The sequence below is a fragment of the Dryobates pubescens genome, chromosome Z (genome assembly GCF_014839835.1).
Source record: "Dryobates pubescens isolate bDryPub1 chromosome Z, bDryPub1.pri, whole genome shotgun sequence".
In the NCBI taxonomy this organism is placed as follows: domain Eukaryota; kingdom Metazoa; phylum Chordata; class Aves; order Piciformes; family Picidae; genus Dryobates; species Dryobates pubescens.
In genome coordinates this window covers 135,751,869-136,040,226 of record NC_071657.1, presented here as the reverse complement: position 1 = coordinate 136,040,226, position 288,358 = coordinate 135,751,869, and the positions used below count along the sequence as shown (strand labels likewise).

The window sequence follows — 288,358 nt, the reverse complement described above, 5'->3', positions numbered from 1 at the left end:
CAACCCCCCTGCCAGAGCAGGATCACACAGGAACACATCCAGACAGGTCTTCAATATCTCTAGAGAGGGAGACTCCACAACCCCCCATGGCAGCCTGTTCCAGTGTTCTGTTACCCTCACAAGGGAAAACATTTTTCCTCCTGTTTCCATGGAGCTTCCTATGCCTCAACTTCCACCATTGCCCTTTGTGCTGGCATTGGGCATCACCCAGCAGAGCCTGGCTCCAGCCTCTGGGCACTCACCCTGCACATCTTCATCAACATGAATGAGGTCACCTCTCAGGCTCCTTCTCTCCAATCTGCAGAGCCCTCAGCTCCCTCAGGCTCTCCTCATGAGGAAGATGTTCCATTCCCTTCACCACCTGTGTGGCTCTGCACTGGACTCTTTCAAGCAGTTCCCTGAGACCCTTTCATGATCTGAGGGGCCCAGAATTAGGCATAGTTTTCAGTAGCTGGTAGCAAATATGAAGTCAGCTCATCCTCCACTCAACATTTCTCTCATCCTCAGTAACTCTCTTGTTTTAAACTATTTAGTCTGTGCTGAAATTAGAAAGCAACAGTGACAGAAACCAGCCAGTTTAAGGCAAAGCTGCAGGTTCTGCTTCCACTGTGTGTAGCTCTCAGTGATTTTGGCTTTTGCATTCCCTGTGAGCTATCCACAGGAGTTTTAAGGAAGAGTGGAAACTGAGCCATCAGGTGGTTTCTGTGGTAGAACCTCGAATGCTTTATGTATATAAAAAAGACAAATTTGTTGCTTTTGGCAGTATCTTAGATGAAGTTAATGGTGGGTGGAGGCTTCATGGGAAGGAAATGTATAAGGGTAAAAAATGAAATTGTGGTGGGCCACCACCCTGTAGAGCCTTGGTGGAAACCCTACAAAAATTATCTCAGTGTTTTGGGTTATGGAAGTCTGGGTTCTCTTCAGCCAGGGGCTTGCAGAGGAGCAGAATGTTGGAGGAAAGCTTGTTTGTGCCTCCCTCCATTGGCACAGAAACACCATCCTGGTTTTCCCTCAAGAAGGGCAGACCCTTACTTGCTGGAATTCAATTTGATCAACATTCTTTACATTAAGACACCTGTCATGCCAAGAAAGGTCTCTTTTGAAGAAAGAAAGGTTATTTCTGTGGTAAGAGCCTCCAGGCCTGAAGTGCTGTGGGTGGCTAGAAGCAGCAGTGCCAGGCTCAGAGGAGTTTCCAGTGTCGGAGCCATTCTCTTTCTCCCTGGCTGACAGCCGTCTGAACATGAGCCAGCAGTGTGCTCAGGTGGCCAAGAAGGCCAACAGCATCCTGGTCTGTATCAGGAATAGTGTGGCCAGCAGGAGCAGGGAAGAGGTTGTTCCCCCATACTCGGCACTGGTGGGGCTGCACCTCAAATACTGTGTTCAGCCTTGGGCCCCTCAGTATGAGAAGGACAGTTTGGTGCTGGAGCATGTCCAGAGAAGGACAATCAAGCTGGTGAAGGGTCTAGAGAAAAAGTCCTCTGAGGAGAGTCTGAGGGAACTGAGGGTGTTTAGTCTGGAGAAGAGAAGGCTGAGGGGGGACCTCATTGCTCTCTACAACTCTGTGAGGCACTTAGTGCCATGGTTTAGCGATGAGATGGTGTTGGGTGACAGGTTGGACTTGATGATCTCTAAGGTCTTTTCTAACCTGGTTAATTCTATAGCTGTAACTATCTGCAAGGAGGTTGTAGTGATGAAGTCACCATCCCCAGAGGCATTCAAAGACCATGTAGACATGGCACTTCAAGATGTGGTTTAATGGCCAGGGTGGTGTTATGCTGGCAGTTGGTCTCAACGATTGCAGAGGTCTTTACCAACCAAAACAATTCTATGAGTGAAGAAAAGCCTTTGGTAAAGAAGGCCCAGGGATGGCTGTTTTTCTCCATGAGTCCAGACAGCCCTGGTGAGGAGAGAGAGCCCTGCACAGTGTGTTCAGCACCACCTTGGACATCTCAGGAAGAATTTTCCCAGCTGCAGTCTCCCTGCTGTTGGTGGGAGTGCACGGGGCAGGTCAGGGTAAGCAAGGGTTGGTACCTGAACCCTGTATGTTAGCAGGTACATCCCCTACATGATGTCAGTTACCTCAGCAGTTCAGATTGGCTGCAATGGGAGCAATTTCCTGTGAAAAAAGAAGACTGCAAGAGCTTTCCATTGCATAATTTTCATTTCACTCTGTTTTTCCTGCTCTGGCAGGGGGGTTGGACTAGATGATCTTGCAAGGTCCCTTCCAGCCCCTGAAATTCTGGATTCTGTGATTCTGTGATAGATGTAGTTCTGGGCTAATCAATTTAAGGACATGAAACACTTGAACATGTCCAGAGAAGGGCAATGAGGCTGGGAAGAGGTCTTGAGAACAAGCCCTGTGAGGAGAGGCTGAGGGAGCTGGGGGTGTTTAGCCTGGAGAAGAGGAGGCTCAGGGGAAACCTTATTGCTCTCTTCAACTCCCTGAAGGGAGGTTGTAGCCAGGTGGGGGCTGGTCTCTTCTCCCAGGCAACCAGCACCAGAACAAGAGGACACAGTCTCAAGCTGAGCCAGGGGAAGTTTAGGCTGGAGGTGAGGAAGAAGTTCTTCCCAGAGAGAGAGATTTGCCATTGGAATGTGCTGCCCAGGGAGGTGATGGAGTCACCATCCCTGGAGGTGTTCAAGAGGGGATTGGATGTGGCACTTGGAGCCATGGTTTAGTAGTCATGAGGTGCTGGGTGACAGGTTGGACTTGATGACCCCTGAGGTCTTTACCAACCTTATTGATTCTATGTTTCTGTGGCAATCCTGAAGTCACGACTTGGTTTCTGACACTCAGGCCTGATAATTGACTCTTTAAGCATTTGCTGCCTTTTCACATGAAGCCTTAAAACTGTTCTGTGCCGAGCTGGCAGACACAGGAAATTTTTAATATGCTGAAATAAAATGTGCCTGAAGAACCCTCCCCAGCGCTCTCCGCATTCTTTGCTGCGCTTGTGGGGAGAGCCAGCCCCGTCACTTTTAAGTTTTAATAAGTTTCATATGTTTGGGGAGAGGAACTGTGTTTGGTTAATTCTAACCTTTAATTAGTAGCCTCTGGATTGGTGTATACCCCAGGCACGGGGATGTTATTAGTGTGAACTGAAAGCTATGTGTGTTACTCCGGCGCAGATCAAAACAAACCTTGTATGCTCTGACAGCATTAAACCCCGCTGAGACCTGGTGCAGGATATGGTTTTCCACTTGCAAAAGAAAATTGTAATTCACAAGCCTTTGCCAGATGTTGTCCCCTCAAAGCTTCAGCTTCATTACATACCTACTGAGTAGGTGGTCACCTAAGGTAAAGCCAAGCAAGCCTGCCTAGAGCGTTTGCCAGACTAAAGAATTTCGCCTTCACTTCCCCCCCTTTCATTCCTTCCTCTCTCTCTTTATCTTTCTTTCTCTTTCTTTCTTTCTTCCTTTCTTTCTTCCTTCCTTCCTTTCTCTTTCTTTCTTTCTTTCGTTCTTTCTCTTTCTTTCTTTCTCTTTCTTTCTTTCTCTATTTCCCTCTCTCTCTCTTTCTTTCTTTCCTTCTTTCTTTCTTTCTTTCTTTCTCTCTTTCATTCTCTATTTCTCTCTTTCATTCTCTATTTCTCTCTTTCTTCCTTTCTTTCTCTCTCTTTCTTTCTCTCTTTATTTCTTTCTCTTTCTTTTTCTTTTTCTTTCTTTCTTTCTTTCTTTCTTTCTTTCTTTCTTTCTTTCTTTCTTTCTTTCTTTCTTTCTTTCTTTCTCTCTCTCTCTCTTTCTTTCTTTCTTTCCTTCTTTCTCTCTTTCATTCTCTATTTCTCTCTTTCATTCTCTATTTCTCTCTTTCTTCCTTTCTTTCTCTCTCTTTCTTTCTCTCTTTATTTCTTTCTCTTTCTTTCTCTTTCTTTCTTTCTCTTTCTTTCTTTCTTTCTTTCTTTCTTTCTTTCTTTCTTTCTTTCTTTCTCTCTTTCTTTCTTTCTTTCTCTCTTTCTTTCTTTCTTTCTCTCTTTCTTTCTTTCTCTTTCCTTTCTTTTCTTTCTTTTTCATTCTTTCTCTTTCTTTGTTTTCCCTCCTTCCTTCCCTCCTTCCTGCCTTCCTTCATTCAATCCTTCCTTCTCTCTTCCCTCATTCCCTTCTTCCTTTCTTCATTCAATCCTTCCTTCTCTCTTCCCTCATTCCCTTCTTCCTTTCTTTTCTTTCTTCCTTTCTTTTCTTTCTTCCTTTCTTTTCTTTCTTCCTTTCTTTTCTTTCTTCCTTTCTTTTCTTTCTTCCTTTCTTTTCTTTTTTCCTTTCTTTTCTTTCTTCCTTTCTTTTCTTTCTTCCTTTCTTTTCTTTCTTTTGCTTTTCCCCATGAATAATGACAACAGCCACCAATATCCAAAGGACTGGCAAATGGCTATTTAATATTAATAGGATAGTGTTGTTTTTTGGAAGGAATACACACCCATGCTCATGATCTCTTACAGAGGGAAGACTTCGAGGCTTAAAGAAATCAGCTGAGGACTTCTGCTGAGTAATGCCACTACAGAGCATGCTGCACACTTCAGTGCTGCTGCAGCGGCATGAGAGCAGGAGGCAAACAGAAGCAAAAGGGTAGGGGATGGCAACAAAATGTTTTCAAAGTGGACTTCAGAAGGTATTGTTCTGTTGTTGAAATTTGAGATGTTTCTGGAACCACACAGAAGTGAACAGAATCAATAGGAAAACCTAAAGGAGACAGTAAAGCACATCCATGGCTGCTTATCCCTGGCATTTTATGAGCATGCAGGTATCTGTGTCTCTGTGTGAAGAGGGACCTGGGAGTCCGGGTGGATAACAAGTTCTCCATGGGACAGCAATGTGCCTTGGGGGCCAAGAAGGCCAATGGGGTCCTGGGATGCATTCAGAGGAGTGTGTCCAGCAGATCCAGGCAGGTTCTCCTCCCCCTCTACTCTGCCCTGGTGAGATCTCATCTTGAGTGGTGCATTCAGTTTTGGGCTCCCCAGTCTAAGAGGGACAAATCCCATCTGCTGGAGAGGGTCCAGTGGAGGGCTATGAAGATGAGTAGGGGATTGGAGCACTGCCTGGTGAGGAGAGGCTGAGGGACCTGGGGCTTTTTAGTCTGAAAAAGAGAAGACTGAGAGGGGATTTAAACAATGTTTATAAATATCTGAGGGCTGGGGGTCAGGAGGGAGGGGACAGGCTCTGCTCACTTGCTCCCTGTGATAGGAAGTTCTTCACCATGAGAGTGGTGAAGCCCTGGAATGGATTGTCCAGGGAGGTGGTTGAGGCCACATCCCTGGAGGTGTTTAAGCCCAGGCTGGATGAGGCTCTGGCCAACCTGATCTAGTGTGGGGTGTCCCTGCCCATGGCAGGGGGGTTGGAACTAGATGATCCTTGTGGTCCCTTCCAACCCTGACTGATACTATGATACTATGATAGGACAAGGAGCAATGGACATAAATCGCAGCATAGGAGGTTCCACCTCAACATGAGGAGGAACTTCTTCACTGTAAGGGTCACAGAGCACTGGAACAGGCTACCCAGAGAGGTTGTGGAGTCTCCTTCTCTGGAGACTTTCAAGGCCCATCTGGATGTGTTCTTGTGTGACCTGAGCTAGACTGTATGGTCCTGCTCTGGCAGGGGGTTTGGACTGGATGATGTCTTTGGGTTCCTTCTAACCCCTGACATCCTGTGAGCCTGTGGTCTGACATAAACGTCTGCTGTGATCAGACTGTTACCAGACTTTAGCTGCTCAGCCAAAATCACCTTTGATATCTGTACAAAATGGAGGGATTTCATTAACAAAAAAAAAAGTTGAAACTTTGCATGTAAAGGAGAAACTTGAACCAAGAAAAACCCTGCACTCAGTCTTTTCCCCAAACTGACTTTGGAAACAGTCTTGGTAGGGCATTGAGACACTTGAACGTGTCCAGAGAAGGGCAACGAGCCTGGGGAGAGGCCTTGAGCACAAGCCCCATGAGGAGAGGCTGAGGGAGCTGGGGTTGTTTAGCCTGGAGAAGAGGAGGCTCAGGGGAGACCTTCTTGCTTTCTACAACTACCTGAAGGGAGGTTGTAGCCAGGAAGGGGTTGGTCTCTTCTCTCAAGCAACCAGCACCAGAACAAGAGGACACAGTCTCAAGCTGCACCAGGGGAAGTTTAGGCTGGAGGTGAGGAGAAAGTTCTTCACTGAGAGAGTAATTCGTCATTGGAATGTGCTGCCCAGGGAGGTGGTGGAGTCACTGTCCCTGGAGGTGTTCAAGAGGGGATTGAATGTGGCACTTGGTGCCATGGTTTAGTCATGGGGTCTGTGGTGACAGGTTGGACTTGGTGATCTTTGAGGTCTCTTCCAACGTTGGTGATTCTGTGATTCTGTGACCTTGCCTTGATGCCTTTACACAGTCAGCTGTAGAAGAGAAGAGAAGAGAAGAGAAGAGAAGAGAAGAGAAGAGAAGAGAAGAGAAGAGAAGAGAAGAGAAGAGAAGAGAAGAGAAGAGAAGAGAAGAGAAGAGAAGAGAAGAGAAGAGAAGAGAAGAGAAGAGAAGAGAAGAGAAGAGAAGAGAAGAGAAGAGAAGAGAAGAGAAGAGAAGAGAAGAGAAGAGAAGAGAATTAACCAGGTTGGAAGAGACCTTTGAGATCATTAAGTCCAACCTATCACCCAACACCATCTAATCAACTAAACCATGGCACCAAGCACCCCATCCTAGCTCTTCCTAAACTCCTCCAGGGGTGGTGACTCCACCACCTCCCTGGGCAGCACATTCCAATGGCCCGTTCCAATGTAAACACAAAACCATCGCTTGCGTGTTGTAAACTTCTTTGTGGCTTTCATGGTCCAAGACTAAAAGTGAGGCAGGATTGTGGGCAGAAATTAAAACAGCTTTCTATAATTGGAAAGCATGGAATAATTTTTATACTTGACCTTCTTCAAGAATTTTATGCAAATTTGTGTAAGTGGAAGGAGAGGTTCCTGGCTTAGGATACACAGATAGCTTTTATTTGTTCCAGGAGATGGTCTAAGCATGGGAAGAAGTCACTGCAAGTGCATTTTGTATTGTAACAAGCATTAAAATGACTTTTAAAAGGAAACAGAGTTCTCCCTGGCTTCTGGACTTTCTGAGAAGAATTAGATAAACTTCTGACTCTGAATGCCATAAGATACTTAGAATTATAGAATTGTCAGGGTTGGAAGGGACCTCAAAGATCAGCCAGTTCCAACCAACTTGCCATGGGCAGGGACACCTCACACTACAGCAGGTTGCTCACAGCCACATTCAGCCTGGAATTAAAATCTTCCAGGGATGAGGCTTCCACCACCTCCCTGGGCAACCTGTGCCAGTCTCTCATCACCCTCATGGGGAACAACTTCTTCTTAACATCTACCCACCTCTAGTTTTGCTCCATTCCCCCCAGTCCTATCACTCCCTGACACCCTAAAATGTCCCTCCCCAGCTTTCTTGCAGGCCTCTTCAGATACTGGAAGGCCACAAGAAGGTCTCCTCAGAGCCTTCTCAAAATGAACAGCCCCAACTCTCTCAGTCTGTCTTCATAGGAGAGCAGCTCCAGCTCTCTGCTCATCTTTGTGGCCCTTCTCTGGACACCTTCCAGCACCTCCAGATCTTTCCTGTAATACAGGCTCCAGAACTGGAGAGACACTGGCACAGATTGCCCAGGGAGGTGGTGGAAGCCTCATCCCTGGAGGTTTAGAAGGCCAGGCTGGATGTGGCTGTGAGCAACCTGCTGTAGTGTGAGGTGTCCCTGCCCATGTTAGGAGGGATGAAACTAGAAGATCCTTGAGGTCCCTTCCAACCCTGACAATTCTATGATTCTATGATATTCCTCCAGAAGCAGCACAGTGGATCTGTGTCTGCAGACACAAGTGCTCTCCTACAGCATCAGGCCTGCTTGCATACCAAGGGGTTTGCTTTATTGATTGCTTTGATTCTTGCCTCAATAATTTCTCAAGAAAACTATTGCAGAAAGTATGTTTCTTCTGTTAACAGTTCATGTAGCTTCAGTGCTACTGGCAGCCTCTCCATCAGGAAAGTCAATAGCTGTCATGGAAGTGATTTAAAATCAGTCACACATCAAGTCCCAGCTATTTTATTGCAGGACAAAGACTGCAATGTTACTCATTTGTCTAGAAATGCCACATTGGTGACTTCTTTTCAGCAAGTGCCTCATATCTGTCTTTTCACACATCACAGGATCACAGGATGTTAGGGGTTGGAAGGGACCTCTGGAAATCTTCCAGTCCAACCCCTCCTGCCAGAGCAGGAGCATAGAATCCAGCACAGGTCACACAGGAACACATCCAGACAGGGCTGGAGAGGCTCCAGAGAAGGAGACTCCACAACCCCTCTGGGCAGCCTGTTCCAGGGCTCTGTCACCATTACAGTAAAGAAGTTCTTCCTCACGTTGAGGTGGAACCTCCTGTGCTGCAGTTTCCGTCCATTGTCCCTTGTCCTATCCCAGGGTGCAACTGCAGAGCCTGTCCCCACCTTCTTGACCCCCCAGCCCTCAGACATTTATAAACATTTATTAAATCCCTTCTCAGTCTTCTCTTCCCCACACTGAACAGCCCCAGCTCTCTCAGCCTCTCCTCATCGGGAAGTGCTCCAGGCCCATGTTGGGATTTAGTGTTGCCACACTCTAAGCAATTGAGGACAGAAATCTTCTCACTCATTGGCAGCAAGAACAAATTATTTTTCTGAACCTGGCTTTTAAGGGCTTCCAGTGCTAAATCTGGTGTGTGAACAAAGCAATAAAATTTACAGGCCAACCTGAGCTAAGCTCTGAGGTTTAAGAAGAAGTTTGAAACAGCAGGGTAGTTATTTCCCCCCCTTGTTTCCCCTCTTTCCCCCTTCCTCTCCCTTTTTAATGAACAGACCAACACAAGCCTCGCAGCAGCCTCTACAACAAATGTCTTTCTTTACAACTAAAGGCTGCAGGTCATTTCCTTCAAACACATTATCATCCTGAGTTCAGACCATGAGCCAGCAGTGTGCCCAGGTGGCCAAGAAGGCCAATGGCATCCTGGCCTGTATCAAGAATAGTGTGGCCAGCAGGAGCAGGGAGGTCATTGTGCCCTGGATTCAGCACCGGTTAGGCCACACCTTGAGTCCTGTGTCCAGTTCTGGGCCCCTCAGTTTAAGAAGGACATTGAGACTCTCAAATGTGTCCAGAGAAGGGCAATGAGGCTGGGGAGGGGTCTGGAGCACAGCCCTGTGAGGAGAGGCTGAGGGAGCTGGGGTTGCTTAGCCTGGAGAAGAGGAGGCTCAGGGGAGACCTTCCTGCTATCCACAACTACCTGAAGGGAGGTTGTAGCCAGGTGGGGGTTGGTCTCTTCTCCCAGGCAACCAGCACCAGAACAAGAGGACACAGTCTCAAGCTGTGTCAGGGGAAGTTTAGGCTGGAGGTGAGGAGAAAGTTCTTCATGGAGAGAGTCATTTGTCACCGGAATGTGCTGCCCAGGGAGGTGGTGGAGTCACCATCCCTGGAGGTGTTCAAGAGGGGATTGGACGTGGCACTTGGTGCCATGGTCTAGTCATGAGGTCTGTGGTGACAGCTTGGACTCGATGATCTTTGAGGTCTCCTCCAACCTTGGTGATTCTGTGATTTATATGAGTGACTTTCAACTCCTTGACAGACATCTGAACAGCATAAAAAACCCCCCTACCCAAACAACCCAGTTCTGATCAAAATTGCAGATCATTTGGAAGCTCACATCCAGTTGCATGAGATTCCCTCTGGAGGACTGAATGAATGAGAGCCATTTTATTTGTCAGTGACGTTGTTTGCCTCCAGAGGGTAATAGCCAAGCAAACGAATTAGTGCAAATAAGCCACAAAACCCATCAAAACATTCGGTGCAAAGCCTCACTCAAACCAGCATGGTCAATGAAACAGAAACCTGGGCTGGCAGCTGGGGGTTTTTTTGCACTCTTTGTTGATCCTACTGACAGCTTTAATCACTGCTGAGCTGACACTCCGGCGGTACAAATGAGTAAATGAAACGTCAGGTTTGCTTATGATTACACTGAGCACAACTGCTCAACCTTGACAGGTTTATATTTGCAGGCAAGAGGATCACTCCTGGAGTCTTGCCTGCAAGAATAACAGAGCTACAATCTGCACAGCTACCACATCCATGGCCTGCAACCAATAACACACAGTGGTTTGGGTTTGTGATCCTCTGGCAGAAAGCAATGGTGTCATTCAGCCTGGAGAAGAGGAGACTCAGGGGGGACCTTAGCACTCGGTGACCAGTGGTGTCTCCCAGGGATCAGTGCGGGGCCCAGTTCTGTTCAACATCTTGATCCATGACCTGGATGAGGGGATGGAGTCTGCTGCCAGTCAATTTGCTGATGACACCAAGTTGGGAGGCAGTGTGGATCTCCTGAGGGGTAGGAGGATGCTGCAGAGGGACCTGGCCAGGCTGGGTCAATGGGCTGAGGCCAGTGGGATGAAATTCCACAAGGCCAAGTGCAGGGTCCAGCACTGGAAGGCCACAATGACCTCATGCAGTGCTACAGACTGGGGATGAGTGTCTGGAGAGCAGCCTGGCAGAGAGGGACCTGGCACTGCTGGGGGATAACAGCTGAACATGAGCCAGCAGTGTGCCCAGGGGGCACAGAAGGCCAATGGCATCTTGGCTTGGATCAGGAACAGTGTGGCCAGCAGGGCTAGGGATGGAATCCTGCCCCGTGCTGGGCACTGGGGAGGCCTCACCTGGAGCACTGTGTGCAGCTCTGGGCCCTCCCTGCAAGAGAGATCTTGAGGTGCTGGAGCAGGTCCAGAGGAGAGCAACCAGCCTGGGGAAGGGACTGGAGGGAAAGTGATGAGGAGAGGCTGAGGGAGATGGGGGTGTTCAGCCTGGAGAAGAGGAGGCTGAGGGGGGACCTTATCACTCTCTACAAGTCCCTGAAGGGAAGCTGCACTCAGGTGGGGGTCAGGCTCTTGTGCCAGGCAGCTTGTGACAAGAGGAGAGGGCATGGCCTGAAGCTGTGCCAGGGGAGGGTTAGGTTGGATGTTAGGAAGCACTTCCTGATGGAAAGGGGAATTAGAGACTGGGATGGGCTGCCCAGGGAGGTGGTGAAGTCGCCACCCCTGGAGGTGTTTAGGGCCAGATTGGATGTGGCACCTGGTGGCATGGTCTGGTCAGTGTAGTGGTGTTAGGTCCTAGGCTGGACTTGGTGATCTCAGAGGTCTTTTCCAGACACAACAAATCTGTGATCCTGTGACTTTCCCTCGCCCCAAGTCAGAAGGCAGAGCAGCTGCAGCGTGCACCCAGCTCCACATCTCGCAGCGGAAGCTCCACCTCACCAATACTGATGGGGTTCCAGCGGGCTAAGCCCTGGCTCTCCTCTTGGTTCTGAGGATTACGTGGAATTCAGGGGGTTTGCTGTGAAAAACCCTGTGTCAAAGAGGTCCTTTGTTTAAGGCATAACCTGAGCTGTCTGTCAAAGGTGGGCCTGGGTCCAGCAAAGCACTTAAGCACATGTGTAGCGCTGCTGAGGCCGGCAGGGCTCCTGCTCTCCCGCTCCGAGTCACGCGTGTGCCTAAGTGCTCTGCCGGGCTCTGAAGCCTTGCAGAAGTCCTTTCTGTCACGTGGATTTCAAAGCCCATTTCGTTATTACATCACCCTGCTGCTCCTGGCAGGGAATGAATTAATAAATGACACAAGGAGACATCCAGCAGGAGCTGCTGGGGGGAGTGGGACGCTACAATCCTTTCAAGGAATCACAGGATGTTAGGGGCTGGAAGGGACCTCAAAAGATTATCCAGTCCAACCCCCCTGCCAGAGCAGGCATTGAGGAGGAGGGGGGGTGTTTAATGTTATAACTTCACTCTTCTGAAACTGCTGCTGTGAAACTTGCTACCACAGCCAGCTGCCTGCAAAGCTGCTGTGGTACCCTGTGTTTCATGGAGGAATCTCAGAATCACAGAATGTTAGAGGCTGGAAGGGACCTCAAGAGATCATCCAGTGCAACCCCCCTGCCAGAGCAGGAGCACCTAGAGCAGGACATACAGGAACACATCCAGGCAAGTCTTGAATATCTCCAGAGAGGGAGACTCCACAATCCTCCTGGGCAGCCTGTTCCAGGGCTCTGTCACCATCACAGGGAATTAATTCTTCCTCATGTTTCCATGGAACTTGCTATGCCTCATCTTCCACTATTGCCCCTTGCCCTATCATTGGAGCCTGGCTCCATCCTCTTGGCACTCACCCTGCCCATCTTTCCAAACACTGATGGGGTCACCCCTTAGTCTCCTCCTCTCCAAGCTACAGAGCACTCAGCTCCCTCAGTCTCTCCTCAAAAGGAAGATGTTTCACTCCCTTCATCATCTTTGTGGCTCTGTGCTGGACTCTCTCAAGCAGTTCCCTGAAGTCCTTCTTGGACTGAGGGGCCCAGAACCCGACAAGGCCTTGGCAATAGATTTTCAGGAGACATGAGTCAGCCATGTAGGCAGTTATAAATAACACAGAGCAGCTGGCCCGAGTGACATGCCACTGCACTCTGGATGTTGCAAGAACATACCAGTGCTGGGTACTTTGAGCTTTTAATCTTCCCACAGACTTGGCACCCACCCCCACACCCTCCAAGACCATCCAGAGTCTGGTTGGTGGGAGAATGCTCTCGCTCCTTCTCTCCACATGGGATTTAACACAGTTTCACCAGCTGGGGTTGCACAGCTGGAGAGCAGCACTGTTATTTATGCCATGCCGTTGGCATCCAAGTGCTCTGCAGATAGATCAAAGCCAAACTCTCTCCCTGAGGGTGCAGTTGTACGCACAGGGCTGGCTGCAGAGACCTGGGGCTTTTTAGTCTGGAAAAGAGAAGACTGAGAGTGGATTTAATCAATGATTATAAATATCTGAGGGCTGGGGGTCATGAAGGAAGGGACAGATTCTGCTCACTTGTGCCCTGGGATAGGACAAGGGGCAATGAATATAAACTACAGCACAGGAGGTTCCACCTCAACAGGAGGAAGAACTTAGTCACTGTAAGGGTGGCAGAGCCCTGGAGCAGGCTGCCCAGAGAGATTGTGGAGTCTCCTTCTCTGGAGCCTTTCCAGCCCTGTCTGGATGTGTTCCTGTGTGACCTGTGCTAGATTCTGTGGCCTTGCTCTGGCAGGGGGGTTGGACTGGAAGATCTCTGTGCCAAGGGAAATTTAGGCTTGAGGTGAGGAGAAAGTTCTTCACAGAAAGAGTAACTGGCTGTTGGAATGTGCTGCCCAGGGAGGTGGTGGAGTCAGCATCCCTGGAGGTGTTCAAAAAGGGATAGGATGTGGCACTTGGAGCCATGGTGTAGTTGTCAGGAGGTGTTGGGTGATAGGTGGGACTTGATGATCTCTGAGGTCTTTTCCAACCTTATTGATTCTATGATCTCCAGAGGTCCCTTCCAACCCCTAACATCCTGTCATCCTGTGTCATCAGTGCCCCTTTCGTTGTTCTGAGGCAGGATTAGATACGACTTGTGTCGATCAGACGAATGGGAGGGAGCAACAGAAGCTCTGGAACTTCCAAAGTTATCTTCACACAGAGTGAAATGTAGATCAATAGCACAGCTCTAGCATGTCTTCACTTGGGAAGTTTCTCTTAAGGAAGCAGTTTTGGCCCTGCTTTTCATTTTCTGGCAGTCTTTGGCTTAGCCTGGAGAAGAGGAGACTCAGGGGTGACCTTATTGCTCTCTACAACTCCCTGAAGGGAGGTTGTAGACAGGCAGAGGTTGGTCTCTTCTCCCAGGCAGCCAGTACCAGAACAAGATGACACAGTCTCAGGCTGCACCAGGGGAGGTTTAGGCTGGATGTCAGGAAGAAGTTCTATACAGAGAGAGTGATTGCCCATTGGAATGGGCTGCCTAGGGAGGTGGTGGAGTCATCATCATTGGAGGTGTTCAGGAGGAGCCTGGATGGGGTGCTTGGTGCCATGGGTTAGTTGTTTAGGTGGTGTTGGATTGGTTGATGGGTTGGACACGATGATCTTGAAGGTCTTTTCCAACCTGGTCTATTCTATTCTATTCTATTCTATTCTATTCTATTCTATTCTATTCTATTCTATTCTATTCTATTCCATCCCATCCCATCCCATCCCATCCCATCCCATCCCATCCCATCCCATTCCATTCCATTCCATTCCATTCCATTCCATTCCATTCCATTCCATTCCATTCTACTGATAGATTATTTTAATGCCATTCATGACTAGAATACAACAGACCATGTAATGAAATGTAAACAAAGCAAAGCAACTACAGTTTTTGAGTCTGAAAAGGGGCAGAATTTAGATTATTTCCTTCCACTAGGGCCCAATGTCCCCTTAAATGGAAGTTAGACATTGTTGTCATGGTACAGCCATGTACCCTAGTGGCCAAGAGAGCCAATGGGATCCTGGGGTGCAGCAATAAAAGCATGGCCAGCAGGTCTAGGGAGGTTCTTCTCCCCCTCTACTCTGCCCTGCTGAGCCCACATCTGCAATCCTGTGTCTAATTTTGGGCTCCACAGTTGAAGAGAGACAGAGACCTGCTGGAGTGAGTCCAAGGGAGAGCCACGACGATGCTTAGGGGACTTGAGCATCTCTCTGTGAAGAGAGACTGAGAGCCCTGGGGCTGTTGAGTCTGGAGAAGAGAAGGCTGAGAGAGGATCTGATCAATGTCTATCAATATCTGTGGGGTGGGGGTCAAGTGGAGGGGGCCAAGATCTTTTGGGTGGTGTGCAGCAGTAAGACAAGGAAGAACAGGTTCAAGCTTGAACACAGAAGATTTCAGCTCAACATGAGGAGAAACTTCTTTCCAGTAAGGGTGACAGAGCCCTGGAGCAGGCTGCCCAGAGAGGTTGTGGAGTCTCCTTCTCTGGAGACTTTCCAAACCCCACCTGGATGCATTCCTGTGTGGCCTACCCTGGGTGATGCTGCTTTTGGCAGGGCAGGGTGGACTGGATGATCTCTGGAGGTCCCTTCCAACCTCTAATGTACTGTGGTACTGTGATACTGTGAAAGCTCTCAGCAGCAGCTTGAACACACACTGCAAAGCTCACAGCAGAGGAGGAGCATGCAGATGCTTGCAAGAGGATGTTTTGCATCCTGTTCCCCCAGCAGCACGAAACACTGCTGTTATCATGGGAGCTGGACTGCTGCCTTGCATGGGAAACCTCAGCTGGAGATGGGCTAATCATTTCTGATGCATACACTGCACCAGGCTGAGACTTGATATAGAGTGAGAGCCTAATCCTAAGCCCCCTATGTGATTTCTCTGGGATTTGGATCAATTCCTCTGTCTGTAATTGCTGATACAGGAAGAATGTTGTTTTTGCCGGGGCAGCTGCGTTGCGAATCAGAGCTAGCGTTTGCTCAAGCTTGGTGCAATATGTTTTCTAGCAAGGGACTTAACTTCTTTGAAGGATTTAAATCTGCTAAACCATCTGGGAAAGCAAAGATAATGCAAAATGTAATTTTAATGTATGTAAATGTAATGCAAATTGTAATTTTAATCAATGTCAGGAGGCAGCCACTTTTTACAGTCTGATTCTTATCAGCAGTCCTCACAAATAATGTACTACAGCTTTTACAGTTCTTGCTTTAGGACAGGCACTTCCCAATGCTTTCCCTTCTAGATACACTTCAGGAGAGAGGCAAGAAAAAGAAGAGCCTGTAGTCACAGAACCACAGAATGTTAGGGGTGGGAAGAGAACTCTGGAGATCATCCAGTTCAACCCCCCCATGCCAGAGCAGGATCACCTGGAGCAGATCACACAGGAAAACATCCAGGCAGGGTTTGAGTATCTCCAGAGAAGGAAACTCCACAACCCCCCTGGGCAGCCTCTTCCAGGGCTCTGTCACCCCCACAAGGGAAAAATCTCTCCTCATGTTTCCATGGAGCTTCCTATGCCTCAGCTTCCACCATTGCCCTTTGTGCTGGCATTGGGCATCCCCCAGCAGAGCCTGGCTCCAGCCTCTGGGCACTCACCCTGCACATCTTTATCAACATGAATGAGGTCACCTCTCAGTCTCCTCCTCTCCAGGCTACAGAGCCCTCAGCTCCCTCAATCTTGCCTCATAAGAAAGATGTTCCACTCCCTTCATCACCTTTGTGGATCTGCACTGGACTCTTTCAAGCAGTTCCCTGAGGTCCTTCTTGAACTGAGGGGCCCAGAACTGGACACAATATTCCAGATGTGGCCTCAGCAGGGCAGAGTAGAGGGGGAGGAGAACCTCTCTGGACCTGCTAACCACAGCCCTTCTAATCCACCCCAGAACGGCATTGGCCTTCTTGGCCACAAGAGCACATTGCTGGCTGATGCTCAACCTTCCATCCACCAGGACCCCCAGGTGATAACACACTGCAGGACACAAGTTATGTCCCCGGTGCTGCCACATTCAGCCTACCTCTGTGCATCCCATTCTAGTGCAGCAATGGCTGTGCTGGATAAGGAGCTACCCTTCCAGTCTGGCCCCTGCAGTTCATTGGTATCTTTCTGCAGAGGACAACTCCAACACAAGGCTATATCTAGTTGGTTTTTTTCTTAATTTGCTAGGTCTCATTTTGAGCATTGTCCACTTGTGGGTCCTGGTTAGCTCAAGATTTTGTCTTGAGCAGCCTTGGGAAATTTCTTCAAGCAGGAGCTGCTTCCTGTGAGTGATGAAGATCTTGGTCTCGTGTCATCATCTTTTGCCTCCCCTGTGTCCAGTTCTGGTCTCCTCAATTTAAGAAGGACATTGAGATACTTCAACATGTCCAGAGAAGGGCAACGAGACTGGGGAGGGGTCTGGAGCACAGCCCTGTGAGGAGAGGCTGAGGGAGCTGGGGTTGCTTAGCCTGGAGAAGAGGAGGCTCAGGGGAGACCTTCTTGCTCTCTACAACTCCCTGAAGGGAGGTTGTAGCCAGGTGGGGGTTGGTCTCTTTTCCCAGGCAAGCAGCACCAGAACAAGAGGACACAGTCTCAAGTTGTGCCAGGGGAGGTTTAGGCTGGAGGTGAGGAGAAAGTTCTTCCCAGCAAGAGAGATTGGCCATTGGGATGTGCTGCCCAGGGAGGTGGTGGAGTCACCATCACTGGAGGTGTTCAAAAAAGGCTTGGATGTAGCACTTGAAGCCATGGTTTAGTTGTCAGGAGGTGTTAGGTATTAGGTAATACCTAAGTTGGACTTGATGATCTCTGAGGTCTTTTCCAACCTGGCTGATTCTACGATTGTATGAACTATTTGTCCATGGGTGGCTTGCACAGGGCATTATCCACCCTGAAGCTTGCTGGTGAGCAGCTGCTACAGCTGCAGACAGGGCTATGGTGAGGACTGCTGATCGGGCTGGGGGCTGTGATGGTCAACTGCACCTTTTAAAAATCCCTGAGCTAGCTAACCCCTGCCACCAGAGAAGACTTAGAGGTAAAAATTCCCTGGGGATCCTCACAGGAATTTTAATCCTCTGGAACGAGTCCAGAGAAGAGCAACAAAGTTGGTGAGGGGTTTGGAACACAGCCCTGTGAGGAGAGGCTGAGGGAGCTGGGGTTGCTTAGCCTGGAGAAGAGGAGGCTCAGGGGTGACCTTATTGCTCTCTACAACTACCTGAAGGGAGGTTGTAGACAGACGGATGTTGGTCTCTTCTCCCAGGCGGCCAGTACCAGAACAAGAGGACACAGTCTCAGGCTGCGCCAGGGGAGGTTCAGGCTAGATGTTAGGAAAAAGTTCTCTACAGAGAGAGTGATTGCACATTGGAATGGGCTGCCTGGGGAGGTGGTGGAGTCACCATCACTGGAGGTGTTCAGGAGGAGACTTGCTGGGGTGCTTGGTGCCGTGGGTTAGTTGTTTAGGTGGTGTTGGATTGGTTGATGGGTTGGACGCGGTGATCTTGAAGGTCTCTTCCAACCTGGTTTATTCTATGACTCGAGCCGAGTGACTCTATTCAAGAAGGCTGCCTGAAAACTGAAGTTGGAGGAAGGAAGTGTTAATTTAGGTAGGGGATGTCAGTGCATGGACAGACTGAGGGTAAAACTGACAGCACCTCCCAGAAAGAATCGATTGCACTACAGCCGTAGGAGCTGGGGAGGGCAGAGGTCTCCTGCGGGGGCAGGAAACGAAACTCCCGCAGTCTGCAGAGCACAATGGGGCAGGGAGCACGGGAGCACCTGGTCACTATTTACTGCTTTCCTGCGCTCTGCTGCCCTCTGCTCCATTTGGCGGTGAGTGGTGATGGTGTTTATCACTTTTCATGGATGGCATTTCTTCCACATGACACTGTTTATCCTGGGTGTAGGAGGAGGTGACCCACTGATTATCCTAGCAGACCAAAGGAGCAGAAAAGTCAAGTTTCAAGCTAATGCTGTGACTTAAAAAACATGCCTTGCTTTTGCCTCTGGACATAATCAAGTCAGCGTGTTCAGTATTGGTTTATGCTTAAAAAGCAAAGTAAAAGCAGATGAAGTGTATTTATAGACTCATCAGCCAATGAATGGATGAAGGAGGGGTGGGGGGTGGGGGGGGGGGAAAGAAATTAATGGGGAAATGTCAGCCAGGATAGAGGAGGGACTGGTTGTGAAGTTCATGTCCAGACCAACAATTTGGAGTTAATTCCAAAGCCTGGGGTACCTTGATTTACGGCAGAAGAAAACCTGACCCTTGATCAACTGGCAATTTGAAAATGAGCCACTAATAATTATAATAATAATAATTAAAAAAAAAGGCAGCCTGTTGTGAAGGAGATCCTGCACAGCCAGACCACCTCAGGCTGGGAAAGGCTAAGGGGCACTCGGGTCTGGCCACTTGCAGTTTTGTGGCTTTGGGTTGAAGCTCAAAGCGTTAAAGGCAGAGGGAGCTGGCTGGCTGAGGAGAGGCTGAGGGAGCTGGGATTGTTGAGCCTGGAGAAGAGGAGGCTCAGGGGTGACCTCATTGCTCTCTACAACCACCTGAAAGGAGGTTGTAGCCAGGAAGGCGTTGGTCTCTTCTCTCTAGCAACCAGCACTAGAACAAGAGGACACAGTCTCAAGCTGCGCCAGAGGAAGTTTAGGCTGGAGGTGAGGACAAAGTTCTTCCCAGAGAGAGTTGTTAGCCACTGGAATGTGCTGCCCAGGGAGGTGGTGGAGTCCCCATCCCTGGAGGTGTTCAAGAGGGGACTGGATGTGGCACTTGGAGCCATGGTCTAGTCATGAGGTCTGTGGTGACAGGTTGGACTCGATGATCTTTGAGGTCTCTTCCAACCTTGGTGATACTGTGATAAGAAATGAGAAAGGAGAGGGAGCACAGAAAGCCATGGGGTAACGACGACCCCTGGGATTCTTTGCACTCAGATACACCTGGGGGAAAAGTCTGAGTGTAATGAAGAGGAAAGAGGAGTAAAATGCCACTGCAGTCCGTGCTTTTCTGCTCTGCCTGAACTGCTGCTTTCTGTGCAGGCTAAAATCTGGTATTTAAAAGCTATTTTCAGCAACACGAAACGCAGGGACGAGCAGGAAGACGCAAGAGCCTCGTTAATTGAAATTGGAGAGGGGGCTAGTAGTAACACAAGACACAATCCCTGAACCATCCCTCTTTTATAAAGGATTTGGGGAGCTGAGAAGAAGACTTAACATTTCATAAACCCCCGATTGTCTGATCTAGTCCAGTATTTAAGAGAAAGGGATGTGAGGGAAGCAGCGTAATGAAACCCAGCCCAAGGAGGCCAGGCTGGAACAAAGGAGTTGCTGTTGATTTTGTGTCAGGCTTTGCCACAGTTTGACTGTGTGATCTGGAACAAGTCTTTAGGTCCGTGCTGCCATCAAAGGTGTGATTGCAGCTCATATAATCGTGCCCTGGAGCTCTCTTTGCATCGGTTTAGCCATCTGCACCAGAGCCGTCGTCCGCTCCAGCCTCTTTTAAGGGCTGTAGCAACGGTTGACGTAATCCCGGTTTGCAAAAGCATTTGTGCTCTTCTGGTTAAAAGCATGAAAGTGCAAAAGACTTGTGGCAGTTTAGCCTGGGTGCCTCCTGCTGCTACCACACAAGTTACACCTCTGGTGCCCTGGGTGTCCAGCCCAGTGGGTGGACGCAGGAAGCTGTGTATTTCATACCCATAATGTCCTGCTCCCCATAAATCTATCAGCAAGGTCTTACACTTCCTCTTTCTTCCCTTGCTGCTCCCGTGGGAGATGCTCCCTATCTGGTAATGGAAGGGGAGTTATCTCAAGACCTCTTGGGCCTGGCTAGGCCTAATGACAGGAGGAGAAGGGGGAAGGGCAATCTCAGATTGGGCAACTGAGATTAGCCTAACAATAGAGGTGGGGGGAAGAAAGAGCCCTGGGGGTTTTGGGTGTACCCTCAGGTATCACAGTATCACAGTATAACTAAGGTTGGAAGAGACCTCGAGGATCATCAGGTCCAACCTGTCTCCACAGACCTCACAACTAGACCATGGCACCAAGTGCCACGTCCAATCTCCTCTTGAACACCTCCAGGGACGGTGACTCCACCACCTCCCTGGGCAGCACATTCCAGTGATGAATGACTCGTGCAGTGAAGAACTTTCTCCTCACCTCGAGTCTAAAGCTCCCCTGGCACAGCTTGAGACTGTGTCCCCTTGTTCTGGTGCTGGTTGCTTGGGAGAAGAGACCAACCCCTTCCTGGCTACAACCACCTTTCAGGTAGTTGCAGAGGGCAATGAGGTCACCCCTGAGGCTCCTCTTCTCCAGGCTAAGCAACCCCAGCTCCCTCAGCCTCTCCTCACAGGGCTGTGCTCAAGGCCTCACCCCAGCCTTGTTGCCCTTCTTTGGACACCTTCAAGTGTCTCGGTGTCCTTCTTAAACAGAGGGGCCCAGAACTGGACACAGTACTCAGTAACCCAGGTAGGGAGAAGGGGAGTGCTGGGAGGCTTCTGTGTATGCTATAAGGGACTCTGTATGCTTTGGGATCTCTTTTGTCACTGTGCTTGTAGCATCTGTAAAACACTCACTGCTTTTCCTTTAAGCTTTCCATCACTTTTGCAATCCATTTCTCTGAGTCTCACCTTTTTTCCTGCCCCCGGTGGGAGGCAAGGGAGGATCTGCCTCAGCATGGGACAAGACTCCAATATTTCTGCTCATTGAGCCTGCTGAGAGAAGCATGTTTCTTGCTGTTGAATGATGAATCCTATAATAAAATGAAATCCACTGTGAGGGTGAGGGAACACCAGAACAGGCTGCCCAGGCAGGGTGTGGAGTCTGCCTCTCTGGAGATATTCAAAACCCACCTAGGTGCATTCCTATGTGATGTGCTCTAAGTGATCCTGCTCTGGCAGGGGGATTGGACTGGATGAGCTTTGGAGGTCCCTTCCAACCCCTAACATTCTGTGATTCTGTGACCCACTTTCTGTGCTCTGGCTGCAAAATGATTACTGTGAATTGACATAGGATTGAAAATAAACACCAGAGCACAGAACTAAGCAATGATACATCCATCTGTCTATCTATCTATCTATCTATCTATCTATCTATCTATCTATCTATCTATCTATCTTATCTATCTATCTATCTATAACAGAAACATAGACTCATAGACTCATGGAATCATGGAATCATACCATAGAATCATGGAATCATAGAATCAACCAGGTTGGAAAAGACCTCAGAGATCATCAAGTCCAACCTATTACCTAACACCTAACACCTCCTGACTACTAAACCATGGCTCCAAGTGCCACATCCAAGCCTTTTTTGAACACCTCCAAGGACGAGGACTCCACCACCTCCCTGGGCAGCACATTCCAATGGCCAAAAACTCTGTCTGGGAAGAACTTTCTCCTCACCTCCAGCCTAAACCTCCCCTGGCACAGCTTGAGACTGTGTCCTCTTGTTCTGGTGCTGCTTGCCTGGGAGAAGAGACCAACCCCCACCTGGCTACAACCTCCCTTTAGGGAGTTGTAGAGAGCAAGAAGGTCTCCCCTGAGCCTCCTCTTCTCCAGGCTAAGCAACCCCAGCTCCCTCAGCCTCTCCTCACAGGGCTGTGCTCCAGACCTCTCCCCAGCCTTGTTGCCCTTCTCTGGACACATTCAAAGTGTCTCAATGTCCTTCTTATACTGAGGGGCCTAGAACTGGACACAGTACTCAAGGTGCAGCCTAACCAATGCAGAGTACAGGGCACAATGACCTCCCTGCTCCTGCTGGCCACACTATTCCTAATGCAGGCCAGGATGCCATTGGCCCTCTTGGCCACCTGGACACACTGCTGGCTCATGTTTAGGCAGCTGTCAATCAGAGACAATCTTATAAAGAGACTGGATGAGGCACTTAGTGCCATGGATTAGATGGTGTTGGGCGATAGGTTGGACTTGATGATCTCAAAGGTCTTTCCCAGCCTGGTTAATTCTGCATTCTGTATTCCTAACAGAATTTGTGTTCTGGGAAAGCCACGAGGGAGAACACACACACCAGAGAAGCTCAGGGCACAAAGCTTGCAAGGTATAACTTCAAAAATGTGGAGTGGGAGCAGTATCACTCATCGTTCCCACATGGAGCAAGTGCTGAGAAGGCTGTGGATATCATTTTTATTGTTATCATATGTTTTCCCTAAATGTTGATACAGCACTAAGCCCACTTTTTGGGGGTATTACTTACACTATGCTATTGTTTGACATCCAACATTACACTTATGTTTGAATCAGCTTGCCCTTGCAGCATCCTTCTTTCCCTCTGTTGGTTAAGTCTGAGGTAAACATAGCTCCTTTTTTCCATAAAGATTTAAAAACTCTTCAGTCTCCTGCTGGGGGACTCAATATTAGAAGAATGGCAGGAGCAATCTTAGTGGAATAACCCACTCAGGCAGTTGCCCTTTGCTCTGAGTGATCCAAATTCAGTGCTCTGCCTGAACTTCCTTGAATTCCTGAGCCTAGGGTGGTGCACCCAGCTCCTGGAGGCAGTGGCTGAGTGTATGACTCTTGCTGCTACCCAGCTGAGGGGTCTGGAGCACAAGCCCGATGAGGAGAGGCTGAGGGAGCTTCCAACCCCTAATATCCTATGATCTTGTTCTGCTCCTGCTCTTTTAGGGGCATGAAATAACTTGGTTTCAAGGCTACTGGTACAGAAATTCCCACGTCTGCAGAAGGTGTTAGCTGTGGACCACCGGCTGCTCACTGCTCTGTGGGCAAAAGCTGTACCCAAAAAGCCTGCCCAAGCCTGCAGGCTCATCTCACCTAGGATAGGATAGGATAGGATAGGATAGGATAGGATAGGATAGGATAGGATAGGATAGGATAGGATAGGATAGGATAGAATAGAATAGAATTGAATTGAATTGAACAGAACAAGGTTGAAAGAGACCTCTGAGATCATCAAGTCCAACCTATCATCTAACACTACCTAATCAACTAAACCATGGCACCAAGCACCCCATCCAGTCTCTTCCTAAACACGTCCAGTGATGGTGACTTCACCTCCCTGGAGGGAGCACATCCCAATGGCCAATCTCTCTTCCTGGGAAGAATGTGTTCCTAACATCCAGCCCAAACCTCCCCTGGCACAGCTTGAGACTGTGTCCTCTTGTTCTGGTGCTGGTTGCCTCGGAGAAGAGACCAACCCCCACCTGCCTACACCCTAGCTTTGTGCTGTGCCCTCTGAAGTGCATCACAGATAAGCAGCCCCTTGTGCCGAAGTGTATTGAGTCCAATAAACTTAGATCAAGGCAACTTGCTTTAAATAATGTTGCATAATGTCAAAACCCCTTTCCTGTGTAGCTTACATAAAGTTTTCATCATTTTTTAATGAAGGGAGACTGAGAGCCCTGAGGCTGTTTAGCCTTGAGAGGAGAAGGCTAAGAGGGGATCTGATCAATGTCTATCAATAGCTGAGGGCTGGGGGTCAAGTGGAGGGGGCCAAGCTCTTGTGGGTGGTGTGCAGCAGTAAGACAAGGAACAACAGGTTCATGCTTGAACAGAGAAGATTTCAGCTCAACATGAGGAGAAATTCTTTCCAGTGAGGGTGCCAGAGCCCTGGAGCAGGCTGCCCAGAGAGGTTGTGGAGCCTCCTTCTGTGGAGACTTTCCAACCCCACCTGGATGCATTCCTGTGTGGACTACCCTGGGTGATCCTCCTTTGGCAGGGGGGTTGGACTGGATGATCTCTGGAGGTCCCTTCCAACCTCTAATGTGCTGTGACACTGTGATCTCATTTTCAGTGACTGTTTAAACACAAATGCTTCATTTTAGGTAGGCACTAACCTTGTGTGAAGCTCTGTTCTACTTCTGTGCACTAACAAAGGTCAGGAATCGAGTAATAAGTGTTTGAGGTTTGCAGGATTGCTTTGATGTGAATTCTGTTTGCCACTGCTATTCTCCATTTACCACACACATCCCCAGAGAACAGCTTGCCTGTATAGCTCATAAATTTGTTATAAATCAGAATGCTTCTATTACATCAGCTCCAACCTATCCCAGCCAAAAGCACAATGGGAAACCTCTCGTTTTCTTTTTCTACTTTTTTTCTTTCCTGTGTGAAATTTCCAGTTTGGTGGCATAGCTGCTGCCTAATGAATACCAGACAGTCATTCCTTCATGGTATATCCAATGTCTGCATTTTGGACCCAATCTAGCTCATTAGAATCATAGAATTGCTAAGGTGGGAAGGGAGCTCAAGGATCAGCCAGTTCCAACCCCCTGCCATGGCCAGGGACACCTCACACTACAGCAGGTTGCTCACAGCCACATCCAGCCTGGCCTTCAAAACCTCCAGGGATGAGGCTTCCACCACCTCCCTGGGCAACCTGTGCCAGTCTCTCACCACCCTCATGGGGAAGAACTTCTTCCTAACATCCAATCTCAATCTACCCATTTCTAGTTTTGTTCCATTCCCCCCAGTCCTATCACTCCCTGACACCCTCAAAAGTCCCTCCCCAGCCTTCTTGTAGCCCCCTTCAGATACTGGAAGGCCCCCAAGAAGGTCTCCTCAGAGCCTTCTCTTCTGCAGACTGAACAGCCCCAATTCCCTCAGTCTGTCCTCATAGCAGAGCAGCTCCAGCCCTCTGCTCACCCTCGTGGCCCTTCTCTGGACCACTTCCAGCACCTCCAGATCCTTCCTGTAACAGGGGCTCCAGAACTGGATGCAGTACTCCAGGTGTGGTCTCACCAGAGTGGAGCAGAGGGGGAGAATCACAACCCTCGACCTGCTGTGGGAGTTTGCCAGCAGATACAGCAGGACCTGAAGTGGGTCCTCTCTGTATCTGACTTGTCTTCCTTGAAGCAGCATGCTGGATTGGAACCAGTTTCTAATGAGGATGTATCTGGAGCTGCAGACATCAGATGTGCTAATTGCCCACTGAAAGGATGGGCTTGGTGCCAGCAGTAAGCGCTGGGTTTCTAACTCAGCGCTGTTTGTTTTCTCCTGTGATTTAGTGCCACAGAATCCATCTGTTACACTCTGTCACAATGGCAAATGAGGGAAATGTTGGCTTACAAGGAACAGTTTAGCAAACTGCCCCCCCTAAAAAAAGCAGCAATGCACTGTATTCCTGTTAGGCTCCTGCCATGCATGTTTTCACTCCAAAATAATGAAGGGGGGGAAAATATCTGTGATTTTATGTCACAGCATTAGCAATGCTGCCCAGGGAGGTGGTGGAGCCACCATCACTGGAGGTGTTTAGGAAGAGACTGGATGAGGCACTTGGTGCCATGGGTTAGTTGATTAGATGGTGTTGGGTGATAGGTTGGACTTGATGATCTTGAAGGTCTTTTCCAACCTGCTTAATTCCATTCCATTCCATTCCATTCCATTCCATTCCATTCCATTCCATTCCATTCCATTCCACTCCACTCCATTGCATTCCACTCCACTCCATTCCATTCCATTCCATTCCATTCCATTCCATTCCATTCCATTCCACTCCATTCCATTCCATTCCATTCCATTCCATTCCATTCCACTCCATTCCATTCCATCTTGTTGAAAGGTAAGTCTGTTAGCCAAGTAAACTGTAAAGCATAAGCCACTATTTGCAAGCATTTTTATGTGGGCATACATCATTGAATTCTGCAATCACATCCTGGGCTGCATCAAAAGAAGCACTGCCAGCAGGTCCAGAGAGGTGATTCTGCCACTTTGCACTGCTCTGGTGAGATCTCACCTGGAGTACTGAGTCCAGCTTTGATGCCCTCAATATAGGAAGGACATGGACCTGATGGAACAGGTCCAGAGGAGGGCTATGAAAATGACCAGGGGGTTGGAGCACCTCTGCTATGAGGACAGGCTGAGGGAGCTGGGGGTGTTCAGCCTGGAGAAGAGGAGGCTCCAGGGAGACCTAAGAATGACCATTCAGTACACAAAGAGGGCCTGCAAGAAGGCTGGAAAGAGACTGTTTACAAAGGCCTGCAGTGATAGGACAAAGAGAAATGGTTTCAAACTAGGGGAGAGTAGATTTAGATTGGATGTTAGGGACAAGTTCTTTACCATGAGGGTTGTGTGTGAACCCTGGTACAGGTTGCCCAGGGAGGTGGTTGAGGCCCCATCCCTGGAGCTATTCAAGGTAAGACTTGATGAGGCTGTGAGCAGCCTGATCTGGTTGGGGAGGTCCTGTGTGATCTGCTCTGTGTGCTCCTGCTCTGGCAGGGGGTTGGACTGGATGAGCTGTCGAGGTCCCTTCCAGCCCCTAACACTCTGTGATTCTGTGATCTTGTAAGATGGAAAGGAATGTGCAAGACCTAGAGACCTTCTAGGTTTCAAGAAGAGGGCAGCTTTGCAGAGGACTTTCCAGAGGTGGCAGTATTGGCAACGCAGCCACCAGCAGAAGGCTGCCTACACCCAAGAGCTTTCCAGTTGACCCAGAGCAGGAACACAACAAACCATGGAGCATGACTGTGCAAATGACTGAAAAGACAAAGGGAACCCCACACAATCCCTTTTCCAGTTCACCAAATCATCCTGCACAGATGTGGTCTACCTTAGAGCTGAACTGAAAGGTATATGAATGAACATGAATTAGCCTGGGAAGAGGAGGCTCAGGGGAGACCTTATTGCTGTCTACAACTACCTGAAGGGAGGCTGTAGCCAGGTGGGGGTTGGTCTCTTCTCCCAGGCAACCAGCCCCAGAACAAGAGGACACAGTCTCAAGCTGTGCAGGGGGAAGTTTAGGCTTGATCTTAGAAGGAAGGATTTCAGAGAAAGAGAGATTGACTATTGGAATGTGCTGCCCAGGGAGGTGGTGGGGATTGACATCCCAGGAGGTGTTTAAGAAAAGCCTGGGTGAGGCACTTAGTGCCATGGTCTGGCTGATTAGATAGGGTTGGGTAATCAGTTGGACTTGATGATCTTGGAGGTCTCTTCCAACCTGGTTGATTCTGGGATTCTGTAACACAGCAGTGAGTCAATTAGGCCCATTTTTGGCAGCCATTTCCCCACGTCAGTCCAAGTGCCACTTAAACAGAAGTCTCCTATCAAACAACCCTTTGAAATGATTTACCCTTTTATGATTGCAAAGTATGGCAACATAATGCCTTTAATGGAAGCCCAAACAAATGGCATATGCTGCAAAGTGTCTGTGAACAGGTTTTATGGGCTTGAATTCTTATATCACACCACTGGTAACAACTATGACAGGCAAGTGAATGCCTTGGGGACACAGAAGAGCATATATAGGGTTTTAATGAAGGTGTAAACTGATGATGTTTATTTTAAAAGCATATTATCACATTGGGGGGGGGGGGGGAGGTAGTGTCATAAATCATGCATTGATTTATGGTTGCAAAGTGCTTTACAAGTGTTCCCATACATTAAAAAGTAGTGGTCCACACCAAAGGTGTTGGCAGTCCCACTGGCTTGGCAGCAAGCACCACAAGGACCCCATGGATTTGGCCTAAGTGGGAAAATGATGACACATCCTCCCCACCCAGGCCAACCTCTTGGTGCAGTGAGCACCTGCCTTTGAGCTGTCTGGTCCAAAGGGCTGACACAGAAGTGTGGTGGTTTAGAATCATAGAATCTGGTTAGGCCACACCTTGAGTCCTGTGGCCAGTTCTGGGCCACTCAGTTTAGGAAAGAGGTTGAGATGCTGGAAGGTGTCCAGAGAAGGACAACAAAGCTGGGGAGGGGTCTGGAGCGCAGCCCTGTGAGGAGAGGCTGAGGGAGCTGGGGCTGCTTAGCCTGGAGAAGAGGAGGCTCAAGGGGAGACCTTATTGCTCTCTACAACTAGCTGAAGGGAGGTTGTAGCCAGGTGGGGGTTGGTCTCTTATCCCAAGCAACCAGCACCAGAACAAGAGGACACAGTCTCAAGCTGTGCCAGGGGAAGTTTAGGCTTGGGGTGAGGAGAAAGTTCTTCCCAGAAAGCGTTGTTGGCCATTGGGATGTGCTGCCCAGGGAGGTGGTGGAGTCCTCATCCCTGGAGGTGTTCAAAAAAGGATTGGATGTGGCAGTTGAAGCCGTGGTTTAGTAGTCATGAGGTGTTGGGTGACAGGTTGGACTTGATGATCTTTGAGCTCTTTTCCAACCTTATTGATTCTACGAATCGTAGAATCATTGGACTGGGGCTTCTGCAGCATGCTTGGCTGTATCTCTATGCCTTATTGGGGTTATTGGCTGTGATTAGCCAGCCTGTAACATCCTTTTGGCCATGCTTGGCACCAGACTTTAACCAGCCTTTGATGGGATCCACTTTCTGCACATGCTGCCAAGTTAAGACAAAAGAAAGTGACTGTTTCAGCTGGAAATGTTTTAAAACCAACCCTAGTGTGGGTGAGTGTTCTCATCTTCTTCCCATCCCATCCCATGCTCATCTCCCTTTGTGTTTTAAAATCTCCTTTTTACAGTACCAGAAACATGATTTATTTTCCCCATTAAGAGTTGAAATGAAATTCTTTTACAGCATCATGACTATCCCATATATAACCTTCCTCTCCCCAAAACTTTGAGATCCCACACTGCTCTGAGACCATTCCTCCACAGATGTATTTATGAGCAAGCATTTGCTTGGCCATATTTGGTGTGTGTGTGTTTAGATGTTTCAATATGTGTTCATCTCCAGACATGCTCAGCAACTGAACAATTGTTGCATGCAAAGAGCAACCACTTTAGGAACAGCTCTAGGGCTGGCTTTCCAATGGCATGAGACAAAGTCAAATCACTGCTGTATCATAGAATTGTCAGGGTTGGGAAGGGACCTCAAGGATCAGCCAGTTCCAAGCCCCCCCTGCCATGGGCAGGGACACCTCACACTACAGCAGGTTGCTCACTGCCACCTCCACCCTGGCCTTCAAAACCTCCAGGGATGAGGCTTCCACCACCTCCCTGGGCAACCTGTGCCAGTCTCTCACCACCCTCATGGGGAACAACTTCTTCCTAACAGCTTCTTGCTCTCGTCCCAACCAGCAGAAGATGTCAGGAAGATTCCCCATACCATAGTGCCAGGCAAGACTAAAGAGAGATTGGCCATTGGAATGTGCTGCCCAGGGAGGTGGTGGAGTCACCATCACTGGAAGTGTTTAAGAAGAGCCTGTATGAGGCACTTGGTGCCATGGTTTAGTTGATGAGATGGTGTTGGGTGATAGGATGGGCTGGATGATCTCGAAGGTCTTTTTGCAGCCTGGTTAATTCTGCATTCTGTATTCCAACAGGATTTAGCAGATGGGTTTCACTGTTAGTATAAACCCCTGCAGCTCCTTTCAGAGTGCTCTGTGATGTGACTGCTAAAGCACTAGGAGAGCAGCATTTGCCAGAAAGCTGAGATGTTAATGTTTGTACCCCATCTCTATTGGGATGGAGTAATTCATTTTTCATTCAGAAGCTACTAAAGCCTTTGTCTCAATTGCCCCAAATAGGTTTCCCACCTTAAACATGCTGTTAATTTTTACCCTCCAACTTTTTCTTTTCAAGTGTATGGCTTTGATCTCTTCTACAACTACCTGAAAGGTGGTTGTAGCCAGGTGGGGGTTGGTCTCTTCTCCCAGGCAAGCAGCACCAGAACAAGAGGACACAGTCTCAAGCTGTGCCAGGGGAAGTTTAGGCTGGAGGTGAGGAGAAAGTTCTTCACAGAGAGTGTTGTTGGCCATTGGAATGTGCATCAGAGAGGTGGTGGAGTCACTGTCCCTGGAGGTGTTCAAAAAGGGACTGGACATGGCACTTGAAGCCATGGTTTAGTAGTCATGAGGTGCTGGGTGATAGGTTGGACTTAATGATCTTTGAGGTCTTTTCCAACCTTATTGATTCTATGATTCTATGAAGGTAGGTTGTAGCCAGGTGGGGGTTGGTCTCTTCTCCCAGGCAAGCAGCACCAGAACAAGAGGACACAGTCTCAAGCTGTGCCAAGGGAAGTTTAGGCTGGAGATGAGGAGAAAGTTCTTCCAAGAAAGAGATTGGCCACTGGAATGTGCTGCCCAGGGAGGTGGTGGAGTCACTATCACAGGAGGTGTTCAAAAGGGATTGGATGTGGCACTTGGAGCCATGGTTCAGTTATCAGGAGGAGTTAGGTGTTAGGTAATAGGTTGGACTTGATGATCTTTGAGCTCTTTTCCAACCTTACTGCTTTGATGGTTTTGGACTTGGGCTTCACAGAGAAATGCTCACAAACCTTCACAGAAAGCTTGCCTTGGTTTAGAGATTTATTCAAGAAGTGTGGTGGACCTGTAGCAAAACTGTTTTTAGCAGCACTCAGGATGAGAAGTCTGCTTGCTGGGGACCAGAACAAAAAGGTTCACTTCCCTAAGGGTTTAGAAAGATGCTTTCCAATATAGAGAAGGTGTTGCTTTTCTGGCCGTGGTTACAGGATGCATCACCCTTTAGGAAGTTTGGCCCTTTAAGGCATGAATGAGATTTCACTACTTCACTTCTTAAAAAGCTTTCAGGAATGCTGCAGCAAGTCCATGCAAGTCTTTCTGAATGCTTCAGGCAAGCATGGATCCTGTGGCTACAGACAAGTCCCCACCTGCTGTAACTCCAGGGCAGGAACAGACCGTGGAGCAGGAGGGTGAGAGTTAGCAATTTGCTGTAATCCAGGATTACTGCAGGTTGATTGCATGTCTCCAGAAATTACAGATGGATGTGGAACTAATGGTTTTTCTCACTGCTGAGGCATGTGGGATTAAGAGCATGAAGACTGTTTCTCAATGATCACAGGATGTTAGGGGTTGGCAGGGACCTCTGGAGATCTTCCAGTCCAACCCCCCTGACAGAGCAGGAGCAGAGAATCCAGCACAGGTCACACAGGAACACATCCAGACAGGGCTGGGAAGGCTCCAGAGCAGGAGACTCCACAACCTCTCTGGGCAGCCTGCTCCACGGCTCTGTGACCCTTACAGTAAAGAAGTTCTTCCTCATGTTGAGGTGGAACCTCCTGTGCTGTAGTGTCCATCCCTTGCCCCTTGTCCTACCCCAGGGCACAAGTGAGCAGAGCCTGTCCTGGCCATTCCTTCCTGACCCCCACCCCTCAGATATTGATAGACATTGATCAGATCCCCTCTCAGTCTTCTTCAGACTAAACAGCCCCAGGGCTCTCAGCCTTTCCTCATCAGTCAGTGCTCCAATCCCTTCATCAACTTTGTAGCCCTCTGTTGGACTCTCTCCAGCAGTTCCCTTCCCTGCAGTCTCCATCCATTGCCCCTTGTCCTATCACAGCGAGCTTAATAACAGTAGCACTTAATGATAATAACAGCACTTAATAATAACAGTAGCACTTAAGCTACCATTATTTCTCTCGTGTGCTGTTTCAATCCTTTGGGGGTGATTTGGGTTTGGTTGTTGGGGGTTTTGGTTTTGGTTTGGTTTGATGTGTGGGTTTGGTTTGTTATTGTTTTCAGGGTGTTTGGTTTGGTTTGGTTCTTTGTTTGTGGTTTTGTTTGGCTGTTGGTTTGGGGCTTTTTTTTCTGTTGGGTTTTGGTTTTCAGTCTAATTTCACTTCTGCCAGAAGCAAACAGGATGAAAGCAGCAATGAAAACCCAACTCATTACAGCACAGATCTGAAGTGCTTTTGCTGTTTGCTCTTTATGTTTAAGCTTCATGAGAAGATGCTGTTTGCAGGTGAATAGAATAGAATAGAATTAACCAGGTTGGAAAAGACCTTTGAGATCATTGAGTCCAACCTATCACCCAACACCATCTCATCAACTAAACCATGGCACCTAGCACCCCATCCAGTCTCTTCCTAAACAACTCCAGTGATGGTTGATGGTGACTCCACCACCGCCCTGGGCAGCACATTCCAATCTCTCTTTCTGGGAAGAACTTCTTCCTAACATCCAGCCTAAACCTCCCCTGGCACAGCTTGAGACTGTGTCCTCTTGTTCTGGTGCTGCTTGCCTGGGAGAAGAGACCAACCCCCACCTGGCTACAACCTCCCTTCAGGCAGTTGTAGAGAGCAATAAGGTCTGCCCTTCCAGCAAGTCAACATCTTTCCTAAACTGAGGAGCCCAGAACTGGACACAGGACTCAAGGTGCAGCCTAACCAGTGCAGTGTACAGGGGCAGAATGACCTCCCTGCTCCTGCTGGCCACACTGTTCCTGATGCAGGCCAGGATGCCATTGGCCTTCTTGGCCACCTGGGCACACTGCTGGCTCATGTTCAGCTGCTGTCAACCACTACCCCCAGGTCCCTCTCTGCCTGGCCACTCTCCAGCCACTCTGTCCCCAGCCTGTAGCTCTGCATGGGGTTGTTGTGGCCAATGTGTAGAACCTGGCACTTGGATGTGTTAAATCTCATGGCCTTGGGCTCTGCCCATCTGTCCAGCCTGGCAAGGTCCCTTTGCAGAGTCCTCCTACCCTCTAACAGATCAATTCCTGCCCTAGCTTGGTGTCATCTGCAAACTTACTGCTGATGGACCCAATCCCCTTGTCCAGATCACCAATAAAGACACTGAACAGGATGGGGCCCAGCACTGACCCCTGGGGCACACCACTAGTGCCTGGCTGCCAGCTGGCTGTGGCACCATTCACCACCACTCTCTGGGCTCAGCCCTCCAGCCAGTTCCTAACCCACCTCAGAGTGCTGCTGTCTAAGACAGGGGCTGACAGCTTGGCCAGGAGTTTGCTGTGCAGGAGAAAGAGAGACCAACCACCCTGCAGGGCCAAAGGAGAATGCAGGCAAGGCTGGGGGGGTGACTTTTCTTCATTTTTATTCTATCTCTCAGCCTTTGAATCACAGTGTTTGCAGCAGGCTTATGAAAGCTGAGGTACATGGCTCTCATGAGCTGTCCTCATTGCTCTCTGTAACTACCTGAAAGGACCTTGTGGAGAAGCTGGTGCTGGTCTCTTCTCACAGGTAATTAGTGATAGAACAAGAGGGAATGGCCTCAAGCTGCCACTGGGGAGGTTTAGACTGCACATTAGGAAACATTCTTTTAAGGCAAGATTGGTCAGGCATTGTGAGGGACTTCTTAGGGTGTCAGGGAGTGATAGGACTGGGGGGAAATAGAACAAAACTAGAAATGGGTAGATTCAGGTTGGATGTTAGGAAGAAGTTTTTCCCCATCAGGGTGGTAAGACACAGCAACAGGTTGCCCAGGGAGGTGGTGGAAGCTTCATCCCTGGACATTTTGAAGGCCAGGCTGGATGTGGCTCTGAGCAACCTGTTCTAGTGTGAGGTGTCCCTGCCCATGGCAGGGGGTTGGAACTGGATGATCCTTGAGGTCCCTTCCAACCCTGACAATTCTATGATTCTGTGAATGTGCTGCCCAGGGAGGTGGTGGAGTCCCCAAGCCTGGCTGTGTTTCAAGGTGGTTTGGCTGTGGTGCCTGGGGCTGTGGTTTAGGGGTGAGCCTTGTAGAGTAGGGTTCTGGGTTGGCCTTGGTGACCCTGAGGGTCTTTTCCAACCTGAATGTTCCATGAGATCTCCTCTCTGCCCTCTTAGTTCCCTTTTGTTCCACAGTAGATGGGTGCCATATGACATATCTCCTGACACAATTCAATTCACAGACTCACAGAACCCAGAATGTTAGCTGTTGGAAGGGACCTCAAAAGCTCATCCAGTCCAACCCCCCAGCCAGATCAGGAGCACCTAGAGCAGATCACACAGGAACACATCCAGGCAGGCTTTGAATATCTCCAGAGAGGGAGACTCCACAACCCTCTTGGGCAGCCTGTGCCAGGGCTCTGTCACCCTCATGGGGAAAAAATGGTTCCTCATGTTTCCAGGGAACTTCCCATGCCCCAGCTTCCACTCTTTGCCCCTTGTGCTGGCATTGGGCATTGTTGCCAACCTGCATCATTTAGTGGGTTTTGTCCTGCACCTTTCTAATCTTAGCAACATTCTTCACTTAACAACAGAGTTGGCCTCTCAAATGCAGCACTTGGAAAGGGCTCTCCTCAGTGTGTTTGACACTGCTGGAAGATCTTCAGTGGATTGAAACATCAGGCCTATATACCCAAAGAGAGCTCTCTTGGCTTTCTGACAGTTGCCTAGCAGGGTGCAGATGGTTTTAGTTTATTCCCCATTTACCACCAAATGATTTCCCCCTTAAAATTAATAGAAGGGGGGAAAAAAAAGTGTATTTGGAAAGTGATAGCTGGTTGTTAGATATTGCTTTTAGTGTTCCTCTTCATATTCCTCTTTCCTTTCTTTTCTTTTCCACATGTGCTTATTCTTGTGATCTGGCAGGGTTGTAAAGTCAGGATTCAGTAAAGAGCTGAAGGTGAGAGCATTGCCCCACTGATGCTGCGGCCACCGCTGTAGCTGGGACCTCCTCCCTAGTGTGCCTTGGTGGTGAGGTTCTCAGCTTGGTCACCCCTGGCTCTGTGGTCACTCTCACCTTCAGGATGTGGAAGAGGTAATGTGCATGGTGCTGGGAATGGCATGGGGAGGGGTTGTAGCTGGGGGAAGCCAGCAGTCTCCCTGTGTTTGCCCTGGATATGGTTTTGGGATGCAGCAGGAGGTTGAGGGAGGTTTTCAAAAGGTTTTCAAAGGGGGGCAGGGGGGTTGCAAAGAGACCCCCTGTTGCCTGTGGTTTACTGTTCTTTAGGACATCCAGGCTCTCAATCCAGACCATCCCAAGGCTGCAAAGAAGAGGAGGCTTTTGATTCACACAGAATTGATAGCATCTACCAGAATGAAATCCATATGGAGAGGCAGGCAGCATCTCCACACAGTAACACCCAGCGTGGAGTACGCTGCCGAGTTCAGGCTCTGACTTCGAAAGCACTTGAAGGCAGAACATATGTTTTGAGGGGTTCTGAAGATTCCACAACCCATGAGATATCTAAGGCAAGGAGGAACATGTTTGAATGGGGGGAAAAGAAAAAAGAAAAGGCTTGAAACTTTCCTCATCCATGTTGTGCTCAGATTAGGATAGCTGTGGCTCCTGTGGGGTCATGCCTCATGTATCCCTGTATAGAGACAACACACCTTTGCCTTCTCACTGCATCTTGCTGAGGTCTAATCCAGGCATTCAGATGTTTGGTCTGGAGAAGGGAAGGCTGAGAGGGGATCTGATCAATGTCTATCAATAGCTGAGGGGTGGGGGGTCAAGTGGAAGGGGCCAAGCTCTTTTGGGTGGTGCACAGCAATAAGCCAAGGAGCAATGGAGACAAACTTGAACAGAGAAGGTTTCAGCTCAGCATGAGGAGAAACTTCTTTGCAGGGAGAGTGACAGAGCCCTGGAAGAGGCTGCCCAGAGAGGTTGTGGAGTCTCCTTCTCTGGACACATTCAAAACCCTCTGGATGAATTCCTGTGTGCACTACCCTGGGTGATCCTGCTTTTGGCAGCAGGGGGTGGACTGGACCTGATCTCTGGAGGTCCCTTCCAGCCTCTAATGTTCTGTGATTCTGTGCCCTTTAGAGGACTTACAACCAGGTCAAGGATGTGCTGTTAGATATTACCTTTGCTGCTCCTCTTCATCTTGCTGGTTCTCCTTTCTGCTGAAAAGGCTCTGAAAGTGTTTTGCCTGAGTTTGGTAGGCTGACTTCTTCAGTGGCAGAAGACAGAGTGATTTCATTGACTTCCCAGAGCTACACAGATTCACACCATCTGGCAAGCTGACACAAAGGATTTGCAGTGAAGAAGGTATATCCTCTTTTTATTATTTCCTGGTGTTGTTTAATTGTTATGACATCACATTCTAGACAATTCAAAGGCCTCCTTTCCACTGGGCTACACAGATGGAGGTTTAGGCTCTGCTCAAAGGCTCAGCTGCTTACTTTTCATCCAAACTCAACCGTGGGCAGAGGCGGCGCAGCAGGACTGAGCCTGGCAGCAGTCTTGGTAGAATTGAATATTGGCTGTAAGGAAACCATCCCAGTCACAGGGAGGGTTTGGAATGCTTTAGTATTTTGAGGTTGTAGCCAGGTGGGGGTTGGCCTCTTCTCCCAGGCAAGCAGCACCAGAACAAAAGGACACAGTCTCAAGCTGTGCCAGGGGCTGTTTAGGCTGGAGGTGAGGAGAAAGTTCTTCCCAGAAAGAGAGATTGGCCATTGGGATGTGCTGCCCAGGGAGGTGGTGGAGTCACCATCCCTGGAGGTGTTCAAGAGGGGATTGGATGTGGCACTTGGTGCCATGGTTTAGTTAGTCAGGAGGTGTTGGGTGACAGGTTGGACTTGATGATCTCTGAGGTCTTTTCCAACCTTATTCATTCTACGATGAAGACAGCTGGGCTCATCTCCCCACGGAGACACAGCAGGAAGAGGAGTGCAGGGACTAGGGCAATTGCTCATGAGCTGGAGCTCCCAGCTCAGCAATGTAATAGGAAACAACCCATATTCCCTCTTTTTTTTTGGTTTTTGACCTAGGTTAACATCAGTGTCTCAGCTTCCTGAACAGTCAGTGGGGAGGGAGCAGTGATTCATCCCACCCAGCTTAGACCCAAGGAATGAACTTCCCTCTAGTTAATGAAAACCTTTGATGAGACATCTCACTTTTAAATGACTAAAGCATGGGGACAGTGATCTCCTCCTAAATGCAGAAAACCTGTTTTATTTGGCTACTCTTTTGACCTTTATCTGCAAAAAACCACCCCAACCCCCAAACACCCATTCACTTTGCACCAACACCAAACACTTAAGTTTTGGTGTGTTTTTGTTGGTTGTTGTTTTTTACTTGCTGCTATCCCACTGCCTCCTGGGCTCAGCCCTCCTTAGCTTGAGGGCATTTGCCTCAATTGAGAACAGTGTGGCTGCTCCACTACAATCCCCTACATCTCCATGGACCATGAGGGCATGCACTCATGGAGAAGAGGAAGCTCAGAGGAGACCTTCTTGCTCTCTACAACTACCTGAAGGGAGGTTGTAGCCAGGTGGGGGTTGGTCTCTTCTCCCAGGCAACCAGCACCAGAACAAGAGGACACAGTCTCAAGCTGTGCCAGGGGAGGTTTACTCTGGATGTTAGATGGTGTTGGGTGATAGGTTGGGCTTGATGATCTCAAAGGTTAATTCTGTTCTTTATATAGAATATACATATTCTATACAGTTATGTACAGACCATATAGAATGTAAATATTCTATTTATCGGTTTAGTTGATTAGATAGTATTGGAGTCTGGAGAAGAGAAGGCTCTGAGGTGACCTAATTGTGGCCTTCCAGTATCTGAAGGGGGCCTACAAGAAGGCTGGGGAGGGACTTCTCAGGATATCAGGCAGTGATAGTACTAGGGGGAATGGAATGAAGCTGGAGGAGGGGAGATTCAGGCTGGAAGTGAGGAGGAAGTTCTTCCCCATGAGAGCGGTGAAGCCCTGGAATGGGTTGTCCAGGGAGGTGGTTGGGGCCCCATCCCTGGAGGTATTTAAGCCCAGTCTGGATGAGGCTCTGGCCAGCCTGATCTAGTGTGGGGTGTCCCTGCCCATGGCAGGGGGGTTGGAACTGGATGATCCTTGTGGTCCCTTCCAACCCTGACTGATACTATGATACTATGATGATAGGCTGGACTTGATGATCTCAAAGGTCTCTTCCAATCTGTTCTATTCTATGCTATGCTATCCTATGCTGTTCTATTCTGTGCTATGCTATTCATTTTTATTGATGATGTCAAAGTGTCTTTACCTGCCCTCCTGCATGTGGTGGGGGAGAAGAGCTTATCCCAAACCTTTGCACTGCTGACATTATTGCAGGGCTTTATCACTGAGGGGCTCAGTCCTCTCACAGCAGGGAATCCTTTGGACTTTTGTCACCCAGAAGCAAAGAGAGACACACACCCAAGGCGTCTGTAGTCTTAGATCTCTCTGCCTCACCTTCCTGGCACTGTAAAATCACATCTGTACATCTCAGTCCCCCATTGTGAACTGTGGGACTGGTCCAGGTACCTTGAACTTACAAATATGAGAAGTGTTTTGGAAGGTTCTCAGATGAAGGTTGGGTTTCATCTGCTTAATCTTCACTGGACAGTTTTGCTAAAGCCCACCACAATGGGTAAACTGGAAACCTCAAGTAAACCAATTTAATGTCCTATATACAACTAGCAAGGCCACATTTAAGGCTAGATCCTGCAAAGTGCTAAGTTGTAGAATCAGAACAGAACAGAATAGAAGTCATCAGGTTGGAAAAGACCTTTGAGATCATCCAGTCCAACCTGTCACCCAACACCATCTGATCAACTAAACCATGGCACCAAGTGCCTCATCCAGGCTCCTCTTAAACACCACCTCCACCACCTCCCTGGGCAGCACGTCTCAATGGCCAATCTCTCTTGCTGGGAAGAATTTCATCCTAACATCCAACCTAAACCTCCCCTGGCACAGCTTGAGACTGTGTCCTCTTGTTCTGGTGCTGCTTGCCTGGGAGAGGCGACCAACCCCAACCTGGCTACAAACCACTCTCTGTGAAGAACTTCCTCCTAATATCCAGCCTGAACCTCCCCTGGCACAACTTGAGACTGTGTCCCTAATCCCCACCTTAATATGTGGATCAATTCACCTCCCAGTATTTAAGTGATTAAAAGCCAAGGAAAGGCAGCTCCAAGGAGGACAGCAGTCCTGCACAGCAGTCTGTGTGATTCAGAAGCACACACTACATCTCCCAGCCTCACCAGAAGCTCTGGACTTGATGATCTCAGAGCACCTTTCATAGAATCATAGAATTGTCAGGCTTGGGAGGGACCTCCAGGAGCAGCCAGTTCCAACCCCCCTGCCATGGGCAGGGACACCTCACACTACAGCAGGTTGCTCACAGCCACATCCAACCTGGCCTCGAAATCCTCCATGGATGAGGCTTCCACCACCTCCCTGGGCAACCTGTGCCAGTCTCTCACCACCCTCATGGGGAACAACTTCCCAATATCCAACCTGAATCTCCCCACATCTAGTTTTGCTCCATTCCCCCCAGTCCTATCACTACCCAACACCTTAAAAAGTCCCTCCCCAGCTTTCTTGTAGGCCCCCTTCACATACTGGATGGCCACAATTAGATCTCCTTGGGGCCTGTATGCAGCTTCTTTGCTCACAGGATTAGTCTTTGCAGCCTGCCCTTGTGCCAGAGGTGCTCTTGCTCAGCTTTCCCCCCAGCCATTCTCCCAGTGCTATTCTTTCTCCACTTCTGTTTCTCTCTTGCTTTTGTCACATGTAATTTACTGCACCAACAATAAAATGTCCTTCACTGGTTTCTGTGTGTGGAGCAGAGGTTGTAGCTTTAGCTGGTCTGCATTTCCACAAAGGATTAATTATTGCCAGCCTTCATTACCACAAGCAACTCCAGTGAGATTTCACCCAACTCCCCAGCACTGTTTTCCTCACTGCCTCTGTCCCTGGTGTGCATTCCCACATGAGCCTGCTTAGCCTCATGACTTTGGAGTCTTGGTGCCAGCAGAAAAGAAGTCATTACATAGCCACAAGAAGCTACTTTCAGGCCTGCACCTCCTAGGAGTGTGTTTAAGACCTTGAGATTGCCCATAATGGAGGGTTCAGGGAAGTACAAAGGTAAATCTGTGTGCTACAGGCTGATCCAAGTCAAGAATTCAGGGAGAAAAAGGCAATAGTAGAGGTCATCCTTTCCAGGTCAAGGCTAATTACTGAGAAGAATGGAAACAGCCTTGAAGTTGTTAAGGGAAAAGGTATAGACAGAAGATTATGAATGCTTCCTGTGTTCCATAGGAAATTAAAACTTCCTATTTTCCTTGGGTTTTTTAAGGCTATTTCCTATTGGAATCAGGAGCTACACCATTTAATTGTGTGTATTGGGGCCTGTTTTCAAGTAACTCACACATGACTAAACCAAGGTGTCCTGTGACAGAAGGAAGCCAGCTTCCACTCCCAGCACAGATAAGTAAGTGCTGGGGAAGCAACTGAATTCTAAAGGGTTTAATCAGAAACTGGTTTTGCCTCTATAAAGTGTGAATAGTGATGCACTGAATCTTATTTATGAAAGAAATGTCTTCACTGCTCTGGGAAATCCACAGTACTCATTTTGATCTCCTCCCCTGTGCTGTGTTATTGCTGGGTTGTTTTAATACAATCACAGAGTCACAGAATGGTAGAGGATGGAAGGGACCTCCAGAGATCATCCAGTCCACCCCACCTGCCAAAAGCAGCATCACCCAGGGTAGGCCACACAGGAATGCATCCAGGTGGGGTTGGAAAGGCTCCAGAGAAGGAGACTCCACAACCTCTCTGGGCAGCCTGCTCCAGGGCTCTGTCGTCCTCACTGGAAAGAATTTCTCCTCATGTTGAGCTGAAACCTTCTCTGTTCAAGCTTGAACCTGTTGTTCCTTGTCTTTACTGTACACCACCCAAAAGAGCTTGGCCCCCTCCACTTGATCCCCAGCCCTCAGCTATTGATAGACATTGATCAGATCTTCTCTCAGCCTTCTCTTCTCCAGACTCAACAGCCCCAGGGCTCTCAGTCTCTCTTCACAGAGAGATGCTCAAGTCGCCTAAGCATCCTCCTGGCTCCTCCCTTGGACTCTCTCCAGCAGGCCTCTGTCTCTCTTGAACTGTCTTGAACATCTCCAGGGATGGAGGCTCCACCACCTCCCTGGGCAGCACATTCCAATGGCTAACAACTCTCAGTGAAGAACTTTCTCCTCACCTCCAGCCTAAACTTCCCCTGGTGCAGCTTGAGACTGTGTCCTCTTGTTCTGGTGCTGCTTGCCTGGGAGAAGATACAAACCCCCTCCTGGCTACAACCTCCCTTCAGGGAGTTTTTGTTCCTTGTCTTATTGCTGTGCACCACCCAAAAGAGCTTGGCCCCCTCCACTTGATTCCCACCCCTCAGATATTGATAGACACTGATCAGATCTCCTCTCAGCCTTCTCTTCTCCAGACTGAGCAGCCCCAGGTCTCTCTTCCAAGGGGAGATGTTCAAGTCCCCTAATCATCCTCGTGGCTCTCTGCTGGGTGAGCCAGAGGCACATGTGATGGGGAATCATCAGGCAGCCTTGAAACATCTAAAATCTATGTAATTGTCAAAAGTGTGGAAAAGGTACAACCACAGATATGGGCCTGCTGTGAAGTTTCATGCACCCAAAGGTGAAGAAGAAATGTGTCTCCTGACTGCAAACTGTTTGCAAAGGTGAGAGTGGGATTGGTTGGTAGTGGGGTTTTTTGTCATGGCAACCTCAAACAGGTTCTGTGTTGCCACACATGATGTTGTTTAGAGCAAGACTCCTTTCTCCCTGCAAAGAAGTACAATGACAGGTTGACCAGTCATGGTGGTACCTCTGAGACCTGTGGGGACTACAGCTGAACAGTTAGGGGTATTGGTATTAGAAATGCTGTGTCCAGCAGGAGCAGGGAGGGGATTGTCCCCTGGCACTCAGCTCTGGGGAGGCCACAGCTCAAGTACTGTGTCCAGCTTTGGGCACCTCAATCCAAGAGAGATGTGGAGGTGCTGGAGCCAGGGCAGAGTAGAGCAAGGAAGCTGGGAAGGGCCTGGAGAATAAATCTGATGAGGAGCAACTGAAGGAGCTGGGGATGGTTAGTGTGAAACAGAGGAGGCTGAGGGGAGACCTCCTGGCTCTCTACAGCTACCTGAAAGGAGGTTGAAGGGAGGTTGGTGCTGGTCTCTTCTCCCAGGTCATTACATAGACTACATAGAATACATAGAATAAACCAGGTTGGAAGAGACCTTCAAGATCATCACGTCCAACCCATCAACCAATCCAACACCGCCCAAGCAACTAACCCACGGCACCAAGCACCCCATCAAGTCTTCTCCTAAAAACCTCCAGTGATGGCGACTCCACCACCTCCCCAGGCAGCCCATTCCATTACATTAGTGATAGAGCAAAAGGGAATGGCCTCAAGCTGCTCCTGGAGAGGCTTAGACTGGACATAAGGAACAATTTTTTTCAGGGCAAGAGTGGTCAGGCATTGGAATGTGCTGCCCAGGGAGGTGGTGGAGTCCCCAAGCCTGGCTGTGTTTGCAGGTGGTTTGGCTGTGGTGCTTGGGGCTGTGGTTTAGGAGTGAGCCTTGCAGAGTAGGGTTCTGGGTTGGCCTCGGTGACCCTGAGGGTCTTTTCCAACCTGAATGTTTCTGTGACTCTGTGATCCCTGTAGGCAACAGCACCAAGGCAGCCAGATGTGCTCCTGCTCCTGCGCTGCTTTGGAGGGAGCAACGCCTGGCTCGTGGGGCGAGACGCCAGCAGGTGACATTGCCCAGGTCTCGGCTCTCGTTGGAGTTACAGCCTGTTTGTTGGGATATTAATGCCAAACCTAAACCACCCCAAATGGAGCACATTATGAACCTTTGACAAAACTAATCTTGTAACAGTGCCCCAGACAGAGATCAATTCTCCTCGGCCCCGAGTGCAGCTGTAGTCTGAGTGTGGCAACCCATTGTAAACACCTCCCGAGCGTGTCAGGCCTCATAAAACTCCTATCTTAGGCTGGGCTCTAGCTTTAAGCACAATATCCTGCAGTTCTGTGTGGGATTAAAGGAGCTCCTTCTATGCATCTGCTGCATCCATTTCTTTTCCAATGCTGATTTGAAGTTTATGCTGATTTGGGTTTATGATGTGATATTGCTAAAGCTGTGGCTTTATGGCAAATGTGTTCCAATGCAATAAAAATGTGCTTATTTTTCTGCCTACTCAATGAACTCAGAATAAAAAGCCTTAAGGGGATATATATATATATATATGTATGCATGTATGTATGTATATATTTCATAGATTTTTCTGAATTAACCCCCCACCCCCCTACAATTAAAATTGCAGTCTTTGGTGGTCCCACATAATAGTTTGTAGCTGACTTTCACACACAATGGAACAAAATCAGGGGGTTTTGAGGGGACTTCTGCATTGTGCTAAGCTTCCTCCCAGGCTAATGAGCATTTCTGCCTGGCACAGACTTTTCCCATCCACCCAGATTTCCCTTGTTCTCTTCATTCACTGATTGTTTTCATAGCCTGCCTTAATGTAGCATATGTTTGGGTTCCTGCTCCAGTTTTACCCTAGACATTGTTAACAGTGTAAAGCTGCTCATTTGCATGGCAATGCTGATCACAGGATGTTAGGGGTTGGAAGGGACCTCTGGAGATCTTCCAGTCCAACCCCCCTACCAGAGCAGGACCATACAGTCTAGCTCAGGTCACACAGGAACACATCCAGATGGGTCTGGAAAGGCTCCAGAGAAGGAGACTCCACAACCTCTCTGGGCAGCCTGTTCCAGTGCTCTGTCACCCTTACATGTAAGTCAAGAAGTTCTTCCTCATGTTGAGGCGGAACCTCCTGTGCTGGAGTTTCCATCCATTGCCCCTTGTCCCATCCCAGGGCACAAGTGAGCAGAGCCTGTCCCTGGTCTTGCCACAGGTACCTCAGATGAAGCACTCTTGGTCACTGGAAAAATGCATGCAGGCCTTAGTCTTCTACAGTCTCAGTGTGGCATAAAGCATGCAGGAGTTTGTTGGAAGATGCCTTGGGAAAGGAAGTGGGAGTGAAGCACTGGAAGAATGACTAATAAGAAGTAGAGGGGAGTCATGCACAGGGTAGCAGAAGTTCAGCCACTTGGCTGATCCATCAGGTGGGTGGGTTACAGCTGGAGCATCACAGCAGAGAAAGCCACAGGAAGAGCCAAGTGATGGCAGCCACAGGGAAGAAGACCACCAGGAAGACTGAAGAGTGGAACAGTCCTTCACTGTCACTAACCAGGGTGAGAAAGGAAAGGAGGATGCAGGCTGTGATTAATGCAGTTACTCACACCTCTGACTCAGGCCTGAATGGGTGTCACTGCTCAGTGCTTTCTTGCAGATTGGGTTTGGGTCATTTTGCAAACAACAAGAGTGCAAATGGAACATGCCATCAAGCCCCTGGGAGGGCAGAGGATACCAAGGCAAAAGAGACTAGGTGGAGAGTTTGTAAATGAGTGAAGAATGAGAATGTGCAAACCTAAACCTCTGAGGAACTAACATCTGACCAACCACAGTAGGTGAGAAGCATGGCTGCAAGTATCACTCAATGGGCAGGAACCATAATCTTTCAATAGAGTAGACTAGACTAGAATTAACCAGGTTGGAAAAGACCTTTTTGATCATGGAGTCCAACCTATCACCTAACACCATCTGATCAACTAAACCATAGCACCAAGTGCCTCATCCAGTCTCTTCCTAAACACCTGCAGGGATGGAGACTCCACCACCTCCCTGGGTAGCACATTCTAATGGGCAATCTCTCTTGCTGGGAAGAATTTCTTCCTAACACCCATCCTAAACCACCCCTGGCATAGCTTGAGACTGTGTCCTCTTGTTCTGGTGCTGGTTGCCTGGGAGAAGAGACCAACCCCCACCTGGCTACAACCTCCCTTCAGGGAGTTGTAGAGAGCAATAAGGTCTCCTTTGAGCCTCCTCTCCAGGCTAATCAACCCCAGCTCCCTCAGCCTCTCCTCAGAGGGCTGTGCTCCAGACCCCTCCCCAGCCTCATTGTCCTTCTCTGGACACCTTCCAGCAACTCAACATCTTTCCTAAACTGAGGAGCCCAGAACTGGACACAGGACTCAAGGTGTGGCCTAAGCAGTGCAGTGTACAGGGCAGAATGACCTCCCTGCTCCTGCTGGCCACACTGTTCCTGATGCAGGCCAGGATGCCATTGGCCTGCTTGGCCATTGGGCACACTGCTGGCTCATGTTCAGCCTCACTTGTCCCAAGACAGGAGACCACATAAGAGCAAATGAAGAGAAGTCAGGAGACTCCTGCCCAGGTTGCCTGTGACAACTCTGAGGGGTCTGAGTTTAAATACCCATTTTCCTGAGCTCCTCAGTTTGTGCCCCAGACTGTACATCTCAGCCTCTGCTGCTCTTTTGGACCTAATGGGAATTCCATGAACTTGGCTGCAAACTCTGAACTTGCCTGAAGAGAAGAGGAGGTTCATCATCTTGATGGACCCCCAAGAGGCATGTCCTAGGCCAGGCAATGAAACCCATTTCCTCCCAGCCCATGTCAGGGTTCTGCCTGTCCGGTGGCTAGGACTGTGTGTCTCCAAGTGTACAGCTTAGCCCAGAGCTTGGCACAGCTGGTCTCAGCCTGGGAATCACAGGATGACAGGATGTTAGGGGTTGGAAGGGACCTCTGCAGATCTTCGAGTCTAACACCCTATCAGAGCAGGACCATAGAATCTAGCACAAGTCACACAGAAACACATCCAGTCAGGGCTGGAAATTCTCCAGAGGAGACTCCACAACCTGTCCAGGCAGCCTCTTCCAGTGCTCTGTCACCCTCACAGTCAAGAAGTTCTTCCTCATGTTGAGGTGGAACCGCCTGTGCAGGAATTTCCATCCATTGCTCCTTGTCCTATCCCAGGGCACAAGTGAGCAGAAGCTGTCCCTTCCTTCCTGACCCCCAGCCCTCAGATATTGATAGACATTGATCAGATCCCCTCTCAATCTTCTCCTTGCCTAAACAGCCCCAGGGCTCTCAGCCTTTCCTCACAAGGCAGTGCTGCAGTCCCTTCATCAGCCTTGGAGCTGTCCCTTGGACTCTCTCCAGCAGATCCCTGTCCCTCTTGAACTGGGGAGCCCAGAACTGGATGCAATATTCCAGATGAGGTCTCAGCAGGGCAGAGTAGAGGGGCAGGAGAACCTCCCTGGCTCTGCTGGACACACTCCTCTGAATGCACCCCAGGATCCCATTGGCCTTCTTGGCCCCTAGGGCACATTGCTGTCCCATGCAGAACTTGCTGTCCACCAGGACTTCCAGGTCCTTCTCCAGGGGGCTGCTCTGGCAGAATGAGGGAGCCTTGTAAGACATGCCCCTCTGGCAAGCACCAAACCCTGGGCCTCCCATCAGCAAACACACTTAACAAAACACAGAATTAACCAGGTTGGAAAAGACCTCTGAGATCACCGAGTCCAACCTATCCCCTAACATCATCTCATCAACTAAACCATGGCACCGAGTGCCTCATCCAGTATCTTCTTAAACACTGGAGGAGAGAAGGCTCAGGGGTGACCTCATTGCCCACTAAAACTACCTGAAGGGAGGTTGTAGCCAGGTAGGGGTTGGTCTCTTCTCCCAGGCAACCAGCACCAGAACAAGGGGACACAGTCTCAAGCTGTGCCAGGGGAGGTTTAGACCGGAAGTGAGGAGAAAGTTCTTCACTGAGCGAGTCATTTGTCATTGGGATGTGCTGCCCAGGGAGGTGGTGGAGTCACCGTCCCTGGAGGTGTTCAAGAGGGGATTGGCTGTGGCACTTGGTGCCATGGTCTAGTCATGAGGTCTGTGGAGACAGGTTGGACTTGGTGATCCTTGGGGTCTCTTCCAACCTTAGTTATTCTGTGATACTCCCAGCGACGGTGACTCCACCACTTCTTCTCGGGCACCATCCTGTGCTCCTGGGACACAAACAAAACAGGAGGAAACCCCAACCCAACCCAACCCAACCCAACCCAACCCAACACAACCCAACCCAACCAACAAAAGACCATCTGCACGCCGAGCTTTGTACAAATTTGGTCACTGTGACCAAACTTTTATTCATTAACCCATTTTATGGACCTGTGACAAAAGTCTAGGATAATCAAACAACATGGAGGAAGTGGGGGGGGAGGAGGGGGGGGGATCACAGAGGCTAATGATGTTTATTGTGCTGAACAGACTGTTGATAAACTGTGGAAGGAACATTTCCAACAAGCAAGCGATCCGAAGTACAATCACAGACAGCGACGCTCTACGAAGAAGAACGGAGCCCCAGAAAAACCAAGTTAGAAGACACTTCAAAAAAACCCCAAAACCAAACAAAAAAGAGGGAAGGAGAAAAGAAAAAAAAAGTAAACTTTTGGAAGCTTTTTATTCATTTCTTTCTCTATTTATTTATTGATTTTTTTTTTTTTTCCTCTTGCAAGAAATGGTAGGGAAGAGCCTAAATGTCCAGTCTTAAGTCAGCAGTGACCACGACGCCGGCGAGGCACAGTCGTATAAAATGTTATCTCCCTCACAAAAATAAACTATATATATAAAAAAACAAAACAAAACAACCCCAAAAACAAACCACCCCACCCCCCAAAAAATTTTGTTGATGATGCTCTCACTGAGTCAGTGGCCACCTGCAGGTTTAAATCTTTTTTTCAGTCTGAGAACAAAGAAAACTAAAAACAAAATGAGGTATAGTAGGCCCTAAGAGGTAGTCATGTGGTTTTTTTTTTTGTGGTTTTTTTTTTTTGTTTTTGATTGTACTACAATACATAGGAGGAGAAAAAGAAAACAACAACACAAGATTCAGTTCATCAGAGTGGTCTCTCTCTCTCTCTCTCTCTCTCTCTCTCTGAGGTTGGAGTTGTGACACGTGGACCCGGCGATCGCTTCCGAGCCGTTCACTGAAGGCTGTGGTTTGTCAATAAAAAAAAGAACCCAACCCAAAAACAAAAGCAAAAAGAGTAACACCCCACCACCCCACCCCCCTCCAACACACACACACATACACACACAAAGAAATGCTGACATAAAGCCCTGCCAGGGACTTGCTAAGGCTTGGTTCGGCGCCCTCTGAAGTCAGCAGAAGCCCTTCTGCTGCCTCCAAGCGACGCGAGATTTGGCCTGTTGGAGCTACTGCATAGCTAAGGTCATTCCTCTTCTGCTCAGTGTTGAAGGGCGCAGCTCTCATGCTCTGCTACCAGCCTGTTGCCAGCAATTCTGAGCTACTGCATAGCTAAGGTCATTCCTCTTCTGCTCAGTGTTGAAGTGTGCAGCTCTCATGCTCTGCTGCCAGCCTGTTGCCAGCAATTCCTGATGCTGAACCCTCTGCAGGGCTTTTGCGGAGGTCGCCTTTCTCTGCCACTGCCTCTTGGAAGGAGTGAGCAAAAAAAAAAACCAACCCCAAGAAACAAGAGTTCTCTTTGACTGCATTTGGCTTGGGACTAAAAGCCATATGGACAGAAGCCTTCCTGAGAAACTACCCCTGGCCTGCTTATCAATAACAACGGCACAAAGTACTGCCTGGGAAAGAGAGGGGAAGAAGGGAGGCTAAACGGAGACAAGAGCAAAGGAAAGGGGAGGAGGGAGAGAGAGAAAGAGCTGAAGTGAGAGAGGAGACTAACAAACCCCAAACCTCTACGTAAGAAGCATCTGAAAACAAATCTGGCTGAAACATATTCCAAAAGAAAAGGAGATTAAAAAAAAAATAATCACATTTGTGTAAAATACAGGAAAAAAAAACCACCCCCAAAAACCACTTGTCAAGTATTTGCTGACAATCTGCTCCTTTCCTTTCTACTTAGAAAAACCAAACCCCCCCCCCCAAAAAAAACCCCCACAGACTTGTGATTGCATCATGCAAAAGCTGAAGCTGGTTGCTTCCCACCTAACAAAGCTTCAAGTTTCTTTGAAGGCTCTTTTTAGTTATTTTCTTTTCTTTTTTTTTTTTGTTCCTTTTTTTTTTTTTAATAGATTTTAATTTTTTTTTTCATAGGAAAGGTAAATGTCACTAAAAATGTCTTCTGGTTGTGGTGGGGTTTTTTTTTACACCCCCCACCACCACACACACACTTTCCCCCCCCACCCCCACCCCCTACGGGTTTAGTTTACAAAAATAGTCTTGAAGCAGGGATTTGAGTTGCAGTCCTGTAACAGCTGGTTCAAAAACCAAAACAAACCCAAAAAACACCAAACCCCCCCCCCAAAAAAGGTCTCAATAAAAAAAAACAACAACCCCAACTGCTGCTGGGAAACGTCACCAGCGAGCTCATTCCGTTTCAAGTCTGGAGGTAGGTCTTTGTCAATCCATTAGGCTATTTCTTTAAACAATCCATTTTGAGGTACAAAACTTGGACAGCAATATTTAAACATCAGAGCTAAATTATTATTATCTTTCTTTCTTTTTTTTTTTTCTTTTTTTTTTTCTTTTCTTTTTTTTTTCTCTACGTCCTGTAGTGTTACTGCAGAAAATTATCCTCACAAACCTAGCAGTACAAAAATATATTCAAGTTAACAGTACGTTAGGCGGAAGGCTGGCAGAGAAGAGGGTAAGTACATTGAAAAAGAGCGAGACAAAGCCAAAACCAGATCAAGAAAAAGGAAACCAACCCCCAAATGAAAACCAAACCAACAAAAAGCCAAATGAAAACCAAACTAAACAAACAAAAACTCAAATGAAAACCCAACCAAAAACCCAAATGTGAACCAAACCAACAAAACCCCAAATGAAAACCAAACTAAACAAACAAAAACCCAAATGAAAACCCAACCAAAAACCCAAATGTGAACCAAACCAACAAAACCCCAAATGAAAACCAAACAAAAACCCAAATGAAAACCCAACCAAAAACCCAAATGTGAACCAAACAAAACCCCAAATGAAAACCAAACTAAACAAAAAACCCAAATGAAAACCCAACCAAAAAACCCAAATGTGAACCAAACCAACAAAACCCCAAAAGAAAACCGAACTAAACAAACAAAAACCCAAATGAAAACCCAACCAAAAAACCCAAATGTGAACCAAACAGACAAAACCCCAAATGAAAACCAAACAAAAACCCAAATGAAAACCCAACAAAAAACTAAATAAAACCCAAACTAAACAAAAAACCAAATGAGAACCAAACTAAACAAACAAAAACCCAAATGAGAACCAAACAATCAAAACCCCAAATGAAAACCAAACTAAACAAACAAAAACCCAAATAAAAACCCAACCAAAAACCCAAATGTGAACCAAACAAACAAAACCCCAAATGAAAACCAAATTAAACAAACAAAAGCCCAAATGAAAACCAAACTAAACAAACAAAAACCCAAATGAAAACCCAACCAAAAACCCAAATGTGAACCAATAAAAACCCCAAATGAAAACCAAACTAAACAAACAAAAACCCAAATGAAAACCCAACCAAAAACTAAATAAAACCCAAACAAACAAAAAACCAAATGAGAACCAAACAATCAAAACACCAAATGAGAACCAAACTAAACAAAAACCCAAATGAGAACCAAACAATCAAAACACCAAATGAGAACCAAACTAAACAATCAAAAAACCAAACGAGAACCCAACAAAAAACCAAATGTGAACCAAACTAAACAATCAAAACACCAAATGAGAACCAAACTAAAAAAACAGAAAACCAAAGAAACAAACAAGAAACCAAATGAATACCAAACCAACCATGCAAACAAAAGGCCAAATGAGAACCAAACTAAACAAAAAACCAAATGAGAATCAAACTAAACAAAAAACCAAATGAGAACCAAACTAAACAAAAAACCAAATGAAAAGCAAACTAAACAAGAAACCAAATGAGAACCAAACCACCCAACCGAAATAAAAACCAAATGAAAACCAAACTGAACAAAAAATGAAAACTAAAGAAACAAAAACCCCAATGAAAACCACACAAACAAAAACCCCAATGAAAACCAAACCAAACCATCCAAACAAGAAGCCAAATGAAAACCAAACCAACCCCGAAACCCAAATGAAGACCAAACTAAACAAACAAAAACCCAAATGAGAACCAACCTAAACAAAAACCCAAAGGAAGACCAAACTAAACAAACAAAAACCCAAATGAAAAGCAAATGAAACAAAAACCCAAATGAGAACCAAACCAAAACCCAAATGAGAACCAAACCAACAAAAAACCAAATGAAAACCAAACCAAACCAGAAACCAAATGAAAACCAAACTAAAGAAACAAAAAACCCAAATGAAAACCAAACCAAACCAACACAAAACCAAATGAAAACCAAACCAAGAAACCAAATGAGAACCAAACTAAAGAAACAAAAAACCCAAATGAAAACCAAACCAACACAAAACCAAATGAAAACCAAACCAGAAACCAAATGAAAACCAAAGAAACAAAAAACCCAAATGAAAACCAAACCAAACCAACACAAAACCAAATGAAAACCAAACCAAGAAACCAAATGAGAACCAAACTAAAGAAACAAAAAACCCAAATGAAAACCAAACCAACACAAAACCAAATGAAAACCAAACCAGAAACCAAATGAAAACCAAACTAAAGAAACAAAAAACCCAAATGAAAACCAAACCAAACCAACACAAAACCAAATGAAAACCAAACCAAGAAACCAAATGAGAACCAAACTAAAGAAACAAAAAACCCAAATGAAAACCAAACCAAACAAAAAACCAAAACCCAAATGAAAACCAAATGAAACAAACAAATGAAAACCAAACCAAACCAAAAAACCCCAAATGAAAACCAAACCAAACCCCAAATGAAAACCAAACCAACCAAACAAAAACCCAAATGAAAACCAAACCAAACCCCAAATGAAAACCAAACCAACCAACCAAAAACACCAAATGAAAGCCAAACCAAACCAACAAACACACCAAAATGAAACCCAAATGAAACAAACAAAGAAAAGGGGGGGTTAAAAAAAGAACACAAAAAGAAGAGAAGCAAAAAATAAACCTCCAGCAAACCAAGAGAAAGCGAAATACATAGTCATGCCAAAACACAAGGCAGATATTGCTTCCTTAACTGCAGCTAAGTGTTGGAAGTAGAAACAAAGGGAGGGGAAAACAACAAATGCACCTACTCATGATCATCTACCCAGTAAGAAATTTCCTGCATTGAGTGTGTCTTAGCAGCATTGTATTCATCAGTCTGCTGAGTTAAATCTGTAAAAATCAGAGGTAGTATTGAATAGTGTGGGGGGGGTAATATTGCATCTGGTGCTATAAAAGTGCTGCTCTGAATGAAAAGATGGAGGAGAAGTGCCACTGGCGCACTCAGGGGTGCTCAGTGGACCATCCTATGTCAAAATACCTATTGCTTAAAGTAAGGCATGAGCTTAGCTGAGGTACCTGGTGTTGGTTCTTGCATTGTGGCTAAGGAGTAAGGAGGAGAGGACTGGATTGTTTTGGAAGACCAGCAGGGGGTGAGTGGAACTGGTCAATAGTAAGCGAAACACATGGATTCCTTTTGTTCAGGGATGTCTGGGATGAACTCTGAGGCACCTTTCTCTAGGTTTCAAAACCCTTTTTTTCTCAATAAAGGCTTAGTGGATAATGGCATAAGAGTGTGTGGTGTCAGTCATCTTTGTTTCCATAGAAAACAGAATCACAGATTTGTCAGGGTTGGAAAGGACCTCAAGGATCATCCAGTTCCAACCCCCCTGACACGGGCAGGGACACCTCACGCTAGATCAGGTTGCCCAGAGCCACATCCAGCCTGGCCTTCAAAACCTCCAGGCATGAGGCTTCCACCACCTCCCTGGGCAACCTGTTCCAGCGTCTCACCACCCTCACGGTGAAGAACTTCTTCCTACCATCTCTGGCTCTCCAGAAAGCCGACTCTGGCTTCCTATGACCCAGAAGACGAGGGCTGCTCATTTTGTTTCCTCCTGCTTCTGCTGATAATGTTTGTATTTGGAACTACACAACAGTATCGTTGTCTTTCTTCCCTTTTGCAACAGTGAAAGTACCTTGGCTGCGTTGATTTTCTTCCCAGCTGAATGAAGTGAAACGGTCAGCTGTCGGGTTTGGTTGTTTGTCTGTCTGTCTGTTTGTTTTTTATCCTGAAGTAACAGTTAAGTCTTCAAATAAAAATCAACCAAAAAAAATAATCAAGTAAGTCACGAAGGTTAAATCAAGAAGGTTAAAAACCAACCAACCAATAAAGAAAAACCACCCAACCAAAAACCCCAGGGAAAAACAGCAGGGGGGGGAAAGGGAATAATAAAAAAGAGGAGGGGGGAAAAAAAAAAGGAGCAGTATCTATCCCTTATCTTTGGTGTTCTAAAACAGGGAGTTCACTAAGCAGGGAGTGGGTTGCTGAAGTGTTGCGAGGCCCCAGTGTCACACAGCCCAGCCCTTCCTATTTTCAATGCCCGCGCCGACGACTCTGCGCGACGCGCTCCTTGCTTTCCGAGCGACACAAACCCGCTCCGGCGCTCTTCTGCACCCACTCCCCCTGGCTTAGCAGCTCACACAAACTATTAGGAAGTTAAGGAACAAACAAACAGAACAAAAAAGGAAACAAAACAAAACAAGGAAACAGCAATGAAAAAAGGTTGCATCGTTGATCTGTGTCCCCTTTGTGTTTACAGCAGTTTTTCACTAACCCTGGGACCGTGAAGGGATTTACAAAGATGGTGATTAAGTCAAATCCTTTTTTAAGGTTATGTGATAGTTTTTTTGTTGTGGTTTGGTTTGGGTGTTTTTTTTTGTTGTTGTTTGTTTGTTTCTTTTTTGTTGTTTGTTTTTTTTTTTCCCCCAGGCAAAAGTGGAAAGACCATGGCAATAGAAAATAAGTGGTCAAGGCAGTGTCTTCTCCCTTCAAAAGACCCAACTGCTGATGAGGTAGAAATTGCATGGCGTGGTCTCCTAGTCTTCCTCTGCAGACTCTTGTGAGGATGTTTCTTCAGTCTCTTCCTAGAACACAGAAAGAGAAGAAAATAAATACTGTGGTAAGCAGCTGTCTCCGGATGTGGGGCAATTTTAGGCTGTGCCTGTAAAATTTTGTTACAGATTTCGAGCAGGAGTGTAGAAAAATATAATTAAATCACTGTGGCCTGGTGGATGTGGGGCAGGCTGTGGATATAGGAAGGGCAGGTCCTGCCTCACCAACCTGCTCTCCTTCTAGGACCAGGTGACTGCCTGGTGGATGTGGGGCAGGCTGTGGATATAGGAAGGGCAGGTCCTGCCTCACCAACCTGCTCTCCTTCTAGGACCAGGTGACTGCCTGGTGGATGTGGGGCAGGCTGTGGATATAGGAAGGGCAGGTCCTGCCTCACCAACCTGCTCTCCTTCTAGGACCAGGTGACTGCCTGGTGGATGTGGGGCAGGCTGTGGATATAGGAAGGGCAGGTCCTGCCTCACCAACCTGCTCTCCTTCTAGGACCAGGTGACTGCCTGGTGGATGTGGGGCAGGCTGTGGATATAGGAAGGGCAGGTCCTGCCTCACCAACCTCATCTCCTTCTAGGACCAGGTGACTGCCTGGTGGATGTGGGGCAGGCTGTGGATATAGGAAGGGCAGGTCCTGCCTCACCAACCTGCTCTCCTTCTAGGATCAAGTGACTGCCTGGTGAGATGTGTGCCCAGGTGGCCAAGAGGGCCAATGGCATCCTGGCCTGTATTAGGAATAGTGTGGCCAGCAGGAGCAGGGAGGTCATTGTGCCCCTGTACTCTGCATTGGTTAGGCCACACCTTGAGTCCTGTGTCCAGTTCTGGGCCCCTCAGTTTAAGAAGGACATCGAGACACTTGAACGTGTCCAGAGAAGGGCAACAAGGCTGGGGAGGGGTCTGGAGCACAGCCCTGTGAGGAGAGGCTGAGGGAGCTGGGGTTGCTTAGCCTGGAGAAGAGGAGGCTCAGGGGTGACCTCATTGCCCTCTACAACTACCTGAAAGGTGGTTGTAGACAGAAGGGGGTTGGTCTCTTCTCCCAGGCAACCAGCACCAGAACAAGGGGACACAGTCTCAAGCTGTGCCAGGGGAGGTTTAGACTCGAGGTGAAGAGAAAGTTCTTCACCCAGCGAGTCGTTCATCACTGGAATGTGCTGCCCAGGGAGGTGGTGGAGTCGCCGTCCCTGGAGGTGTTCAAGGGGAGATTGGACGTGGCACTTGGTGCCATGGTCTAGTTGTGAGGTCTGTTGGAACAGGTTGGACTTGATGATCCTTGGGGTCTCTTCCAACCTCAGTTATACTGTGATGTGGGGCAGGCTGTGGATATAGGAAGGTCAGGTCCTGCCTCACCAACCTGATCTCCTTCTAGGATCAAGTGACTGCCTGGTGGATGTGAGGCAGGCTGTGGATGTGGTCTACCTGGACTTCAGCCAGGCCTTTGACACCGTTCCCCACAGCAAACTCCTGGCCAAGCTGTCAGCCCATGGCTTGGATGGGAGCACACTGCGATGGGTTAGGAACTGGCTGGAGGGCCGAGCCCAGAGAGTGGTGGTGAATGGTGCCACAGCCAGCTGGCAGCCAGTCACTAGTGGTGTGCCCCAGGGATCAGTGCTGGGCCCCATCCTGTTCAGTATCTTATTGATGATCTGGACGAGGACATTGAGTCCATCATCAGTAAATTTGCTGATGACACCAAGCTGGGGGCAGGAGTTGATCTGCTGGAGGGTAGAGAGGCTCTGCAGAGGGACCTTGCCAGGCTGGACAGATGGGCAGAGTCTAAGGGCATGAGATTGAACACATCCAAGTGCCAGGTTCTGCACATTGGCCACAGCAACCCCATGCAGAGCTACAGGCTGGGGTCAGAGTGGCTGGAGAGCTGCCAAACAGAAAGGGACCTGGGGGTACTGGATGCCAGCAGCTGAACATGAGCCAGCAGTGTGCCCAGGTGGCCAAGAGGGCCAATGGCATCCTGGCCTGCATCAGGAACAGTGTGGCCAGCAGGAGCAGGGAGGTCATTCTGCCCTGTACTCAGCACTGGTTAGGCCACACCTTGAGTCCTGTGTCCAGTTCTGGGCCCTCAGTTTAGAAAAGATGTTGAGTTCCTGGGAAGGGCAACAGAGAAGGGCAACAGAGCTGGGGAGCTGGAGCACAGCCCTGTGAGGAGAGGCTGAGGGAGCTGGGGTTGCTGAGCCTGGAGAAGAGGAGGCTCAGGGGAGACCTTCATGATGTCTACAACTACCTGAAGGGAGGTTGTAGCCAGGTGGGGGTTGGGTCTCTTCTCCCACGCAACCAGCACCAGAACAAGAGGTTGCTCTGGAGAGGAGACTGATCTGCTTCTGCCTGACCTTGGCTGCATTGTTTTGGTGAAGTCTAACACTTACTTGTTTTCTCTGCTCCTTTCTCCCTTTTGGACAGGGCACAGGGGGGCGGAGGGACAGCTCTCCTGGTCTTTGACCAGGGAGGTTCTTGTGCTGTTTGTTAATTGTAAGTCCCTGTAAATACTGTAAATGCTGAATATTTTGTCCATATTCCTTGCATTCCCTTGTAGAGTGTCGTTTTGGCTTGTAAATACAGCTTGCATTTGCTTACAACTGAACTGGTCTGACAAAGTTAATGTTGGGGGGAATATTTCAACCCACCACAGGCTGCCTTTCTCACACGCAGCTGACAGTTCCCCCCTGGTACTGTAATGCCCTTTACATCCCAAGAAGCCATTTTGGGGGAGAGCAGGATGATCCCCTGCTCTCTGATTCCACCACACTGCCCTGCCAGGGCTTTCTCCTACCCCAGGGGTGCCAAGAACAAGCAATCTCTGCTGTGCTCTCTCATGGGCCCCTTGCAGCCAGCAGAAATAGGCAGCTAGCAAATGGAAAGTGTTGTCAGCAGGGATTCAATGTTAAGTGGCTGCTTTGGAATGCCTTCTCCTCCTCACCAGCTCTCCTCCTCAGTCCCAGTGCTGCCTTCATTCTTGCCCTCAGCAGGCCGGAGCAAACGCGAAGCTCTCATGCTGCTCTCTTAACAGATGTGCAGTACCCTTTCAGGACATGGGTGGTAAGCTGGGGCAGTTAGCCATCTCTGATAAAAGAGGCTGTCAGTGAAGAGTTGTTTTTTTATCAGATGCTGCACATCATCACCTAGGCCAGCACGGGAAAAGATCTAGGAAGAGGAGGAATTTACTCCCTCAGTCAACTGAGACCTTTTAAGAACGAGCAGCTTAAAACAGCTTAAAACAGTCTTCATACTTTAATAGGTTTGATTTTCCACATGGCTTCATTTTGTCTGGGTGGCTAACTGACACAATTTATAACTCTCTTCCTTTCCCAGGCCACTACAGTGCACCATTCAGCAGAGCATGCCTTAAAGCCTGCCTGAGCTACACGACCCAACTTCCATTCATTAGTGTTTGAAACACCTCAGCTGTGAAGGGCTCCCTAAATGCTACCATGTGTGACACTGCTTGCAGAGGAGCTGCACCAAGGGGGAAAAACACTGAGCTTTAATCATAGGCCACTGCTCCCTGCTATCCCCTTTTCAATAGGTTTCAACCTCCCACCCCAACCCTCCCTGCAAGGGAAGGCTGGGGGGGAAGGGGGGGGGGCAGAATAAAAAAGGCCAAAAAAGCTGTAAATCCAGGGAATAAACATAAAGTCTAAATGAATGGATGACGGCTCAAAAAACACAACCACAGCAGCATCAAGCCATGAGATTTCACACTGCTTTTGTTTAGTCTGCTTTGGGTTATGAGGGAAATGTGAAAAGCATGAAGCAAACGCTCCCCCTTCTCCCATCCCAGCCCTACCACCCCCTGCCAAAGCTGGGGCCTCAGGTATTTAAGGCAGTAGGTTTAGAATAGAATAGAACAGAATAGAATTAACCAGGTTGGAAAAGACCTTCGAGATCATCCAGTCCAACCTACCACCCAACACCATCTCAGCAACTAAACCATGGCTCCAAGTGCCTCAGCCAGGCTCTTCCTAAACACCTCCAGTGATGGTGACTCCACCACCTCCCTGGGCAGCACATTCCAATGGCCAGTCTCTCTTGCTGGGAAGAATTTCTTCCTAACCTCCAGCCTAAACTTCCCCTGGCACAGCTTGAGACTGTGTCCTCTTGTTCTGGTGCTGGTTGCTTGGGAGAAGAGACCAATCCCCACCTGGCCACAACCTCTCTTCAGGTAGCTGTAGAGAGCAAAAAGGCCTCCCCTGAGCCTCCTCTTCCCTGTGAGTGCATGCCCTCGTGGTCCATGGAGATGTAAGAGATGTATGATTCTAAGAGATGAAATCCAGAAGGGAAGCCACGGTCAGGAGCGCAGCCGTTAGAAATCCAAGTCACTAGGCCAGAGCCTGACAGCCCCACAGAGCATAAATTCAGCAACACCACCACAGGAAGTGCTCAGTCAAGAAGCACAGGAGTCAGATTACACAGCAGCCTTAGTTCAGGTTGTTCTCACTTTCCAGGTGCGTTCACCAGAGTTGTGGCGACAGAAGAGTGACACAAGTTAATCGAGTGTAAACGCTCACCCACCCAGCGCTGCCTTCAGCAGCTACTCCCAGCCTTGCTTTAGAATCATAGAATTGTTAGGGTTGGAAGGCACCTCAAGGATCATCCAGTTCCAACCCCCCTGCAATGGACAGGGACACCTCACACTAGATCTGGTTGCTCAGAGAAGGCCAGTGGGATCCTGGGATGCATTCAGAGGAGTGTGTCCAGCAGATCCAGGGAGGTTCTCCTCCTCCTCTGCTCTGCCCTGGTGAGACCTCACCTGGAATACTGCATCCAGTGCTGGGCTCCCCAGCTCAAGAGGGACAGGGATCTGCTGGAGAGAGTCCAACAGAGGGCTACAAGGATGATAAAGGGACTGGAGCTCTGCCTGGTGAGGAGAGGCTGAGAGACTTGGGGCTGTTCAGTCTGGAGAAGACTGAGAGGGGATTTAATGAATGTCTATAAATACCTGAGGGCTGGGGGTCAGGAGGGAAGGGACAGGCTTTGCTAACTTGCACCCCGTGACAGGACAAGGGGCAATGGATGGAAACTCCAGCACAGGAGGCTCCACCTCAGCATGAGGAGGAACTTCTTCACTGTGAGGGTCCCAGAGCACTGGAGCAGGCTGCCCAGAGAGGCTGTGGAGTCTCCTTCTCTGGAGACCTTCCAGCCCCATCTGGATGCATTCTTATGTGACCTGTGCTAAATTCTATGGTCAGGAGAGGCAGGAGTGAGGCTATCTGACATTTAGACACCACAGAAAGTACCTGCCTAAGGCTCTGCCTATCAAATCTGCTATGGAAGAGCATGAAGGAAACCTCAGCTCCAGGTGTGCAGCTTTGCCTTGGATTTTAGAGCAGCCCTGAAGTTAACACAGCAGTGAGGATTCTGCAAGGCAGTAGGTCACCCAGCACTGAAGCCTGCACTGCAAAAGCCCTCTGAAAGTGAGACTCAGCTGTCCACATTACATCAGGCCACATTTCTTAAACACATTTTGGCATCTGAGTACAGCAAGTGCCTTTTTGACCCAGCCAGGTCAAAATGCTTTGCAGAAAGATCAGTTCCCCATGTGATTAAAAGGCAGAGTGAAAATCTCCAGCAAAATCTCAGTGCTGGTCAGAAGGTTTAGTTTTTTTGGGAGGGAGCACCATCTAAAGTCTCTGCAAAGCAGAGGTCTGAAGCGAAAAGGATGCTTGGAGTGATTGCAGGTGCAGTGCTAACACTGACAGAGACATATTTTGTCTTGGAGAGCTTCAACCCCACAAGATGTAAACAGTTCTGATGGGAAGGAAATAAAATATTAAGGGAAAGAAGGCAGTGGTGCTGCTAGAAACATATACAGCTGAGCTGCACAACCTCAGCTTTGAGAAGCTGCTCTTACAAACCTCTTGTGGAGGCTTTAAACTGGAGCGGTGCTAAACTGCTGTGCAGTCACCCAGAAGCACAGAATCACCAAGGCTGGAAGAGACCTCAAAGATCATCAAGTCCAACCTATCACCCAACACCTCATGACTAACTAAACCATGGCTCCAAGTGCCACATCCAAGCCTTTTTTTGAACACCTCCAGTGATGGTGACTCCACCACCTCCCTGGGCAGCACATTCCAATGGCCAATCTCTCTTGCTGGAAAGAATTTCTTCCTCACATCCAGCCTAAACCTCCCCTGGCACAGCTTGAGACTGTGTCCTCTTGTTCTGGTGTGGGAGAAGAGGCCAACCCCACCTGGCTACAACCTCCCTTCTGTACTCAAGGTGAGACCTGACCAGTGCTGAGCACAGGGCAGAATAACTTCCCTGCTCCTGCTGGCCACACTCTTCCTGATGCAGGCCTTTTTCTATCCCCTATTTCAGAGGATGAGAAGAAAGGAAAGCCTGTTAGATTTCTCTTCTACTTCTCCCCCACACCCCCAAAAACCAACCCAGAACCCTGACTGCTTGTCACAGACAGGAAGCAACTGCCAGAAGTTGTTCACCTCCAATCCTTTATTGCCACAAACCCCCCAAAAGCTTTATGGATGCATCCACAGAGCCACTGGCAACTGCAGTTTGGGAACAGCCATCTCTCTGAGGTGATAAGCAATACACCAAAGCATCTTCCCTTTCGAATCCCAGCTGAGAGGTTTGGCCAAGTGATCAAACTTGTCTGAACCTGGGAGCTGCAGCTTTGAAGTAGTAAGGAAGAGACGGAAAGCCTGCAGCCAGCCAAGAGCCTGCGCACAGCTCATTGGGGCCCAGCCACGCGGGAGGGCTGAGTGGCAGCCACCGGGGCCTGGCCCCACGTTAGCCACGGGAAAGGGGCTGTGGGCAGGGTTGGTGCAAGGCAGGGCAGATGCAAGAGGCTTTCACAGTGGAAGAGCACCGGTGACACTTTCACGAGCCCCGGGGCCGAGCAGCCTGTGCTACCGCCCACGAGGGCAGAGCTCAGGGCAGGCAGGGGCACGGGGGGCTCTGCTGCTGACCCCGCTCTTCCTCAGCCACCCCCAGCTTCAGTTTTCCCTCTCTTTCTCACAGAATCAACCAGGTTGGAAGAGACCTCCAAGATCATCAAGTCCATGGTCAACTAGACCGTGGCACCAAGTGTCTCATCCAGGCTTAGAATCACAGAATCAACAAGGCTGGAAAAGGCCTCAGAGATCACCAAGTCCAACCCGCCACCCAACACCTCATGACCAACCAAACCATGGCTTCCAGCGCCACATCCAGTCCCCTCTTGAACACCTAAGAGGATGGACACCAAGAGCATAACTTGATTTCCCCAAGTGAGCTCATGTCACCCTGGAGGTTAAAAAGACATCCTTGGGAAACTGATTCCCAGGTGAAATGTCAGGCACGTTATTGTAACCCCAGGAATTGTCAGCCAGCAGTGAAATTTCAATGAAAATTGAAAGCTCTCCATTGAAAGCAAAAATTGTTACCTCACCTTAAACACCTTAAACACCTCCAGGGACACCGACCCCACCACCTCCCTGGGCAGCACATTCCAAGGGGCAATCTCCCTGTCTGGGAAGAACTTCTTTCTAAGCTCAAGCCTTAACTTCCCCCTGCACATTCCAATGGCTAACAACTCTCTCTGTGAAGAACTTTCCCCTCACCTCAAGCCTAAACCTCCCCTGGTGAAGCTTGAGACTGTGTCCTCTTGTTCTGGTGCTGGCTGCCTGGGAGAAGAGACCAACCCCCACCAGGCTGCAGCCTCCTTTCAGGTAGCTGTAGACAGCAATAAGGTCTCCCCTGAGCCTCCTCTTCTCCAGGCTGTTTCATTTCTGAAGGAGAGAGTTTATCGTACAGGGTTCTACCTCCCCCTCGGGTTGTGGTCAGGAAAGCTCTCTCCCTACCCCCTTATAAATGAGAAACATATTTCTGAGAGCTGGGTTCTCCAATCTGGTTCATCAGAGTTCACAACATGAGACTTTGTGGTATAAATTCAGCTAAATTATTTATTAATTCCACCCCCTCCCTTCCTTACAGAACTCCCCCCCAAAACAAACCCCCGCACCGTTAAAGCTCAGACTTGTAAAACGCTTTTAAAACCTGTCTGAAGAGTTTAATCACAGATCTTACCACACAGGCACTGGGTACGGCCCTGTGTGCTGCCAGTGGAGCATTTTAACTCCGAGGGCTAAAACCTCTGGCTTTAATTTCCAGCCCCAGACTAAACAGCAGGTCTGCAGCGAAAAGGCAGGGCGGCGACTCCTGAGCAGAGAGAGGGCAAGGGGAATGCTTTTCCTGCACGCTTTCCTGATTGTGTCACCACTGAGTCCCTCCCTGAGCAGCAGAAAGCACAGAATCAGAGAAGCTTGTCTTGGTTTTAATAAACGACCCCCTCCCACCCCCCTCCTTCCCTCCCTCCCCTCCCTGCCCTCGGTTTTTTTTCTTTACTGCAAAGAATTCTGCTGCTGTTTCATTATGTAATGCTGCAGGCTAAAAAGACAACCCTAATGTAAGCCATCTTGCCAATGGGCCTGCCAAGACCAGGTGAGCCAGAAAGGGGAGTTATGCCTTAATGATGCACTCTTCCTGTCATCTCAGTATGTTCAGCTCCTGAAGGATTCAGAGGGATGCATTTTTCTCTCTTCTTTTTTGAGCTTCTTGAGTATCTCCACACAGTGTGATGGAATGGTCTGGAGCCCTCAATACAGGAAGGACATGGAGCTGATGGAGCAGGGCCAGGGAAATGATCAGGGGGTTGGAGCACTTCTGCTATGAGGACAGGCTGAGGGAGCTGGGGGTGTTCAGCCTGGAGAAGAGGAGGCTCTGGGGGAGACCTAATAGCAGCCTGCCAGTACCTGAAGGGGACTACAAGAAGGATGGAGAGAGACTGTTTGCAAAGGCCTGTGGAGGATGAAGGGCAATGGCTTCAAACTAGAGAAGAGCAGATTTAGATTGGATGTTAGGAAGTTGGTGTTGTGGTTTAGTTGATTAGAAGGTGTTGGGTGATAGGTTGGACTTGATCTTGAAGGTCTTTTCCAACCTGGTCTATTCTATTCTATTCTATTCTATTCTATTCTATTCTATTCTATTCTATTCTATTCTATTCTATTCTATTCTATTCTATTCTATTCTATTCTATTCCATTCCATTCCATTCCATTCCATTCCATTCCATTCCATTCCATTCCATTCCACTCTATTCCCTTCTGTTCAATTCTACTCTACTTTATTCCATTCCATTCCATTCCATTCCATTCCATTCCATTCCATTCCATTCCATTCCACTCCATTCCATTCCATCAGGTTCTTTACCCTGAGGGTGGTGGAACACTGGAACAGCTTGCCCAGGGAGGTGGTTGAGGCCCCATCCTTGGAGACATTGAAAAGGAAGCTCAACAGGGCTCTGGGCAGCCTGATCTAGTTGGGGATGTCCTTGCAGACTGCAGAGGGGGTTGGACTGGATGACCTTGGGAGATCCCTTCCAACCCAGACCATTCCTTTCCCAGGCAACCAGCACCAGAACAAGAGGACACAGCCTCAAGCTGCACCAGGGGAAGTTTAGGCTGGAGGTGAGGAGAAAGTTATTCACAGAAAGAGGAACTGGCCATTGGGATGTGCTGCCCAGGGAGGAGGTGGAGTCACTGTCCCTGGAGGTGTTCAAAAAGGGATTGGATGTGGCACTGGCTTAGCAGTCATGAGGGGTTGGGTGATAGGTTGGACTTGATGATCTCTGAGGTCTTTTCCAGCCTTATTCTTTCTATGATTCCATGATCAAGTCTGGTCTTCTTCAGCATAGAGCAGCAACCCAATTCCTCCAGCTTCATCTACAGCAGAACCCACGCAATGACAGGGTGAAGCTTTTCCCTTCTCTAAGCAAGACAGCCTGATTCCAAGTGAGTGGGGCTGTCCAGCCTCCTGGATAGTGATTATTTCCTTTTGCTTGCAGGGAACTTTCATGGGAACCTCTTTTCCAACTGAACACATCTATATTCCACAATCAACCCAGAGAAGGTATCCTGGTGGAAGAGTCTGTTCAGAGCATGTTTTATTTTAAGGCCATGACAGATTTACTGCAATCTATACCTCAATATTAATTTACTCTCCTCTTCCTAAACATAAAAAATACTATTATAAATTACAGTTAATGCCTCACTATATAACACAGTCCTCAGGAGACTATTAAAGCCATGGGCAAGTTGCCTAACATATTTTAACTGTTGCTTTGTTGTTCTGATTTCAGCTTCCACATTCTGCTTCAAAATAAGCATGAGAACGAGGGAAGGGGAGGGAGTGGAAGCCATTCACCGCCCTGAATCTGATATCTCCCAGGTCCTAGAGCTCACATGTCCCTTCCTTCCAGACTCAAGTCTGGTTTCAATGGAGCTCTCATTTTTCTTCCCACTAATCCTGCCATGAGATCAACCATTGGTAACTCTGTGAGAAATTAAATACCAGGATGTGGGAAATCTGAGCCCTGAATTCGGGCAGAATGTGGGGGATTCATAGTTTTTTATGTCTCTCCTGCTCTTTTCCCATGGTTGCTGTGTGGCAAACAGCTCTCCTAGCCTGAGATCAGAGAGTAGCCCTGAAGGATGGGGCTGTGTTGACAAAGCAAGAACTACACTGGCAGTATGTGCTTTTTAATGGCAGCAAAAGTAATTTCTGAGGAGGCATTTTGGTCAGCATTTTGTGGAAACCACTCTGGCATCTCCAGAGATGTGTTACAATGAGGGGGGGGATCAGCAGCAAGAGCTTCATCATTGGGATGCTCCCCATCCGCTGGAGCAGACTTCATGAAGGGCTTAGTTTTTGTGCCACTGGGATCCTGCTGAAACATGATCCACGAGACAGTTTGCTCTGGTGATGGGAGTGCTTGTCCTGAGGGGACAAACCCCAAAACACAGAATCAACCAGGTTGGAAAAGACCTCAGAGATCAAGTCCAACCTATTACCTAATACCTAACACCTCCTGACAACTAAACCATGGCTCCAAGTATCACATCCAATCCCCTCTTGAATACCTCCAGGGATGGTGACTCCACCACCTCCCTCCCTCCTGTTCTAGGGCTTGTCTACAGGGAATTAGATGTTTCATACATGAGCAATTAAAATAACCTCTTCTGGGTCATGTTCAGAGCTGAAGGCTCCTCCTGTGCTGGGCTATGCCATGCCCCTCCTGTGTTTAGGCAGACTCAGACAATGTCTGACAAGCACATGACACCTCCAAGGGGCATGCTGCAGCAGGCAAGACTCTGAAACCCCCAGACAGTCCCTGACAAGCCACAGAGCAAAAAGCAATCTGCTAAATCTGCTTCCTTTTTAGTTGCATCAAGCCATGAGTGTGCGAACTCTCGTGCACCCTTACGCAGGAGCAGAGCATCAGCACCTTTGTTATAGCAGAAAGGGATTCAAGACACTAGAAGGCTTGCCCAGAATGGGACTTGCACACTGCAGTGCTCAGCACCAATGGCTTCAAAGGAAGGAAGAGGCTCACCCAGCTCAGTGCTGACTGAAGCACCCTGCTCCTTAGGCAGTGTACAGGGACACAGGGACAGACACCTCAGGCTCCTGGGCCACAGGTACATGCAAAGCAAGCAGCTGTGTAATTCAGTCAGCATTCACTGAATGACTTCTGCAACTGGATTTAACTGATGGGACCATCCAAACCCCTGTTCCTTTCCTGCACTCAGGCACTGCCCAGGAGCACTGAGGCTCCTGCTGCTGTGAAGCTGGGACTCAACCAAACCATCCTTCTCCTGGCCTTTTCTCTCAGTGACTCTTCCCCCTTTGAATCATTAGCTGCAGTGTCCCAGGTTCAGCAAGTGGCATGAAGAACAGCTCTCTCCTGCAGTCTGGAGCACTGCCCCAGGAGGAATGGGGCAGCTTCTCAGGTGATGGAGGATCATTGACTTGTCAGGGTTGGAAGGGACCTCAAGGATCATCCAGCTCCACCCTCCCTGCCATGGGCAGGGACACCTCACACTACATCAGGTCAGCCTGGCCTTCAAAACCTCCAGGGATGAGCAACCAGCACCAGAACAAGAGGACACAGTCTCAAGATGCACCAGGGGAAGTTTAGACTCTACACATTAAGCAGCCCCAGGTCTCAGCCTCTCCTCACCAGGCAGTACTGCAGTCCCTTCAGCATCCTTGTAGCCCTCTGTTGGACTCTCTCCAGCAGATCCCTGTCCCTCTGGAACTGGGGAGCCCAGAACTGGACAGAATATTGCAGGTGGGGCCTCACCAGGGCAGAGATGGGTTATTCATAAAGTCTTCTCTGGTCTTGCTGCTTCCACATTTTTTTTAAAGACACAAAGCCAAGAGGCACAGACACCACCAGCAGCAGCACCAAGACTACTGGCCACAAACTAATGCTCCTAGAAATCTCTGAGAACACCCCAGAAATCCAAAGCATGGGCAAGCACTCAGGGGTGATAACCTAACCCGGAGTTTGTGTCCCTTTCACCAAAGCAGGCTGGGGTAGCACACTCACCATCACACAGCAGTGCTCATCTATGACCCCTTGCAGTCTCCACTGATGGAGAAAGGATACATTTCTAACTTAATCCAGACTGCCACATGGTAAAGCCATCTGGGAGGATATTTTGAAGGAAACAGATGGAAAAGAAAGAGATTCCTCTGAATGTAGTGTAAGATTTACATTATCCTCCATGAACTTCCATGTAGTCCCCATGTTTATGTAATTTATCACTATTTCCTTAGACAGCCCAGATTAGGAAGCCTGCATGAGCTCATGTTGCTAATTCTGAGTCTGAAGCCTCCCTCCTTTAAAGGAAAATTCAGTAGTAGAAAAGGCAAAATGGAGACAGGCAAGCAAGGCCTCAGAGAAACCCATCAGCATGAAGTCCCTGATCCACCTCCTCCTTGTCTCAGCTTCAGGAAGACACTGTCAGGAGCACTTGCTCACAGTGGTAACTTTTGTTCTCTGCCATGCATCCACATCCACACCCACATCCCCATCCCCATCCCCAGTGTAGTGCTAGCAAAAATGTGGGAGGAGGATCTAGTGAAACCAGGAAGGGTTAAAGGTAACTCAGTGATTGCACTGAACACCCCTCAGACCATGGGATAAGAAGACATGGCACACAAAGCATTGTGGTGATGGCATTTCTCAGAGCCTTCTCTCTCCTTTCAAGCATTCTTCCATGCCTCCTCATCTTCTATACAAACACTTCCATTACTAACATTGATTAAATCCCCTCTCAGTCTTCTCTTCTCCAGAATAAACAGCCCCAGGTCTCTCATAAGGCAGAGCTCCAGTCCCTTCAGCATGCTGGAGGGTGTCCAGAGAAAGGCCACGAGGATGAGCAGAGGGCTGGAGCTCCTCTCCTATGAGGACAGACTGAGGGAGTTGGGGCTGTTCAGTCTGCAGAAGAGAAGGCTCCAAGGTGACCTCATTGTGGCCTTCCAGTATCTGAAGGGTGCTACAAGAAAGCTGGGGAGGGACTTTTTAGGGTGTCAGGGAGGGATAGGACTGGGGGGAATGGAGCAAAACTAGAAATGGGTAGATTCAGATTGGATGTGAGGAAGAAGTTCTTCCCCATGAGGGTGGTGAGACACTGGCAAAGGTTGCCCAGGGAGGTGGTGGAAGCCTCATGCCTGGAGGTTTTGAAGGCCAGGCTGGATGTGGCTGTGAGCAACCTGCTGCAGTGTGAGGTGTCCCTGCCCATGGCAGGGGGGTTGGAACTGGCTGATCCTTGAGGTCCCTTCCAACCCTGACCATTCTGTGATTCTATGAAATGTCACAGGGCCTGCTTTCCTCTCTCTCTGTCTCTGACCATGGAGATGCTGCTGAGGCACTCTGCAGTAGTGGCTGCACCTGGCTGGCTCAAACACTATATGGCATTCCCACTGGAATCCATGCTTCAGGAAAGAAGGGACAGGAAGATCCATCCAGGGAACCTTGGGTGCTTCAGTTAAATCTGTCATTACTTTGTCCTGCTACCGAAAGGCAGAGCCCCAGGCCTGATTTTTGTCCTCCCACACCCCAGCCCAGCCTCAGTGACAGCCTCTTGCAGCAGTAAGGTTTGCACTCTAATAACTGTTCAAACAAAAGAGCCACAGGGTGCATGCCTGGGGTGATCAGAGATCTAGCAGCACCACATGTGCCACTGGCAGTAATGGCTTCTGCCACCAGCTCTAGACCCTTTCCCCTTGCTGACCCTGGTGGGGATGAATGAGCCCTGCTGTGGGCCAGAGGAAACTCCATCACCAACAGCATCCTGGAAAGTCTTTCCCTGCCAGATTTAGCCTCCTGCTTGGGGCAGGGTTTAATTCTCCTTGTTTCTTAGGTGCCATGGAGGAGAGGCTGAGGGAGCTGGGGTTGCTTAGCCTGGAGAAGAGGAGGCTCAGGGGAGACCTTCTTGCTCTCTACAACTCCCTGAAGGGAGGTTGTAGCCAGATGGGGGTTGGTCTCTTCTCCCAGGCAACCAGCGACAGAACAAGAGGACACAGTCTCAAGCTGCACCAGGGAAGGTTTAGGCTGGATGTTAGGAAGAAGTTCTTCCCAGAAAGAGAGATTGGCCATTGGGATGTGCTGCCCAGGGAGGTGGTGGAGTCACCATCTGTGGAGGTGTTTAAGAAGAGACTGGATGGGGCACTCAGTGCCATGGTTTAGTAGATGAGATGGTGTTGGGTGATAGGTTGGACTTGATGATCTCCAAGGTCTTTTCCAAGCTGGTTAATTCAATTCAATTCAATTCAATTCAATTCAATTCAATTCAATTCAATTCAATTCAATTCAATTCAATTCTATTCTATTCTATTCCATTCCATTCCATTCCATTCCATTCCATTCCATTCCATGGAGGAGATGGCTGGCCTTGCACCCACCAACAGATTTATTATCATCTGGTTGTAGTAGGAACAGCCCAGTTGCAGCTGGAACAGTTGAAGGATCCAAGTGAGACCAGGGGGAGTAAGTATCTTTTATTAGAACAACTTGGTGTGGTTTGAATTGTGTGGTGTGGCCAGAAGGTTATAGATGTAAGGTTGTCCTTGGGGACTGATGTGTTTCTTGCACGAGATGGCCTAGTAAGAGACATTACCTCTCCTTACAAAACACACCTCACTTGAAAAATCTACTAACATTCATCCTTCATGTTCCCTCCTGCATTCAGAGACATTTATATCAGTGTCAGTGTGCTGTGGACTCATCACTGCTGTGATTTCATGGATTTCTTCTGGAGAAACTGGATCCCTGCACGTGCTTCTGAGGGTTACATCATTGCACTCCTTCATCTCACAGCTCCTAATTCAGACTACAGAATGCATCCCAACAAGGCACACTGCACAAGAATGTATTAAAACCACAAGGTGAAACACAAAACAAACCCAAAAGGCATTATTCCCTTCCAAATGCAGACATCTTTCCAGAGAAGCAATGGACCTTTCACACTCTTGACTTGGCACTCGCTCACATTCACCGAGGTACAGCAGCACAGCCCAGGGACTCTGCCAAGCAGGGCTGGGCCTCCTCTCAAGGCCATTGGCTTTTCTCTGCTGGTGCATATCACAGAATCATAGAATGATAGAATTATCCAGGTTGGGGAAGACCTCAGAGATCATCAGGTCCAACCTGTTACCTAATACCTAACACCTCCTGACAATTAAACCGTGGCTCCAAGTGCAACATTCAAGCCTTTTCTGAACACTGCCAGGGTCAGTGACTCCACCACCTCCCTGGGTGGCACATTCCAATGGCCAAAAACTCTTTCTGGGAAGAACTTTCTCCTCACCTCCAGCCTAAACCTCCCCTGGCACAGCTTGAGACTGTGTCCTCATGTTCTGGTGCTGGCTGCCTGGGAGAAGAGACCAACCCCCTCCTGGCTACAACCTCCCTTCAGGGAGCTGTAGAGAGCAAGAAGGTCTCCCCTGAGCCTCCTCTTCTCCAGGCTAAGCAACCCCAGCTCCCTCAGCCTCTCCTCACAGGGCTGTGCTCCAGATCCCTCCCCAGCTTTGTTGCCCTTCTCTGGACAGGTTCCAGCATCTCAACATCTCTCTTGAACTGAGGAGCCCAGAACTGGACACAGGACTCAAGGTGTGGATCATCGTCACAAGATGGACAATACAGAGAGAGGGCATTTCTGAGTAAGCACCATCCACTGCTTCCTCCCCTCCTTCCCAAAGACCAGGACATGAATTTTCCTGGTGCTAGTGTGCAGCTGCCCCCCAGCCCATCTGATTCCTGTATTTCCCTCCATTTATTTTTACCATGAAGAAGACCAATTTAAACCCTGAAGAAGTGTTCAATTTCAAGGAGTCTAAAGAACTCAAATGAGCTTTTCTTACCTGAGCAGGCTTCTTTTGAACCACTTGTTGAGGCTGAAAAGTAAACCAAGAAGCATGGTAAGAAACAGAACTCACGCAGGGCACTTCACTGTGATTTCACAGAGGCTGGGTAAAACATTTCCAGCAACAGAAATATAAGGCAGGCAAAGACCACGTTGAGAAACAGAGTGAGGAACATACCCAGGTCTCACACTCAGCATCTCCCAGATGTATCTGTGACCTTGCTCTGAAACAATTCAGACTGCTGTGGGTGTGGAGGAATATGCTAAGGTTGTAGGCAGGAAATCCAAAGCAGCACTGAATTTAGTTTGCCACATCTGAAGCCAGCTCTGCCAGATTCACTTTGCTGCATTACTTACCAGACCATTAAGGGCAGCCTAATTTCTTAACTAGATTTTGCTGTCTTCACTCTCTTTCCACACTCTTTCAGAGGAATGCTGTGGAGAAGCCCTGCCTCCTGGCCATGAGCAGAAGTGTGGCTCAGAGAGCTGAGTGACACACAGCCCCCCTCCTAGAATCACAGAATCAATAAGGTTGGAAGAGACCTCAGAGATCATCAAGTCCAACCTATCAACCAACACCTCATGACTAACTAAACCATGGCTCCAAGTGCCACATCCAAGCCTTTTTTTCAACACCTCCAGGGATGGTGACTCCACCACCTCCCTGGGCAGCACATTCCAATGGCCAATCTCTCTTGGCTGGGAAGAACTTTCTCCTCACCTCCAGCCTAAACTTCTCCTGACACAGCTTGAGACTGTGTCCTCCTGTTCTGGTGCTGGTTGCCTGGGAGAAGAGACCAACCCCCACCTGGCTACAACCTCCCTTCAGGTAGTTGTAGAGAGCAAGAAGGTCTCCCCTGAGCCTCCTCTTCTCCAGGCTAAGCAACCCCAGCTCCCTCAGCCTCTCCTCCCAGGGCTGTGCTCCAGACCCCTCCCCAGCCTCGCTGCCCTTCTCTGGACACCTTCAAGTGTCTCAATGTCCCTCTTAAATTGAAGGGTCCAGAACTGGACAGGGCTTCCCACTTGACCAAAGCCATCCCTGCCAAAGCCTCCTGGCTGGGATGGGCAGCACCTCCAGCCCTTGGAATCTCTGTTTTGAGACCTCCAGCTGCATGAAGGCAATGCTGTGTTAACCCTTAAGAGAGCCTAATGATGTGATTTCAAGGGTTCCCATCACTGGGCTGATTGAGTACCCAGGCAGGGAGAGCCAGATGCCATGTCTGCCTGCCTATGCAGAACAGAATCACAGCATGTTAGGGGCTGGAAGGGACCTCGAAAGCTCATCCAGTCCAACCCCCCCTGACACAGATCACACAGGAGCACATCCAGGCAGGTCTTGAATATCTTCAGGGAGGGAGACTCCACAACCCCCCTGGGCAGCCTCTTCCAGTGTTTTGTCACCCTCACAGTAAAAAATTGTTTCCTCCTGTTTCCATGGAACTTCCTATGCCTCAGCTTCCACTATTGCCCTTTGTGCTGTCATTGGGTACCACCCAGCAGAGCCTGGCTCCAGCCTCTGGGCACTCACCCTGCACATCTTTGTAAGCATGAATGAGGTCACCTCTCAGTCTCTTCTTCTCCAAGCTACAGAGCTCTCAGCTCCCTCAGGCTCTCCTCCTAAGGAAAATGTTCCTCTACCTTCATCATTTTTGTAGCTCTGTGTTGGACTCTCTCAAGCAGTTCCCTGAGGTCCTGATGGCACAGCCATGGGCTCCTCAGCAAGTTTCCCTCCTGGCTGCTCCCACCCAGGAATGGGAAACACAGCCCCCACACAAGTCAGGCAACCCACTGGGGTGCCAGTGCCCTTCATCTGCACCCTGCAGAGGAGGAGTACTGATTAAGGAACTAACACAGGCATAGCTAAACATAAACCACCACTGCCCAGGTGAGGTGGGTGCTAGCAGCAGGGAACAATAAGACCACAGATAAAGGATGAATCCTGACACCAAGAGCACAAAAGGCCTTTTCTTACTTCCCCCTGCCAGCACTTTCTGTTTTCAGAGTATATGAATGGCACCCAATGATTCTCTTCCTGCCCTTCCTTCCTGCCTGTTCCCAACTCCAGCCTTGATTTTAGTGCCTTGCTTGGGCAGAAGCCAACATGCTTGTCCCTCTGCATGGCCAAACCCCTCATTTTCCTGACAGTGTAGTAGGAAATAACTGGATTATTTCTGAATAAACAGTTTAGTGCAACTGGCCTCTCAGAGCAATATTTCAGTGGGAAGGATCAATGGGAATGTAAATGAAATGGAACTGATTCAGTTCAGACTGCCCACCACCAGCATCCCATCTGAACAAGAGATGCTTTGTTTGTTTTCAGTTTGGTTTGTTTCCCTCTCCCCCCCCCCCCCATTCAGTGGTATCCTGTTGCTGTTATATTTTTGTATCTGTGCCTCAGGCTCCAAATTCTGCTCTCAAATAAATACAGGGGGTGGGAAATAAATACATTGGCTGACTGGTTCCATCTAAACTTCAGGTTGGAGCTTTGTCCATTAAATTCCCTGGCAATGGAGATGCTATTGCCAAGTCCCCTGGGACTCAGCTCTGGGGAGGCCACACCTGGAGTGTTGTGTCCAGTTTTGGGCTCCTCAATCCAAGAGAGATGTGGAGGTGCTGGAGCCAGGGCAGAGGAGGGCAAGGAAGCTGGGAAGGGCCTGGAGAAGAAATCTGATGAAGAGCAACTGAAGGAGCTGGGGATGGTTAGTGTGAAAGAGAGGAGGCTGAGGGGAGCTCTCTACAGCTACCTGAAAGGAGGTTGTGGAGAGGTTGGTGCTGGTCTCTTCTCACAGGTAATTAGTGACAGAACAAGAGGGAATGGCCTCAAGCTGCCACTGGGGAGGTTTAGACTGGACATTAGGAAACCTTTATTTCAGGGCAAGAGTGGTCAGGGCTTGGAATGTGCTGCCCAGGGAGGTGGTGGAGTCCCCAAGCCTGGCTGTGTTTGCAGGTGGTTTGGCTGTGGTGCTTGGGGCTGTGGTTTAGGGGTGAGCCTTGTAGAGTAGGGTTCTGGGTTGGCCTTGGTGATCCTGAGGGTCCTATCCAACCTGAATGTTTCTGTGGAGGCATTTTATTGATGCCTTCTCCAGGTGGACTGCAAGCCCTGAGCTCGTTCATGGCCATTTGCTGCCCTTGGACAAAGGAATGATTTGTTTCAGAGGAATCCCTTGTCACTGCAGAACTCACTGAGCTCTTCAGTAATCTGCCACTGCTGCTTTCCCACTTCAATGTCTGTCTTTGCCCGCTGACTACACCTGTAGGTGTGTGTTGACTCCCAAACCAGATGAAATCCTCAGACATTCTTAGTGGCTGACTCTCTTCTCCTGCTCAGAAATCCCCATGCATTTTTTTGGCTGTGCACCCTGCATTCATGTGACTCTCACACACTGTAGCTCAATGAAATCTTCTGAAAGAGCTGCCAGCTCACCAAATTTTCCATGAATTAGGTCCTGACACTTCAATGAGAGGAAAGACAATGTCTGAAACGAGGCCAGCTCTGGCTTTCTGCCTAGTATGTGTCAGAGTAATTCTACCAGCTGCCCTTCCACACAGCACTTCATACTTCTCAGACCACCAAAAAGCCCCTTGAATCCTTCCAGTGATAGCTGGGGCTCCAGCTGCCAGCGTGGGGTTTTTTTTCCCCCCCCTCCCCTCCCAGCCTCTGGCACCCAGTGGCTTCAGACTGGACTTAGAAAGTTTGTTCTGTGCTCGTTGGGGTTTGTTGATATTTTTATGAATGGCTTTCTCAGGGGATCCCTGACTCCAGCACAATCCTATCCAGCCATTCATAAAAACAAAAAAGAAAGGCAGAGGGAAAATATTGTACTTTGCCCAGTTGGAAACTGACTCTGATAGTGACCGAGGCTTTCAAGAATCTTAGTCATTCAAGACCTTTGCTCTCACAGTGCTTCATGTTGAGTGCTCCCTGGCAGGGCTTGCTTGCTGCTGGCTAGGCTTCCACTGGGTTTGGGATCTGGAGTTCAGCACGTGCTATGCTCTCTCCCTTAAATGGAAGCAGCACAGCTCTGAAAGCTCAAAAGAACTGCTCACTCCCTCAGCTGGTGGCAGTGGCACACACCACCGGCACACACCACCGGCACCCCAGGAGCCGTGCCCGCCCTGCCGGCCCCTGGCAGCTGAACCGCTCCAAGTGCTGGCTTGTAGGAGCTTTGCCTTTTCTGCTTCAGCCTGGTGGACTGGGAGAGCTACCTGAATGGATAGAACGGAATGGAATGGGATGGGATGGGATGGGATGGAATGGAATGGAATGGAATAGAATAGTATGGAATGGAATGGAATGGAGTAGAATGGAATAGAATGGAATAGAATAGAATGGAACGGAACGGAATGGAATAGAATAGAATAGAATAGAATGGAATGGAATAGAATGGAATAGAATGGAATAGCATAGAATAGAATGAATAGAATAGACCAGACCAGGTTGAAAGAGACCTTCAAGATCATCGTGTCCAACCTGTCATCCAACACCACCTAATCAACTAACCCACGGCACCAAGCACCACATCAAGTCTCCTCCTGAACACCTCCAATGATGGTGACTCCACCACCTCCTTGGGCAGCCCATTCCAGTGGGCAATCACTCTCTCTGTGTAGAACTTCTTCCTAACCTCCAGCCTAAACCTCCCCTGGTGCAGCCTGAGACTGTGTCCTCTTGTTCTGGTAATGGTTGCCTGGGAGAAGATAAACCCAGCAGGGTCCAGCCCTGTGAGGGCTGCAGAGTCTGCTCCCTTAGGTCACCCCAGACCAGAAGAACAGGAATAATGGGGCATTTCCCAAGCACTTCCCTTTCATTTCTGTAACTGTGGTGGATGTGATGCCTTTGGTAATTATTTGGCACCCTATAGGCACAAGCACCTCTACTCACTAAGCTTTGTGCTCACTGAGTTAAGAGATCTTTTCAGGGTTTCAAAGGAGACAGCTCTGATTCAAAAGGGTGCTGCAACTGCATGTTCAACTAGCTGGAAAGAAAGAGGAGCTGTCTTGGTTATGGAAAAGACTGGAGCCATAAAAAAGCTAAGGACAGGAGACTTCAGAGAAGTGCTTTGGAGCAAAATAAAGTTGTATGCAAGACAGGAGAGCTCTGAACTATTGTGTATCCCCCCCCACACACATTGGAGCCTGCAGAGGAAGATGGCAGATCTGCTCCACCAGAGCCTCTCTCACTTCTGGCAGTGACCCTGTGCAAGAGCAGCTTCATGTAAAACACAGCTTCCACTTCTTGTTTTTGTCCCATGTTTAAAAACCAGCTCTTGTACACTGAGGATCCACCAGCTGAAAGGCACAGAACTAACAGAATGTTAGGGGCTGCATGGGACCTTGAAAGCTCATCCAGTCCAACCCCCCTGCCAGAGCAGGAGCACCCAGAGCAGATCACACAGGAACACATCCAGGCAGGTTTGGAATATCTCCAGAGAGGGAGACTCCACAACCTCCCTGGGCAGCCTGTTCCAGTGCTCTGTCACCCTCACAGGGAAAAAATTCTTCCTCCTGTTTCCATGGCACTTCCTCGGCCTCAGCTTCCACCACTGCCCCTTGTGCTGGCACTGGGCATCCCCCAGCAGAGCCTGGCTCCAGCCTCTGGGCACTCACCCTGCACATCTTGATCAACATGAATGAGGTCACCTCTCAGTCTCCTCCTCTCCAAGCTGCAGAGCCCTCAGCTCCCTCAGGCTCTCCTCATGAGGAAGGTGTTCCACTCCCTTCAACTTTTTCATGGCTCTATGCTGGACTCTCTCAAGCAGTTCCCTGAGGTCCTTCTTGAACAGAGGACCCCAGAGCCGGACACAATATTCCAGATGTGGTCCCACCAGGGCAGAGTAGAGAGGGAGGAGAACTTCTCTGGACCTACTACCCACAGCCCTTCTAACCCCCCCCAGGATGCCATTGGCCTTCTTGGCCACAAGAGCACATTGCTGGCTCATGGTCAACCTCCCATCCACCAGGACCCCCAGGTCCTTTTCCCCTTCACTGCTCTCCAACAGGTCAGTCCCCAACCTGTACTGCTCCCTGGGGTTGTTCTTTCCCAGCTGCAAGACCCTACACTTGCCCTTGTTGAACTTCATTCCATTTCTCCCTGCTCATCATTCAGTGATGTGTTTCTTCCTGCCCTGGGATTTTTCACAGTGTGATAAAAATAAGGCAGGATAAGGGTGAGTCTATGCCAACCAGTATGGGTAATGCTGGAACACACTGTTAGTGATCAGTGATAAAAGCATGAGGTGTTAGGTACTAGGTTGGACTTGATGATCTCTGAGGTCTTTTCCAACCTGGTTGATTCCAGGAGCACTGCTCTGGATACAAAGCACCCCACAGCTGCTGTGCCTGAAGCTCCAAGGGCAAGCTGCACACACAGAGTGCTCCTAGGTTTTGTGTTTGCTGTCTTCCTCTTCAAACTGAGTATTATGAAGGTGTCTGACTGGTGCTTCTTGGCCACAGTGACTCTGTTACACTCCCACAGGCTGACATTTGCATGGAGCTAGGTCTGCTGGTGAGACTAAATGACCTTGATGGGAACTAATACCCAGTTAGGAGGGATTGGATAGTGCTGACAGCTTGGTCCTGTGCAGACATCATTAAAATGCTTCCATAGATCACTGCAGCACTTGTGACTCTACATGAAAAAAATGAGTAAAACCACATTTTGCTTGTTTGTCTGTATATCCTTGTAAAAAAAAACACCCAGGGAGTTCATATGATAGCTGTTGAAACCAATACCACCCAAAAGAAATCATGCCTTCCAAGGATTTCCATAGGAGAGCAGAGCAACTCCTGGTCTGCCCTACAGCTTTTCATTGGCTCAAGTCCAGCCCTTCCCCCCTTGGCTCTGCACAGTGACACAAGGTCCCTGGAGGTCCCTTCCAACCTTTATAATGTTCTATCACAGAATCACAGAGTGTTGGGGGCTGGAAGGGACCTCAAAAGATCATCCAGTCCAACCCCCCTGCCAGAGCAGGAACACCTAGAGCAGGTCACAGAAACTCATCCAGGCAGGTGTTGAATATCTCCAGATACCTCCAGAGCTGCCCTGGGCAGCCTGTTCCAGTGCTCTGTCATCCCCACAGGGAACACATTTTTCCTCCTCTTTCCATGGAACTTCCTATGCCTCAACTTCCACCAGTGCCTCTTGTTCCATGATGTTATGAACTCTGACAACAGAAGCCCATGCAGCCTGGGTGGGGTGTCAGGGAGTGATGGGGGGGGGGATGGAAAAAAGCCCAGAAATGGGTAAGATTCAGATTGGATGTCAGGAAGAACTTGTAAGAACTCAACCCCCACCAGAAGGTACTTAAACCTACAGCTGAGCTTCTCCACAGCATTAGCAGCTTTCCCAGTCACTTTAAGAACTAATTCTGGCATGTTGTCCAGTGATAAAGGATCCCAGGATATTTCTTTGGAGTCTCAGGCTGCACCAGGGGAGGTTTAGGCTGGAGGTTAGGAGGAAGTTTTACACAGAGAGAGTGATTGCCCATTGGAATGGGCTGCCTGGAGAGGTGGTGGAGTCACCATCACTGGAGGTGTTCAGGAGGAGACTTGATAGGGTGCTTGGTGCCATGGTTTAATTGGTTGGGTGGTCTTGGATGATAGGTTGGACACAATGATCTTGAAAGTCCCTTCCAACCTGGTTTATTCTATTCTATTCTATTCTATTCTAAGAAGTTCTTCCCCATGAGGGTGGTGAGACACTGGCACAGGTTGCCCAGGGAGGTGGTGGAAGCCTCATCCCTGGAGGCTTTTAAGGCCAGGCTGGATGTGGCTCTGAGGAACCTGCTATAGTCTGAGGTGTCCCTGCCCATGTCAGTGGGGTTGGAACTGGATGATTCTTGAGGTCCCTTCCAACCCTAACAATTCTATGATTTATGAACCTGAGAGCTTCATGCCATCAGTAGGGATTCACCCCAGACCTGATGGGATGATGTGCCTGCTATGTGCTTCTCTGATCCAGGTACATCCATGGCTTGCTTTTCCCCTGTGCTCAGCACTGGTTAGGCCACACCTGGAGTCCTGTGTCCAGTTCTGGGCTCCTCAGTTTAGGAAAGATGTTGAGATGCTGGAAGGTGTCCAGAGAAGGGCAACAGAGCTGGGGAGGGGTTTGGAGCACAGCCCTGTGAGGAGAGGCTGAGGGAGCTGGGGTTGCTTAGCCTGGAGAAGAGGAGGCTCAGGGGAGACCTTCTTGCTCTCTACAACTCCCTGAAGGGAGGTTGTAGCCAGGTGGGGGTTGGTCTCTTCTCCCAGACAACCAGAACAAAAGGACACAGTCTCAAGATGTGCCAGGGGAGGTTTATTCTGGAGGTGAGGAAGAAATTCTTCCCAGCAAGAGAGACTGGCCATTGGAATGTGCTGCCCAGGGAGGTGGTGGAGTCACCATCCCTGGAGGGGATTGGATGAGGCACTCGGTGCCATGGTTTAGTTGATGAGATGGTGTTGGGTGCTAGGTTGGACTGGATGATCCCCAAGGTCTTTTCCAACCTGGTTAATTCTATTCTACTCTATTCCTCAGCTTTAGAAATTTCCTTCCCTTTGAGGGGGTAGCATGAATGTTTCTAAAAGCTATCAACAGCAAGGAGGGATGCTCCCTCCAGGCAGGCAGCAATGGGTTTGGCAGCACAGGTCACAAACTCTCCTCCTCCACTGCACGTTTGCAGTCAACTGGCAACCGTGGCATCTGTGTATGCACACTGCTGTGGGTCATTAGGCTCTAACAGCAAAACCATCTGGCCCTTAAGAGTTCAAAGGAGATTTGCCAGTCCTCTGTGCAGTCTCATAAATGAGGCTAATGCTTTGGAGAATTTTGGCAAAACTCCCTGGAACTTTTGTTCCTTGCATTCGACCCTGCTTGGAGCTCCTCTGAGTTGTTAACACCGAGCACAAAGTCAGCTCTTTAACAAACAAAATATTTATTAGCTTATGAAACTGACCTCCTCTGACTGCTGCTGGAAAACCCTGCAGCATCCCAGGAGCTCCACTAGTAATAGATGGGTGGAGTCCAACAGGATGGCATTCAACAAGTCCAAGTGCCAGGTGCTGCACTTTGGCCACAACAACCCCAGGCAGAGCTACAGGCTGGGGTCAGAGTGGCTGGAGAGCAGTCAGGCAGAAAGGGACCTGGGGGTGCTGGTTGATGGTAGGCTGAACATGAGCCAGCAGTGTGCCCAGGTGGCCAAGAAGGCCAATGGCATCCTGGCCTGCATCAGAAATAGTGTGGCCAGCAGGAGCAGGGAAGTCATTGTGCCCTGTGCTCAGCACTGCTGAGGCCACACCTTGAGTCCTGTGTCCAGTTCTGGGCTCCTCAATTTAAGAAGGACATTGAGACTCTTGAACTTGCCCCCAGAGAAGGGCAACAAAGCTGGGGAGGGGTCTGGAGCACAGCCCTGGGAGGAGAGGCTGAGGGAGCTGGGGTTGCTTAGCCTGGAGAAGAGGAGGCTCAGGGGAGACCTCATTGCTCTCTACAACTCCCTGAAGAGAGGTTGTAGCCAGGAGGGGGTTGGTCTCTTCTTCCAGACAATCACCAACAGAACAAGAGGACACAGTCTCAAGCTGCACCAGGGGAAGTTTAGTCTAGAGGTGAGGAGATAATTCTTCCCAGCAAGAGAGATTGGCCACTGGAATGTGCTGCCCAGGGAGGTGGTGGAGTCACCATCACTGGAGGTGTTCAAGAGGGGATTGAATGTGGCACTCGGTGCCATGGTTTAGTAGCCATGAGGTGTTGGGTGACAGGTTGGACTTGATGATCTCTGAGGTCTTTTCCACCCTTATTGATTCTATGTTCTTTTCTGATGGACAACTTTTCAGCCACTCCCCCCCAAGCCTGTAGTTTCATCTCCAGACCTAAACTCCTGCAAGAGCTTCCCCTTCCCATGCAGACCATTGCCTCCGTGACCTCTCATTGCCCTGTGCTGGCTGGGCAGGATTTTCCTCCAGAGAAAAGTCACACAGCACAAGGAAGACAAATGGACTTTGCCTGGTTGATTTTCTGCAGCTGAGGATCTAGCCTGAGGCATTTCTCTTGAACTTCTTTGTCTGAGCAGAGCCATTGGTAGCCACATGGTTGGCTGGGGATTGTTTTTGTATGTCTGGGATGTACAGATGTCTGATAGCTGTCTGTCTATCAAGTAGATTTGGTCATTATTTCTGCCTCCAGGAAATTCATGCTACTAAGAGTGTCTGTAAGAATCCAAGCAGAGCCTGCCGACTTCCTGGCAGGATCATCAAGAAGCCAGTGTCCAAAACAGAAATAAACTTTCCTCATAATTGAAATACACCAAGGGCTTGGTGGCAAGTTGCTATAATCAGTGCACTTCCTGGCTTTGATATCTATTTTGGGATCATTCTGGTGCAGGGTGTGTTAAATACTGAACTCAGTTCAGGCTCAGCCTGGAGAAGAGGAAGCTCAGAAGAGACCTTCTTGCTCTCTACAACTACCTGAAGGGAGGTTGTAGCCAGGTGGGGGTTGGTTTTGTCTCCCAGGCAATCAGCACCAGAACAAGAGGACACAGTCTCAAGCTGTGCCAGGGGAGGTTTAGGCTGGATGTTAGGAAGAAATTCTTCATAGAAAGAGAGATTGGCCATTGGGATGTGCTGCCCAGGGAGGTGGTGGAGTCTCCATCCCTAGAAGTGTTTAAAAAGAGACTGGATGGGGTGCTTGGTGCCATGGTTTAGTTGATTAGATGGTGTTGGGTGATAGGTTGGACTTGAAGATCTCAAAAGTCTTTTCCAATCTGGTTAATTCTGTATTCTATTCTCTTTTTCAATGGAAACTATATTCATGATGTCCAAAGGGATGGTTTCCAGGCAGTCCTTGCAAAGCACCAAAGATCCATCACATTGCATTCCGGGTGTGCTTTTGACATTCACTCATTAACAGCAATTTCATCACCCACATGACACAGTAGCATATTTTGGAAGAGGGTGGCTCTGAAGAAAAGGACTTGGGGGTGCTGGGGGGTGAGAAGCTCAACAGGAGCCAGCAGTGAGCACTTGCAGCCCAGAGAGCCAAGCAGAGCCTGGGCTGCAGCAAGAGGAGCAGAGCCAGCAGGGCCAGGGAGGGGATTCTCCCCCTCTGCTCCACTCTGCTGAGACCCCACCTGGAGCTCTGTGTCCAGTTCTGGGGTCCCTATTACAGGAAGAATCTGGAGGTGCTGGAAGGTGTCCAGAGAAGGGCCATGAGGATGATCAGAGGGCTGTAGCACCTCTCCTATGAGGACAGACTGAAGGAGTTGGGGCTGTTCAATCTGCAGAAGAGAAGGCTCCAATATGACCTTCTTGTGGCCTTCCAGTATCTGAAGGGGGCTACAAGAAAGCTGGGGAGGGACTTTTCAGAGTGTCAGGGAGTGATAGGACTGGGGGGAATGGAGCAAAACCAGAAAAGGGTAGATTGAGATTGGATGTTAGGAAGGAGTTCTTCCCCATGAGGGTGGTGAGAGACTGGCACAGGTTGCCCAGGGAGGTGGTGGAAGCCTCATCCCTGGAGGTTTTGAAGGGCAGGCTGGATGTGGCTGTGAGCAACCTGCTGTAGTGTGAGTGTCCCTGCCCATATCAGGGGGGTTGGAATAGGGTGATCCAACCCTGGTAAATCTATGATTCTAAGATTAATTTCTCCTGGAACCCACTTATTAAAGTGCAAAGTCAAAGTCTACCATATCCTATCATCAGCCTCTCAACAGCAGCAGAAAGATGAATCATGACTGTGTGCACAGGCTTCCCTCGGTCTGAAAGAGAGAGGAAAAAGGGAGAAGAGAGGGAGGGAGAAAGAGATTCTGCTCTTGATAATCCTGATGTTAATTTTGGATTTGTTCTATTTATATCCCTGGGCAGACTCTGAATTTAGCCCAGTCTAGGGAAGAAGAATGTGATGATAATTTTTACAGGGCAAACTGTCTAGCTGCAGTTATTTAATAGCCTTGTGGAAGCTACATCTGACCTGAAGATCCTATTTGTTGCTTGGATCTAAGGATGAGAACATCAAAGGAATGTGTGTTAGGTATGCACATAAATCCCCCTGCAGTTTTTTTCATCACAGTACTGAAACCTGATCTCACAGCAAGAATGCAGTGCCTGCAGCACCCTGCTACAGCCTGGCTCCATGGGCTCACAGAATGTTAGAGGTTGGAAGGGACCTCCAGAGATCACCAAACAGCATCACCCAGGGTAGTCCACACAGGAATGCACCCAGGTGGGGTTGGAAAGGCTCCAGAGAAGGAGACTCCACAACCTCTCTGGGCAGCCTGCTCCAGGGCTCTGGCACCCTCACTGCAAAGAAGTTTCTCCTCATGTTGAGGTGAAACCTTCTCTGTTCAAGTTTGTCTCCATTGCTCCTTGGCTTATTCCTGTGCACCACCCAAAAGAGCTTGGCCCCTTCCACTTGACCCCCACCTCTCAGACATTGATAGACATTGGAACAGCTTAAGTGGCTTCCCTGCTCAAGATCTCCATCCACCACTTGGCAAGTGGCCTGCTTCTAACTGCTACAGCTGCCAGGGAGGGCTTGTGAACATTTTACCAAACTTAAGTCATTTCAGAGAATAGGACTGCTGAGGATCTACTTTCAGTTCCTCATAACCCTTCCATGTTTTGTTGTTTCTTCTGCTTAAGTGACCCTCAGGATCACCTCATCTAAACCACTTTTAAACACAGCCAGGCTTGGGGACTCCACCACCTCCCTGGGCAGCACATTCCAATGCCTGACCACTCTTGCCCTGAAAAAGGCTTTCCTAATGTCCAGTCTGTTGCCCTCTGTCCTTGATAAGGGCCTTCAGAAAAGAGAATGCAGGGCAATGTTGTACTGTTGATGATTTTGGCAGGGAGGATCCAGCGAGAGGAGAGGAGAGGTTCAGAGAGGAGAGAAGGGGTTCGGGGAGGGGAGGGGAGAGGTTCGGAGAGGGGAGAGGTTCGGTGAGGTTTGGAGAGGGGAGAGGAGGGGAGGGGAGGGGAGGGGAGGGGAGGGGAGGGGAGGGGAGGGGAGGGGAGGGGAGGGGAGGGGAGGGGAGGGGAGGGGAGGGGAGGGGAGAAGAGAAGAGAAGAGAAGAGAAGAGAAGAGAAGAGAAGAGAAGAGAAGAGAAGAGAAGAGAAGAGAAGAGAAGAGAAGAGAAGAGAAGAGAAGAGAAGAGAAGAGAAGAGAAGAGAAGAGAAGAGAAGAGAAGAGAAGGAGAAAAGAGAACTAAACAGGTTGGAAAAGACCTTTAACCAAACCTGCCTGTGGAAACCATTAGCAGGTCCATTTACAACTTTGTTCACTTAGAGCCCTGACCAGTAAGACATAAGCTCAGCTCTGCAGATCTCAAAGTGATTTACAGACTGCAAGTGACACAAGAGGCTCATAAAGGGTTTCACTCTGCACCAAAATGCAGCCGTTTCTGGGGGAGAGGCCTGGCAGCTGTTTTACCAGCACAAGACAATGTTACATAGAGTTGGGGAGTGAGGTGAAGAAGAGCATGGATACAGTGCATGCAGCAGGGAAGGAAGGAGGCAATTATCCAAGTTGGAATTTGGCCAGGATGCTGGGGTCAAAACCCTGACCCTCTTGAAAAGTGCCACGGGAATGCTCATGGCCACAAGTGCTCAGGGCTTTGCTTTTACATCTAAGCTCAGCACTGGTTAGGCCACACCTTGAGTCCTGTGTCCAGTTCTGGGCCACTCACTTTAGGAAAGATGCTGAGTTGCTGGAAGGTGTCCAGAGAAGGGCAACAAAGCTGGGGAGGGGTCTGGAGCACAGCCCTGTGAGGAGAGGCTGAGGGAGCTGGGGTTGCTTAGCCTGGAGAAGAGGAGGCTCAGGGGAGACCTCATTGCCCTCTACAACTACCTGAAGGGATGTTGTAGCCAGGTGGGGGTTGGTCTCTTCTCCCAGACAACCAAAACAAAAGGACACAGTCTCAAGCTGTGCCAGGGGAAGTTTAGGCTGGAGGTGAGGAGAAAGTTCTTCCCAGCAAGAGAGATTGGCCATTGGAATGTGCTGCCCAGGGAGGTGGTGGAGTCACCATCCCTGGAGGTGTTTAAGAGGGGACTGGATGAGGCCCTTGGATCCATTGTTTAGCTGTCATGAGGTGTTAGGTATTAGGTAATAGGTTGGACTTGATGATCTCTGAGGTCTTTTCCAACCTGGGTAATTCTATGATTCTATTTTATGATTCTATGAACTTCATGCTAAATGTTTTCTCCTATTTCTCCTTCCTGTCACTGCCTTGTCTCTGAAAACGAGCACTGCACTTGAACTGCACCCAGTGCCCTCAGCATTACAAAACACCCCAGCACAAAGACACAAGCTCCAAGCTTTCTCCTTGCTTGGTGCCTTACTCATTTTACTATCCTCTCATTGTTTCACCTGAATTGGTGGAGCTTGATACCATACTCATTTTCCTCAGGCAGTTCACAATATCAGTTTCCCTGAGGGTCAGTAACAATGCCTCAGGAAATACCACCTGCTAGTGAGAGATACTGCAGGAAGCTGGCATTTCCACTTTGCAAAGGGTGGTAGTTTTTACCCCAAAGCGCTGGGATCCCTGGAAGCTAGAAAGAGGGAGGTTGGGTTTCCTGGCTGGCCTCCTGCTAGGACTTCATAAACAATCAAGGCTGAGAAGTCTTAGAATAGAAAAGAATTAACCAGGTTGGAAAAGACCTCAGAGATCATCAAGTCCAACCTATCACCCAACACCATCTCAGCAACTAAACCATGGCACCAAGTGCCTCATCCAATCCCCTCTTAAACACCTCCAGGGATGGTGACTCCACCACCTCCCTGGGCAGCACATCCCAATGGGCAATCTCTCTTTCAGGGAAGAATTTCTTCCTAACATCCAGCCTAAACCTCCCCTGGCACAGCTTGAGACTGTGTCCTCTTGTTCTGGTGCTGCTTGCCTGGGAGATGAGACCAACCTCCAGCTGGCTACAACCTCCCTTCAGGGAGTTGGAGAGAGCAAGAAGGTCACCCCAGAGCCTCCTCTTCTCCAGGCTAAGCAACCCCAGCTCCCTCAGCCTCTCCTCACAGGGCTGTGCTCCAGACCTCTCCCCAGCCTTGCTGCCCTTCTCTAGGGGCAAGTTCAAGTATCTCAATGTCCTTCTTAAATTGAGGAGCCCAGATCTGGACCAAAAGCTTCCTGGAGTCACCCTCCAGCCCTGCTCACTCCAGGGAGTTACACTTCCACTGCCACTGTCAGAATCAATCCAGCCTGCTGCTGGGGAGCACCATGTAATGCAGAACTAGAGCTGATGCTGGCTCTGCTGCCTTGGTGCAGGGGTGAGGCTGAGAGCTGCTGCTGTGCTGGGAGATTTGAGCTGCAGATGCAGCTCTGGCACAAGAAGCTCCAAAGCTGCCCAAAGTTTCGTGAGCTTGGTCTGCTCCTCTTGCCTAAGAAGAGGAAAAGCAAAGAGGTATGAAGTCACCATGCCCTCTCCCAGCCACATGGACCACCAAAAACTAGCTGAGCATTTTTTCCTGAGGGGAGCCCTGCTCAGGAATTTGGCTGCAGTAGTCCTAGGGTGTTGCTAGTGAGCTGTGAGCTGGCACTGAGTCAGAGGCTGTCTTTTAAAACTCCAGACTGATAAAACTAATGACTACGTTGAGAGGTGCTCATAAAACACTGAGTCATCCCCTTAGCCAATTAAGGAAGCTGTCACTGATCTGTCAAGGAGGCCTTGAATGGGTCATTCCCTTCTACACTGTGCTGAATTCATCTGCATGGCACTTTGAATGACCTAGGCTGGCAGTCAGGAAGTTCAAAATGAGAGAAACACCTCTCAGCAGGAATAAACAGCAAAGCACATCTGGGAATGCTCAGAGCCCCATCCAGCCTGGCTTAGAAAACTCCCAGGGGTCACAGAATCATAGAACTGTTAAAGTTGGAAGGGACCTCAAGGATCAGCCAGTTCCAACCCCCCTGCCATGGGCAGGGACACCTCACACTACATCAGGCTGCTCACAGCCACATCCAGCCTGGCCTTCAAAACTCTCAGGGATGAGGCTTCCACCACCTCCCTGGGCAACCTGTGCCAGTGTCTCACCACCCTCATGGGGAAGAACTTCTTCCTCACATCCAATCTGAATCTACCCATTTCTAGTTTTGCTCCATTCCCCCCAGTCCTATCCCTCCCTGACACCCTCAAAAGTCCCTCCCCAGCTTTCTTGTAGCCCTCTTCAGATACTGGAAGGCCACAAGAAGGTCTCATTGGAGCCTTCTCTTCTGCAAACTGCACAACCCCAACTCCCTCAGTCTGTCCTCATAGCAGAGCAGCTCCAGCCCCTGATCATCCTCGTGGCCCTTCTCTGGACACCTTCCAGCACCTCCAGATCCTTGCTGTAACAGAGGCTCCAGAACTGGACACAGAGCTCCAGGTGGGGTCTCACCAAAGCAGAGTAGAGAGGGAGCATCACTTCCCTCAACCTGCTGGCTCTGCTTCTCTTGCTGCAGCCCAGGCTCTGCTTGGCTCTCTGGGCTGCAAGTGCTCACTGCTGGCTCCTGTTGAGCTTCTCATCCCCCAGCACCCCCAGGTCCTTTTTTTTCCAGGGATGGAAGTTACTTAATTGCAAGACACGTCTGTGAACCAGTCCCACACAGGAGGAAGGGAGAAAAAACTCAGTATTTAAGACACAACCAGCAGCCCCAAACAAAAAGTTTCATTTCTAAATATTTATGCCCTTTTTATGATTGTTAAATCAATATTACTGTAGACTGTAAACCATTTTATAGCCTCCACACAGCACTCCCTTGTTGCTGCCTTCCCAAGAAATCTGTTGTTTAGGCAGATGAGCACTACCCAGGCAGGAGGTTCAGAAATGGTTGGCCATCACAACTCACCCCAGAGCAGGACCTGCCACCCTTCTGCAGACACACTGCCTGACAGCTTCAGAGAGAGTTCTGCCTCAGGAACAACACTGAGTTTTGGCTCATTACCTTCCAATGAACAGAACAGTTTGTGTGTGGTGCGAGGTGCTTCCTCTTGTCTGAGCCTTCAGTTTTCCAGGCTGTCAGAGGGGTACAAAGGCTTTTTCCTCCCTCGTGATCCCCTGGGCTGGATGCACACTCAGAGGGGCTCTCAAATTACTCTGTGGAGTTTTGTGGCTTGTCCCTGCATCCCCTGTCCAGTTTGTCCCTGCAGCCCCTGTCTCCACTGGGCAGGAGCAGCGGATAGAGATGGGGTGTCTTGACAGTGAGCTTTGAGCAAGCTGAAAAAGAATCTTTCTCCAATTCCAGCCTTTAAAAATGAACAAAAAAATATAGAATAGAATAGAATAGAATAGAATAGAATAGAATAGAATAGAATAGAATAGAATAGAATAGAATAGAATAGACCAGGCTGGAAAAGACCGTTGAGATCATCGTGTCCAACCTATGATCCAACACCATCTAATCAACTAACCCACAGCACCAAGCACCCCATCAAGTCTCCTCCTGAACACCTCCAGTGATGGTGACTCCACCACCTCCCCAGGGAGCACATTCCAATGGGCAATCACTCTCTCTGTGTAGAACTTCTTCCTAATCTCCAGCCTAAACCTCCCCTGGCACAGCTTGAGACTGTGTCCTCTTGTTCTGGTGCTGGTTGCCTGGGAGAAGAGACCAACCTCTGCCTGTCTACAACCTCCCTTAAGGTAGTTGTAGAGAGCCACAGAATATCTTTTTCTGGTATTCCTTAGCCTTGATCTCCTCTGCAAAGTATCTACTCTAAGATGCCTTCTGTTTCTAAGAAGCTCTTACAGCCTATAAATGCAAACCAGGACATTGCAGAAGAGCAGTAGAAATCAGAAGAGCCAGCAGCCATGCTGCCATTATCCCATTTGTTTCCACCATTCTGCTGCAGCAAGGTCATCCAAAAAGCAGCCTGGCACAGGTTTACAGGTTTAGGGCTAGTGTCCTACTGTCCTGATTGTAAGTAAGTTTTTGTCATGTGAAATCACACAGAATGACAGAAACATTCAGGTTGGAAAAGAGCCTCAGGATCACCAAGGCCAACCCAGAACCCTGCTCTGCAAGGCTCATCCCTAAACCACAGCCCCAAGCACCACAACCACCACAGCACCACCTTGAAACACAGCCAGGCTTGGGGACTCCACCACCTCCCTGGGCAGCACATTCCAATGCCTGACCACTCTTGCCATGAAGAAATGTTTCCTAATGTCCAGTCTAAACCTCCCCAGTGGCAGCTTGAGGCCATTCCCTCTTGTTCTGTCACTAATGACCTGGGAGCAGAGACCAGCACCAACCTCTCCACAACCTCCTTTCAGGTAGCTGTAGAGAGCCAGGAGGTCTCCCCTCAGCCTCCTCTTTTCCAAACTAACCATCCCCAGCTCCTTCAGTTGCTCTTCATCAGATTTATTCTCCAGGCTTTTCCTCAGCTTCCTTGCCCTCCTCTGCCCTGGCTCCAGCACCTCCACATCTCTCTTGGATTAATTTGCCCCCAAAGTGGGTACAGTACTCAAGCTTCGGCCTCCCCACAGCTGAGTACAAGGGGACAATGCCTGACCACATTTGATGTGAAAAATGTTTCCTAATGTCCAGTCTAAACCTCCCCAGTGGCATCTTGAGGCCATTGCCTCTTGTTCTGTCACTAATTCCCTGTGAGAAGAGACCAGCTCCAGCCTCTCCACAGAGTCTATTCTGTGGTTCTGTGAATTTACTCCTTGGGGTAAATTCCACTTTGCACAGTGGTGCAAAACCAAACCAGCACACAGTCCCTAGACACTTGTGAGCAAACCTCACAGAGGTCTGCTGGGGCTTGCCAGTGTAATGCAGCTGCTGTGTCCCTCCCTTCACTTCTTGACATTTTTGAACTTATGTCATGTGTTCATTTGGGAGAAGGTGCTGCAGCAATTCCAGCCAGCAGGTTTCCTTTCCAGAGAGCACCCCAGCACCAAAGGCTGGAGAGCAGCCTTCTGGCTTCCCTCCTCAGCATCCCCTCGCCATGGGTCCTGAGCAAGAGCATGGGGAGCAAGTGGTTCTGATGTATTTGATTGACGTTTTAAAGCATACAGTCTGAATGCTATGGAAGACTCCTGACCCATGTCCTAACCCACTGCCTACCCATAGTATCACCTCTCAGAAATAGCTGGACATCATTTTCCCATCAGCATTGTCCTAACCAGGAATTACAGACAGGACACAAGTTCCTCCCAGAAAGAGTAATTGGCCATTGGAATGTGCTGCCCAGGGAGGTGGTGGAGTCCCCAAGCCTGGCTGAGTTTCAAGGTGGTTTGGATGTGATGCTGGGGCTATGGTCTAGGGGTGAGCCTTGTTGAGTAGGGTTCTGGGTTGACCTTGGTGTTCCTGAGGGTCTTTCACCATCCCTGGAGGTGTTCATGAGGGGATTGGATGTGGTACTTGGAGCCATGGTTTAGTTAGACATGAGGTGTTAGGTGACAGGTTGGACCTGATGATCTCTGAGGTCTTTTCCAACCTTATTGATTCTATGTGCTTAATAAAATAAATAACCACCCCCTTAGATGCTTCTCCTATAAAGGAATCTTCCTGGGTTTAGATCAAACAATCCCTTGTGATTCCTTCTAATTTGTATGTTCCAGTACCATAAATAGCATAAAGGCTGAGAAAGTTAGGGCTGCTCAGGCTGGAGAAGTGAAGGCTATGAGGAGACCTTATTGTGGCCTCCAATATCTGAAGGGGGCTACAAGAAGGCTGGGGAGGGACTTTTTAGGGTGTCAGGGAGTGATAAGACTACTGGGAATGGAGCAAAGCCAGAGAAGGGGAGATTCAGATTACATGTTAGGAAGAAGTTCCTCATCATGAGGGTGGTGAGACACTGGCACAGGTTGCCCAGGGAGGTTGTGGAAGCCTCATGCCTGGAGGTTTTGGAGGTCAGGATGGATGTGGCTCTGAGCAACCTGCTCCAGTGTGAGGTGTCCCTGCCCATGGCAAGGGGGTTGGAACTGGATGATGCTTGAGGTCTCTTCCAGCCCTGACAGTTCTATGATTCTATGAATTAAAGTTCATCTTCCAACCTACAAACCAGACAGGCACTAACACAGAGAAGAATCCTGCACCCTCAAAACTGGACAGGTTGGTATTTTTAAGCTCTAAACTCCATGTTCCTGTCATGCTTTGGCACAATTTCTGAATGAATGCAGACAAAGCAAGATCTGCTTGAATGCATCAGGCCCTCCCCTAATGCATGCTTAGCATAGCTTCAGTGGAATGTGTGTATGCTGTGTTACCTCTGTACACCTCTGAAGCTTTCAGCTTGGTTCAGACAACACAAAAGCAAGCTGGAGAACACACAGGTACCTCTGCCACCTCCTCCCCACTCCATGTGCAGCTCCACACACTGCATCACACAGCATCAGCTTTTCATAGCAAAAGTGATTACTGATACATTACTCCAGCACAGGCTACAAAATGTTGCATGTTGGGGCTTTCCATCAAGATAAAAATCCTCTCAACTGAGCAAGAACTTTCAGCTCAACATTTCATGTTTCACCTAAGCCCAAATGTTCTGATGCAAATACTTCATTGGAAACAGCCTTGTCAGTAGGCAACAAAGCTTTGTACTGCACTAGAATAGTGCACACCTCTGCCTGCTTCCACTCCTCAAACCTGGGTGTTTTTCAAACCCTACACAGCTGAGGCCTCACCTTGAAATTAGGGACTTGAGCATCTCCCCTGTGAAGAGAGACTGAGAGCCCTGGGACTGTTGAGTCTGGAGAAGAGAAGGAAGGAGTGAAGTGGCAGGGGATGTTGTGCCGGCAGCAGCAGCGAGCCAAGGCGATGTGGCAGGCAGAAAAGCAGTGCCAGGGTGTCCTGGCTCCAAGCAGGATGGGAAGCACCAGTGTACAACAGAAAACTTGTCTGCCAGGCTTCATAGCCTCAGTTCCAACAGTGTACTTTCACCATCTGTGAAATCTGAATTGCAATTCCAATCTTCTGCTTGGTGAAAGGTTTTTGAGAGCTTTAGCTGAAAGCCAAACATACTCTTCACCAGCACAAGGGACCTTCGACCTAGGAAGGCTCCTTCTAGGGTTCCAGAGCAGTCCCTTTGGGGTTTTGAGACACATAAGGCCATCAGATCTGGGGCTGTTTAGTCCTGACAAGACTGAGAGGAAATCTGATTAATCTCTATCAATATCTGAGGGGTGGGTGTCAAGTGGAGGGGGCCAAGCTCTTGTCAGTGGTGCACAGGAATAAGACAAGGAACAATGGAGACAATCTTGAACAGAGAAGGTTTCAGTTCACCATGAGGAGAAACTTCTTTGCAGTGAGGGTGCCAGAGCCCTGGAGCAGGCTGCCCAGAGAGGTTGTGGAGTCTCCTTCTCAGGAGACTTTCCAAACCCACCTGGATGCATTCCTGTGCAGACTGCCCTGGGTGCTGCTGCTCTGGCAGGGGGGTTGGACTGGATGATCTCTGGAGGTCCCTTCCAAGCTCTCCCATTCTGTGATTCTGCTCTTTTAAATCCAGAGTATCAGTGCTGGCTGCAAAGGCCCTCAGCATCCATTCTGAGCTGACTTTGGCTCAGTAGCTTTTGAAAAGATTGAGCCAAAATTAGCAGTTCCTGTGCAGCAAAACACTTGGATATTAACTAGGGTTAAAAATCAAACCTTGGTTTGCTTCCTGCCCATCAGACATGCTACACTGAACATCCTTTTAAAATTCCACAGGTAGTAAAACTTGCACTACATGGGGCCAGCCTCAGCACAAGTCTGCACTGGAGCCAGGCACAGCACCCTCCATGTATGTTGCTTTGCAAGGACTGAGGCTGCAAGGCATAGGGGTTCCTGAAAAGATGCTGCTTTATAGGTTCACTGATAGGCTGATAGGGATGATAATGCAGGGATTGCCTGCTAGGAGCAGACAAGTTAAACAGATTGTCACAGCAGTAGCTGCAGACTAATGACAGAAACAAGCAGAAAAATCAAATCCAGTACAACTCAGAATCACAGAATCAACCAGGTTGGAAGAGACCTCAGAGATCATCTAGTCCAGCTTATCACCCAACATCATCTAATCAACCAGACCATGGCACAAAGTGCCTCATCCAGGCTTTTCTTAAACACCTCCAGGGATGTCAACTCCACCACCCACCCTGGGCAGCACATTCCAGTGGCCAATCTCTCTTGCTGGGAAGAACTTCTTTCTCAGATCAAGCCTAAACTTCCCCCTGCACAGCTTGAGACTGTGTCCTCTTGTTCTGGTGCTGGTTGCCTGGGAGAAGAGACCAACCCCCACCTGGCCACAGCCTCCCTTCAGGTAGTTGTAGAGAGCAAGAAGGTCTCCCCTGAGCCTCCTCTTCTCCAGGCTAAGCAACCCCAGCTCCCTCAGCCTCTCCCCACAGGGCTGTGCTCCAGACCCCTCCCCCAGCTTTGTTGCCCTTCTCTGGACACCTTCCAGCATCTCAACATCCTTCTTGAATTGAGGGGCTCAGAACTGGACACAGGACTCAAGGTGTGGCCTAAGCAGTGCTGAGTACAGGGGCAGAATGTCTCTCAGGATGTGAGCTTCTGTTTCCTAGACAAATAAATAAACCATTTTCTTTTTCTTTTTCAGGTTGTACACCTGTAAGCCAGACTCAGTATGGCAGATGTGCAGTCAAGATAATTACAGTGGAATTCAGATGGGGCTTGGATGCAGGCCAATATGGCAACCAAAAGTCTTGTGCCTCAAGGTAGCTAGGTATGTAATATAAAGCATCTAATCATCTGCTCCCCATAAGTCACAGAATCACAGCATCACAGAATGCTATGGCTTGGAAGAGACCTCCAGAGATCACCCAGTCCAACCCCCCCTGCTAGAGCAGGGTCACCTAGGGCAGGTCACACAGGTGAAGACAGAAGCCACCACAGATGCTGTCCACATAATTGAGGTCAGGAGCTGCTAAAGAAGCTGCCACCAAAATGAGCTGCACTGCTGTGTTCATCTGGCTAATGAATGTTGGTTTTAATTGGGCAGTAGCATACCAGGGGTTAAAATACCTACAGAGTGTTCTCAGCAGAGAAGAGAGTTTAGAAGACAGCAGCAATGAGAGCTGCATCCCTCAGGATAACCATGGAGGTCAGGGGAACTGGAGCTCAGCAGGAGCTGTAGGAATCAGACCATTCTTTGCTAGATTCTTGTGTTTCACAATGTGGATTTCTCCCCATGGAACAGCTTCATTTCACTAAGAAGTGCTCTTCTCAGCTGTTTCTGTTGCTTCACAGCAGGCCAAATGTCTTTATTCCCATTGTGTACTGATTTTTGTCTGCCTCTTCCCCAGGTAGCTGATTGTGAAAGCTTTACTGGATCCCTGAATGATCAAGGTTATCTTCTGAGAAAAGGTGCAAGGGTTCCAGGGAGGTGGTTGAGTCACTGTCCCTGGAGGCATTCAAACAGGGACTGGACGTGGCACTTGGTGCCATGGTTTAGTAGTCATGAGGTGCTGGGTGACAGACTGGACTTGGTGATCTTTGAGGCCTTTTCCAACCTTAATGATTCTATGGTTTATCAGCTTCAGACAATGTGAGAAGAGTAGTGAAGAGGGGAAGGGAAAGCCACTTCTGACTGAGACGACAGGCATCAGTTTCCCTCCGAAGGATGGCACCACTGCTGGCCACTCTCCCTGCTCTGCCACTGGCATGTGTTGTGGGGTATGGCTTCCCATCCTCTTCAGACAGAAGTGGCCAGGCTTGCTCAAATCAACCATTTAAACTGACTGACCTAATTCTGTTGATTGTGCTTGGGGTGGATTATGAAGTGCTCAAAGACAGTGCCTGGCCACAGCTGGGCAAGGTCAGTGACCCCTGGCCAGGAGGCTGTAACAAGCAGCCAAGGGCAATGACCTCTTCCACTGGCACAGCTGGATCTTGAAGGAGATATATTGGAGAGAGACTGTTCAGAAATGCCTGGAGTGTCAGAGTAAGGGGTAATGGCTCAACAGAGTAGATTTAGACTGGATGTTAGGAACAGGTTCTTTACCATGAGGGTGGTGGAACACTGGAACAGGTTGCCCAGGGAGGTGGTTGGGGCTCCATCCCTGGAGACAGCATTGGGCTCAACAGGGCTCTGGGCAACCTGATCTAGCTGGGGATGTCCCTGCTGACTGCAGAGGGGGTTGGACTGGATGACCTTTGGGGGTCCCTTCCAACCCAGACCATTCTGTGACTCCATGATCTTCCTATAGCTTAACAATGCAAGGTCTTCCACCAGCAACAAGCAGCCAGGACTACTTGCCCTCTTTTTTCAGCGGCCTCACCCACTTTATACCACCCCAGGCAACTGGTCCCTTCTTGGCAGCTGTGGAAAGTATGAAGTTATGCTTTCAGATCATCTTTACTGCTACAGCAACGTGAATAGTCTTCATGGCAACAGCAAACTGAATAAACCACTGAACTGAGGCACAGTGTATGGGTTGGAGTAGTAAGTAAAACCCCCAGCAGGCACCAATAAGAGCAGAAGGTAGAATTGCTATCACCAAGTCTGACCTCCTGCATAACACAAGTCACAGAACTTTGCCCATCAGCTCTTGCATCAACAGAACAATTTCAGGTTAGGTACTGCAGGCCTTTCAGCAAGACATCCAATTGTGATTTCACAGAATCATAGAATTGTCAGGGTTGGAAGGGACCTCAAGGATCAGCCAGTTCCAACCCCCCTGCCATGGGCAGGGACACCTCACAGGTTGCTCACAGCCACATCCAGCCTGGCTGCAAACACCTCCAGGGATGAGGCTTCCACCACCTCCCTGGGCAACCTGTGCCAGTCTCTCACCACCCTCATGGGGAAGAGCTTCTTCCTAAAAGATTACAGATCTTGAAACAGTCACCACATCCCCTAAGGAAGCTGCTCCCATGATCAACAGGGCTAGGAGGATGATGAGGGGACTGGAGCACTGCCTGGTGAGGAGAGGCTGAGGGGCCTGGGGCTTTTTAGTCTGGGAAAACAAAGACTGAGAAGGGATTTAACACATGTTTATAAATATCTGAGGGCTGGGTGTCAGGAGGGAAGGGACTGACTCTGCTCACTTGCTCCCTGTGACAGGACAAGGAGCAATGGATGTAAGCTGCAGCACAGGAGGTTCCACCTCAACACAAGGGGGAACTACTTTCCTGCAAAGGTCACAGAGCACTGGAACAGGCTGCCCAGAGAGTTGTGGAGTCTCCTCTGGAGACTTTCAAGGCCCATCTGTGACCTGAGCTAGATTGTATGGTCCTGCCCTGGCAGGGGGGCTGGACATGATTATCTCTTTAGGCCCCTTCCCACCCCTGACATCCTGTGATTGCCTTCCCTCTTCAAAATGTATACCTCATGTGCATGTGGGAACTGGGAACGAGTGCAAAGGGTGAGTGAGCCAAGTTCCTGCGCTCTGGTACGAGCGAAGAATCAATGTCAGATCAGCCTCACGAGGTTGTTGTAACTCCACATCAGAGGCTACACTACCTTGCTGCAAGATCTTGTGCAGAGTTCACCATGAGAAGTGTTGAACATTCCCCCCACTTTGTGAGAACTTTTCAGACTGTGTTTGCTTCTCAGGACTGAAACAGCCTTGCATACAGTTCAATGAGAGCGAGGGCAGGGGTTTGCACCTGGGCCAGAACAATCCTCACTATCAACACAAACTGGGGGATGAGGTGATAAAAGCAGCCCTAAGGAAAAGGCTTTGGGGGTGCTGAAGGATGAGAAGCTGGACATGAGCAGGCAGTGTGAGCTTGATGCGGCCCAGGATGCGATTTGCCTTCTGGGCTGCATCAAAAGATGTGCTGCCAGCCGATCCAGAGAGGTGATTCTGCCTCTTTATTCCACTCTGGTGAGAGCTCACCTGCAGTACTGTGTTCAGGTATGGAGCCCTCAATATAGGAAGGGCATGGAGCTGATGGAGTGGGACCAGAGGAGGGCCACAAAAACGATCAGGGGGTTGGAGCACCTCTGCTACAAAGACGTGTTGAAATGGGCCCTTCCTCTTGTGAATCTCTGGTTAAATAAATGAGTGTTTCTGAGATTTAAAAAAAAAAGCCCAAAATTAACCCCCCCATCCTTTACAGATTCCAAACCAGCCCCAGTAAACTGAAATCAGTGACAGCACCTCTCAAACTTTGCTGCAGTTGTAACTGCAGCCCTCTGAGCAGCAGAGAGGGGATGATTCTCCTCATAGTCAGTGCTTGTGAACTACACCTCTACAACAGAGAGGAAAGTGCAAGCTGATGCTGTGAATTCATGGCAAGAGTGGGACATAGCTGCTCACAGTCCATCTGCACAGCAGCTGTGGGCAGGAGGGAAACAACGAGCTGTAAGAGGCATAATTTGGGGGGGGAAGTAAGTGTTGCATGTCTTTTGTTTTCTTAACTTGGACTAAAGTCCAAAGCAAGCACTTATGGATGCTGTCATCTGTTCTTCCCTTGAGGAAGATGTCAACCTGTAAGCATCTCTGGGATCTAAGGAGACAACTGCAATCATGCTCCTTCCAGGATGCCAGAAGGTTTTCTCCAGTGAGCATCTTCCATGCAGAGCATGCATTCCCCTTCAAGTGGTTTGGGTTTTGGTTTTTTCACCTGGAGGAGTCAGAGCACAGCATGAGAGAATCACAGAATTATTGAGGCTGGAAGAGACCTCTGAGAGGGGGCTGGAACTAGATCATGGAGTCATAGGCTCATGGATTCACCAGAGTTGGAAGTGGCCTCTAGGAGTCATCTAGTTTAACCCCCTGCCTCCACCACCACCCTCCACTTCATCTTCCCAAAGCAGCTCCTACTGCCTCTACACCTTCCTCCACCCTGCATAAAGAGCTCCTGCTCCCCCACCCCAACCTTCATCTTCCCAAAGCAGCTCCTATTGCCCCTATACCTTCCTCCACCCTGCATAAACAGCTCCTGCTGCCTCACCACCACTCCCCTTCATCCTCCCAAAGCAGCTCCTGCTCCCTCTACACCTTCCTCCACCCTGCATAAAGAGCTCCTGCTCCCCCACCCCAACCTTCATCTTCCCAAAGCAGCTCCTATTGCCCCTATACCTTCCTCCACCCTGCCTAAACAGCCCCTGCTCCACCACCACCACTTTTGCACCCATCCCAGAGCCAGGGGCAAGAGCCTCAACCAGCCAAGGTACCACACAGAGGAGCTCAGCCCCAGCCAGCACCCGTGGATGGTATTGGAGAGGTCATCAATATCCCTACCTGACCGGGGGGCCACCAGGCCCCCCGGCCTTTGTTGTCACCACCACCATCACCCAGTGTGCACCAGGGGCACTCACCAGAGATGAGAGGAGGATCCTCAGCCCAGATGGGCTCAGCTTAGGGCTGCTGCCCTTCCTGGTGGGGATTATAAAGGGGAGTGGGTGGGGAGGGCCAAGTGGCCACACCTGGGGTGGGAGGAGACTCCAAGGGAGCCCAGGTGCTAAAGGATTTGAGGGGGAAAAAGGGGGAAATGGGGCAGGTGAGGGACTTCTGTGGTGTCAGGTGGGGGGACTAGGGGGAATGAAAAAATGGGGGGAGGGAAAGGGGGAAAAAATAAAAATGGGTAGATTGAGATTGGATGTTAGGAAGGAGTTGTTCCCCATGAGGGTGGTGAGAGACTGGCACAGGTTGCCCAGGGAGGTGGTGGAAGCCTCATCCCTGGAGGTGTTTGCAGCCAGGCTGGATGTGGCTGTGAGCAACCTGCTGTAGTGTGAGGTGTCCCTGCCCATGGCAGGGGGGTTGGAACTGGCTGATCCTTGAGGTCCCTTCCAACCCTGACAATTCTATGATTTTATGACTCTATGACCCCTTTGTGACTCTATTTTAGCCTTCAAGTGAACACTAGAAGGACCTCACCTTTCATCCCTGTTAAATGTGACCTCACAAGTGTATTTGCCTGGATCAGTTTAGCTGCAGGCCTGTGTCTGAAAGCTCAGCTCTATAAAATCCCAGATTATTAGACATAATCAAGAACCAGACTTCAAAGCCCTGCAGTCTGTCACACGTAATTAACACAATAAATCACAATTAAACCCTGATTGGCTTTTCATAGCACTAGTTCTTGGAGGACAGCAAAGTAATTTTTATCAATAATCTTCAAGCAAGAGACTTTATTAGTTCAAGGTACCTCTAATTTCTCTGCCATTCCAGATGTTCTCAGGAGGTACAAAACCATTTTGAACACGAAGTTGCTTTCACATTTATTCCATTGTCCCTGTGGTGCTTTTGGCAGTAGGTGTTTTGGGAGGGGGACTTTAAAAAGACAAGCAGATGCCAGATGAATCCCAGAATCATGGAATCAACCAGGTTGGAAAAGACCTCAGAGGTTGTCAGGACACTGAATGGAATTGTGACTGCTCATCCTTTCATCACGTGTCGCACTCCAACCATGCAGCTCTGAGTCCACACGGCCCAGGGCTGAACCTCCCACCCTGGACATTAAAACAGTGTAATATGTTTGATTAACTGATCTGAAATGCATGAAGGTGCTTGGACACCATGGTGATTAGTGCCAAGTAAGTGTTTACAGTTAGAGCAACTGTTAATAAAACATAGAAGCTTGTGTTGTTTGCAGTTTATTTGGTCACACTACCCTGCAAAAATGAGCAGCCACAAACTCAAGGAAAGGATCACAGGATCACAGGACGTTAGGGGTTGGAAGGGACCTCTGGAAATCTTCCAGTCCAACCCCCCTGCCAGAGCAGGAGCATAGAATCCAGCACAGGTCACACAGGAACACATCCAGACAGGGCTGGAAACGCTCCAGAGAAGGAGACTCCACAACCTCTCTAGGGAGAGCCTGTTCCCCTCTTGGGGAGAGCTCTGTCACCCTTACAGTAAAGAAGTTCTTCCTCATGTTGGGGTAGAAGTTCCTGTGCTGGAGTTCATACCCATTGCCCTCTGTCCTATCCCAAGGCACAAGTGAGCAGAGCCTGTCCCTTCCTTCCTGACCCCCAGCCCTCATCTATTTATAGACATTGATCAGATCCCTCTCAGTCTTCTCTCCAGACTAAACAGCCCCAGGTCTCTCAGCCTCTCCTCACCAGGCAGTGCTCCAGTCCCTTCATCATGCTTGTGGCCCTCTGTTGGTCTCTCTCCAGCAGATCCCTGTCCCTCTTGAACTGGGGAGCCCAGCACTGGATGCAATATTCCAGGTGTGGGCAGAGCAGGGCAGAGCAGAGGGGGAGGAGAGCCTGGCTGGATCTGCGGCTCTGTACTACCTTTGGTTGCCAAGCTTACTTATGATAAATGCAACTATTTTGTATCACCTCTGTGAGTTCAGAATCTTGCTTTTCACCACATATCCATTACTAGCACAATACAGCACTTTTCATACAGTCACTGGAGAGAAGAAAGGGTGCATCTCTTGTCTAAAAGACTACAAAGTCCTTATTAACCCTGCAGTACGTAAGAGGCAGCAACTTCGGCTTTCATTTTGATACCAAGGTGAGTCCTTCACTTCCTTTCCTTCCCCTCCTCATTTGAACACCAGGTTAAAACTCACCAGTAAAACCCACTAACAGGAATGAAATCCATGGAGGGAAAAGAGGAATCAGGATGTCTCTGCTCTGGTGGTTTAAGATACTCAGAGAAATCAGCGAGCTGCTAGGGCCGGGCAGTTTGTTACAGCTTCCCTGCATCTCCTGGGGCCAAGCACAGGCACCACTGCCTCCTGAAGGGAGCCAAGCTGGCAAGATCTGCCACTAAAAATGGTTTCAGGGACAAGAATGAATTTTTGTTCATAAAAGCAAGGAAAGGGATGAGGTAAAAATGAAAGGAAAATGGAGAGCTGAGGGAAACTGAAGAGAGAATGGAGGGGAAAAGAGCCACACTGCCCTACAAGAGCAGCTTTGTGATTCCTGCAGTAATGTTACTCTGTTTTGTTTATCATGAAAAGATCCCATTAATGCTTCAGCCCCATCAAACAGCAGACCAAGTTCATGAATGGCACCTATCAGAGCCCAGGGTAAATCCAATGATTAGAGGGAATTTGCCAAAGGGCCTTTGTAGCTGAGAAAAATGCCTACTCCAGAGAGGAATGCAGAAAATTCCTGGGAGGACAGGCCCTCCTTTGTTGGCAGTCCAGTGGCATTCTGGAGCAAATAAAGGCACACACAAAAAAATGGGATCTTAGATGCCATGAACATTTGAAGAAAATGTTCAAAGACCTCCTTGAAACATTCACACCTCCTCCCCCCACCCCCTGCCCCCTGTCACCCAGCTTCCCAACTGTACTAATTCTGTTTAGGATGACCAAAAGGGCTACACTCAAAACACTACTGCATTAGGATTGCATAATTGAAATGTCTCCTGACAGCACCAGCTTTACTTATTGATTTTTTTTCCCCCCCTCCTTACTTATCCCCCAGTTAAAACTTTTGTTGACACAAGCTTTTGAGGGACCAAATTCTCAGCCAGTGCAAATTACTGCAGACCCACTGAAAGAAAAGTTATCTCTGGTGGCTTAGAGTGCTATGGATTTAGCCCATAAAAATAGAAGAAATGCACCCAAACACCAGAATGGATCTACACTGGGTGGAGAAGGGGCAGTTGGCATCTCTCATTCACCTCACCTGGTTAATATCCGTGCCAAGTGAGCGTGCATCACTGATGAGCTAAGCAGCAGCAGCTAAATCTGCCGGGCAGAAGGGAAGATCTGCCCAGATAGATGCACTTGGAGAGTATGAACACATCCAAATTAAATTCACAAGGCTGGAGGAGACAAGCTGTCACTTAGCAACTGGAAGGGACAGGACATGTGGGTGTTGATTCATTTCAGACTCACAGGGTGGATGCTCTTTTACTTCTAAGTTAAGAACTCCATCACGAGAAAGTCATTTAAAGCAGCAGCACTGCATGGAGAGACCCAAACAAGCCTCAGCCAAACACCACCCAAATGACAGCAAACCTGCAAATTGTTCCCTAATGCTTCTCTGTATTTGCTTACCTTGACCCTTGTCAGCTACATTATGGCAAGATCCAAGTATTTCACCGAGTTTCTGCACTCAGATTGCCCCAAATGAAACGTGCAGAGGTGATGTTCTGTCTGCCACAGGCCAGGCTCTAATCTCATTTACATCAGCGCAAATCCAGCATATTTCCAACAATTTCACCCAACACCAGCGTGAGATCAGCATTTGGCCCCGTGCCTCCTTCCCTCTGTTTTCCTCCAGAGAAAACAAAACCTTTTCTTGTTATTTCTTTGGTGTGAAAAAATCAGATACAGATTTTATGGCTGATTTAGAAGATCTTATCTGCTTCTGAACCCTTGAATTGCATAAACTCCATGTAATCCTCACATAAACACATTCAACAAACACCATTTCCTCCTCCCCTCCTCAGCTTCCTCGTGCTCTGAACAATCTTAATGTCCCTTTCTGTTGGTTTTTCTTTTCTTCACAATGTGCATTTAAACACAATCTGCTTCCTCACAAACGTGGCTAATGACTTTTATCACAGAGCCACAGAAACATTCAGGTTGGAAAAGACCCTCAGGATCACCAAGGCCAACCCAGAACCCTACTCTACAAGGCTCACCCCTAAACCACAGCCCTAAGCACCACAGCCAAACCACCTGCAAACACAGCCAGGCTTGGGGACTCCACCACCTCCCTGGGCAGCACATTCCAAGCCCTGACCACTCTTGCCATGAGAAAAAGTTTCCTGATGTCCAGTCTGAACCTCCCCAGTGGCAGCTTGAGGCCATCCCCTCTTGTTCTGTCACTAATTACCTGGGAGCAGAGCCCAGCACCAACCTCTCCACACCCTCCTTGCAGGTAACTGTAGAGAGCCAGGAGGTCTCCCCTCAGCCTCCTCTCTTTCACACTAACCATCCCCAGCTCCTTCAGTTGCTCTTCATCAGATTTCTTCTCCAGCCCCTTCCCAGCTTCCTTGCCATCCTCTGCCCTGGCTCCAGCACCTCCACATCTCTCCTGTATTGAGGTCCCCAAAACTGAACACAACACTCTAGGTGTGGCCTCCCCAGAGTACCAGGGGACAATCCCCTCCCTCCTCCTGCTGGACACAGCATTTCTATCCCAGCTAGGATGCCATTGGCTTTCTTGGCCACGTGGGCACACTGCTGGCTCCTATTCAGTTGCCTGAATGCTTATGCTGTGCATTAAAGATTTGCTATGATGATGGAGTGAAGTAATAATTATGGAGTTGGCAGCAGGCTCTGTGAGCATCAATGGGTTTATGCTGCCTGCTTTTGTTTGCCCAGTTCTGAAACCTAATAAATACATTAACTGCAACTTTGGAGACTGATACTGTGGACTTTTTCCCAACATGTTTCCTTTACTGCTCTGCAAATGTTGTGCATTTTACTATTTGTTTTAAATGACCTTTAAGTGGTCCAAGTGGATTTACCTTCCTACAGGAGCTCAGTGGCAGAGAATGGATAAAGAGCTGGCTGTAAAAACAGAGCAGGGCTGTGCAGAGCACCACTGCATTTTGCAGTGGTGTGGAGAAAAAAAAGCAGCAAGGTTAAAAAAAGCTCTTTTCCTCTGTTTTCACAAGGAACAAAAGCAACCAAAGGTTTCTACTAACAACTAGGTTCTGCTTTCTGCTGCATACTCCCATGTTAGCTGTTAGGGGATGCTCTGCTTTCCCCCAGTACTTGTGGGAGAGAGTCACTGCAACTGACTGTGAAACTCAGGACAGCATCTCCTTAGGTAGGGGAGGGAGAGCTGGAGCCTCTCACCCTCATACTCATTGGCTCACTTTGTTCAATGGCTTCCTCTGAGGTCAAAATACCAAGCTGCTCTTGCAGGCAAGAGGCCTTGAAAACTGGGGCCTTGAGAGAGAGAAAAAAACCCCAACAGAATCACAGAAACGTTCAGGTTGGAAAAGAGCCTCAGGATCACCAAGGCCAACCCAGAACCCTACTCTGCAAGGCTCACCCCTAAACCAGAGCCCAAAGTACCACATCCAAACCACGTGGAAACACAGCCAGGCTTGGGGACTCCACCACCTCCCTGGGCAGCACATTCCAATGCCTGACCACGCTTGCCCTGAAAAAAGCTTTCCTAATGTCCAGCCTAAACCTCCCCAGTGGCAGTTGGAGGCCATTCCCTCTTGTTCTATCACCAATTCCCTGTGTGAAGAGACCAGCACCAACCTCACCACAATGTCCTTTCAGGTAGTTGTTCTATGAGATGTTCAAGAGTTGTCCCTCTTGTTCTATCACTAATTACTTGGGAGAGGAGACCAGCACCAGCCTCTCTCCATTAAAGTAAGACTGGCTGGAAGGGCTGTGCCACTCACACAGCCCCCAGGCCCAAACTTAACACAGACACTGAGCAAAACAACACATCTCGAGGTGCACCATACCTCCAGCGAAAGCAAACAGCATCATAGAATCATAGAATCAATAAGGCTGGAAAAGACCTCAGAGATCACCAAGTCCAACCTGTCACCCAACACCTCCTGACTAACTAAACCATGGCTCCAAGTGCCACATCCAATCCCTTTTTGAACACCTCCAGGGACAGTGACTCCACCACCTCCCTGGGCAGCACATTCCAATGGCCAATCTCTCTTGCTGGGAAGAACTTTCTCCTCACCTCCAGCCTCAACTTCCCCTGGTGCAGCTTGAGACTGTGTCCTCTTGTTCTGGTGCTGCATCTACAGTGCTACTTAAATACACTTGGAAGCTGATACATTTAGCATTTTCAAGGGTTAGGAAATCAAAGCAAAGTGAGGTAGAGTAAAAAAAAAAGTGAAAGATGCAGGGAGATGGCAATTAAATTCCCTCCAAATGGGGCTCATCTCCCCAGCATAGCTCTTTAATTGCCATCAGCTGTGGAAATCCTAGGAGTATCTTCTGCAAAGTGAAGTCTCAGCTTAGCAAAGCTGGTCATTGGAGAAGTATGCGAAGCCTGCAGAACACACGTGTGTGAGCACTAACCTTCTCCTGCAACCTTGATTTATGGAGCCTCTGCCTGGCAGATGGCTGACATTTTAAAACAGGCTCCTAAAACTCTAGATCTGCTTTGGTTATTTGTTTGCTTTCCACCAAGCAGAGCGTAACAACTCCAGCCATAATCCATTCAGCCCCAGGCTGGCAGGGGAAACGACTGTCGCTGGAAGCCTGACTTGTCACGCTGCCACGGAGCAGTGTGAAGCCCTGGGCTCCTTCTCCCAAGCCAGGCTGACATCATCTCACACATGCTCCTTTTACCAGACCATGTTGTGAGCTCCCTTCAAAGAAAGCCCTCCACAAAGTCACTCGCTGTTCTGCACCATCAGCGTCCCTCCCCCAGGGAGAAGTTCACAGAATCACAGAATGCTAGGGGCTGGAAGGGACCTCAAGAGATCATCCAGTCCAAGCCCCCTGCCAGAGCAGGAGCACCTAGAGCAGGTCACACAGAAACACAGCCAGGCAGGCTTTGAATATCTCCAGAGAGGGAGACTTCCACAACCCCCCTGGGCAGCCCATTCCTGCTCTACCACAGACTTCCTCTGTGTCTTTGGGGAAGATGCATACACCCAGGCAGATATTTTAGGAACCTAAAGGCACAGACAGATGTTTGTAATAATATATCAGGCCAAAAAAAAGCCCCAAAACTTGCATTAATCCAGCAGGAGACACCTTGGTGGTTCGGACACCCTGGCTCAGCCAGCAGTACAACCTCAAGAGTAAAGGGGTGACAGAGGCTCAGAGCAGAACCAGCATGAAACCACCCTGCATAAGGAGGTTGATGGGTGAATCATGGCAAACACAGGCAGTAACACACTCTGCTCTGGTGAGACCTCACATGCAGTACTGTGTACAGCTCTGGAGCCCTCAATATAGGAGGGACATGGACATGATGGAGAGGGTCCAGAGGAGGAAAATGGCAGGGGGTTGGAGCACCTCTGCTATGAGGACAGGCTGAGGGAGCTGGGGGTGTTCAGCCTGAAGAAGTGGAGGCTCTGGGGAGACCTAATAGCAGCCTGCCAGTGCCTGAAGGGGGCTACCAGAAGGATGGAGAGAGACTGTTTGCAAAGGCCTGCAGTGACAGGACGAGGGACGATGGCTTTAAGCTGGAGAAGGGCAGATTTAGATTGGATGTTAGGAACAGGTTCTTCACTATGAGGGTGGTGGAACACTGGAACAGGTTGCCCAGGGAGGTGTTTGAGGCCCCATCCCTGGAGATATTCAAAGTGAGGCTCAGCAAGGCCCTGGGCAACCTGATCCAGTGGAGGATGTCCATTCTGACTGCAGAGGGGGTTGGACTGGATGACCTTCTGAGGTTCCTTCCAACCCAGACTGTTCTATGATTCTAAGATTCTATGATTCTATGATAACTTAGCATTGCCTCCTTCTACTTCCCAGTTTAAACTTAGAATTAAGAAGAAATTACTCCAATTTCTCAGTCTCAGACCGGAAGGAGGCCTGTGGTTTATCAGAGCTGCTTCATGTGGGATTGTTGAAAGACCCAAAGATGCTGGCACCACTCCTAACAGACAGGGGAAACTCCAGAAGCTCTAACTGTGAAGATTAGAAAAGAATAGAATTGAATTAACCAGGTTGGAAAAGACCTCAGAGATCATCAAGTCCAACCTATCACCCAACACCATCTCATCAACTAAACCATGGCACCAAGTGCCACATCCCAATCCCCTCTTAAACACCTCCAGTGATGGTGATTCCACCACCTCCCTGGGCAGCACAATCTCTCTTGCTGGGAAGAATTTCTTCCTAACATCCAGCCTAAATCTACCCTGGTGCAGCTTGGGACTGTGTCCTCTTGTTCTGGTGCTGCTTGCCTGGGAGAAGAGACCAACCCCCACCTGGCTACAACCTCCCTTCAGGTAGCTGTAGAGAGCAAGAAGGTCTCCCCTGAGCCTCCTCTTCTCCAGGCTAAGCAACCCCAGCTCCCTCAGCCTCTCCTCACAGGGCTGTGCTCCAAACCCCTCCCCAGCTTTGTTGCCCTTCTCTGGACACCTTCCAGCATCTCAACATCTTTCCTAAACATCTTTCCTGAGGGGCCCAGAACTGGACACAGGACTTCAGGTATGACCTAACCAGTGCTGAGCACAGGGCAGAATGACTTCCCTGCTCCTGCTGGCCACACTCCTCCTATTATATTCTTCCTCTTCTGCTGTCATAGCAAACAAGGAGAAGGCAGAGGGAAAGGAGAGCAGGATGAAGGAGTATCTGCTCCTAGAATACTCTGGCAGAGCTAAACCTGACATTCACTGAGCTTTCAGGGCTGTGGATAGCGTTCATGCCCAGGCTCGGCTGCTCAGCCCCGGAGTGGGAGGCAGGAAGAAGCAGTCACCTTCAAGGTCAGACAGAGGATGTGGGGACTGCCCCTCTGAGCTGCTCCAGAGTTCATCAGGATATGAATGTGTCTGTGCAAGAAGTAGGCACTGTTTCCAGAATGAAATCTGGACAGTGTCAATTTATCATGTTTAAGCCTGAGGCCTGAAATAACAGTTACCAGCATCTGTGGGTTTTGTGTATACTTTGAAAGGTTTTGGGGAGCTGAAACTGGCTGCTTTTCTTCAAGAACTGAAGCACTTCTGACCTTCTTTTTAAATACCCTCTGTGACTATAATGAGAGATGGAGGCACTCATGTGCTGGCTTTTCGTAGGGGGGGGGTTGGGGGGTGAACTGCACATGAAGTGAGCGGGTGAAGAGAGGGCAGAGGTAGCTCCGAACACAAAAGGTCTTGCTATGTTTCTTAAAGGTCCTCCTGTACTAACAGCAATTAGAAAGTTCAGCTGTAATTTCACCCCCCATTCATGTGGGACCTTGTCCCACCTTCAACAGGAAACAGGGACTGAGTTAGGGGAGCCTGAATATAATAGAAGCCTGTGGCTGTGGTGCGTTCCTGCCATCAATATAAACCTGTCAAAAATACACTCAGTGAGGAAGAGAGACTTCCATACACTGCAGCCTCTACATTTTTGGATGCAGATTTATGGCACATGGGAAGCAATAAGCCTTTGAGCCAATATGGCCCTGGTGAGTGTGCAGGAGCTTGCAGACTAACACTCCCTCCACTGAGCTGCGCTTCCACAACCGCATTTGTAACCACCTCCTGCAGGAGGAGGGAGCTGGGTCCAAAGCAGGGTGGACAGAACTGGGTCCAGTTTTGGGCTCCCCAGTTCAAGAGAGACATAGAATACATAGAATAAACCAGGTTGGAAGAGACCTTCAGGATCATCGCGTCCAACCCATCAACCAATCCAACACCACCCAAACAACTAACCCACGGCACCAAGCACCCCATCAAGTCTCCTCCTGAACACCTCCAGTGATGGTGACTCCATCACCTCCCCAAGCAGCCCATTCCAATGGGCAATCACTCTCTCTGTATAGAACTTTTTCCTACAGAGAGAGGGACCTGCTGGAGAGAGTCCAACAGAGAGCCATGAGGATGCTTAGGGGACTTGAGCATCTCCCCTGTGAAGAGAGACTGAGAGCCCTGGGGCTGTTTAGTCTGGAGTAAGGGAAGGCTGAGAGGGGATCTGATCAATGTCTATCAATATCTGAGGGCTGGGTGTCAAGTGGAGGGGGCCAATCCCTTTTTGGTAGTGCACAGGAATAAGACAGGAAACAACAGATACAAACTTGAACCTAGAAGGTTTCACCTCAACACGAGGAGCAACGGAAGAGGCTGCCCAGAGAGGTTGTGGAGTCTCCTTCTCTGGAGACTTTCCAACCCCACCTGGATGCATTCCTGTGCAGACTACCCTGGGTGATGCTGCTTTTGGCAGGAGGGTTGGACTCAGTATCTCTGGAGGTCCCTTCCAACCTCTAATGTGCTGTGATACTATGATACTGTGAAGAGCTGCTCTTACTACTTTGGGTTTTCACAGTAAGGTGGTCTACACAAAAGGAAAGCCAGAGGTTTTAAGCTGGCCTGGAACTGCCTATGTTACCTGGTCTTCAAACTGCCTCTTTGTGCCTCCACATAAACAACATCCTCTGCTCCTTTTTATTGTGTGGGATGGGAATGGGACATGCACGCCCCCCAGGGCTAAGAGGCCATCCTCTGTGAGGCTCCGCAGGGGCTGCAGCCAGGGGCTGCACACTGGCCCGACTTGCACTGGTAATGTGGTAAATGGGGAAGCATCAGGATCTGCTTGCTCAGCACTGTCCTGATGCTGAGCTGTGTAGGAGCTCGTGTGGGCCACTGCCTTATCAGCAGCAAGATGCAAAAGCCAAGAACTGAGTGGTGGAGAAGCTGCTCTCCACACCTTAGGAGGATGCTGATGGTTGTAAGAGATCTCCACCCATGTGCTGTTTGCTCTGCTGGATGCTTTGCTTGCTTCTTCCAAAGCCCTCAAGTTTCATATAGTGGACAATAAGAAACAGATACTTAGGGATGTTGCTGCTGGGACACCATCCCTGGAGGTGTTCAAGAGGGGATTGGATGTGGCACTTGAAGCCATGGTTTAGTTAGTCAGGAGGTGTTGGGTGACAGGTTGGACTTGATGATCTCTGAGGTCTTTTCCAACCTTATTGATTCTATGATTCTATGATTCTATGAAAGGTGGAAGAATAAAACCCCCAAAGCCATCATGATTGCAGTGCAACCTTTTTTTCACCTCTCCAGCAAACTAGCCCCAGATTAAACACACACACACACAAAAAGCCCCATCTAGAAAGCACTTACACCAAGTCACAGGATTAAGGCCATTATTACTCTTCTGAATTACAGTATCTTAAGGAGTGTTTTTGCACAAAAGTGAAAGCAATTTTGATCAAATTGAAAAACAGCTCAGTGCCACTATTAATTAATTAAAAACAATTTTTCCAAGTCAGCCTAATAGAAGGTTTCCTACACGCAGCCAGTAACTGATTAAGTGAGTGACTCAAGCAGTAAAATCACTGCTGGGCCGATTTTCTTCAGCCTGGAAGGCCAAGTTCAATATTTTTCCAATGAGGCATTCCTTACTATAAAAAGAATGTGATGTTTGCATGTGAGTGTCTCTGCTTTTGGCTCTGGCAAGGCACTTGAAGCCTTCCCCAGCCCTCCTGCCACATTTCGAGAGCGCAGGATGAATCACCGTCATGTGGCTCACCCTCTGGCCAAATTCTTTTCTTCTGCTACCACTGTGAGTTCCTCCCCAAACTCTGCCAGCAGCAGCTGTCCCCCAGCCAAGACCACAGGGCTGAGTGTCAGTGGGAGTGACGAGGCTCCCTCCCTCCCTCCTACTCCTCTGAGGAAACAAGCAGGCGTAGTGTTAGTGAGTGTTAGCCCCTAGTGGGGCTAACTAAATAGGTGGTGGAGTAGGTCAAGAAGGGGAAAAGTACTAAGTAGGAAGCTGTGGTGGGTTGAAATTTCCCCCCCAACATTCACTTTGCCAGACCAGCTCAGCTGGAAGCAAATGAAAGCTGTATTTACAGGCAAGACTACAATCTACAATGGAATGCAAGGAATAGGTACAGAATACACAGGATTTACAATATTTACAGGGATTTACAATTAACAAACAGCACAAGAACCCCCCCCGGCCAAAGACAAGGGGAAGCTACTCGTTTCTCCTTCCCTGCCTAACCAGACCCCCCTGTACAAAAGGGAGAAGAGAAACGAGCAGAGAAAGTTGCTGTTAGGTTTAACCAAAACAATGCAGCCAAGGTGAAGAAGTGAGGAGAGGGTGAGGGAGAGGGAGAGAGAGAAGGAGAGGGAGTGGGAGAGGGGAGGTTTGGAGAGGAGAGATTAGGAGAGGTTTGGAGAGATAAGGGAGAGGTTTGGAGAGGTTTGGAGAGGGAGAGGGAGAGGAGAGGGAGAGGAGAGGTTCAGAGAGGGGAGGGGAGGGGAGGGGAGGGGAGGAGAGGAGAGGAGAGGAGGAGGAGAGGAGGAGGAGAGGAGGAGGAGAGGAGGAGGAGAGGAGGAGGAGAGGAGGAGGAGAGGAGGAGGAGAGGAGAGGAGGATTGTTTTGGTACCATCAATTTAAGTTCCTTATCTCTCCAACGGAATTGTTTAGAATTACCTTTGTTTTCCTTTTTACAGCCAATAGTGATTTATTTACATTTTACTACTTTTCTGTGAAAAATTTTAAAGGCATAGCCTAAAACTGCCACAGAAGCTGAAATGGAGGGAGAGAGGGGAAGGAAGGGATGTGTGGCGCTGGCTGAACACTGCAGCCAAGCGCTACGAAGTGGCCCATCACCATGTCCTTCCACCCTCCCTCCCACCCACCCACAGACACACTCTTCATCTGCCCATCCCACAGCACACCACTGCCTGTAAGAGGGCAATGGAGACCTGAGCACAGCAGTGCTGTGAGTTTGCCTCTCCTGTCAGCTATTTTCTGAGGCTGTAGCATCAGGATCGCTGTCTGCAGTAAGCGTGGGGGAAAAGGGGGTAATTGAGAGGACCTTGAGGAAGGTGAGCACACAGGCCACATCACTTCACTTTGCAAAAGGCAGGAAAAATAGAACCATGGAATTGTCAGGGTTGGAGAAGACCTCAAGGATCATCCAGTTCCAGTCCCCCTGCCACAGGCAGGGACTCCTCATACTAGAGCAGGTAGCTCAGAGCCACATCCAGCCTGGCCTTCAAAACCTGCAGGGATGAGGCTTCCACCACCTCCCTGGGCAACCTGTGCCAGTGTCTCACCACCCTCATGAGGAAGAATTTCTTCCTGACATCCAATCTGAATCTTCCTCTCCTCTAGCTTAGATCCATCCCCCCAGTCCTATCACTCCCTGACACCCTAAGAAGTCCCTCCCCAGCTTTCTTGTAAGCCCCCTTGATACTGGAAGGCCACAATAAGGTGCAAAAATCAGTGCCCACCTTAAAGAAAGCTCCAAGACCGCTCAGTTGGTAGCACATAAGACCCTTAATGGGAAGGTTGTGAGTTCAAGCCTGCAGTGGGCAGTAGTGGCCTCCCTACTCTAGTCATGAGGTCTGTGGTGACAGGTTGGACTTGATGATCTTTGAGGTCTCTTCCAACCTTAGTGATACTGAATACTGAAGTCCCTCCCCAGCTTTCTTGTAGGCCCCCTTCAGATGCTGGAAGGCCACAATAAGGTGCAAAAATCAGTGCCCACCTTAAAGAAAGCATTTCTTTTTCATAAGAGGAATGTCAGTGAGTCAGGAGAAAGATTGAGATTCAGGATTATCAAGGGCTCATTCCTTAAGGCCCGATGAAAGCAGCTCTACCTGGCCCTTACTGATTACTAAATGCTTGAAAAACAATCAAGACTTGAAAAGCTTTACTAATCTTGGATGTTTTTAATCACTTTAGGGTAATAAATAGCTTCCAGCTGAATAAGACAGAAGTAGCTCCATTTTCTTCCCAACTTATGGCCTGACTCTTACACACAAACACTGTACCAATCTCTTTGATGGCTCTGTGCTGATTTACAGAGTTGAAACCTCAAGCTTTTACAGCTTACCTTGTGCCATAAAGAATATGAGATTTAAAATGTGTACAGTCAATGCAGACATATTATTCTCTCAGGTTGATTCATTGTCCATAAAAGCAAGGAAGGAAAGGCACCCCAAAGGATATTAAACTCTGGAATCTCATCGAGCTCTGGTGTTTTGTTCTGTGTACAGAGAGTTCCCACATCCAGAGACCCTAAGCTCTAGGATGTCCTAGAAGTGAATGCCCACCTTCCTCAGACACTGCAGCTGTGCTGAGAACCCTGCTACCCCTAGCATGAAAAGCTTGGACTGACTTCTACCAATTTGCATTGAATTAATCACTTCTTTACTAAGCTTCTTCCCGTATCAGTTAGGTATTAAACTCTCTCGGCCAAATGCTTCCCGCTTAGGTTTTTACTACTGACTGACTGCCTCTGGGCCACTTCAGAACAGGAATTGTAGGCACACAGACAAGTTACTGACCACATGCTTGCTCACTGGGAGCAGTTGAAGTTATGCCTTTTACCTTCCATTTGCAGCAGGCCAACCACACACATGTAGCTTGGCCAAGGCAGGTCAGCCAAGAGGCAAAACAGATCCTAGGACCAACTCATTTTGTGAGCTTTCTTTAATGAAGTACCATGGCAGAGCTCTGACTGGCTTTGCAAAGAAGAGACAGCGAGTAAGAGCATGTGAAATGCCCAAGGTCAACCCTTGCTCCTTTTCTGTCCTGTTGAGGAGGAAGTTCTTCACCATGAGAGTGGTGAAGCCCTGGAATGGGTTGTCCAGGGAGGTGGTTGAGGCCCCATCCCTGGAGGTGTTTAAGCCCAGGCTGGATGAGGCTCTGGCCAGCCTGATCTAGTGTGGGGTGTCCCTGCCCATGGCAGGGGGGTTGGAACTAGATGATCCTTGTGGTCCCTTCCAACCCTGACTGATACTATGATACTATGAGTGGCTCCTTGACTAGGTTTCCCATTTTCAAAGTATTCCTTAGCATGGAGCCAAGGCAGGTTTCCACACAGAAGAAAGATCTGGATGTGCTGGAATGTGTCCAGAGAAGGGCTATGAGGATGATCAGACGGCTGGAGCTGCTCTGCTACAAGGACAGACTGAGAGAGTTGAGGTTGTTCAGTCCGGAGAGGAGAAGGCTCTGAGGAGTACAGTGCAGAATCATAGAATCAACCAGGTTGGAAAAGACCTCGTACCTTAAAAGGGCCTACAAGAAAGATGGGGAGGGACTTTGTAGGATGTCAGGGAATGATAGGACTGGGGGGCATGGAACAAAACTAGAAATGGGTAGATTGAGATTGGATGTTAGGAAGAAGTTCTTCCCCATGAGGGTGGTGAGACACTGGCACAGGTTGCCCAGGGAGGTGGTGGAAGCCTCATCCCTGGAAGATTTTAAGGCCAGGCTGGATGTGGCTGTGAGCAACCTGCTGTAGTGTGAGGTGTCCCTGCCCATGGCAGGGGCGTTGGAACTGGCTGATCCTTGAGGTCCCTTCCAGCCCTGACAATCTTGTGATTCTATGAAAATGCATTGCTGGTTTTGGAAACCCCTTCACACACCTTCTTTTCCTCCAGCTGAGGGATAAAACGCTTCAAAACACATTGTTTTTCTTGTTACAAATAGGAAAATCAATTATGTACTATATAAGATAGAATAGAATAGAATAGAATAGAATAGAATAGAATAGAATAGAATAGAATAGAATAGAATAGGAATTAACCATGTTGGAAGAGACCTTCAAGATTATCGTGTCCAACCTATCATCCAACACCACCCAACCAACTAAACCATGGCACCAAGCACCCTATCAAGTCTCCTCCTGAACACCTCCAGTGATGGTGACTCCACCACCTCCCTGAGCAGCACATTCCAGAGGGCAATCTCTCTATGAAGAACTTCTTTCTAAGATCAAGCCTAAACTTCCCCCTGGTACAGCTTGAGACTGTGTCCTCTTGTTCTGGTGCTGGTTGGATGGGAGAAGAGACCAACCCCCATCTGGCTGCAACCTCGCTTCAGGTAGTTTAAGAGAGCAAGAAGGTCTCCCCTGAGCCTCCTCTTCTCCAGGCTAAGCAACCCCAGCTCCCTCAGCTTCTCCTCCCAGGGCTGTGCTCCAGACCCCTCCCCAGCTTTGTTGCCCTTCTCTGGACACGTTCAAGCAGCTTAACATCATTCTTGAATTGAGGGGTCCAGAACCAGACACAGTACTCAAGGTCCCACAGCGGGGATGGATGAGAAAGGCTTGTTTGTATCACCAGGTGTATCCTCTCAAACCCAGCAGTCCTGAAGCAGTGACTTTTCAGTAAGGACTGCACTCCTACTGCCAGTTTGCATTCAGCATCCCAAATGCCATCTGTAGGCGACTTCTCTGCAGGATGTTTTCAATTACTTGGCTGTTTGTCTTGCTTCCCTACCCATCTGTTTCTCTCCACTGTTATTCAGACCCCATCAAAATATTTCTGTTGTAGCTGTAACTTGGGGCATGAGACACACACAAGCATATACCCCATCTGCACATGCAGGCTGGTGACTCAGATTGTCTCATTACAGGCTGTTTAGAAGTAGATTTTACCATTTCCTGTTCAGAAGACATTTCTGCTTTTCTGCTGCATCAGAGCTCAACTTGATCAGTTCAGGCTGAGTTCATTCACCTCCACCTACAGATGAGTAGTAAAGTGACTCAGGGTTTTTCCTTCTGGTGGTTTTTCTGCCTAACAAAACAGCTTTGGACGTGAAACAAACTTTGTGTCAGTTAAAGAAGGACCTCAGAGAACTTCTTGAAAGAGCCACGAAGGTGATTAGGGGAGTGGAGCACCTTCCTTATGAGGAGAGACTGAGGGAGCTGAGGGCTCTGTAGCTTGGACAGGGGAGACTAAGGGCTGACCTCAGTCATGTTGATAAAGATGTGCAGGCTGAGTGCCAAGAGGCTGGAGCCAGGCTCTGCTGGGTGATACCCAATGACAGCACAAGGGGCAATGTGTGGAAGTTGAGGCATAGGAAGTTCCATGGAAACAGAGGGAGATTTTTTTGCCCTGTGAGGGTGACAGAGCACTGGAACAGGCTGCCTAGGGGTGTTGTGGAGTCCCCCCCTCTGGAGATACTCAAATCCTGCCTGGATGTGTTCCTGTGTGAATCTGCTTTAGGTGATCCTGCTCTGGCAGGGGGTTGGACTGAGTGAGCTTTCGAGGTCCCTTCCAGCCCCTAACCTTCTGTGATTCTGTGTCTTTATTGTGACTAGGGAGGAATGGAAGCTCCAGGACACTGCTCCAGTCCTACTCAGCAGACCTATTCGTCAGCAAAGGCAGCTGATTTGATGAGGTTGTTTTGTTTTGTTGCTGGATCCACTACAAACACGAAGTCACTGGCAGCTCAGCCAGCAACATATGAGCAGGGGCTTCCTCTGCCGCTGCAGTGTTCCTGGCTGCTTGAGCATGAATAGGAAAGGTGGATGGATGCCAGTTGGCAGAGCCGAGAGAAACAGCAGCGCATGATTCTAATACAAGCAGCAAAAAGACCAAGCACAAAACATCTCTCTCTTTCCCATTGACTAAGGTTGCTTTTGGCAAGCAGAGCAGCAGCAGGCTTTGGCCTGCCTCTTTCCCTCTGCTCAGGGAAGACAGCTTTAATTATGCAGCCATGCTAGGTAATGCTGTACAGCCTCCTGCACTGCTGATGTACTAGGGTAGGAAACAAGAGGGCAAAGGGACTGCTCGGCTGTTAAGCAACTCACAGATACTTCCCACCCTGGCTGTCTAGTGGGATTCCACCTGAGAGGCATAGCTGGAGGAATCCTCAGACCAATCCACATGCACTGCAGGAACGCATGGGAAAGGCTGGGCACCTACAGGGAAGAGAACTGGGTCAATAGCAGTGACACAGTTGGATGGGCAATATGCTCTTAACAGTTTCTGTTGTTTCTTTCTTTTCTTCTTTTGCTCTCTTTTCTTTCTCTTTCTTTCTCATTCCTCTTTTCTTCTTTCTTTCCTTTCTTTTTTCTTTTTAATTTCTTTGTCTTTAATTATCTTTCTTTTTTTCTTTCAATCTCTTTTCTTACATTTTTCTTTTTCTTTGTCTTGTCTTTTTCTTCTTTTTCATTTTCTTTTTCTTTTATTTCTCTTTTATTACTTTTTTCTTTCAATCTTTCTCTTTTCTTTCTCTCTTGCATTTCCTTCCTTCCTTCCCTTCCTTCCTTTTTCTTTCCCTTTCTTTCTTCCTTTCCTTTCTTTCTCTCTCTTTCTTTCCCTCTTTCTCTTTTTCTTTCTTTCATTTTCTTTCTTTCTTTCTCTTTCTTTCTTTCCTTCTTTCTTTTCTTTCCTTTCTTTCCTTCTTTCTTTCTTTCCTTCTTTCTTTCTTTTCTTTCCTTTCTTTCCTTCTTTCTTTCTTTCCTTCTTTCTTTCTTTTCTTTCTTTTCTTTCCTTCTTTCTTTCTTTTCCTTCCTTCCTTCCTTCCTTCCTTCCTTCCTTTCCTTCCTTCCTTCCTTTTCTTTCCTTTCTTTTTCTTTCTCTTTCCTTCCTCCCTTCCTTCCTTTCATTTCTTTGCTTTTCTTCTCTGCTTCCCCTCCCTCACCCCCTCCTTCTTTCCTTTCTTCCTTCTGAATTCCAAATCCCTTCCTTCCTTCCGAATTCCTTTTTCTGATTATGACCATGACTATTACTATGACTACTGCTGGCTTGCAGGATTCCTCCCCCACTCAACCACCATTCACACTGTGATCAACCAAAGCAAGATGGCTAACTCAGAGGCTCCACAGAGCAAGGAAATACAATCTAAGATCATTCCCAGATCAGAGGTGACTTTTATGGCCTTTCTTTTTTGCCTTTCTGCCATCTCTCATTTTTTAATGGGCTCCTTCGATAAAAAACACTATTGCTGCTTCTCTGTAAAAGCTCCTGGCAGATTTCTTCTTGCAGGAGGGACTGAGCAGAAAGGGATGGTGATCTCTGAAGTGTTTCATGCTGGGCAGTGACAACTGATACAGATCCTCTAGGAAGACACAAGGGTCACAAGGATGATCAGATGGCTGGAGCACCTCTCCTGTGAGGACAGACTGAGGGAGTTGGGGCTGTTCAGTCTGGAGAAGAGAAGGCTCCCAGGAGACCTAATTGTGGCCTTCCAGTGTCTGAAGGGGACTACAAGAAGGCTGGGGAGGGACTTCTCAGGATGTCAGCTAGTGATAGGACTAGGGGGAATGGAATGAAGCTGGAGGTGGGGAGATTCAGGCTGGATGTGAGGAGGAAGTTCTTCACCATGAGAGTGCTGAAGCCCTGGAATGGGTTGTCCAGGGAGGTGGTTGAGGCCCTGTCCCTGGAGGTGTTTAAGCCCAGGCTGGATGAGGCTCTGGCCAGGCTGATCTAATGTAGGGTGTCCCTGCCCATGGCAGGGGGGTTGGAACTAGATGATCCTTGTGGTCCCTTCCAACCCTGACTGATTCTATGATACTATGACATGAGCTCTCCTGAAGTACTAAACTTGGTGTCTGCCAGCTGGGACACCAATAAGCACCTGAGGGCAGCACCAAGGGCTTGATCTAACTCTCAGCAAAAACAGCTTTCCCCTGTCTTTGGTGGGCTCTGCATTAGCCTGATAAACACACACACACTCACATCAGAATAAATGTGCTCAAGCACAGAATGAACTTCCACAACACCTATTTTGATAGAAAACCACTGAAGCCATATATATGGCCTATGATGTTATTAAAAGAAGGCAACTGTGAGGTACATTTGAGGATGCCAGAGAAGGGCCACGGGGATGATCAGAGGGCTGGAGCACCTCTCCTGTGAGGACAGACTGAGAGAGTTGGGGGTATTCACTCTGGAAAAGAAAAGGCTCTGAGGAGACCTAACTGTGGCCTTCCAGGGGGCTACAAGAAAGCTGGGGAGGGACTTTTTAGGGTGTCAGGGAGTGATAGGACTGGGGGGAATGGAGCAAAACTAGAAATGGGTAGATTCAGACTGGATGTTAGGAAGAAGTTCTTCCCCATGAGGGTGGTGAGAGCCTGGCACAGGTTGCCCAGGGAGGTGGTGGAAGCCTCATCCCTGGAGGTTTGTAAGTCCAGGCTGGATGTGTCTCTGGGCACCTGATCTAGTGCAAGGTGTCCCTGCTGATGGCAGAGGGGTTGGAACCCGATGATCCTTGAGGCCCCTTCCAACCCTGACAATTGTGTGACCTGTGAATTCAAGCACACAGCTGCACAAGTTACACCTTGCTGTAGTGGAAAGCAGCTCAAAGAAACCACCTTGTAAATATTTCTTCATTGAAAGGGTTCTCAAACATTGGAATGGTCTGCCCAGGGCAATGGTGGAGCTGCCATCCCTGGAGGTGTTTAAGCAGTGTGTGATCCCGGTGCTTAGGGACGTGTTCCAGTCATGACCCTGCATTGCTGAATGTTGGTCTGAATCATCTTTGAGGTCTCTTCCCACCAAAGATACTCGGTGATTCTGCGAACAGGCCTCGCTACACACCCAGAAACCCTCTGCTTTTTGCCTGGCTGTGTGGGTGGGTGGGGAAGGAGGCTCAGGGTGGAGCGAGGGAGGGGAGGACAGTGTGTTTTTTTGCACAAGTTGAGTCATTTGGAAGCGTGTGTGTTTTCCTGTGGGAAGTGCCTAGGCTCCATCTCCAGCGACCTAAACTCAGCCTCGGAGGAGCTTTGTGAATGGGCTGCAGAACGAGCAGGGGCACCTCCCATCGTTAGCTGCCTACATTCTTCCTAACCACTTGCATACTTTTGGTCAACCACTGCAAAGTAAACAGTCCTTCCCAAATGTTTTTTGTTTTCTTTTTGACAGCACAGCAGTAATTCACTTGGAATGCTGCAGAATACAGAATGAACCAGGCTGGAAGAGACCTTCGAGACCATCGAGTCCAACCTATCACCCAACACCATCTCAGCAACTAAACCCTGGCACCAAGTGCCTCAGCCAGGCTCTTTGAAAACACCTCCAGGGATGGTGACTCCACCACCTCCCTGGGCAGCACATTCCAATGTTTGAGAGCCCTTCCAGTGAAGAATTTCCTCTTAACATCCAACCTAAACCTCCCCTGGTGCAGCTTGAGACTGTATCCTCTTGTTCTGGTGCTGGCTGCTTGGCAGAAGAGACCAACCCCCACCTGGCTACAACCTCCCTTCAGGGAGTTGTAGACAGCACTAAGGTCTCCCCTGAGCCTCCTCTTCTCCAGGCTAAGCAACCCCAGCTCCCTCAGCCTCTCCTCACAGGGCTGTGCTCCAAACCCCTCCCCAGCCTCCTTGCCCTTCTCTGGACACATTCAAGTGTCTCAATGTCCTTCTTCAACTGAGGAGCCCAGAACTGGACACAGGACTCAAGGTGTGGCCTAACCAGTGCTGAGTCCAGGGCAGAATGACCTCCCTGCTCCTGCTGGCCACACTGTTCCTGATGCAGGCCAGGATGCCATTGGCCTTCTTGGCCACCTGGGTACACTGCTGGCTCTTGTTCAGCCTACTGTCAACCAGTACCCCCAGGTCCCTTTCTGCCTGGCTGCTCTCCAGCCACTTTGACCCCAGCCTGTAGCACTGCATGGGGTTGCTGTGGCCAATGTGTAGAACCTGGCACTTGGATGTGTTCAATCTCATGGCCTTGGACTCTGCCCATCTGCCCAGCCTGGCAAGGTCCCTCTGCAGAGTCCTCCTGCCCTCTAACAGATCAACTCCTGCCCCCAGCTTGGTGTCATCTGGAAATTTTCTGATGATGGACTCAATTCCCTTGTCCAGATCATCAGTAAAGATACTGAACAGGATGGAACATGATAACAGCATTTGCAAGCTGCTGTAAAGCTGACATTTTACCCTTTCAGTTGGTTTTGCAACAGCTGCAGAGGTGCAGGGGATCAGAAGATGCATCATGTGTGCATGTACATCACATGTGTATGCATATGTGTGTGGGCTCAAGTGGGAGACTCATAGAATCACAGACAGAATGGTCCAGGCTGGAAGGCACCTCCAAAGGTCATCCAGTCTGACCTCCCCGTGGTCAGCAGGGACATCCCCAACTGGATCAGGCTACCCAGGGCCTTGTTGAGCCTCACCTTCAATACCTCCAGGGAAGGGGCCTCAGCCACCTCCCTGGGCACATCATGTAAACAGTTTTCACTTTGTGGGGAAGATGTGATCAGTTGCCTTTGCCAACTGACTCAACACCAACAGCCAGACTGACTTCTGCAGCTACCAAAAATCTAATCAAGATGACCATAGGAGGTCATCTTTTGGTGGTGAGACACTGGAACAGGTTGCTCAGGGAGGTGGGGGAAGCCTCATCCCTGGAGGTTTTGAAGGCCAGGCTGGATGTGGCTGTGGGCAACCTGCTGTAGTGTGAGGTGTCCCTGCCCATGGCAGGGGGGTTGGAACTGGCTGATCCTTGAGGTCCCTTCCAACCCTGACCATTCTATGAGTCTATGTGGCAGCATTTATGTGAAGTGCAGCTCTTCCTGGAGACCACAAGAAGAAAATTTAGCCATGATCTTTCTCTTCTAAAATGCATTTACATTACCAAAAGTGTATTTCACTCATTCTCTAATTCACTGGCACTTCTGGTAAGGGAGATGAAAAGATAGCCAGTTTAGACTGAAAGAAATCCTTTGACCTCAGCTGCCAGTTCAGAATCCTCAAAGGAGAACCTTTTATTCTGTTTGAGGTCCAAAGAGGAAATTGCAGAAAGGAAACATACAGCATCTGTATTTGGTGGTGAGACACTGGCACAGGTTGCCCAGGGAGGTGGGGGAAGCCTCATCCCTGGAGGTTTTGAAGGCCAGGCTGGATGTGGCTGTGAGCAACCTGCTGTAGTGTGAGGTGTCCCTGCCCATGGCAGGGGGGTTGGAACTGGCTGATCCTTGATGTCCTTTCCAACCCTGACAATGCTGTGATTCTTTCAAGCTGAACTCTTAGGACCTCATGCTCACTACACCCCAAGACTAGGAAACCAATATGCTCAGAACTGAACAGAGTATCTGAGCAGAAGAAACATTTTCCAGCTACAACACTGTGTGACTGCAAATGCAGTCAGGAATTCATACTGCAGGCTGGAGCAGAAACCTATGGAAACTACACCAGCATCTGTTACCCTGCACTATCAGGGACTGGATTCATGTGACCACAGATGTTTATGTTCAGCCAGCATCACCACAGTTATCTCCCTCATCTCCTGTCTGAAATCTCTTGTCTCCAGACTGCACAACAAAGACCCTGAACTGTGCTGTGTGGAGAACAGGAAAAAGCTGTATGTCAGGTTTGCTCTTGAGGGCTCAGAGGTTATCGGTTTGGCCATCACACCTGCATTCCTGACAAAGAGCTGGAGATCCAGAGAGGTCTGGGCCCATCTCAGTGCTTCTCCAGCAGAGAGCAGTGATACACTGTCAGTGAGCTCAGCCCTGGAAAGCAGGGCAGCTTCCAAGCTGGAGAAAAGGCAAAGCTCAAAGCTGGCAAGCGTGCCAGTGTGAATGTCAGAGGAGCTGGACTTGGAGAAACAGATGACAGCATGGGGGCAGCTGAAAAGAAAACCATTAAAAACACCTGCTAAGGCAGTGCCTGAGCCAGCAGCCCTCACCTCAGGAGGAATACTTCAGGTGAGCAAGTGCTCTCAGATCTGGTAGGTGATTCACACAGCAGTTTGCACTGCAAGCCAAGAAGTGCAGGAGGCACTTGTATCACAAACTCCACCTGCCTCCAAATCAGTATCCAATACCCTCTGGCAGCCATTGCTAAAGATGCTTGTACCTGTTCAAGTGATGTCAAGAAGATGCCATGCTACCAGGAGAATAGCATCTCTTCCAAACTGTGTTTGGAATGCCATAGTCACTGTAAGTTTGCCCAGCTCAGGTTGTGAGCAAGGCAAGATTTGCAGGCAGAAATAGACTCTTTCATGAGACCCATCAATGTTAACTTAAAAAAACCCTACAAGCTTGTCTCAGTCTTTGTTTTGTAGACATAAAATCATAGAATTGTTAGGGCTGGAAGGGACCTCAAAGATCATCTAGTTCCAGCCCCCTGCCATGGGCAGGGACACCTCACACTACAGCAGGTTGCTCACAGCCACATCCAGCCTGGCCTTCAAAACCTCCAGGGATGAGGCTTCCCCCACCTCCCTGGGCAACCTGTGCCAGGCTCTCACCACCCTCATGGGGAAGAACTTCATCCTCACATCCAATCTCAATCTACCCATTTCTAGTTTTGTTTCATCACATCCTACAGAAATAGGCTAACCCATGCAGACACACACATCCACAGACACTGGCAACTCCTCCTTTACATCTCACTTGCATTTTATCCTTATATATATATTCCCAATAGGTGCCTCTAGCAGGAACAAAGTCAAAATGCAACCCCCTTGTAGGCAGTTAAAGGCAGTGAGTGTTAAATTAAGTATATCACAGAATCACAGAATGTTAGAGGTTGGAAGGGACCTCCAGAGATCATCCAGTCCAACCCCCCTGCCAGAGCAGCAGCACCCAGGGCAGTCTGCACAGGAATGCATCCAGGTGGGTTTGGAAAGTCTCCAGAGAAGGAGACTCCACAACCTCTCTGGGCAGCCTGCTCCAGGGCTCTGGCAGCCTCACTACAAAGAAGTTTCTCCTCATGGTGAACTGAAACCTTCTCTGTTCAAGATTGTCTCCATTGTTCCTTGTCTTATTCCTGTGCACCACTGACAAGAGCTTGGCCCCCTCCACCTGACACCCACCCCTCAGATATTGATAGAGATTAATCAGATTTCCTCTCAGTCTTGTCAAGACTAAACAGCCCCAGATCTGATGGCCTTATGTGTCTCAAAACCCCAAAGGGACTGCTCTGGAACCCTAGAAGGAGCCTTCCTAGGTCGAAGGTCCCTTGTGCTGGTGAAGAGTATGTTTGGCTTTCAGCTAAAGCTCTCAAAAACCTTTCACCAAGCAGAAGATTGGAATTGCAATTCAGATTTCACAGATGGTGAAAGCTGAAGCACACACAGTACACTGTTGGAACTGAGGCTATGAAGCCTGGCAGACAAGTTTTCTGTTGTACACTGGTGCTTCCCATCCTGCTTGGAGCCAGGACACCTTGGCACTGCTTTTCTGCCTGCCACATCGCCTTGGCTCGCTGCTGCTGCTGGCACAACATCCCCTGCCACTTCACTCCTTCCTCTGTTCTGTCAACATCAGCCTGCTCTCTCCTCCCTGGCTGCTGCTTTTTCTCTCCCTCACCCTGCTGTGAGAGCAGCACTGGTGGGGATGCTCACACTCCCTGCAGAGCTTTCAAGCTGCTGCTCCCCACACTGCCCTGGCTCGGCAGGTGACCTGGTCTAGCATCTGATGTAAATCACACTTGTTTCATCTTGGTTTAAGAAGTGGGGAGGGGATTGTCCCCTGGGACTCAGCTCTGGGGAGCTTGGGTATTGGGTATTGGGTATTGGGTATTGTGTCAGCTCAATCTCAGAGAGATGTGGAGGCGTTGGAGCCAGGGCAGAGGAGGGCCTGGAGAAGAAATCTGATGAAGAGCAACTGAAGGAGCTGGGGATGGTTAGTTTGGAAAAGAGGAGGCTGAGGGGAGACCTCCTGGCTCTCTACAACTACCTGAAAGGAGGTTGTGGAGGGCCTGGTGCTGGTCTCTTCTCCCAGGTAATTAGTGACAGAACAAGAGGGAATGGCCTCAAGCTGCCACTGGGGAAGCTTAGACTGGACATTAGGAAAGCTTTTTTCAGGGCAAGAGTGGTCAGGGATTGGAATGTGCTGCCCAGGGAGGTGGTAGAGTCCCCAAGCCTGGCTGTGTTTGCAGGTGGTTTGGCTGTGGTGCTTGGGGCTATGGGTTAGGGGTGAGCCTTGTAGAGTAGGGTTCTGGGTTGCACTTGGTGATCCTGAGGCTCTTTTCTAACCTGAATGTTTCTGTGATTCTGTGTCCCACATGCAGACTGAAGTCTGCTCTTACAGTGAACAACAAAGCCACAGATCATTCACCATCTCACATAAACTGACCCCTCAGAAAAGCACTGCGAGGCCAGCCTTAATATTTGTGCTGTAAGGCGATTTCACAGCAGCTACCATCAAAAGAAGGCTGTTAGGTCAGGAGGCAGCTTTGTGAATGAAGAGCAGGCATGCACCCCCCCCACCCCCCCCTCCACCCCTCACCATGGCCATTTCACCTTTCCTAGAGCAGCAAAGGAGTCTGTCTTGTCTTAATGAAATCCAGACAGGGACTGCTTTTGAAGCTACGATGGCTCAGTCAGAGCTGGCCCTCGGTTATATATAGCTGTCCAGCCTGGCTAGCCAGTCTCTCTTCCCACTCATGGGCAAGATAAGGAAAGCTTGTGAATCCTGCTACACATCCTGCTGCAAGGGATGGCAGGGTGGAGGAGATTGGGTGGTGGTCAGAGTCTTGCTGGTGCTGCTAGGAGCCAGACTGGCTCCCTTGTTGCTGGAGCCTATGTGAGCAGTGCAGGGCTGTGTGCTTCAGCAAAGCTTCTATCCTTTGCTGCTGAAACACAGAGCGATGCTGACCACTGCCTCCATGCAAGGAGTTTGTCTTGATTCTATTCCCCTCCTTCTTACTCCTGCCTTGGTAGCCCTGGGAGACTTCCAGACCAGCATCTACTGGAAATTTTACATGTAAAACTGCTGAGGCAATAGAAACACCTAAGAATTGCACCAAGACAGAACTCCTGAAGGAGCAGATGCAGGACCCTGCTGTTTACTCCTCTCCTTTTACCATATTCTGCCTGAAGCAATCCTCTGCTCTTTGGTCTCCAGTGTGCATGACAGTGCAATTCCTTCTTTACTCAAATAAGCACATATTCTGCATGCATCTTGTGGGCACATGACCTTGCAGCATACAGCATGAATGAAAGGGTCTGAGAGAAAGCTTTGTCTGCTGCAACGGTCTCCAGCCTTCCCTGCAGTAAGGAGAAGGAAATCCTTGCTTTCTCCATCAGCCTGGGCTGCACAGTAAAGTGGTATGTTATATCTAAGGATCATGCTAGATGGTCCTCTACAGAATACAGAATTCATCAGGTTGGAAAAGACCTTCGAGATCATCGAGTCCAACCTATCACCCAACACCATCTCATCAACTGAACCATGGCACCAAGCACCCCATCCAGTCTCAGACACCTCCAGTGATGGTGACTCCACCACCTCCTTGGGCAGCACATTCCAATGGCAAATCTCTCTTTCTGGGAAGAATTTCTTCCTCACATCCAGCCTAAACATCCCCTGGCACAGCCTGAGACGGTGTTCTCTTGTTCTGGTGCTGGTTGCCTGGGAGAAGAGACCAACCCCCAACTGTGGACACTGTAGCTTGTGATCAGTAGCCTAAAGCCTGCGAAAAATAACCATGAAAGCAGAAACTAAGGAAAAAACAACAGCTAAGAGAGACAGAGACCTGCTGGAGAGACTCCAAGGGAGAGCCACAAGGATGCTTAGGGGACTTGAGCATCTCCCCTGGGAAGAGAGACTGAGAGCCCTGGGGCTGTTGAGTCTGGAGAAGAAAAGGCTGAGAGGGGCTCTGATCAATGTCTATCAATAGCTGAGGGGTGGGGGTCAAGTGGAGGGGGCCAAGCTCTTTTCAGTGGTGCACAGCAATAAGACAAGGAACAATGTATACAAACCTGAGCACAGAAGGTTTCACCTCAAACACGAAGAGAAACTTCTTTACAGTGAGGGAACACTGGAGCAGGCTGCCCAGAGAGGTTGTGGAGTCTCCTTCTCTGGAGACTTTCCAACCCCACCTGGATGCATTCCTGTGTGGACTACCCTGGGTGATGCTGCTCTGGCAGGGGGGTTGGACTGCATGATCTCTGGAGGTCCCTTCCAGCCCCTCATGTTCTATGATTCCATGACCCTTTTGGTCAGATCTTTTGCCAGACACTGACCTTACACCTCCCCCTGCAGCCAACATCCTTCTTTCTGTTTGGATTGAAAAATGGGATGAGCCAATCTATTTGTCATTGGCATTTTGACATTTAATCCTGGCACCACGTGGAAAGGTAAAGAGATTTTTTTTATCATTATCATTATAAAGACAGTTGATATTATTTCAACAACAGCCTCTCTTAGGGCTTTCTGATACCTTCTCAATAAGGGAACCTGAGGAGGCAATGATCTCCTTCCTGCAGGTACCTGGAAGGCAGAAAAAGAGCAAAATACTCCTCCTATGCATGTACTTTGCTGTAGATGGCTTTGTTGGCTCCAGCAAAAATTCTGGTTGTAGTTGGTATTTACCAGTGATGAACTCACTGCTCATCCCTTCCAGTAGGGTTCATACTGGCACATCTCTGTAAGCTTCATTCTCCAGAGAAGGGCAGTGAGGATGGGGAGAGGCCTTGAGCACAGCCCTATGAGGAGAGGCTAAGGGAGCTGGGGTTGTTTAGCCTGGAGAAGAGAAGGCTCAGGGGACACCTTATTGCTGTCTACAACTACCTGAAGGGAGGTTGTAGCCAGGTGGAAGTTGGTCTCTTCTCCCAGGCAACCAGCACCAGAACAAGAGGACACAGTCTCAAGCTGTGCCAGGGGAAGTTTAGGCTGGAGGTAAAGAGAAAGTTCTTCCCAGCAAGAGAGATTGGCCATTGGAATGTGCTGCCCAGGGAGGTGGTGGAGTCACCATCCCTGGAGGTGTTCAAGAGGGGATTGGACTTGGTGCCATGGTTTGGTAGTCATGAGGTGTTGGGTGATAGGTTGGACTTGGTGATCTTTGAGGTCTTTTCCAACCTTGTTGATTCTATGATTCTATGATTCTATGATCTCTGAGGTCGTTTCCAACCTTATTGATTCTGTGACTCTATCACCTTTTGTGCTTTCAGGAGAAGTAAGTAACTGGAACTTTTTCTTAATGCTGAGGAAATGTGAAAAAAACCCAATCCAAAATATCCAGGATAGTGACCCCCAGAACAGTGATCTGAAACAGTGATTGCTACCAAGCCTGTAAGAAGCAAAATGATGCACTCAATCATGTTGAGTAGGCCCCCTTCAGATATTGTGGCCTTCCAGTATCTGAAGGGGGCTACAAGAAAGCTGGGGAGGGACTTTGTAGGACGTCAGGGAGTGATAGGACTGGGGGGATGGAACAGAAATAGAAATGGGTAATTCAGATTGGATGTTAGGAAGAAGTTCTTCCCCATGAGGGTGGTGAGACAGTGGAACAGGTTGCCCAGGGAGGTGGTGGAAGCCTCATCCCTGGAGGTTTTGAAGGCCAGGCTGGATGTGGCTGTGAGCAACCTGCTGCAGTGTGAGGTGTCCCTGCCCATGGCAGGGGGGTTGGAACTGGATGATCCTTGAGGTCCTTTCCAACCCTAACAATTCTATGATTCCCTTCAAAGACATCCTACCCTGAGACCCCAAAATGTCTATCACCCCACTGCCTTCTTGCTGTGCCACCACCCTGGGCCATGCTGGCAGGCAGCAGCAAGCAAAGTGGTGCTCGGCACACCTCAAGCCCAGGCTCCCCAGCTAGGGAAGAATGCAGGCTGAAAGGCTTGGGAAAGTGCAGCCCTGCTGTTTCATGTCAACATTCCTCCCCCTCTGCCTTTCCCAAGGTCTCAGGCAGAAAATCCTTTTTTGTTCTTATCAGTTCAAACAAGAACAATGAATTCCTCAAGCCCACAAGAATGTGACAAGGTGCCAACAAAGCCAACCCAGGAAGGTGATGTATGGTCTATAGGCTGCAGCTTAAATAAATCACTTCACAAACCAGTGCTGCAAGGAGGGAATTCAAACAGCTTAAGAGTCTCTACTTCTACTTTTCCCATTCAGAAATTCACCTGTGAACAATCCCCAAACCAAAAAAAAAGCTGTAGGTGTGATGCTAAAACGTTCCACATCCTTTACTTTTGTCACCAGGACTAATTGTGCAGTGCCTAATTAAACAGACAGCAGAGTGGTGCTGCCTGCACAGCCTTGGCAAAGGCAGAGCTGCAGTTTCCCTTTCATTCAAGAGTCCTCAAGAGTCTACAGCTGGGTGTAAAACTGGCTCATTGAGCAGAACTTGGTGCACAGAGCTCTCAGCCAGAGAGCAGCTTGCTTTTACCACATTTCATTAAGAATTGGCTTGGCTCTTCTAAAATCATACAGATGTGTTTGGCTTTATTTTGTTGTAGAGGCTGCCACATCTGGATACTTTTGAAGTATTGATTTTTAAGTATAGAGTCATAGAGTTGTCAGGGTTGGAAGGGACCTCAAGGATCATCCAGTTCCAACCCCACCTGCCATGGGCAGGGACACCTCACACTACAGAAGGTTGCTCACAGCCACATCCAGCCTGGCCTTCAAAACCTCCAGGGATGAGGCTTCCACCACCTCCCTGGGCAACCTGTGCCAGTCTCTCACCACCCTCATGGGGAAGAGCTTCTTCCTCACATCCAATCTCAATCTACCCATTTCTAGTTTTGTTTCATCACATCCTACAGAAATAGGCTAACCCATGCAGACACACACATCCACAGACACTGGCAACTCCTCCTTTACACCTCATTTGTATTTTATCCTTATATATATATTCCCAATAGGTGTCTCTAGCAGTAACAAAGTCAAAACTCATGCTGAAGAAGTTCTCCTAATACCTAATCTGAATCTACCCATTTCTATTTCTGTTCCACCCCTCACAGTCCTATCACTCCCTGGCACCCTGAAAAGTCCCTCCCCAGCTTTCCTCTAGGCCCCCTTCAGATACTGGAAGGCCACATGATCAGTATCTCCTGTGTCTAACATAGCATATTCTGCTCCAGCATCTTACTCACACAATCACAAATGTTAGGGGTTGGAAGGGACCTTAAAAGGTCATCCAGTCCAACCCCCCCAAGGTCACTTCAAGTAAGTCACACAGGAATACATCCAGGCAAGTTTTGAATGTCTCTAGTCAAGGAGACTCCATAACCTCTCTCTGGGCAGAAGTGACTCAGATAAATGCAGATTTGCATTGCAAATGAATGTACATTTTTAACCCAAACAGATCATGCAGTATGATTAATCACCAATTTCCACCTCCACAAGAGTGTCCTAAAAGGACTCAACTGACCACCTAATAAAATTGCAGCTGCAGAAGCAGCATGCAACAAAACCCTCTATGCAGTTCATCATGTGCTCATTTTGTGATGTCTGCTAAAGGAGAGACTCATTTTCCATGTGACTTAAACAAGCACTTTCATCTGAGGGGAAGAGGGACAAATGATCTAATCCTGCTTGTTGCCAGTTTGAATGCACCATGTTCTCAGAAGGACTTCACTGACAACTGACAGTACTCAACACCTGGAGCTCAAAGACCTCACAGAGTTTCCAAACAGTTGGAGCAGGGCTGCAAAGGTTTCTCATAATGAAAAGGAGTGACTGGTAATACCATAGAATCATAGAATGGTCTGGGTTGGAAGGGACCTCCCAAGGTCATCCAGTCCGACCCCCTCTGCAGTCAGCAGGGGATCCCCAGCTAGATCAGGCTGCCCAGAGCCCTGTTGAGCCTCACCTTGAGCATCTCCAGGGATGTGGCCTCAAACACCTCCCTGAGAAACCGGTTCCAGTGTTCCATAACCCTCATGGTAAAGAACTTGCTCCTTACATCCAATCTAAATCTGCTCTTCTCTAGTTTGAAGCCATTGCCCCTCATCCTGTCCCTGCAGGCCTTTGCAAACAGTCTCTCTCCATCCTTCTTGTAGCCCTCTTCAGATACTGGAAGGCTGCTATTAGGTCTCCCCAGAGCCTCCTCTTAGAATCAACAAGGTGGGAAAAGACCTCAAAGTTCATCAAGTCCAACCTCTCACCACAGACCTCATGACTACTAGACCATGGCACCAAGTGCCACATCCAATCCCCTCCTGAACACCTCCAGGGATGGTGACTCCACCACCTCCCTGAGCAGTCCATTCCAATGGCTGCGAAGAACTTTCTCCTCACTTCGAGCCTAAACTTCTCCTGGTGCAGCTTGAGACTGTGTCCTCTTCTCCAGGCTGATCACCCTCAGCTCCCTCAGCCTGTGTTCCAGCCCCCTCATCATTTTCATGGCCCTCCTCTGGGCATTCTCCATCAGGTCCATGTCCTTCCTATATCGAGGGCTCCCGACCCAGATGCAGTGCTCCAGCTGAGGTCTCACCAGAGTATGCTCAATCCTCCACTGTTCACTGCAGTACTGCCTTGCTTAGTTGGGTACCAGTATATTGCTGTTAGTAAAATCTCTGCAGCATTATTCAGCTCTCAAACACTACCTGTTCTCCATTACCTCTTCCCTAAAGTGATGAGAAGCAGCACTCTACCAGACTATCAACACCAGTATCCCTCCTGATAAGTGAGGAACACCTACTGAAGAGCAAAGACAAGCACACGGTGCTACTCCCCAAGATGCTGCCTCAGTTTTCAATGATTTATGGCTCTGGGACTTCCTGAACCTAAAGCTGAGACACAGAACATAGAATCAACAAGGCTGGAAAAGACCTCAGAGGACATCAAGATCAACCTATCACCCAACACCTCAGGACTACCAAACCATGGCTCCAAGTGCCACATCCAATCCCATCTTGAACACCTCTGGGCACGGTGACTCCATCACCTCCCTGGGCAGCACATTCCAAGGGCCAATTACTCTTTCTCTGAAGAACTTTCTCCTCACCTCCAGCCTAAACTTCCCCTGGCACATCTTGAGACTGTGCCCTCTGTTCTGGTGCTGGCTGCTTGGGAGAAGAGACCAACCCCCACCTGGCTACAACCTCCCTTCAGGTAGTGGTAGACAGCAAGAAGGTCTCCTCTGAGCCTCCCCTTCTCCAGGCTAAGCAACCCCAGCTCCCTCAGCCTCTCCTCCCAGGGCTGTGCTCCAGACCCCTCCCCAGCCTCCTTGCCCTTCTCTGGACACATTCAAGTGTCTCAACCTCCTTCCTAAACTGAGGAGCCCAGAACTGGACACAGGACTCAAGGTGTGGCCTAACCAGTGCCGAGTCCAGGGCAGAATGCCTTCCCTGCTCCTGCTGGCCACACTATTTCTGATGCAGGCCAGGATGCCATTGGCCTTCTTGGCCACCTGGGCCACACTGAACAACCCAGGATAAAAACCACATTCTCTGTCCACTTAATCTTTGAACTCCCATAAAAACTTCCAGTTCCTGCAACATGCTGTACTAAGGGGTTTCAATATGCCTTGTGTAACCAAGCATGTTCTTTTCAGACCTACCAGCTCCTACTTTCATTAAATGAATCTCAGTTCTATTATTGGCAGGATGACTGTGAACATTTTCCCTTCTGTGTGTCATGACTGACTTTTGACACATCCTTTCCACAGCCATCTTCCTTCCTGGCCAAAGAACACTGCTCTGCTTGATTCTTCACCTCAAATTCATTCTGCACCTTTAGTTAGCTATTTTACTCCCCTGTGTGTCTTTTCTACTCCTACTCTCCCCTGAATTCCTCACACCCTTCTATCTAAGCCCTCATTTTCGGTCAGCAGAGGAGAGCCCAGCCCAGACTGCTCAGTGCAGGCTGGAGGAGACCTGAAGTTTCCTTTGGCTGTGTCTAGACTGAGTAATTGCTGAATGCTGTGGTGTGTCAGTTGTCCAGATCAGAGCTGTGGCTCAAGCACACCGTGGCTCCATTCTGGCCCATGCTTTCTGGTTTCCTTGGCACAAAGAAAAGTGTGTTTTGGGGAAGGAAAGAGTCTGATGCTGGTCTGCTCCTGGGCCTTGCTGAAACAGGCATTTGGAACACGGCTGGGGTGCACATCTGGAGTCACAAACACAAATGCTCTCGAGTTCACTAATTTGTGTGCACCCATTTCATTCCCACAAAGCTGCTAATGACTGGCCTGGCTGCTTGGATACAGAATGCAGCATAGAATACAGAATGAATCAGGTTGGAAAAGACCTTTGAGATGATCAAGTCCAACCTATCACCCAACACCATCTCATCAACTAAACCATGGCACCAAGTGCCTCATCCAGGCTCTTTTTGAACACTTCCAGTGATGGTGACTCCACCACCTCCCTGGGCAGCACATTCCAATGGCCAATCTCTCTTGCTGGGAAGAATTTCTTCCTCACCTCCAGCCTAAACCTCCCCTGGCACAGCTTGAGACTGTGTCCTCTTGTTCTGGTGCTGCTTGCCTGGGAGAAGAGACCAACCCCTGCCTGGCTACAACCTCCCTTCAGGTTGTTGTAGACAGCAAGAAGGTCTCCCCTGAGCTGCTTCTCCAGGCTAAACACCCCCAGCTCCCCCAGCCTCTCCTCACAGGGCTGTGCTCCAGACCCCTCCCCAGCTTTGCTGCCCTTCTCTGGACACCTTCCAGCAACATAAAATCTTTCCTAAACTGAGGAGCCCAGAACTGGACACAGGACTCAAGGGGTGGCCTAACCAGTGCTGAGCACAGGGCAGAATGACTTCCCTGCTCCTGCTGGCCACACTATCCCTGTTGCACTGAGGGTCAGGCAGCACACAGAAAGTCACCTCATCCTGACTTTGATCTTTACATAGAATACATAGAATAAACCAGGTTGGAAGAGACCTTCAAGATCATCGCGTCCAACCCATCAACCAATCCAACACCACCTAAACAACTAACCCACAGCACCAAGCACCCCATCAAGTCTTCTCCTGAAAACCTCAATTACAATTCAAGGGACAGTGGTGCAGTGGCAACAAAGCTGGAGAACAGGGCTGAGGAGGAGCAGCTGAGGGAACTGGGAGTGTTTAGTGTGGAGGAGGCTGAGGTGTTGGTCTCTTTTGCCTAGTATCAGGTGATAGAAGGAGAGGAAATGGCCTGAAATTGTGCCAGGGGAGGTCTACATTGGACACGAGGAACAATTTTCTGTGCTGCAAGAGTGGTCAAGCACTGGAGCAGGCTGCCCAGGGAGGTGGTGGAGTCCCCATCCCTGGAGGTGTTCCAGAAATGTGTAGCCAGGGCAGGGTTGGGTTGATGGTTGGACTGGATGGCCTTGGTGGTCTTTTCCAACCAAAACAATTCCGTGATTCTGTGATTTCTGATGACAGCACAAACTCAGACACACTCAAAACCTCTGCATGCCCTTTCAGGAGACAGGTCTAGGAAGAAGCCCGTTCCTAAACTCAACTTCCCAGTGTCAGTCACACAACTTTGCCTCAAGCACAAGGGACAAACTACATGGCAGTGGCTTGACATCTGCTGCCAGCTCATCCTTTGCTCCCTTTCCTCCTCCAGCATGTTGACTGCAAGCCCTTCCTGTGACTGTACAAAACACAGCACACTCTGGAAACACTTGCACACACCCAGTCTCTGTGCTTGCCTGAAAGACCTCAGCTCATCTGCAAACTCCTCACAGGACCTCTGGCTTCCCCACAAGTTCTTTCTGCAGAATGCAGAGGAGAGAAGGCAAAACTGAGGACAGCCATGCAGGTTCTACCTTCTTCTCTTTGGAGAGCTTTTAAAAACTAAGCTTCTTAAATTCCAATGGAGGAATCATGCACTGCAGCTAAATTAGTTCTGCAGCAACCTGCCTTTGCCCTGAGCTGCTCTAAATTCCTCCTGATGACATTCCAATTGTTTTGGGAAGCCCAGGTTCTGTCAAATGGTAACATGTTCTTCCTGCTGTCAAACTATCCCCTGCAGCCAAGGACTTGTTTTCTTTTCTGACCTAGATTGGAATTCTCTGGTGCAAACACAGACACACTGTCATCACGCTGTGTCTGCAGAGAGCTCTGGGTGGATTTGCACACTCAGTAGATTTGGATGTTCACTTTAACACCTGCTCTTCTCTAGAGACTTGAAACAAGTGGGGAAATTGCATCACCATTGAGCTACATTAATCATAGAATCATAGAATCAATAAGGTTGGAAGAGACCTCAAAGATCATCGAGTCCAACCTGTCACCCAACACCTCATGACAACTAAACCATGGCACCAAGTGCCACGTCCAATCCCCTCTTGAACACCTCCAAGGATGGTGACTCCACCACCTCCCTGGGCAGCACATTCCAATGGCTAACAACTCTTTGTGAAGAACTTTCTCCTCACCTCCAGCCTGAACTTCCCCTGGTGCAGCCAATCTCTCTCTTGGATACTAAGGAAAGAAAATGCAGTATCAACACTCAAGTACAGAGGCAAAGCTTTCTTTAACTCCCTTTTCTTTAACTGAAAGTCCCATCTGTGGAATGCTGGAACTGGGAAACTGAAAATCTGTCTCAACACAAAGCATTTAATTGTCATTAGATGTAAAAGTGAAAGGTATCTCTCTATATACTTGCTGTCCTGGAACTTTAAATGGAACATATGGCACAAGTGGGTAGAGAGCCTGGATGTGAAAACACAGATACAGCTCTCTTTCCAGAAAGGCTATGAAGAGCATCTTAGTGATCAGTTGTAGTTTGGAAACACACAGCACACCAGATATGGTCAAGGAATGTCAGAGTGTTTGCAACTGCTGATCAGCTACAGGAACCTAAACCTGCTTACAGTTGTTGGCTATCTGGTACCCACTAGGGTTAAACCCTTCATAACGCATCAACTCATCCCTACTGAAAGGGAAGGAAACTAAGAGAAGCTGGAAAATTAGTGTTAACTGCCTTCCTAGCTGGCATTGTTAGCATTATTAGGGTCAGAAGCATGTGGCAGTGTTGAGTACCTATGACAGGAATGCTGTCCAAAGAGTCCATGAGTGATACTAGTGAGCAGTTCACCGGATGACAATGCCTGAAGCAGCTCTGGGTTATTTCCTTTTCCCCTCACCCACGGACACTAACGGCAGAAATATTCTGTCTCAGTGCTTTTATACAAGAGCTCTCCTCCTACACCAATGTTTTAGTCATAGGGCAGGTCAGCTGGCAAACCACACTCATGGCTATTTCCTTCACTTCAGAAACACTTGCCGATTGTGATGGCAAAGAGGTTTGCATTTGCCTTTGTGACTGAGTGGTCTGGAGGCTCTGGGAACAAGATAATCATAGAATCATAGAATTGTCAGGCTTGGAAGGGACCTCAAGGATCATCCAGTTCCAACCCCCTGCCATGGGCAGGGACACCTCACACTACAGCAGGTTGCTCACAGCCACATCCAGCCTGGCTGCAAACACCTCCAGGGATGAGGCTTCCACCACCTCCCTGGGCAACCTGTGCCAGTGTCTCACCACCCTCATGGGGAAGAACTTCTTCCTAACATCCAATTTCAATCTACCCATTTCCAGTTGTGTTCCATTGCCCCCAGTCCTATCACTCCCTGACACCCTAAAAAGTCCCTCCCCAGCTTTCTTTTAGCCTCTTTTCAGGTACTAGAAGGCCACAATTAGGTCTCCTCAGAGCCTTCTCTTCTCCAGACTGAACAGTCCCAACTCCCTCAGTCTGTCCTCACAGCAGAGCAGCTTCAGCCCTCTGATCATCCTCATGGCCCTTCTCTGGACACCTTCCAGCACCTCCAGATCCTTCTACAGGTTTGGAAGCTCTGGGGCTTTGAGGTTATTGACCAGCTTTCTTGTAGGCCCCCTTAAGATACTGGAATGTAGAGTCGGACAGTTGTGCTGACCACACTGATCTCCAGCTTAGCCTGTGAGCATTGTCTTCAGGACTGCTTTGTGCAGCTTCCCCAATGAATAATATCCTAAACAGTGGATAGCTTCACTGACTCTCCATTTAAATATGCAAGTATAAAGTCAGAATTCTGTGAGTTTACACTCTGAGGTTTCCTCTGGAGTGTTGTCATTTTTACCCACTCCAGCTCTTCTCTGTCCTTTCCTTGAGCTCTCCTGCCTCATTCTACTTCCTCAGTGCCAGAGAAGTACAAGGGTCTGGACTGTGAAAGACCCTTCAGCTCATCTAATCCACTGACTGCAGGGAAGCCCACTGCCTTTCTTATACTTTTTTTCTTTAATAAAACAATGTAATCTCTTCCTTTTTCTCACCCTCTCTGGCTTTGCTCCACTCCTCCTTTCTTTTACAGTAGATTACAGCCTGTCTTTCCTTTTCTCCTCAGTGTCTGTTTCCTTTTCATCCACCTTGTCTTTTCTCTCCCTTTTTTTGTTCTGTGATGCTTCTTCTACATTATCCCTGCATTTTCTTTTCCTCTTTCTCACATTGTATCTGTTGTCACTCAGCCCTGTTTTATCATCCCAGTTGAGACCCCAGCAGCCACACCTCCTAATCAAGGACACAGAGGAAAAAGTCATCCTGCTTTTGGCAGGGGTGTTGGACTCGGTGATCTCTGGAGGCCCCTTCCAGCCTCTAACATTCTGTGATCCTGTGTCTCTGCAACCCAAGTACAACACTGACTGTTTTACTTTTAAGCACTATCCTGGTTTTTTAACTGTCTAAAGAGTATGAATCTTTATCTGCCCCTGTAGTCTCCCTTGCTCAGAAAGAATGTTCTTCTTTAGCCCAGACTGAGTGGTCTGGAGGTTCTGGGAACAAGATAATCACAGAATCACAGAATTGTGAGGGTTGGAAGGGGCCTCAAGGATCATCCAGTTCCAAGCCCCCTGCCATGGGCAGGGACACCACACACTACAGCAGGTTACCCAGAACCACATCCAGCCTGGCCTTCAACACCTCCAGGCACAAGGCTTCCACCACCTCCCTGGGCAACCTGTGCCAGCGTCTCACCACCCTCATGGGGAAGAACTTCCTCCTAACATCCAATCTGAGCCTCCCCTCCTCTGCCTTGGATCCATTCCCCCTAGTTTTCATGGAAAAGAGGTTGTCATCTTCAATTTAAATACAAAAATATTTTTCAACCCAGCCCAATAGAATAGAATAAAATAGAATAGAATAGACCAGGTTGGAAGAGACCTTTGAGATCATCAAGTCCAACCTATCACCCAACACCATCTCATCAACTAAACCATGGCACGAAGCACCTCATCCAGACTCTTCCTAAACACCTCCAGGGATGGTGACTCCACCACCTCCCTGGGCAGCACATTCCAATATCTCCTTCTGGGAAGAACCTCTTCCTAACCTGCAGCCTAAACCTCCCCTGGCACAGCTTGGGACTGTGTCCTCTTGTTCTGGTGCTGGTTGCCTGGGAGATGAGACCAACCCCCACCTGGCTACAACCTCCCTTCAGGTAGTTGTAGACAACAGAGATAAGCATTTTTAAACCAGAGATAAACATTTTTAAATGGGAGTTTTGGACTTTAGCTGAACAAACATCTTTTAATGCTGAGCTCTGCTAAGTGCATTCTAGAGCCATTTTAGTAGTGAGAGCAAAACTGACAGAATTCTATCAGCACCTCACGACTATTCACGAATCTCCACTGGCCACCACACCAAACAATGTTAATTAAGGTCAAAATTGCCATCTATGTCTAACCTCCTTTAGGAATCATGATGTAAAGGCTGAGAGACCTGGGGCTGTTCAGTCTGGAGAAGACTGAGAGGGGATCTGATCAATGTCTATCAATATCTGAAGGGTTGGGGTCAGGAAGGAAGGGACAGCCTCTGCTCATTTGTGCCCTGGGATAGGACCAGGGGCAATGGATGGAAACTGCAGCACAGGACATTCCACCTCAACATGAGGAGGAACTTCTTTACTGTAAGGGTGACAGAGCACTGGAACAGGCTCTCCCCAGAGAGGTTGTGGAGTCTCCTTCTCTGGAGCCTTTCCAGCCCTGTCTGGATGTGTTCCTGTGTGACCTGTGCTGGATTGTATGCTCCTGCTCTGGCAGGGAGGGTGGACTCGATGATCTCCAGAGGTCCCTTCCAGCCCCTAACATCCTGTGATCCTTTGAGAGAGGAAGTTGTTCAAATATCTTTGGTAATTATCAGAAATAGAAGAAAAGCAAGAATACAGATTTCTGTAGGGCCAGATTGGTTCTTGGTATAGTACTGCTGAAGACACATGAGTCACCCCAGGGAGCAACTTAGCCTCTGTGTCTGGAATGACTTGAGGGAAGTGGTGGAGTCACCATCCCTGGAGGTGTTTAGGGAGAGACTGGATGAGGCACTTGGTGCCATGGTTTAGTTGATTAGATGGTGTTGGGTGGTAGGTTGGACTAGATGATCTCAAAGGTCTTTTCCAACCTGGCCTATTCTATTCTATTCTATTCTATCCTATCCTATCCTATCCTATCCTATCCTATCCTATCCTATCCTATCCTATCCTATCCTATGGCAAACATGTGAAGAGGAAATGAATTTATGTGCCAGTTTAATATGTTGGAAAGTTTTCCCTCCCTCATCTAAAAACCTTTCTTTACCTCTGATTTTCCTGGCTTTTGTGGATTTATATGAGATCCTTAATGTTATTTCAATGTATTTATTCTGTTGTTTGACGACTTTCAGGTTGTTTTTACTGGGGATCTCTCTCTCACACACACACACATGTGCATATATCTATATGATGAAAGTAAAAGTAGTCTTCCACTGAGGAGGTCACCAAGTTTTCATGAACACAGCATAGCTACCAAGTGCAAGACACCTTCTTATTTCAGATCTGTGCATTCTTCAAAGAGGCTTGAAGAGTTCCAAAAGTCAACCAGAGAAAGTCAATGAATGACAGAATTGGCAGGGTTGGAAGGGACCTCAATGATCATCCAGTTGCAACCCCCTGCCATGGGCAGGGACACCTCACATTACATCAAGTTGCCCAGAAACACATCAGCCTGGCTGCAAAAACCTCCAGGGATGAGGCTGCCACCACCCTCCTGGCAACCCATGCCAGTCTCTCACCACCCTCATGGGGAAGAACTTCTTCCTAACATCCAATCTGAATCTACCCATTTCTAGTTTTGCTCCATTCCCCCCAGTCCTATCACTCCCTGACACCCTCAAAAGTCCCTCCCCAGCTTTCTTACAGCCCCCTTCAGATACTGGAAGGCCACAACAAGGTCACCTTGGAGCCTTCTCTTCTCCAGACTGAACAACCCCAACTCCCTCAGTCTATCCTCACAGCAGAGCAGCTCCAGCCCTCTAAACATCCTCGTGGTCTTTCTCTGGACACATTCCAGCACCTTCAGATCTTTCATGTAATAGAGGCTCCAGAACTGGACACAGTACTCCTGTATTTGATGTCAGTCTCTCTTTTGCTCTGTTTCACCTGGGAGAGGAAGGAAAACAAAAGATTTGACAATGGTCAGAGCATGCTGGGGCAGCAACTTCTCCCAGGCAGCTGGGTAATTCATTGTGGAGCTGAGCAGCCTTCCTGGTGTTCTTCCTGATTTGCAGTAGTGAAACAACAAGTATTTGAGAGTGCTTACTACTTACAGGTTTTCTTTTGTGGCAGATCAAGCCTTGAAAGAATGGTAGAGTTGTGCTGGTTTGTCTCTAGCTGCCATCAAGCTCAGCAAAAGTGAAGAACAGAAGACAGAGAGCCCTGGTTCTGGAAAGTCTATGTGGAAGGCAAATGACATCCCAGCAGTATTTGCTCTTTGCTTCTAAGAGGAAGAAGATCTTCCCTGTTATTAAGTGGATTTTTACCTCCTGTGCAAAGAATCTGCTGCTGTTTATCTCAAGTCATGGAACAGAGGTGGAAGACAATTTTATCTCTGCTTCTGTTGTGTCACCTAGAAGGAACAGTGTGGCCAGCAGGAGCAGGGAACTCATTCTGCCCCTGGTCTCAGCACTGGTTGGGCCATACCTTGAGTCCTGTGTCCAGTTCTGGGCTCCTCAGTTTAGGAAAGATGTTGAGTTGCTGGAAGGTGTCCAGAGAAGGGCAACAAAGCTGGGGAGGGGTCTGGAGCACAGCCCTGTGAGGAGAGGCTGAGGGAGCTGGGGTTGCTTAGCCTGGAGAAGAGGAGGCTGGATGATCTTGGAGGTCTCTTCCACCCTGGCAGATTCTATCATTCTATTCTATGACCTTAAAAAGAAGTTCTTCCCAGAAGGAGAGATTGCCCATTGGAATGTGCTGCCCAGGGAGGTGGTGGGGTCTGGGTGATTAGTTAGGACTGGGTGATCAGTGGGACTTGATGATCTCTGAGGTGTCTTCCAACCTGGCTGATTCTGTGATTCTGTGGCTGCTTCAGATTCCTGCTGCCAGTCAGAGAAGAGAAGCTGCTGTGGTCAGTGAGCTGCTAAGAGAGATCCTCAGTCAGATACAAAGTTTGCCAGGCAAACACTCCAGCTGCAGGCTGATAATGCCTGTACTGCCAGCCTGACCTCACAGCTGGCCAGCCTCTTCCCTGTTCTGTGGCTCCTGTGGCACCCCTGTCACCTGTTACAGTGAGTGAGTGATGATGCATGAACAGCAGTGACAGCAGATTGATGGAGCAGCAGGTAGGAGACATGAGGGGTTAGTTTTCACGAGTTTGATCAGAAGTCCATTGACAAACTTAATTCTGTCTCTCTGAACAAACATATTTTCATCCAGAGGGGGGGAAAAAAAATCCATGTATCACAGTATCACAGTACATTAGGGGTTGCAAGGGACCTCCAAAGATCATCAATCCTGCCAAAGCACAGAATTCCTGCACAGGAATGCATCCAGGTGAGGCTTGAAAGTCTCCAGAGAAGGAGACTCCACAACCTCTCTGGGCAGCCTGCTCCAGTGCTGCTTCACCCTCACTGTAAAGAAGTTTCTCTTCATGTTGAAGTGAAATCTTCTCTGACTAAGCTTGTATCTGTTGTTTCTTGTCTTATTAGTGCACACCACCAAAAAGAGCTTGGCCCCTTCCACCCCACAGATATTGACAGACACTGATGAGGTTCCCTCTCAGATTTTATTAGCCACATAATATTTCTTTCTTTCTGTGTTGAGAAGCAGAAGGTTAACAGCAGTTTGAATGTAAGGTCCTGTGTTCTGTCTTAGCAAAATGTGATAAATATATTGTTGTTTAGCCTGGAGAAGAGGAGGCTCAGGAGAGACCTTCTTGCTCTCCACAACCACCCGAAATGAGGTTGTAGCCAGGTGGGGGTTGGTCTCTTCTCCAGGCAAGCAGCACCAGAACAAGAGGACACAGTCTCCAGCTGCACCAGGGGAGGTTTAGGCTGGAGGTGAGGAGAAAGTTCTTCCCAGAAAGAGTAATTGGCCATGGGAATGTGCTGCCCAGGGAGGTGGTGGAGTCCCCATCCCTGGAGGTGTTCAAAACCGGATTGGATGTGGCACTTGGAGCCATGGTTTAGTTGTCAGGAGGTGTTAGGTAATAGGTTGGACTTGATGATCTCTGAGGTCTTTTCCAACCTTATTGATTCTATGACTCTATGATATTCACTACCTGTAGAGTTGCTCCTGGACCAAAAATCAGAAAGGAAATTCACCCCTCCCTGGTCTGTGAGAGCAGAGTGTGAACATGTGTTATAGATCAGGTTTGGGGGAAAGTTTTTGTTTCCTTTCTTTCTGTTTTGGTTTTGTTTCTGTGAGTAGTTACAAGAAACCATCCCCTTGGTTTTTTTCAAGAGTTCATCTGCTCAGCTGTTTATTCCTTGCTTGCAGTTTTACTGATCTTTTGTGGGGGGGGGGGTGACATCATCATCATCATTTCCACAGCAACCAACAGTGAGGTTGCAAACAAAGGATTATGACTTCAGGTGCAGAATGGCCAGAAAGCTCATAAGAAACAGGTTTTCAGGCAAATGACCCCAGTGATCAATGAGTGAGAGAGAAGGGGATGATGTGATGTACAGTCCTGGTAGGGGTGATTCAAGTTGTTAGGATTTCCTGTAAGGTTAAGGCATTGTTTGAAGACAATAAAAATACCTGAATCTGTCAGAAACTCATTGCACAGAATCACAGATTGTTAGGGGCTGGAAGGGACCTCGAGAGATCACCCAGTCCAACCCCCCCTGACACAGCAGCATCACCCAGGGTAGTCCACACAGGAAAACATCCAGGCTGGTTTTGAGTATCTCCAGGGAGGGAGACTCCACAACCCCACTTGGGCAGCCTGTTCCAGGGCTCTGCCACCCTCACAGGGAAAAAAAAATCTCTCCTCCTGTTACCATGGAACTTCCTATGCCTCAGCTTCCTCCCATTACCCCTTGTCCTGTCATTGGGCATCACCCAGCTCCATCCTCTTGGCACTCACTAAGCTCCTTGCTTTCTTCCCTTGGGCTCTCCCTCCTCCTTCCCAGTTCTGTGCTAGTCAAAAAGATTAACTTCCCTTCTGTGATCCTGTGAACTTATCTCTCTGAGCAAATGAGCAACGCTGTGCTTTCAGGAATACTTGTTAAGGAGTCACTTCCTGCTACTGAAAAGTGAGGAAGTAATTTCAAATGAGTAACTAGTCCATTTAATAAGTCAGCTAGTGTGCTCTGTGAAGGAATGGAGATGATTTAATATCAAACTAAAATATTTGATAAAGAACCTATTGTACCTTCTCCTCCCAGGCTTGACTCCAGCGTTTAACATCTGGGCAAGTGTTTTCAGTGCCTTGAAGCTTGGGTTAATCAGATTCTAACAATTAAACCAGGTTCTTCTCCCCCTCTGCTCTGCCCTGCTGAGACCACACCTGCAATCCTGTGTCCAGATCTGGGCTCCCCAGTTCAAGAGAAAAAGGTGTCTGCTGGAGAGAGTCAAACGCAGAGCAACAAGGATGCTTAGGGAACTTGAGCATCTCCCCTGTGAAGAGAGACTGAGAGCCCTGGGACTGTGGAGTCTGGAGAAGGCTGAGAGGGGATCTGATCAATGTCTATCAAATATCTGAGGCATGGGTATCAAGTGGAGGGGGCCAAGCTCTTTTGGGTGGGGCACAGCAATAAGCCAAGGAACAATGGAGACAAACTTGAACAGAGAAGGTTTCAGCTCAACATGAGGAGGAACTTCTGTACAGTGAGGGTGACAGAGCCCTGGAGCAGGCTGCTCAGAGAGGCTGTGGAGTTTCCTCCTCTGGAGACTTTCCAAACCCACCTGGATTCATTCCTGTGTGGACTACCTTGGGTGATCCTGCTTTAGCAAGGGGGTTGGACTCAATGACCTCTGGAGGTCCCTTCCAACCTCGAACATTCTGTGAATGAGGAGAGTGGGCAAGTTAAGCATTGAAGCCTCAATGTGGTGTGTGACAAGCACACAGAACGGATGCAGCTATGACTCAAGCCTGCCTCCATACCTGTGCAAACTGTCTGCAACACTCACACTGCAAAAGGGGAAAGGAAGGACAGAATCCCTCTCATGACTTTTTATTAGGAGGCCACTAAAAACTTTGATGAAAACTAACAAGTCAACAAAAAATGAGGAAGCTGAACAGATCAAGAGAGCTCTGCCTCCAGTTATTACAGACTCAGTGGCTTCTGGGGGTGTAAAGAAGGCTGGACAGGGCTTTGCAAGGTACAAAGCTTGCACTGGGATATAGGATTTAATTAAAACTATTTGAAGTTTTACTCATGCAAAGCAAACCACAGTGATTCATAATTATGCCAAAAAGAAAAGATCATGATGGCTCTGATTTCTCCCTTAAAGAGCTCTCCTCAGTGACCTGGAAGAATAGGATTAAGAATCTCTTTCTTGGAAACCAATGGCATCTCCTTTGCCTGCAGAGGCTCTGAGACCTGCTTCCTGCAAAAGATGAATCAGCTTCTGCTTGGAGCAAAAACCATTAAGTATAAAATGTTGAATGATGTTTGTGTGCATGTGTGAACTTCCAACTGCAAGGTAATTTCTCTTTATTGCTGCCTGCCTGTTGGATATTGCTTTTACCTAAGGAATTTTGATCTAGTTTAAACAAAAAGTTCTTGCTTAAGATATGCCTCAGATTAAAAGGCAAATTCTTTCCCTCCCTCAAAGCCATAACCAGTGGCTTTTATGTTAGCATAGCCAAGAAAAGGTTTCCAATTTATCTATCTATTTATAGATAGATAAATAGAACAGAATAGAATCTGTCTATTTCTCTATTTATTTATACCATTTACAAGACTTTGCAGTGAAAATCCTATCTCAAACCAAGTCAGCTGTAGTCTTGTCACTAAATTCATTTCATTGGAGCCAATTACAGAATACAGAATTAACCAGGTTGGAAAAGACCTTTGAGATCATCAAGCACACCCTATCACCCAACACCATTTAACCAACCAAACCATGGCACCAAGTGCCTCATCCAGTATCTTTCTAAACACCTCCAGGGATGGTGACTCCACCACCTCTCCACATTCCAAAGGACAATCTCTCTTTCTGGGAAGAACTTCTTCCTAACATCCAGCATTCTTCCTATCATGCAGCCCAAACTTCAGCTGGTGTAGCTTGAGACTGTGTCCTCTTGTTCTGGTGCTGGTTGCCTGGGAGAAGAGACCAACCCCCTCCTGGCTACAGCCTCCCTTCAGGTAGTTGTAGACAGCAAGAAGGTTTCCCCTGAGCCTCCTCTTCTCCAGGCTAAGCAACCCCAGCTCCCTCAGCCTCTCCTCACAGGGCTTGTGCCCCAAACCCCTCACCAGCTTTGTTGCCCTTCTCTGGACACATTCTTCACACAGCTTTGGTTAAAAAGCATTTGTTTCAGTGAGTAATGTACCCTCAGTACATATCTACCTATGACCTTTATGACAGTTATATGTCCAAAAGAAGCAGGATCACTCAGGCATTTTCAGCATCATGTCTTTGTGTATCAGAATCAGAAAGATTTGCTGGAAGTGCCAAGGTGTCCATATTCCATTTTTCAAACAGCCCACCAAAGTTTTGAAACAAGAAAAAGCAACTGCTTTTTAAAGCAGCAATCACAGGCTCACAGGATATTAGGGCTTGGAAGGGACCTCTGGAGATCTTCCAGTCCAACCCCCCTGCCAGAGCAGGAGCACAGAATCCAGCACAGGTCACACAGGAATGCATCCAAATAGGGCTGGAAAGTCTCCAGGGAAGGAGACTCCACAACCTCTCTGGGCAGCCTGCTCCAGTGCTCTGTCACCCTTACAGTAAAGTTCTTCCTCATGTTGAGGAGCAACTTCCTGTGCTGTAGTTTATACCCATTGTCCCTTGTCCTACTCCAGGGCACAAGTGAGCAGAGGCTGTCCCTTCCTTCCTGACCTCCTGCCCTCATCTATTTATAGACACTGATCAGATCCCCTCTCAGTCTTCTCCTCTCCAGACTAAACAGCCCCAGGGCTCTCAGCCTCTCCTCCCCAGGCAGTGCTGCAGTCCCTTCAGCATCCTTGCAGCCCTCCCTTGGACTCTTCTCCAGCAGATCCCTGTCCCTCTTGGACTGGAGAGCCCAGACCTGGATGCAATACTGTTTGTATGGCAGACAGGTTACTTAGTAACCACAAAATAAATCAAACAGCCGGCTGGATCTCTATTCAAGTCTAGCCCACCTGTTACTCATGCAGTCATTGCTCAGAATTTATTGATGTAAATAATAAGGCAACAAAGCTGGGGAGAGGTCTCAAGCACAAGTTCTATGAGGAGAGGCTGAGGGAGCTGGGGTTGCTTAGCCTGGAGAAGAGGAGGCTCAGGGGAGACCTTCTTGCTGTCTACAACTCCCTGAAGGGAGGCTGTAGCCAGGAGGGGGTTGGTCTCTTCTCCCAGGCAACCAGTACCAGAACAAGAGGACACAGTCTCAAGCTGTGCCAGGGGAGGTTTAGGCTGGATGTTAGGAAGAAGTTCTTCCCAAAAAAGAGAGATTGGCCACTGGAATGTGCTGCCCAGGGAGGTGGTGGAGTCACCATCACTGGAGGTGTTGAAAAAGAGACTGGATGGGGTGCTTGGTGCCATAGTTTAGTTGCTTAGATGGTGTTGGGTGAGAGGTTGGACTTGATGATCTCAAAGGTCTTTTCCAACCTGGTTAATTCCATTCCATTCCAGTCCATTCCAGTCCATTCCATTCCATTCCATTCCAGTCCATTCCAGTCCATTCCATTCTATTCATGAAGGGAGTGGAGAAGGGGAAGCTGTTGATAACCCCCTGGTGTTGCCCAGTGGGGTTCTTGTGTTGTTTATAAACTGTAAATGTTGTATATTTTGTCCATATTCATTTGCATTCCATATGTTTAGATTGTAGTCTGCTTGCAAATGGAGCTTCATTTGCTTTCCAGCTGAGCTGAGCTGGCAATTTTATTTTGGGGGGTAACCCATCACAAACATACACAGAATACATAGAATAAACCAGGTTGGAAGAGACCTTCAAGATCATCGCATCCAACCCATCAACCAATCCAACTCACCTAAACAACTAACCCATGGCACCAAGCACCCCATCAAGTCTCCTCCTGAACACCTAGATCTTCTTCCTCAAAGGACCTCAGTTTTGTGCAGACATGGGTATTTCCACATTTACAGAGCTTATAACCAACCACTGCACCCAACTGCACCCCACCTAAGTAGCAGATGGAGAAGGGCTGAAATCCAGGCAAGAGGTTTCAGTAGGAGTCTGGCTGCTGCCTTCAACAAGCTTAAGATTTTCATTGAATCACAGAATTGTTAGGGTTGGAAGGGGCTCATCTAGTTCCAACCCCCCTGCCATGGGCAGGGACACCTCACACTACAGCAGGTTGCTCACAGCCACATCCAGGCTGGCCTTCAAAACCTCCAGGGATGAGGCTTCCACCACCTCCCTGGGCAACCTGTGGCAGTCTCTCACCACCCTCATGGGGAAGAGCTTCTTCCTAACATCCAATCTGAATTTTCTCCAATCTCTATTTCAGCAGGCATCTCCTGGCTGCATATTTGATCTACTTACCAGAGACACCATGTGTCCCTGCCAGAGCATTTGGCCATCCATCTAGCTCCATCAGACTTACATAAAAAGCTTTGATGAAAGAATTGCTGCACGTTGGAATGGTCATCCCTGACTGGAATGGGAAGCTTGCCATGGAAGTAGCTTGAAAAAGTGCACACACCTCTGGCTGCCCCAAACTGTTTATGGATGCTAATGAATGTTAATGAATGCAGGAGTGCATGCCATAGCAGAGACAGCCTTGTCTCCTCTACATTTTTAATCCTGTGATCCAAGTACTGCGTGTACTTTGCCAATGTGTTGTGTGAGCTGTTTTTTCAAGACCCAAACAGACACTTAATCTGTGGAAGGAGAGAGCCCAGGCAGGTTTCTGGAGCCATTTAGCATCATTAGCAGGAAACAATGCAGGAGGAGTAGTCAGAGCATGAATGGGTTCTGTGTGAATACTAAGGAAACCCCAGGAACATGTTAACACAATGTGACTTTGATAAGATCAGAAGAGTTAAGCTCACATATGTGCTTGTACTAACTTCTTGTTAAAGGCCCCATTTGCTGGCTGTGAGGGTAATTGATAAAACAGTCCAAATAGATCAGGATAATACAGACATTATTCCTGCATTATTATGCAGGAGCTGCCAGCCTGCCTTGCTCTTGAAGCTCCCAGCAGTTACTCTGAACAGACAGGATGTAAAAATCCTAAATCTTGTCAGGACAATGTTAATCACAAAGTCTCCAAAAGGGAAACTGCCACTACTGGTAAACCACTTTCAACCAGTGCACAGCAAACTCTGTGGACCAGACTCCATCCTCATTAACACCGAAACAGAGTCACAGAAACATTCAGGTTGGAAAAGAGCCTCAGGATCACCAAGGCCAACCCAGAACCCTACCCTGAAAGGCTCAGCCCTAAACCACAGCCCCAAGCACCACAGCCAAACCACCTGCAAACACAGCCAGGCTTGGGGACTCCACCACCTCCCTGGGCAGCACATTCCAATCCCTGACCACTCTTGACCTGAAAAAACGTTTCCCACTGTCCAGTCTAAACCTCCCCAGTGGCAGCTTGAGGTCATTCCCTCTTGTTCTATTACTAATTACCTGGGAGAAGAGACCAGCACCAACCTCTCCACAATGTCCTTTCAGGTAGCTGTAGAGAGCCAGGAGGTCTCCCCTCAGTCTCCTCTGTTTCAAACTAACCATCCCCAGCTCCTTCAGTCATGTTACTTCAAATGTACTTACCAGTACTATCATTTAAATCAGCATAAGCAGCATCAAAGTCTGACCCTGTAAATATTGTCCATTTTGTACATATTCATTGCATTTCATCTTAGACTGTAGTTTTGCTTGTAAATCCAGCTGCATTTGCTTCCAACTGAGCTGGAATGGCAATGTGATGCCAGGGAGGGGATGAATTTTAACCCACCACAATGGCTATGCAGTAGCCCTGGGTCTAAAGAGTCACCACTCAGACCAGTTCATGGTACAGGTCACACAGGTTCAGCACTGGCTGAGCAGTATTTAGGGTCCCAGTGCTTCAATTATTAGGTGATTATACCATGATTGACTTACAGTCCTCCTCCACAAAGTGTCCAAGGGCTGGCTTAAGGAAACTGATCCTGAGCAGCAGGCAGGGAAGTGCCTCATTCCTGGCTCCCCAGAGTGGAGGGGCAGATGCATTGATTCAGGGTAAGCTCTCCTGGTGGAGAGCAGGGGAGCACACAAGCCAGTTGAACAGATTCCTCCCTGCAGCCCTTCGAAGACATCTTATTTCACAGCACTGACTCTAAGCACACTAAATAAGGCTGTGTTTTGTCAGGCAGATTCTATCATCTCTCCCATTCCAGGACAGCCTGCTAAAGTCTAGTGAGGCTGGATGTAGCTTGGGTGGCATGCACTTCCCAGTGTCAGGCTATGGCAGAAAAGGGATGAAACCTAGAGATGGCTATGCTCAGAATACAAACCTCTCTTCTTCTGTCAGCACAGGGTGGCAAGCAGCTACCCTTGAATAACATAAACATCTCCTTCCTAGAAAGAAATCACTGCAACATTAAAATGACAGAGAAGAAGCCTCTCTCCTTTGCTGTATTGCAGAGGAGATACTATGTGATGATCTCTGAGGTCTTTTCCAACCTGTTTGATTCTATGATTCTATGATGATTCTATCCCATCAACAGCCTCCAGTAACAGCAAGGCTCAGAAACATTTCCTGTGCAGTCAAGATCATTCTGAACAGAGAGTAAGGAAAGTCTGCAGACCAAACAATGGTCTATGAGCATTATCAGTCTCAATACCATGAGTTCCCCAACACACAGCTTTCTTGCTCAGTCTGCCCTCTTCCCAGACCCTAGGGTTTCCCATTCCAGGGTTCCTTCAAAACATTGAAACTGGGCCCCTCAGTTTAGGAAAGATGTTGAGATGCTGGAAGGTGTCCAGAGAAGGGCAACAAAGCTGGGGAGGGGTTTGGAGCACAGTCCTGTGAGGAGAGGCTGAGGGAGCTGGGCTTGCTTAGCCTGCAGAAGAGGAGGCTCAGGGGAGACCTTCTTGCTGTCTACAACTCCCTGAAGGGAGGTTGTAGCCAGGTGGGGGTTGGTCTCTTCTCCCAGGCAACCAGCACCAGAACAAGAGGACACAGTCTCAAGCTGCACCAGGGGAGGTTTAGGCTTGAGGTGAGGAGAAAGTTCTTCCCAGAAAGAGAGACTGGCCCTTGGAATGTGCTGCCCAGGGAGGTGGCGGAGTCACCATCACTGGAGGTGTTTAAGAACAGACTGGATGAGGCACTTGGTGCCATGGTTTAGTTGATGAGATGGTGTTGGGTGATAGGTTGGACTTGATGATATCTGAGGTCTCTTCCAACCTGGTAAATTCTATTTCTATTTCTATTCTATTCCTATTCTATTCTATTCTATTCTATTCCTATTCTATATGGATTCTCTTGGACCTGGAAAGATGTCCTCCTCTTTTAGCAGCAGTGTCACTGCTGCATCTTCAAACCACTCGACTGTGCATCTCAGCCTGACGACTCAAACTGTACAGCCTGTGAAGGCACAATTTTCAAGCCAGGTTCCTGCCCCTCTATTTTTATGATGCTTTTCATTTGCAGTCTTATGAATATCTCAGATAGGGCTTGGGACTGAAGAATGGGTGCACTTGTAAACACCTTTTTAAACCATGCTCCAAAATTAAACTGGTACCTAGCATGAAGTAAATTCAAGACAGCAGAGCAAAGATGCAAGCTGGAGAGGTGGCCTAGGTGAACCTCATGATGTTCAACAAGGGCAAGTGCAGAGCTCTGCACCTGGGCTGAAACAATCCTCACTATCAATACAGACTGGGGGAGGAGGTGATAGAAAGCAGCCCTGTGGAAAAGGTCTTGGAGATGTTGATGAATGAGAAGCTGGACATGAGCAGGCAGTGTGAGCTTGCAGCCCAGAAGGCAAATCACATCCTGGGCTGCATCCAAAGATGCACTGCCAGCAGATCCAGAGAGGTGATTCTGCCACTTTGCTCTGCTCTGGTGAGACCTCACCTGGAGTACTGTGTGCAGGTCTGGAGCCCTCAATATAGGAAGGACATGGAGCTGATGGAGCAGGTCCAGAGGAGGGCCACAGAAATGATCAGGGGGTTGAAGCAGCTCTGCTATGAGGACAGGCTGAGGGAGCTGGGGGTGTTAAGCCTGGAGAAGAGAAGGCTCTGGGGAGACCTAATAGCAGCCTGCCAGTACCTGAAAGGGGTTACAGGAAGGATGGAGAGAGGCTGTTTACAAAGGCCTGCAGTGACAGGATGAGGGACAATGGCTTCAAACTAGAGAAAAGCAGATTTAGATTGGATGATAGGAACAAGTTCTTTACTATGAGGGTGGTGGAACACTGGAACAGGTTGTCCAGGGAGGTGGTTGGGGCCCCATCCCTGGAAATATTCAAAGTGAGGTTTGCTGAGGCCCTGGGCAACCTGATCTAGTTGGGCATGTCCCTGCTGATTGCAGAGGGGGTCAGACTGGAGGTCCCTTCCAGCCTGGACCATTCTATGATTCTATGATGCCATCTCTAGATGAGGTGCCCTAGAATGGCCTTGTCCTGACAGCTGTAGCTCAGACCACCACGCCCTGAAAAATGGAGTAACCACATTCAAAACATCCAAGGAATTAGGCACCATGGTTTCACAATTAGGTTTGTTGTTTACTGGATCAGTATTGGCCTTTTACATGTAATTAAGGCAGAAAGCTGAGAAAATACCATTGATACATAGCAAACACCTTTCAGGATTGCATTTGTGTTTGGTTCAAAACCCTTCTGGTCCCAAATCTCTCCCACTCTATCCTGTATATAGCTTTGTTTAGGTGGGAAAATAACTTCAAGATCATCAAACCCAACCATTAAGACTTAAGACTGCCAAGTCCACCGCTAAGACATGTCCCTCAGTGCCACATCTACACACCTTCTAAATACCTCCATGCAAAATACACAAAAGCTAAAGATGCTGAGACACCCAGCTCTGGAGTCTGCAGAAACTGCTCAAAACCATAGATATGTTTCAGATACAGCACTGCAAAGTGTGTTTCCCTCCCTCATCCAATCTGTTTGCATGCAGTCTTTACTGGAGGAGGATGGCCTTGAGCTGAAAGCACAGGGCAGGCTGCCAGGAAACCAAGAGTTCTATTCCTGGCTCTTCTACAGATTTCCTTGGGCAAGGCAATTAACCTTGTGGAGTACGTTTTCAATGGAGGTGAGGCCCAGCTTCTCTTTCTACATTCACTGTATGTTCAACAGTGAAAATGGAATTTTAGGAGCAAAAAAGGAGTGCTTCTGCTTTTCACAACCTGGTGTTGTTCTCTCTGACAGGTAGCTGGGGGCACAATTGCTGAGGACCGCGCTAGCAACGCGAGGAGGAGTTCAAACGGCACAGGTGCAGAAAGTGCCTCCTGACGCTTCCACAGCCAGGCTCAGCGCTCAGTGACCTCCCATGTAAAATGGGAAATGAGGCTTATCAAATCAAAATGCAGAGCCAAACAGGAAACTGATCTTTAAAGCTCTTGAGCAGCAGTTATCTGAGATCATAAAAAGGAAACCATTCAAAATTTCAGTTTGCCTCTCTCTACAGATGCTCTGATTTGGCTTGCTGCAATTTCCTCTCTGGACCCCAAACAGAATAAAAGATTCTCCTTTGAGGATTCTGAACTGGCAGCTGAAGTCAAAGCTGGGGGTTTTTTTAATCTAAACTGGCTATCTTTTCACCTCCCTTGCCAGAAGTGCCAATGAATTAGAGAATGAGTGAAATACACTTTTGGTAATGTAAATGCATTTTAGAAGAGAAAGATCATGGCTACATTTTCTTCTTGTGGTCTCCAGGAAGAGCTGCACTTCACATAAATGCTGCCACATAGAATCATAGAAGTGTTAGGGTTGGTAGGGACCTCAAGGATCAGCCAGTTCCAATCTCCCTGGAATGGGCACGGACACCTCACACTAGAGCAGGTTGCCCACAGCCACATCCAGCCTTAAAAGCTCATCCAGGGATGAGGCTTCTACCACCTCCCTGGGCAACCTGCGCTAGTGTCTCACCACCCTCATGGAACACGACTCGGAGATCCCAAGGAAGGACACTATTTGCTTAGAATAGAATAGAACAGAATAGAAGTAGAGCAGAATTTACCAGGTTGGAAGAGACCTTTGAGATCATCAAGTCCAACTATCACCCAACACCATCTAAGCAACTAATCCATGGCACCAAGCACCCCATCCAGTCTCTTCCTACAACACCTCCAGGGATGGTGACTCCACCACCTCCCTGGGCAGCACATTCCAATGGCCAATCTCTCGTTGTATGAAGAACTTCTTCCTAACATCCTGCCTAAACCTCCCCTGGTGCAGCTTGAGACTGTCCTCTTGTTCTGTCACTAATTCCCTGGGAGAAGAGACCAGCACCAACCCCTCTAAAACCTCCTTTCACGTAGTGTTAGAAAGCAACAAAATCTCCCCTGAGCCTCCTCTTCTCCAGGCTAGGCCACCCCAGCTCCCTCAGCCTCTCCCCACAGGGCTGTGCTCCAGACCCCTCCCAGCTTTGTTGCCCTTCTCTGGACACCTTCCAGCATCTCAACATCTTTCCTAAATTGAGGAGCCCAGAACTGGACACAGGACTCAAGGTGTGGCCTAACCAGTGCTGAGTCCAGGGCAGAATGACCTCCCAGCTTCTGCTGGCCACACTATTCCTGATGCAGGCCAGGATACCATTGGCCTTCTTGGCCACCTGGGCAACCGCTGGCTCATGTTCAGGTGCTGTCAACCAGTACCCTCAGGTCTCCCTCTGCCTGGCTGCTCTCCAGCCACTCTGACCCCAGCCTGTAGCTCTGCATGGGGTTGTCGTGGCCAATGTGCAGAACCCGGCACTTGGATGTGTTCAATCTCATGGCCTTGGACTCTGCCCATCTGTCCAGCCTGTCAAGGTCCCTCTGCAGAGCTCTCCTACCCTCTGACAGATCAACTCCTACCCCCAGCTGGGTGTCATCTGCAAACGTACAGATGATGGACTCAATGCCCTCATCCAGATCATCAATAAAGATATTAAAGAGCATGGGGCCCAGCACTGACCCCTGGGGCACACCACTAGTGCCTGGCTGCCAGCTGGATGGACAAACTTCTAAATAAATGAAGACACTCTGTGAGCACAGGTGAGACAGAACTTATTTTCAGTGAATTTTTATGCATTGGGTAAAAGCATGCAAGATGATTTTTCCTTTCCCTGCATGCTGAATGGAAAATAAAGGACAACAACTGGCAAAAAAAAAAAAGGAAAGAAAGAAAGAAAAAGAAGAGAGCATTAAATTATCTGGTAGTCACAGGAGAAAAAGTTCAACAATCACTGCTTTGTCAAAATGCTCAGAGATGATTTCTTTTACAGATCATCTGAAATGGAAAGGAAATGGATAGGTATAAAGCTTAAGTTGAGGGATTTTGAAGGAGAGAGGTCAATAGTCTGGGTCTTGTAATTATAATAAACCCTTTCAAGCTCTTTAGACAACTGAAGGGGTGACCCCCTCCCAGGTGACAGTCTTGCCCACAAAGATGCAAAACTGAAATGACATTCTGCTTCCAAATGAAAGGAACTGATTTTTTTAGCTATGCTATCTTCTAGAATCACATAAAGAGTGATTTCCTTTGTTGGTCATCATCCAGCACATGTGATTCAGGTTTTACCTAGGCCACACTGTCCAGTTCTGGGCCCCTCAGTTTAGGAAGGACATTGAGACACTTGAATGTGTCCAGAGAAGGGCAGTGAGGCTGGGGAGGGGTCTGGAGCACAGCCCTGTGAGGAGAGGCTGAGGGAGCTGGGGTTGCTTAGCCTGGAGAAGAGGAGGCTCAGGGGAGACCTTCTTGCTCTCTACAGCTACCTGAAGGGAGGTTGTAGCCAGGAGGCAGTTGGTCTCTTCTCTCAGGCAACTAGCACCAGAACAAGAGGACACAGTCTCAAGCTGCGCCAGGGGAGGTTTAGGCTTGAGGTGAGGAGAAAGTTCTTCACTGAGAGTAGTTTGCCATGGGAATGTGCTGCCCAGGGAGGTGGTGGAGTCACCATCCCTGGAGGTGTTCAGGAGGGGACTGGATGTGGCACTTGGTGCCATGGTTTAGTCAGGAGGTCTGTGGTGACAGGTTGGACCTGATGATCTTTGAGGTCTCTTCCAACCCTGGTGATTCTGTGGTTTGCTGCAAATGGACCATGAAGTAATTCATTCAAACCAACAGAGGTTCTCACAGTGATGGAATCTCTAGCTCCACAGCATCAAAGGGGGGGGCACCTCTAAACACCTAGATCTTCCTATCTAAAATTAGATATCTGTCTTATTTTACCATCTAAGTTGGCTTTCCAGTGTCAAAAGATTGCTATCTTCAAATGAGAAGTCACCACACCTGTAACAAAAGCTTTTTGAAGTCCACAGGATGGGCTACAATTTCAGCCTTCTCTCTCTACCACCTACTGGAAAAGTCTGCACTACCTTAAGCACCTGCTAGACTAAGACTTCATATGAGACAAAAACGACCACACTGAGTGAGAAATCAGCAAAATCACACAGCTGCACATCTAGAGCATTGCAACATCACAGGAAAACTTCTACTTAGATGATGGCAGTTGAAGCCATGGTTTAGTAGTCACGAGGTGTTGGGGGAGAGGTTGGACTTGATGATCTCTGAGGTCTTTTCCAACCTTATTGATTCTCTGATGGTTTTCACAGACTCATTATGAGTGAGAAACAGCCTCACAACACTGATGGGTCATCTTCTCAAAATCTTACAAATGAAGGAGCATTAGGAGTCCTTGTCCTGAAACAGGCCTTCTGGAATTGCTGTCACAGGCTCACAGGATGTTAGGGGTTGGAAGGGTCCTCTGGAGATCTTTGAGTCCAACCCCCCTGCCAGAGCAGGACCATAGTTGACACAGATTTTGTTTCCCAGTTCCAGCATTCCACAGATGGGACTTTCAGTTAAAGAAAAGGGAGTTAAAGAAAGCTTTGCCTCTGTACTTGAGTGTTGATACTGCATTTTCTTTCCTTAGTATCCAAGAGAGAGATTGGCTGCACCCAGGGGAAGTTTGGGCTGGAGGTGAGGAGAAAGTTCTTCACAGAGAGTTGTTAGCCATTGGAATGTGCTGCCCAGGGAGGTGGTGGAGTCACTGTCCCTGGAGGTGTTCAAGAGGGGATTGGATGTGGCACTTGGTGCCATGGTTTAGTTGTCATGAGGTGTTGGGTGACAGGTTGGACTCGATGATCTTTGAGGTCTCTTCCAACCTTACTGATTCTATGATTCTAGAGAATCCAGCACAGGTCACACAGGAACACATCCAGACAGGGCTGGAAAGGCTCCAGAGAAGGAGACTCCACAACCTCTCTGGGAAGCCTCTTCCAGTGCTCTGTGACCCTCACAGTGAAGAAGTTCCTCCTCATGTTGAGGTGGAACCTCCTGTGCTGTCATTTATATCCATTTCCCTTGACCTGTCACAGGGTGCAAGTAAGCAGAGCCTGTCCCCTCCCTCTCAACCCCCAGCCCTCAGGTATTTATAGACATTGATTAGATCCCCTCTCATTCTTCTCCTCTCCAGACTAAAAGCACATTTCTGTCAGAGAAACATGTCACAAATCCCATGTTTAAAGTTTGCTATCTTGGCTAGGTCAAAACTGCAGGGGGAAGTAATCAGAAGAAACAGTTCTGAGGGGAAAAAAAGCATTTCTGTAATTATTTTTTTAATGTGGTTTGGCATCACCTTAAACTGACTTCCAGTACCAAGTGAAACTCTGCCCTCACTAAAAAGGGGCAAACCTGAGCTTCAAAAAAGTCCTATAATGTCTAGCTAGTCAGGATTGGACTTGAAGATCTTAGAAGTCACAGAATCACAGCATGTTAGGGGCTGAAAGGGACCTCAAAAGCTCATCCAGTCCAACCCCCCTGCCAGAGCAGGAGCACCCAGAGCAGATCACGCAGGAACACAGCCAGGCAGGTTCTGAATATCTCCAGAGAGGGAGACTCCACAACCCCCCTGGGCAGCCTGTTCCACTGTTCCATCACCTCCACAGGGAAAACATTTTCCCTCCTGTTTCCATGGAACTTCCTATGCCTCAACTTCCACCCCATTGCCCCTTGTCCTGTCACTGGGCATCACCCAGCAGAGCCTGGCTCCATCCTCTTGGTAATCACTGAGCTCCCTGTCTTCCCTTGGGCTCTCCCTTCTCCTTTCCAGTTTTGTACTAGTCAAAAAGATTAACTTCTCTTCCCCCAAAATAATGAATAAATAAATACACTGTGAGTCCCAAACATTACATACTTAATTTGAACTGGCAGAAAGAACAGCTACCAGTATTCCACAGTGCCCTCTTGGCTCAGATGTCTCTGCATGTGCATATTGAAGGAAACAGCAGAAATAATACTTCTCAATTTGATGAACAACATATGACACAGAGCTTCTAGAAGCACCAAGAAAAAGGGTTACAGAGTTAGGAAAACACCTGCCATCTAGAATTCTGTCCCCTCCAATAAAAAACCAAAAAACTATGCACTCCTCACTTGCACTAACACAGAATCACACAGAGTTAGTGAGGCTGGAACAGACCTCTGAGATCACCAAGCCCAGCCTAGGACTTAACACCACCACACCGACCAGACCATGGCACTGAGTGCTACATCCAGTCTGGCCTTAAACACCTCCAGGGATGGGGACTCCACCACCTCCCTGGGCAGTCCATCCCAGTCTCTCATTCCCCTTTCCATCAGGAAGTGCTTCCTAGCATCCAACCTAACCCTCCCCTGGCACAGCTTCAGGCCATGCTCTCTCCTCTTGTCACAAGCTGCCTGGCACAAGAGCCTGACCCCCACCTGACTACAGCTTCCCTTCAGGGACTTGTAGAGTGTGATAAGGTCCCCCCTGAGTCTCCTCTTCTCCAGGCTGAGCACCCCCAGCTCCCTCAGCCTCTCCTCATCACTTTCCCTCCAGTCCCTTCCCCAGGCTGGTTGCTCTCCTCTGGACCTGCTCCAGCACCTCAAGATCTCTCTCGCAGGGAGGGCCCAGAGCTGCACACAGTGCTCCAGGTGAGGCCTCCCCAGTGCCCAGCACAGGGCAGGATTCCATCCCTAGCCCTGCTGGCCACACTATTCCTGAGCCAAGCCAAGATGCCATTGACAGAACTGTCATCAAGGCCTGTTATACAAATAAACTGGATTATAGAAGAAAATAATCACTAAGAACTTTACTGACATTAAGGACATTTTTGAGTATGTTAGAAGTCAAAACAAAGAGAATGCTACTGTGCCACCAGCTTTGAGGCAGAATCCTCCCCTGATTTCAGCCATTAGCTTTGCTTATGATTCTATGAGTCTTACAATTAGCACCATGATGACTTACAGTAATTTAGCCACATTTCTCTCAGCAAAACAGAACCTTGCCCTCCATTTCATCATGCAGAGATGGAACTCAGGAACCTAATTTACACCGGGAAGAAAGAAGTGGGGGAGGGGAAGGAAAGTGTATTTCTCACAGTGTATAGAACTATCCCAATGCAAGCTGCAGATAGGAGCATCACCTCTGAAAATCACAAGAAGCAACCTGATCACCAGAGTAAGCAAATGAAAAGATTGTGCTTTCAACAGGCACAAAAGCAAAGTCATGGCAAGCTTGAAAATATGCCTTGGCTGAAAAAAGAACCAAACAAGAAGGCTACCAGCACCAGAACAAGAGGACACAGTCTCAAGCTGTGCCAGGGGAAGTTTAGGCTGGAGGTGAGGAGAAAGTTCTTCACAGAAACAGTAATTGGCCATTGGAATGTGCTGCCCAGGGAGGTGGTGGAGTCCCCATCCCTGGAGGTGTTCAAAGAAGGACTGGATGTGGCACTTGGAGCCATGGTTCAGGTGTCAGGAGCTGTTAGGTATTAGGTAATAGGTTGGACTTGATGGTCTCCGAGGTCGTTTCCAACCTGGTTGATTCTATGGTTCTAAGAAAAGAGTAAAGCTCACAATAAAGTAATGCATACAACCTACAAGACAACCAGTAATTCCCACTTCTGCAAATCCAATGCTTCACCCAACAAAGCAGTCCATACCAAACTTCATGCCCCACTGATACTGCCCTTTCTTCCCCCCAGACACACAAAAGGAAAAGAGCCTAAGAGATGCCACATTGTACTTAACCCTTTTCACTGAAAGCTCAACATTGTGACTGTGAGAGCTGGGCAAAGGCAACCTCTGTAACATTTCCAACTGCTGCAGAGCTCTTCAACCATTCCTACTGAACAGTCACATATTCCTAGTTCAGTAGGGATGGCGTGCCTGTCTAAATGACTCTCACAAACCAGCTCTCTCTGCTGCCTCCTTTGGGACTGCACCCCAAGGTGAGGACCAAGCAAGAGACACTGAGCATCCCCATGTGCAAGGCCCAAGCTGGAGAGGAGGCAGCAGGCAGGAACTGATCCATGCTTTACTGCAACTGGTGTGTGCCTTCCACACACTGCCTGTGAGAAGGTCACCACAGGTATGTTTGAAACCTGGCACCTTTTCCCTAATGCAAATTAACCTCTTCATGCACCTGAAATCTGCTTACTTACAAAGTACAAGCAGCAGCAATACAACTAGTATGGAGTGGTCTGTTTTAGGATAGGATAGGATAGGATAGGATAGGATAGGATAGGATAGGATAGGATAGGATAGGATAGGATAGGATAGGATAGAATAGAATAGAATAGACCAGGTTGGAAGAGACCTTCAAGATCATTGTGTCCAACCTATCATCCAACACCACCCAACCAACTAAACCATGCAACCAAGCACCCTGTCAAGTCTCCTCCTGAACACCTCCAGGGATGGTGACTCCACCACCTCCTTGGGCAGCCCATTCCAATGGGCAATCACTCTCTCTGTGTAAAACTTCCTCCTAACCTCCAGCCCAAACCTCCCCTGGCACAGCCTGAGACTCCAAAGAAATATCCTGGGATCCTTTATCACTGGACAACACCCCAGAATTAGTTCTTAAAGTGACTGGTAAAGCCATCCCTCCTGTGCTGAGCTGCTAATGCTGTGGAGAAGCTCAGCTGTAGGTTTAAGTACCTTCTGGTGGGGGTTGAGTTCATACAAGCAGATACTTTTACATCTGTGTTAACATCTGTGCAAAAGAGCTGAACAAAATGAGGGGGGGAAAAAGGATGGGATTTCAGGAATGGAATAGAAGGCAGGATAAAATAAGGGAGCAAAACTGAGATGGGGAAGGCTGGATTTGAAACAGGAGTCTGACCAGTTGAAGGGAAAGGGAATTGGCAAAGGGAGATCAGAAAAGTTGGCTTGCAATGGAGCACATAACTATGCCTTTGTGTCTCCAAATGCCCATTTTGCTCTTCCATTGAAAGCCTATGCCTAAGAAAAAGACATGCAGAGGAGATGTACAGAAGGCAGATTCATTACCAGCAACCACCACTAAGAATTGAGAATTTCAAGCACCTGAGAGTGAAATCTTTCCATGCATGGCCAAGGAATCGAAACACACATCTGATAGCCACATCTCCAGACCAAAAGGCCAGGGGAAGAGTAAACTTTGAGTGAAGCCTACCACCAGTCACCACAGTTCTATTAGCCATGAAGATGTCCCAGAATGCAAAACCTGAATTCTCAGTGCTGCCCATTTTTACTCTTTCTCACTGGATTTAAGGAAAACAGGCTGTGTTTCCAGGCCATGTAGGACAAAGACATTCAGAGTTTTAAACTCCAGCTTGTGCACATCACCGCTGAACGTTATCACCTCTCTTCATCACCTTCTGATGTCTGATAGTGCCCCTTTAACCTCTGTTACTCAATTACTGAACAAGATACCTCACTGTGACTCTTTTGAAGGAAGAACTGTGCCCCTTTGCATGCTGATAAGAAGCACATAAATATTCACTCCCAGGCAAACAAGTGTCTTGAGCAAACTCCCAGAGTCTAAAGGTAGGAAGCTGTGGTTAACTCCTCTGCTATCTTAACCCTTTAGTCCGTCCACCACAACAGCCAGAAGATGGATGCTCCTTCGTAAAACTGAAGCAGAAATCATTGTTCTCTCAGAAGAATGGGCTTTACAACATGCTCTCTGACACAGCAAATAAATCACAGGAGTGGAAGTGAAACACATACCCATTTTCTAGGCCGGCCCCTGGGTCGCTTTTCACCAGTGGCTTCTGCTTTCTGTAAAGGGAAAAAGAAACACAACATATTTTATACCTCAGCCTTATTTAACAACCTCTGTGACTACAAACTCCTTTCCTGTAACATTAGCCATAGGTCTATCTCTTGGGTGGCACCAAGCCCCACTCCTGCCCCGTGGGGTTTCTGCTGCAATGTGATTATGATGTTTCTTCTGACATTTCACACGACATAAGGGACCTCCAGAGATCACTGAGTCCAACCCCCCCTGCCAAAGCAGGGTCACCCAGGGTAGTCCACACAGAAATGCATTCTGGTGGGCCCTGAAAGTCTCCAGAGAAGAAGACTCCACAACCCCTCTGGGCAGCCTGTTCCAGCACTCCATCACCCTCACTGTAAAGAAGTTTCTTCTCAAGCTGAGGTGAAACCTTCTGTGTTCAAGCTTGAACCTGTTGTTTCTTATCTTACTACTGTGCAGCACTGAAAAGAGCTTGGCCCCCTCCACTTGACACCCACCCCTCCTTCTCAAGTCCATCATCCAAATCCAATATGAGCAGTCATATACTAAGCAGGACTAAGGATGGGGTCTTGCAGGAAACCACTGAGCTATGGCTAGTGGTGGCACAGCTCAGCTCTTAATGGCTCCCCCAGACAAGCCTGTTCAGGCTGGGAGCAAGGCCCCATCCTTGGCCCTGGAAGAAACCTCTGCTATTAGTAATGGATCTGATAAATGGTTTATATCACTTCCCTTTCTCTCCATTTCATGTTATGCTGAGACCAACAAGTTCATTTCAGACATGTTCAACATGGAGACTACCACAAGCTTATGAGGAAAGGCTGAGAACCCTAGGGCTGTTTAGTCTGGAGAGGAGAAGACTGAGAGGGGATCTGATCAATGCCTATCAATATCTGAGGGCAGGGGGTCAGGAAGGAAGGGACAGCCTCTGCTCACTTGTGCCCTGGGACAGGACAAGTGGCAATGGATGAAAACTACAGCACTGGAAGATCCACCTCAAGAGGAGTAAGAACTTCTTGACTGTGAGGATGACACAGCACTGGAACAGGCTGCCCAGAGAGGCTGTTGTGGCCAGGGGATGCCTTGTCTGTGCCCCAAGGTGCCCCTAGACCTGACCCATACTGCATCCAGGAGCCTGGTGGAGCGTGCCCACGCACACCCAGCAGACGCTCAGTCCCCAAAGCACAGTCTGGGGTAGCCTAGACCCATCAGCTATGGGGTATGCAGGCTGTGGATAGGGACACAGGGCAGTCTGGGAACCCAAGAACCTCCAGTAACATCAAATCTAGCCTTTCTCAGGCTGTCAGCAATTCCCTGAAGATACTAAACTAACAATTCAGCCTGTTTGAAGCCTGAACAAAGCAGTCTATAGCAGCCACAACTCCTTCTTTCACTCTCATGATGTTCATGCATGGAATGGATTTGAACTGGCTATCACAACGTGTGTATCCGTTCATGCTGGGAAATAACTTCTCTACTTCACATGATGTATTCTGAGTAAAGTGTATCCTGCACTCTAAGTAAAGCCTTCAGCAGTCCAAAATACACCTTCCCCTTTCAGGGTGAAGATAATGGCATGGAAGTGCCCTGGAAGTGAGCACTGGATATAAGCCCAGCAGTTGGTCCTGGAGCTCAGCATAAAGGAAAGGTGGGTTTCCTACAGACTCTTCCATCAATTTGCTGTGTGATGCTGTGAATACTACTGGTGACAGGCTTGAAAGTTAAAATATTTTCACAGAATCACAGAAACATTCAGGTTGGAAAAGACTTTCAGGGTCACCCAGTCCAACCCAGAAACCTACTCTACAAGGCTCACCCCTAAACCATGTCCCCAAGCACCACAAAGAAGCCTTAAACACATCCAGCCTGGGTGACTCAACCACCTCCCTGGTCAGCACATTCCAATGCCTGACCACTCTTGCCCTGAAAAATGTTTCCCAATGTCCAGTATAAACCTACCCAGTGACAGCTGGAGGCCATTCCCTCTTACAGAATACAGAATTAACCAGATTGGAAAAGACCTTGGAGATCATTAAACCCAACCTATCACCCAACACCATCTCATCAACTAAACCATGGCACTGAGTGCCCCATCCAGTCTCTTCTTAAATACCTCCACTGATGGTGACTCCACCACCTCCCTGGGCAGCCCATTTCAATGGCCAATCTCTCTTTCTTTCTCTCTTTCTTGTTCTATCACTAATTACCTGTGAGAAGAGACCAGCACCAACCTCTCCACAACCTCCTCTCAGGCAGCCGTAGAGAGCCAGGAGGTCTCCCCTCAGCCTCCTCTGTTTCACACTAACCATCCCCAGCTCCTTCAGTTGCTCTTCATCAGATTTCTTCTCCAGGCCCTTCCCAGCTTCCTTGCCCTCCTCTGCACTGGCTCCAGCACCTCCACAGCTCTCTTCTACTGAGGTGCCCAAAACTGAACACAATACTCAAGGTGTGGCCTCACCAGAGCTGAGTCCAAGGGGACCATTTTCTTTCAACAGGCTCTGTCCATCCACACACCTCATCAGCTAAATAATCCTGTCCCATCAAGGGTGTGCCATGGGAGGTTTAGGCTGGAGGTGAGGAGAAAGTTCTTCACTGAGAGAGTCATTAGCCATTGGGATGTGCTGCCCAGGAAGGTGGTGGAGTCACCATCCCTGGAGGTGTTCAAGAGGGGATTGGAAGTGGCACTTGGTGCCATGGTTTAGTTAGTCCTGAGGTGTTAGGTATTAGATAATAGGTTGGACTTGATGATCTCTGAGATCTTTTCCAACCTTGTTGATCCTATGATTCTAAGAAAAGAGTAAAGCTCACAATAAAGTAATGCATACACCTACTAGACAACCAGTAATTCCCACTTCTGCAAATCCAATGCTTCACCCAACAAAGCAGTCCATGAGGCCTGTGGTGGCAGGCTGGACTTGATGATCTTTGAGGTCTCTTCCAACCTTGGGGATTCTGTGATAAGGATTTTGCCCCTAGCTTAGTGAGGGCAGGACTTGCCACATACAAAGTCCACTATGAGAATGGAGACATTTCAGTACACCTTCTCTAAACACACTTCCACATTTCCATGAATTGCCTTTTTTTTCCCTTCAGTTAACAGTATGTGTATTTGATTTGCCCTTAGAAATCAACTCTGCCATTAAATAAATCACTTGCTGGTCAATCTCTGTAACATATACTGTAACCTAACGCTGTGTAAATCGGATCCCTCTGAAAGAGAACTTGAGCTGAGGAAGTAGTGGAGAAATCTCTACCCCCAAGAAAAAAAACAAACCAACAACAAAAACCCAACCCTGCCCTGTGAGTTAAAAGCAATTACTCTGAAATAAATATCTCACCAAGAAATAAAGCTGTGAGGAAAATAAAATTCACACTCCTGAAGGGCAAAATTATCACTCAGACTTGTTAAAAGAGTAAACTAGCTGTGTGATCGTTTATGCCAGTGTTCCCTGTAAGGTGAAACCCTCTTAAGAGAACACTTGTTAAAGTTCATTTTCTACCTATCCTCTGGCTGTCTGTGTTCAGAGTTTTGTTTCCTTTTAAAGTGAAGGATGTAAAAAACCAGATTGTTAACAGAAATAGATGTGGGATACTTTTCATAGAATCAGACAGGTTGGAAGAGACCTCCAAGATGATCCAGCCCAACCTATCACCCAGCCCTATCCAATTAACTTGACCATGGCACTCAGTGCCTCATCCAGGCTTTACTTGAAGATCTCCAGGGACAGCCACTCCACCACCTCCCTGGGCAGCACATCCCAATGGCCAATTACTCTCTCTGTGAAGAATTTCTTCCTAACATCCAGCCTGAACCTCCCCTGGCACAGCTTGAGACTGTGTCCTCTCGTTTGTTGCTGTTTGCCTGGGCGAAGAGAAGAGACCAACCCCCACCTGGCTACAACCTCCCTTCAGGGAGTTGTAGAGAGCAAGAAGGTCTCCCCTGAGCCTCCTCTTCTCCAGGCTAAGCAACCCCAGCTCCCTCAGCCTCTCCTCACAGGGCTGTGCTCCAGACCCCTCCCCAGTTTCATCACCCTTCTCAGGACATGTTCCAGTACCTCAACATCTCTCTTGAATTGAGGAGCCCAGAACTGGACACAGGACTCAAGGTGTGGCCTAACCAGTGCTGAGTACAGGGCACAATGACCTCCCTGCTCCTGCTGGCCACACTGCTCCTGATCCAGGCCAGGATGCCATTGGCCTTCTTGGCCACCTGGGCACACTGCTGGCTCAAGTTCAGCTACTGTCAACCAGTACCCCCAGGTCCCTTTCTGCCTGGCTGCTCTCCAGCTACTCTGACCCCAGCCCTTCTCAGGACGTGTTCCAGTACCTCAACATCTCTCTTGAATTGAGGGGCCCAGAACTGGACACAATATTCAAGCTGTAGCCCCTTGCATTTATGTTTAGTTCATGAAACACCAGTCATAAATCTTAATAGAGAATACCAGTGAATTTTTTTCTGATCAAATCAACACTTGGCATGTTATTAAAGCACAAATGCCATTTATTTTCACCTGTTATTTTACCACAGCTGAAGGGAAGACTCTTTTCCCAAACTCTATGACAAAAAAAGCAACTTTTTGGAAACAAGAACTACTTTGGTCTCACCTTTAAAAGTTCCTACAAACCTGACACAAATTACAGCCTCAGCACAGTTTGATGGGAAAGAGAACACGAGGATGAGCAGAGGGCTGGAGCTCCTCTCCTATGAGGACACGCTGAGAGACTTGGGGTTGTTCAGTCTGGAGAAGAGAAGGCTCTGAGAAGACCTTGTTGTGGCCTTCCAGTATCTATAGTGGGCTACAAGAAAGATGGGGAGGGCCTTTTTAAGGTGTCAGGTGGTGACAGGACTGGGGGGAATGGAACAGAACTATAAGTGTGTAGATTCAGCTTGGATGTTAGGAAGAAGTTCTTCCCCATGAGGGTGATGAGACACTGGCACAGGTTGCCCAGAGCTGATAGAAGCTCCATCCATGGAAGTTTTGAAGGCCAGGCTGGATGTGGCTGTGAGCAACCTGATCCAGTGTGAGGTGTCCCCACCCGACACAGGGTTTGGAACTGGATGATCTTTGAGGTCCCTTCCAACTTTGACAACTCTATCATTTCTTCACAAAACTAATCTTTGCTTCCTGCCACAAATCACCATGCAGTAGCTGACTGCCATGAATTGTGCACCACTTTACCCCCCAGGAAGGTCCACGTCAGAGGTGGCATCTGTTCCCGCTGCTTGGCCTGCACATCAGTTTGTCAAGTGCTTGGGGATCTTACAGATTGAAAGGCACTATTTTCCTGCTGTATATGATTCCCACCTCATGTTAGAAGAAAAAGAAAACAAAAACATTCCCACAGTTCTTATCAAAACCAAATCTTGCCCACAGGTGAGTTTAGCAAACAGAGGGGAGGGCCAGAGATGATGTTTTGGTACAGAGCAATGCTACAAGTAAATAGGAAGGGTTCCACAGACTAAATTGCAGGAAATGCAAAAGAACCTCCAAAGTAGATGCCTCTGTCTCCATTCCAAGAGAAGAGCAAGCAAAACACTTCTGGAACAACAGAAAAAGTAGTGGCAGTCCAGTGGTGATAGTCTCTTCTCACAGGTAATAAGTGATATAGAACAAGAGGGAATGGCCTCAAGCTGCCACTGGGGAGGTTTAGACTGGACATTGGGAAAGCTTTTTTCAGGGCAAGAGTGGGTTGGCCTTGGTGATTCTGAGGGTCTTTTCCAACTTGAATGTTTCTCTGAGTCTGTGATAAAGACATTACATTTAGGAAAAGGTTCCTTTTTCTTTGTAGCTCTTTAGTTTGCATTTAGCAAGCACAGCCTTTCAGTAGCAGACTATCGTTTTGTTTAAGCAGTTGAAGAAAGGTTTTATTGTAATACCAGACAAATAATTTGTCTCTCTGTATAATTTTCAAGCAACTGATAAGAAAAGGAAGATGTAAGCACCAAATCATTGCCTTTCCTCTGAAACAGGTATTTGCATAACCAGAAAAGTGTCAGTCTGTTGGCTCTTTGCTTGACCAAAGTGTTGTCTCTGAAGCTAGGAACAAATCCAGAGAGAGCCCAGAGCCACCCAGAGGTAACAGAGATTCCATCTGGGCAGCAAGATGCATGAGTTCCCAGCCACCCTACATGCAGCTGTCGGTACCTGCTCAGTCACACAGGCTCACAGGATGTGAGGGGTTGGAAGGGACCTCTGAAGATCATCGAGTCCAACCCCCCTGCCAGAACAGGACCATAGAATCCAGCACAGGAACGCATCCAGATGGAGCTGGGAAGTCTCCAGAGAAGATGACTCCACAGCTTCTCCTGTTCCAGTGCTCTGTGACCTTTACAGTAAAGCAGTTCTTCCTCATGTTGAGGTAGAACCTCCTGTGCTGGAGTTTCCATCCATTGCCCCTTCTCCTATGCCAGGGCACAAGTGAGCAGAGGCTGTTCCTTCCTTCCTGACACCCAGCCCTCAGGTATTTATAAATATTGATCAGATCCCCTCTCAGTCTTCTTCTCTCGAGACTAAACAGCCCCAGGGCTCTCAGCCTTTCCTCATAGGGCAGTGCTCCAGTCCCTTCATCATCCTTGCAGCCCTCTGTTGGACTCCAGTAGATCCCTGTCCCTCGGGAACTGGGGAGCTCAGGACTGGATGCAATACTCCAGGTGAGGCCTCACTAAAGCAGAGTAGAGGGAGAGGAAAACATCCCTTGATCTGCTAGAACCCCAGGGTACCACTGGCCCTCTTGGCCACAAGGGCACAAAAGGCAGAGCCTGCCTTCACCCTCTAAAGCACCTTTTCAAATTGAGATGTGTTTGGTCAGAGTTTTCTTAACATTTGGTGCTGCACCATGAGGCAAGATCTAGCTCTCTACAGCGAAACCACAAAGTCACCCAAGGTAAAGGAGGGCTGGGTATGTGATCAAACACAAGCCTGTCATATTGAATGAACAATTATGACCTTTCTTATGACCAGTAATATGAGTGCATGCTTTTTGTGATGTCACACTTTAGGTATAGAAGGAGATTTATTCTCCGGGAGGGAAGGTGGCCATTCAGTCACTGCTGTCTGGAAGTGAGCCCCAGGCAGATTTGCAACTCACCTAAGCCCTGTACACCACAGGGCCATCAAGCCCTGCTTCCAAACAGCTGCTGTCAGCAACCATAAGGCTTGCCTGCCCATCATCTCTGCCTCCTGGCTGCATGAATGTGCCCTGCCCAGACAGAAACTGAGGCTGCACTACTGAAAGCAACTAACAAGACAAGACAAGTATAAATAATTGAACCACTAGGAAGTGCTCTTTGAGCATCTATCAATTGTCAAGGAAGATCTCAAATGCAACAGAACACAAATCTGGGCAACTCTGTCCACTTTGCAAAACGATCCACTGGAGATCTCAGTTAAAATGTGTCAGAGCTGCAGGTATGAGTGACATACCCAAGAGTTCTTGTAAAGAAAATCACTGTTGTCAAACTCTGTCAAAAGACCTTGCCCATAAACAAACATGCCCCTCTCCTGACCAAAAAAAAGTCATGTTATTTTGTTAATAAAACCTCTTCAAAGAAAGTTAGGCATTGGATGGATACAAAAATGCCACACTTCCCATGTCCTGTTTACCCTGTGGAGAAGGACCTGGGAGTCCTGGGGGACAAGTTCTCCATGGGACAGCAATGTGCCCTGGTGGCCAAGAATGCCTATGGGATCCTGGGGTGCATTCAGAGGAGTGTGGCCAGCAGAGCCAGGGAGGTTCTCCTCCCCCTCTACTGTGCCCTGCTGAGGCCCCACCTGGAATACTGCATCCAGTTCTGGGCTCCCCAGTTCAAGAGGGACAGGGATCTACTGGACAGTCCAACAGAGGGCTACAAGGATGATGAAGGGACTGGAGCACTACCTGATGAGGAAAGGCTGAGAGACCTGGGGCTGTTTAGTCTGGAGAGAAGACGACTAGGAGGGTCTCTAATAAATGGCTATCAATATCTGAGGGCTGGGTGTCATGAAGGAAGGGACAGCCTCTGCTCACTTGTGCCCTGACATAGGACAAAGGGCAATGCATGGAAACTACAGCACAGGAGGTTCCACCTCAGCATGAGGAAGAATTTCTTTAAGGGTCTCAGAGCACTGGAACAGGCTCCTCAGAGAGGCTGTGGAGTCTCCTTCTCTGGAGGCTTTCCAGCTCCATCTGGATGCCTTTCTGTGCAACCTGTGCTGGATTCCATGGTCCTGCTCTGGCTGACCAAAGATCTCCAGAGGTCCTTCCCAACCCCCAACATCCTGTAAGGCTGTGATTTTAACTCTAAACAGGAGTCAATCTCCTCCTGCTACTCCCATCCTGATCAAGATACCCAATTTTGATGTCTCTTTCCTTACCTTCAACAACCACGCTACAATCGCTTGATAAATCTGACCTTTGTTTTCCCTTTAAGCCTGCAACACCTAGTGTTGGTGGGAATGACTGAAGCATGGAGAAGCCAAATAGATTTTCATGAACCAATTTAGAGCAGAGTCCTGGTCACATGTGCCTTTGTTTTTTTGGTTACCTTTGGACTGTTTAACTCGGCACATGCCTTTCTACACACTAAACTCTGGCCGCGTAACGTGGAGAGACGCACAAAGCGTAGCCACGCTACACCTACATGTGGTCACACAAAGTACCACGAGTTCTGCTTTTCAGGAGTTATTGCAAGACCTGGAGTTGCTTTCAGTGAATTTCACTGCCTCAAGAACTACAACAAAAACTCAAGATACTTCAGCTGAAGGCGAATTTTGCTGGAGTGTTTACTTTCGGATATTCCTGATGTTTTCTTCAGAGACAAACACAGAGTAGCTCCTGCTCCTCCTTTGGTTTTTTTTTTAACCTTTACAATTGTGTTTCCTCCTTCCAAACTGGAGCACATTTATGGCTATACAGTATTTTTTTGTCAAAGCCCTACTGCAGCAGCTAAATAAAGAACAGCCCTTGAATGCTTCAGGGAAATGTGACGGGGTGGGAATACAGCTTCGCCTAACAAATAAAAAGCCAACCGGAGAACACCCAAGAAACTAAAGAGGAGCATCCCTGCTAAGATCTTCCCACAAAAGTGGTCACCCTTCAAAAGTTCACCTTTTTTTTTCTGCTGATTATTCACAAATATTTAAAATGAGTAACAGAGTGACTTGTTTCAAAGAGGCAGGCTTCAATAACAGCCTAATTGTGGGGACCAGAGTACAAGGTGATTAACAGCCTTTGTGTGCCTATCTCTTCTCCTCTGGTAACATGTTTTGTTCCTTCTGTTTGAGGGGGAAAAAAAACCCCCACAAAATTAAACAGTTTGGTGGGGTTTTTTTTTAACTATAATGCAAGTTTCCCTTTTGTGTCCAGTTAGGCATGTGTGTGATATGTGAGGCTTTTACAATAAAAACCAAACCTGCACAGGCTACCTAAAATTAGAGTAATTGCCACATTATTAGCTGTCCAATTGCTCTCGCAACACTCTGTATGCATTGTCAAGTTTCACCTTCCTAATTTCCTAACAAGCACAGTTTGTTTTCAGACGCCCCAAGGCCAGTTTACTAAGACCAAACGTGAGCCCTGAAAGCCGAAAGGAACAACAAAGTAAATAAATAAACATATAGCTAACTCATCAACACCAGGACCCAAGAACTTTTCAACGCACAACACAACCACGACGCCAGGGTAAACTGATTTAAAGGGCGATTTTCCTTCCTGAAGTCTAAAAACACCAAGCCCCAGAGCTCTGGAGTAATTTTTAACTCCCTGCCCGTTTGTGCAATACATTTTTAATTGTGATGTGTACTGCTTTGCAAGAGAACACCCAATCAATTAATCATGAGTGCCTTCTCAGGGCTGCTCAGTGGGTTCTCCTGCCCGACGCGTATCTTACACGTTGTGAACACTCTTTAATACATCTCAATGAGCTCCCTTTGAAACAGCCGGGCCACACACACCCTTCTTCAGAGTCTCCTGCAATTTCCAGTCGTGTGGATAGCACACAGGTTCACGTGTGAGGTAGCCAGCTCTCCTTCTGAGAGCTCAGACAGGATGTAGAAGGCCTTAAATAAATACATGGATGCAGATGGGTGTGTAAATACGTTCACCACAGACTCAAACTCACAGCTCCCCTCTTCCAAGAGGGGGGGACACCCTCACCACCAAATGGAGCCCTCTTACAGTGCCAAACCCCTTTCCATTCAGGTTGCTGTGAGTCAAACTGCTGGAATTAATGTTACATCTGATTAAAAAAAAGCCCCCCAAAAGATGCTTTGAGATGCCTGGTGAGAAGGTGAACCATTTTAGCCAGGGTTAATTATCAATTTGGAAAAAGAGCTAAAATATTTATTTGAAACGTGAGCTCAACGACTTTCTCCCAGGAAGGCTTTTTAAGTGTTTTGGAGGATTTATCAAACATTTATATACTTTTTATCTGTAAGCCCAGAAACAAATAAGACTTGTAATTGCATCCCCCTCTGAGGTTGGAGGGGGGTTATTTTAATGATAAAAAATAAAAAAGACATGTGGTCGATTTTCTTCTTCTTCTTCTTTTTTTTTTTTGTTACATTAAACACCCAGAAGGGTTTGCTTTTAATTAGAGCAGTAAGCTGATGCCTTCTGAAAATCCAAATGTTACAATGAAATTGCTCAGTTCGTAAATTAGATTAAAAAATAAAAACAAAAAACAAACAAACAAAAAAAAAAACCCAAACCCCAACTAGATGTACCAGAATCATCTGGAAAGCTCTTGGTTTGATAGAGCTGCATGCACACACAAATGCTTTGGAGTTGGTTTTCCCTGTATACCAGTTTATAATCCCTCATATACACAGAGTCACGTGAATTTTTTTCTTTGGGAAGTGTCTTCTTGAAACCAATTTAAGAGTTGCATCTTACCACCACCACTTCCCCTACAAAAGCCATCACTCCTCAGAGTCATGGTTACAATGCTAAAGCTCACATTTAGATCTTTCTAAGCTACTACAAAACTCACCTCCCTTTTGCAGACAAACGTTTGTTTTCCTTGTGTATCACTTTCCAAATCCCTCACATGCATAATCTTAATTTTTCTTTGGGAATTGGCTTTTTAAGAGTTGAATCTTACCACCACCATTTCCCCTACAAAAGCCATCACTCCTCAGAGCCATGGTTAAAATGCTAAAGCTCACATTTAGATCTTTCTAAGCTACTACAAAACTCACCTCCCTTTTGCAGACAAACATTTGTTTTCCTTGTGTATCACTTTCCAAATCCCTCACATGCATGAAGTCATGTTATTTTTGATTTGAGAAGTGTCTTTTTGAAATACATTTCTAAGGAGTTGAATCTCATCACCACCATTTCCCCTACAAAAGCCATCACTCCTCAGAGTCATGGTTAAAATGCTAGAGCTCACATTTAGATCTTTCTAAGCTAAGACAAAACTCATCTCCCTTTTGCAGACAAACATTTATTTTTCCTTGTGTATCACTTTCCAAATCCCTCACATGCATGAAGTCATGTTATTTTTGATTTGAGAAGTGTCTTTTTGAAATACATTTCTTAAGAGTTGAATCTCATCACCACCATTTCCCCTACAAAAGCCATCACACCTCAGAGTCATGGTTAAAATGCTAAAGCTCACATTTAGATCTTTCTAAGCTAAGACAAAACTCATCTCCCTTTTGGAGACAAACATTTGTTTTCCTTGTGTATCACTTTCCAAATCCCTCACATGCATGAAGTCATGTTATTTTTGATTTGAGAAGTGTCTTTTTGAAATACATTTCTTAAGAGTTGAATCTCATCACCACCATTTCCCCTACAAAAGCCATCACTCCTCAGAGTCATGTTTAAAATGCTAAAGCTCACATTTAGATTTTTCTAAGCTAAGACAAAACTCATCTCCCTTTTGGAGACAAACATTTGTTTTCCTTGTGTATCACTTTCCAAATCCCTCACATGCTTAATGTTAATTTTTCTTTGGGAATTGGCTTTTTAAGAGTTGAATCTTACCACCACCATTTCCCCTACAAAAGCCATCACTCCTCAAAGCCATGTTTAAAATGCTAAAGCTCACATTTAGATCTTTCTAAGCTAAGACAAAACTCATCTCCCTTTTGCAGACAAACATTTGTTTCCCTTGTGTATCACTTTCCAAATCTCTCACATGCATGAAGTCATGTTGTTTTCTCTTTGAGACGTGTCTTTTTGAAACACATTTCTTAAGAGTTGAATCTCATCACCAGCATTTCCCCTACAAAAGCCATCACTCCTCAGAGCCATGTTTAAAATGCTAAAGCTCACATTTAGATCTTTCTAAGCTACTACAAAACTCATCTCCCTTTTGCAGACAAACATTTGTTTTCCTTGTATACCAGTTTATAATCCCTCACATGCATGAAGTCATGTTAATTTTTCTTTGGGAATTGTCTTTTTGAAACACCTTTTTTTAAGAGTTGAATCTTATCACCACCGTTTCCCCTACAAAATCCATCACTCCTCAGAGTCATGGTTAAAATGCTAAAGCTCACATTTAGATCTTTCTAAGTTAATTCAAAACTCATCTCCCTTTTGGAGACAAACATTTGTTTTCCTTGTATACCACTTCCCAAATCCCTCACATGCATGCTGTTATTCTTCCTTTGAGAAGTGTCTTTTTGAAACACATTTAAGAGTTGAATCCTGTCATCATCAACATTTCCCCTGCGAAAGCCATCACACCTCAGAGTCATGTTTAAAATGCTAGAGCTCACATTTAGATTCTTTCTAAGCTACTACAAACTCATTTCCCTTTTAGAGACTAACATTTAAACTCTTTACCAGTGAATCTGAGGAGCCTTTTCACTTTATAAAGCAAAAAAAAAAATGCAGCCTTTGAAGGTCACCAGGTTGCAGAGTGGTTTAGATGCATTCAAAATACTTAACCTGTACAGCACTTTTTTTCCCCCACTAATTCATTTATTTCTTGACAAAACACACTTCTTTCCAGCTCAGAAAGTGATAAAACGAAATAAACTAGTTGACATTTAAAGAGCCTTGGGAAACACCCCTCAAGTAAATGTTGAAAAACACTTAAGAACAAAACAGACAGGAAACCATAGTCACCCCCTGCTAGCATTTATCAGGAGTAACATGATTAGAATCACAGAATTACCAGCACTCTAAAGCACTCAGGTTGGTGATTTGGGACATTTCTTATGTTCAGAGGAGATTATTTTCATTTTTCACTGGAAGTTTGCTGAAAGTGATCCCCTTAAACTCTTTCATCAATAAGCTACTTTGTGTGTACATATATATATTTTTATATATATATATATATATATGAAATGTTAACTTTTGAGGGGTCCTGCTAACCTCTGCCTGTATTACTTAAAATATGCTTGGAGATTCAAGTCTTCCTCTTTACCAAAGAGGAAAATTAGGTTGGGGTGTGGATGAAGCACACCAGGCACTAAACCAGGGCTGACACAGACTGCCCTTCAGAAACAATATTTTTCTAAGTGTCAATGTCTTCTCCTGTTGCTGTAACACTGCAAACTATCAAACTTCATACAGTCAGTACCATAGGCATTATCAGAAAAGGAGCCACAATCAGATGGGGCCACAAGATACCTTCCACATTTTGTCACAGATGACTTGACAGACACTTTTAAGCACTACAGTTCACCAGCAGATTTTGTGAGGCTTTTTTGCTTCCAATTTAGCAGCTGTAAATTAGTGCTAACTGCTGTGTAACCATCAACATAAACAAACCTTCGGGATTCATTTTCAAGCCTGTACACAACTGTTTACCTTCACTCAACTAATTCCCACGGAAAGGTGTTCTTTGCTTTGACAGCAGAGCGCTCTGATGCTCAGCTTTCCCCACATCAAATAAAATCCAGGTGACATTTTTCACGTTTTGCTTGTGATGTAAAGCTCATGCACTAAAGGCAGGCAGTCAGGTCAGGGAGCTTCTCCTACAGCTAAGAGCATTCAGAACCACCAGAATAAAAGTTTGCTCCCACCACCAAGCAGCAGAAGTGGTTCGGAAGGCTAACAGCACTTCAAGTAAAAGTCTCTTTGAAACTGATCACTGAACAAGACACAGCAAGCTTCTAACAGAAGTCACAGTTTCCTTTATCATCACATTTCAGGGCTGTAAATTTCAATATATGCACTTATTTCCATCAGCACACAATTGGCTTTACTTCTAATTAACCTCTGTTGGACAAAACACTGAGCTTTTAACACAGAGATTTGGTCTCCAGCAGGAATGACTGTAAGTGGGCAAGAAATTAATCTCTTCTAAAAATCTTAACTGATAAAATAACATCCTTGATTCCCTTCCTAGACACAGGAGATCTCAGAAAACAACATCAAACACTTTATGCTCTTTCACCCATCTGGCCTTACAGGATCTGTGCCTGGAGCCTCCATGCATGTTAATTCTGCTCTTAAAAATTTAAAATACATGCTTTATTTGACTTCCATTATTAAAAGGGTTTCAGCCCCTCAGTTCACACAGCCTAAATGATGGGATTTTTTGCTACCAGTTGATTAAAAAATTAGTGTTAGGAACTCTCTCTCTTTATTAATCTCACCTTCTGGGCTGCTTTAGAGGGACTCTTGTTTTTGCTTCCCTTGGGTCTTCCTCTTGGTCTTTTAGGAGATGGTTCACCAGTTGGTTCCTAAATACAGGAAAACATTCTATTGTGGCAAAAGGCTACAAATAACCCAGCAGATCTGAAGGGTAAACTGTTAACTGAGAAGGTCCTTAAAACAAATAAATTAACACTAACACCAAACCCCACAGCATTTAAAATGCAGCATGAAACACTGAACAACTCGATGTAAAAGGGGGCAAAACAAATACATACATACATTTTCCACAGTAAAAGAGTTAGCCTCCCTTATAATTGCATACAAAACTTTTAAGCTTTCATATTCCAGCGTTTAACTCACTGTAAAAAAACATACCCTTAAGATGGCTATGATCTCCCTCGTGTTAGAGTGATCATTTGAAAATTAACACAATTACCCATTACATTGCAATTGCATTTCAGCAGAGCAAGATAAGATTGTCACATGCAGTTCCTAGCACAATTTTTTTTAGGGGGGTGGGGGGGTGGAAAGAGGCAAAGCACTGAAAAACTGTGAAGTAAAGCTTAGGCTCTTTTCTCTCTCAAGGGCACAAGTTTTTTGGAGGGATTTTTTTTTCTGCTGTGCTACAGTCAGCATTATATTCACATCTATTCTAAACACAGTTGATTTGTTATTGAGAAGCAACTGTAAAAGTTGGGGTTTTTCCCCTCAAATAGAGCACCAGCAAGCCAAAAAAAAAAACCCACACAACTCCCTGAAAGAAAATAACCAAAACAAAACCCCAGCTCTTAAATAACTCTTAAAGGAACACTAATTATTTTAGCTGTTTTCTTAACTAGCTTCTCTGCCTGACAGTAAATACCAGTCCTTAAAAATGGGTACGAATTAGTAAGAGTTCAGATTCCAAATATTTATTCAGCGAATCATAAATACTATAAAACTCTTCTGGCCTTAAATATTATACATTTAATTCAGGTTACAGGATACGGGCAAAAGTTAATTAAATGCAGTTTGTTAACTTAAACCAGCTTAAACCCCTTTCAGCTTTTTCATTCCCGGGTAGGTTAAGGAAGAGGCTGGCGGAGGGACTCCCCAAACTGCTCCAGCCCTCAGTGGTGAGGAGCCTCGCAGGCACCGCACAGCTGGACTGAACACGTTTAAGGAGATGCGTTTTTCTTTCTCTTCCATACATTCAAACGCTACAGGATGAAACAAAGAAAGAAAAAGGGAAAAGAAAGAAAATAATAATAATAATTTTTTAAAAAGGTTTAAAAAAAAAAAAAAAAAAGAAAGAAAAAACAAATAAAAGGAAGCCCCGGCACAGGGCTTATACCAGCTGCTGGGGCTGGGCAAGGGCAGCCCGGGGGGGAAAGCGGGACAGGGGACAGATCCCGGAGCCACTGCGGTGAAATATGTGTCACTGAGGGCAGAGCGGGAAAAACCAGGGGCTCCGCTTTTTACGGCTTTCCGAAAAGTAACTTTCTGTGCAATCTGCCGGAGCACATCGGTGGGAATGGCGGGGAGAAAGGCAGCCGGGTCACCCCCCCAACCCCCCTGGCTGCGCCGTTCATCTCCCTCCGTGTTTTCGGAGCCCCTCGGAGGCTCTCGTGGCTGATGCTTAAATGAATGGGAGTAAACAGTCCTAAAGCCCGCAGAAGCGCTCTTTAAAAAGAGCTCCACAGGCAGCCCTGCTTCGCAGTTGTGACTTCCGAGGGAGGCACGGAAAATGCCGCGAACAACTCGGCGCTGCCCCCGCGAAGCTGCCGCCTTCACTGGTTGCATCGCCGGGCAAAATCCCCCCATCGGCGGCGCCGGCGGAGGGGCCGCCTCGCCCGGCAGCGGGGTCTGGGGGCAGCTCGGCGCTTCCAGGCGATGGGACAATGGCACTTCGGGAGAGAAAGCCGGGGGGTGTGGGGGGGGGCATAATGCACCGATCTAGCAACCTCAGCGAGGATTCAGGTCTTGCAAGTCGAAAATAGGAGCCCAGCGCGTCCTTTTTCGGAGCCCAGGAGGGGGCTGTTGGGTGCGAGTGGGAGGGAGGCGGGCTCCGCTCCCCGCGCCGAGACCCAGGAACACTTCCCCTCGCCTCGACCTGCTTGGGAAAGCGCCGGAGCAAAGGCAAAAGGTGTTGCAAACACAGGACAAGCCCCCTCCGGCTACCTCCCCCACCTCCATCGGCAACAGGGGCACCTCTCTGCATACGATGACGGGGGCGGGGGGGGTGGGGGTGGGGAAGGGGGGGACGCCAGTGGTGGGGGGGAAAGAAAAGGAAAGGGAAAAAAAAAAACCCTATGCGACTTTCTAGCCACCCTCCTCTCCCCCTACCCCAAGATCTAGGGGCAGTCAGGGGCTGGGCTGGTCAAGCTCGGAGGCGGCAGCAGCCCCCGGTGGGACTCGACACACGCACACACACAGAGATTGAGACATTGCAAGGGCTGCGAGAGGAGGGAGACAGGAGAGCCCCGTTCCCTGCTCCTCGCTTTCGCAATTTCAAAATCAGCTCGAAATGACCCAGCGAGCGCTGGTTGGTCGGAGCCGCGCTGCTCCATGTTCCCCATTTACATTGAAAAGCCCCAAGCTCCCTCCCTGCACAATAGTGAAAGTCCCGAGGAGGCTCGGCGCTGGGGCACCGGCAGGCAGCACCCCGCCGCTCCCGGGCCCCGGGGTCCTCCCGCCGGGGCGTCTGGCGGAGCCCCTTCGCTACGCCGCGGCACCACCTCGCCGGGAAGCAGCGCACAACAAAGCCCCCCGCCCCGGCTCCGGGACTCGTTCACTTGCAGCGTAATACGTACATGTACATGCCTATAATACTATAGATCTGCGGCTCTACGTATCTATACGATACTGACTTGTGGTTGCTTCCTGGGTCTGCCTCGTCCTCTCTTCTGAGGCTCTGCGGTTGCAGGTTGCTCCTGGGCAGCAGTGGAAGGCTGACCGGGTCCCTCACCTTGTGCACTCATGGTGACTTCTGCTGCTCAGCCTTAAACCAGTCTCTCCAAAGCACCTTGGAAGGGGGGGAATCAAAACGAGCTCTTGCTGCTTTTGCTGCTCGCTGCCACCACCACACCGGACGTCCTGGTGCTGCCAAAAAGGAGAAGAGAAGGGGAGGAGGAGGAGGAGGAGGTGATGGTGGTAGTGGTGCTGGTGGTGGTGGAAGAGGAGGGGGAATGAATTTCTCTTACAATTTAGGAATGGTTAGTAACATGAAGCAATTCAAAAGAAGGGAGGCGGAAAAAAAATAGACGAAGAAGAACAGGCAGAGTAAATTGCGACCCCCGAAATACACGGGAGGGAGGGAAGTACGCCGAGGGTAGTCGGAGCAAACCAAGAAGGGGAAGAAATCCTACAAATTGAAAGCAAGTGGTGGCTATCGCGCTTAGATCGGATCAGGACAAATTAAGATAAGACACACTGAAAACGGACTGAGAACAGTGCACAATCTTGCCAGAAGCATGCACCCTGGGAAGACGGGGGATTTCGGCAGCAACGGGAGCAGCGGGTAGAAAGAGCGATCATTTAAAAAATAATAATAATAAAACGATTTAGGAGATTGGAAAAGGGGGGAGGGGGGAGAGGGGGGGGGGAAAAAAGAGGAGGGGGGGGCGGTCCTGGGTTCGTGTCTGTGATGCGAGCTGCTGGGACTGGAAATATTATTACGCGAGTCCTGCCCACGGACTGAACTAGGATGAGGGGGGTTTAAAAAAATTAGTCTTTGGGGTGGGGGGAGGGGGTGGGGGGAATAGATAAACCACCTTTACACGCGGGTGGAAAAAACAGGAGGGGGCTTGGGGGGGGGGGGGGGGGGGAAGAGGAGGAGGAGGAGGCAGAGCGAAAACCCGAAAAACCCAGCGACCGGGAGCTGGCGGCCGGCCAGATACAACACAAGCAGCACGGCAGCCGGGGCAGCGGCGGCCGAGCACGCCGCGGCCGCCTCACGTGTCCCGCACCGGCCCGGCCCCGCCGCCGCGGCAGGTTTAAAGGGCCAGGCCGGAGTCCCGGCGCGGCGGCGGAGGGGCGGGCAGGCACACGGACAGACGCCGGCCGCCCTCCTTCACCCCCTCCCCCCGCTCGCTCCGCGCGGGCGGAGGAGCGCGCGGGGCAGCCCCGGTCGCAGCACCGTCGCGGCCGCTGCACGTGGGCGCCCCGCCGCCGAGCAGCGGAACAAAGGCGGCCAGGCCGGGGCCGCCCCTGGGCCGGGCCCGCCGGGCGCCAGCAGCGCGGCCCCTCCGCTGACGGTGCGGCCGGCAAGGGGGGCGCTGCCATTGTGCCCGCGCGGCGGCGGCGGCTAACGCGGGCTGCGGTGGGCTCGGCGCCTCCAGGGACGGCAGCCGCCGGGGTAGGATGTGGGCTGTGTAACCCGACAGCGGGTCGGAGCTTTCCTGCCGGGACGGTAGCGGGCACGGGGAATGAGTTTTTCGGAAGAGCACTGCCCCGACATCTTTCCCACGAGCGCGGCAGAGCTGCGGGCTGCAGGTCTTCCCGAGCTCCGTAAGCAGTAGGGTGTCCCCCTACGGCCTCTCCCCGTGTGCTCCGTCCTCTGCCGGGCACATCAGGGTTAGACGGTCCCTTCACTCTGCCACAAGGAGGTCGCCACAAAGGCTAGGGGGAGGACCGCGGCATCTCTGCATCCGATGCGCCTGGGCTCCACGTGCGACTTGGCGTTTTCCCCCCGGTCCCACACCGCCCTCACACCGCCCTCAAGGTGTGGGCTGAGAGCGAGCCACCCCTGGAACTGTCTCACATCGTTCTTCCCCTATCCGGGTGTGGACAAACACAAGAGAGCTCTTCGAAGGAAATAAAAAGCGTTGCATTATCATCTGTAATGCTGAAGAGGGCAGAGATACCGCCGAAAGGCTCCTTGTACTGCCTGTCTAGATACATCCAGTTGTCCCGGTGCCTTATAAATTCTTAGCCGTCTATGGATAAAGAAACAATCGGGCAAAAAGTGCATGCTAGCACTGATGGGCAAGGACTCTGCTGAGGAGACGGCTGAGTTGTTTTCTGCGGGATAGGAAAAGTACACTGCAGCCAGATGGACTATAGAAAGAGTAATCCTAGAACGCTTCTTAAAGCTGAAAAATACTCCCAAAGTGTTCTTAATCCACTTGTGAGCCTCCCAAAGCCTGCTTCCCTCCCATCCCCTAAAGCAAGCCGCTATGGGAGATGGACACAGTCCACCTGTTAAACCTCATAGCTATCAGAAAAGTCTTTGTGGTTCCCAACTATACTTCGTGGAATGTTCCCTTCCCATCACACCACGAAGAAATCTGCAGCACCCTGTGTCCGTGCTGGACATCAAAAGATTAAGCTGCTGCTTGAGATCAGGGTTCCCAGCAGAGGCTGTGAAAGTCTATGGTTTAAAGTCTGGCAGCAAATAACTTCTATAATACTCATTGATTTTCTCTGAAGTATATTCACATTTCCATGTTTTGTGGAAGAAAGTGGCTAAAAGACTGCAGCTCCAAAACTGCAGTCTCCACAGATTCATCCTGTGTGGGCTGTTAACAGTTTCATTAGTCTTCCCTTGATTAGTTCTAGTGGAAACCCCACAATCAAAGTATTTTTTTTACATACAGCCATTTCTTCACGTGGGAGAAATGTTCCTGAACTCACTGAGGCTGCTCCAGACATGAAGGGTCTTGGCACTTGCCCTGTGCCCAGTACAACAGAGTTTGGGTCTTTCTTCCTACAAGAATGTCTGCCTGCCAGAATTTGGACCAGAGATCTAAATGTCTGTGGTTCTTTCATTTATTTGAAACTCTCTTGATTCCCTCTTTCACTAAAAGCTTAAAGAGTATAAACTGGTGTGCCATCCCTGATGGCAGCTCTGTAGAGGGATACAAACATGCCTATATTAACCCAAAACTCTGTTCTTACACTATTCATATCCAGGGTGCCTTAACACAGGTAACACAGCTTCGAGAACCTCGAAAGCCAGTCTTCTGCAAGTGGCTGGTGGAAGCTGAGAAGCCAGAAACAGCTCTTGGGTTTGTTCCAGGTTGCTTCCCAAAAGAGATGTGATAAGTGTTCCTTCCTCTCTTCCAGTGCATCCTCTGACAGTATGGATTAATACTCCATCCAGTGCAAAACAACAGTAAATATCACTGTGTGATTTCACTGAACGTAACGCTGCAAAGTCACTAGAGTAGAGATGGCCTACTTTCCACCGGCTTTTAGCTGAGATTTAAGCTTTGCTCTGTGAGAAGAAGTATTAATTGTCAGTTATTTTATCTTGGTCTGTTCTGTTTTATTTTATTATTCTATTTTATTTCATTTTCACAGAATCACAGAGAATCAACAGAATCAGCCAGGCTGGAAAAGACCTCAGAGATCATCAAGTCCAACCTATTGCCTTGTACCTTATATTATTTTATTTAGTATTTTATTTTATTTTATTTTACTGACTCAGAGGAATAGTGAAGAGGTGATTGGGAACAGTCAGCATGGCCTCACCAAGGGCAAATCCTGCCTGACCAACCTGGTGGCCTTCTATGAACAGGTGACCAAATTAATAGCTGAGGGGCGAGCAACTGATGTGGTTTGCCTGGACCTGAGCAAAGCCTTTGACACTGTGCCACACCACATCCTGGTCTCCAAACTGGTGACACATGGGTTTGATGGGTGGATCACTAGATGAATACAGAACTGGCTTAATGGCTGCACCCAAAGAGTGGCTGTCAGTGGGTCCATGTCCCAGTGGAGGCCAGGGACAAGCACAGTCCCTCAGGGATCAGTCCTGGGACCAGGCTTGTTCAACATCTTTGTGGGTGCCATGGACAGTGGCATTGAGTGCAGCCTCAGCAGGTTTGCTGATGACACCAAGCTGTGTGGTGCAGCAGACAGGCTGGAGGGAAGGGATCCATCCAGAGGGACCTGGACAGGCTGGAGAGGTGGGCACAAGCTAACCTCATGAGGTTCAACAAGACCAAGTGCAGGGTCCTGCATCTGGCTCAAGGCAATCCCAGGCACAAATCCAGGCTGGGCAGTGACTGGCTGGGGAGCAGCCCTGAGGAGAGAGACTTGGGGGTGCTGGGGGATGAGAAGCTCAACATGAGCTCTCAGTGTGCACTTGCAGCCCAGAAAGCCAATCAGATCCTGGGCTGCAGCAAGAGAAGTGTGGCCAGCAGGGCAAGGGAGGTGATTCTCCCCCTCTACTCAGCTCTGGTGAGACCTTACCTGGAGTACTGCCTCCAGTTCTGGAGCCCCTAGTACAGGAAGGATCTGGAGGGGCTGGAAGGTGTCCAGAGAAGGGCCACGAGGATGATCAGAGGGCTGGAGCACCTCTCCTGTGAGGACAGACTGAAAGAGTTGGGGCTGTTCAGTCTGGAGAAGAGAAGGCTCCGAGGTGACCTAATTGTGGCCTTGCAGTATCTGAAGGGAGCTACAGGAAGGCTGGGGAGGGACCTCTCAGGATGTCAGGTAGTGATAGGACTAGGGGGGGAGGTGGGGAGATTCAGGCTGGACATGAGGAGGAAGTTCTTCCCCATGAGAGTGGTGAAGCCCTGGAATGGGTTGTCCAGGGAGGTGGCTGAGGCCCCATCCCTGGAGGTGTTTAAGCCCAGGCTGGATGAGGCTCTGGCCAGGCTGATCTAGTGTGGGGTGTCCCTGCCCATGGCAGGGGGGCTGGAACTAGATGATCCTTGTGGTCCCTTCCAACCCTGACTGATACTATGATACTATTTTTATTTTATTTTCAGAGACTCACAGAATCAGCCAGGTTGGAAAAGACCTCAGAGATCAAGTCCAACCTATTACCTAATACCTTCTTTAATTTCATCCTATTTTATTTCATTTTAGTATTTTATTTATTTTATTCTATTCTTTACTTTACTTTGTTAATTCCTTCTCTTTGTCTGAAAGCATCCCTAATAGGGTAGGAAAGCTTCAAACATAAACCAAGACCTGGCTTCCCCTCTCCCTGAGTCTCCAAACTCAGGAAGTTTCCAGAGAAATTAGAGAAGCTTCTACAAGATGAAGCAGAAAAGGATGAAAACTAAGCTGGAGGTTTTGCTGCCTGACCTGGAATGCTTATAAAAAGGCTGTGTGGAATTCTGCAGCCTGTCTGATAGCTTGCAGAGGGTTAATTGGCCTCTGTTCCCAGAGGGGATCTTTTTTAATTGAGCGGTCTCCCAGCAGCAATATTTTGCATCAGAACACAGAACTCCGGGTTGTAGCAGAGTATCATTCAGAAAGACAGAAAATTACAGGTTTAATAGGCCTTGGAGAGTATAAAAAAAAGCACAACAAGGAACTCCTTTCCCTTGCTCACTTCTTACACCTTTCTCAAAAGCCTGGGCATGCAGAATAACCACACCTTGTAAATCAGCAGGCTCACACCACCCACCACCACAGGGAGATGTCACCTTAGATAGCAGCCTGACATAACTCACACATAGCTAGAACATAATTTCCACCTGTGGAAGTCTGGGAGCTCATGTGGTCTCATCTAGTTAGTACATTACATGAGGAGAGAACTTTTTTTCCCCCCCCTCTGCCCAAGCTGCTACTTTTCCCTGAAGGTTCGCAAGGCAGTTTGATCAGAAGTGTGTACCTGGCTTTACAGTGCCTGCTCAGCGTGTGTGTGAGAGTGCAAAGCATCAGGGCACCCCCTCATTCTGCTCAAGTACATCAGAGATCAGAAGGGACCTCCAGAGATCATCCAGTCCAACCCCCCTGCCAAAGGAGCATCACCCAGGGTAGTCTGCACAGGAATGCATCCAGGTGGGTTTGGGAAGCCTCCAGAGAGGGAGACTCCACAACCCCCCTGGGCAGCCTGCTCCAGGGCTCTATCACCCTCACTGTAAAATGTCTCATGTTGTGGTGAAACCTTCTATGTTCAAGCTTGTACCTGTTGTTTCTTGTCTTACTCCTGTGCACCACCCAAACCAGCCCCCTCCACTTGACACCCACCCCTCAGCTATTGATAGACATTGATCAGATGCCCTCTCAGCCTTCTCTTCCCCAGACTAAACAGCCCCAGAGCTCTCAGTCTCTCTTCACAGGGGAAATCCTCAAGTCCCCTAATCATCCTCATGGCTCTCCATTGGACCTTCTCCAGCAGGTCTCTGTCTCTCTTGAAGTGGGGAGCCCAAAACTGGACATGGTATTCCAGGTGTGGTCTCAGCAAGGCAGAGTAGAGGGTAGAGATCTTGTTTTCTCCACCCTCCTTCTCATGTGGAGCGCAAGCTATTCAAAGAGACAGTGATCAGTTGAAGGCCCTCGCTCATGGGGAGCAGCAAAATGCCTCACCTTTGAAAGAGATCTTTGGACAGCAGTGGGACAGCATATGGTAAAATGTTGAAGAATTTTTCTGCCCATTTCTTCAGCTCTCCAAGAAGCTTACAGCAGTGCACTGCTTCAGAGAGCTCCTTAGGTGAGCAGTCGTTGCCTGTCACCCAGTGTATGACATTTTTCTGTCATGTATTGGTTTGGTGTTCCGTTTTTGTGGTCAACCCAAGCAGCCAAATGTAGTCAAAACTCTACAATGGCTACTCAGGGAGCTGGGAACCCCTGTGCTGTGATTCTAGCAAACCAGCCCTCCCAGGAGAAGTACATTTTGCTAACACTGCCTAGGTCCGTGGGAAAAGTTAACTTTTTTTCCTTGGTTCTTTTTGAATGGACTCCCTTCTGGTCTCTGGGGGTGCATGAGAAGAGGAGAAAAGCAGACACAGGAACCTTGAGTGTACCTATCAGATGGGCCAGGGTGAATCACCACTCTTCCACTCCTTTCTTTTCATCCTCCTGGTGGAACCAACAGCGGCTGCTGCTTCATAATCAGCAATCTGCAGATGGCTGGGGGAATGCTTTAGGGAAGCATGACTGCAACTGACAAACAAGACCCAGAAAAGAACATTAAAGCTCACTCTCAGGCCTTCTCTGCACTGGGGAATTTTCTTCCCTCCTCCAAATTCCCACCATTGCTAATATGAATGCAGCTGCACAATTGTTAGGGATGTTTGGAGTCATAATATATGAGTTTTCATCTCGTCAGCCATTTGCAGCACTGTGTCAATTAACCCTCCTCAGAGCAGGGTTAACTGATACAGTGCTGGAAACGGCTGCTGGAGCCCAGAGCTGTCTATACTCCCATTGTTACCAGCCCTGATGCAGCTGCAGTGGAATCAGCCCACGGGGGATTATTTTGGTAACAATTCTCCGGCCTGAAAATGCAGCATAGCCACCTTATGGTTGGCCAAAGTACTCTTTTGTTGCACCTCAACAAGCCCTGCACCTAGGCTTCGTCACCCTTCAGAATGGGATTTTGATTGCAGTCCTTTCAGTCGAGAAGGTACTCTTTGTGTTTCTGTGTTAAACACTTAGCAGCCTTCATCTCAGCAAACTGGTGTTCCTGTCACCTCCACAGGACTCCCTCTGCTCATTAGTCCTCACTAGCTCTGGCATTGAAGATGTGTGGAGGAAGAGCCAGTTGTCTGGTGGTGTCTTTTTGTTGATTCACACACTGATTAATTCAACACAACATTTCCCACCCCCCCTCTCCTTTGACTCATGGAACCTGTGTCATTTGGTTTTGTTTCTTAATGCAGATCTAATTCTTTAGCTTTGGGGCTGGTGAATCTTCTTCACTAGCAGTTTTGGCTTTGTTTTCTTCATGCTCCCAAGTATTCCATTGATGCAGAGCAGCACCATGAAGATCCAACACAAGATTTTACAATATTAATTCAACACAATATTTTTTCCCCCTTTGACTCATGGAACCTGTGTCATTTGGTTTTGTTTCTTAATGCAGATCTAATTCTTTAGCTTTGGGGCTGGTGAATCTTCTTCACTAGCAGTTTTGGCTTTGTTTTCTTCATGCTCCCAAGTATTCTATTGCTCCAGAGCAGCACCGTGAAGATTCAACACGATTTTTTCTACCACAATATTAATTCAACACAATATTTTCTTTTCCTTTTGACTCATGGAACCTCTGTAATTTGTTTTTATTCCTCAATGCAGATCTAACTCTTTGGCTTTTGGCTGGTGAAGCTTCTTCACTAGCAGTTTTACCCTTTTTAAACGAATGCTCACAAGTATTCTATTGCTCCAGAGCAGCACCACGACGATCCAAGCTAAAGTCTGAGGGAGTAAAGTTCTTCTTCAAAGGAGCAGAGTTGGCAGAATCAGTCTCACTTGTTTCTGTGTGTCTAAGGAAGCAGTTACAAAACAGGCTGGTGAAATGGGTGTTTCACCCCCACTAAGACTGATACTTGTAAAAAGCCCCTCTCTAGCCTTCTCCCACATCCCCATGCTGTATTCACTAAATCAAGGACAGGCTGTTTTGCATTTGTTATACTTTTGACCAACTATTTATCAGACAGGTGCCAGCAGTTAAGTTGCTGCTTTGGTTTTTTGGGTAAGTGCAGTTTTCAAGTGTGAGAATGTTGAAGCCTAGGCTCAGCAAAAACCTCACTGAAAGCCCACAGCTCGCTAAAGCCCTTGATTAATGACAAGCAGGTTTCAATTCAAGCGTGGCATTTTATGCAAATACAGAACACAGCTCGATGCAGGGCACTGGGCACATGCCTAGAAATCATAGAATCACAGGATTGTCAGGGTTGGAAGGGACCTCAAGGATCATCTAGTTCCAACCCCCCTGCCTTGGGCAGGGACACCTCACACTAGATTAAGTGTACAGAAGCCAAATGTACCTGAACAGGGAAATATCAAAGGGGCAGACACAGAGGAAATTGGAATGGAATGGAATGGAATGGAATGGAATGGAATAGAATAGAATAGAATAGAATAGGATAGGATAGGATAGGATAGGATAGGATAGGATAGGATAGGATAGGATAGGATAGGATAGGATAGGATAGGATAGGATAGACCAGACCAGGTTGGAAAAGATCTTTGAGACCATCAAGTCCAACCTATCACCCAACACCATCTAATCAACTAAACCATGGCACCAAGCACCCCATCCAGTCTTCTCTTAAACACCTCCAGTGATGGTGACTCCACCACCTCCCTGGGCAGCACATTCCAATGGCCAAGCTCTCTTTCTATGAAGAGCTTCTTCCTAAAATACAGCCTAAGCCTCCCCTGGTGCAGCTTGAGACTGTGTCCTCTTGTTCTGGTGCTGGTTGCCTGGGAGAAGAGACCAACCCCCACCTGGCTACAACCTCCCTTCAGGGAGTTGTAGAGAGCAATGAGGTCTCCTCTGAGACTACTCTTCTCCAGGCTAAGCAACTCCAGCTCCCTCAGCCTCTCCTCCTAGGGCTGTGCTCCAGACCCCTCCCCAGCTTTGTTGCCCTTCTCTGGACAAATTCCAGCAACTCAACATCTTTCCTAATCTGAGAGGCTGAAAACTGGACACAGGACTCAAGGTTTGGCCTAACCAGTGCTGAGTACAGGGCCTGAGTACAAATGCTGCCTACAACCTCCCAGCTTTTGAGGTGAGCTGTAGAGCACAGCTCTGGGTGCTGGGATGTTGAGCAAAAACCTCATTTGGCAGAAGCTTGGACACAGCTGAGTATTTTGAGAAAGGGGAAAGGAAGTGGCTCGCTCTTCCTTCACCTCTGATACTGCTGCAGTGGCTGCTGCTCATTCTCAGGCATCCCTTTGGACAAGGTGAGGGAGTGGGCAGAGCAACTGAGCTGCCTGCAAAGCAGGTGTGACATCAATCTGTGGAGAGAAGGAGGAGCAATGTATTAACTACCCCTTTTAGAATCATAGAATCATAGAATCAATAAGGGTGGAAAAGACCTCAAAGATCATCAAGTCCAACCTGTCACCCAACACCTCATGACTACTAAACCATGGCACCAAGTGCCACGTCCAGTCCCCTCTTGAACACCTCCAGGGACAGTGACTCCACCACCTCCCTGGGCAGCACATTCCAATGGCTAACAACTCTCTCTCTGAAGAACTTTCACCTCACCTCCAGCCTAAACTTCCCCTGGTGCAGTGTGAGACTGTGTCCTCTTGTTCTGGTGCTGGTTGCCTGGGAGGAGAGACCAACCCCCTCCTGGCTACAACCGTCCTTCAGGTAGCTGTAGACAGCAATCAGGCTGAGCTGTGGGGGCGCCTTACAAAGTTCCCAGGTCACAACTGTCAGACAAGAAACCTGCCTCTTGGTAAACATAGTTATCTATTTGCATAAATGATTTACATTGATCTCATGAAAGGTTCTTATAAAAATGCCAAAAAAACCCCTCCCATCCCAAATCCCAGCAGAAATGGATTTCTCCTCTCCCTTAGCCCATTTCCCCTTCAGCATTAGGCTCAGTATCTTGCATGTGTTTTTATATGCAGCTCTTTGATTAGAAGTCCTTAAGACTAGCTCATTTTTCTCTGCAATGAGTTCAGTTGTTTCCTTTTTATACCTTCCAGAATTGACTATACCATATCTAAATATTGGCTGCAGTCCACATGTTTTAGATCATTCTCCATAATGGTCCTGTTGTTGTCGAATCCTTTGTGTGTGTGTGAGAAAGGGAGAACATGCATATGTGTTGGAAGTGAGGCAGGGTGCATATAATTATTTGGAAAGAGAAATCAGGATGTATGAATTCCATAAGCCATTCCTGAACTGATAGAATACATAGAATACATAGAATAAACCAGGTTGGAAGAGACCTTCAAGATCATCGCGTCCAACCCATCAACCAATCCAACACCGCCCAAACAACTAACCCACGGCACCAAGCACCCCGTCAAGTCTCCTCCTAAAAACCTCCAGTGATGGTGACTCCACCACCTCCCCAGGCAGCCCATTCCAATGGGCAATCACTCTCTCTGTATAGAACTTTTTTCTAACATCCAGCCTGAACCTCCCCTGGCGCAGCCTGAGACTGTGTCCTCTTGTTCTGGTACTGCTTGCCTGGGAGAAGAGACCAACATCCGTCTGTCTGCAACCTCCCTTCAGGTAGTTGTAGAGAGTAATAAGGTCACCCCTGAGTCTCCTCTTCTCCAGGCTAAGCAACCCCAGCTCCCTCAGCCTCTCCTCGTAGGGCTTATGTTCCAAACCCCTCACCAACTTTGTTGCTCTTCTCTGGACTCGTTCCAGCAAGTCAACCTCCTTCCTAAACTGAGGAGCCCAGAACTGGACACAGGACTCGAGGTGCGGCCTAACCAGTGCAGTGTACAGGGGCAGAATGACCTCCCTGCTCCTGCTGGCCACACTGTTCCTGATGCAGGCCAGAATGCCATTGGCCCTCTTAGCTGCCTGGGCACACTGCAGGCTCATGTTCAGTCTACCGTCGACCAGCACCCCAGGTCCCTCTCAGCCTGACTGCTCTCCAGCCACTCTGACCCCAGCCTGTAGCTCTGCATGGGGTTGCTGTGGCCAATGTGATAAAAGTAGTGAGCACTGAAGCTGTGCACCTCCAGTACCTTACCTGCTACGTGTAGTAAATACTACTTTGATCCTAACATATATCACAGAATTGTCAGGGTTGGAAAGGACCTCAAGGATCAGCCAGTTCCAAACCCTGTGTCAGGGGCAGGGACTCCTCACACTACAGCAGGTAGCTCAGAGCCACATCCAGCCTGGTCTTCAAAACCTCCAGGGATGAGGCTTCCACCTCCTCCCTGGGCAACCTGTGCCAGTCTCTCACCACCCTCATGGGGAAGAACTTCACAGTATCACTAAGGTTGGAGAGACCTCGAGGATCATTGATTCCAACCTGTCACCACAAACCTCATGACTAGACCATGGCACCAAGTGCCACATCCAATCCCCTCTTGAACACCTCCAGGGATGGTGACTCCACCACCTCCCTGGGCAGCACATTCCAATGATGAACGACTCGCTCGGTGAAGAACTTTCTCCTCACCTCAAGCCTAAACCTCCCCTGACACAGCTAGAGACTGTGTCCCCTTGTTCTGGTGCTGGTTGCCTGGGAGAAGAGACCAACCCCTTCCTGGCTACAACCACCTTTCAGGTAGTTATAGAGGGCAATGAGGTCCCCCCTGAGCCTCCTCTTCTCCAGGCTAAACAATCCCAGCTCCCTCAGCCTCTCCTCAAAAAATCTTGCTTATTGCCCATGCTGCGTGCATTGGTGTACATGTGCTTCTTCCTAACATCCAATCTGAATCTCCCCACTTCTAATTTTGCTCTATTTCCCCCAGTCCTATCACTCCCTGACACCCTAAAAAGTCCCTCCCCAGCTCCCAAATTTCTTTCAACTTCTCCTTGTGGAGAAGTCCTAAGACAGCCTGCAAGTGATGGAAGTTCAGACTACTTTCCCATGTGAAGGCTTAACCACCCAGAACAGAACAGATGCAACCCCCCCTGCACTAGCTGTTCCACTCCTGTCCCACCCTGCAGGGTCAGCAGTTAGGGATTAGGCATCCTAAAAAGTCCCTCCCCAGCTTTCTTGCAGCCCCCTTCAGATGCTGCAAGGCCACGAGAAGGTCTCCTCACAGCCTTCTCTTCTCCAGACTGAACAGCCCCAACTCTTTCAGTCTGTCCTCATAGCAGAGGAGCTCCAGCCCTCTGATCATCCTTGTGGCCCTTCTCTGGACATGTTCCATCCTGTCCAGATCTTTCCTGTAACAGAGGCTCCAGAACTGGACACAGCACTCCAGGTGGGGTCTCAGCAGAGTGGAGCAGAGGGGGAGAATCACCTCCCTCGACCTGCTGGCCACACTTCACTTGTTGCAGCCCAGACTCTGGTTGGCTTTCTGGGCTGCAAGTGCTCACTGCTGGCTCCTGTTGAGCTTCTCATCCACCGGTACCCCCAAGTCCTTTTCTTCAGGGCTGCTCTCAAGCCAGTCCTGCCCAGTCTATATCAATGCTTGGGAGGTATATTGGGACATGCATATATATTGTACCAATGCACTGACTCCTTCACCTCTCCTTGCTATGTAAAGATCATCTTCGTTGTTGTCACATTTCCTCATTTTTACTTATGAGCTAAATGTAGGTTCTTGAACCTGAGTCATACAATGTGTTATGCCAATGAGAAGCTAAATGAAGATGAAATGAAGGCAGCAGCTGAGAGACCTTGCTCGTTACACAAAAGGCTTATTACCTGCTAAGGAGTGCACAGCAAATGTACACATGTAGGGGAAACTAGCAGTCTAAGGGAAGTGCAGGGGTTGATGCTTCATTGGACAAATCATAAGCTTTAATCAAAACAAACAAAAAACTTCACTCAAGAGCGCCATAATGTATGGCAAGAGCATGTAAGAAACTGACAAATACCTCTCTACCCCCAGGATAAAATGAAATGAGTAGCCCTGCCCCAGTGGAGCACCTTTCACTCTTGCCTTTGACTCCACACACAGAGGATACATTTAAGTGGCAAACAGACAGCATCAATCTACTACAGGTTCATTCCCTCCATGGTCTGATTTTGTCCACAGAAGTGTCACTTAGATCCCATCACAGCAGACCAACCAGCTCACACTCACAGCAGCCTGTGTTCCCATCACAGCAGACCAACCAGCTCACACTCACAGCAGCCTGAGCTCCCATCACAGCAGAGCAGCCAGCTCACACTCACAGCAGCCTGAGCTCCCATCACAGCAGAGCAGCCAGCTCACACTCACAGCAGCCTGAGCTCCCATCACAGCAGAGCAGCCAGCTCACACTCACAGCAGCCTGAGCTCCCATCACAGCAGAGCAGCCAGCTCACACTCACAGCAGCCTGAGCTCCCATCACAGCAGACCAACCAGCTCACACTCACAGCAGCCTGAGCTCCCATCACAGCAGAGCAGCCAGCTCACACTCACAGCAGCCTGAGCTCCCATCACAGCAGACCAACCAGCTCACACTCACAGCAGCCTGTGTTCCCATCACAGCAGACCAACCAGCTCACACTCACAGCAGCCTGAGCTCCCATCACAGCAGAGCAGCCAGCTCACACTCACAGCAGCCTGAGCTCCCATCACAGCAGAGCAGCCAGCTCACACTCACAGCAGCCTGAGCTCCCATCACAGCAGAGCAGCCAGCTCACACTCACAGCAGCCTGAGCTCCCATCACAGCAGACCAACCAGCTCACACTCACAGCAGCCTGAGCTCCCATCACAGCAGACCAGCCAGCTCACACTCACAGCAGCCTGAGCTCCCATCACAGCAGAGCAGCCAGCTCACACTCACAGCAGCCTGAGCTCCCATCACAGCAGACCAACCAGCTCAGCCTGAGCTCCCATCACAGCAGAGCAGCCAGCTCACACTCACAGCAGCCTGAGCTCCCGTCACAGCAGACCAACCAGCTCACACTCACAGCAGCCTGAGCTCCCATCACAGCAGACCAACCAGCTCACACTCACAGCAGCCTGAGCTCCCATCACAGCAGACCAGCCAGCTCACACTCACAGCAGCCTGAGCTCCCATCACAGCAGACCAACCAGCTCAGCCTGAGCTCCCATCACAGCAGAGCAGCCAGCTCACACTCACAGCAGCCTGAGCTCCCGTCACAGCAGACCAACCAGCTCACACTCAGAGCAGCCTGAGCTCCCATCACAGCAGAGCAGCCAGCTCACACTCACAGCAGCCTGAGCTCCCATCACAGCAGACCAACCAGCTCACACTCACAGCAGCCTGTGTTCCCATCACAGCAGACCAACCAGCTCACACTCACAGCAGCCTGAGCTCCCATCACAGCAGAGCAGCCAGCTCACACTCACAGCAGCCTGAGCTCCCATCACAGCAGAGCAGCCAGCTCACACTCACAGCAGCCTGAGCTCCCATCACAGCAGAGCAGCCAGCTCACACTCACAGCAGCCTGAGCTCCCATCACAGCAGAGCAGCCAGCTCACACTCACAGCAGCCTGAGCTCCCATCACAGCAGAGCAGCCAGCTCACACTCACAGCAGCCTGAGCTCCCATCACAGCAGACCAGCCAGCTCACACTCACAGCAGCCTGAGCTCCCATCACAGCAGAGCAGCCAGCTCACACTCACAGCAGCCTGAGCTCCCATCACAGCAGACCAGCCAGCTCACACTCACAGCAGCCTGAGCTCCCATCACAGCAGACCAACCAGCTCAGCCTGAGCTCCCATCACAGCAGAGCAGCCAGCTCACACTCACAGCAGCCTGAGCTCCCGTCACAGCAGACCAACCAGCTCACACTCAGAGCAGCCTGAGCTCCCATCACAGCAGAGCAGCCAGCTCACACTCACAGCAGCCTGAGCTCCCATCACAGCAGAGCAGCCAGCTCACACTCACAGCAGCCTGTGTTCCCATCACAGCAGACCAACCAGCTCACACTCACAGCAGCCTGAGCTCCCATCACAGCAGAGCAGCCAGCTCACACTCACAGCAGCCTGAGCTCCCATCACAGCAGAGCAGCCAGCTCACACTCACAGCAGCCTGAGCTCCCATCACAGCAGAGCAGCCAGCTCACACTCACAGCAGCCTGAGCTCCCATCACAGCAGAGCAGCCAGCTCACACTCACAGCAGCCTGAGCTCCCATCACAGCAGAGCAGCCAGCTCACACTCACAGCAGCCTGAGCTCCCATCACAGCAGAGCAGCCAGCTCACACTCACAGCAGCCTGAGCTCCCATCACAGCAGAGCAGCCAGCTCACACTCACAGCAGCCTGTGTTCCCATCACAGCAGAGCAGCCAGCTCACACTCACAGCAGCCTGAGCTCCCATCACAGCAGACCAGCCAGCTCACACTCACAGCAGCCTGAGCTCCCATCACAGCAGAGCAGCCAGCTCACACTCACAGCAGCCTGAGCTCCCATCACAGCAGACCAACCAGCTCAGCCTGAGCTCCCATCACAGCAGACCAGCCAGCTCACACTCACAGCAGCCTGAGCTCCCATCACAGCAGACCAACCAGCTCAGCCTGAGCTCCCATCACAGCAGAGCAGCCAGCTCACACTCACAGCAGCCTGAGTGCCCTCACAGTTGTGAGCACAACAAATTTGCTCCCAAATTTCTTTCAACTTCTTCTTGTGGAGAAGTCCTAAGGCAGCCTGCAAGTGATGGAAGTTCAGACTACTTTCCCATGTGAAGGCTTAACCACCCAGAACAGAACAGATGCAACCCCCCCTGCACTAGCTGTTCCACTCCTGTCCCACCCTGTAGGGTCAGCAGTTAGGGATTAGGCAGTTCAGAGGGCTGAGTGGATATCATTTTGTGCTGGAATGAATTTCACCCAAAGAGAGTATAGTTAATTCCTATAATTTCTTTTTCCCCACGGGCTAAGATAAATGTCTGCTCTGGTCCATTAATAATACTTTGTACTTTTAATCAGAATTCTTTTGTGCTATATTCTCTTTGGAAATAACAGTGCTGCAGCTGATGTGAAATGCAAACAAAGGAGGGAACAATTTTTACCTATAAATGCATGAGGAGCAGTTTGCAATTTGTCATTGTGATATATTTATCTTTTGAACTTTGAAGTGAGCTCAGCTGAAAAAAATGCTTCTCTTCAGCACATGACTGGGAAATAAATTACACCAGAGAAGTATATTGCTCTTTCAGATTAGAAATTAGTAGCTAAATATAATTTTCCACTTTACTTGCTCGACTTTTTCATGTAGTGAATTATTCACTTTACAATAAGCTCTTAGTGCATAACCCACAAGGTGTTAGGATCAGCATTCTCCCTCACATTAATGTGTATTTGCACAGAATCAACCAGGTTGGAAGAGACCTCAGAGATCATCAAGTCCAACCTATTACCTAATACCTAACACCTCCTGACAGCTAAACCATGGCTCCAAGTGCCACATCCAAGCCTTTCTTGAACACCTCCAGGGATGGTGACTCCACCACCTCCCTGGGCAGCACATCCCAATGGCCAATTGCTCTTTCTGTGAAGAACTTTCTCCTCTCCTGAACTTCCCCTGGCATAGCTTGGGACTGTGTCCTCTTGTTCTGGTGCTGCTTGCCTGGGATAAGAGACCATAGAATACATAGAATAGAATACATAGAATAAACCAGGTTGGAAGAGACCTTCAAGATCATCACGTCCAACCCATCAACCAATCCAACACCACCCAAACAACTAACCCATGGCACCAAGCACCCCATCAAGTCTTCTCCTGAACACCTTCAATGATGGCAACTCCACCACCTCCCCAGGCAGCCCATTCCAATGGGCAATCACTCTCTCTGTATAGAACTTCTTCCTAACATCCAACCTAAAGGACTGTGTCCTCTTGTTCTGGTGCTGGGTGCCTGGGAGAAGAGACCAACCCCCACCTGGCTACAACCTCCCTTCAGGTAGTTGTAGAGGGTAATAAGGTCACCCCTGAGTCTCCTCTTCTGCAGGCTAAGCAACCCCAGCTCCCCCAGTCCCCACCTGGCTGCAACCTCCTTTCAGGTAGTTGTAGAGAGCAATTTTGTGAGTGTGCATTAGATCCTTAAGGTCTTTTGTTGCCTGTGTAAGCCTTAAACCCATAGCAGTATGGCTGGAACAAAACAAATTCATTAACAAAATGAGCACTGAGGGAAGGAAAAGAAACTGGTGTGGTGTAGAAAGATACAGTAAAGTCATGACAAGTTCATGGCAGATGAAGGTTTGGGTCTGCTGTCTGTTCTGTGCCCATATCCTTCTCATGGCACAGTGTATGCTAGTTACTACATGGAGCCTTTCTAACCAACCTTTTGCCTAAACCAAGAGATGCCTGTGGTTTCCAGCTGGGCATGCTGCATCATGCAGCAGCAGGAGGAGATGTGGACTGGCCTCAGGAGCACAGAGCAGGCTCATGCAGGAGCACTGCGCCCGAGCTCTCAGGCAGCTCTGGCTGCACAGGTAGAATGGAATGGCATGGAATGGAATGGAATGGAATGGAATGGAATGGAATGGAATGGAATAGAATAGAATAGAATAGAATAGAATAGAATAGAATAGAATAGAATAGAATAGAATAGACCAGGTTGGAAGAGACCTTTGAGATCATTGTGCCCAACCCATCATCCAACAACATCTAATCAACTAAACCATGGCACCAGGCACCCCATCCAGTCTCCTCCTGAATACCTCCAGTAATGGTGACTCCACCACCTCCCTGGGCAGCGCATTCCAATGGCCAATCACTCTCTCTATGAAGAATTTCTTCCTAACATCCAGCCTAAACCTCCCCTGGCACAGCTTGAGACTGTGTCCTCAGGTTCTGGTGCTGGTTGCCTGGGAGAAGAGGCCAGCCCCTGCCTGTCTACAACCTCCCTTCAGGTAGTTGTAGAGAGCAATAAGGTCTCCCCTGAGCTTCCTCTTCTCCAGGGTAAGGCTGCTCCCTGCTCCTGAACTGCCCCAGTGAACAGGGATGCTGGGATCAAGCTGCTGCCACAGCAGTAAAATGGTTCAGCCTGTGCCTCGCTAGCTCCCTTCCCCTGGCCGGCTTGGGAACAGGAAGGAGAGCTGGCTGCAGGCTGAATGAACTCTCCCAGCGATGGCAGCTGCTCCCAGCCGCCATTTTGCCCAGGGGTCATTTGCCTGTCACATCTCAGACATGTAACCCTTGTGTGGTGGGACAGCAGCCAAGCAGCCATCAGGAAAGGCTGGGGCCGGGTGGGAGCTGCGGCTGCTGCCAGAACAATTCATCTGACACACAGCCAGTCCCTTACATGCTCCAGAGCTGCACCCAGGGAAGAAGGCTGCTGGGAACAGGCTGCTGAGGGCCTGATAAATCATCCTGTCTGCCACAAAAACCTGCACCCCATGGGATGAGCACCTGTTTCCTACAGCATAAAGTCATTGTGTTTCCAATCAGTTTAATTTCTTTGGTAATTAGATGGCTTTTTGGGGGGGGGTAGGGTGGTGTCCATTTTCCCTGCACGCATGTATGGAGGACAAAGGGGAGTACAGTGCTTAGAGCAGGAGTTGAGAACCCAGGAAAGAGAGATTCCTCCTTTCTTAGAGCCAAGTGTTCATTGATATCTGACCTAGGCAAATCACATATGTGTGCATGTATGGAGTACAAAGGGGAGTACAGGGCTTAGAGCAGCAGCTGGGAGCCCAGGAAAGAGAGATTCCTCCTTAGAGCCGAGCATTCATTGCTGTCTGAGCTAGGCAAATCACATACACCCAGCTCTTGGAGGTGTTCAGAGGGAGGTTGTAGACAGACGGATGTTGGTCTCTTCTCCCAGGCGGCCAGTACCAGAACAAGAGGACACAGTCTCAGGCTGTGCCAGGGGAGGTTCAGGCTGGATGTAGGAAAAAGTTCTCTACAGAGAGAGTGATTGCCCATTGGAATGGGCTGCCTGGGGAGGTGGTGGAGTCACCATCACTGGAGGTGTTCAGGAGGAGACTTGATGGGGTGCTTGGTGCCGTGGGTTAGTTGTTTGGGTGGTGTTGGATTGGTTGATGGGTTGGACGCGGTGATCTTGAAGGTCTCTTCCAACCTGGTTTATTCTATGTATTCTACCTCCCACCAAGCCAAGCAAGCAAGAGAAGTCTGTGCCCTAGCAAGAAAAGGCAGGTGTGGGTATTCCCTATCTTCCAGCCTCATTATGAAGATGAAGACTCTTTTGGCCTACAGAAACCAGGGTAATGTCTGTTATTCAGTAAGGAGGAGAGAAGGCTCTGAGGAGACCTTCCTGTGGCCTTCCAGTATCTGAAGGGGGCTACAGGAAAGCTGGGGAGGGACTTTGTAGGGTGTCAGGGAGGGATAGGACTGGGGGGATTGGAGCAAAACTAGAAAGGGTAGATTCAGATTGGATGTTAGGAAGAAGTTCTTCCCCATGAGGGTGGTGAGAGACTGGCACAGGTTGCCCAGGGAGGTGGTGGAAGCCTCATCCCTGGAGGTTTTGAAGGCCAGGCTGGATGTGGCTGTGAGCAACCTGATGTAGTGTGAGGTGTCCCTGCCCATGGCAGGGGGGTTGGATCTGGCTGATCCTTGAGCTTCCTTCCAACAGGCTCTTCTCACTTGCTCCCTGGTGTAAGACAAGGAGCAATGGATGTAAGCTGCAGCACAGGAGGTTCCACCTCAACACAAGAGGGAATTTTTTTACTGGAAGGGTCACAGAGCACTGGAACAGGTTCCCCTGAGGGGTTGTGAAGTCTCCTCTGGAGACTTTCAAGCCCCATCTGGATGTGTTCCTCTGTGACCTGAGCTAGATTGCATGGTCCTGCTCTGGCAGCGGGGTTGGACTTGATGATCTCTTTGGGTCCCTTCCAACCCCTGACATCCTGTGGCTCTGAGCAACCTGATCTAGTGTGAGGTGTCCCTGCCCATGGCAGGGGAGTTGGAACTGGATGATCCTTGAAGTCCCTTCCAACCCTAATAATTCTATGATTCTGTGTTTCTATGATTCAAAAACTTATATATATATATAAGAGAGCGTAGTGCAAACACTGAGGGAAAGCTGCACGATTACCTAAGGCCAAGAAACATCTTTCCATGTTTTCAGTTGTGACTCAGAATTAGCAAAAAGAGGTTTAAGTACTTAAAAGTTACCTGAAAATATTCCTAGGCTTTCATTTATCTTTTTTTTTTTTCCTTTCCCCTTTTTCCTTTTTTTTTTTTTTTGTTTTGTTTTGAATAATTATATTTGTAAAAATCCATTATACAATCAGGAGAAAATTAAAGCTCTCTGGGGCACGCTTGTAGCTGTGCAATTAACTGGGGATGGTTAAAAGTACAAAGTGAACCTGAAGCAAAATGTGTACCAGAACCACGCCTCAGTATGTTTTGCTGCCTGAGTCTGTCATAAATGGAGATGCTTACTGCACATCTGCCATGTAAAGCACATATCACATGCAGTGCTCTAGTTTGTTTGGAGTTAAACGTGCCCAAGCACACGGTGGCAAGCTGTGTGACTGCTCCCACGGGCCTTGGGCACCAGAGGTGCCCATTCGCGTCGTGCCTTAGGGTCACGCTGCGGCTCAGCCACTCCAGAGTTAACAAATCATTTACAGAAGGACTGTGTGCAATTAGTGGGCCTGGTTTCAGACCATGGAGTTGCACTGGTGTGCATCAAGAAAAGTGTGGCCAGCAGGGCTAGGGAGGTTCTTCTCCCCCTCTACTCTGCCCTGCTGAGATTACACCTGGAATTACTGCATCCAGTTTTGGGCTCCCCTGTTCAAGAGAGACAGAGACCTGCTGGAGAGAGTCCAAGGGAGAGCCAGGAGGATGAGTAGGGGACTTGAGCATCCCTATGAGGAGAGGCTGAGGGAGCTGGGGTTGCTTAGCCTGGAGAAGAGGAGGCTCAGGGGAGACCTTCTTGCTGTCTACAGCTACCTGAAGGGAGGTTGTAGCCAGGTGGGGGTTGGTCTCTTCTCCCAGGCAACCAGCACCAGGACACAGTCTCAAGCTGTGCCACGGGACATTTAGGCTGGATGTGAGGAAGAAGTTCTTCACAGTAAGAATAGTTGGCCATTGTAATGTGCTGCCCAGGGAGGTGGTGGAGTCACCATAGAATCATAGAATAGAATCAATAAGGTTGGAAGAGACCTCAAAGATCATCAAGTCCAACCTGTCACCCAACACCTCATGACAACCAAACCATCACTGGAAGTGTTTAAGAAGAGACTGGATGAGGCACTTGGTGCCAGGGTTTAGTTGATCAGATGGTGTTGGGAGAGAGGTTGGACTCAATGATCTCGAAGGTCTTTTCCAACCTGGTCTATTCTATTCTATTCTATTCTATTCTATTCTATTCTATTCTATTCTATTCTATTCCATGCTATTCCATGCTATGCTATGCTATGCTATGCTATGCTATGCTATGCTATGCTATGCTATCTCCCCTGTGAATATAGACTGAGAGCTCTCGGGCTGTTTAGTCTGGAGAAGAGAAGACTGAGATCGGATCTGATCAATGTCTATGAAATATCTGAGGGGTGGGTGTCAAATGGAGGGGGCCAAGCTCTTTTGGGTGGTGCACAGCAATAAGCCAAGGAACAATGGAGACAAACTGGAACGTAGAAGGTTTCAGCTCAACATGAGGAGAAACTTCTGTACAGTGAGGGTGACAGAGCCCTGGAGCAGGCTGCCCAGAGAGGTTGTGGAGTCTCCTTCTCTGAAGACTTTCCAAACCCACCTGGATGCATTTCTGTCTAGACTGCCTTAGGTGATCCTCTCAATATTATCATAAATAGCTTTTCCACATAGCAGTTTAATGCAGAGCAGACCTAGCCCTAATGCTGAATGGCACTTCAAGGGCCTACTTGCATGTGATTGAATATGCCTTAGAAAATCTCAGCTCCCTTGTAGAATGAAATTCTACATTACCTCATAGGTTAAAATGGACATCAGGAATTTGACATAGGTCCAGGCAAAGTATTTTTTTTTCCTAAAGGATGTACTTTATCATAAAGAATGATATCCCATTTTTATAGAATAAATCACTGAATCACAGAATGTTCTGAGCTGGAAGGGACCTCAAAACGTCATCCAGTCCAACCGCTCTGCCAGAGCAGGATCACCTACAGCAGATCACACAGGAACACATCCAGGTGGGTCTTGAATATCTCCAGAGAGGGAGACTCCACAACCTCCCTGGGCAGCCTCTTCCAGAGCTCTGTCACACTCACAGGGAAAACATTTTCCCTCCTGTTTCCATGGAACTTCCAATGCCTCAACTTCCACCACTGCCCCTTGTGCTGTCATTGGGCATCACCCAGCAGAGCCTGGCTCCAGCCTCTTGGCACTCACCCTGCACATCTTTATAAGCATGAATGAGGTCACCTCTCAGTCTCTTCTTCTCCAAGCTACAGAGCCCTCAGCTCCCTCAGGCTCTCTTCCTAAGGAAAATGTTCCTCTACCTTCATCATTTTTGTAGCTCTGTGCTGGACTCTCTCAAGCAGTTCCCTGAGGTCCTTCCTGAATTGAGGGGCCCAGAACTGGACACAATATTCTAGATGCAGCTTCATCAGAGTGGAGTAGAGGGCAAGGAGAACCTCTCTAGACCCATTAACCACAGCCCTTCTAATCCACCCCAGAATGGCATTGACCTTCTTGGCCACAAGAGCACATTGCTGGCTCATGGTCGACCTTCCATCCACTATAGGACTCCCAGGTCCTTTTCCCCTTCACTGCTCTCCAGCTGGTCAGTCCCTCACCTATACTGCTCCATGGGGTTGTTCTTTCCCAGCTGCAAGACTCTACCCTTGCCCTTGTTGAATTTCATTCCATTTCTTCCTGCCCAAATCTCAGCCTGTCTGGGACATTCTGGGACATGATGGCCAAGCAGAACACAGTAAATGGGTAGCCAGACACAGGTGCAGGGTTACTTGCAGCTCTGCTCTAGGACTCCAGTAAGTTCTTTGTGACACTTCTCATTGTGGGATTATTGCTAACTCTTCCCAATGTGTTTTGCATTTCTCTCTGGTTTTGGAATGCTTCTATACTTTCCTGAAGTGCTCTTTTGAAAGAAGCTGCCTCAAACATAAGCAGGGCAGTGGTAGCCCAAGGACATTTTCTTTTGGATGTTCAGCTTCTTGGGGGTTATGCTTTGCAGGGAGAGGCATCTGGAAGAACTGAGTCTCCTGCCAATGGTTTCAGTAAAGCAGTGAAACAAATCCCTTAGATAAAACAAGGCTGTGTCTCTCCTGACAGTTTAGAAGAGATCTTGAGGCCAAAATGCAAAGTTTTTACTTTGGGTCTTACTCATTTTTTTTCCTTGGGCCAAACTCCATTTGTTTCAGCAGCTTTGCCTGAGCATTAACCTCAGGATTCAGATTGTAAATGATACCAAGTATCATCTTGAAGATTACCTTAAGTGCAGCTGAAATCCTTTCAGGCCCCCAAAGCATTTATATGCTTCCCAAATTAACACTTCCAGGGTCTGTAGGAGAGATCATCCTAAGTCTTTAAGCAATAAACTGAACATCATTATTTAAGGCTGAGAACACTGGTTAAGGACAACACTCTTCTGCTTTGATGTTCTAGGGGAAAAAAAAATGTAAACAGAAGGCTCTAATTATGTGAGGTGGAGGATTTGATCAAGTTTTCAGAGTGCAAAAGAGCCCTGCAGGAATCTGGTGGAAGTATCTGAAATGACTGTAGGGAAGAAATGTGATCTTATTTCAAACCTCATTAAAGCCTTCTGCATCTCCACAAAAACCTCCAAAAAAACCCACCCCAAAAACCCAACCTGGAGATCTCTGATGGTTTACCCTCTGGAGAGAACACACAGATAGGAATCTGAATAGTGTCTTCTGGTAATGTGGTGGATGAAGACAAACTGATTACAGCAGACTTGGGAGGGGAGGGGGGGAGGAAGGCAAAAAACCAAGCAGGTGATGCATTACCATGGCCACTAGGTTCATGTTTTCCCAGACATGGTGAAGGCCACCCAGATGGCAAAAGAAAACTGATAGCTTCCAAAAAAATTGTGTTCTATGATTTGGGGCTTGCTGTGGCTTCCTTTCTTTTCTGGATACTCTGGATTATATCAGAAGAACACTGGATTGTAGCAGAAGAAACTCTTTCTTCACAAAAAGAGTAGTTGGCCATTGGGATGTGCTGCCCAGGGAGGTGGTGGAGTCACCGTCCCTGGAGGTGTTCAAGAGGGGACTGGATGTGGCACTTGAAGCCATGGTCAAGCTAGTCATGAGGTGTTGGGTGGTAGGTTGGACTTGGTGATCTCTGAGGTCTTTTCCAACCTTATTGATTCTATGATTCTAAGAAAAACATGGTCCAGATTCTGTTCTCATGTACACAACCCCAAATCCAGGCTAAAACTTCAGACATCAATGGATTTACTTCAGATTCACACCCAAGAGAAGAGTAGTGCTGTCCTTCTGGTTGTGATGATGCCCATCATTGTTTGGTATCTGAAGAGCAATGTGAAACCAAGAGACTAAAATCTGTGCACTGAGGTAAGTGTTTCTACAGATTTGCATGAAACATCAATCAGAAAACTCTTGTAGAAGTCCCTTAGGACGATACTTGTGCCTGGTCTCAAAGGACAAGGTTGTTCAAAACTTGTTTCCAGGAGAACATCCACACTAGAGAACACCAGACATTCCTTGTCCAGCAGGTCAAGGGAAGTTCTTCTCCCCCTCTACTCTGCCCTGCTGAGACCTCACTTGGAATACTGCATCTGGTTTTGGGCTCCCCAGTTCAAGACAGAAAGGTATCTGCTAGAGAAAATCCAATGGAGAGCCATGAGGATGAGTAGGGGACTTTAGCATCTCCCTTGTGAAGAGACTAAGATCCCTGGGGCTGTTTAGTCTGGAGAAGAGAAGGCTGAGAGGAGATCTGATCAATGTCTATCAATAGCTGAGGGGTGGGTGTCAAGTGGAGAGGGCCAAGCTCTTTTGGGAGGTGCACAGGAATAAGACAAGGAACAATGGAGACAAACTTGAACAGAGAAGGTTTTAGCTCAACATGAGGAGAAACTTCTTTCCAGTGAGGGTGACAGAGCCCTGGAGCAGGCTGCCCAGAGAGGTTGTGGAGTCTCCTTCTCTGGAGACTTTCCAAACCCACCTGGATGCATTCCTGTGCAGACTACCCTGGGTGATGCTGCTCTGGCAGGGGGGTTGGACTGGATGATCTCTGGAGGTCCCTTCCAACCTTTGGCATCCTGTGATTTTTCTTCTCAGCTGCATATCTTAGAATAGAATAGAATAGAATAGAATAGAATAGAATAGAATAGGATAGAATAGGATAGAGTAGAATAGAATAGAATTAACCAGGTTGGAAAAGATCTTCAAGATCATCAAGTCCAACCTATCACCCAACACCATCTCATCAACTAAACGATGGCACCAAGCACCCCATCCAGGCTCTTCCTAAACACCTCCAGGGATGGTGACTCCACCACCTCCCTGGGCAGCACATTCCAATGGCCAATCTCTCTTTCTGGGAAGAATTTCTTCCTAACCTCCAGCCTAAACCTCCCCTGGCACAGCTTGAGACTGTGTCCTCTTGTTCTGGTGCTGGGTGCCTGGGAGAAGAGACCAACCCCCACCTGGCTACAACCTCCCCTCCGGTAGTTGTAGAGAGCAATAAGGTCTGCCCTGAGGCTCCTCTTCTCCAGGCTAAGCAACCCCAGCTCCCTCAGCCTCTCCCCAGCTTTGCTGCCCATCTGACAGATATTTTACCATGGATATTACTCACCTGTGCCCTGCTCCCTTGCTTTTTTACAGCAGGTTTGATGGTTGTTGCTTTGACTAACTACAACAGAGAAACCCAAACAAACGCCACCACCACAAACCAACCAAACTACAACTGCCCACTGCTCTTTTAATACGTGTGAACATAGCTTTCCAAAGCTATGAGAAACCCACTCTGTGAGAAACCCACTGTGAGAAACCCACTGCTGCCAAAAAGCTACCAAGAGCAAGATGAAGGCGACTGAGAGCGTTCATGAGCTCCAAGAGGGAGAACCAGAGAGCTGTCTTCGAAGACAGGCAGCAGGAATACAATTCTCTGGTATGGCTCTCATGTGATGAACTCTCAGTTCCAGGAGGCAGAATTCTTTCATAAGCTGCCAAAGCTGGCTGAAGGAAGCATCTAGTCAAAGGCTGTAATTTAGGACCAGTTTCCCAATTGCTTGGGCAGTTTCCAGCTTGTGCAGGTAGCAGTGGAGAGCAGCGGATTCGTATTTCACGGAGCTCAGGTTAAGCCCAAGCATCGATGAGGGCCTCCTGAGATTCTTTGTGGGGTTCACATGGACTTTTATTTCCTTTGACAATCCTGGCAATGAGCTGCAAAGTTCTTTGTTTGCTCCCTGGGGAAATTTTTGCCTGGCTTGTGTTTACAGAATCCAAATCAGAATCGGGGACGAGAGGCAGAGAACGCGTGGAAACTGCTGTAGAGCAAAGAGCAAGCAGGGAAGCTCCAACCTTTGTTGGTCCCAACATTAGCCTTTTGTTTTCCTCTCCCCATGTAGTGCATGCTCTGTCTTCTCTCGTTGCTTTACAATCTCCCAGATGAGTTAAGTGAGGGGATCTGTCTCTATAAAACAGGGGATCCATTTCAGGAGGTTGACTGAGTTAAGTTGGCTGGTCCTCCCATTGGAGCAATTTGCTAACAGCAGGAGCGCATCCAGCGAGATGCACTTCTTCACACAGACCTCCCAAGTTGTCCCATCTCTCTCCACCAGAGAAACTTCTGTGAGGCGTGGGGAGAGGGAGAGTCCTTCTGTGAAAACAAAAATGAGAATGCCATGCCTAGGTGGAACCCTGGAACAATTCCACAGAAGGAAAATCTCTCCGTGAGACCTTTCCCCACACACTGTATGGCTAATCTAAAATAGGAATCAGGAAGACAGAATAGCTGGGGTGCACTAAGAGCAGTGTGGCCAGCAGATCCAGGGAGGTTCTCCTCCCCCTCTACTCTGCCCTGGTGAGAACTCACCTGGAATATTGCATCCACTTCTGGGCTGCCCAGTTGAGGAGGGACAGGGATCTACTAGAGAGAGTCCAAGGAAGGGCTGCAAGGATGAATGGAGCACTGCCTGATGAGGAGAGGCTGAGAGTCCTGGGGCTGTTTAGTCTGGAGGGGAGAAGACTGAGAGGGGATTTAATAAATATTTATAAATATCTGAGGGCTGGGGGTCAGGAGGGAGGGGACAGGCTCTGCAGTTGCACCCTGGGATAGGACAAGGGGCAATGGATGGAAACTCCAGCACAAGAGGTTCCACCTCAACATGAGAAAGAACTTCTTTACTGTAAGGGTGACAGAGCACTGGCACAGGCTGCCCAGAGAGGTTGTGGAGTCTCCTTCTCTGGAGACTTTCCAGCCCTGTCTGGATGTGTTCCTGTGTGACCTGTGCTGGATTCTGTGGTCCTGCTCTGAAAGGGGTTTGGACTGGAAGATCTCCAGAGGTGCTCTCCAACCCCTAACATCCTGTGAGCCTGTGATTCTGTAATATTAGCAGGGAAGTAAAGGGGATCTGGATTCTTTTGCTTTCTCTTGTTCAGGCTTTCAAGAAGATCTTGGGTGAGAGACACAACTGCTGTGCATTTCTTTCTCCTGGGAAAATAAGCACTGATTAATGCTACCAATGTCCCTCCCAGAGCCATCTGGAAAGATTACTTATTAGGGCTTATAAAAATCTCAGAAGGAGGAGCAATGCATTTTTAAAGCAAATACATTGTGTGAGACACTCTTCAAATGCAATGCACAGGACAAGGATTAACCTGCACAGCTTGAGACTGTGTCCTCTTGCTCTGCTGCTGGGTGCCTGGGAGAAGAAATCAATCCCCACCTGGCTACAACCTCCCTTCAGGCAGTTGTAGAGAGCAAGAAGGTCTCCCCTGAGCCTCCTCTTCTCCCAGCTAAGCAACCCCAGCTCCCTCAGCCTCTCCTCACAGGGCTGTGCTCCAAACCCCTCCCCAGCTTTGTTGCCCTTCTCTGGACACCTTCCAGCATCTCAACATCTTTCCTAAACTGAGGAGCCCAGAACTGGACACAGGACTCAAGGTGTGGCCTAACCACTGCTGAGCACAAGGCAGAATGACCTCCCTGCTCCTGCTGGCCACACTGTTCCTGATCCAGACCAGGATGCCATTGTCCTTCTTGGCCACCTGGGCACACTGCTGGCTCATGTTCAGCCACTATCAACCAGGCTCAGCTCTCCCCTGAGCCTCCTCTTCTCCAGGCTAAACATCCCCAGCTCCCTCAGCCTCTCTTCATATGGCTTGTGCTCCAAACCCCTCCCCAGCTTTGCTGCAGCCTCTCATCAGTTCTACAAGTGGGACTGAAAAATACCAGGTTCTCAGGGGTTTTTTTTGCTCTGGATGCCTGTTTCAATAGAGATAGGAGTTCTGGGAGCACTGGATGACTTCATGCATTTTTTTTCCCCAGAAGTAACGATAAAGAAATGAGATGAAAGACCAGCCCCAAACAAAATCTTTGAACTGGAAGATGAACCAGATTACAGAGGTGCATTTTCCAATTCATTTCCATTTCCTCTTGCAAATTTTTTGGCAGGCAAGCGCTTCCTTGAGTTCCCAGGTGCCCCATTCCAGTGAAAAAGTCTTAAAGGCACAACCCAGCGTGTGGGCAGTGTTGCAAGAACAAAGGAAGAGGGGAAAACAGCACCCTGCTTGGCTCTGGAGCTGCAGGGCATCTCTGGATCATCATTCCTGAGTGCCAGCAACTGTTAAACTGATTTTGGTTTATGTCTAAGGAAAATAGTTGCATGCAAATTTGCCAGGGTATGTGCTAGTCAAAAAAACCCCAACAAGTATTGTGCTCCCCTGGAAAGAGGGAATGAGACTCTCAGAAGCACAGAATGGGAGAGGTTGGAAGGGGCCTCCAGAGATCACCCAGTCCAACCCCCCTGCATCACCCAGGGTAGTCTGCACAGGAATGCATCCAGGTGGGTTTTGAAAGTCTCCAAAGAAGGAGACTCCACAACCTCTCTGGGCAGCCTGCTCCAGGGCTCTGTCACTCTCACTGTAAAGTTTCTCCTCATGGTGAGCTGAAACCTTCTCTGTTCAAGTTTGTCTCCATTGCTCCTCGGCTTATTGCTGTGCACCACCCAAAAGAGCTTGGCCCCCTCCACTTGACACCCAGCCCGCAGGTATTTGATAGACATTGATCAGATCCCCTCTCAGCCTTCTCTTCTGCAGACTAAACAGCCCCAGAGCTCCCAGTCTCTCTTCACAGGGGAGATAGAATAGAATAGAATTAACCAGGTTGGAAGAGACCTTTGAGATCATCCAGTGCAACCTATCACCTAACACCATCTAATCAACTAAACCATGGCACTAAGCACCTCATCCAGTCCTCTCTCAAGTCTCCCTATCAAGTCCCCTCCTAAACACCTCCAGTGATGGTGACTCCACCACCTCCCTGGGCAGCACATTCCAATGGCCAATCTCTCTTTCCATGAAGAATTTCTTCCTAACATTCTGCCTAAACCTCCCCTGGCAGAGCTGGAGACTGTGTCACTGGGCTCTCAGTCTCTCTTCACTGTAAAGAAGTTTCTCCTCGTGCAGAATGTGAACTGCAACATTCCCTGGGCTCCTGCAACACTGCAGATGCTCTCAACTAAAGAGAGAGGTGGTTTCTAGGGACTGTGTCTATGGGTTTTATATTCCAAGCATTTTTGTTTATTATTATTGTTATTATATTGCAGTGATTTCCTGAATTGCAGTTGCAGCCCAATAAAAGAGTGTTACAGTAGTGACCATGTTGCCTGCATGTTTCTTCCAGTGAGAATCCCAATGCACATTATGTTACTGTCAGAGATTTAAGGTGCAGTTGTCTATAAAGCAGCAGAACATGACCAATGCTGAAATCATTAGATCCACTACATTCATAGAGAGCAGCCTCTGCTGAGGGACAAAGAGGAGAGAAAATGTGTGTGCCTAGAGAAAGATGCCTGGCAAACCCCTGTCACTAGGTTACAGAATCACAGAATTTTCAGGGTTGGAAGGGACCTCAAGGATCATCCAGTTTCAAACCCTGTGTCAGGGGCAGGGACACCTCACAATGGATCAGGTTGTTCACAGCCATCCAGCCTGGCTGCAAAAACCTCCAGGGATGAGGCTTCCACCACCTCCCTGGGCAACCTGTGCCAGTCTCTCACCACCCTCATGGGGAAGAGCTTCTTCCTAACATCTTACCTAAACCTACACCCTTCTCTAGCTTGGATCCATTCCCCCCAGTCCTATCACTCCCTGACACCCTAAAAAGTCCCTCCCCAGCTTTCTTGTAGTCCCCTTCAGATACTGGAAAGCCACAATTAGGTCTCCTCAGAACCTTCTCTTCTCCAGACTGAATAACCCCAGTTCTCTCAGTCTGCCTCCACAGGAGAGGAGCTCCAGCCCTCTGCTCATCCTCGTGGTCCTTCTCTGGACAGTTCCAGCACCTCCACATCCTTCCTGTAATAGAGGCTCCAGAACTGGACACAGTGCTCCAGGTGGGGTCTCACCAGGGTGGAGCAGAGGGGGAGAATCCTCTCCCTCAACCTGCTGGCTCTGCTTCTCTTGCTGCAGCCCAGGCTCTGCTTGGCTCTCTGGGCTGCAAGTGCACACTGCTGGCTCCTGTTGAGCTTCTCCTCCCCCAGCACCCCCAAGTCCTTTTCTTCAGGGCTGCTCTCAGATTACAATATCCTATGACAAACTGCCCATCCCCCTGGGACTCTCAAGCCTCTGCAGGACTTTTCTTTATGGTTATATCGATCAACTCTTAATTTCCCTTAACCTACAACAACAGCACCACAGATAAGTCCCAAGAATCTAATCAGGCTGCTCCCTTGCCAAGACAACATCAGTTTCAGAATATAAAACATAAAACCCAAATCTCCAAAGCCTGTACTAGGTGCAGTGATGCAGAGAAAAAAAATACTTTGTGTTTGGAAGTGCTATTAAGGACAGCTTTGGTCTGCCAGCAAAACCACAGCCATGTCAACAAGCCCATCATTTGAGCAGTATGGGCTTTGTAAAACTGCACTAATTTAGTTCACAGAGCTGTAAAGAAAAGGGCTAAGTCCACAAATGTTTCCCCAATATGAATTATCCAGAATACTTGGGTCAGATGATAGCATAGCAGACATGCTCATAAGAATCAAGCATTCCCATTTCTGGCCTTGTTCTCAGCTTTTTAAGGGCAACAAAGCTGGGGAGGGGTTTGGAGCACAGCCCTATGAGGAGAGGCTGAGGGAGCTGGGGTTGCTTAGCCTGGAGAAGAGGAGGCTCAGGGGAGACCTTCTTGCTCTCTACAACTACCTGAAGGGAGGTGTAGCCAGGAGGGGGTTGGTCTCTTCTCCCAGGCAACCAGCACCAGAACAAGAGGACACAGTCTCAAGCTGTGCCAGGGGAAGTTTAGGTTCGAGGTGAGGAGAAAGTTCTTTGCAGAAAGAGAGATTGGCCATTGGAATGTGCTGCCCAGGGAGGTGGTGGAGTCCCCATCCCTGGAGGTGTTCAAGAGGGGATTGAATGTGGCACTTGGTGCCTTGGTTTAGTTAGTCATGAGGTGTTGGGTGACAGAATACATAGAATACATAGAATAAACCAGGTTGGAAGAGACCTTCAAGATCATCGCGTCCAACCCATCAACCAATCCAACACCACCTAAACAACTAACCCACAGCACCAAGCACCCCATCAAGTCTCCTCCTGAACACCTCCAATGATGGTGACTCCACCACCTCCCCAGGCAGCCCATTCCAATGGGCAATCACTCTCTCTGTATAGAACTTTTTCCTAACATCCAGCCTGAACCTCCCCTGGTGCAGCCTGAGACTGTGTCCTCTTGTTCTGGTACTGCTTGCCTGGGAGAAGAGACCAACATCCATCTGTCTACAACCTCCCTTCAGGTAGTTGTAGAGAGCAATAAGGTCACCCCTGAGTCTCCTCCTCTCCAGGCTAAGCAACCCCAGCTCCCAGGTTGGACTTGATGACCTCTGAGGTCTTTTCCAATTCAGTGATTGTGTGACATACTTGCAGCCAGCCCTTGCTAACTTTAACACCAACCTTGAGAGTACAGTGGACTACTAAACTGATGTCATGGGAGAAAAGCATCAGGATCTCTGAAGCAGCTGAAGTAGGAAAAAACCCCAAACTAAACACACAGATAAACTTGTGTCAACAGATGTGTTTCACCGCGAAAGAACACGAAGCCATGATCCAGTTTTAATTATCCAGGCTTCCCCTTATTATAATGGCCCCATAAAATGCTGACTAAATAAAAAAAAAACCCCAACATCAATATACAGAAGATGGGAAGCAGATGGCTGAGATTTTTTGGGACTAGAAGCCATTGCTGGGCAAGAAGAGCTGCTTGCGAGCGCCGGTCGCCTGCGCGGCCAGAGAGAGTCCTTTCAAAGGTTTCACTGCGTGGTTAGAAGGTTTGAAAGAGTCAAACGCCTGAGGAGTGGGCTGACAGATACAGAGACATGAAAGAGTGGCTTCCCCTTAAAAACACTGGGCCAGATGCTCTCCTCTACCAGAAGGCACAGCGGAGGGAAAAGCAAACTCGGGCAGAGTCTTGCTTACTTTCTAGGATAGAACAGAATGGAATTGACCAGGTTGGAAGAGACCTTCGAGATCGTTGAGTCCAACCTATCACCCATCACCATCTAATCAACCAAACCATGGCAGCAAGGGCCTCATCCAGGCTCTTATTGAACACCTCCAGGGATGGTGACTCCAACACCTCCCTGGGCAGCACATCCCAATGGCCAATCTCTCTTTCTCAGAAGAACTTCTTCCTCACCTCCAGACTAAACTTCCCCTGGTGCAGCTTGAGACTGTGTCCTCTTGTTCTGGTGCTGGTTGCCTGGGATAAGAGACCAACCCCCACCTGGATACAACCTCCCTTCAGGGAGTTGTAGAGAGCAAGAAGGTCTCCCTTGAGCCTCCTCTTCTGCAGGCTAAGCAACCCCAGCTCCCTCAGCCTCTCCTCACAGGGCTGTGCTCCAGACCCCTCCCCAGCCTTGTTGCCCTTCTCTGGACACCTTCTAGCACCTCAACATCTTTCCTAAACTGAGGGGCCCAGAACTGGACACAGGACTCAAGGTGTGGCCAACCAGTGCTGAGTACAGGGCACAATGACCTCCCTGCTCCTGCTGGCCACACTGTTCCTGATGCAGGCCAGGATGCCATTGTCCTTCTTGGCCACCTGGGCACACTGCTGGCTCATGTTCAGCCTACTATCGACCAGTACCCCCAGGTCCCTTTCTGCCTGGCTGCCCTCCAGCAGCCTGTAGGACTGCATTGGGTTGTTGTGGCCAATGTATAGAAGCCAGCACTTAGATGTGTTGGGTCTCATGCTGTAGTACAACAGAACAAAATGCTGTGCTGCTGAGGCATGAGAGCAGCATCCTTACCAACGTAAACTTAATAATTGCTTCTAACACTATAGGCTTCTTGTTCCTCACACCTCCATCTCACATTGTTCTACACACTATCCAGTCTAACTTTTTTAGTCCTGCAAGGTTGGCTTCATGAAGGATGTGGACCTGATGGAGAGGGTCCAGAAGAGGGCCACGAAAATGATCAGGGGGTTGGAGCACCTCTGCTATAAGGACAGGCTGAGGGAGCTGGGGGTGTTCAGCCTGGAGAAGAGGAGACCCCACAGAGACCTGATAGCAGTCTTCTACTACCTGAAGGGGGCTACAAGAAGGATGGGGAGAGACTGTTTGCAAAGGCCTGCAGTGACAGGATGAGGGGCAATGGCTTCAAACTAGAGCAGAGCAGATTTAGATTGGATGTTAGGAACAGGTTGTTTACCATGAGGGTATTGGAACACTGGAACAGGTTGCCCAGGGAGGTGGTTGAGGCTCCTTCCCTAGAGATATTCAAGGTAAGACTCAGTGAGGCCCTGGGCAGCCTGATGTAGTTGGGGATGTCCCTGCTGCCTGTGGGCAGGTTGGACTGGATGATCTTTGGAGGTACCTTCCAGCCTGGACCATTCTATGATTCTATGACTCCCCTGGGATGGCAAGGTGAGAAGCATTATTTCTACTTCATGACTGCTTGTGAGTTGGAAGATAAATTCAAGTAAGTATATGTGAAATCACTGGTGTCCAGTGAAGAAGGGTTTGATCCAATTAAGACTTGTCTTCTACAGATCCTGTGCTTACACATATGTTACTTGTTCCCAGTGACAGGGCTCTGGACAGCCTGATCTAGTTGAGGATGCTCCTACTTACAGCAGAGGGGGTTGGAAGTGATGACATTCAGAGGTCCCTTCCAGCTCAGACCATTCTACAATTCCTCCAGGAGCTGAGCCCCTCAGGATTCTCTGCATGTGTATGTGTGAAGCATGGAACTGTAGGGTTTTATGTCAGCTACAGTGACCAATATGAAAGAATTCCTCTGACATCACCACTCACCTGTGGACCATTGTGGATGCCTACAATGTAGAAGCCTAACTGATGTCATTGTTGAGATTGCTTTATGGGTCAGTGGAAAGGAAGAAGGTATAGATGATCTGGTTCTAAAGTAAACAGCACAAATAATGTTCATAGAATTGCAGAGTTAATAAGGTTGGAAAAGACCTCAGAGATCATCAAGTCCAACTTGTCACCCAACACCTCGTGACTAACTAAACCATGGCTCCAAGTGCCACATCCAATCCCTTCTTGAACACCTCCAGTGACAGTGACTCCACCACCTCCCTGGGCAGCACATCCCAACGGCAAATTACTCTTTCTGGGAAGAATTTTCTCCTCACCTCCAGCCTAAACTGGCACAGCTTGAGACTGTGTCCTCTTTTTTGACCAATTATGCTCTGAAAGTGTTTCTTACTCTCCTAAAAAGCAGCCTGGGGTGACTCCCCCAGCTGTGGAGAGCGCCACTGCAGGCATACCAAAACAGGTGAGATCATTCCCAAATCAGTCCTTAACAGATGGGACACAACAAACAGAGAGCAACAGGGAAGGCTTTAAGCACTGCAGATGAGTTCAGCTGTCTCAGTAGTACCCATGTTAAGTTTGTATTTTTGATACAATTACTACAGTTGAGTAAGACTTGTGGCATTTTTCACTATGATGTGGGAATTTAAAGCAGTCTCATGTCCAGTTCTGGAGCCCCTATTACAGGAAGGATCTGGAGGTGCTGGAAGGTGTCCAGAGAAGAGCTGTGAGGATGAGCAGAGGGCTAAAGCTCCTCTGCTATGGGGACAGACTGAGGGAGTTGGGGGTTGTTCAGTCTGGAGAAGAGAAGGCTCTGAGGAGACCTAATTGTGGCCTTCCAGTATCTGAAGGGGGCTACAAGAAAGCTGGGGAGGAACTTTTTAGGATGCCAGGGAGTGATAGGACTGGGGGGAACGGAGTAAAACTAGAAGTGGGGAGATTCAGATTGGATGTTAGGAAGAAGTTGTTCCCCATGAGGGTGGTGAGACACTGGCACAGGTTGCCCAGGGAGGAGGTGGAAGCCTCATCCATGGAGGTTTCTGCAGCCAGGCTGGATGTGGCTGTGAGCAACCTGCTGTAGTGTGAGGTGTCCCTGCCCATGTCAGGGGGGTTTGGAAGTAGATGATCCTTGAGGTCCCTACCAACCCTGACAGTTCTGTGATTTTGTGTGATTCTATGATTCAAATGTCAGACCCTTCCTGGCAGGTAATAAGCATACTCCTGTGTGGATGAGAGACAAAGAACAAGTTTATCTCAGGAAAGTTCATCAGGGCACTGCCTGCATGAGGACAAGCAGAACAGCCTGGAGAAGAGGAGGCTGAGGAGAGACCTTATCGCTGTCTACAACTACCTGAAGGGAGGTTGTAGCCAGGTGGGGGTTGGTCTCTTCACCCAGGCAACCAGCACCAGAATGAGAGAACACAGTCTCAAGCTGCACCAGGGGAAGTTTAGGCTGGATGATAGGAAGAAGTTCTTCACAGAAGGAGATATTGGCCATTGGAATGTGCTGTCCATGGAGGTGGTGGTGTCACCATCACTGGGGGTATTTAGGAAGAGCCTGGATGAGGCACTTGGTGCCATGATTTGGTTGATGAGATGGTGTTGGGTGATAGGTTGGACTCGATGATCTCAAAGCTCTTTTCCATCCTGGTTCATTCCATTCCATTCCATTCCATTCCATTCCATTCCATTCCATTCCATTCCATTCCATTCCATTCCATTGTAGCAGAAAGAGTGAACAGTGCTGAGATCTTGGAGTGTGCCCAACCACTTGTTATCAGGAAGGATAATTTTCTAGCGCTCTCAAAACGGTGCAAGATGAAAGCTTCCAAACAAGCCATGTTTTGGAAAACTTGCCTCAAGGGAAAGGAAAGGAAAGCCAGAGGAATTTCTGTAATGACAGAGTGACTAACTGAGAAGGCACTGATAAAGCTTCTAAAAATCTGGTGCAGGAAAGTGTTGGCATGATTGACTTCTGCTTTACATGCAGTGGAGTGCAAGAAATGAGCAGGAGAAGCAGAAAGGAGCAGAGAGAAGGACAATCAGAGCAGCCCATTTGTCTGCAGAGTGACAACAGAGAGAGGAGGTTCTCCACATGCTTGTACTCACACTGTGGAATTGCATGCCCTAGGATACTGTGGATGGTAAAAGTTTATTAGAGAAATTAATTAGGGAAAGGAACCCAGTGAGGACTTTTGAACACAAATACAGACCCCTCGACACAGGAAACCCTTGAACTGCACTTTACTGGAGGCCAAGGAGATGTTTTCCCCCTCATAGCCTTCCCTGTGTATCTGCTTTGGCTGCTCCTGGGGGGCAGGATACCAAGCCAGATAGATCTATGGTCTGAGCTGGAAAGGCTAATGCTGGGATTTATCAATGTGTTTTTATAGCAAACACACCATGATTAGAGCAAGTGTGATTCATGGGAAGTTTGTTATGCATGCTTTTTTAAACAGAAACTGTGTTTTGTCTTCTTTTTGGCAGCATGTGTATGAAGACATTAAAACAACCAAGCCCACCTTTATTTGTGGATGTAAGCACTTTTTCTTTGGTTTAGCAGAGGCACTGAAGTCCAAGATAGTTGCAAGACTTAAATCCCTGAATGACAATATCCTCTTCTTTATACTACAGACAATATTCTCTTCTTCATACTACAGACCGGGTGCCAGGGGCTGCACTTTGGTCACAACAACCCCAGGCAGTGCTACAGGCTGGGGTCAGAGTGGCTGGAGAGCAGCCAGGCAGAAAGAGACCTTGGGGTAGTGGTTGACAGCTGGCTGAACATGAGCCAGCAGTGTGCCCAGGTGGCCAAGACAGTCAATGGCATCCTGGCCTGCATCAGAAACGGTGTGGCCAGTAGGAGCAGGGAAGTCATTGTGCCCTGGACTCAGCACTGGTTAGGCCACACCTTGAGTCCTGTGTCCAGTTCTGGGCCCCTCAGTTTAAGAAGGACATTGAGACTCTTGAATGTGTCCAGAGCAGGGCAACAAGGCTGGGGAGGGGTCTGGAGCACAGCCCTGTGAGGAGAGGCTGAGGGAGCTGGGGTTGTTTAGCCTGCAGAAGAGGAGGCTCAGGGGAGACCTTCTTGCTCTCTACAACTCCCTGAAGGGAGGTTGTAGCCAGGCGGGGGTTGGTCTCTTCTCCCAGGCAACCAGCACCAGAACAAGAGGACACAGTCTCAAGCTGTGCCAGGGGAAGTTTAGGCTGGAGCTGAGGAGAAAGTTCTTCCCTGAAAGAGTAATTTGCCATTGGGATGTGCTGCCCAGGGAGGTGGTGGAGTCCCCATCCCTGGAGGTGTTCAAGAGGAGACTGGATGTGGCACTTGGAGCCATGGTTTAGTTGTCAGGAGGTGTTGGGTGACAGGTTGGACTCGATGATCTCTGAGGTCTTTTCCAACCTTATTGATTCTACGATTCTATGATATTCTCTTCTTTATACTACAGACAAGATTGTCTTCTTTATCCTACAGCTATGCATTCAAGAGTCATGTATTATATCTTCTTTTTGGATATGCTGTTTAAAAGCTTAAGATAAATGGCTAATTTTCTACTTCCTTCTGATGGACAAGCTCTCTTAAAACATCACTGGTCTCCCTATAAGGCCAAAGAGACAAGTACAGTGGAGAGTGAGCAGTCATGTTTCCTGCAGAGAAAGATGCACAGTTATTGGCAGCTTAGGGTGTCAGGGAGTGATAGGACTAGGGGGAATGGAGCAAAACTAGAAATGGGTAGATTGAGATTGGATGTTAGGAAGAAGTTCTTCCCCAGGAGGGTGGTGAGAGCCTGGCACAGGTTGCCCAGGGAGGTGGTGGAAGCCTCATCCCTGGAGGTTTTGAAGGCCAGGCTGGATGTGGCTGTGAGCAACCTGCTCTAGTGTGAGGAGTCCCTGCCCATGGTAGGGGGTTGAAACTGGATGTTCCTTGAGCTTCCTTCCAACCCTGACAATTCTGTGGTTCTATTTATTTATTCTATCTATTCTATTATTCTATTTTATTTGGGCTTTTTTTAAGCAAGTGGGAGCCACCTGAGCATGCCAACTCTTATTTTCTGCTCCTTTCCTTTGAAAGCAGGCCCTCTGTTTGTTTAGCAGCGAGCAGGAACAGGCAGCTCTCTAAAGGGACAATCCCTGTAGTGCAAAGAAAAAAGCAAACCTATGTGAGCACTCAGCTGCACACAGGCTGTGGAGTGATGTCAAACTGCACCATTTGTGCCTTTCATTGGAGTACAATTTCACAAGGGCCTGAGAAGGGGACTAGAATTACTAGTGAAAAGGCATAGCATGAAAAATGGGAATAACAGGTGCATGCTACAGCAGTGTTACCCAGCAACACCTGTAACTGATAGACCAGAGCATGGGACTCCTAATAACTGAACATTGCCCTTCTCTATAATTACACCCTGGAAAATGTCTTTCTCAAATCTGTACTAAATTACTATAGCATGGAAGGTATGCTGGCACCTTTCCAGTCCCAGGGTTCTTACCCTCATTTCATACTTTGCCCAAAGGACCTGCATTAGATAAGCAAAAGATTAGGGTGGATGCAGTTTGGACAGGATCTGGATGGGGATGGAAAACAGACTGCTTGCGTGGCTGGAGCCACATTGCTATGGGAGGAACTGTGGTTCCCACAGCCTGGTGAAGAGTGTGTCAAGGCTGGAAGTGCATTGAGAAAATGGGGGACTGATTGTCTGAGGATAGGACAGAATAGAATAGAATTAGCATAGAATAGAAATTAGAATAGAATAGAATAGAATAGAATAGAACCGAATAAAACAGAATTGAATTGAATTGAATTGAATTGAATTGAATTGAATTGAATTGAATTGAATTGAATTGAATTGAATTGAATTGAATTGAATTGAATTGAATTATCAGGTTGGAAAAGACCTTTGAGATCATCCAGGCCAACCTATCACCCAACACCATCTCATCAACTAAACCATGGCACCAAGCACCCCATCCAGGCTCTTCCTAAACACCTCCAGGGATGGTGACTCCACCACCTCCCTGGGCAGCACATTCCAATGGCCAATCACTTTTTCTGTGAAATATTTCTTCCTATCATCCAGCCTAAACCACCAAGGGAAACAGAAAGATCAGCATAAAGCAAGAGTCCAGAGCAGAGCCACAAGGATGATTAAGGGAGCAGAACATCTTCCATATGAGGAGAGACTGAGGGACCTGAGGGCTCTGTAGCTTGGAGAAGAGGAGACTGAGAGGTGACCTCATTCATGCTTATAAAGATGTGCAGGGTGAGTGCCCAGAGGCTGGAGCCAGGCTCTACTGGGTGATGCCCAATGCCAGCACAAGGGGCAGTGGTGGAAGTTGAGGCAGAGGAAGTTCCTTGGAAACAGGAGGAAGAATTTTTTCCCTGTGAGTGTGACAGAACACTGGAAGAGGCTGCTCAGGGGAGTTGTGGAGTCTCCCTCTCTGGAGATATTCAAGACCCGCCTGGATGTGTTCCTGTGTGATCTGCTCTGGGTGCTCCTGCTCTGGCAGGGGGGTTGGACTGGATGAGCTTTTGAGGTCCCTTCCAGCCCCTGACATTCTGTGCTTCTGTGATATGATTCTACATCAGGCTTCCAAGTAAGTACAAATTCATCTCAGCACATTTTCAAGCCCCTTGCTTTGGCTGTTTCCAAAGTTGGAAGCCAGCAGTGGCGTGGGAGCTGTAGCTCAAAACTATCTGGTTTATGTTTTCTACAACCAATCCATAAAGATGATTATCCTCTTCTAAAACCATTGATGTAATAACAGTTGGGAAGCTTATACTTGCAAATTGTCCATGAAAATACAGGGAATAATTTCATATCTAAAAAATGTTGGGGGGGGAGGGGGTGGGGGGGGAGGGTGGGGGAGGGATGTGGTGCACACAAAGCCTGAGGACAAACAGCTCTGGCCTGAGTCAAGAACTGCAAGCAGGCACTTTTAAACCTTTACCACACAGTAATCAGTGCATACAGGTTGTTATCTGCAACAGCCCAAAGTGAAGCTTGGGCAGAGTCCTTGCAAATGGTGACACCTCTGCATGGTTCTGCTCCTAGCTCTCTTCTCCCATGAGTATTGCCAGTGCCACTGGGCAGCCCAGTCAGACTACTCACAGTTGTAAGAGTCAAAAGGATTAAAGTGATTCCTTTCCCAATCCAAAAATCTCTGCTGCTAGAGGTGTGGAAAGTATCACAGAATCACAGAGTGTCAGGGGCTGGAAAGGACCAAGAAAGATCATCAAGTCCAGAACCAAGCAATGTCTAACTTAATATCATTCTAAAGAGGTTTTTGCCTATGATTCCTTCCCTTATTTGTTTCAGTCTGGCAGGTGTGGCAAACACAGAATCACAGAATACTGTAATACTGGAAATCATCTAGTCCAACCTCTCTGCTAAAGCAGGTTCTCCTAGAGCAGGCTGCACAGGAATGCATCCAGGTGGGGTTTGAGAGTCTCCAGAGAAGGAGACTCCATAACCTCTCTGAGCAGCCTGCTCCAGTGCTCCATCACTCTCAAAGTAAAGAAGCTTTTCCTTATGTTCAGACAGATCTTCCTACATTCCAGTTTGGGCCTGTTTCACCTTGTTGCTATCCCCTTGTCAAGGAGAACCTCCCTTGACCTGCTGGCCAGAACTCTTCTTAATCCATCCCAAGAGACCATTGGCCTTCTTGGCTGTGAAGGTACATTGCTGTCTCAGGATTAACCAACCCCCTGGCAGAGCAGGACCATAGAATCTAGCACAGGTCACACAGGAACACATCCAGATGGAGCTGGAAAGTCTCCAGAGAAGGAGACTCCACAACCTCTCTGGGCAGCCTGTTCCAGTCCTCTGGAAAGCAGTTCCTCAGTAAAGAAGTTCTTCCTCATGATGAGGTGAACCTTCCTGTGCTGTAGTTTCCATCTATTGCCCCTTGTCCTATCACAGGGTGCAAGTGAGCCGAGGCTGTGCCCTCCCTCTTGACACTCAACCCTCAGATATTGATAGACGCTGATCAGATCCCTCTCAGTCTTCTCCACTCCAGACAGCCCCAGGGCTCTCAGCCTCTCCTCATCAGGCAGTGCTGCAGTCCCTTCAGCATCCATGGAGCCCTCCCTTGGACTCTCTCCAGCAGATTCCTGTCCCACTTGAACTGGGAAGCCCAGAACTGGATGCAATATTCCAGCTGGGACCTCACCAGGGCAGAGTAGAGGGGGAGGAGAACCTCCCTGAAACTGCTGGACACACTCCTCTGAATGCACCCCAGGAGCCCATTGGCCGCCTTGGCCCCCAGGGCACATTGCTGTCCCATGCAGAACTTGTCCCCCAGCACTCCCAGGTCCTTCTCCACAGGGCTGCTCTCCAGCAGATCACCTCCTAACCTGTACTGCTGCAGTTCATTCTTCTTCCCCAGGTGCAAGACTCTGCACTTAGTCCTTGTTGAACCTCATTAGGTTCCTCTGTGCCCAGCTCTCAGTCTGTCCAAGTCTCACTGAATGGCTGCACAGCCTTCAGGTGTCTCAGCCAAGCCTCCCAGTTTGGTATCATCAGCAAACCTGCTCAGCAGACTCTCCATCCCCTCATCAACATCACTGCTCAAATTCTATAAACTCAGATTCTGCCCCTACACAAGGCTGGATCTTAGGAAGAAGTTCTTCATAGAAAGAGAGATTGCCCATTGGAATGTGCTGCCCAGGGAGGTGGTGGAGTCACCATCACTGGAGGTGTTTAGGAAGAGACTGGATGGGGTGCTTGTTGCCATGGTTTAGTTGATTAGATGGTGTTGGGTGATAGGTTGGACTGGATGATCTCAAAGGTCTTTTCCAACCTGGTTAATTCTATTCTATTCCATTCTACTCTACTCTACTCCTATTCTATTCTATTCTGTTCTATTCTATTCTATTCTATTCTATTCTATTCTATTCTATTCTGGTGCCGTGGGTTAGTTGTTTAGATGGTGTTGGATTGGTTGATGGGTTGGACGTGATGATCTTGAAGGTCTCTTCCAACCTGGTTTATTCTATGTATTCTATTCTATTCTAATTCCATTCCATTCCATTCCATTCCATTCCATTCCATTCCATTCCATTCCATTCCATTCCATTCCACTCCACATCTATTGCATCACGTTAGCTCGAAGGCATGAAAGCCACCACCTAGAACTGCATCTGTTTGTCCCACACATTGTAAGACTAAATTGTCTCTGGTGGGGCTGAGATCTCCAGTGAGACAGTGCCTTACTGCAAGCTTGACATAGTGTAGCCACACAGCTCGGCACAGATGCCATAAAACATGACTAACTTTCCTAAGATTTCCCAAAGCATGACAGAATTACTTCAGTACATGAAAGTGCCATCACATAATCATTTAAGCTATCTGTGAAAAATAGAAGCTATTCAAGCCTCAGTGCTTTTATTGGGCAGTGGCAGCAGTAAGTTCAGAAAGCCTCTGTTGACACTGTAACATGCCACCTGAGTGCTTCCAGTGCTTCACAAATTGCCCTATAAAAGAGGGCAATTTTAGTAGGTGTGATTTTGCTAAACTTTCAGCATGTGCATGTGCTAGGGCAGCTTGTCAGGCCAATAAAACCCCACTGAATTGAATTAAAACTGAGCACCAAGTGACCCCCAAGAAGCCTGCACACCGGCTATCTGCTGCTGCCTGCAGCTTGACAGTTCAACAAATGATCTGCCATGCAAGAAAGTGTTTTCTCTAGCTCCCCAAAGCTGACCCTGTGAAGCAATGCTATGAGGATCTCTCAAGCATAGTGACATGTCGAGGTGCTGGAGCCTGTGCAGAGGAGGGCAAGGAAGGTGTGAAGGGCCTGGAGAATAAATCTGATGAGGAGCAACTGAAGGAGCTGGGGATGGTTAGTGGGAAAGAGAGGAGGCTGAGGGGAGACCTCCTGGCTCTCTACAGCTACCTGAAAGGAGGTTGTGGAGAGGTTGGTGCTGGTCTCTTCTCCCAGGTCATTAGTGATAGAACAAGAGGGAATGGCCTTAAGCTGCCACTGGGGAGGTTCAGACTGAGCATTAGGAAAGCTTTTTTCAGGGCAAGAGTGGTCAGGGATTGGAATGTGCTGCCCAGGGAGGTGCTGGAGTCCCCAAGCCTGGCTGTGTTTCAAGGTGGGTTGGATGTGGTGCTTGGGGCTGTGGTTCAGGGGTGAGCCTTGCAGAGTAGGCTTCTGGGTTGGACTTGGTGATCCTGAGGCTCTTTTCCAACCTGAATGTTTCCGAGATTCTGTGATGTCTGGCAAGAGTAGCACCCCTTCAAGAGTCTGATCATACAGTTGCCACCTCACACTCTCCAACACAGAACCATTCTGGAAGCTCAAGAAACTCAAGGAACAGGATCTCTTGTATTTCTGAATTGATTTGAGTCATTTGTTCTGAGCAAAGAAATACAGAAGGGGATGCCTTCAGCAGACAATTCTTCCTCTCTTTGCTCAAAAGCAGATGCCTGCCATGGCAGCTTCACTGCACAGACATTCATTCACATGTACTACTGTGTACCTAGGACTTTGTGGTGGGTTGGAATTACCCCCTAAAATAAAACCACCAAAGTAGCTCAGTTGGAAAGCAGATCTCCAGCAGATCTCAGGCTCTCTTGAACTGGGGAGCCCAAAACTGGACACAGTATTCCAGGTGTGGTCTCAGCAGGGCAGAGCAGAGGGGGAGAAGAACTTCCCTAGACCTCTGGACACACTTTTCTTGATGCAGCCCAGGATGAGGAGAAAGTTCTTCACAGAAAGAGTTGTTGGCCATTGGAATGTGCTGCCCAGGGAGGTGGTGGAGTCCCCATCCCTGGAGGTGTTCAAGAGGGGATTGGACATGGCACTGGGTGCCATGGTTTAGTAGTCATGAGGTGTTGGGTGACAGGTTGGACTTGATGATCTTTGAGGTCTTTTCCAACCTTATTGATTCTGTGATCCCACAAGGGCACATTGCTGTCCCATGGCTTGACTATATTTGTTGTGAACAAAATTAAGGGTTGTTTCTAATGTGAGAGCACTCTGTAGTCCCAAAGAAAGATCTGGGTCCCCCCAGGCAGAAAGCCACGTCTCCTCTCTCTGTTTATACACAGCAATACAGAATCATACCTGAGACCTGTTTAGTTCAGGACATTGTGTCAACCAGTGGAACCAGATACCTCAGAGTTAGCTGTGGGATAGTCTGCCTTCATGAAATTGCATTTTACCCCCCTAAAAGTCTGTCTTAAACTCTAAGCCATAATGAAGGATCAGGTTTTATTCCCTACCTAAATCATTAATGTTTCAAGCTGCTAACTATAACAGGGTATGTCCTTGGAACTGTGTTTACCTCTCTTGGGACATTTTGCCATGTTCTTCACTGCAGGACCTTGGTGGAGCCTCAAGTGCCAGGGTCAATACCTCCTTGCAGGAGAAAATACTTTCTTGGTTGGTTTTCAGTTTGCCACTTGCCGCTAGGAATGCTCCTCCTAAAAGAAGTTTCCCAATCAAATCTATGATTATATTGAGTTGCTATTTATTATGTATTCTCTTCCTTGTCTTCTGGTTCTTTCAGTTGTGCTTCAGTCTTTTCCTGCTCCAGTCCTTCTATTGCACCTCCATACTGGCAGCCTGCTTGTGACAACATCATGACCAGAACCATAGAATTGTCAGGGTTGGAAGGAACCTCAAGGATCAGCCAGTTCCAACATCCTGACAAGGACAAGAAGACAAATAAGATGCCATTTGGCAGTCCCTTGACCCCCAGGACTAAACATGCAGAAGTCAGAGATTCCATAGAATCATAGAATTGTCAGGGTTAGAAGGGACCTCAAGGATCATCCAGTTCCAACATCCTGACAAGGACAAGATGACAAATAAGATGTCAGTTGGCAGTCCCTTGACCCCTAAGGCTAAACATGCAGGAGTCAGAGACTCCATAGAATTGTCAGGGTTGGAAGGGCCTCAAGGGACCTCAAGGGTCATCCAGGTCCAACCTCCTTGCCACCTCACACTACAGCAGGTTGCTCACAGCCACATCCAGCCTGGCCTTGAAAACCTCCAGGGATGAGGCTTCCACCACCTCCTAGGGCAACTTATGCCAGTGTCTCACCACCCTCATGGGGAAGAACTTCTTCCTAGCATCCAATCTGAATCTACCCATTTCTAGTTTTTATCCCATTCCCCCCCAGTCCTATCCCTCCCTGACACCCTCAAAAGTCCCTCCCCAGCTTTCTTGTAGCCCCCTGCAGATACTGCAAGGCCACAATTATCAAAGAAGGAAAAAAAAAGTTGCTGATTTTTCTGATGGTGTAAAACATTTTCTGTAGTGTTCTCCAGACCATTCTTTGCTCAATCTCCCTGACCCCCACCTCGAAGGCTTTACAGCCTAATTAAAAACAAGCCCTTTCCCTGTCAAACACACATGGAAGTAGGAAGGAAAAATGTGATGTTCAAGCAAAGTCATTAGGATGACAAATTCTATTGCTCTGTTAGTTCTGCAATTTTCCCTAACAGAATTGCTTTATTTACACTGGAAATGCTTAGGGAATGATTCTCTATCACCTTTGTACCATAACAGGGCAGCTGGGCATTCCCTGATGTAGGAAATCCCTGCACAAAATAAGGCAGTGTAGGAGGCCTTCATAGGTGGCCAAGGCTGAAAGGAGCAAGTGGCATAGGATAGGCCCTAGGGAACTGTTCTAACTAGAGTAATTTAGAGCATTCCTGCTCTCAGTTATGCCAGGGGCCACTTTGGCATCAAGTCAACCCAGAATCCAGGGAGATGAAAAATGGCTTGGAGCTACCTTCCCCCTCCATACACCCCAGGCCTTCACCCTGTGTGGTTTGGCTGACTCCGAGGATCTGGCCCCTAGATTTTTAAACAGACTATTTCAAATGGAAGTTGAAAAGTGAAAGAAAATGGAATAGGAAGAATAAAAGGAGTAGAAAAGTGAGAGATGAAAGGGGAGGGGGTGGGGGGGAAGGAGAGAAACAGAATGGGTGGTGTGGGTAAGTGTGAAGCAGAGCTCGTGTTCAGCAAGGGGAAAGAACGCTGGGGAGGTCTGGGTTCACTTCCCAGCTAAGCCAGGAACTTCTGATTGGCACAACCAGCCTGTGAGGGTTATTTTCAAGGTGACCATTGAGCTTCCTTGACCAGCTATAATTCTATTGACCAGCTATAATTCTATTCTAATTCTATCTGTGCTAAATATGTTTAGCCTGTTTCCTCAGAATTAACCAGCTTTGCCCGCCAGCACCGAGTCTGAGGTCACAAGTGCCTTTTAGCCCTAATTATCTCTAATAGGGATGTGACTGGAAAGAAAGACACTACTGTCTTGGGAAGATCAACCAGACACATGCATGGGATAGCTTTGGTACAAGGCTGTTATGCACTGTAGCTTCTCCTCTAATCACAGAATGGTCAGGGTTGGAAAGGAACTCAAGGATCAGCCAGTTCCAACCCTCCTCCCATGGGCAGGGACACCTCACACTAGATCAGCTTGCTCAGAGCCACATCCAGCCTGGCCTTCAAAACCTCCAGGGATGAGGCTTCCACCACCTCCCTGGGCAACCTGTGCCAGTCTCTCACCACCCTCATGGGGAAGAGCTTCTTCCTAACATCCAATCTGAATCTCCCCACTTCTAGTTTTACTCTGGTCCCCCCAGTCCTATCACTCCCTGGCATCCTGAAAAGTCCCTCCCCAGCTTTCTTGTAAGCCCCCTTCAGATACTGGAAGACCACAATGAAATCTCCTCAGAGCCTTCTCTTCATGTGACTGAAGTGACCATACTGTATATCCACACTGTGGTAATGGAAAGCTCAGGTCCCATTCTAAGTCTGCATTCTGTGTAGACAGGAGAGGGAGTAGGAAATGCTTTTACAGCTGGAGGATTCTGAGGTTTCACCTCAGTCTGGACCACTAGATGAATACAGAACTGGCTTGATGGCTGCACCCAAAGAGTGGCTGTCAGTGGGTCCATGTCCCAGTGGAGGTCAGGGACAAGCACAGTCCCTCAGGGATCAGTCCTGGGACCAGGCTTGTTCAACATCTTTGTGGGTGCCAGGGACAGTGGCACTGAGGGCACCCTCAGCAGGTTTGCTGATGACACCAAGCTGTGTGGTGCAGCAGACAGCTGGAGGGAAGGGATGCCATCCAGAGGGACCTTGACAGGCTGGAGAGGTGGGCACAAGCCAACCTCAGGAGGTTCAACAAGACCAAGGGCAGGGTCCTGCATCTGGGTCGAGGCAATCCCAGGCACAAATCCAGGATGGGCAGAGACTGGCTGGGGAGCAGCCCTGAGGAGACAGACTTGGGGGTGCTGGGGGAGGAGAAGCTCAACAGGAGCTCTCAGTGTGCACTTGCAGCCCAGAAAGCCAATCAGATCCTGGGCTGCAGCAAGAGAAGTGTGGCCAGCAGGTCAAGGGAGGGGATTCTCCCCCTCTACTCAGCTCTGGTGAGACCCCACCTGGAGTACTGCCTCCAGTTCTGGAGCCCCTAGTACAGGAAGGATCTGGAGGGGCTGGAAGGTGTCCAGAGAAGGGCCACGAGGATGAGTAGAGGGCTGGAGCTGCTCTGCTGTGAGGACAGACTGAGGGAGTTGGGGCTGTTCAGTCTGGAGAAGAGAAGGCTCCAAGGTGACCTCATTGTGGCCTTCCAGTATCTGAAGGGGGCTACAGGAAGGCTGGGGAGGGACTTCTCAGGATCTCAGGTAGTGATAGGACTAGGGGCAATGGAATGAAGCTGGAGGTGGGGAGATTCAGGCTGGAGGTGAGGAGGAAGTTCTTCACCTTGAGAGTGGTGAAGCCCTGGAACGGGTTGTCCAGGGAGGTGGTTGAGGCCCCATCCCTGGAGGTGTTTAAGCCCAGGCTGGATGAGGCTCTGGCCAGGCTGATCTAGTGTGGGGTGTCCCTGCCCATGGCAGGGGGGCTGGAACCAGATGATCCTTGTGGTCCCTTCCAACCCTGACTGATACTATGATAAAATGTTCATCAAGATTTACACCAAGTCTCTTGTCACCTTGGCTTCTCATCTGGAATACTACTTCTTCTCCAAGAGTAGTGTGGTAAGGATATGTTGAGACAAAACAATGAGGGATGTCCAAACTCAACAGCAACATTGAAAAGGAGGAAAAACTGATGGAACTTCACCCTCAGATTTAAGTTTCTATTGCCAAATAGACAAAGGGCAGGTGTCACTAGCTCTGTAGTTCAGAATGTATCCAAATATTAAAATGTTGGCAAAACTTTGTAATTCTTATCCTAAGTAGGTGGATGATCTTATTGGAAACCTCCAGTACCAATGATACTCCACTTCTGCCACACTGTGCACTACCCTGTGCCACCCAGCATTGTTGTGTCCCTTCCTCTCTTTCAAGCTTTCTTGATATCACTTATGTGCCTCTTCCACCTTAAGCATAGGAGAGAGGTTCTCCTCCCCCTCTACTCTGCCCTAGTGAGGTTCCACCTGGAATACTGCATCCAGTTCTGGGCTGCCCAGTTCAAGAGGGACAGAGATCTGCTGGAGAGAGTCCAACAGAAGGTTACAAGGACGATGAAGGGAGTGGAGCACTGCCTGGTGAGGAGAGGCTGAGAGACCTGGGGCTGTTTAGTGTGGAGGAGAGAAGACTGAGAGGGGATCTAATCAATCTCTATCAAATATCTGAGGGCTGGGGGTCAAGAGGGAGGGGGCAGCCTCTGCTCACTTGCACCCTGTGATAGAAGAAGGGCCAATGGATATAAACTCCAGCACAGGAGGTTCCATCTCATCATGAGAAAGAACTTCTTTACTGTAAGGGTGACAGAGCAGTGGAACAGGCTCCACAGAGAGCTTGTGGATTCTCCCTCTGGAGACTTTCCAGCCCCATCTGGATGTGTTCCTGTGCGACCTGCACTAGATTCTGTGGTCCTGCTCTGGCAGGGAGTTTGGACTGGAAGATCTCCAGAGATCCCTTCCAACCCCTAACACCCTTTGATCCTGTGATCCTGTGGTTTGGAACTCCACCAAGGTTTTCCACTTAGTGCTTCAATGTTGCTGCCATTGCATTGCTTTCCTTTCACCCTGCGCTCTGTTACCACTAGCTCATTAGATACCACACAGGACCAAGCCCACCCATTGTCTGGGTCTCCCTATGGCAAAACAAAGCAGAGTACAGAATTAAGCAGGTTGGAAAAGACCTTTGAGATCACCAAGTCCAACCTATCACCCAACACTATCTCATCAATTAAACCATGGCACCAAGCGCCTCATCCAGTCTCTTCCTAAACACCTCCAGGGATGGCGACTCCACCACCTCCCTGGGCAGCACATCCCAATGCCAAGCTCTCTTTCTGTGATGAATTTCTTCTTCACACCCAGCCTAAACCTGCCCTGGCACAGCTTGAGATTGTGTCCTCTTGTTCTGCTACTTGTTGCCTGGGAGAAGAGACCAACCCCCACCTGGCTACAACCTCCCTTCAGGGAGTTGTAGACAGCAAGAAGGTTTCCTCTGGGAGCCTCCTTTTCTCCAGGCTAAGCAGCCCCAGCTCCCTCAGCCTCTCCTCACAGGGCTGTGCTCCAAACCCCTCCCCAGATAATGTGCCCTTCTCTGCACACATTCCAGCATCTCAACATCTTTCTTGAATTGAGGAGCCCAGAACTGGACACAGGACTCAAGGTGTGGTCTAACCAGTGCTGAGCACAGGGCAGAATGACTTCCCTGCTGGCCACGCTATTCCTGATGCAGGCCAGGATGCCATTGGCCTTCAGGAAGAAAGCAGAAAGAAGAGAAGAGAGCCAGGATGCCACTGGCCTTTAGGAAGAAAGCAGAAAGAAGAGAAGAGAGCCAGGATGCCACTGGCCTTTAGGAAGAAAGCAGAAAGAAGAGAAAAGAGAGAGCCAGGATGCCACTGGCCTTCAGGAAGAAAGCAGAAAGAAGAGAAGAGAGCCAGGATGCCACTGGCCTTTAGGAAGAAAGCAGAAAGAAGAGAAAAGAGAGAGCCAGGATGCCACTGGCCTTCAGGAAGAAAGCAGAAAGAAGAGAAGAGAGCCAGGATGCCACTGGCCTTTAGGAAGAAAGCAGAAAGAAGAGAAAAGAGAGAGCCAGGATGCCACTGGCCTTCAGGAAGAAAGCAGAAAGAAGAGAGCCAGGATGCCACTGGCCATCAGGAAGAAAGCAGAAATAGAAGAGAGCCAGGATGCCACTGGCCTTCAGGAAGAAAGCAGAAAGAAGAGAGCCAGGATGCCACTGGCCATCAGGAAGAAAGCAGAAATAGAAGAGAGCCAGGATGCCACTGGCCTTCAGGAAGAAAGCAGAAAGAAGAGAAGAGAGCCAGGATGCCATTGGCCTTTAGGAAGAAAGCTGAAAGAAGAGAAAAGAGAGAGCCAGGATGCCACTGGCCTTCAGGAAGAAAGCAGAAAGAAGAGAGCCAGGATGCCACTGGCCTTTAGGAAGAAAGCAGAAAGAGAAGAGAGCCAGGATGCCACTGGCCTTCAGGAAGAAAGCAGAAAGAAGAGAAGAGAGCCAGGATGCCACAGGCCTTCAGGAAGAAAGCAGAAAGAAGAGAAAAAGAGAGAGAGAGAGAGAAATAAAACAAAACAAGAAGCCCCAGCTCCCACTCTGGCAGAGATTTTAAAACACAGAGTGCAATTATGAAAAGGTTACCCAGATGGGACCCAGAGGGTGGGTGAGGGGAAGGAGAGCTGTCATCCACGGGGAAAAAAATCAGATGTATGGTAGCCCTATTCCTAGGATACCATCCCTATTCCGTGTGCAAATGTACAATGCACTGATAGTTCTCTTAGCCAGCATGGGCTGGGTTAATTGGATGTAAGGAATTTTTTTTCCTCCCCCCACTCCACACCCCCCCTTTTTTTTTTTTTTAAATAGCCCATTCATTTGATTAAAAAAAATCCCAGCCCCAGTGATCACACCAAGTGTGAGTTTCTCACTAAAAGGCTTGCTCCTAATTGACTGAGGCTCCTGCCTGCTTCTAGCTCCCTCCACCACAGCCCTGAAAAGATAAAAAATAAAGCCCCAGCACTGGTGAGAATATTGTTGCAAAGGGAAGCAACAGGCAAGTGCTTTTAGGAGTTTTATGTTGTATTTAAACTCAGCTGCCCCTCAGTTTAAGAAAGACATTGAGACACTTGAATGTGTCCACAGAAGGGCAACGAGGCTGGGGAGGGGTCTGGAGCACAAGTCCTACGAGGAGAGGCTGAGGGAGCTGGGGGTGTTTAGCCTGGAGAAGAGGAGGCTCAGGGGAGACCTTATTGCCCTCTACAACTACCTGAAGGGAGGTTGTAGCCAGGTGGGGGTTGGTCTCTTCTCCCAGGCAACCAGCACCAGAACAAGAGGCCACAGTCTCAAGCTGCACCAGGGGAAGTGTAGGCTGGAGGTGAAGAGAAAGTTGTTCACTGAGAGAGTCCTTAGCCATTGGAATGTGCTGCCCAGGGAGGTGGTGAAGTCACCATCCCTGCAGGTGTTCAGGAGGTGATTGGACGTGGTACTTGGTGCCATGGTTTAGTCATGGGGTCTGTGGTGACAGGTTGGACCTGATGATCTTTGAGGTCTCTTCCAACCTTGGTGATTCTGTGATTCTGTGTTGTGTTGTGTTTTGTTTTGCTTTGTTTTGCTTTGCTTTGCTTTGCTTTGCTTTGCTTTGCTTTGTTTTGCTTTGCTTTGCTTTGCTCTGTTTTGTTTTGTTGCTTTCCCCACCCTGAACACAGCTCCTGAAAACTTCAGTCTGGGAAATAAACCAGACAGAAAATGACAATGTCAAGTGTGAATAAGTGGAAGGTTAAAATCAGCTGATTGGCAATGGGCTTTAGAATGGAATGGAATGGAATAAGAATAGAATAGAATAGAATAGAATAGAATAGAATAGAATAGAATAGAATAGAATAGAATAGAATAGAATAGAATAGAATACAACACCAACACTTTTCTGACCAGGTCAGAAAAGACCTTTGAGATCATCAAGTCCAACCTATCACCCAACACCATCTAATCAACTAAACCATGGCACCAAGTGCCTCATCCAGTCTCGTCTTAAACACATCCAGGGATGGTGAATCCATCACCTCCCTGGGCAGCACATTCCAATGGCCAATCTCTCTTTCTGGGAAGAACTTTCTCCTCAGCTCAAGCCTAAACCTCCCCTGGCACATCTTGAGACTGTGTCCTCTTGTTCTGGTGCTGGTTGCCTGGGAGAAGAGACCAAGCCCCACCTGGCTACAACCTCCCTTCAGGTAGTTGTAGACAGCAAGGAGGTCTCCTCTGAGCCTCCTCTTCTTCAGGCTCCCTCAGCCTCTCCTCACAGGGCTGTGCTCCAAACCCCTCCCCAGCTTTGTTGCCCTTCTCTGGACACCTTCTAGCACCTCAACATCTTTCCTAAACTGAGGGGCCCAAAACTGGACACAGTACTGGAGTGTCCCAACACAAGCTCAGGCTGTTGCCATAAGCTCCACCTGCACGATGTGGTCGACACATAGTAAGTAACAATTTTGCTACTGCAACACTTGAAGCTCGCCATTGCTGACTGTACAAGTGGAAAGCTATTTGAAGGGTTATTATGGGGTGCATTGAGAGGAATGTGTCCAGCAGATCCAGGGAGGTCCTCCTCCCCCTCTACTCTGCCCTGGTGAGACCTCACCTGCAATTTTGCATCCAGTTCTGGGCTCCTCAGTTCAAGAGGGACAGGGATCTGCTCAGCAGAGTCCAACAGAGGGCTACAAGGATGATTAAGAGACTGCAGCACTGCCTTATGAGGATAGGCTGAGAGACCTGGGGCTGTTTAGTCTGGAGGAGACTGAGAGGGCATTTAATCAATGTACATAAATATCTGTGGGCTGAGTGTCAAGAGGAAGGGGACAGCCTCTGCTAAGTTGTGCCCTGGGACGGGATGAGGGGCAATGGATGGGAACTACAGCACAGGAGATTCCATCTCAGCGTGAGGAGGAACATCTTTACAGTAAGGGTGACAGAGCCCTGGAGCAGGCTGCCCAGAGATGATGTGGAGCCTCCTTCTCTGGAGCCTTTCCAGCCCTGTCTGGATGTGTTCCTGTGCGATCTGTGATGGATTCTATGGTCCTGCTCTGGCAGGGGGCTGGACTCAAAGGTCCAGAGGTCCCTTCCCATTCTGTGTTCCTGTATGTGGAGAATGCTAAAATGTTAGAAAAAATACTATTACTTATCTCAAAAACTCTGAGAATGACTAAGCCTCTGTCTGAGCTCAGCTATCTGCCTCAGCTGATATCTAATGTATTAGAGACACCAAACTGACTTACAGTTATCTTTTCACCTCTCCTCTGGTTTAGGCTACTCAAGTACCTGTCATAAGTTACAACAGCCACAGGACTGAGACTGAGGGAGCTGAGAGCACTGTAGCCTGGAAAAGAGGAGACTGAGAAGTGACCTCATCAATGTTTATAAATATGTAAAGAGTGAGTGCCAAGAGGCTGGAGCCAGGCTCTGCTGGGTGACAGCACAAGGGGCAATGGTGGAAGTTGAAGTGTAGGAAGTTTCATGTAAATATGAGGGTGACAGAGCACTGGAAGAGGCTGCCCAGGGGAGTTGTGGAGTCTCCCTCTCTGGAGATATTCAAAACCTGCCTGGTTGTGTTCCTGTGTGACCTGCTCTAGGTGCTCCTGCTCTGGCAGGGGGGTTGGACTGGATGAGCTTTTGAGGTCCCTTCCAGCCCCTGTGATTCTGTGATTCTGTGAAAATAGTTAGTGGCACAATCCAGCATTCAGATCAGCTTGCTCTAGCTGCATGCCTGCTGTATGGTAACAGGGTGATTTTGTGGTGAGGGAATCCCCCCAGACAGGCTCAGAGATAGGCCTGGGTAGCAGCTTCTGTGAGTGTTCTTCTACTGACAGACAGGCACAAACTGGGCAGGGGGAGGAACTTCAACTCCTCCAACAGTTACCCACCAAATTCAGTAATTGCCAGTTTGACACATTTAGCTAAGAGAGGGGGGCAAACAGGAGTATGATATAATCAAAGTGTGTTTAAAAGTTTGATCAAGGCATACCAGTGAGCAGTATGAAGTATCAGAGTATCACAGTATAACTAAGGTTGGAAGAGACCCCAAGGATCATCGAGTACAACCTGTCTCCACAGACCTCATGACGAGACCATGGCACCAAGTGCCACGTCCAATCTCCTCTTGAACACCTCCAGGGATGGTGACTCCACCACCTCCCTGGGCAGCACATTCCAATGATGAACGACTCGCTCGGTGAAGAACTTTCTCCTCACTTCGAGTCTAAACCTCCCCTGGTGCAGCTTGAGACTGTGTCCTCTTGTTCTGGTGCTGGTTGCCTGGGAGAAGAGACCAACCCCTTCCTGTCTACAACCACCTTTCAGGTAGTTGTAGAGGGCAATGAGGTCACCCCTGATCCTTCTCTTCTGCAGGCTAAGCAACCCCAGCTCCCTCAGCCTCTACTCGTAGGGCTCTCACCAGCCTCATTGCCCTTCTCTGGACACGTTCAAGTGTCTCAATGTCCTTCTTAAACTGAGGGGCCCAGAACTGGACACAGTACTCAAGGTGCAGCCTAACCAATGCAGAGTACAGGGGCACAATGACCTCCCTGCTCCTGCTGGCCACACTATTCCTAATACAGGCCAGGATGCCATTGGCCCTCTTGGCCACCTGGGCACACTGCTGGCTCATGTTTAGGCAGGTGTCAATCAGCACCCCCAGGTCCCTCTCTGTTTGGGAGCTCTCCAGCCACTCTGACCCCAGCCTGTAGCACTGCATGGGGTTGCTGTGGCCAAAGTGCAGTACCCGGCACTTGGACTTGTTAAATGCCATCCCATTGGACTCTGCCCATCTGTCCAGTCGGTCGACAGTAATTGCTCACACAAGGTTATGGTCAACTTTCTCACACTACTGAAAAACTCATGATACTGTGATGGGTAAGCTGGGCTTGGACTGTGTGCAGCTTTCTGACATTTTATTTAGACCATGCCATGAACCACACTGTTAACACAAAATAGTCACAGGGTTTTTCTCCTCTAGCCTATCAAAATGTTGTTCTGATGCAACACACTTCAGTCCAAAAGTACATTTCCATCCCCTTCTCGATTCAGCTTTCACACGTTAGCAGATATGACCCAAGTCCTAACTGCAGCTGGCTCTGAATGGCAGATGTCCACAGCATGGTTATGTATTGTTTTGGCATCGTCCGTGCTCCCCCCTCCCTCCACTGATAAAACTGCATACCATAGTACTACACGCTACGAGGGACAACCCTCAGCTGGTGCCAAGCAGCTTTTTTCTTCTTCCTCTTCTTCTTTACTAACTTACACTGTAAACTGTGCAGTCCTAAAACTGATCCCGTGGGGAGAAGGGAGAGCAGACGGGCGACAAAAAGGCAAAGCGCTGTTCCATATGTAACTATCACGCAGCTATACAGACGAGACAGGAGAGTCAGAAAAAGCGCAGTCAGGAGCCTGGGTGTTTGTCGTGGTAGCGTTAACGCACCCAAGCCTTCCCCACCCCCCTTTCCACAAAGTCTGCATTTTATTTATTGATTGGATATACTTTAGAGATCGGAGGGCTCTTCCCCTCACCCCCATCCCATCCAACACCCTGCTCTTGAAGGAGGAGTAAGAGGGGGAGGAGGCAAACTGGGTGCATTACGAGCTGATTGTGCTCTTGCCCCGACCTCCAACAGCCAGATCTGCCTTTGAAGTTTTCCACCCCTCGACTTGAAGTGAGATCGATTACAGAAGAACAACAGGAACAAAGAATCTGCTGCTTCACGTGCAGCCACTTTCCCACGATCGGGGCATCCAGCTCGACAGCAGCGAGAGATCACCACTTTCCCTATGCTCCTCCTTGCTACCATTCAGAAAACACACCGCCCCCGCCCCAAGCCCTCCGCTTCGCCTAGGAAAGCCGGAGAGGAGGGGGGAAGGTTACAGAAATGGATCGTGATGTTTAAGAACGAAGGAACTAAGGGGCGACTAGCGCGGTCTCGATCTTTAAAAGAAAACAAGGGGGAGGATAAGTCGGTGCAGATTATTGGGAGTTAGGGGGCTGGGGGGGGGGGGGGGGGGGGGGCGTGAGTGTATTTAAAACGCAGATAAAGAAGAGGAGGAGTAGGTAAAGTTTAGTACAGATGGAAAGCAAGCGGCTCCTGACTGCTCCGCTGGGCACTCGGCGTATGCAGGCGAGCAGAGAGCTGGCCGGGCCGGGCTGTGCCGTGCCGCAGATCCTGCCGGCCCGGCACGACTGGGGACGGGGCAGCGGCCAGAGCCGCCCTCGGGAGCGGGACAAACCCTTTACCTTTGTGCCTGGTAAACATCTTCCATGTGCGTGTGTGTGCGTGTCACTACTGCCGGGGTTGTCTATAAACCGGGAGGAGAAGGGCGAACGCACCGGGGGAGTTAAAAGGGTAGAACAGAAACGGTGAAATGCCTTACCGAGGAGAGCCGAGCCGGCTCCTTCCAGCCCAGGGTCGAAGGTCTTAGACCTTGCTGCAGCCACTGGGGATTCCCCTCCCCCAGCACCGTGATGGAGCCCCCGTCTTGGGTTCCCCTCCCAACCCCCGTGTTGGGCTCCCCTCTGCCGCCACCCGCCAGGGCAGGAGCCTCCCGACCACCGAGACCCGTCCCGTCGCCCACCCCCGCCAGCCTCAGGGGAGCGCTCACTGCCCCCCACCCCAGCCTCGGGACCTGCCGGACCAGCCTGCCCCGGGGAGGGGGCGGCGGGCACAGAACGGCCGCCCGTGCTGCGATGTGGGGGTGAAAGGTGGCCGGGGGAAGGGGGTACGGGGACACCCCTTCCCTCACTGGCCCGCGATGAGCGGGGAGAGCTCATCATCAAACTCTGTTTGAACCCATGGCACGCCGACTGGCTTTTTCCAAGAACAAGCAAAACCGGTTAATGTGTCACCGGGCATCAGTTCATTCATAAAAAAAAAGGAAAAAAAGGAGAAACAGCGGCCCGGCCAGGGACCCCCAAAGAAGGCGGCTGCGGAGGGGGATTTCCTCCCCCTCCCGGCCCGGCCGGGCTCCTCCTCCCCAGACTGCGCGGCGTCGGGGCGGCGAGAGAAGGGAATGGGGACAATCAATAGCCATGGTCACAAATTACTGCAGGAAGTGTTAGCTGCGCACCAGCTCCTAAACAAGATCGATTGCTTTCCACCGCCGCGGACCCGGAGAGGGCTGCCCCTCCTTCCCTCCCTCCCTCCTCCGCCGGGCTGGGGCTGGGGATTCCGGCTCGCTCAGGAGCAGGGATGGGGGCGGCGAGGCCGGGCGACCGTGGTGACACACACAAACCCGCCCGGGGGTGAGGGGGAGGCCACCCCTCCGCCCGCCGGGCCCGCGGCCGGGGCGCAGTGCTGGGTCGGAAGCCACCCGCGCTCCCCGCTTCGTGGTCAGTGACTAAAGCCCTACCCGCCCCGCGGCTTGTTCCGCGGGGGCAGGCAGCCCGCACCCACGGTGCCGCCGATGACTGACACAGGAAGCACTGACTCAGCTGCCCGCTGGCAGAGGCTGCCCGGTGCCCCCCGTGCCGGGCGGGCGGAGAAGCGAAACGACGGGCTGCTGGGCGAGCGGAGAAGCGACGGGCAGCTGCGGCGCTGAGCTGCTTCCCGCCGCCGCCCCCGGCGCTGGTCCGCGCTCGGACCTGGGGGCCGGCGGCAGAAGCGCGGCAGCGCCTGAAGCGCTCCGGGAAAGCAGCCGCGACGGGGAAGTGAATGAATGCACCACAAGCTGTGTGGTGCTGCGGGTGGGCAGAGACTTCTAGGAATGCGGCAGCCCTGCAAAACACCCCACTTGCTATTTCCAGCTTTTTTCCTCTTTTTTTTTTTCCACCGGGCACGACTGCCGTGTGCCAATCCTCCAGGAAAGGAGACTTCCCTGCTGCTCCTAGTACTGCTTCCCATTCACTTGGGGCACTCGGACTGGGGGAAGTCGCAGATTGAGGAAAAAGCCGCAGTTAGAGAGAAATTAGATTCCTGTCCCTTGTGGTGGGAAAAAAATCCTCTCTTTACACGGTGGGAAATTATCTGTTCGTTTTTAGGGTCTTGCTTTCTTTTGTTTTGTTTTGTTGACTCCATCCCTGGAGGATTTTAAGGCCAGGCTGGATGTGGCTGTGAGCAACCTGATGTAGTGTGAGGTGTCCCTGCCCATGGCAGGGGGGTTGGAACTGGATGATCCCTGAGGTCCTTTCCAACCCTAACAATTCTATGATTCTATGATTCTAAGAGATTGGATGTTAGGAAGAAGTTCTTCCCCATGAGGGTGGTGAGACACTGGAACAGGTTGCCCAGGGAGGTGGTGGAAGCCTCATCCCTGGAGGTTTTTAAGGTCAGGCTGCATGTAGCTCTGAGCAACCTGATCTAGTGTGAGGTGTGCCTACCCATGTCAGGGGGGTTGGAACTGGAAGATCCTTGAGGTGCCTTCCAACCCTAACAATTCTGTGATTCTATGATCTGAAATGTCGAGGCAGGTTTAATTTGATAATGTCTGGAAGTCGTAATAAAACCAGTAGTTTCATGCAGGTAATTAAGTTAACAAGGGAAATAAGAGTCCTGTTTTAAAGGTGTGCATTTATATAAGCATAATTATACCTCCATGGTGCATATGTAGGCTTCCACATCTGTGTGTATGTCACAACAGGTAACCAAACCACACACAAAACTCGTTTTGTTGTGTCGGGTTAGATGAAGATTCATTCCCCCTGCGGCGATGTAATTGGCACTAAGGTACAATACACAACGTGTATCATATACACATAGTACTGAAGACAGAAATCCCACAGTTCAAAGTAATTAAGTTGTTAAGCCAAGCACACAGCTTGGAGCACCTCTGCTATGAGGACAGGCTGAGGGAGCTGGGGTTGTTCAGCCTGGAGAAGAGGAGGGAAGCTCTGGGGAGACCTAATAGCAGCCTTCCAGTACCTGAAGAGGGCTACAAGAAGGATGGAGAGAGACTATTTGCAAAGGCCTGCAGGGACAGGACAAAGGGCAATGGCCTCAAACTAGAGCAGAGCAGATTTAGATTGGATGTTAGGAACAGGTTGTTTACCATGAGGGTGGTGGAACACTGGAACAGGCTGCCCAGGGAGGTGGTTGAGGTCCCATCCCTGGAGATACTCAAGGTAAGGCTCGATGAGGCCCTGGGCAACCTGATGTAGTTGGGGATGTCCCTGCTGCGTGTGGGCAGGTCAGACTGGATGAGCTTTGGAGGTCCCTTTCAACCCAGACCATCCTATGATTCTATGAAAATACCTCAGTTAAGGGTGCCACCAAATGCATCTTCCAGCTTGGTGACAATCTTTTATTTAAATATTAACATGCTGGTTTATTCTACTGCACCTTCTGTCAATGCATTTTGGTCACTAGTTTTTCTGTCCTTAGGCCTGGGACTTTCTGTATTGATCAGTGGGTAGTATTCAAACTGCTCATTGAATAAAGAATATGTTATTCTTTCATCATAGTATTGTAGTATCATAGAATCAGTCAGGGTTGGAAGGGACCACAAGGATCATCTAGTTCCAACCCCCCTGCCATGGGCAGGGACACCCCACACTAGATCAGGCTGGTCAGAGCCTCATCCAGCCTGGTCTTAAACACCTCCAGGGATGGGGCCTCAACCACCTCCCTGGACAACCCATTCCAGGGTTTCACCACTCTCATGGGGAAGAACTTCCTCCTCACCTCCAGCCTGAATCTCCCCACTTCCAGCTTTATTCCATTCCATCATAATACCTTATTGTTAGGTGCACATTCATAACATTATGCATCATCCTTATGGGATGAGATTTTTGATCAGTACTGGACCATCCCAAGACCCAAAGTGAACAGAATAGAGTAGAATACAGAATTAACCAGGTTGGGAGAGACCTTCAAGATCATCCAGTCCAACCTATCACCCAACACCATCTAATCAACTAAACCATGGCACTAAGTGCCTCATCCAGGCTCTTCCTAAACACCTCCAGTGATGGTGACTCCACCACCTCCATGGGCAGCACATTCCAATGGCCAATCTCTCTTTCCATGAAGAATTTCTTCCTAACATTCTGCCTAAACCTCCCCTGCACAGCTTGAGACTGTGTCCTCTTGTTCTGGGGCTGGTTGCCTGGGAGAAGAGACCAACCTCCACCTGGCTACATACTCCCTTCAGGTAGTTGTAGAGAACAATAAGGTCTCCCCTGAGCCTCCTCTTCTCCAGGCTAAGCAACCCCAGCTCCCTCAGCCTCTCCTCATAGGGCTGTGCTCCAAACCCCTCCCCAGCTTTAGGCTGGATGTTAGGAAGAAGTTCTTCCCAGAAAGAGAGACTGGCCATTGGAATGTGCTGCCCAGGGAGGTGGTGGAGTCACCATCACTGGAGGTGTTTAGGAAGAGACTGGATGGGGTGCTTGGTGCCATGGTTTAGTTGCTTAGATGGTGTTGGGTGATAGCTTGGACTTGATCTCAAAGGTCTCTTCCAACCTGGGGTCTGATCTATTCCTATTCTATTCTATTCTAGTCTAGTCTAGTCTATTCTATTCTATTCTATTCTATTCTGCAATACAATACCTAGTTTCTCTGTATAGTAGTCAAGAAAAAGAAAGCTGAGGAAGCCTACTGTAAAGAAAAGGGGGGGAAAGAGTTCTCTTAAAGGCATTCAATATACAGATCATTACTGCAAGTCTTGAACTTGCTGTCACCACAGCACCATTAGTCTCCATCCTTAATGTATGTCCCTTAACATACATCTGTACTCAATGTACCTTGTAATTACCTCATTATGGTTAACTACTGCTGACCCCTGTGTGGAACATGCAACAGTGAAGCAGCAAGGGAAAGGCAAGGGGAGATATTTCAGAACTAACAACTCCATTTTCATGGTCTGTGCCACAGGCTCAACCACTATCATAGACCTTCCTCCCATATCTAATTTGTTGCTGTCCCATAAACATTTCTTTAGTCAGCAAGACTATGGAACAGCTATAACATGACAGAAAAAAGCATGGTGGAAGAACTTGCTGTAATACAGGGACCAGGCAGCGATCAGGCCTGGTGTCTACAACTCGGGTTGCTGGAATAATACATCAAAGCCGTACTGACTTGCTGAGGCAGAGCTAGTCATGAGGTGCTGGGTGACAGGTTGGGCTTGATGATCTTTGAGGTCTCTTCCAACCTTATTGATTCTATGATTCTATTCACAGCACTGTCACAAGAAATAATTAGCAAATTGTGCTTTACCACAGAGAAACCACCTGCTGCTTTTCTCCTACTCCTGTTCACCCCAAATCCCAGGGTAGGGCTGCTTTGCGCTGTAACTGCAGCCACAGGGAAGGATAAGCCATTGCTACCTCAGTTTCTCTATTCTGCAGTCACAGTTCTAACTCCTGACCTTAATGCTAGCACTTGGGCTGGAAGCTCAAGCAGTGTTATGGTTGACTACAAGTAGTCATAGAATCATCAAGGTTGGAAAAGACCTCGAAGATCATCAAGTCCAACCTATTACCTAATACCTAACACCTCCTGACAACTAAACCATGGCTCCAAGTGCCACATCCAGGCCTTTTTTGAACACCTCCAGGGACAGGGACTCCACCACCTCCCTGGGCAGCACGTTCCAATGGCCAGTCTCTTTCTGGGAAGAACTTTCTCCTCACATCCAGCCTAAACCTCCCCTGGCACAGCTTGAGACTGTATCCTCTTGTTCTGGTGCTGGTTGCCTGGGAAAAGAGGCCAACCCCCACCTGGCTACAACCTCCTTTCAGGTAATTATAGACAGCAATAAGGTCTCCTCTGAGTCTCCTCTTCTCCAGGCTAAACACCCCCAGCTCCCTCAGCCTCTCCTCATAGGGCTTGTGCTTGAGACCTCTCACCAGCCTCGTTGCCCTAGTCACACCACATTCCCAGGAATGCCTCCAGCCCCTCCACAAAAACATAATTGCACACTAGTCTCCTGTATAAGTAGGGATTGATTTTCATGTACAAATTTCCTTCATCCCTGCAGCCTCCAAATGTAATAACCCACCTTCACTTCGAACAGTTTCTCCCCACCACATTCATTAATTGAACAACTGTCTTGGCTATCACTATTTCTTTAGCTCTTCTTATCGTGTGCCTCCCATCATTGCATCCCCATCCTTCTGAAGTGATGAGCAGGAGGAGTAAGTCAGCTAAAAAGCAAAGACCTGGGCAGCTGTTCCTTCAAAGGGATGCAGCTGGAGCATCTCTGCGTGATTCTTTCCCAAGGAGGCATGTGGGAGAAAAGGAATGACCAGTCAGGGAAGGTCCTCCCACAGACCCAGTTTATCCTCTCAAAACCTTAGGAAGGTTTAAAATCCTTCACTCTGCTAGGAAAACCATTGGATCTGGCAACTTTGCTAATGGTTCTCAGTTGCTTGGCTTTTGCTCTCTTGGCTCACGTAATGTCTCTGGCTCCCTGGTTGCCAGGGAGAATTCCAAGCCAGACAATACCTGAATTTCTAATGCTAGAAGAAGAAAAAGATCATTTAGGGGTTTCTTTATGCATCATAAAGAAGCACCAAAGGCCACACACCACTCAGGCAAGCTGTGGTGTTGGCAGCTGGTGAGCCAAGGCGATCCTGCCTGTAATTAGCAGCAACTTGCCCATGAGGGGGCTTTCCCAGTTGCTTGCCTGCTCCTGCCCCACTACCACTGCCAGTGCTCAGGGAAAGAGAGAAACCAAGGGGCAGCCCAACCCTTGCACTTTCAGAGACAAATCTTCCTCCTTCTGTGAAGAACAGTTATATCTCTTGGCTCCATTTCTCTCTGCTCCACAAAATGGTACCAGTCCAGTTTTTATCCCAGTAATGACTTAGAAAACCAGGAACAAAGGATTTCTCTAGCTAGAGAACATGGTTGGCTGTTTGGAAAGATATGGAAGCTAAACAATCCCAAATTTAGGAGATGGAAGCCAGGGTAGCCACTACTCCAGCCCTATGCTTCCTTCTCTGCAGCTTCTGGGAGCAGGGGCCCAGACACAGACTCCTGGCAAAGGGAGTCACTGCAGGTGCAGCTGGAGGAAGAGGAAGGTGTGGGCTGGACTGGGCATCAATCATGGGGAATTTCAACATTAAGGAAAACCTGTGACTTCTCAAAAGTATCAGCACATGAGGTCTGTGATTTTTTGGTTTTGGGGCTTGGTTTGGTTGGGTTGGGTTTTTGTGTGAGAGCTACTCCAGAGGAGGTCACCATTAATTTGCTGGATGCGGCTCTGAGCAACCTGCTCTAGTGTGAGATGTCCCTGCCCATGGCAAGGGGGTTAGAATAGAATAGAATAGAATTAACCAGGTTGGAAGAGACCTTTGAGATCGAGTCCAACCTATCATCTAACTCTATAATCAACTAAACCATGGCATGGAACTGGATGATCCTTGAGGTCCTTTCCAACCCTGACAATTCTATGATTCTGTGATTGCATTGGAGGGTGAAGGGGGAGACCTTCAGAAGCATTTCTCATCTATCATTACTTTCACAAGTGGGCTGTGCAAGCCTTGCTCTCCATCCAAAATGAGCAAACTGCCAAATCCCAAAGCAACAACTCCTGTTTCTCCGTGATGCTCTGGCCAAAAGTAATGCTTTACCTCCTTTTTTTTCTGTCTTCAGCTTCTAGGGCTTGCTTCCCCCATCTGCAAGTGTGGGAAGGCTCATGGTGAGGCTTCAGCAGAGGCACAGGTCAAGGCTCCAGCCATGCTGATTTCTTCTGGGGAGCCAGGGAGGAAACTGGTGTATGCCATGTGAGCTGGGAGTGGAGCAGGCAGCACCATGCCCACCGGAGCAGCTTGCAAAACACACTTTTGTTTCTTTGTGCCTTTCTTTTGGGAATAGTAGATGTGTAAGGATTAGTCAGATGGTGAGCAAAAGGCCAGCTCTGTTTGGCTCTCACAGAATCACAAGGACTGGAAGGGACCTTGAAAGATCATCCAGTCCAACCCCCCTGCCAGAGCAGGATCACCTAGAGCAGATCACACAGGAACACATCCAGGTGGGTTTTGAACATCTCCAGAGAGGGAGACTCCACAACCCCCCTGGGCAGCCTCTTCCAGTGCTCTGTCACCCTCACAGGGAAAACATTTTTCCTTTACCAAAGGGAGTTGCAGCCCCCTGAAAAGAGCACATGAAAAGAGAAACTTGCTGTGGTAGACTGCACAAACATTCTTTATTTGCCCTGAAACAAAGCACATTGCATTCACAATCCCAAATGACATTGTGGTGTTGGGGTTTTTTTTGTTGTTGTTTGATTGTTTTGGTAAAGAAAATAATAAAAACCCAAATGAGTATTAACCACAGAAACATTCAGGTTGGATAGGACCCTCAGGATCACCAAGGCCAACCCAGAAGCCTACTCTGCAAGGCTCACCCCTAAACCACAGCCCCAAGCACCACAGCCAAACCACCCTGAAACACAGCCAGGCTTGGGGACTCCACCTCCCTGGGCAGCACATTCCAATGCCTGACCACTCTCGCCCTGAGAAAAGGTTTCCTAATGTCCAGTCTGAACCTCCCTAGTGGCAGCTTGAGGCCATTCCCTCTTGTTCTATCACTAATGACCTGGGAGAAGAGACCAGCACCAACCTCTCCACAACCTCCTTTCAGGTAGCTGTAGAGAGCCAGGAGGTCTCCCCTCAGCCTCCTCTGTTTCAAACTAACCATCCCCAGCTCCTTCGTTCCTATTTGGAAGTGTCTGGTGCTAGAAGTCACCTTTCAAACAAAGGAAACACTGACTTGTTATACAAAATTAACTGGAAAAAGTTACTGATAGTCCAGGCAGCTGTTCAGGGGCATGTGTGTGTGTGTGTGTGTGTGTGTGTCAGATGTTTAAATATAGCAATAGCCATAACTATCATGACTCCTAAAATTAAAAGAGAAAGAATGATCACACACACACAAACACACAGAAAAAATGGAAAACTTACAGTGTCAGTGAAATTAATTCACTGGCAAGTGAGGATAATCCATGCCCATAAAAAAAGGCAGAAAATAACCTCATGCAGCTGACAGTTTTATTACAGGAACACAGGCAAAGGGGGACAGAAAATGCTGTTTGGATGCCGATTGTTTTATTGGTGCCTCCTTCGCCGTGTTTGCTTTTCGCAGGTCTGAGCTCTTCGCACACCCTGCCTGTCAAGGAATGAGCCAATGGAATGGTGTGAATTTAATTATCCTTTTCACTTAAATGTACATTTTAATTAAGTTTCATTGGTGGGGGGATTGACATCTCGAGGAGCTCTTTGCATATCAGAAGTGTTAGAATAACAAAATCACTGAAGCTCAGGGAACGTCAAGTGGGAATGGCATTTTGCTTCCCTTAACTGACTGAGAGATGCAAGAGCCTTATCCTCACTGGCTTTGGAAGGCCTAAAAAAAATACTGTAAGTTGAAATAAATGGAAATCGTTTCAAATACAATGTTGTTAAGCACTGAAATCTGTAGTTAAAAACAAAGCCTTACAGAATGACAGAAACATTCAGGTTGGAAAAGAGCCTCAGGATCACCAAGTCCAACCCAGAAGCTTACTCTACAAGGCTCACCCTTAAATCATATCCCCAGGCACCACATCCAAACCACCTTGAAACACATCCAGGGTTATTCTCACTGGCTTTAGAAGGCCTAAAAAAAAAAATAAATAGGTTAAAATAAATCAAAATCATTTCAAATACAATGTTGGTAAGCACTGAAATCTGTAGTTAAAAACAAAGCCTTAGAGAATGACAGAAAGAGGACCCTCAGGATCACCCAGTCCAACCCAGAACCCTCCTCTACAAGGCTCACCCCTAAATCATACCCCCAAGCACCACATCCAAACCACCTTGAAACACAGCCAGGGGTTACCCTCACTGACTTTAGAAGGCCTAAAAAAAATAATATAGGTCAAAATAAATTAAAATCATCTCAAATGCAATGTTGTTAAGCACTGAAATCTGTTGTTTAAAACCAAAGTCTTAAAGAATCACAGAAACATTCAGGTTGGAAAAGAGCCTCAGGATCACCAAGTCCAACCCAGAACCCTACTCTACAAGGCTCACCCCTAAATCATATCCCCAGGCACCACATCCAAACCACCCTGAAACACATCCAGGGTTATTCTCACTGACTTCAGAAGGCCTAAAACAAATACTGTAAGTTAAAACAAATCAAAATCATTTCAAATACAATGTTGTTGAGCACTGAAATCCGTAGTTAAAAACAAAGCCTTATTCTCACGGGCTTTAGAAGGCCTAAAACAAATAATATAAGTTAATAGATATATTAAAATACTTTGAAATACAGTGTTGTGAAGCACTGAAATCTGTAGTTAAAAATAAAGCCTTACAGAATGACAGAAACAGTCAGGACCCTCAGGATCACCAAGGCCAACCCAGAACCCTACTCTGCAAGGCTCACCCCTAAATCATATCCCCAAGCGCCACATCCAAACCACCTTGAAACACATCCAGGGTTATTCTCACTGACTTTAGAAGGCCTAAATAAATTAATATAAGTTAAAATAAGTGAAAATAATTTCAAATATGATATTATTAAGCACTGAAATCTGTAGTTAAAACCAAAGCCTTACAGAATGACAGAAACATTCAGGTTGGAAAAGAGCCTCAGGATCACCAAGTCCAACCCAGAAGCCTACTCCACAAGGCTCACCCCTAAATCATACCCCCAAGCACCACATCCAAACCACCTTGAAACACATCCAGGGTTATTCTCAGTGACTTCAGAAGGCCCTAAAAAAATAAATAACTTAAAATAAATCAAAATCATTTCAAATACACTGAAATCTGTAGCTAAAAAACAAAGCCCCAGGTGGGGAGCTGTAATTCAAAGGGTGTTCACCAGGGAGAATTCCAGTTTCCCATACCTCAAAGAAGAAACCTTTTAAAGAAGAGTTAGTGGGAGGCTTGGTTTATTATTTTTTGAGGGTGGAAGGAGACTTGGTCAGTGATTTTTATTATTCTCTATATATTATTTTTTTGGAGGGGGGTGGTGGTGGTGGTGTTTTTAGTTTTAAATAGAACCCTGTAAATATTTTTCACACCTCTAGCTGAACTGGTAGCAGGGAGGTATTCGCTGGCTGCCCCCAAACAAAAAAAGATCAAAAAAGGATTTGACTTTTCCTTCTGGCACAGCTCCGCCGCCAGCAGAACCAAAACAAAACACAAAACAAAAAGGCTGTTATTTCACCAGCTTGGCTTTGGTAAGTGCCTGTTGTGTGTCACAGCAGAGAGAGGAAAAAAGGTCAAAGTTTAAACTGAGCTGGCTGCTTTGCGAGGCCTCTGTTTGAATTCTGCACACAGGGCTGGATCTGTCCTTTCTTTGCCTGCCCCTTGCTCTCCCGCTCCCCTGCTTCCCACTCCTGCTCGCCTTAGCCCAGGGAGAGGCAGAGGGGTCAGTTTTTGGGCCCAGGGAGAGGGAGAAGGGTCAGTTTTTGGGCCAAGGAAGAGGGAGAAGGGGCACTCTGGGCCCAGGGAGAGGGGTCACTCCTGGCCGCAGAGGAGAATTTGCCAAGGGAGAAAAAATTAGAATTAGGATTAGAATTAGGATTAGAATTAGAATTAGAATTGGAATTGGAATTGGAATTGGAATTGGAATTAGAATTAGAATTAGAATTAGAATTAGAATTAGAATTAGAATTAGAATTAGAATTAACCAGGCTGGAAAAGACCTTTGAGATCATCGAGTCCAACCTATCACCCAACACCATCTCATCAACTAAACCATGGCACCAAGTGCCTCAGCCAGTCTCCTCTTAAACACCTCCAGTGATGGTGACTCCACCACCTCCCAATGGCCAATCTCTCTTTCTATGAAGAACATCTTCCTAACATCCAGCCTAAACCTCCCCTGGTGCAGCTCGAGACTGTGTCCTCTTGTTCTGGTGCTGGTTGCCTGGGAGCAGAGACCAACCCCCATCTGGCTACACCTCCCTTCAGGTAGTTGTAGAGAGTAATAAGGTCTCCCTCAGTTTAAGAAGGCCCTCTCAGTTTAAGAAGGACATTGAAACACTTGAACGTGTCCAGAGAAGGGCAACAAGGCTGGGGAGAGGCCTTGAGCACAGCTCTATGAGGAGAGGCTGAGGGAGCTGGGGTTGCTTAGCCTGGAGAAGAGAAGGCTCAGGGGTGACCTCATTGCCCTCTACAACTACCTGAAAGGTGGTTGTAGCCAGGAAGGGGTTGGTCTCTTCTCCCAGGCAACCAGCACCAGAACAAGGGGACACAGTCTCAAGCTGTGCCAGGGGAGGTTTAGACTCGAAGTGAGGAAAAAGTTCTTCACTGAGCGAGTTGTTCGTCATTGGTCTGTGCTGCCCAGGGAGGTGGTGGAGTCACCATCCCTGGAGGTGTTCAAGGGGAGATTGGACGTGGCACTTGGTGCCATGGTCTAGACGTGAGGTCTGTTGGGACAGGTTGGACTTGATGATCCTTGGGGTCTCTTCCAACCTTAGTTATACTGTGATACTCCCCTGAGCCTCCTCTTCTCCAGGCTAAGCAACCCCAGCTCCCTCAGCCTCTCCTCACAGGGCTGTGCTCCAGACCCCTCCCCAGCTTTGTTGCCTGTGTGGTGCTGAGCGAAAGGGTGAGTGAAAGCAGTTTGGAAGGGAAACAAAGTCGAAGTGAAATGAGTTCTTGAAAATTAAAACTTGAGTGTCTGGAGCTCTAGTATCATTTTTCTCTCCAGTTACAGATGAAAAATCCCCACAGCAATGCAGCAGATAGCAGAGAAGCTTTGGAAATGAGGATTAAATCTCTAACAGGAGAGAAGAAAGGAGGAAGAGTATATAACAATGCCTCCAAAAATGCCCTCTCTCCAAAAAGGAGAGCAAAATGCAGTGGCAGACACCAGCACAGCATCTTTCCTCCATGTGCTTTGTATCCCACTCCCAGGATATGGCTTTTCTGAGTTTCTCATTCTGAACTCTTGGGAGCCAAAGAGGAGGTAGGGGGAAGGGCTGCTGGTGCTGCTGCTGCTGCTGCAGGCTACCCAGCCGGTACTTGGTCTGGGCTGCATTCATGTCCCTGTGCACTCGCATCTGCAGAGGGATGCAGGGTCCCAGCTACACGACCAAGGGGTGAATTAAAGCAGCTGATCCTCGGGAAGGCTCTGCACATACCTTCTGCATGCCTGCTGCATCAGGCTGCTCACAAAAGCTGCTTGCAGCCACAGCGGGGGAAGAGGAAGGTACAGAAGTCTCATGGGCTTGAGGCAGAAAAAACAGCATCTTCTGGCCCCCATCTTTAGATGTGTTTACTCATTTCCACTTGACTGGTGAGTGGCTAACATACAGAGAGAGCTGGTCCCATTTGTTAACCAGGACTCTGCCCCCTTGGCAATGAGGAAGCCACAGTGAAACCTGGTGGCTCCTGATCTTAGCTAGGCTGGAGGCTGGGTGGCAAGAGGTGGGCGTAAGCTCTTTCACAGTAAGGAAGGGACTAAACCTGACGCTCCCAGCTTGGGTAAATGATCTAATCCCCACTATGTTAATGTTAACAGGGCAGCAGATTGGCACCATGGCTTAGTAACCAGCCTCCCAGAGGGAAGCTGATGCCTCCAGGTGAAGGGAAGCCCTCTTTGCATTTCTGGAGAAAGCAGCTTCCCTAGGATTCTGGAGTGCCTGCTGGCATCAAGGAGCTCCCCACTGGGCTGATGGACTTGCCTGGGGTGCCCCAGGGAGGCACCAGCATCCTCAAAGCATAGGCAGCAGCAAGCATTGTAGTTATGTATTGTGCTGCACCCTGGAGTCAGGAGCTCTACAGATGAAACGCTGCCATCATGCAACCCTCAGGTGCCTTTCTGTTTGGTTATTTATTTGTTTTGATCTGGACCCATGCATGCAGCTTTGAGAAGGCTTTTGAAGTGGGCTCACTCCTGGTTTAGTCATTTTTAAACAAACCTTTGTACTTTGTATCCATGGTGAAAAATTGTTAGAAGCCATGCCGTGCTGGTTAGTTGTGGTTATGCACAGGACAGACAACACATACTGCCACTGAACGTGACCTGAGGCTGCTGGAAGCTGCCCCTGCAACTAAAACTTTAACTTCACATTTTATTTTCTCATGTTTATTTTGCTGGTAGGATATTCACTGTCAGCCTGTGGCTTGGACAGGAGCACTGTGTGCTGGGTTAGGAACTGGCTGGAGGGCTGAGCCCAGAGAGTGGTGGTGAATGGTGCCACAGCCAGCTGGCAGCCAGTCACCAGTGGTGTGCCCCAGGGATCAGTGCTGGGCCCCATCCTGTTCAATATCTTTATTGATGATCGGAATGAGGGGGATGAGTCCATCATCAGTAAATTTGCAGATGACACCCAGCTGGGAGCAGGAGTTGATCTGTTAATCGGCAGAAGGGCTCTGCAGAGAGACCTTGCCAGGCTGGACAGATGGGCAGAGTCCAAGGGCAGGAGATTGAACACATCCAAGTGCCGGGTTCTGCACATTGGCCACAACAACCCCATGCAGAGCTACAGGCTGGGGTCAGAGTGGCTGAGAGCAGCCAGGCAGAGAGGGACCTGGGGGTGCTGGTTGATTGTAGGCTGAACATGAGCCAGCAGTGTGCCCAGGTGGCCAAGAAGGACAATGGCATCCTGGCCTGCATCAGGAACAGTGTGGCCAGCAGGAGCAGGGAAGTCATTCTGCCCCGTATTCAGCACTGGTTAAGCCACATCTTAAGTCCTGTGTCCAATTCTGGGCTCCTCAGTTCAGGAAAGGTGTTGAGATGCTGGAAGGTGTCCAGAGAAGGGCAACAAAGCTGGGGAGAGGTCTGGAGCACAGCCCTGTGAGGAGAGGCTGAGGGAGCTGGGGTTGCTTAGCCTGGAGAAGAGGAGGCTCAGGGGAGACCTTATTACTATCTGTAACTACCTGAAGGGAGGTTGTAGCCAGGTGGGGGTTGGTCTCTTCTCCCAGGCAACCAGCACCAGAACAAGAGGACACAGTCTCAAGCTGCACCAGAGGAGGTTTAGGCTGGAGCTGAGGAAGAAATTCTTCCTAGAAAGAGAGATTGGCCATTGGAATGTGCTGCCCAGGGAGGTGGTGGAGTCACCATCCCTGGAGGTGTTCAAAAAGGGATTGGACGTAGCGCTTGAAGCCATGGTTTAGTAGTCATGAGGTGTTGGGTGACAGGTTGGACTTGATGATCTCTGAGGTCTTTTCCAACCTCATTCATTCTGTGATTCTATGATTCTATGAATTGCAGTCCTTCCCTCTGCTAGAGATGAAAACAGAGAAGAAGATGTGGGCTCTTGTAGTACTCCTTTATGAACTTGCAAGCGCTGTACATTGAACATCCCTCCACAGCTTTCTTGTAGCCCCCTTCAGATACTGGAAGGCCACAAGAAGGTCTCCTTGGAGCCTTCTCTTCTCCAGACTAAACAGCCCCAACTCCCTCAGTCTGTCCTCATAGAAGAGGAGCTCCAGCCTTCTGATCATGCTCATGGCCCTTCTCTGGTCCTCTCACCACCACATCTGGACACCTTCCAGCACCTGCAGATCCTTCCTGTACTAGGGCCTCCAGAACTGGACACAGTGCTCCAGGTGGGGTCTCACCAGAGCAGAGTGGAGGGGGAGATTCACCTCCCTCTACCTGCTGGCTCTGCTTCTCTTGCTGCAGCCCAGGCTCTGGTTGGCTTTCTGGGCTGCAGGTGCTCACTGCTGGCTCACATTGAGCTTCTCATCCAGCAGCACCCCCAAGTCCTTTTCTTCTGTGGTTCTGTGTTTCAGCAGATTCATTCACCATCCTATAAAGGCATGACACATGATGCTGGTATTAGTTTTCCACCATGTTTGTTAGTTTAAAAATGGGGGAAAAAAAAATACTTACCAAAAAAAACAATTAAGGAGATAAAGTTAAAAACCCACCAAGTTTTTAGGCTATAAGTTTTCCTTTTATTTTTGTAACTGCCTTCTAACAGAGCTCAATCTATCTGTAATTACTCAACACTACAGAATCTCTCCTTGGGCAAGAGATTAGATAGTGAAGTGTCTCTGACAAGCACCAATCTTTAAAGGGGCCTTAGAAACAGCACCTAAGATAGCAGCAAGAGCAAAAATCCTCCTTGAAGGAATACACCGGGGTTTCTATTTACTAACTTATCAGCTTTGCTTAAATTAACTATGACTGAAGTATGCTCTGCCCTTTTCCTCAATTAACTTTTCATTCATTCACAAATTCATTGGGCCTCACCCTGGAATGAGACCCTTCATTCTTCAAAGAGCTGAGGTGACCTGCTACAGTTTCCAACTAATCAGAGAAAGGAAAGAAGGAGGGGGGGTGGGGGGGAGAAAAAAGGCTGAGATTAAACCCCAAGGAAGCCAGGCTATCTTGGAATTCACTTGCAAGAATAAACATTGTCACTTGCAACAAGGAGACCTGCAGATGTTTAACAAAACCCCAGGGTGCTCTATCCAGTCAAGATTTCCAAGGTTTGCCTGCCATCTTCTCCACAAGAGGAGTTTCCATGGGGCTTTATCTAATCAAGGAGTTAGCTGGTGTGTTGGACAAAAGAAACTTTCATCATGCTTTTAACAGTTTACACAACCTTTTATGTCCCTGCCCTTTGCAGTCAGCTCTGTGTGGTGGGTTGAAATTACCACCCACCCACCCCCCCCCCCAGACTAATTTGAGAGCATTACCCCCCAAAATAAAATGGCCAAAGCAGCTCAGTGGGATGGAAGCAGCTGAAGCTGTATCTACCAGCAAAACTGCAATCTAGAACTGTGAAATGCAATGAATATGTACAAAATATACAATATTTACATGCACTTACAATTTATAAACAACACAAGAACCCTCCCTGGACAAAACCAGGGGGTTACCAATGGCTTCCCCCTCCCTGCTCCCTTCCCTGACCCTATACAAGGTAAAAGAGAGAGAGAGAAGAGCTAAACGGGGGGCTCTCACCAGGGTGGTGAGAGACTGGCACAGGCTGCCCAGGGAGGTGGTGGAAACCTCATCCCTGGAGGTTTTTAAGGCCAGGCTGGATGTGGCTCTGTGCAACCAGATCTAGTGTGAGGTGTCCCTGGCCATGGCAGGGGGGTTGGAACTGGATGATCCTTGAGGTCCCTTCCAACCCTAACAATTCTATGTCTCTATGATTCTACCAATAGCTTCCCCACTCTCCCCTCTTCCTCCCTGTACAAGGGAAAAGAAAAGAGAAAAGCAGAGAGTATCTTGTTAGTACTTAGCCACAACAAGAACACAGCCAAGGTCAGCAACAGCCAAGGAAAAGCCACCAGCCAGTATCAGTTAGAGTAAAGAAGCTGAGAAGAAGTTAGTTGATACAACTAACTTTATCTTAGTTTCAGCCCAGTGGGATGGTTTAGACCTTATCATTATTTTCCCTTTTAGAATAGAATAGAATGGAATGGAATGGAATGGAATGGAATGGAATAGAATTAACCAGGTTGGAAGAGACCTTTGTGACCATTGAGTCCAACCTATCACCCAACACCATCTCATCAAATAAACCATGGCACCAAGCACCCCATCCAGTCTCTTCCTAAACACCTCCAGTGATGGTGACTCCACCACCTCCCTGGGCAGCACATTCCAGTGGCAAATCTCTCTTTCTATGAAGAACTTCTTCCTCACCTCCAGCCTAAACCTCCCCTGGCACAGCTTGAGACTGTGTCCTCTTCTTCTGTTGCTGGTTGCCTGGGAGAAGAGACCAACCCCCACCTGGCTACAACCTCCCTTCAGGGAGTTGTAGACAGCAGCAGGTCTCCCCTGAGCCTCCTCTTCTCCAGGCTAAGCAACCCCAGCTCCCTCAGCCTCTCCTCACAGGGCTGTGCTCCAAACCCTTCACCAACTTTTTACATCCAATGGTAATTAATTTACATTCTACCACTTTCTGCTCAAGATCTGTGGAAAATTTCCTAGGCATCAGCCTGAAACTGCCACACTCTGATACTGTGATTCATGAAAATCACACTGAAATTGTAATTAAGGCAAAAACACCCAACTGGGAATCATAATCTCTCTCTGTGAGATGGGACAACAAATGTGGGCTCTTTATCTGCTGCTCAACATCTTCATCAGTGACACTGATGAGGGAACAGAGAGTCTGCTCAGTAAGTTTGCTGACAATACCAAACTGGGAAGCTTGGCTGATTGGCCTGAAGGCTGTGCGGCCATTCAGTGAGACTTGGACAGACTGAGAGCTGGGCACAGAGGAACCAAATGAGGTTCAACAAGGGCAAGTGCAGAGTCCTGCACCTGGGAAGGAAGAATAAACTGCAGCAGGACAGGTTAGGAGGTGATCTGCTGGAAAGCAGCCCCGTGGAGAGGGACCTGGGAGTGCTGGTAGATAAAAAGTCCAGCATGGGACAGCAATATGCCCTGGGGGCCAAGAAGGCCAGTGGTATCCTGGGGTGCATTAAGAAGAGTGTGTCCAGCAGATCCTGGGAAGTTCTCCTGCCCCAGGTGAGACCTCACCTGGAATATTGCACCCAGTTCTGGGGCTCCCCAGTTTCAAGAGGGACAGGGATCTGCTGGAGAGGGTCCAGCAGAGGGCTATGAGGATGATTCAGGAACTGGAGCACTGCCTGGTGAGGAGAGGCTGAGGGACCTGGGGCTTTTTAGTCTGGAAAAGAAAAGACTTAGAGGGGACTTAATTAATGTTTATAAATATCTGAGGGCTGGGTGTCAAGAGAGAGGGGACAGGCTCTGCTCACTTGCTCCCTGTGATAGGACAAGGGGCAATGGATGTAAGATGCAACAAAGGCAGTTGTACCTCAACACAAGGGGGAACTTCTTTCCTGTAAGGCTCACAGAGCACTGGAACAGGCTCCCCAGAGAAGCTGTGGAGTCTCCTTCTCTGAAGACTTTCAAGACCCATCTGGATGTGTTCCTGTGTGACCTGAGCTAGATTGTATGGTCCTGCTCTGGCAGGGGGGTTGGACTCGATGATCTCTTTGGGTCCCTTCCAACCCTGTGATCTTCTGTGAGAAAAGAACCAAGCACTTAAATTTCCATGTGATTAATGCCACCATTTCTGAGCAAGCCTTGTAATAACTTTGTATTGATTATCCTTGGGCAGGATACATTGTTTACATGGGCAAAAGTGGGGTTTATGCACAGACTCCATGCTTGGAGCTGAATTGATACCATAAAAATACGGCTCTGCAGCCTGCAAGTTGCTGAAAACAAGCACACCAACAAACACAAAGCATAAACTTGATGTGCTGGGCTGCTGAAGTGTCCTGCTGCTGCTGCTGCTGGTTTTCATTTTATGCAGCTGAATGTTCAATTCAGTTTAGATGCAAAAGACTAAAACCCATTTGGAGTAAAGCAAACTTTTTAAGCCACTGTTGCACCCTGTGTGCCTTTGAAAGCTGCTCCTGATGTGCTTTCCTTGGAGGGGTAAGAGAGGGATGGTAAAATATCTTCTCATAACTGCTGTGTTCATACAGGGAAGGAGATAAAGCGAAGGAGCAGGAGACTCGAAATGTGCTAACCATGCATGACAGATGCCATGAAGAATGAAAACAGGACAAAGAGAGCCATCAGATAATGGATTTCATGTCAGAGTCATCACAGCACACCTCAGCTGTGTGCATCTTCAGTGATTACTTTGATCTCCTTCAACGGGAAGGCATTCCTCCCTGTGGCATTTGCTGTCTCCTGGAGAAGTAATGGACAAATAAGTTCTTCAGTAAACTGAAAGACAGAGATGGTGAAAAGGAACACCCTGTCCCTGTGACACCAGAATCATCACCTAGATGACCAAACCCCAACCTGTTCTGGGATGTTTAGACACAGATTAAGAGAGAAGTCCACAGTCTGAGGATATGTGATTGTGGTAGCTTTATTTTAAGACTGTGCCCTTACATCTATGTTTCTGCTTACCTGCCTATTTACCTCCCTACCTGTGGAGGTTTTCAGGAGAAGTCTGGATGGGGTGCTTGGTGCCATGGGTTAGTTGTTCAGGTGGTGTTGGATTGGTTGATGGGTTGGACGTGATGATCTTGAAGGTCTCTTCCAACCTGGTTTATTCTATGTATGTATCTATGTATATAATATTGCTGTAGCAAAGGGTTAAGAACATAAGCAATCTTCCTGCAAGTTCTCTGGGGTGAGGTTTGCTTGGTTTCAGGGCCAGAGATAAGCAGTGGGATACAAAGAGCCTCCTTCGAGTCAGATGGCTGTTGGAAGCGGATGGAGCCCTCGCATCGGCTGCTGTCTGCAGTGGGCTGCCTAAACTCTCCTGCAAGCCCTTCCGCTGGAAGAACTGGGGAGTGCTACACAGATGGTGGGAAGTGTGAAGCAGCTAAAGATGGAAGGCTCTTTGGTCAGCACAATTGGATCTAAGAGCAGATGTCTGCCTGCCACCTTCTCTGCACTGAGAAAAATGAAAACCACAGCAACACTGGGACTGAGGCACATCAATTACCTTCCCTTTTAATATGCTTTGTGCAGACACAATACTCATTTTTAACGGCAAGTAGTTCCTTAAAACACAGCACACACAAACTAGGAAGAGAATGCAAAAAGAGCTTCTGGTGCACTTTGTGGCCCTTGGAATGGGCTGCCCAGGGAGATGGTGGAGTCACCATCACTGGAGGTGTTAAAAAAATGATTGGATGAAGCCATGGTTTAGTTAGCCATGACTTGATCATCTCTGAGGTCTTTTCCAACCTGGTTAATTCTCTTCTCTTCTCTTCTCTTCTCTTCTCTTCTCTTCTCTTCTCTTCTCTTCTCTTCTCTTCTCTTCTCTTCTCTTCTCTTCTCTCTCCTCTCTCTTCTCTCTTCTCTCTTCTCTCTTCTCTCTTCTCTCTTCTCTCTTCTCTCTTCTCTCTTCTCTCTTCTCTTCTCTTCTCTTCTCTTCTCTTCTCTTCTCTTCTCTTCTCTTCTCTTCTCTTCTCTTCTCTTCTCTTCTCTTCTCTTCTCTTCTCTTCTCTTCTCTTCTCTTCTCTTCTCTTCTCTTCTCTTCTCCCTTCTCCCCTCCCCTCCAAACCTCTCCCCCTCCCCTCCCCTCCCCTCCCTTCCCCTTCCCTTCCCTTCCCTTCCCTTCCCTTCCCTTCCCTTCCCTTCCCTTCCCTTCCCTTCCCTTCCCTTCCCTTCCCTTCCCTTCCCTTCCCTTCCCTTCCCTTCCCTTCCCTTCCCTTCCCTTCCCTTCCCTTCCCTTCCCTTCCCTTCCCTTCCCTTCCCTTCCCTTCCCTTCCCTTCCCTTCCCTTCCCTTCCCTTCCCTTCCCTTCCCTAAAAATCAGCCCAGGTCTTCTGTATGAGTCTAACTCTGTGGCCACTAATCTACGGTCTATAGTGGTAGCATTAAAAAGCCCCAGGGGAATAAATAAGGCCTACTGTGCTACCACCACGCTAAGTTTGTAGAGGCTGTGTGTTTTTTACAGTGCATGTCTATATTTGTGATGAAGATTAGCAGGCAGGTTGCTGTAGTGCAAGCAGAAAACGTTTCAGACTTCGCCTTTTTATGGCTGACTTAAGAGCACACCAGCACACACATCAAAATCACTATTGTTGGAGCCCTTCATCCTTCTTCTCCTTTAAAATTTTATGAAGGGCTTAACATTGCTTTCCTTTGATTTCAGGAAACTTAGTTGCTCTGTGTTCCCCCTATGCAGGTTGCAGGCAACAGGATTTTATGAGCAATTGAAAGCACACGTGAAGAGTCTCCTAATAAATACATAATGCCAGAGTCTTAGCTACACAAAACAAAGGGATTGTGGGGGTGGGAACAGGAATGGATTTCTGCAAGGAATGTGGGTTCCCAAAGGAAGTGGTAACTTCCACAAACTCTTGAGAACCCATTTTCCATACCCACCACTCTCACCACGTTCTCCTAGGCTGCTCAGTGAAGCTCCTCCTTTCCTGGCCTGCTGTGCCATGCTCTTATGGCTGAACAAGTCACAGAATCAGTAAGGCTAGAAAAGACCTCAGAGATCATCAAGTCAAATCTATCACCCAACACCTCCTGACTACTAAACCATGGCTTCAAGTGCCACGTCCAGTCCCCTCTTGAACACCTCCAGTGATGGTGACTCCACCACCTCCCTGGGCAGCACATTCCAAGGGCCAATTACTCTTTCTGTGGAGAACTTTCTCCTCACCTCCAGCCTAAACCTCCCCTGGCACAGCTTGAGACTGTGTCCTCTTGTTCTGGTGCTGGTTGCCTGGCAGAAGAGACCAACCCCCACCTGGCTATAACCTCCCTTCATGTAGTTGTAGAGAGCAAGAAGGTCTCCCCTGAGCCTCCTCTTCTCCAGGCTAAGCAACCCCAGCTCTTTCAGCCTCTCCCCATAGGGCTGTGCTCCAGACCTCTCCCCAGCCTCGTTGCCCTTCTCTGGACACATTCAATGTCCTTCTTGAACTGAGAAGCCCAGAACTGGACACAGCACTCAAGGTGTGGCCTAACCAGTGGGGTGAAAAACAGGGATGTGAAATTTTCCCAGGGCAGCAGCCACCAGCACAAAGCCTTGCCTTGCTTTCAAATTTCTTTACCAATCCAATACCCAGAGAAGCTTCATTGAAAGGTTGGTTAGGGTTTGCAAACCACAGGATGAGTTTGGGGGTGTGCCAAAAAAAAAGAGACAGGTCTGGAAAGGAGAGGAGGAACTGGGAGCAGATCTGCTTTGGGCTCTGCCATGGGCTGGCAGTGGGTGTTGGACATACCATTCTCCTTTACTTCTGTCTCATACAGCATTGCATCAGTAATAGACTCATAGAATGGTCTGGGATGGAAGAGACCTCCAAAGGCCATCCAGTCTGACCCCCTCTGCAGACAGCAGAGACATGCTCAACTAGATCAGGTTGCCCAGAGCCCTGTTGAACCCCACCTTGATTTTTTCCAGGGAAGGGGCTTCAATCACCTCCTTGGGCAACCTGTTCCAGTGTTCCATAACCCTCACAGTAAAGATCCTGTTCCCAGCGCCCAATCTAAATCTGCTCTTCTCAAGCCATTGCCCCTCATCCTGTCCCTGCAGGCCTTTGCAAACAGTCTCTCTCCATCCTTTTTGTAGGCCCCCTTTGGGTACTGGAAGGCTGCTATTGGGTCTCCCTGGAGCCTTCTCTCCACACTGAACACCCCCAGGTCCCTCAGCCTGTCCTTGTACCAGAGGTGCTCCAACCCCCTGATCATTTTCATGGCCTTCCCCTGGACCCACTTCATTATGCTTCTGAACTCCATGTGTCTCAGGAGTGTGGGGAGGATAAATGGTTGAGAAGCCCTTCAAATAAGTGGACTAAAGTGGGCTACAAAGACTGCCAAGTAGAGCCATTAGCAGCAAAGCTGCAGCAGAGACCTGGCTGGAGAATCCTTTCCCTGGTTTGCAGAAGTCTTCCTGAGCACAACACATCACATTTCCCTGAAGATAATTTCTTTTACTCCTAACATACATCTTCTCATGATGTTTTGCCAGGATACTTGTGGCAAAGGAAACAATTCTAAAGTGCAGTTCACCCAGTGGGTCACTGAAAGGACACAGCTTTAGGCTCACCAGGAAGAAACAGGCAGAGGGGGAGCTCTGCATCCATGTTCATGTGTGCTTGGTGGTGAGGGGAGGTTCCTATCAGTCGTGCTACAGCTCCTCAACAATGGCCATGGAGTCACAGGCTGGAATTTAGTCTGTTAGGAAAGTTCTGAACCTGGACTTAGGGTTTAGTTTGGGGTTTTTTTTTCCAGGAGCATTATTTCATGTTCTGGTGATTGCTTTACCAAGGATGTAAGAAAAGGTGCTGAGAAAAGAAAGCAAAAACCAAAAGGGCAAACACGAAACCCACAATTAATACTTTCAAGGGGAGAAAGAAAAAAAAGGTCAAAATGTTGATGTTTTCTTTTAGGTAAAATTGTGCTGCTCTGGATCATAGAATCTTAGAATCATAGAATCATGGAATCATAGAATCTTAAAATCATAGAATCACAGAATCACAGAATCATAGAATCATAGAATCATGTTAGATTCTGTTAGAGTTGGAAGAGACCTCAAGGATCATCCAATTCCAACCCCCCTGCCATGGGCAGGGACACCTCACACTACAGCAGGTCGCTCACAGCCACATCCAGCCTGGCCTTCAAAACCTCCAGGCATGAGGCTTCCACCACCTCCCTGGGCAACCTGTGCCAGTCTCTCACCACCCTCATGGGGAAAAGCTTCTTCCTGACATCCAATCTGAATCTACCCATTTCTAGTTTTGCTCCATCCCCCCCAGTCCTATCACTCCCTGACACCCTATCAAGTCCCTCCCCAGCTTTCTTGTAGCCCCCTTCAGATACTGGAAGGCTACCATTAGGTCTCCCCGAATCACAGCCCTACAGTTTCATGAAAAAGAGGGTGGCATAAAAAGCAGCAGTCATCACTCCACTGGCTTCAGAGAACACTTTGTTTTAAAACTGAGTGAACTCTCCAATGTGTTTGCTGAACTATGCTGCTGTTTGGAGACATGTAGCTATTTGAAAGTCACCGGATCCGGTGCTCCGAGTACTCAGGTGTGTGGCGAGTAATTATATGTGATAATAAGGTACCCCCCTATGATTCCATATTTAATCAAGCACCTTGTTTTGCTGTTTAAATGCCATGGTTGCCTTTAAGAGGAGCCATGAGGGGGTGGTTTTCTTTCTGATCACATTATTCCAAGTGTTTCATGTATCTTCCTTGGGGCCTTTTTCTGCTGGAAGGTGTCCAGAGAAGGGCCACAGGAATGAGCAGAGGGCTGGAGCTGCTCTGCTCTGAGGACGGACTGAGGGAGTTGGGGCTGTTCAGTCTGGAGAAGAGAAGGCTCTGAGGAGACCTAATTGTGGCCTTCCAGTATATGAAGGGGGCTACAAGAAGGCTGGGGAGGGACTTCTCAGGATATCAGGTAGTGATAGGACTAGGGGTAATGGAATGAAGCTGGAGGTGGGGAGATTCAGGCTGGATGTGAGGAGGAAGTTCTTCACCAAGAGAGTGGTGAAGCCCTGGAATGGGTTGTCCAGGGAGGTGGTTGAGGCCCCATCCCTGGAGGTGTTTAAGCCCAGGCTGGATGAGGCTCTGGCCAGGCTGATCTAGTGTGGGGTGTCCCTGCCCATGGCAGGGGGGTTGGAGCTAGATGATCCTTGTGGTCCCTTCCAACCCTGACTGATTCTATGATTCTATTCTATGATCTTGTTGTTTCATCACTAAGCTTCCTTCGAGCGCTGCAAGTCTGCAAAGCCCCTACCCACAAATTCCTCAATACCAGGGGGAAGAGCGCTTTTTTTCCTTCATGTCTGTAAAATAATTTTCTTGGGTATTAAGGTTACTGGCTGCAACCACATCCATTGTGGGGGTGATGAAATCAGAGGCTTTGTGACAATCCCGTAACACGCGCAGCGAAGTGTCGGGATATTGATTACACCCAGCAGTTGTGGGGGCAAACTCCATTTTGCAACAGCCACGCTAAGTGGTGTCCAATACATCCAAAAAGGGATTTTCTGCTGTGAATGTCTAGACATATGGTCTAGAGAGGGTAGGGAAATGCTGGATACAATATTGGCAGCACGCAGTAGGGAACAGGGAGGTCTCTGTTATCTTTACTTCGTATGGGAGGAAGCGAGGCTGTGGCAAGTTAAGGTGGTTGAATTGCAGCAGATAGTGTTCTGACACAGGACTATGTAACACACACACACACACTAATTAAATAGAAAAGAGTGCTGAAATCAAGACTGACAGCTGCATATATGATCAGAGGAACATCTTTATGAGGAAGAAAGGCTGAGAAGAGTTGGGATTGTTCAGCCTGGAGCAACCTTACAGCTCCAAGAAAGCTTTCTAGCAGCTTCTCCATACTTAAGAGGATCTTATAAGAAAGGCTGGGACAAACTCTTTAGAAGAGTCCCTGTGTTGTGCCCTATGAGGAGAGGCTAAGAGCCCTGGGGCTTTTTACTCTGGAGAAGAAAAGACTGAGAAGGGATTTAATAAATGTTTATAAATATCTAAGGGCTGGGTGTCAGGAGGGAGGGGACAGTTGCACCCTAGGATAGAACAAGGGGCAATGGATAGAAACTACAGCACAGGAGGTTCCACCTCAGCATGAGGAGGAACTTTTTCACTGTGAGGGTGACAGAGCACTGGAACAGGCTGCCCAGAGAGGTTGTGGAGTCTCCTTCTCTGGAGCCTTTCAAGACCCATCTGGATGCATTCCTATGTGACCTGTGCTGAATTCTGTGGTCCTGCTCTGGCAGAGGAGTTGGACTCAAAGATCTCCAGAGGTCCCTTCCAACCTCTAACATCCTGTGAGTCTGTTGTGACAGGACAAGGGATAACAGTTTTAAACTAAAAGAGTGCAGATTTAGTCTAAGTATCAGGAAGACATTTTTACAATGAGGTAGTGAAAGGCTGGAACATGTTGCCCAGGCAGGTGGCAGATGCCCCATCCCAGCAAACATTTGAGGCCAGGTTGGATGGGGCTCTGTGCAACCTGATCTAGTTGAAGACATCCCTGTTCACTGCAAGGGAAGTGGACTAGCTAAATTTTAGAGGTCCCTTCCAACCTTAACTATTCTATGATCTTATATTGTTCCAAATGAGAGGCACTTCCAGGATATTTGATGTGATTCTCAGCATTGCTGTGGGGAAAAATGCATTCCAAAATGTACAAGCAGAAGCTGGATGGTATACAAGAAAGAGAAGACTAGACTAGACTAGACTAGACTAGAATTAACCAGGTCAGAAAAGACCTTTGAGATCATCCAGTCCAACCTATCACCCAACACCATCTAATTGACTAACTGGGAAGGAAGAATAAACTGCACCAGTACAGCTTAGGATGAGAAGGACCTGGGAGTCCTGGTGGGTAACAAGTTTGCATGGGACAGCAATGTGCCCTGGTGGCCAGGAAGGCCAATGGGATCCTGGGGTGCATTCAGAGGAGTATGTCCAGCAGATCCAGGGAGGTTCTTCTCCCCCTCTACTCTGCCCTACTGAGGCCCCACCTGGAATATTGCATCCAGTTCTCGGCTCCCCAGTTCAAGAGGGACAGGGATCTGCTGGAGAGGGTCCAACAGAGGGCTACAAGGATGATGAAGTGACTGGAGCACTGCCTGATGAGGAGAGAATGAGAGACCTGGGGCTGGTTACTCTGGAGAGAAGACTGAGATGGGATCTGATCCATGTCTATAAATATCTGAGGGCTGAGGGTCAGGAAGGAAGGGACAGCCTCTTCTCTCTTGTGTCCTGTGATAGAACAAGGAGAAATGGATAGAAACTACAGCACAGGAGGTTCCACCTCAACATGAAGAAGAACATGAGGGTCCCAGAGGACTGGAACAGGCCCCCCAGAGAGGTTGTAGAGTCTCCTTATCTTGAGACTTCCAGCCCCATCTGGACGTGTTCCTGTGTGACCTGTGCTGGATTCTGTGGTCCTGCTCTGGCAGGCGGGGTTGGACTTGGGAGATCTCCAGAGGTCCCTTCCAACCCCTAACATCCTGTGATTTATCCTTCAGGAAAAAACAACAACAACAACAAAAGGAACATAAGACACCATTATTGCAATCTTCAGTTCTCAGTACCTGGACACAAAACAATCATTAAGGCTATAATCATAGAATCATAGAATTGTTAGGGGTGGAAGGGTTGAAAAGGATCATCTAGTTCCAAACCCCACTGCCATGGGCAGGGACACCTCACACTACAGCAGGTTGCTCACAGCCACATCCAGCCTGGCCTTCAAAACCTCCAGGGATGAGGCTTCCACCACCTCCCTGGGCAACCTGTGCAAGTCTCTCACCACCCTCATGGGGAAGAACCTCTTCCTAACATCCAGAATAATGTATTTACAGGGCAGTTTCCAAAAATGACAGATTTGCTCTGAGGAGATCCACCAGACCCTTCAGAGCTTCTCCCCTGCAACTTTAACACTTCCCAAGAGTTTGCTGTATCACAGAATCACCAAGGTTGGAAGAGACCTCAAAGATCATCAAGTCCAACCTGTCACCACAGACCTCATGACTAAACCATGGCACCAAGTGCCACGTCCAATACCCTTTTGAACACCTCCAGGGATGGTGACTCCACCACCTCCCTGGGCAGCACATTCCAATGGCTAACAACTCTGAATAGAATAGAATAGAATAGAATAGAATAGAATAGAATAGAATAGAATAGAATAGAATAGAATAGAATAGAATAGAATAGAATAGAATAGAATAGAATAGAATAGACCCGGTTGTTCTCTGTTCTTCTCTGTTCTTGTCACCACTATATGCCTTGTAAAGCCAATGCAGCCCTATTGCTTCCAAGATGAAATGATTACCTTTTCCTACGTGTAGGATGCCACTTAGGAGGAAGTTGCTGTTTGTGCCACTTTGGGTTGCAGAATAGCTGAGATACGCTGATTAAATACGACAGCCTATGCAAAACGTGTCAGCTCAAATTAGGCACATCAAGTATATTGTTTTACAGATCTTTTGGGTTGGGTTTTTTTTCCCCCCCTCTTTGGACTACATGACATCAGAGCTCTTTCTCCCTTTCTGAAAATACCCATGGATTTTCCAAACCTGAACATTTTTGTCTAAATGTGCCAGGAAGGGGAGTCCTGCAGATTTGTCCTGTTTAATCAGTAAGGAAACAGACACAGGGTTAGATCGAGGGGTTTGGAGCACAGCCCTGTGAGAAGAGGCTGAGGGAGCTGGGGTTGTTTTAGCCTGGACAAGAGAAAGCTCAGGGCAGACCTTATTGCTCTCTACAACTACCTGAAGGGAGGTTGTAGCCAGGTGGGGGTTGGTCTCTTCTCACAGAATCACAGAAACATTCAAGTTGGAAAAGAGCCTCAGGATCACCAAGGCCGACCCAGAACCCTACTCTACAAGGCTCACCCCTAAACCAGAGCCCCAAGCACCACAGCCACACCACCTTGAAACACAGCCAGGCTTGGGAACTCCACCACCTCCCTGGGCAGCACATTCCAATGCCTGACCACTCTTGCCCTCAAAAAAGGTTTCCCCCAGGCAACCAGCACCAGAACAAGAGGACACCGTCTAAAGCTGTGCTAGGGGAGGTTTAGGCTGGATGTTAGGAAGAAGTTCTTCATAGCAAGAGAGATTGGCTGTTGGAATGTGCTGCCCAGGGAGGTGGTGGAGTCACCATCACTGGAGGTGTTTAGGAGGAGACTGGATGGTGTGCTTGGTGCCATGGTTTAGTTGATGAGATAGTGTTGGATGATAGGTTGGACTTGATGATCTCAAAGGTCTCTTCCAACCTGGTTAATTCTATTCTATTCTATTCTATTCTATTCTATTCTATTCTATTCTATTCTATTCTATTCTATTCTGTTCTGTTCTGTTCTGTTCTGTTCTGTTCTGTTGCCATTGTAATCCTTCTCTTGCAGCCTAACCAAGTTCTGTGTGTAGAACCATAAATGCCACCCATGAATGTGCTGCACTGTTTTAAACATCAGTTTTAATGAATTAACTGTTCTATGATTATGAGAAGTACTCACTGCATGTATTAGATCCAGCGAAGTGCCATGAGCATGATCAGAGGGCTGGAGCACTTCTGCTATGAGGATAGGCTGAGAGAGTTGGAATTGTTCAGTCTGGAGAAGAAAAGGCTCCAAGGAGACCTTCCTGTGGCCTTCCAGTATCTGAAGGGGGCTACAAGAAAGCTGGGGAGGGACTTTGTAGGGTGTCAGGGAGTGACAGGACTGGGGGGAATGGATCCAAGCTAGAGGAGGGTAGATTCAGATTGGATGTTAGGAAGAAGTTCTTCCCCATGAGGGTGGTGAGAGACTGGCACAGGCTGCCCAGGGAGGTGGTGGAAGCCTCATCCCTGGAGGTTTTTGCAGCCAGGCTGGATGTGGCTGTGAGCAACCTGCTGTAGTGTGAGGTGTCCCTGCCCATGGCAGGGGGTTGGAACTGGCTGAGCCTTGAGGTCCCTTCCAACCCTCACAATTCTGCGATTCCTTTCTTGTGTCCAATATCCTAAACCTTGTAGTCTCATCTAGGAATGTACTGGTTCTGGAGGAGTGTGTGAAGTGTCTCCTAAGGTTCTTGGGGAAAAGACATGTATGGAGGGATCTTATTCACAGCCGATTACTTATAAACGTAATACTTAGTAACTGACCCAGCGTGATTTCTTAAGAGCTGTAGAAACCGTCTGGGACTGTGACAGAGCTGTGACCTCTTGAAGCCATAAAACTCCATCCTCTCTCTTGTGTCATGGGTTCCCTGGGTGTGATAATCATGTTAAACACGCACTTAACCTCCGCAGGGTGTCTGTCCCAAAGCCACCAGCGTGTGCTTGCCTCCCGGGGAGGGAAGGGAAGGAAGCAGAACGGCGGCGGTGCGGCACTGCCACTGCCGACGAGCGCTTTCCAAACCAAACTGTGGTCATTGACTGGGTGAGGCTGGAAAACTTCCAGCACGGTTGTTTAGACTACTTGACTGGCTGATATATAGGGAGTTGTTCTTTTTATTTTTACACCGCTGTTAGTGTCTTCGGCTAACGTAGAAAAGGATTCAATAAAAATACTTGTAGGAGAAGAGGCTGGGGGACGAGGGGGTGTGTGTGTGTGTACTGTTTTATTTTAGCTGGGAGAAACATTAACGTGTTTTCAGTCTGATTTACTGATGACTGAGGCTCGCCGCCGGGGTAGGCATGGGGAGCAGCTCGGATCGACCCCCGGCTGAAGCGGGAGGCTCCCGCGGGAGGCTGCGCCCCGCCGCCGCCTGGAGCTGTTCCGGGGAGCGGGAGCCTGGGGTCAGCGTTCACCTTCCCAGCCTCTTGTTTATGTCTCCAGCAGCCTCCCGACCATTAGCCAGGACCTCACACGGGAGCCCCCCCCGGGGGTTGGCTGCCGAGTTCACGAAGCGGCAGCCGGGGGTCACTTCGGGTACAAGGTGTGAGGGCGGCGGTGCGCTGGCAGGCGGAGCGCCCGCGGCCAGCCCCGGCTGAAGGCGGGCAGCTGCTCACAGGCAGCGGAACGAGCAGCCGGGACGCTGGGGAGGGCTCTGCCTGGCACGGAACCTAACCCTGGGCAGGCTTTGGCTGCAGTGTTCCCCGCCGAGGCTGGGACCCGGTCCCCCCCTAGCGGCCCTCTGCAGCCGGCCCGCGGCACGGGAGCAGGGCGGGGTGCGGGGTGCGGGGTGCGGGGTGCGGGGTGCGCTCCGCGGGGCCACCTGCGAGGTGTGGGGGAGGCGAGTTCGATGTGTGAAACCGCTCGGTAAAGCCCTTTGGGTCCGGAAGAGAAGGCTCCAAGGAGACCTTCCTGTGGCCTTCCAGTATCTGTAGGGGGCTACAAGAAAGCTGGGGAGGGACTTTTTAGGGTGTCAGGGAGTGATAGGACTGGGGGGAATGGAAAAAATTAGAAATGGGTAGATTGAGATTGGATGTTAGGAAGAAGTTGTTCCCCATGAAGGTGGTGAGAGACTGGCACAGGCTGCCCAGGGAGGTGGTGGAAGCTTCATCCCTGGAAGTTTTGAAGGCCAGGCTGGATGTGGCTGTGAGCCACCTGCTGTAGTGTGAGGTGTCCCTGCCCATGGCAGGGGGTTGGGAACTGGGTGGTCCTTGAGGTCCCTTCCAACCCTGACAATTGTATGATTCTGTGAACAGCAGAAATGGAGAGGGCTGACGCTGCCGGCTCTGAACTGAGAGGGTGCTCAGCCCGGCTCTTGGTGGAGACAAACCAGACACCATGGAAACAGCAGAACCTTGGAGTGGAAACTGAAGAGCCTTCTTGAAACCCCACATTTCAAATTCACCCTCCAGCGCAGGTTTGAACCTGCTGCAGACTCTACTCACTCAGCCTCAGGTTTTGTTTTAAGACAGACGGCAATGGGGCAGAAATTAACCTGAGAGGAAATGCCTGTTGGGGAGTGGGGGGAGCACATGTACCAGGGAAAGGAGACATTGCATCTGATCCTATATGTGTTTACACAGGCACAACTAAGGCACCCTGGTGGCATATAGAGTTCCTGTATGTTTCCTGCATAAACATAAACATTAATGTACCCAAAAATGCACCCAAAAAGGGTGTATGGAGAGAACTCACTGTGCTGGGCAGCTACAACAGAACTATTAAGTATCAATCATAACCTTTCTTTGCCTCAAGAAGCACAGCAAATTTAAGCAAACACATGATCTGAGATGCCTATAAAATACACGATAAGATGTGAGTTGTCAGCGGCTGTAACAAATTTCCCCTGCACATACTGAAAGGTTTGCGACACCTTGAATGTGCATAAATGTAACAAGGTTTGCTTGGGTTTGTCTCTTTCACACGCACAAAATGCTGTCTTAAAAGCTGTTCTCCACAGACTGCCATGAGTTGTTTGGTTTTGCACTTGTAGGCAACAAAAATGATTTCTGAGGAAGCCCTCTATGCTTTGCAAACAAGCAGATGTAATTGTGTTGAACTTACAGATATCAGTATCTGCTGGACAGGTGGACAGAGTCCAAGGGCAGGAGATTTAACACATCCAAGTGCCGGGTTCTGCACTTTGGCCACAGCAACCCCATGCAGAGCTACAGGCTGGGGACAGAGTGGCTGGAGAACAGCCAGGCAGAGAGGGACCTGGGGGTGCTGGTTGATAGTAGGCTGAACATGAGCCAGCAGAGTGCCCAGGTGGCCAAGAAGGCCAATGGCATCCTGGCCTGCATCAGGAACAGTGTGGCCAGCAGGAGCAGGGAGGTCATTCTGCCCTGTACACTTCACTGGTTAGGCCACACCTTGAGTCCTGTGTCCAGTTCTGGGCTCCTCAGTTTAGGAAAGATGTTGAGCTGCTGGAAGGTGTCCAGAGAAGGGCAATGAGGCTGGGGAGGGGTCTGGAGCACAGCCCTGTGAGGAGAGGCTGAGGGAGCTGGGGTTGCTTAGCCTGGAGAAGAGGAGGCTCAGGGGAGACCTTCTTGCTGTCTACAACTCCCTGAAGGGAGGTTGTAGCCAGGTGGGGTTGGTCTCTTCTCCCAGGCAAGCAGCACCAGAACAAGAGATCACAGTCTCAAGCTGCACCAGGGGAGGTTTAGGCTGGATGTTAGGAAGTTCTTCATAGAAAGAGAGATTGTCCATTGGAATGGGCTGCCCGGGGAGGTGGTGGAGTCACCATCCCTGGAGGTGTTTAGGAAGAGACTGGGTGGGGTGCTTGGTGCCAAGGTTTAGTTGATGAGATGATGTTGGATGATAGGTTGGACATGATGATCTCAGAGGTCTTTTCTAACCTGGTTACTTCTGTATCTATATCTATCTATATCTATATCTATATCTATATCTATATCTATATCTATATCTATATCTATATCTATGTCTATGTCTATGTCTATATCTATATATCTCTACATCTCTATCTATATCTCTGTATCTATATTTATCTATCTATCTATCTCTGTATCTCAAGTTATCCATGGGTCAGAAATGTGCCTTTCGCCAAGAAAGCCGATGGGATCCTGGAGTACGTTAAGAAGAGTGTGTCCAACAAATCCAGGGAGGTTTTCCTTCCCCTCTACTCTGCCCTGGTAAGACCACATCTGGAACATTGCATCCAGTTCTGGGCTCCCCAGCTCAAGAAGGACAGAGATTTGCTGGAGAGAGTCCAATGGAGGGCTACCAGGATGATTGAGGGTCTAGAGCATGTGGCGTACGAGGAGAGTCTGAGAGCCCTGGGGCTTTTTATTCTGGAGAAGAGAAGACTGAGAGGGGATTTAATAAATGTTTTTAAATATCTGGGGGCTGGGTGTCATGAGGGAGGGGATAGTTGCACCCTGTGATAGGACAAGGGGTAGTGGGTATAAACTACAGCACAGGAGGTTCCACCTCAACGTGAGGAGGAACTTCTTCACTGTGAAGGTCCCAGAGCACTGGAACAGGCTGCCCAGAGAGGTTGTGGAGTCTCCTTCTCTGGAGCCTTTCAAGACCCATCTGGATGTGTTCCTGTGTGGCCTGTGCTGGATTCTGTGGTCCTGCTCTGGCAACCCCTAACATCCTGTGATCCTGTGAGCTCTCTCTCTATATGTATTTATATATTTACATATATATATACACACATCCACATCCATATCCATATACATGTACACATCCATATACAAGTACATATACACATCCATACACACACACACACATCCATATACACATAGAATCATAGAACCAATAAGTTTGGAAGAGACCTCAAAGATTATCAAGCCCCACCTGTCACCCAAGACCTGAGGACTACTTAACCATGGCACCAAATGCCACATCCAATCCCCTCTTGAACACCTCCAGGGATGGTGACTCCACCACCTCCCTGGGCAGCACATCCACATCCATATACACAACCACATCCATATACATAAACACATACATCTACATATACACATCCACATCCATATACATAAACACATCCATCTACATATACACATACATATACACACACAAATACACTTATACATATATAGCTAGATATATGTCTATGTCCCAGTAGAAAGAGTGCTTCCCTCTCCATCAAATCTTTGCTGGAGGGGTCGAGTTCACAGTTATGAAGAGATTTGCAGAACTTGCAAGATGATTCTGGATTAATTTGATCTGGAGAGCACAGCCTGTCTCCCCCTTCTCCCTTTGTACTCACAACTGTGTTTTCCAGCTTCTTTGCCTCGCAGCTGCAGTGCTAGTAATTTATCAGCTCGGTCACCTCCCTCTCACTAGCTGAGCCGAGCACTTCAAAGCCAAAGGAGTGAGCTGTTGGATGGCATGCGATGCAAGCAGCCTGCTAACAAGGGGGATGTGAGTGAGCTTCCACTTCTCTTTGGTCATGAGTTCATGAGCCTTGTAAAGCTGCTGGGCAGGGTAGCCAGATAAAGTAGAGATTAAAGAGAATAACCTTTGAGTCCAGGCCAAATCATCTTTGATCTGAGGCAAATTTGTGCTGCTCTGTTACTCTAAGCTTGCATTAAACCAGACCTAGCTGGTGACAGGAAAATGGGTGGAGGAGTTGTCTGAACAGTGCTGGGGAGGCAGAGGGATGTTACTTGTTGCCATCTCAGTGCAAGTGTCAGGATAAAAGGGATGAGTCTGAAGGCATTTTGGCATCTCTCTGATCCAGGTGCAGAAGCGGTCCCGTGGAGATACCAAGTGATGGCAGGAATGCCAGCAGCCTCTAAGCTGCTCCAGCACATACCAGAGTACTGTTGAGCAGCATGCAGGTTAGCAGATGGGACAACACAAAGGTGGTTGGGTTGTGTTCTGGGCTCCTAAGTGAGAGCAAAGATTGGGGCCAAACTGTGTTACCAAGCAAGTACATGAGCTGGATTCGCTGACATCTGGAAGTAGCAGCCAGCCAAATACATTCAGTATCAAACATTTGTAAGGGGATAGTTTCCTCTGAGTCTCCATGACCCAGGCTACTAGTGATAAAAGGAAATTCACTCTATGTGAGCTAAAAGATATTTCAGTGCCAAATTCTAGCCCCCCCTCCCCTCCCATTACCCCTCCCCTTCTGCACTCCTGTCTGGCTCCATATGAAGGGCATTCAGCACCGAGCCAAGCTTCTTTGTTTCCATTTGTTCTGCTGTTCACCTTGATTTTTTACTTTGTCTTTCTCTTTGGGTCTCTTTCAAAGGCTGAATGGTGTTGTGTATGCAAATACACTCCATCTCCCAGCCATTGCTGGAAAGACCTCAACATCTTCACATGTTCTTCTCTAGCCCGGCAAGACTCCAAGATGGCAAACTTACCATGGGGGAGCAAGTGGCTGTGGGCATGAACATGATCTCCAGTGCCCTCTTAGACCCACCATGGCATCCACGAGCTAGCACAGGGCTGGCAGCTATGACAGAGGATTTAAAACAGGGCTGTGCCTTTCCAGAATCCCAGCTAGAGACTAGAGGAGGTGCCTTACTTATCTAAAGCACTACCAGATGCTGTAGAATCATAGAATCTACCAGGTTGGAAAAGACCTCAGAGATCATCAAGTCCAACCTATTACCTAATACCTAACACCTCCTGACAACTAAACCATGGCTCCAAGTGCCACATCCAAGCCTTTTTTGAACACCTCGAGGGATGGTGACTCCACCACCTCCCTGGGCAGCGCATTCCAATGGTCAATCTCTCTTGCTGGGAAGACCTTTCCCCTCACCTCGAGCCTAAACCTCCCCTGGTGCAGCTTGAGACTGTGTCCTCTTGTTCTGGTGCTGGTTGCCTGGGAGAAGAGACCAACCCCCACCCGGCTACAGCCTCCCTTCAGGTAGTTGTAGAGAGCAATAAGGTCTCCTCTGAGCCTCATCTTCTCCAGGTTAAACACCCCCAGCTCCCTCAGCCTCTCCTCACAGGGCTTGTGCTTGAGACCTCTCCCCAGCCTCATTGCCCTTCTCTGGACATGTTCAAGAGTCTCAATATCCTTCTTGAACTGAGGAACTCAGAACTGGACACAGGACTCAAGTTGTGGCCTAACCAGTGCTGAGTACAGGGCACAATGACTTCCCTGCTCCTGCTGGCCACACTGTTCCTGATGCAGGCCAGGATGCCATTGGCCTTCTGAGCCACCTGGGCACACTGCTGGCTCATGTTCAGCCTACTATCAACCAGTCCCCCCAGGTCCCTTTCTGCCTGGCTGCTCCCCAGCCACTCTGTCCCCAGCCTGTAGCTCTGCATGGGGTTGTTGTGGCCAATGTGCAGAACCTGGCACTTGGAGTTGTTGAATGCCATCCCATTGGACTCTGCCCATCTGTCCAGTCGGTCAAGGTCCCTCTGCAGAGCCCTCCTACCCTCTAACAGATCAACTCCTGCCCCTAGCTTGGTGTCATCTGCAAATTTACTGATGATGGACTCGATGCCCTCCACCAGATCATCAATAAAGATATTGAACAGGACGGGGCCCAGCACTGATCCCTGTGGGGCACCGCTAGTGCCTGGCTGCCAGCTGGATGTGGCACCATTCACCACCACTCTCTGGGCTCAGCCCTCCAACCAGTTCCTAACCCAGTGCAGAGTGCTGCTGTCCAAGCCACGAGCTGACAGCTTGGCCAGCAGTTTGCTGGCTGTAGTCAGGGAAGATCTGAGCTTGTCTATTTACCTCAGTGCTGGTGTAAATTGGAGCAACTGCCGTCCCTTAGCAGCAGATTTGGACCCCTGTTAGTTTTGTTCTCTTTCAAAAAGGTTGTTCTCCCAAACTGAAGAAGACAGAAGCTCTGCCAGATCAGCTGAGCCCATCATGGATTTGCAACTGAAGCTGGCCAGTTCTGTAAAAGTTTCATGACAGTCACAGTTTCCAAGCAGCCAGTGGCCATTCTTGACAGTATTTTCTCACCTTTGGATAGACATTTAGAAAGTGCAGCAGGATCTAAAGATGTGGTCATCTCCAATCCAGCACTTCTCATTGTGCAGAAACTTTGAAGCACTGGGGTTCACTTTGCTCTGCAGAGTTGCCTTTTGTCTCGTGAGAGCCCACATGGAGTACTGTGTCCAGTTCTGGAAGCCCTGTTACAAGGAAGTTATGGATGTGCTGGAACAGTGTTGAGAGATAGAAGGTCTCAGAGAAGGGCCATGAGGATGATCAGAGGGCTGGGGTCCCTCTTTTATCAGGAGAAGCTGAGCGTTTGGGCTGTTCAGTTTAGAGAGGAAAAGGCTATGAGGAGACCTTATTGTGGCCTTCCAGTATCTGAAGGGGGCTACAAGAAAGCTGGGGAGGGACTTTTTAGGGTGTCAGGTAGTGATAGGCTGGGGGGAATGGATCCAAGCTACACGAGGGGAGATTTAGATTAACTTTTAGGAAGAAGTTTTTCCCTAAGAGGGTGGTGAGACACTGGAACAGTTTGCCCAGGGAGGTGGTGGAAGCCTCACCCCTGGAGGTTTTGAAGGCCAGGCTGGATGTGGCTCTGGGCAACCTGATCAAGTGGAAAGTGACCCTACCCACGCTGGGGGAGGTTGGAACCTGATGATCCTAGAGGTCCCTTCCAACCTTGACAGTTCTGTGTGATTCTGTGAGCTTTTGCTATTTCCAAACCAAAACACTGGTTGAAATTCACCTTGTGTGTACAAATGTTCCCTTCTTGCTTCTCAAGAGGGAAAAACAAACAAACAAAAACTTTTCTAGCTTTCCAACCCAGCAGCTTACAGAGACCTTCTCACAACACAGGTTTCTGATGACTTGCAAGCCACTTCAGAGCAAGGTCTTCAGCCAGCTTCCAGCAGTGCAGGTGGAGATGAATTTGTAAGTTTTTGGCACGAGGGTATTCACACGCTGGTTGTCATGCATCCAACAACAGGTCAGCAATACCTTATTGCCTTAGTGGCTGATATAAAAAGCCTTATCAGTGCCAGCACCTACATCGCCTGGTGGGACATAAAAGCAGGACAGGATGGTGAGAGAGGAGAGTGCAAAGTGGGTTGTGATGGAAAGATGCAGACTGAGGTGTCTGACTGGGTGAACAACAAGAGTGCAAGTCTGGTGTTCCCATGGGTTGGAGGGAAGGCAGTGAAGGGTGCAAGGATCTGGGCATGCATTTGGTCATGGTTTGATGACTTGGGAAAGAACAATGAACTTGGGAAAGAATTACTAGGCTGAGTCTAGGAATGGAGTAGAGAAGAAACCCTGCCCATGTGTATGAGGTGCCACAGGAGCAAGAGCTGCTACTGCAGTGGGTGCCCTGTAGCTGCTGATTTGTAGGCAAATACATTTGAAATCACGGTTCTGACAGCCTCTGGGTCTTTCATCCTCTTAATAGAAGAGAAACAAACTTTATGATTAGAGGGCTGGAGCACCTCTCCTATGAGGACAGACTGAGGGAGTTGGAGCTGTTCAGTCTGGAGAAGGCTCCAAGGAGACCTTCCTGTGGCCTTCCAGTATCTGAAGGGGGCTACAAGAAAGCTGGGGAGGGACTTCTTAGGGTGTCAGGGAGTGACAGGACTGGGGGAAATGGAACAAAACTAGAAATGGGTAGATTCAGATGGGATGTGAGGAAGCTCTTCCCCATGAGGGTTGTGAGACAATGGCACAGGTTGCCCAGGGAGGTGAGGTGGTGGAAGCCTCATCCCTGGAGGTTTTGAAGGCCAGGCTGGATGTGGCTGTGAGCAACCTGCTGTAGTGTGAGGTGTCCCTGCCCATGGCAGAGGGTTGGAACTGGCTGATCCTTGAGGTCCCTTCCAACCCTGACAATTCTATGCTTCTATGAAACTCCACTGCATTTCTTGAGGAGCAACAGAAATGATTTGTTCATCTGCTTGTACCTACCAGACAGCACAGGCTGGTAAAGACTACATATTTATGCTGTGATTACCATTGCCTGAATGAAAAAATCCTGCCAGAGGATGCAAAGAGCTTTATAAACCTCGTCCTTGTATGAGTGTGGGCAAACTGGGCTGTGGAATGGTTGAGCCGTGAGGTTTTCCAAGAGATGCAAAGGGTCAGGCAGCTACTTCTGCCTGGCTTTCCCTGGTAGCTGTGCATCTCATTCCCCCTTGGAAATTCCAGCCTAAACGATTTGCCCCAGGGTCATGCAGTGAGTCAGTGTGTGAAATGGGAACAGAGCCAGGCTGTTCTGACTCTGTTTCCTATCCTAACCACCGGACTACTCACAGGATATTTGGTCATGCAAATGCCATTGCACAATATCTTGTCAGCAGTGATTTGCCATGAAAAAAACAATTGTCATCTCTTAACAGCACTTGGGATGCCTTGAGGACAGAAATAGTAAACCCAAGTCCTCCAATGCATTCAGTGCTACAGATGACACATCCCACAGTCAGATCTTATTACCATCAAATACTTGTGGTGAAAGGACCAAGATGAAATGATGCAGCCCTGATAAAATGGCCATTAAAGACCAGATGTGTGCACCTGGAAAATGAGACTCACTGCAGTAACTATCAGGCCACAAGTATTCCATTTCCTATTTGGAGTTACATCTGAAGTCAAATGAGATCACTTCTCATGCTAACAAGACTCTCCTCAGTCTTAAAAAAAGCCATGTAAGAAATGAAATAACATGTCAGGTATTCCTACAGCCTCACCTAATCCAAGGAGAAATATGTGGCATCTGTATATATCGACTCAGTTAGCCACTGAAATACATAGAAACATATTAGTGCAGCCAGAAGGAGAATTTGGCATTATAGATGAAACTTCCCCTAATATACTGAGATTAGTGAGCTAGTCAGCCATGTGTTCAGTTATATATCACAGAATCACAGGAACATTCAGGTTGGAAGAGACCCCCAGGATCCCCAAGTGCAGCTGGTAACCCTACTCCACAAGATTCACCCCTACACCAGACCCCCAGGCACCACAGCCAAACCACCTTCAAACACAGCCAGGCTTGGGGACTCCACCACCTCCCTGGGCTGCACATTCCAATCCCTGACCACTCTTGCCCTGAGAAAAGGTTTCCTGATGTCCAGTCTAAACCTCCCCAGTGGCAGCTTGAGGCCATTCCCTCTTGTTCTGTCACTAATGACCTGTGAGAAGAGACCAGCACCAACCTCTCCACAACCTCCTTTCAGGTAGCTGTAGAGAGCCAGGAGGTCTCCCCTCAGCCTCCTCTGTTTCACACTAACCATCCCCAGCTCCTTCAGTTGCTCTTCATCAGATTTCTTCTCCAGGCCCTTTCCAGCTTCCTTGCGCTCCTCTGCCCTGGCTCCAGCACCTCCACATCTCTCTTGGATTGAGGTGCCCCAAACTGGACACAACACTCGAGGTGTGGCCTCCTTAGAGCTGAGTCCCAGGGGACAATCCTCTCCCTGCTCCTGCTGGACACAGCATTGCTGATCCCAGCCAGGATGCCTCTGGCTTTCTTGGCCACCTGGGCACTGAAATGAGGACCTGTCACAGGCTCCCCCAAAACGCAGGTCTGGTTCTTTACATGGTTTTAAACTTGAAAATAAACTCTTATCTAAATGAAATGTGCCATTTTCATTCCATGGGAAAATAAGAACCCAGGGAACTAGTTAATAATACCACACAGGTCTCTTCTTGATCCAGCAGTAAATAAATGCAACTGGAATCTAGACAACATTTCCCTTAGTATCCTATACAGAGACTGAACTTGCTGGAAGCTGTGCAGTGGGATGTCCATTAACTGAGTATATAATCTATCACTTCTCCATTACAGTGTCTTTAGCTGGGACACAGGACCAAGAAAAACACCATTTTGTCTTAAAAATAGCCACAGCCTCCCTCAGAAGCAGATCACAGAGAGCTACCACAGACTCTCTGGACAGGGAAAATGTTCCTCATTTCCATGTGCCCGTAGCCTGTTAGCGTTATTTACACCATGGGACTTCCTAGCTGCTTAGAGGAGTGGGGCTCATTCTGCTAAGTGCTGTGGAAACAGGCCATGAAAAAACCTCTGCCTGCCTGCAGATGCAAGCTTTATGCTTGCACTGCACTCCCCTGTAGTGTTTTGGCTGTGCCAATCGGTGCCAGCTGCCCTTTCCTAGTACGTTTACAATGCCATAGCTTGCTCTGGCATACATGAAAAACTCTAATGTGCCATCACATACCACCAAAGATGGGGAAGTGGAGCAGCCAGCCAGCCTTCTCTCTGCATTCAAGTGGCTAGAGGACACTACTAGATAATACCTTGCATGCTTGCTTGCTTGCATGCCTGCTGGAGAAATATTTAACAGCTTCATTACCAGGTGAGTCGAACTGCAAGAGCCAGCGTTGCAGTCATAGAATTGTTAGAGTTGGAAGGGACCTCAAGCATCATCCAGTTCCAACCCCTCCTGCCATGGGCAGGGACACCTCACACCAGGTCCAGGTTGCTCAGAGCCACATCCAGCCTGGCTGCAAAAACCTCCAGGGATGAGGCTTCCACCACCTCCCTGGGGAAGTGTCTCACCACCCTCATGGGGAAGAACTTCTCCCTAATCTCCCAATCCAATCTCAATCTACCCATTTCTAGTTTTGTTCCATTCTCCCTAGTCCTATCATTACCTGACACCCTAAAAAGTCCCTCCCCAGCTGTCTTGTAGGTCCCCTTCAGATACTGGAAGGCCACAAGAAGGTCTTCTCAGAGCCTTCTCTTCTCCAGACTGAACAGCCCTAACTCTCTCAATCTATGCTCATAGCAGAGCAGCTCCAGCCCTCTGCTCATCCTCATTGCCCTTGTCTGGACACATTCAATCACACCCAGATCCTTCTTGCAATAGGGGCTCTGGTACTCCAGGTGGGGTCTCACCAGAGTCAGCATTCTGTTCACAATGAAAGGCAAACTGCCTCCACCCTCCAGTGTAACCAAAGCCACATGACAGAGAAGGGCAAGGAGCCACTGAACATGCTGTGAATGTGAGCAGCAAGCTCTGAAGAAAAAGGTTTAAGGCAAGCACTCATGTCTGTGTTGATTTCTTTGTCCCTAAACTTAAAACTCAGGAGATGAGCATCTTTGGACACTAACAGGGATGGCAAATATTTTAGGCAGTTCACCATTTCATGGTGAGCTTGCCTCTTTATCAGGCTGCCAGCTCCCTTTTGAACATGGGCTGCTTCTTGCCTCTTGTCTTCATGCCTCCCTGGGAGGAAAATCTCAGCCAGTGGTGGCACAAACCCAAGCCAAAGCTGTTAGAAGGAAACAGTCCAGCACTCAGGTGCCAATGTCTATGAGTAGTACTGCTGAGTGTGGCCATATTGGCTCACTGAAGGCACAGTGAGCTTTATTTCCAACCACCTCACAGAACTTGCTTCTCATTCTTACTGCATTTGAATTGTTGAAACCACTTGAAAACCTCTCCCCAAGGGAGCAACGCAGCTCGTACTGAGGAGAGTTCCCAGGGAGAGATGTCAAGCTGGCATGAGATTGCATGTTAGACATCTCTGGTCACTGGTCAGGATGGACCAGGGGGTCTCCTGAGGGTTCTACAATGTCAGGAACTGACCATAGGCCATCTCCAAAGTCAAGGATCTGAAGGCTGTGACTCCTTTTCCTTCCACAAGCACCCTGTGCAGGTGGACCTGTGCTGTGATCACACCTCCCTGTCTGACAGAAGGTTAAATGTCAGAAGCCCTCACAGGATCTGCCAGCTCCTATCCAGTGCAAATGTTGTCCCAGACCTATGGCAAGGGAATTCCACTTGGAAGACCTCATTTCCTTTTAATGGGAAATGACAAAAACTCTAGAGGAAGACCAAAACCCTAAGTCTGGTGAGGCTGTGGGTGCTTAGATGCTTGTGTCCATTCTGTCCAGGCTGGGTTTACAGAATTTTACAGAATTAATCAGGTTGGAAAAGACCTTTGAGATCATCAAGTCCAACCTATCACCCAGCACCATCTCATCAACCAAACCATGGCACCAAGTGCCTCATCCAGTCTCCTTTTAAACATCTCCAGTGATGGTGACTCCACCACCTCCTTGCATAGGGTTACTGCAGTTACTATCTGCATCTGGATACAGATGCCAGTAAAGCTGCTCTCTTCAGTGAGGCAAGCTAGCATGAACCCTCATTTTTCTGCTCTCTGCCCTTGCATTGGTTTGCTGTGTGCTTCATACTCTGCTCCCAGCTTTTAGTTTTTGATTTTCAAAAGACTCTAAGGTTGATTTACAGTATCACAGAATCACAGTCCATTAGAGGTTGGAAGGGGCCTCCAGAGATCATCCAGTCCAACCCCACTGCCAGAGCAGGGTAGTCCACACAGGAATGCACCCAGGTGGGTTTGGAAAGTCTCCAGAGAAGGAGACTCCACAACCTCTCTGGGCCGCCTGTTCCAGGGGTCTGTCACCCTCACTGCAAAGAAGTTTCTCCTCATGTTGAGCTGAAACCTTCTTTGTTCAAGTTTGTCTCCATTGTTCCTTGTCTTATTACTGCACACCACCCAAAAGAGCTTGGCCCCCTCCACTTGACACCCACCCCTCAGCTATTTACACACATTGATGAGATCCCCTCTCAGCCTTCTCTTCTCAAGACTAAACAGCCCCAGGGACCCACATGAGTCATATCCCCAGGGTGGTAATACCACCCTGACTCACTTCTGCTGTGTTCTACAAAGACAACACAGATTACAAAGCCTCAGCTGAAGCAAGTAAACAGAAAACACTTTATGAAAGGAGACTCAAGGAGGAATTTAAAGATAGATTTAATGCTGTATGACTAGTGCCTGGGCATGTGATAACTTCTTCCTCTTTACACAACATTTTTTCTCAGAAGGAGCATGATGATGATACAGGTGATTGAAATGTTTCCCACTGCCTTGACCAGAGACACAAAACCTCTACTGGTTCCCATGAAATACATGGTTCTCATTCACCTCACTAGAATTCAACACCCTAGAAAGAAATTCTCTCCAACCTCTGAGAAAGTCTTTGCCTGCAGGAGGAAACGGAGTCGATTCATTTAAACTCACACAGCGCTGGCTCTGGGTTTACTGAAGGTGTGAACAAAAACAAATAGACCAAACACTTAGGATACACATGGCTGAAACCCAGTTCACAGGATCACAGGCTCACAGGATGTTAGGGCTTGGAAGGGACCTCTGGAGATCTTGGAGGCCAACCCCCTTGCCAGAGCAGGACCACAGAATCCAGCGCAGGTCGCACAGGAACGCGTCCAGACGGGGCTGGAAAGGCTCCAGGGAAGGAGGCTTGAAGGCAAGTAGGTAAAGAAAAAACAATGTTGGCCTGCTTTCTTCTGACAGGCTGGGGCAAGCCTCACCAGTGGCTGCACATCTGATTCGCAATCCAGTCCTTAGCTTGGCTCCTTCATTGAGAACGACTCTGTTTTGTCATCGTTTTACCCCTCCCCGAAACTCGGGCTTTGTGTAACAGCAACACAAAACAGCTGCCAGGGCTGTGCACAGGGCCAGTTTACATTAGCCTGGTTTTTCTTGAGAAAGTCATAGTTTAAACAAATGGTTATGTCTATTTTAATCATTTTTGTCTTCTTTTGAAGTGTTTCTTCAAACATTAGCTTTTTTTTCTGGGGGGGGGGTTGCCTGTCCCTCCCCCTTCCCTTCCCCCTCCCCTCCCCCCTTTCAAAACCAAGTTTAGCTTTACAAATGAGGCTGCTCTGTCACGTCCCCTTTAAACACAGCTGTTACTACAATGTAAACAGAGGTTTTAGAAGGGAGATAAACAGTGAGGAGAAAGAGGGCTTCAAGTGTTTTTAACACATGGGCATTTCTTGCTTGCTTGCTTGCTTGCTTTTCCTTGGTTTAAAATTAGAATTCAAAATACAGGCTGCATCTCACAGATGTCAGCCCTTCACCCACAGCACTGACCTAGTGCTTTATCTTTGCATTGTGATGATCAGAGCGACACCAACTGATGTGCTCCGTGGGACAGCAATGTGCCCTTGTGGCCAACACGGCCAAATGGTTGCCTGGGGAGCATCAAGGAAAGTGTGGCCAGCAGGGCTAGGGAGGTTCTTTCCCCCCCTCTCCTCTGCCCTAGTGAAGGCCCACTTGGAATACTGTGTCCAGTTTTGGGCTCCCCAGTTCCAGAGAGACAGAGACCTGCTGGAGAAAGTCCAAGGGAGATACATGAGGATGATTAGGGGACCTGAGCATCTCCCCTGGGAAGAGAGATTGAGAGCCTTGAGGCTGTTGAGTCTGGAGAAGAGAAGGCTGAGAGGGGATCTGATCAATGTCTATCAATATCTGAGGTGTGGGTGTCAAGTGGAGGGGGCCAAGCTCTTTTGGGTGATGCACAGGAATAAGCCAAGGAACAATGGAGACAAACTTGAACCTAGAAGATTTCACCTCAACATGAGGAGAAACAGTGAGGGTGACAGAGCCCTGGAGCAGGCTGCCCAGAGAGGTTGTGGAGTCTCCTTCTCTGGAGCCTTTCCAAACCCACCTGGATGCATTCCTGTGTGGACTACCCTGGGTGATCCTGCTTTTGGCAGGGGGTTGGACTGGATGATCTCTGGAGGCCCCTTCCAACCTCTAACATTCTGTGATTCTCTGATCTCATGTCTAAAATGCTGCAGGTTATTTTTGACTGATCTCTTGTGGTAGCACAGGGTCTACTAGTATAATGACACTGGGTATTTTCCAAGGTGTTTGGAACAGGGACCAACTATTGCCCACTGGAATGGGCTGCCTGAGGAGGTGGTGGGGTCGCTGTCGCTGGGGGTGTTCAGGGCGAGGCTTGACAGGATGCTTGGTTGCATGGTTTAGTTGATTGGGTAGTGTTGGATGATAGGTTGGACATGATGATCTCGAAGGTCTCTTCCAACCTGGTTTATTCTATTCTATTCTATCTGAGTAAGACCTGGTCCCTGCCCTGGGGTCCAACAGGCTGCTGTGGCATAAAGAAGTCCTATACAGGGACTGCAGCACTAGTGGGACGCCAGCAGCTCTTATCACTGACAGAGCTGGAGCTGTTTGCAAGGGTAGAAAAATGTTTCTTACTCTCACCATTTTGCCACCTATGAAATATTGCCTGGTTTTTTCATGGGGGCATTTGGAGGATTACAGAACCATAGAATGTTGGAGATTGGAAAGGACCTCCAGAGATCATCGAGTCCAACCTATCACCCAACACCATCTCATCAACCAAACCATGGCACCAAGTGCCTCATCCAGTCTCCTTTTAAACATCTCCAGTGATGGTGACTCCACCACTTCCTTGCATAGGGTTACTGCAGTTACTATCTGCATCTGGATACAGATGCCAGTAAAGCTGCTCTCTTCAGTGAGGCAAGCTAGCATGAACCCTCATTTTTCTGCTCTCTGCCCTTGCATTGGTTTGCTGTGTGCTTCATACTCTGCTCCCAGCTTTTACTTTTTGATTTTCAAAAGACTCTAAGGTTGATTTACAGTATCACAGAATCACAGTCCATTAGAGGTTGGAAGGGGCCTCCAGAGATCATCCAGTCCAACCCCACTGCCAGAGCAGGGTAGTCCACACAGGAATGCACCCAGGTGGGTTTGGAAAGTCTCCAGAGAAGGAGACTCCACAACCTCTCTGGGCAGCCTTCTCCAGTGCTCTGTCACCCTCACTGCAAAGAAGTTTCTCCTCATGTTGAGCTGAAACCTTCTCTGTTCAAGTTTGTCTGTATTGTTCCTTGTCTTATTATGACACACCACAGAAAAGAGCTTGGCCCCCTCCATTTGATACCCACCCCCCAGATATTGATAGGCATTGATCAGATGCCCTCTCAGCCTTCTCCAGACTGAACAGCCCAACAGCCCCAGGTCTCTCAGCCTCTCTTCCCAGGGGAGATGTTCAAGTCCCCTAATCATCCTTGTGGCTGAAATGACAGTGACAGCGTCTCAACACCAAGGGATGCGGTGGCTGGAGTTTGGAGCAGGATATTAAAGGCTTCTCTGTGGAGACCACAGGCATTCATCCTTTCTTGGCAACATCAGCTCTCTTTAACAGAGCTATTCTCTTGCCTTTTCTGACAATGTTGCCAGTATGCTCAGCAGCTGGCTTTGCTAGGACATTACCACCCTGTTAAAAGGACGTCAGTCATGTAATGACAGAGTGAGCATGATTTTAATGTGAATACTGTGAAGGAGAGAAAGGGCATGGGGATCATAAATCCCAGGCAAATGTTTTCCTTTTAATGAATTGAGAATTACTTCAAACTTAGGAAGCACTAAAATAAAGTGAAATTATGAATGAGCTCTCCCTTCATGGTTATCTCTAACAACCAGAAGTAAAGTGTATGGTATTTGGGCTGCATTTATATCAGACAAGTGGGAATGCCTACAGAGCCATTAAAAGTCTAGCATGAAATATTGTACCATTTGTTGGTTTTTTTTTTTTGTGTGTGTGTGTGTGTTTTTTTTTTTCCTTTCTACAAGGCTACACACTGGTTCTTCCCCAGATGAAGTTACACATGTGTGCTTTCATCCTGAAAGCTCATTTTCAGATACTTAGAGCGACGTTAAAACATCAGCTTTTTGGAATGCGTCGTTTCCAGCGCCGGGCTGAAATGCTGCAAGGAAAATTGGAGAGGCCTGTTGAGGAAAAGGGAGACTCAAATAGTATGTTTAGGGTACTATAAAAGCTACTTGTTTTTCCTCATTTAAATTTGATAACAGCTGCTTCTTAAGAAGCACAGCTTTTCATTTGCCCCGAGCGGTATCACAGAGCCACAGAAACATTCAGGTTGGAATAGAGCCTCAGGATCACCAAGGCCGACCCAGAACCCTGCTCTACAAGGCTCACCCCTAAACCATAGCCCCAAGCACCACAGCCAAACCACCTGGAAACACAGCCAGGCTTGGGGACTCCACTGCCTCCCTGGGCAGCACATTCCAATGCCTGACCACTCTTGCCCTCAAAAAAGGTTTCCTAATGTCCAGTCTGAACCTTGAGGCCAATCCCTCTTCTATCTCTTCTCTTGTGAGAAGAGACCAGCACCAACCTCTCCACAATGTCCTTTCAGGTAGTTTTAGGGTCATGTGTTTTCCAAGCCTCACCTGCAACACACTTCATTCTCCTTTCCATATGATGGATGGCAATAGAGAATGAAAAAGATTGACATTTTTATGCCATTTTCCTCTTTTGTTCAAAACTGAATAGGAGTTGGAGAGAGGGAAGAACTGTGTCAAGAAAAGATTATTAATAAAAACAGTTGGTTCCTTAGTATCTTGCTTTCAAGGCTAAATTTCTTTAGCTCTTTTAGGGAAGCGTTCTGTTTAAAGGCGAGAGACCAGGGATGCTTCACATCTTCATTGCGGGGTTCACAGAGACAACCCTGAAGTGACCATTGCTGCTTTGGGCTTGTGGACACTCATCATACATATGTTTGCCTGGTTTCCAGCACTACTATGCCCTCCTGGAGTACTGCACCCAGTTCTGGAGCCCCTATTACAGGAAGGATCTGGAGGTGCTGGAAGGTGTCCAGTGAAGGACTATGAAGATGATCAGAGGGCTGGAGCTGCTCTGCTATGAGGACGGACTGAGGGAGTTGGGGCTGTTCAGTCTGGAGAAGAGGAGGCTTTGAGGAGACCTTTTTGTGGCCTTCTGATGTCTGAGGGGGGCTACAAGAAAGCTGGGGAGGGACTTTATAGGATGTCAGGTAATGACAGGACTAGGGAGGATGGATCCAATCAAAAGGAGGGGAGATTTAAATCAGAGCCTTCCAGTCAGTATCTGAAAGAAAGCTGGGGAGGGACTTTTTAGGGTGTCAGGGAGTGATAGGACTAGGGAGCTAGAGCAGGGGAGATTTAGATTAGATGTCAGGAAGATGTTCTTCCCCGTGAGGGTGGTGAGACACTGGCACAGGTTGCCCAGGGAGGTGGTGGAAGCCTCTTCCCTGGAGTTTTTTAAGGCCAGGCTGGATGTGGCTCCGAGCAACCTGATCTAGTGTGAGGTGTCCCTGCCCATGGCAGGGGGGTTGGAACTTCCCCTTCTCTGGAGGCTTTCAAGGCCCATCTGGATGTGTTCCTCTGTGACCTGAGCTGGATTGTATGGTCCTGCTCTGGCAGAGGGGTTGGACTTGATGATCTCTTTGGGTCCCTTCCAACCCCTGACATCCTGTGATCCTGTGAACTGGTTGATCCTTGAGGTCCCTTCCAACTCTAACAATTCTATGACCTGACCCAAGGCCATTCTTTCCACCTGCACTAGAAGAGCACACATGTCATACACCTTCTGCGCTGTCCTGAAAGCAGCTGCTCCATGCACCAAGCTGCACAGGCTCCTTGGTGAAGAATAAGGCAAGAAATTTCATGTGTTAAGTTATACACCAGAGGGAGTTCCACGAATGTAATACAAACATGCTGATTTTTACCAACGAAAAGTCGATCTAAAACTGACAGGACCTGAGGACTCTGCTCCACAGTTCCACACTTTGGCTCCTCCTGTCTGCAGAAGTTCTACAGCCATCCAGCTTCCTCTATGCAGTGCTCTCGAAATGCAGAGGCTGTAGAAAGTGAAATGACTCCTTACAATATTTTTTCCAGGATGGATTCTCATCTCATCCCTGTCCAGAGAAAGGCCACGAGGATGAGCAGAGGGCTCTCTCCTATGAGGATAGATTGAAGGAGTTGGGGCTTTTCAGTCTGGAGAAGAGAAGGCTCCAAGGAGATCTTCCTGTGGCCTTCCAGTATCTGAAGGGGGCTACAAAAGAGCTGGGGAGGGACTTTTGAGGGTGTCAGGGAGTGATAGGACTGGGGGGAATGGAGCAAAACTAGAAATGGGGAGATTGAGATTGGATGTAAGGAAGAAGTTCTTCCCCGTGAGGGTGGTGAGACACTGACACAGGCTGCCCAGGGAGGTGGTGGAAGCCTCATCCCTGGAGGTTTTGAAGGCCAGGCTGGATGTGGGAGACTCCACACCCCCCCTGGGCAGCCTCTTCCAGTGTTCTGTCATCCTCACAGGGAAAATACTTTTCCTCCTGTTTCCATGGCACTTCCTCTGCCTCAGCTTCCACCACTGCCCCTTGTGCTGCCATTGGGCATCACCCAGCAGAGCCTTGCTCCATCCTTTTGGCTCTCACCCTGCACATCTTTATAAACATGAATGAGGTGCTTAATGACTTTAGGAGTTTACTTCACATCTAATCTTTGAACCATAGAGGAGATGCAGCAGCACAAACCTAGTTTCTGATGTCTTGGCAGGTCTTCTTTCCTACATTGTTTTTTTATTGCTGGTTTGTTGTTGTGGGGTTTCTTTGTTTGTTCGCTTTTGGCTTCTTTTGGTTTCATTGTGGTTTGGGGTTTTGTGTGTGTGTGTTTTGGTTTGGTTTATAACAGCAGCTAAAGAGATTCTATTTTGTCTTCTGCATTTCCTCAGGCTTTTGGGAAGGGAAGGGAAGGGAAGGGAAGGGAAGGGAAGGGAAGGGAAGGGAAGGGAAGGGAAGGGAAGGGAAGGGAAGGGAAGGGAAGGGAAGGGAAGGGAAGGGAAGGGAAGGGAAGGGAAGGGAAGGGAAGGGAAGGGAAGGGAAGGGAAGGGAAGGGAAGGGAAGGGAAGGGAAGGGAAGGGAAGGGAAGGGAAGGGAAGGGAAGGGAAGGGAAGGGAAGGGAAGGGAAGGGAAGGGAAGGGAAGGGAAGGGAAGGGAAGGGAAGGGAAGGGAAGGGAAGGGAGAAGAGAATAGAATTAACCAGGTTGGAAGAGACCTTTGAGATCATCAAGTCCAACCTATCACCCAACACCATCTCATCAACTAAACCATGGCACCAAGTGCCTCATCCAGGCCCTTTATAAACACTTCCAGGGATGGTGACTCCACCACCTCCCTGGGCAGCACATTCCAATGGCCAATTACTCTTTCGGGGAATGTCTTTCTCCTCACCTCAAGTCTAAACTTATCCCTGCATACCTTGAGACTGTGTCCTCTTGTTCTGGTGCTTCTTCCCTGGGAGAAGAGACCAACCCCCACCTGGCTGCAACCTCCCTTCAGGTAGTTGTAGACAGCAATAAGGTCTTCTCTAAGCCTCTTCTTCTCCAAGCTAAGATAGGTCTCACCACACAGCTTAATTTCTTTTGTTTCTTCCAGTAAAAGTATGTAAAAAAAGAAGAAGAAAAAAAAGGTATTGCCCTCATTGAAGGCAGCTCTGTTAATTAAAGGAGAGGTTTGTATTGTGTGAACATCTGATGACTCTGGGCTGAGTCGCTGCTGCTCTTTGTCTGAGAAGTTCAGAATCCATCAGGCTGATAGCCACTGTTCTTCGGAGGAAACTACAGCCCTTGTGGCCCTTCCTGTTTCCTTTCAACATTCTTAATGTGATAGTGGAAGAGGATATCCTAAGGTCAGACATTAAAATGTAAAGCTGTGAGGTGATGATTAAATGGGAACACAGTGAAAACCACACTCTTTGTTATTTTAATCTAGTCCAGCCTGTGCTGATCTAATCATTTCCAGCAGATATTTAAGGTAGGTAGAGAAAGGAGGAAAAGGAAGGGCCTTTCATTTATTGTCTTAGATATTGTGTGTTGGTTTGTGTTTTGTTTTGCTTTCCTTTTTACCCAGAGACCAAGATTAAATTAAACACAGTTAATATGAATAGAATAGAATAGAATAGAGTAGAGTAGAGTAGAGTAGAGTAGAGTAGAGTAGAATAGAATAGAATAGAATAGAATAGAATAGAATAGAATAGAATAGAATAGAATAGAATAGAGCAGAGCAGAGCAGAGCAGGTTGGAAGAGACCTTCAAGATCATCCAGTCCAACCCATCATCCAACACCACCTAATCAACTAAACCATGGCATCAAACAGCCCATCAAGTCTCCTAAACACCTCCAGGGATGGTGACTCCACCACCTCCCTGGGCAGCACATTCCAATGGCCAATTACTCTTTCTATGAAGAACTTCTTCCTAACATCCAGCCTAAACCTCCCCTGGCACAGCTTGAGACTGCGTCCTCTTGTTCTGGTGCTGGTTGTCTGGGAGAAGAGACCAACCCCCACCTGGCTACAACCTCACTTCAGGGAGTTGTAGACAGCAAGAAGGTCTCCCCTGAGCCTCCTCTTCTCCAGGCTAAGCAACCCCAGCTCCCTCAGCCTCTCTTCCCAGGGCTGTGCTCCAGACCCCTCCCCAGCTCTGTTGCCCTTCTCTGGACACCTTCCAGCAACTCAACATCTTTCCTAAACCGAGGGGCCCAGAACTGGACACAGGACTCAAGGTGTGGCCTAACCAGTGCTGAGTCCAGGGCACAATGACCTCCCTGCTCCTGCTGGCCACACTGTTCCTGATGCAGGCCAGGATGCCATTGGCCTTCTTGGCCACCTGGGCACTCTGCTGGCTCATGTTCAGCCTACAATCAACCAGTCCCCCCAGGTCCCTTTCTGCCTGGCTGCTCTCCAGCCACTCTGACCCCAGCCTGTAGCACTGCATGGGGTTGTTGTGAAATATTCAGATTTAAGTCTTACAAGCCCATTTTTCAAAGACATTGATATCTATGCAGCTTGGTATTGATCCAATCAGCTTGCTAATGATCTAATCAGCTTGCTATTGCTCTTTGATCTTTCAAAGAAGAATGCCTCACCGAGCCTGACAGCAGTGGCCACTTCAGCTGAGGTTCAGAAACACTTTCCATCGTAACTCCCTTCTTCCACACTCTTGTAACCTTCTGAAAAATCCCTCTGGGCTGAAACTCTCCATTCTCAGTCACTGCAATCAGTTTCAGGGTTGGGGAATGAACTGTTCAAGAGGGTTTTTTTCCCCCCTTATGGGAAGAGCAGAGCAAAAGCAGCACACCTTTTCCCATGGTTTTCTGAGCACAGCTACAGCAAAACCAGATGAAATACTAATCTTGAACCTTTTTGGTTTGTTTCCTGTGGGCTGACTGCAATTAGTTTCTTTACAGAGCACTCTTCTCCTTCTCTACCAAACCTGTTTGCTGTTAGAACCTTACTGTTGTGTTTCCTGGCCCTTTGTGACTTTAATTGTTCATCTGTAGCAAGGCATCATCTCAGGCTTCCCCCCCTCGATTTAATTCCAGGGTGAGTGCAATAACCTGGGTAAATTAAAATACCACACCATTGTCCTTTTGAGAGCTGAGAGGGTGTGCAGAGCTCTAATGAAGGAGAGGTAGCCCAGGAATGGAGACCTTGCACTCTGAGTTGCTGGAAGGTGTCCAGAGAAGGACAATGAGGCTGGGGAGAGGTCTGGAGCACAGCCCTGTGAGGAGACGCTGAGGGAGCTGGGGTTGCTTAGCCTGGAGAAGAGGAGGCTCAGGGAAGACCTCCTTGCTGTCTACAACTACCTGGAGGGAAGTTGTAGCCAGGTGAGGGTTGGTCTCTTCTCCCAGGCAACCTGTGACAGAAAAGGAGGACACAATCTCAAGCTGTGCCAGGGAAGGTTTAGGCTGGATGTTAGGAAGAAGTTCTTCCCAGAAAGAGAGATTGGCCATTGGAATGTGCTGCCCAGGGAGGTGGTTAAGTCACCATCCCTGGAGGTGTTTTCTAGGAAGAGACTGGATGAGGCACTTGGTGCCATGGTTTAGTTGATAAGATGTCAGGGTTGGAAGGGACATCAAGGATCATCTAGCTCCAACCCCCCTGCTATGGGCAGGGACACCTCACACTACAGCAGGTTGCTCAGAGCCACATCCAGCCTGGCCTTCAAAACCTCCAGGGATGAGGCTTCCACCCCACCCCGGGCAACCTGTGCCAGTGTCTCACCACCCTCATGGGGAAGAACTTCTTCCTAACATCCAATCTGAATCTACCACTTCTATTTTCTTTTCCATTCCCCCCAGTCCTATCACCACCTGACACCCTCAAAAGTCCCTCCCCAGCTTTCTTGTAGGCCTCCTGAAGATACTGGAAGGCCACAATGAAGTTTGTTAGCACTTAGCCACAACAGAACTCATTCAAGGGCAGCCACAGCCAAGCACAAGGTACCAGCTAGCATCTGCCAGAGAGAAGAAACCACAAAGAGTTAGGTTACACAACTGACTTTATGTTAGTTATCAGACCAATGGTGATTTATTTGCATTCTAGAATCACAGAATCATAGAATCAATAAGGTTGGAAAAGACCTCAGAGATCATCAAGTCCAACCTGTCACCGAGCACCTCATGACTACTAAACCATGGCTTCAAGTGCCGTGTCCAATCCCTTCTTGAACACCTCCAGGGATGGTGACTCCACCACCTCCCTGGGCAGCACATTCCAATGGCCAATTACTCTTTCTGGGAAGAACTTTCTCCTCACCTCCAGCCTAAACTTCTGTGGAAAATAATTCTTAGGCACAGCCTGAAACTGCCACAAGTGTTTGCAGGGCTCATGTGCAAAAAAACCCCAACCCCAAATGTGAACGTGGTGTGAAATTCAATGGGAATGATGTATTTGGATGAGTTGCTCTCCTCTCCTATCTGCTATTAGGTCTTCATCTGGAAAGAAGGTACACAGTGGAAGTGGATGGAAAAAAGCCTGGGCTGCAAAGATGTGCTAAGTTGGAGCACGTCAGTGAAAGCTTTGGGGCTGATCTCTAAGTTGTTACACCTGGCTGGGATCGCAGTCCTTTGCCAATTCATATCCAGCACTCACTTGGAGCATGAGCTAACCGTGGGGCTTGTGCAAGGGGTCACAAATCCCTTCAGTTTTAACATCCAGTTGTGGTATTTTCTTTTAGAGCCTCCCTCCCCTTCTCTTTCAGAGTCATCAGGGCTGCCTCTGCAGCCCCTGGAGGTAAGGGGCCGGCCTCGTGGCGTCTTGCAGAGGCCTAAGGGACAGTTGTTGGCCAGGGCTGACCTCTTTCAAGTCCCATTACAGAGAGTCAAAAGCTTGCAGCCCTTCCCAGGAAGCATTTGGCAGCTTGCAGGAATGGGTTCTCAGGATCTGGGTCACCTAATGAATTTTAACAGAGCGGAATCACATCATGAATGGCAAGCTCTGAGCAGCAGATACTTCTCTTTCTTTCGACTGGCTGCCTCTCATCTCTGAAGTACAATTGGCTGCTTTCAGCCCTGCTGCAGGGCGGTGTGGGGACGACAGAAGGGTTTGGAGAGCCCAATGTGCAATTCTACTCTCCCCCCTGAAAAAAAACCCACCCAAACTCTACAACACAACCTGGCTTCACAATGGCATCATGCATTAATCATTCCCAGAACGAATTTGCTCAGCTTCACAA

The 288,358-nt window shown here is 48.6% G+C and overlaps 1 protein-coding gene across 1 annotated transcript; it reads right to left on the bottom strand.

The window, feature by feature from the left end:
* Positions 1 to 53,463: 53,463 nt before the first annotated feature.
* On the bottom strand, positions 53,464 to 176,485 carry HMGA2 (high mobility group AT-hook 2). Its single transcript, XM_009901451.2, has 5 exons — positions 176,375 to 176,485; positions 173,525 to 173,611; positions 158,960 to 159,010; positions 69,724 to 69,756; positions 53,464 to 53,532 (listed from the first exon to the last, which is right to left on the bottom strand). The coding sequence occupies exons 1-5, from the start codon at positions 176,483 to 176,485 to the stop codon at positions 53,485 to 53,487; spliced, it is 330 nt and encodes a 109-aa protein (XP_009899753.1). The 3' UTR covers positions 53,464 to 53,484.
* Between the last annotated feature and the right edge of the window lie 111,873 nt (positions 176,486 to 288,358).

What these genes read in the sequence shown, in the direction of transcription:
- HMGA2 (XM_009901451.2), bottom strand. Translation starts at nt 176,485, where the DNA reads ATGAGTGCACAAGGTGAGGGACCCGGTCAGCCTTCCACTGCTGCCCAG. An exon ending in CCTCTAAAGCAGCCCAGAAG is followed by an intron (nt 159,011 to 173,524) that starts GTGAGATTAATA and finishes TTCCCTTTACAG; the next exon opens with AAAGCAGAAGCCACTGGTGA. An exon ending in GGGGCCGGCCTAGAAAATGG is followed by an intron (nt 69,757 to 158,959) that starts GTATGTGTTTCA and finishes TTTACTTTTCAG; the next exon opens with CCTCAACAAGTGGTTCAAAA.